At 40.4% G+C, this 288358-nt stretch overlaps 10 protein-coding genes and 1 long non-coding RNA gene across 24 annotated transcripts in view; 7 read left to right on the top strand and 4 right to left on the bottom strand.

The window, feature by feature from the left end:
• LOC140359891 (GRIP and coiled-coil domain-containing protein 2) overlaps positions 1 to 2360 on the top strand; it is a 21956-nt gene extending 19596 nt beyond the window's left edge. For both annotated transcript variants that reach the window (XM_072445124.1, XM_072445122.1), the window contains 2 exons: positions 471 to 672; positions 1445 to 2360. In XM_072445124.1, coding sequence (XP_072301225.1) covers positions 471 to 672; positions 1445 to 1518 — 276 coding nt within the window. In that variant the 3' untranslated portion in view covers positions 1519 to 2360. The remainder of the gene's footprint in view (positions 1 to 470; positions 673 to 1444) is intronic.
• Positions 2361 to 3335: 975 nt separating this feature from the next.
• LOC140359893 (LIM and senescent cell antigen-like-containing domain protein 1) lies at positions 3336 to 35548 on the top strand. Of its 6 annotated transcripts, none has more exons than XM_072445132.1 (11): positions 3336 to 3497; positions 26809 to 26968; positions 27568 to 27634; positions 27827 to 27947; positions 28022 to 28171; positions 28926 to 29076; positions 31119 to 31211; positions 31951 to 31999; positions 32445 to 32520; positions 32907 to 33094; positions 34905 to 35020. In XM_072445132.1, the coding sequence occupies exons 1-10, from the start codon at positions 3469 to 3471 to the stop codon at positions 33049 to 33051; spliced, it is 1041 nt and encodes a 346-aa protein (XP_072301233.1). In that variant the 5' UTR covers positions 3336 to 3468; the 3' UTR covers positions 33052 to 33094; positions 34905 to 35020. The 6 variants fall into 6 exon arrangements, with proteins under 6 accessions (XP_072301233.1, XP_072301232.1, XP_072301230.1 ...); XM_072445131.1 differs by lacking the exon at positions 3336 to 3497 and adding an exon at positions 10254 to 10426; XM_072445129.1 differs by lacking the exons at positions 3336 to 3497; positions 31119 to 31211 and adding exons at positions 21135 to 21620; positions 29822 to 29914.
• Positions 35549 to 38188: 2640 nt separating this feature from the next.
• Positions 38189 to 68652, top strand: ranbp2 (RAN binding protein 2). 3 transcript variants are annotated; one of them, XM_072445125.1, is made up of 30 exons: positions 38189 to 38366; positions 39358 to 39425; positions 39487 to 39598; positions 40821 to 40970; positions 41227 to 41457; positions 41817 to 41959; positions 42284 to 42479; positions 43127 to 43267; positions 43943 to 44102; positions 44178 to 44359; positions 45499 to 45686; positions 46685 to 46808; positions 48341 to 48502; positions 48656 to 48793; positions 48904 to 49035; positions 50081 to 50308; positions 50397 to 50480; positions 50782 to 50923; positions 52352 to 52446; positions 52524 to 57108; positions 57779 to 57856; positions 59223 to 59399; positions 60350 to 60436; positions 60522 to 60694; positions 63552 to 63984; positions 64732 to 64818; positions 65618 to 65769; positions 66814 to 67087; positions 67268 to 67620; positions 68287 to 68652. In XM_072445125.1, the coding sequence occupies exons 1-30, from the start codon at positions 38295 to 38297 to the stop codon at positions 68590 to 68592; spliced, it is 9453 nt and encodes a 3150-aa protein (XP_072301226.1). In that variant the 5' UTR covers positions 38189 to 38294; the 3' UTR covers positions 68593 to 68652. The 3 variants fall into 3 exon arrangements, with proteins under 3 accessions (XP_072301226.1, XP_072301227.1, XP_072301228.1); XM_072445126.1 differs by having other exon boundaries at positions 60525 to 60694; XM_072445127.1 differs by lacking the exon at positions 57779 to 57856.
• A 1404-nt stretch (positions 68653 to 70056) lies between these two features.
• On the top strand, positions 70057 to 73267 carry tpt1 (tumor protein, translationally-controlled 1). The gene is made up of 6 exons (XM_072445135.1): positions 70057 to 70187; positions 71319 to 71392; positions 71489 to 71679; positions 71977 to 72091; positions 72346 to 72462; positions 72937 to 73267. The coding sequence occupies exons 1-6, from the start codon at positions 70160 to 70162 to the stop codon at positions 72937 to 72939; spliced, it is 528 nt and encodes a 175-aa protein (XP_072301236.1). The 5' UTR covers positions 70057 to 70159; the 3' UTR covers positions 72940 to 73267.
• Positions 73268 to 74054: 787 nt separating this feature from the next.
• Positions 74055 to 137524, bottom strand: LOC140359896 (general transcription factor IIF subunit 2-like). Its single transcript, XM_072445137.1, has 8 exons — positions 137375 to 137524; positions 136487 to 136560; positions 136359 to 136377; positions 135562 to 135706; positions 89699 to 89780; positions 80660 to 80759; positions 77180 to 77323; positions 74055 to 74192 (listed from the first exon to the last, which is right to left on the bottom strand). Exons 1-8 carry the CDS (start codon positions 137438 to 137440, stop codon positions 74061 to 74063), a joined length of 762 nt encoding a protein of 253 aa, XP_072301238.1. The 5' UTR covers positions 137441 to 137524; the 3' UTR covers positions 74055 to 74060.
• On the top strand, positions 108903 to 110682 carry kctd4 (potassium channel tetramerization domain containing 4). Its single transcript, XM_072445136.1, has one exon. It carries the CDS (start codon positions 109167 to 109169, stop codon positions 109941 to 109943), a length of 777 nt encoding a protein of 258 aa, XP_072301237.1. The 5' UTR covers positions 108903 to 109166; the 3' UTR covers positions 109944 to 110682.
• A 7891-nt stretch (positions 137525 to 145415) lies between the features above and the next one.
• On the top strand, positions 145416 to 179611 carry tsc22d1 (TSC22 domain family, member 1). Of its 3 annotated transcripts, none has more exons than XM_072445138.1 (3): positions 145416 to 148343; positions 176634 to 176685; positions 178070 to 179611. In XM_072445138.1, the coding sequence occupies exons 1-3, from the start codon at positions 146110 to 146112 to the stop codon at positions 178331 to 178333; spliced, it is 2550 nt and encodes an 849-aa protein (XP_072301239.1). In that variant the 5' UTR covers positions 145416 to 146109; the 3' UTR covers positions 178334 to 179611. The 3 variants fall into 3 exon arrangements, with proteins under 3 accessions (XP_072301239.1, XP_072301241.1, XP_072301240.1); XM_072445140.1 differs by lacking the exon at positions 145416 to 148343 and adding an exon at positions 166861 to 167158; XM_072445139.1 differs by lacking the exon at positions 145416 to 148343 and adding an exon at positions 176004 to 176276.
• Positions 179612 to 182578: 2967 nt separating this feature from the next.
• serp2 (stress-associated endoplasmic reticulum protein family member 2) lies at positions 182579 to 186926 on the bottom strand. The gene is made up of 3 exons (XM_072444065.1): positions 186730 to 186926; positions 183824 to 183896; positions 182579 to 182783 (listed from the first exon to the last, which is right to left on the bottom strand). The coding sequence occupies exons 1-3, from the start codon at positions 186811 to 186813 to the stop codon at positions 182743 to 182745; spliced, it is 198 nt and encodes a 65-aa protein (XP_072300166.1). The 5' UTR covers positions 186814 to 186926; the 3' UTR covers positions 182579 to 182742.
• A 41857-nt stretch (positions 186927 to 228783) lies between these two features.
• LOC140359201 (uncharacterized) lies at positions 228784 to 229321 on the bottom strand. The gene is made up of 3 exons (XR_011926841.1): positions 229158 to 229321; positions 228870 to 228984; positions 228784 to 228797 (listed from the first exon to the last, which is right to left on the bottom strand). It is a non-coding gene; the product is annotated as an uncharacterized lncRNA (long non-coding RNA).
• Positions 229322 to 231760: 2439 nt separating this feature from the next.
• LOC140359898 (alsin-like) lies at positions 231761 to 254840 on the bottom strand. Of its 4 annotated transcripts, none has more exons than XM_072445144.1 (41): positions 254757 to 254840; positions 252501 to 252666; positions 251863 to 252023; positions 251172 to 251381; positions 250317 to 250507; positions 249917 to 249949; positions 249622 to 249834; positions 248743 to 248858; positions 248453 to 248655; positions 247098 to 247179; positions 246839 to 247002; positions 245261 to 245426; positions 245089 to 245185; positions 244518 to 244595; positions 243794 to 244009; positions 242945 to 243116; positions 242667 to 242862; positions 242493 to 242558; positions 242100 to 242256; positions 241281 to 241412; positions 240941 to 241069; positions 240840 to 240863; positions 239528 to 239598; positions 239379 to 239445; positions 238772 to 238950; positions 238608 to 238673; positions 238358 to 238456; positions 237495 to 237659; positions 237310 to 237421; positions 237099 to 237176; positions 236679 to 236812; positions 236425 to 236580; positions 236137 to 236251; positions 235913 to 236064; positions 234788 to 234892; positions 234514 to 234693; positions 234320 to 234365; positions 234179 to 234240; positions 233616 to 233765; positions 233422 to 233518; positions 231761 to 232463 (listed from the first exon to the last, which is right to left on the bottom strand). In XM_072445144.1, the coding sequence occupies exons 2-41, from the start codon at positions 252518 to 252520 to the stop codon at positions 232425 to 232427; spliced, it is 4899 nt and encodes a 1632-aa protein (XP_072301245.1). In that variant the 5' UTR covers positions 252521 to 252666; positions 254757 to 254840; the 3' UTR covers positions 231761 to 232424. The 4 variants fall into 4 exon arrangements, with proteins under 4 accessions (XP_072301245.1, XP_072301243.1, XP_072301244.1 ...); XM_072445142.1 differs by having other exon boundaries at positions 246839 to 247005; XM_072445143.1 differs by lacking the exon at positions 254757 to 254840 and adding an exon at positions 253082 to 253264 and having other exon boundaries at positions 246839 to 247005.
• A 25102-nt stretch (positions 254841 to 279942) lies between these two features.
• On the top strand, positions 279943 to 283481 carry LOC140359899 (frizzled-7-A-like). Its single transcript, XM_072445146.1, has one exon. It carries the CDS (start codon positions 280035 to 280037, stop codon positions 281730 to 281732), a length of 1698 nt encoding a protein of 565 aa, XP_072301247.1. The 5' UTR covers positions 279943 to 280034; the 3' UTR covers positions 281733 to 283481.
• The last annotated feature ends 4877 nt before the right edge of the window (positions 283482 to 288358 follow it).

Here is a 288358-nt window from a genome sequence, read left to right on the forward strand (position 1 = left end):
CCTACGTTTTTTACGGTTTCATCTACTGTATTCATAATTCAAATGATCAAAAAGCAATATAATATATCAGCTAAGCTCTCATTTCCCCCCTTTCTCATTGGTTGGTCTACGATGTAATCTAAGGCTATTTATGTTCAACTGTGCTAAAGGTTTAAATCCTTAGTTTATTTTTCTCAACAACAACATAAAAAAGGAAGAAGCGCAATCTTGCTTTATTTATTTATTCTTACCTATAATCAATACATTCAATTCATTCTTTATTAAGACATGTCTGTTATCCGATTCATAGTTTCTAAACATAGTAATGGTAAAAATATTGTCCAAAACTGTCCAATATCTAGAAAAACAGGTGTTATTTCAGCTTTTTCAGTAGTAGCCGCAACTGTTATTTCTTCATTACACTTCAATAAGTTAAAACTAATGCAGCGTTTTTGAATTTGGGAATGTTTTTTGTATCATGTGTCCCTTAGTTGTTGAAGAGTGAGATGCGTCGTTTGGAGCGAAACCAGGAGAGGGAGAAGAGCGTTGCCAATCTGGAGTATCTAAAGAACGTCCTGCTGCAGTTCATCTTCATCCGATCAGGAAGCGAGAGACAGGCCCTGCTGCCCGTCATCCACACCATGCTGCAGCTGAGCCCCGAGGAGAAGAGCAAACTGGCTGCTATTGCACAAGGTACGCACTCAAGTTGATGCTGCGTGGAGGCCTGCGTTTATTTTGATCAACCGTGAAGGCAAAAGCATATGTGTGGAAATGAAGTGGTCAAAACCCAAATGAAATGTGTTAGTTTTACACAACCTTATCTGTTGTTGACAAATGACATCATGTTATGACAAGGCTTGTGTTTGGTGATCTTTTTGTCATGTGTATAAAAGTCTGAGGAGACGGAATACAAATGTTGCTTGAATTAAGGCTGTAGGTCTTTCAATGTTTAGTCAATTAATCATCAATGGCGTCTTAGTCGACCACATATTTCACCTTTTCATAATCAGAATGCGTTTATTGCCATTGTCGATGAACAAAATTCAAAAACGTAGGAACTTGTCTCGGTGGTTTGATGAAACACAAAACAATAAAACAACGAACAATGAACAATCATAACAACAAGCTATCAGACAAATAATAATAAGCATTAAAATGTTAACAGGAGAAAAGAGAAGCCAGAGTTGTTGGCATGACTGTACACTTTAATCTGCACTTATGAAAATGTTGCTGACTAGTATTTCTCTGTATGCATGTTTTTAAGTGTCACGAAGCGCCCCGTTTTAGTCGACTAATCAACGCACAGGACAGTCTTTAGTCTACTGCAGCCCCAGAATGCATTGGGTTCTTTTAATAAAAAATGAACTGTTACAAATACCAGCCGTTTAGTGACATATCAATCACCACTGCTATTAAGAAAATGTCATTATAACTTGTAATGATTGTATGTCTTTTTTACGTGTAGGTGAAGAAGAGAGCTCTGGATCGAGGGGCTCAGGCTGGTCGTCGTACCTTCACAGCTGGTCTGGGATCAGATGAGTTCAGTGACGCAAACCAAACACTTGAAGCACAAACGTTTAAAGCATTTTCTGTGAAATCTGAAAAGGAAGTTCTTTTTTAAGTTCCCAGTTAATATGGGACCAATGAATGTAACTAATAAATGAAGGATGACTGTTGTTTGCTGAAAAGAACCAGAGTATAATACCTATGATTAACATTCATTATCACAATTATCATATAAAATGTGTGAGAATTGCTGCTTTTAAAAAAATATAAGGCATTTCCAGTTAAAAGGGAACATTACTTAAGGTTTTGCATTCTTCAATTATTACCTAAACCCAACAATATTCTCATGATCTCAAACTAGAAACATTATTTATATCAAATAGCATTTACATTAAGAATGCTTAAATTGTTAGATCGCCAGTGCAGAATTTTTTTTTTTAATTAAATGCAGTTTATAAACTATCACTTGCAGTTTGGGGTTTAGTTAAGTAGAATAACTGACTATTTCATTTTGATTTGAGTGTTTTAGTGTTTACCTCAAGTCGGACCGTTGCCTTGCTTTGAGATTTTGTAGTGTTTTAAGTTGTTCTGTTTTTACTTTTGTGTTACTGATCGGTTTGTTGAGGAATCTTCATTAAAAAAAAAATCTAATTTAACAATCTAAATACAGATTTGTTTGTGGTTAAAGTAAAGTGTGGTTGAAATAACATAATCAAATTGCTCTAAATCTCTTGATTCCTAACTCCAGCTTGTGGGCAGCTTTTCTCAATCATTCTCATAATGTGAACGTAATCTTAATGTTTATTTATACGGTGATTATTTTTTACTGTAATGTGACTGTGATGTGTAAAAATAATAAAAAACTGGGTCTGTTATTGAATCATTATTACTTTTCTGACCTTTTATTTATTCCACTGTGAGGATGCTGAGTGATGTCATCTGGTTTGGGGTCTCTCTGACTTTTTCCCTTCAGGAGGCTGGACTTGACCTGGCGCTTTCCTTTTATGGAGAAAATATGCAGTTTCTAGGCATTATGACGCTATCGAGCCACGTTGTGTTACTACTTTGTCAAAATACATTGAGTTGGCAACAGAACATCATAAAACTTGACTCATCTTTAGTCTGGGGCGTATGTCAGTTCACAATAGTTTCCAGTTTGTCACTTGTTCCATGAGTTCACAAATGATGCAGAGTTGCAGCTTTGGACTTTTACTGATTTAAAAGTAACAATATCAATGTCACAGTTCCTAAATCTGCATTTAAGTTTGACTCTGACATTATTATTATTAAGGATTTTGAGGGGAAAAAGCTGCGCTGTTGCGCTCCAGATGTGTAAAAGATAAGCAAGACGGGAAAAGTATCATTTCCGGTTTCTTCAAAATAAAACGTGACCGATTTAATTGTTAACTGGTTAGCGTTTTTTTCCCATCATTATTATTATTATTATTATTATTGACAACCTCATAAAGTAAAAATATGCGACTTAAGGCTTCTAGATTGAGAAAGTTTACAAATGATTGAAATTGAAATATGTTCTTAATCTTTTTGTCCTTTTTTGTTGTTGCTATTGACACTTGGCAGCACTGCTTTTTGCCACAGCAGTTTAATAATGCTGCAGTCTTGGTTATAAAACATGTTGGCTTGTGTTTTAAAGTCTGTAAACGTCAACATGATGACGCACAAGCGATTATTACAATACATCGTTGCAGCCCTAGTTAAAGGTAACTACAGCCCTCATGCAAACCGCCGTATCATATTGAAATAGAAAGACCTACATTTAAATACGGTACTTAACTTTGTATTTATGACCAAACGCATTACTTTGACAGCGTTTCCGGACACGCTGATCTGCTCCAAGGTGACTTGACGCAGAGCGTAAGCGAGGCGAGGCCCGAGTCTGCGCCATTGTGCGGCTCCCGGGGAAACATCTGGATCCGAGCGGCTTCACACGGGACAAATACGGGAGAGAACGACTCCGCGGTGATGCTGGCGATCAACGAGATGACAAACGGGTGAGTGGAACGCGCACGGAGCGTTTATCTGACGAGCTCGTGAGGCTGTTGGGAGTGATTTGACCCGAAGAAGCAAAAAGGCTTGTCCGTGGAAAGGCTTGAGAAAACTTTTAATTTATCCAGTCGTGCAGCCGCTTTTGGATGCGTTTGTGCAGGAGAAACTTTTGCCCAACAACGGTTTGAAATTGACACAGTATTTATGCGTTTAATTTGAGTTTAATAGTATTTTTGTTTTCTCAAGTTTCTTTCTGAACTTCAGACATCGCCTCACGAGCTCCCTCTAGTGTGCTCTTGAAGGAAGTGTCACATTTTCATTCATACAAACAAACTTTATTGATCTACAATGGAAATTACTTGGACACTGTTGTTATTATGTTGTAATGTGTGAGCTATAAAGATAAATAATAATCATAATGACACAAAAACTAATGAAAGTATTGAAACTGAGTCAATTAAGGTACAATTACAGATATACAAACATGTACTGTATGTAAGCTACTTGCAGAATGATAAAAAAATTATCATTTAAAGCTATTTAGTTTTGTAATTTTGTGTCGTACATGAAGAATGAAATGACATGAAAGCATTGGATTGATCCCTTGTACAGTCAGTAGCTGCCGCAGTCACACTATGCATATTGATCCAAAGCAACTTGAACATGATTTTCTCTTATTTTGACGACTCTTCAAATTCTGTGAGTGGGCGTAACCTCATAAAGTGGAGCCAAACTTCAATCACGTCCATCACCGTCAAAAATGTATTCTTCTGTCCATTGACGGTCCACAGTTTTACATTGCAGAAAAAGCAGGGTTTGTTTATATTTTAGTGGCCGCTCCTCCCTGGTCAGGAATGTCCACACAAACTGGACACTACTGTTTCCAGACCACTTCCTGAGCGTCCGTTCCCCGGAGACCTCCTTCTCAATGGCTTTTCCCTCCTTTTGCTGAATGTCGCTGTGTGTCCGGCTGAGCTAAGTTTAGCCCCACATCCATTTAGCTTTTATTCTGGTGCATTCTGGATTTAGGGTTCGCCAATATTTGACTCGAATCCATCAGAAAAGTGCTAAACGAGCCTTTAAATGTTGTAGTTCAGGTTTAAGTGCAGAAAGTAGGGCTGTGCAGTTAATCAAATTTAAAATGGTTATTTCTGTTATTACAAAAATACAATTAATTAAAGTCACTTATCTACTGTATTTTCCGGACTATAACTCACAGCAGATTATAAGTCGCACCAGCCAAAAAAATGCATAATAGAGAAGAAAAAACATATATAAGTTGCACTGGAGTATGAAATGCAGTTGCAAGTGTGAAAATAACAAATAATATCACATATAAGTCGCTCCGGAGTATAAGTATATAAGTATAAATATAAGTATAAGTCGCACCCCGGCCAAAACTATGAAAAAAGTGCGACTTATAGTCCGGAAAATACGCTAATCACAAAACATGAAACATTTGAGGTCTGTGCTTTATCTACAGGTTAATACAAAATAATTGTTTGAAATAATTGCGATTTTTAGTTATGGGTTAAATAATTGTAATTATTTTGTGCCTTATTCGAGCATCTTCAGCAGAAATGGCATCGTGCACAGTCTTTGCCTTAACATTTTCTTTATTAACTCTCTTTTTTCAATCTAACTCATGCCATACTCGATTATATTCTACTTATGCATATCTTGGAAGCGACTATTTCTATGTGAACAACCGGCAATGTGTTTCCCCCCTTAAAGACTAGTTTCTGACACAATGTGACGGTGTGATATTCATCTGACGTAAGTTTGTTGATCCAGCCACAGCTCAGAGGAATGCCTCGTGCCGCAGACGTGTCCTTGTTTGGGAAACTGAGAGGAACGGCTGCAGGATACGACCGTCCTCAGAGTGTCAAGCGAACTCGTGTAAACTGTGTGAGCTAATAAGGACTTGAGCTGTCCACACATCTATACACGTCTCAATAATCAAACTAGTGTCAAAACTAGATTTAAAGCAAAGGAAAATAACAGGAATGGGATGTATTTAGAGCTTTCCTGAATAGTTTTAGAATGATATATATAGAAATTACATTTGTCTATAATAAAAGAATAGTGTTTTTTTATTGTTATTGTGGTCTCAAAATTGGTAGAGTGGACTTTTTCCTGAGTATGAAAATCAGCTTAAAGGGTTTGTTAAAAAAGTAATATTCATGAATTAATTGCATGAAATAGGTTAAAGTGAGGAGAGGAAAGAGGAGAGTGTAAAACTCTAATTTGTCCAAGGTTAATGAAAACGTTATGTCCTTTTGGTGTTTGTATTTGACACTGGCCAGTACAAATGGAACAGCCCTTGGTGTTTTTGGAGATTGAGACACATTTAGCCTGAATCTTGGTCATGTTTTAGTCACCAAATACACAATATTTAACATTTTTGAGGTTGTACTTGAATCCTCCTGTGTCGAAAGTCGAACAAATAATTGAGAGATAAAGTCTTTAAAGGACACAGAGACACACCAGCAGCTTGAGTCGAGACATAATGGTGAATTTAAAATGATTATTATGAGAAGAAACATCATTATTTTACATTATTCACAATGATTGACACCTAACAACAATGAAATCCTTATTTTTTTCACCATTCATCCATTAAAGCTTTAAATAAAAGCCAGATAAAGGACTGGACATCTTTAGGTTTACTTTTTTGGGCGACTGGAATATTCACGGTTATCAATCAATGGAAAAACGTGACTCTCACATTTTAGTGCTTATAAATGTGAATACTTGAATTGAAAACGCAACGGCTTCGAGATATTTCACAGTTCAAATTCAAACAATTCTTTTGCATTTACTGTAGCCAACCTTCAAATGCAATTATTTCCCAAAAAATTATACTTGCTGTTTTGTAATCTCGCTGAGTAACAGAGTGAGTGGCCTTGACACAAACACAGACCGCAGATGACACAGGAAGTGATGTAGCCATAGATTCCACACAAAAAGTGACAGCCCCAAGAGGCAAAGACACTAAAGACAGCGGCTCAGTTCAGTTCGGCTCGGCACAACTTTTGGTAAGATGCACTTTTCGATGGTGATTTGTGTTATACTATTGTTTGTGTGGTTTCCTGTTGGAGTTCAACCACAAACTTGAGCTTATTTTTTGCTTCTTGTGTCCGCCAATAACTAATAGAACATATACTAATAATGAAAAAAAAACATCTATTAAGGCTTGTGCTTGTACTTAAATATGGAAATCAAATAGAAAACCCAAAGACAATGGTTAAATGTTTCTGCATGTTTGTGAGCGTTTTGTAGTATTGGTTTTATCCACGTGGGGGCAGTGTGCGCTGTGAAGTTTCATGCCATGTTACAAGTCAATACTACAAATACTACCATATGATATACTGACAGGTCAATTTAAAACATGGACAGTTTGGAAACTAATATTTGGCCTGTTTATAGTATTACCCTTCTAAAGTTGCTTGTACTATGTCTTACCCCGTAATTATTCATTATTATTTTTATTTTATTTACTATATTGTTTGCATTTTTGAACGATTAATCACAGTTTTCAACACTATGACAAAACAACAGGAAAACCCTTAAATATCTATCATTCCCATTGCATAATACAGTGGTTCTCAAAGTGGGGGTCGCGAAAATAGTCAGATAAAGCAATAAATTACTAATAAAAAACAACAAATAACCTAATGTTAAAAGGTTTACTACTTGAAATGATCACAAATGTCAATTGCATCATTGTCGGGTCCCGAGTCAGTTACATGATTATTTTGGGGGTCCTGGCCTAAAACGTCACCATTCCTCAACGTTGTGAAATCAAACATTCAAAACTTGGATTGTACTTTATTCATTATATCGTTATTGCAATACGATCAATAATCAATATTTCAAAAATGACTGTTAATACATGGCAACAACTCCAGACTCCTCCATCTGACAGAAATGTACCGTTTTTAATTATTCTATTTTTTAAATTGAAAGGCAGATTTCCTTTATGATTTATGAAGTGCAAGTGTGCAAGTGCAAGTGAAGTTTTAATCTTGGTTTTGTCCATGTTAATCTTTTATTTTGACAGAAATTAAATAAATGAACTAGTTTTAATAAAAGTGAAGTTAGTGTTAAAATTATGATGATGATTGATCAAAGTTATATATTAAAACATTGCAATAATATCTATTTTGCAGAAATTAACAGCCAAATCGCAGTCGTTTCCATCTGCTGCAGTTCTGCTTTAAACAAGTGAAAATATAGTAACTTTGCTCTTGTCATAGTCTCTCCTTTTATACTTTTAACCGTGTCTGGCTTCTTTAGACTTTCTGCTCTTTCGCTGCCCGAGCTTGTCTCATTTTTTGCACGACCGCATCAAACCTCCATAGACCACATCGTACCATATCGTTTCCACTAACAAAATCACAGCTTTCCCTTCTGTGCGGAGCGTGGAGCTTGAATTTACGGCATCACCTCTGGCAATGAAATCTCCCAGGTGACGTTTTTGTAGCGGCGTGAACGTGTGAGGAATGCTGACGCGCCGAGACAAGCTGCAAAACGCCCAACACCGTGAACCAAAAGTGGGGCTTGGTTTGACATCATCTTGTTATACACTTGATAGTCGTCTTTCGGCCTGAACCACAGCCCCGGGACACAAATATCAGGCTGTTGGCGTCGTTTGTTTGGCTCCAGATCCTTGGAGCGGTCTCAGATCTGTTTTGAGGAGGCGTAAAAAAAGGCCAACGTCCAACTCTCTCTCAAAGTGCTTGGTCTGTTTTCTGTCGTTTTGGAGAGGATCGGTTTCTCCCACCACATGATTTATTCAACATTTGACATTTGGTCTAAACTGTTGCCTGCAAGACGGAGAATGAACTTTTGATACGATTTGTGCAGCTTCAGCACAAATAGTTGATGAAGATTGTTTTATTATTCATAATTTGGAGGCATTTTGAGTTGAGACCTGGGATTCTGGGATTGGCCGCACTGTGAAGACGTTTCACTATGAGTTTGTTTTACATTGAGGAAATTGGATCATGTGGGAAACCTAACTAAGCATTTAAGTCAATTTTAGTTTTAATATATTTTTGACTACTTTTTTTCTAACTGATTGTTGAACATACTTGTACATCTGATAAGACATTGTTTAAAAAAAAAAAAGAAAACGGCAAAAATAAAGAAAACGGTGAATGACTTAACATTACGACTAAAATAATAATCTTAAGGGCACATTTTTGTTAATTAATGTTTCTTTGCTTTTGTTATGTTTCGGTAAAAAATACGTCTAATATTTCCTTTTGAGCCTTATACAGGTCTAAATAGACAAAAATATAAACTCAGATCAGTCAAAATGATGTTTACATACAGAAATATTTGTCGCTTTGTGATATATTTACGTTATATGATATGATATCCTGCCTAATGCTCCGCTGCTGGGACTGGGAACGATATCAACGCTGGAAAATGTATTTACTTTCAGCTTTATAACACGCTTGTCACACACATGAACTCTCCATTCAAAAACAAGCACAAATCTTTTTTTCAATAAAATTAAATCCTGTCAACGCCAACTGCACGCTTTAGTGCAGCAGAGAATATGGGTCTGTGACCAACAATATTTCTCTATTCATTCAAATTGTAAAAGAACATTTTGATTAAGGCATCAAAAAGACACAATTTCCTGCCATTTATTTCATGTTTGTGATTTCCTTTCAGTTGTTCTTGCTCTGGAATAATATGTCTGAGATTATCAGACATATTATTATTGAGTTTTCATTTTATAAAAGCATTGGATTGACTATATTTCAAAATTAGATTTGTCACAAAGAGTGTCACAATGTCAAATATCAGTGTTACGACGTAACACTGATATGTGATATGTAAGTGTGGTAAGAAATTTAAAGGTTCTAATAAATATTAGTCACACTTATTCACACCGTGACCAAACAAAAAGAACATTTTAAATTTAGTTTTCATTCCCATTTTCTACAAGAGCATCATTTCTCAAACTCAGCAAACGCGTTTTGAGTTTACCTTGAAGTTGAAGATTTTACATTATATTGACATTATACATTTTTGCTTCTAACATTTTCTCATAACTACGCCTTAATTAAGCCTCGATAAAGCAACTAAGAGTTAATTCACAATGAACAAAGAGTTAATTATTTCAGGCTTAGGTGTTTTATGAATGAAGTCTTTGTTCGTGCTTTTTTAAGGCTGTTAAAAGTGTAGTTCTACCTAAAATTCTGAACGTTCTTATTGTAACCTGGATTATTAAAGTCATTGAGTAACTGAATCATTTAGACAGAAGTTGGTGAAATTATATGGAAAAACCCCCAAATATATTATATTACAGCTCATCGGAAAACAATGTATTTACTGTATGTGAGCGGCATATTTTGTTAATCGTTTGAAGGAGATGCTTACATTGATTCTTTACAAATATATGATATATTTATGAGTAAATGTCAGGCAAAATGATTGGACATTAACTTCTGAAATAGATGATTACTTTACGCTCTTTATCCCCAAACCGCTCAGCTGCGTTTGGTGTGGAGATTGTCCCGTGCCCTTTTGCAGAGAGACGGAGGCGGATAGAGCCGGTGTGGGCGTCGACGGTTTAAGGGTCAAAGGTCGGACTGGGCGTGGCTTCGGTTCGGCTTGTCATTTTCTCAAAAGGCATTTCCCCAGTCACCTGCCGCCGCTGGAGGAGGGGCAAAGGGAAAGGTGCAGAGGCAGAGACGGGACGGGGGGGGTAAAGCTTTAGACTTCTCACGCCGGCACAAGGACAGAGGAGTGTGTGTGTGTGTGTGTGTTTGTGTTTTTATATTCAAGGAAGTGTAAAGAAGGAAGGAAAAGATATGAACGCGTTGAGACTGAAGGAGTTGTCAAATTCCGACTTGTACAGACGGCGGCAGGAGAGGCCGGACAGTTATGGAAGTGTGGGTCAGGACGGCTTCAGGTGAGTGGATCCGATCCTTCCTTTAAAAAAAGCGTTCATTATTTGGCTTTTGGTGCGGTGCCAGGGATTTCGAGGGTATTCAGGTCATAATGTATCATTAGAGCTAAAAAAGAAGAATTATAGATCACTTCAGAAGCAAAATTAAGACTTTTAATCCAAGCCATGGTCCAAAAAACACCCCCATGATTACAATATTTACTTATCGTTCAATAACTGAAAGCTGGATCTATGTATTTGGGGGCTCAGTATTTATTGTGTGTACAAAGCATCAAATATAACACATCCTCGACTCATTAATGATGCTGAATTAGGACTCAAGTCTGTCATTCTGCTGTTTGTTTATTGTTGTCGATGCGTCGGTAGCATTAAGTAGTTCCACTATAATCGTTTATCGTGATATTTCCTATAACAATATGTCACACTTCATAATATGTTCCAGTGACAGGCTGAAATCGAACTGTTTAATGCAAAAAGTATGTGTAATTAAAGACATATTTTAACGTTTCCGCTCAGTCACGTCAAGACTGTGTTCAGTTACACAGGTTTATGATGCTTATTGAAAGAAAAACTAATATTTTTAAAGTTTTTTCTCACTTTATCAATTGAATACAATGAATGATATGATTTTGGAAACTGTTTGTAAGTGTCTTGGGCTCTTCACAATGAATACTGCCTCGATTTAGCCCAAATCTTGAGTTTCAATGTTCAAATTAAATGATTGCGGGAGATCTTTTGTCATTTACATACCGTGACGCAATCAGTCTCGTTTTATCAGCACTTTTTGCCTCTCGACTTCTTATCAGCGCGGCTGCAATTACTAATAGAACATGCCTTTTCACATTTGCTCTAATCTGACGTGGAGAGATAAGACGACATCAGCAAATACTCGAGCCAGAGCTGGAATTCCTTAACGTGTGAGCGTGAAGGATGCGGGCCGAACCGTGTGCACCGCTTTTGCAACGCCGGTTTCACAATACGTTCTTCTGACATTGGCCCGTCGTCTTCTTGAGTCTTTCACAAGCAACATATTTTTCCCCCTTGGTCTGTGATCGTGCCGTGATTATAGGAATGTAAAAATGCGAGGAATGCGGAGGGGAAAGGGGGAGTTTCTCTGCTTATGTGTCCCCCGTAACCCCGGGCGCCCTGACAGAAGCGCTCCGGGTGACTTTTAGTGCTTTTTTGTCACTTGTACGATGTCATTTAACCGTCTGGAGTTGTTGATGTTGTGACGGGGTGAATTTAGTAGGTTGTTGCAGTGAAATAAGTGCGGGCGATGTTGACAAAAATGAAATTATTGTCGTCATTTTGGTGTATAAAGATATTCAGAGGATGTTAGTCCAGCAGATAGATGCGAAAACGTGTCTTTAAAAGTATTAGTGGAGGTTTGAATATCAGACAAATGTGAAAGGGCTGTTAAATTACTCACAAAAGTGCAGAAATATCACTTATTCATACATTACATTTACAATATTAGCTTGTTCCGTTCATGTTGCTCTTTATACAATACAAACTATATACGGGCTGTTGCTCTTATGTTAGTCGACTGGTCAAACAATGATTTCTATTGTTCATTGAGACATTTTAAGTACATTATCGACCTATAAATGTGGAAATATGGAGACGGAAGGCTTCTAAAATGTATATGAATTAACTCTATGTGTTATTGATGAATATCTGAACATTGTTATTCTTTTTTAATATTTTGACTTATAACGTTGCTTTGTTTTTTATAAAAAAGGTTGTTTTAGGCTCTTTAAAGTCCACAACGATGATCAAAACAGGATTAGTCACGATTATTCTGATATTATAATTGTGTATATCTTCAAAACAACATTAACAATATTGTTATACCCGTATTTTCCGGACTATAAGTCACACCCTTTTTTCATATTTTTGGCCGGGGTGCGACTTATACCGGTACTTATATTTATACTTATATACTTATACTCCGGATCGACTTATATGTGATATTATTTGTTATTTTCACACTTGCAACAGCATTTCATACTCCAGTGCAACTTATTACGCATTTTTTGGCTGGTACGACTTATAGTCCGGAAAATACGGTAGTTTGATAAATCTCCTCCTTTATGCACATATGAAAGAGACAAGAATGGCCCATATTATTGTATATTTTTAAGCGACGAGACAGTTTGAAATTGTTTTATTTTACTATTGATATCCATGTTTGAGTCATGCAATATAATTTACCCTGGAGCTACTGACGCTGTGAAATAATGAAAAGTATGTCTGTAATGTATTGAAAGAAAGAGTAGCCCAAAGCCAAGGAATAATGTTAAGTGCAGAGACAGTTTAAGCTTCTGACACGGTTTTGATAAATTGCTCCTGAAAGTGCCTCGGGGCCGTCTGTGAGGAGACAAAAACAAAGATGTGACGGCACAAGTCACGAGTGAACAGAAGCTACTGAGCCAAGTAGATAAAGATAAGCTAAAGAGTTGCCTTGATGACCTCTTTACTGATTATAGTTGAATATTAGCTTGATTCCGGCGCACATTTGTCAGTATTTCGACCGGATCGTTGTGGTTCATTAAAGACCCATTAAGTCGCTTTTCTGTTGGTGTTGTTGCTTGTTTTTACTGCTGCTTTTCCTGGACCGCTCCACAGGATGACAATAAACGTGTCTGTCTGGGACGTATGCATTTACAAGTGGTCACGATCAAAGGTTTTGGAGCGGCGACCTGACGAGCGCCGCGACAGATAATCGCTTACGAGCCGCGTTCATTTCATCGAAAATTACATGCATTTTTGTCTACTAAAACTATCACTAAAAGTTGATGTGTTTGTCAATTAAAGTATTCATATTTGGTCGTATTAATAACTAAACATAAATGAGTGGAGACTAGGTCCAAGTTCCAGGGTTAGGGTCAGTCCCAGATTCTCAAACTCAACGTCCAAGAAACACATCTGAGCATGCAATACAATTTATCATAGGTCAAATAAAATACATATTTTTCAGTCAGGTAAATTTACATTGCTACATCTAGACTAAATCTCCAAAAATATTGAAATAATCAGATTTGCAGTGCGCATGTAACCGTGGCCACTGTTTATCCTCTTTTGAGACCTTGCTTGAATGACTAAAAGGGCGTGTCAATATTATTTGGTTAATCGATAATCGTGATTATTCAGTTCACAATATAACAACAATATGAGAACTAAAACATAGTAATCGTGATCTTTATTTTAATTCAATTTTGGTCAAAAGTGTGTGACATCCCTAACGACTGATATCTTTCATAACAAGTTTTTTTCTTTTTTCAACCAAAAGCGACTCATAACACAAGAGTGATTTTATAATACCTGCTGTTGTTTGGCCTGGTGTCTGCGTTTCCGTGGCGACTGTTGACTCGGTGTGCTTTAAAGTGGGAACAGGGCGTGTTGGGTTTGCTGTGTCCACTCGGCTCGCGGCGGAAGGGAGCGTCCGGGCAGTGGAGAGGGTCAAGCAAATGTTATCTGAACTCTCCCTGTGATATATGGCCCAATAATGGTGTTTCCTAATAAAAGCAGGCTCAGTCTTGTGTTGCCACAGAGATGATTCCTGTTTCAAGCTGTTTCATAGACACCAGGTTTTAACTCGCTGACCCCCGTCACCCCAGACGAGGAAGTTATGAGCAGAACTGCATTTTTAACTCAACTCCACTTTTTCAAACCATCAGTCACTTCTTCTTAGTTCTTACCTCTACCAATGGAAAATGAATGTGTAATAGTCTGCGTGAATAAATGTTTGTTATGTCAACATCTCTCATAAAACTCTTTGTAGAACTAACAATAAGTCAATTTTCCACTTGATCTGACGGTAAATGCTTTAGTTTTAATTGTACAAAACATATAGACCTACATGTAGTATTTTATTATACTTATTCACTCATACACTTTCATTATTAATGGTGGCTCTTTATTTATTGCATTTTAGAGCTTAGCAATTAATAGTATTTTGATATTATTTTAATCGTCATCCAATCTTTTCAAATTGTCAGTGGAGTAGTTTGAAGCCATCATTTTAAATATTATGAGTAATTAAAAGTCACGACAGAGGCTGATTTGGCAATTAATAATTAAGCTGTTTTCAAAATGTGGTGAGACATTTTAAAACAGAACTAACTTTAGTAATAGGGCCGCGGCGCGGTCAAATAGCCCAGCAGTTTCAGGAGCCGCGGCACGGCCATATAGCCTCATGGCTAACCCTAACCCTGACCCTAACTCTGACCCTGACCCTGACCCTGACCCTAACCCAGCGCGGTCAAATAGCCCAGCAGTTTCAGGAGCCGCGGCACGATATAGCCGTTTCGGCCGCGCGCCGCGGCTCTGTAGACACTCCCTAGCAATAGAGCTCCCCCTGCAGCTACCTTGTGAAAATACACTGTCAGAGAACGGACCCAAAAGCGTTGACTTATTTTTATTATTATTTTTTTTAATTGAAATTCTGCAGTATAATCGCAAAGAAAGGCATTAATGTTGCCAAATATAAAATAATAATAAAGAGACAGGATTTCCCAGGAGAGTTGTCTTTGGGTTGAAATACTGGGGGCTGATTTTCCCTCCAGAGACAGCAGGGGGAGACAATGCACACTTCAAACACCCCAAAAATACATACATTTAACCATCACAGGGACATAAAAAGACATTTAAATATGGCATACTTAGTTCTCCTTTCATAACTTAGCTGTTTATAAAGTTTCAGAAAGGTCATTAGTTATAGCTGATTAACCCAGAGCAAATCAATTTACTTCCAGAACCAAATGTTGAGCTCCATGATGCTTTTAGGAATATCTTATCTTAAATATATTTCTATGTTAAATGGCACTGTGGAAAGCATTTATTTGTTGTTTAAGATCAGGTTCTATGTCTTTAAATTACCCAGCCCTACTGCACATGAAATGAACCATCTTAACTGCATTTGAGTCTATATAAAACTCGATAAGTTTTCAAGTGTTTGGTCCATTAGCGTCGTCCATTGTTCGTGCGATGACTCTGAGCGGGTCTCGAGGTTTTGACTCCATCAGCTGTTGTTTCCTGGTCTGTGTTTTTGTCCAATGTGCTTCCGTCTGTCCTCACCGGCTCCAAGAATACTTCAGAATACAGATTACACACACGTACTACTATGCATGTGCTCATAGCATCAGATTAAACTGGCATTACTTTTGACTTGTGCAATGTTAATGTGAATACTGCTCTGTCTTCACCACCTGGAATGATCGTGTAACTTTTCTACAGCTGGATCTCGCAGTAAATTTGCATATTGGATTGGTAAATATATTCTAGATATACCGACTCATTCTTAAAGGACACATATGAGCTTTCAACCACGTTCTAGCTTTGTTCCATCGTCAAAAACATACCTGGAGTTGTATTTGGCTTCATTTACACTAATGCTAATCCTCTCCCCTCCGACCGTCAAAAACACTGTCCCGAGGGAAGCGGCAGAGATACAAATGTAATTGTGTTTGTTATAAAACATGAGATGCCAAACTAAAGATACTAAGAGCTCGTTTAAAGGCTGATAACGATACAAATAATGCATAATATTTGTCCTTTTATATGAATGTTTTCCCAAATTGAAAAGAATCAAAATGATAATTCATCATGTCACAAAGAAGAATGAAGAATAATATGAACACCAATAAAAAAACATGTTCTCAATTTTACTTTTCCCTATTTAATGAAGCTGGTCACCAAACAGAGTAAATAAACAGCTGGACCTGAATTATTTAAAAAAAAAAAAAACATTTCTGGTGGAGCTGGTTTGTTGATGCTTGTTTCTGGACATGTTATTGCTTTGTGGAATGTTCTAGTGTAATAAACAAATCTGTCTCCATGGAAACAAGAAGGTGATCACACAAGGCCCTGTTACAGGTCAGAGGCTTGGACTGTTTTTTTAAGCAATAAAAACACCTGTGATTGAATAAATAGATAATATTAATGCAATAAATACTGTGGGACATTCCAGGCAAAGGAACGGCATCTCCATGGAGACAAGCAGACCCTGCACAAGAATTTTTTAGGATTTCAAATGTTTTTCTCTTGTAATCTATTTGTCACAGTTTGGGCTGGGCCAAATTGACAAAAAATAGTATCTTAATATTTGTTATATCAAATAATTATTTCACTCCAACAGAAATGTGGTAAAACGTGTCTTTTAAATGAATTAATTTAGGATTACTTATCAGACAAATGGGAAATGTCTTTAAAATGAATGACAAAAGTGCATAAATATCACCTTTATTTGAAACATACACACATGTTATTTCTAATGGTCTTTTTTGTAGCAATTTTTACTATAAACGTTATATTTGATGTTACATTTTTGCTTAACTTCAAAACAACATTCACACATTTGATATATTGCCCACCTTTAATTATATTTTTACACAAATTCCACTAAAATTGTACTTTATGGCCCGTTTAAAAGAAAACAAGCCTTCCCATCACTTACCACGGTTGACTTTAATGATGACTCTGTATAAGGCTTTATAGTAAAAGCTTTTGGGCCCGGCTCTGTCCACAGTCTCACACGTCGAGACACTAAACAGCAGCTGCCCGCACCAGTTTAGACCCTCTATTTGTAGAGGGATGCAGTCATGTAAAGAACAGGGAGAAATACTTCAACCGGACAGTGTAAAGGAAAAAATGTTGTGTCACTCCTCTTGTTTATGTCTCATGTCTCATGTTCTAATGTAAATGATTTGTTGAACTCTGTTACATCTAGTGTTTTGAATGTTCTGGACACCATCGCCCCTATAAAGGCTAAAATGGTTAAAAATAAGCAGAAGGCGCCGTGGAGAAATGATGATTCGGTCAGGGCACAGAAAAGGGAGTGCCGCAGGGCCGAACGGAAATGGCGCAAGTCAAAGCTCCAGGTTCAAAAAGAGATTTACAAAGAAAAGCTGAACATGTACAACCTAATCTTATGTAGAACTAGGGAAAGATATTTTTCTGAAATAATTGGATGCTGCAGTAACAACTCGCGTGTCCTGTTTGCCACAGTAAACAGATTAACAAACCCTCCAGCTCAGCTGCCGTTAGAACTCATTTCCACATCCAAGTGTAATGAGTTTGCATTATTCTTTAATGACAAAGTTCAGGGCATTAAAAATGCTATAAATCCCACAATGCAAAAAATTACCCTAAAACCACCAAGACACTTAGAGCTAACTCACTTTGCACCAGTAACTGACAAAACTGTCCATGAGATCATCACCAGTCTGAGTTCATCTACATGCTGCCTTGATGTGTTACCCACCAAATTTCTAAAGTCTGTGCTGAACAGTTTGTTAGCACCATTCACTCACATAGTTAACATGTCGCTTCAATCTGGAACATTCCCAATGTCTTTGAAAACTGCGGTCATAAAGCCTCTCCTAAAGAAGAGCAGTCTTGATGCCGCAGTACTGAGTCATTACCGGCCCATCTCTAATCTACCATTTTGGGGCAAAGTCCTTGAAAAGGTTGTTTACCAACAGCTCACAGATTTCCTCTTAATAAACAACTCATTTGATGTTTTTCAGTCAGGTTTTAGACCTCATCACAGCACTGAGACTGCTCTTGTCAAGGTGACAAATGACATCCGCCTGAACACTGACACGGGCAAAGCCTCAGTCTTAATTCTGTTAGATCTGAGTGCTGCTTTTGACACTGTCGATCATGGGATCCTCTTACAGAGACTAGAGGACTGGGTGGGCATCACTGGCACTGCCCTAAACTGGTTAAGGTCCTATCTGGAAGACAGGAAGTACTTTGTTGAAATTGGTAGCTGTGTCTCAGACCACATGACCCTGACCTGTGGAGTGCCCCAAGGGTCAGTCCTGGGTCCCCTTCTGTTCAACCTCTACATGCTGCCGTTGGGTCAGTTGATACGCAGTGAAAATGTGTCCTATCACAATTATGCAGACGACACTCAGATCTATGTTTCACTATCAGCAGGTGACTATGGACCAGTAGATTCACTCTGTCACTGCATCCAACAGATCAGTGTGTGGATGCAAAACAACTTTCTCCAGCTGAACTCAGACAAGACTGAAATAATCGTTTTTGGCCCACAGAAACAAAGAGAAAGTGTTAGCGGTCACCTCCAGAGTCTCGCTCTAAAACCTACAAACCAAATTAGAAATCTGGGGGTAATAATGGACTCAGACTTGAACTTTAATAGCCACGTCAAATCAATAACATCAGCAGCTTTTTACCATCTAAAAAACATTGCCAAAATCAAAAATATACTGTCAAAACCAGATTTAGAGAGACTTGTCCATGTGTTTGTCTCCAGTAGATTAGACTACTGTAACGGCCTGCTCACTGGCCTCTCCAAACGAGCTGTAAAACAGCTGCAGTACATCCAGAACGCTGCTGCTCGGGTCCTGACCAGAACCAGGAAGTATGATCACATTAGTCCTGTTCTCAGGTCTCTGCACTGGCTCCTGTGGCTCAGAGAATATACTTTAAAACAGCTCTGCTTGTGTACAAGTCTCTCCATGGCCTAGCACCAAAGTACATCTTGGATATGTTAGTGCCATATGAACCATCTCGGACTCTGAGGACCTCAGGGACCGGCCTCCTGCTGGTGCCCAGAGTCAGGACAAAACATGGGGAATCTGCGTTTCAGTTTTATGCAGCTAAAATCTGGAACAGTCTTCCTGAAGATGTGAGACAGGCTTCTACTCTGACAATGTTCAAATCTAAGCTAAAAACAGTTTTGTTTAGCTGCGCATATGACTGAAAGGATTTTTTCTTTGCACTCTTCTCTTTTGTTTGTGATTTTATTAGTTTAGAAAATCAGTTGGATTGATAATTTTTAATTTAGTTAATTTTATTGTATTTCTGTTTCTGTAATTTCTTTGTGATTTGAATGCATTTTTCCTGCTGTGAAGCACTTTGAGTTGCCTTGTGTATGAAATGTGCTCTACAAATAAACTTGCCTTGCCTTATTCCTGGTTTGGTTTAAACCACGTTGTTGGCGGTCGGCGCGGAAGTCATTCATTTGAGACGCTCGAGTTGCACCACAAGAGTCATCTGTCGTTTTCTTTGTAGATTTGTAGTTGTTTGTGAATGCCAAACCTGAACGGAATAACAAAAGCCCTCCTCAAGTCGTCTCTGTACTCTCTGATTATTCGTCTCTGATTGTTTTGGCTCTATTAAAACCTGCTGTTGTTGTATATTGGACTAAAATAAACATATGTACACTGTAAAATATTATATAATTCGATCATATTTGTTTGGTACGCATTTGGTATTATAACTTCAAGTGCAGACTGTGGATATGAAGGAGAGCGCATCTATTTATTACTTGTAAACTATTGATTTTAATTATTACAGTTGTTAATTATTCGTGAACCGTACCATGCTTTTATATGTAAACAAAACATTAGAATATCCTGTTTTATTATGTGTTAACGTTTCTAAACCTGCACAAACACGTCCTGCATTGGATTCTTGTCTGGAAAATCATTTAAATTAGATTTTCTTCACCTTTAACCTATAGTAATGACTTTTTTGATCCATACATCTTGTTCAGTATTGACGTGGCACAAAGTAGAAATACCTGTAGAACTTCTAATACTCATACTTGTAAACAGTTGTAGTTGTGCTGCATGTGAATCTGGGGGAATCGTTGACCGACCTACATTCTTGTTGCTCCACATTCTTCTGTTATGAATTACTGAACCCGCGCATTAAACTCTTAACGTCTTTGCGTATTTCCCAAACACAATTGGCCGGCGCTCGCTCGGCGGGGGCCCGTTGCTCTCGGACGGCCCCTCTGTCGACAGCTGATACGTTTCTCTCCTGAACGGAGTGACAAGTGCAGACTGAATTCTGATCTGGAGCCACAGGAAGCAGAGCTGTTGAAAATAATTACTCTCTCCTCTCACTCTCTCTCAACCTTCCCCCTTTCCTCCTCTCGCTCTTTCCCCGTCTCTCCTCATTATTCTAGCTCTTTTATCTCTTTCCTCTCTCACTCTTTTTCTTTTTATTACACACCCATTTTTCTCTTCCTTCTTCCCCACCTTTCTCTCTTTCTCATTATCTCACTCTGTTTGTTTGTCTTTCTCCCTTCCTTTCTATCTCGTTTCTGTCTTTTTTTTATATCCCCACCCTTACACTTCACCTTCCCTACCTCTTCTCTTTCTTTGTCACTCCCCAATTCTATTTCCCCTCGCTCTCTTTCTCTTCACTCATTCTTCCTCTCCTTTTCTCACTTTGTCTTTGTCACTTACACAGTATCTCTATCACTTCATCCTTGCCAAAACTCTCCTTCACTCTTCTCTCACTCTCTTCCCTCACCACTTTTTCCTCCCTCTCTCCCTCTCATCCGCCCCCACCCCTTCTCTCACTGCCTTTCTCTTTTTCCTCTGTCTCACTCATTCTCATTTCTTTCTCTCGCTATTCTCTATCCCCACACGCCTTTCTTTCTCCGCCTCTTTTCTCCTCACTCCTCCGTCATCTCCACCTCTTTTCTCCCTTCTCTCTCTCTCTCTCTCTCTCTCTCTCTCTCTCTCTCTCTCTCTCTCTCTCTCTCTCTCTCTCTCTCTCTCTCTCTCTCTCTCTCTCTCTCTCTCTCTCTCTCTCTCTCTCTCTCTCTCTCTTCTCCCACTCCTTTCCCTCCCTCCCTTTTTGTCTTCCATTCTCTCCCTCTTCCTCCTCTCCCCCTCCCTTCCTATCCTCTCCCTCTCTCCTCCTCCCTGCACATTTTTTATGACACGGTGACCTCCGTCTGGCGTCAGGGTGGGCTCGTCGGTGTCAGCAGCCGGCCCAAGAATAGCTGTACGAGAGCGGGTGGATCATATGTGACTCCGAGGGGGGAAAATAGAGTGATGTGGGAGTGCGTTCACTTCGGTGGGCGTGTGCGTCTTAAACAGCCGGAGAGTCGTCCGTCCCACTCTGGACCGGGCAGCGCTGCGTCTCCCTTCCTCCCTTAACCTGGATACCGCACACCGCCGGACACTTCTCCCTACGACTTTGCGACCGCGTTCTGGATTGAAATGGAGGTAAACGGGCGACACGTTCCTCCGTCGATACCGGAAGATGGGGAGATCCCGGACCACCTGCTTCAAGGCGAAATGAACGGATATCATCATCATCGGTTTCAGGACACGGGAGAGGCAGAGGTCCCGGTTTCCAAGTCCCAGAGACGGAAAAGCGACGTCAAAGTCTACAAGGAGTTTTGTGATTTTTATGCTAAAACGTAAGTATGAATCTGAAGCACTCTAACTTTTCTGGCGAGTCGTCCATCATCTGCGTGTCTAACGGAGACGTTTACGCTTTGCCTTAAATGTTCCTCAGCGCGATATTAAATGTATCTTTCCGTTTATTAATTTGTAGCTCTTCTTAGCTTAGAAATACCTGCGTTCTTACAGTTGCAGCTCTGACTTATAACTTTTACTCTGTCTCATTTGCGTGTCTCAATGATGGATACGTTTAATGCCACACTGGGGAACATTGCAGGCAATAGAGCATCAACCTGGGACGAGAAGGTGGCAGTTGCATAGTGCACTTCTAAATACATTTATTCTCTTTTTTTTGGGCCTGAAGGCTTTATTTGACAGGAAATGTAGGCGTGAAATGAGGGGGTGAGAGAAGGGAGGACATCGTCGGAGTCGGGAATCAAACTCGTGACACTGCGGCCGGCTGCACTTGGAGCCTGGCGTACATGTGCTGTGCCTTAATCACTAGACCACCGGGCAGCACGCTCTGACCCCTTCCCATCAACAGTACATGTGGGAAAGAGGAAGTCACTAAAAACATACCATTACTGCAAATGTTTGCTTTTATCAAATATAAAATGATTAGGTTGGAAACGGTACATCAAAAAGACAAGTGTACATTTGTTATCACTTTATAGGCAATTGCAAAGGTTATAAACAAAATCAGATCAATATTAATGGGAAAAACTTCTACCAACGCTCCGATTCTATCTCGCAATAAATCAAAACAAACCAATCGTCAAGCTACGATACTGAAACACATACATTTTCAGGCAAACAATGGCAATAAGACTTTGTTCTTTGTGTTTTGACGCTAAAATAAAGATAAATGAGTTCATATTGTGAGTTTAGTTGGTCTAAATGTCAAAACTTTCATCCAGACTGTTTCCTATCTTCACATTTTGATATAATTGAGCGTTATTCCTCTCAAAGTTCCGGCCGTGTTGTCCGTGGATCCTTGTTTGACACTTTTGACACTTGTCGTCATGTGTTTGACCGGGGTCCGCTCTGCGCCACAGCGGGAGCTCACAGTAAGAGTTATTCTGGGGCCAAAGGGGGAGTTGTGATGCAAAGTAGTATATGTCCGGTGGAATGTGGCTTATGTGAACAGGAGGCACAGGAGCGCTAAATATACCGCTGTCTTTTGGACTGATGCGACAGGTCATCATCACGAGACAACACGGACACAAGGTTGAAAAGCATTATCAACTGGAAATAATAATGTGCCATCGACTGTAAACTCTACTCCGCTGTTTTGAACTTCAACTCGTTTTGCTCTCTAATTAATTATGTTTGTATTGTCTTATAATCAGCTGTAATACGTTGTCAACAAAGTGAAGATTATTATTATTACAGACATGCGTACAGTGATGGAAGTGGGCAACATTGACAAAATTCATATCTTGATTATTTTTAGTATCCCATTAACAATATTATTAATTTGTTATGAACAGAAACGTGTTAAAACTCTTTAAACGTATTAGCTCAGGGTTAATTATCAGACAAATGTGTAATGTCTGTCAAAGTAAGTGTAAAAATCACAGAAATATATCAAATTTTTGATATTTATTTCTATTTTTTATATATATATTCTATGATCCGCTCTTTTTGTAGCATTTCTTTGTACGATTCAACTTTGCATATCTTTAAAACAACATTCACAATATTATATACATTTCATTATATTTAAAAAAAAAAAAAACAACAACCTTGAAAGTGATCCGTGTTAATCCAAAATAAAACGAATGAGGAATGAGAACATGCAGTAAGTGATTGTTGTGTCACTTCTCGGTGCTGATGACAAGTTATTAATAGTGTAAAGCACCAGAGGAGTAATACTTGTGGCGCTTTTATTTTAGTTTTATTTCATAGCCCCAAAGACCAAAAATAATAGCGAACTAACATCAAACTTGAGCCTGTGTCCAAATATTGCCCTATTCTATTGCATCATCACAATAAATATAACTGTTTTTTTTTTTTTTATATTATCCTATTAAATTTTGATTGAAACGAGAAACATGTTTGGAATTTGGAGGAAAATGATAGCACAGCTCCTTTGTCCTTCTGCTTGTTTGCTTATCAGTGCAACCTTCTCGCTTCAAGAATGTGATTTTCCAGATTCCCCCGGGTTGAGTTTCCTATTGGCTTTAATGAAAAGCACTTGTTTGGGGCCGCGGCGTAATCGCCTCGGTGCTAAGCGCAGATAGGAACATGGAAATGCCTCAAACATGTATCACGTCCTAGACTGAGCTCCACGGGACGGAGCTGTCGCGTGATCGCAGTCTAGACGTCCGCTGAACATCTGTAACTGGATTTGACGCTGAGAAGAACCATTGTTTACGTTATTTATCGAAAGTGGCCGTCTTAACTTTAGTTCACGCCCCGACTGGAGTGATGCAAATAACGTTATGGGATTGATTCCAACTCCAACCTGTGCGTGTTGTTGTGTTCTCGGGCATGTGGTTGGTGAGTACCGTAATGACCACAGATCGACTGCAGTCTCCCCAGAGCAGCTGCGGCGTGAGGAACGGTTCACCACCACAGTGTAAAGAGTCAACCAATAATGTAAGAAATGTAAGCAGACTTTTGAGCGTCTGGAGAAATGCGATGCCTTGTTCCTATTCTTTTACCTGGTTTAGATGGATGCGATCGTCTCTATGTAATGATGAGAAAGACATGCTTCTGTTAGAAAGTGAGCAGGATCCAAGTTTTCGACCCGGAAATAGTGAGGTCCACGCAACGTCTTGGCTCCTACGCTTAAAAATTAAAATTGGGAATTAAAAGCAGGAAGTACTTTGAGTCATCATTCTTTTTGTATTGGCCTAAACTGCACCGACAACCAAGGACTGGACCGACATCATAACTAATGGAGAAAATTACATTTGGACTTCACTTGAAATTGGACACATTTGATAGTTTATATTGGAGTTCTTGTGCCTTAAGTTTTATTTTTATGTCTTGATGTGATTTTCTTTTGTATATTTTGTTCTCTGGTCCTGTTCTGTGTTCTTTGTTATTTGTTATTAAGTGTAAAAAACCAACAACAACAACAACAACGTACTAATGCGTTTAATTAACTATTGCACTGGGATCTTATCGGAAATATCGGATTTTGTCCTGACTTCAGATTCAGTTTTACTCCTGATGCAATCTCTAATCTAACGTGTTGATCTGACCATGTGTCTGACCCGAAGTGCACTGACAAGACCACGAAATCACACAGGTTCACGCAATTACAAATATTTATACTGAGTAAACTTCTTATAAACAGTGTATTTAGCTGTAAAAAGGCTGATTGAACTCACACAAATCACTCAAGTCTCAAAATAACTACAAATCTTCTACTGAGGTCCGTATAAATTCTGATAATCCCAGTTAGTCTATGAAATGTTGGTCAACTAAGACACCATTGATCGATTAATCTACCAAATGACTAAATGCCAACAGCCCTATTACCGCTACTTCCTTTATCACCACCACCTTTAGGACGGGTGTAAATAGTGATGCGGTGATGGAGACGTTGTTGGTTTTGGCTGACTTAAAGGGCCAGATGGTCTCTTTCACTAAAAGTCCACAGTCTGGTGGAGTTTGTCTCTGTTGCCAAGAGACGGAGGCATTCCGACCTTTAACAGTCAAAGAAGAAGACTAGACGGCTCCATTTGCGCTGTCCCTTTTCAACAAAACAAGTCGTCCGTTTGGTCGCCATGTTGGGCTCCATTAGATTCTGGGTTCTGTTAATATTATCACCAAAAATGATTTCAATTATGGTACTTCAAACTAGAGCCGCACAATATATTGCTAAAGTATTGATATTGCAACAAATGAACTCACAAAAGCATCAAGGTGTGAATCAAGCATCTGTGTTAATGTACGTGTTTTTTTTTATGCAAACGTTGAAATAGCCTTCGATTTGTCGTGTTTTTATTTTGACTGAGTTCGACTAGACGTACGTTTTTGTTTTATTAAAGTAACTGAAATGGGTGTGTCAAAAAGTATATTCAAATATTGCAGTAATTTCAGCATTGCAGTACTTAATGGCCATATCGAATAGCGCTATCATTTCAAATATTGTGCATCCCAACATCAAATAGGGCTGGAAAAAAATAGAAAACAGCATAAATAAATCCCAATATTCTGTCTTATATTTATCCATCATATTTGGCCACTGTCCAGGGTGTACCCCGCCTAAGGCCCGAAGTCACTGGGATAGGCTCCAGTCACCCGCGACCCCAAAAGGGAACAAGCGGTAGAAAATGGATGGATGGATGGATATTTGTTTATTTAGTTTTCTTTTTCAATTATTATATATATATATATATATTATTATTTTCATTTTTTTCTATTTAGGAAAACTACACAAAACCAAAAATTAAGACATTTATTTAATTTCTTTTTCATAGAAATATAGACTTTAACAATGAGATTAAAGTAAATAGTTACTTGATAGTTGATTTGAAAAAGTGTGAATGTTTAAACAGATTGTGTTCCCGGAAACATTTCTGTAACACCTCATTTATTGAAAACACCTGAGATTAAACAAATAAAACTTTCTGAAGACTGAATCATTTGCTTTTAGGTTGTTCTTGGTTGTGAAAAACATTGAGCAATTATCTTTTCCACATCTGGTGTTGCTTTAGTTGAATGGTGATTTATTGTGGTACAAAATCACAAATTTGTCAAAATGTCTAATCTGTGTGATTGACTTTTTCTTCCTCTCTGACCTTTCACACCCAAAGCTACAGAGCCAGATAAAACACGAGCGTCTTTGTAAAGGGCCGACAACATTTTCCGTCCAGAGGTGGATTTATTTTCAGATGTTTTGATAAGATGAGAAACTTAATACGATTTTGATAAATTCTAGGTGTGTCCTGGCCTGACCGTGTTTAATACTTTTCTCAGGAGATCCCAATGAGATTTCCCACTTCGGAATCTGAGCAATGATTTTCTTCTTTTAGAGGTGTTTTAGTGTGGGATTATATGTTTTTAAACCAAGTTCTGGTTACTTCTTGACCTTTTAAAAACAGGTTGTAATCAGCCGTTCTGAGCTCTCTGAAAGAAAGAGTACAGTCTTTATATAATGTATTACTAGATTATCTGAGTAAAGGATGTTATCATTTCATTTTCATTCATTTATGTAACTGAGCACGTTTATTGTGTGTTTTTTCACAGGAACATGGCCAACGCGCTGGCCAATGCCATCTGCGAGCGCTGTAAGAGCGGCTTTGCTCCGGCCGAGAAGATCGTCAACAGCAACGGAGAGCTTTACCACGAGCAGTGCTTCGTGTGTGCCCAGTGTTTCCAGCAGTTTCCTGAGGGACTCTTCTATGAGGTACAAGCAGACACTTAATACTTTTATACATGGATTTAGCTGCATTTTTATATTGCATTGCATTTAGAAGGTTGTGCAGTATATGTAAGTTCATAAACTCATCAGAATCATCTTTTAATTGAAAACATTTGTCTAGTTGATTTTCTGTTGCTATGGATCCTACTTGGACGGCTGAGGGAAAACACAGACATGTTTCTATGATTGAATGAAACTAAATGTTGTTCCCTGACCAAAGAACCAGATTCACAAAAGGTTACAACATCCAAGCTCTGTAAATGTTTATTTCTATGTGTTGAAGCTAAATGTGTCAAGGTTATATTCAGATTAATATAATAGAGTTATTGACGTATCTTGAAACAAAAGGCTTTAATGGCGTATTGAGTTTTGCCTGAGCCGTTTGTACACAAGGCTAAGTAACTCCACGGCAAACTCCAAGGACAAAATGTCTCTCGTAAGTCCATTTTTACATCAAACATTTGCATTCTGCTTCCAGTTCATCAATACTAACGACAAACCTCTAACGATGGACTATGTTTACACCTGAAGTGTCCTGCATAATTTATGTACCGAGTATTGAAGTCGGTGTTTTGTCTTGACAGTTTGAAGGAAGAAAGTACTGCGAACATGACTTCCAGATGCTTTTCGCTCCGTGCTGTCATCAGTGTGGTAAATATACACTTGTATTTGTTGTGATAAAGCAAGACGAAGACGATGAATACTTAACTTTTGTAACTTCTGTTCTTTGCTTCTGCCTCTTTGTTATGCCGCTCCATCGTAACATGACCCCGAGTTTCTGCTTTGATTAAAAGTTGTCAGAAAAGTAAAGTCTTAATTATGTTGTGCTCTTTTTTCCCCCAGGTGAGTTCATCATCGGGCGAGTGATCAAAGCCATGAACAACAGCTGGCACCCGGACTGTTTCTGCTGCGACATCTGCCAGGCCGTGCTCGCCGACGTGGGCTTCGTCAAAAATGCCGGCAGGTCAGTTCAAAACGTGAAATACAGTCGTTTTTGTCAATGAATTTTTTGAACACGTGGCTGTTTTCTCCCCTCAGGCACTTGTGTCGCCCGTGTCACAACCGGGAGAAAGCTCGAGGCCTGGGAAAGTACATCTGTCAGAAGTGTCACGCCATTATCGAGGAGCAGCCGCTGCTTTTCAAGAACGACCCGTACCACCCCGACCACTTCAACTGCAACAACTGCGGGTAAAGCGGCTTCAGTCCAGGCCGTAGTTTTGTCTTTTTGGGGGGTTGATTCAGGGTGACCACCACCTCGAGTTGTTGAAAAAGAGGGACAGGACTCGGAACATAGATTGTAGATAATAACTGCTATAACATCATATGAGTTTCAGTTTTTATCAGTCATGATTGGCAGAAAACAACCTTAAAACCCAGTACAGTTTTGTTGTTTTTTTGCAATTCCTGTGGCGTCAATTAAAAAGGTGGGACATTGTCTAAGTACTTGGGATGAGGGATGAGGGACAGGTGCCTAAAGGACAATCAAAAGAGAAGTGATCACTCAGCTTATTTATGGCTCTTTCAAATGGATAAAAACTTTGAAAATGCTCTTTCTGGTGGATTTGAAACTGCATAAAAGGGAAAAAAGTGTCTTAATGTAGCTTATTCTAACTTTTCTGATGGAGGGTCTGCCATTTGCTTGTTTCCACTGGGATGTTATTGCTTTGTCGGAATGTTCCACAGTATGGCATTACACTCCACATATCTGCAGGTCAAGTTACGGGTCAGCTCAGTGGAGACTCAAAATAAGAAGGCATGGTAATTTTAGCCATAAAAACACATTTAATTTTTGTGTGTGTAACGTTCCAGGCAAAGCAATAACATTTCCCTAAAGACAAGCTGAAAACTTACATTTACTAATGATTATTAAACATAAAAAAATCCCTTTGAACGTTCAGAAGCCACAAGACACGTGCCGTATTTGTTTATTTCCATGTTGCAGAAAGGAGCTGACTGTTGACGCCCGTGAGCTGAAGGGGGAGCTGTACTGCCTGCCCTGCCACGATAAAATGGGCGTCCCGATCTGCGGCGCCTGCAGGAGACCCATTGAGGGCCGCGTGGTCAACGCTATGGGCAAACAGTGGCACGTGGAGGTATGAAAGACAAGATATACGCTTCAACACATAAATAAAGCTGTCAAGTGGCAGTTAAAACTTGATTTTAGATTAAACTTGAATTTAATTGAATTCACATTTATAGATTCAGCTCCAAAGGAGTGAATCATACCAAAGAATACATACTATTCCAAGTTATGAATTTGAATTTGTAAATAAGAAATGCCTGGTGCTATTGAATAGTGAAATAAATATTTTTATTTTATTTAGAAAACTGTAGCTTCGTATAAAGACAATTTGGGTTGCAACGTTTTATAGATTTATTGCGAGTTGTCGACTTTACAAAAGAATCATATTTTGGACTGTACAGACTCTAGAACCCACACAAAAAGACCTTTTTTATAACAAAGGCTGTGGCATTATTACATTAAAATGCCCAAAAAGAATAAATGTCAGATTTTCATCAACCATACACTTTATTTATAAAGGATCTTTATTTAGAAACCTTCACTCACCATATTTCAACCTTTATTTGCTCTCAAATGTATTTAAAAAGTCAATGTACAATAGAAATAATCGTTATTTGCCAACAATGTTACTTAAATGTGTCCGTCTCACCATAATAATTGTTTAATCCTTAATTGTCCTCTGTCGTTCTCATATGCAACAGGTTATTTCGCAGATTCCTCATACTTCCCTGATCTCTGTCTTTCTACTGCTTTTAACCTCCCGTTTCCTATTTCTCCACTGGCCCGTGTCTTGTCCCACAATCGCCCTCTCGTAGCATCACGTGTGCACTATCTGCGAGCGACCGTTTCAGGGGCACCCGTTTTATGAGCGAGGCGGCCGCGCCTACTGCGAGAAACACTTTGACATGGTGAGAGGAACGGGAGGCGCCCCGCTCTGCTGCATCGTGGCTCGCATCCGCCGCCTTTTAGCTTTGGGTGACACTGATTTTGCTGTGAAATGTGTTTATTACTCACTGCAAACCGACTTCCTCATGAGAACAACCGTGTCATCTACTGCAATACAAGTTCAACCACAAATACATAATAATACACTGGGTTTTTGGTTTTTTTTTTTTTTTTACGCTTGACTGCTTTTTGTTTGTATATTGTGTACAAAATGTTCACAAAAAGAGTACATTGAATGAATAGTAGTGTCACCCAGTTTGTGTGAATGCACTGATCAGGTAAACCTCTATGACCGCCTGTCTAAGATATGAAGCACTTTATCCACAAAACGCTTTGGTCCTGTTGTCCATCCATCACATCATGACCCGTTACGTTTTAAAATGTTCACTTGCTGATATCCAGATCATACGTACAAAATGCACGACGAAGAAAGAACATGTGTGTTATCTTAGAGCTGCGGTTGTGACGTCAGTTTTACCCCGATTTCCACTCTTAGCAGCTTTATATTCCCTTAAGTGGTAATTAAATACATTCTTTGCTGTCACTGGTTAAATCCACCTGTCCTGTAAGTAAGACCTGTAAGTTGACCTCTTGTATCAGTGTTTTATATAGAACTGCATTAAACATAACATAATATAATATTGGTAGACCTTATAACCATGCTATACAGTAATTGTTTTCCCTTCTCAATTACCCGCTCAAAGTTGTATTAAGAGGGATTCATGCATATTTAAGTATTTTTAATTCTCCTGCAATCAAGAATCCCCAGACACGCCCAGTGCTCTTCACTTTTAAAGACTTTTCTTCATAATCAGTGATGCACGTAGGATTCAGCAGGCATTTATTTTATTATTGTTTCTTTTATGAATTCTTCTTTTTAATCAACATTGAAATCTAAAATGTCGGTGATGTTAATGTTTTGTCGGCATATCAAACACCCCTTGCCTGACAGTGGGTTTCATATCATGCCTGATTGGATGCTTTTGGACTGATTCTCTTCTTCTTATACTTTTTGCCCTGTTCTCTCCCTCCCTGCGTCAGTATTAAAACGGCTGGGAAGAATCGACTCGGTTCGACCTCATAGTGTTTAATCTTGTGGAGTGTTTTTGCTGGCTGTGCTGAACATAAGTGCTTGGCTTTGGGCGTTTGTTTTTGTTTGTTTTGCAGCATTTTGTGTGTGCTAAGTGTGAGAAACCTTTCCTGGGACATCGTCACTATGAGCGCAAGGGGCTGGCCTACTGTGAGACCCACTACAACCAGGTAAACAAGTGGCCCTCTGGAGGCAGGATTAAGCCTCTGTGTTCGGTAAAAGACGACAACAAAAAGTAAAAACTGAGATACATTTGAGATACATTTCAGTTAAAAGCACATATCCCAAAGGTAGAATAATATTTATTTCATATTACAGTTCAGACTCCCTCTTGTTACATTGCAAGAAACAAATGACAACATACATGAGTAGAAATTTTGATTATGTTAAAGGCTCACTATGTAACTTTTGCTGGTCTCGATGGCGATGTCATTGCTTTGCCTGGACATCATATGGCAATAAAATGAGGCCAAAAAGCCAAGTGATGATGCCAGGTAGGTTTAATACTGTGGAATATTCTAGGCAAGCAAAGCAATTACATCTCCATGGAGACGAGCAGGTAGCAGAGCTTCCACAAGAACAGTTTTATAGTGCACCGTTTATGATATAGCAATGATCAAAACAAGTTGCTAGTGTGTAGTATTCATTAATGTTCCTCTTCTGCCACATTTATTTCTGTATAAATGAACAATCTTTAATTTGGTGGTCTGTACCTCTGAATCTACTGTATTCTGGTCACTCTGACTCCACCTAGTGTTCAAACTGCACTCATTAAGTCTCCATCTGTAAGTGATTCAATGCAGCCTCCATGTTTGCACGGCATGAGTCAATCACTACTTTCTTTAATTAAATGACTCGTATAACTTATAATACCTGCCTGCTAATCCTTTTCCTGTTATTTCCTCTCAGCTCTTTGGAGATGTTTGCTACCACTGCAACCGTGTCATTGAAGGAGATGGTAAGAAGACACTGTTCAAGCTCGGTTAATTTAGATTTTTATATGCGCCATGATGAATGCTATTGGCAATCCACTTTACAAAACATAAACAAAAAAGGAAATGCACAGGGTTCTCAGTATTGTATTATTGCTCATGAATGGTATGTCACCACTAGATGGCATCAAAGAGCTGCACATTGAATTAATGGATTTAAAATACTGGTAATAATAATTCAATAATTTGTGACTAAACCCTAGAACTCTATATCACAGCATTTTTTTCACGCTGCCTCCATCTCTTTTAATTTGTATTTTATATTCTCCTACTATCTGCTCCATCGAGGTTTCTCGTACAATGATAATAAAGCTTATCTGTTATCATTGGAATTTTGAATGTTATGACGACCCCTGAAAACCAGCAATAGTTTTATGTGACCAAAAACACTCTGTGGATCTTGTTTTTCAGTGGTGTCTGCCCTCAACAAGGCCTGGTGCGTCAACTGTTTTGCCTGCTCCACCTGCAACACTAAGCTCACCCTCAAGTAAGTCCATCTCAAGAGAATTAAACAGAAATAAATGAATATTAAAAGCAAACAAAAATCAACTAAAATGCCAGGTTGAAATCTGTGTTAACACATTGGTACTTCAACCTGAAACTAAACCTAGACCAGACCAGTACCAAACCAGCACCAAACAAAGTGTAGACCGGGAATAAACCTAAGTTGTAAATGCAGCCTAAGTTAGTCACAAAATGCACCACAACATTTAGCCGACTACCACAAAGCGGTTCTTCAATCCTGCTTTCCTTGCTGTCTTCTTCCTCCTTGGTTTATTTGCTTTACTGTCCTCTGCTCCTTCGCATCATCCTTATCTAGTCTGTTTCTTCCTTCCTTTCCCCTTGCCTCTCCCTCTCGCTGGCTCGCTTCAGGGAAAAGTTTGTGGAGGTGGATCTGAAGCCGGTTTGCAAACACTGCTACGAGCGGCTGCCGGACGACATGAGGCGACGACTGGCCAAGCGCGAACGTGACTCGAAAGACAAAAAGAAGAAGTTATTGATACCCATGTGTCTCTGAACCGCTTTTGCGCCTACAATCTTCACTTCTGCTGCTCTTTTCGGTCAGTCCTCGGCACCTTTTGCTTTTATCTTTGCTATGATTATTTAATTTTCTTTGCAGTGCACAAGGGCAACCTGAAAGGAATGTACATTTTCTGATTACAAGGTTCAATTGTTTTGGTAATTACCGTATAGTATTAATGAAATGCCTACATTTGTATGAAAACAGACCTAGTACATTACACATTAAGGAACATTTTTGTAATTAGTGTGAGATAATGTTGTCAAAAAAGTCAATACACAAAGTCTTGATCTATATCAGAATTATTTTAAGATGACATAATAAAATGGATGAAACTGCTGTTGTTTTGTGTTGAAAATTACATTGTTGTATAAAAAAGATTGTTTTTAATTGCCAATGCAGTATAAAAAAAGTAGTGTTTTTAATTACAATCAAAACAATTTGAGAGCCGTATTTAAAATTCAAATATTAATTGTTCTTAGAATTACTGATTAAAAAAATAAATTCAAAAAAAGTATACAATTAGAATAACTTCTCCACTGTCTTCCAGCGCAGTCATAATTCCATGTACAGTAGATTAACATTCAAGATTAAACTTTTGTGACCACACTTATAAATGCTTCACTGTGTAGAGATTATCCGGTTACACTGTTAACCTCTGCAATACAAACAGGAAGTGCAGAGCAGCGCCAGGTTACAGTGGAACGCTTGTATTATTCCTGAGTGTGTCTGGCTTCATAATCACATCCGGCAGCTTTCCGTTCACAACTCTGCTCCACTGGGTCTGACACGTGCATTTGTTTCACTGATTATTGTGTAGTACTGCGCCAGTGAAAGCCGCTGGGCTCTAAACGCAATTATTTACACTCTCTTGAGTAACTTATGTTTACAAAGAGCTACAAAATCTGTAAAACTCTTAAAGGGTAAAGAGCCAAAATTTTAATTAAATACAAAATGTGTTCTGCCCTTTGGCTCTGTGGCCTCAGCGTCGCCAGATCAATTCCTGGCTATGACACTTTGCTGAATGTCTCTTCATTATCATTCTCGACTTTCTCATCAAATAAAATCTTCTGACTAAAAATTGTTTATAAAAATGTGAAGTTAGTAGCTTCAATTAATTTCTAAAAAACATTAATTGGTTTAAAAGTAGGGTGCACGGTGGCAAAGGCGGTTAGCGCTCTTGCCTCCCAAGAAGGAGATCGTGGGTTCGATTCCTGGACCAGACCAACATCACATGATCTCTCTGGGTGGAGTCTGCATGTTCTCCCCGTGTTACCGTGGGTTCTCTCCGGGTTCTCCGGCTCCTCCCACCGTCCAAAGACATGCATGTGTATGTACCCTGCCTAAGGCCCGAAGTCACTGGGATAGGCTCCAGTCACCCGCGACCCCAAAAAAAGGGAACAAGCGGTAGAAAATGGATGGATGGATGGATGGTTTAAAAGTGCACTGTGTAACTTTTCTGGTGGGTGTCTGCTAGTTACTTACTACTTTGCCTGGAATGTTCCACGGTATGGCATTAAACTCGTCTATTCAGCGGTGTTTTCATTACTGATGTTTTGGTTGCTCAAACACGCGGTGAGCGGGGTTTCCTCTCCACAGATCTGAACTTGGTCTGTTTCAGGGTTTTTAGTTTAACCCTGAAACATTCTAATCAAAGCAAAAATATCCACCAGAAAAGTTACATTGTGCACCTTTTAAACAAGTATTTACAAATAATGAAATCAATTTGAAACGGAATGAAACAAATAAACTGTACGTACGCCGCTGTTAAATGTTAGTTAACCGCATTTTTCACATGATTTCATCGTGTTAACATCTTTGGAATTTAATTTTGTTTTTGTCATTTTTAGGAACAAGTTTGTGGAGTTTGACATGAAGCCAGTCTGCAAGAAGTGCTATGAGAAATTCCCCCTGGAGCTGAAGAAAAGACTGAAGAAGTTGTCAGAAACTGTTGCACGTAAATGAATAATATCAACAGCAACCAAAAAACAACCAAAGAATCGCTTGAATAATGTTTGAATGTCAAGTTTTCAAAAGGTCACCATTGCTTTCTCTTGTAAAATCGGAATGAGCTTGTCATTTATTCACATTTTATTGTGCCTTACACTTTCCTCACAAGCTTGCTTTATTTCACTACTGCATTATTGGTCATATTGCAAATGGTCATGTATTTCATTGCAAAGATGGACTGTCATGTATTATTTTATATGGCTTAAAAGCTGTTAAAAGTGCCCATATATATTTTATGCTGCATTTGCGTGTATATATTCCCTTATGTCTGTTTTATGACACCAGCTTGTACTACATATATGTCTTATTTGTGCCTATTTTACATAATATCATGCACGGTTACTGTTTAATGCTGACATATTTTCTTTATCCAGCCAAATGTTACTGTAATTAACTCACAAGATGTACATAAAGAATCATCAAAGTATTTATGCAAAATAATGACACCAAACTTCATTTTTAAATAAAGTTATTGTTAGAATTCTCAATCATATTTAACTTCGGGAATAATCCATTTAGTTTAGTTTGTTTACTTATCATGGACAGTGCACATAAAAACATTGACTTAGACTTGATGAAATAAATGTGTGCCAGATTATATCAAAGCTGATCAGTTCCACCTGCGACAGCCTCTGGTCACAAACCTTTAAACAAAATCAACAATCTACGTGTATTGGGATGTCCTTTCTGGTTACAAATTACCACTGAATGTCCACTTAGTAATAATGAAAGTAGTGCCCCACATGAGCAGGTGTTATGGTTTAGTCAGTTGTTCTGTGCAGTAAAGAGATATATAGGCTAAGCTGCTCCACAATGACGCCATTCACTGAGAGGCAACAGTGCAGCAGTTTTAAGATAAGATATTCCTTTATTGTCCCACATGGGGAAATTTCATTGGTGCAACGCAGGTAGATACAGAGGTAGATCCAGAAGAACAGATCACTTATAGGAAGTCTGAAAAACACTTTCAGTAGAAGATCTCCTATAAATAAATAAAAACTCCCATAGACAAATAAATAAATACATAAATACCATTGCATGTGATCACGACAGTAATTGCACATGAATATGTGTCACGACAGCACATAGGTTGCACATGAATTCCAACAGCAATTGCACATATGACAGAACATCAGTATTAGGTTAGGTCAGTATTGCGAGTGTTCAGTACTAACAGTTTTTGTTATAAAGTCTGACAGCAGCAGGAAGGAAAGACCTACGGAACCTTTCCTTCACACATCGAGGGTGGATCAGTCTCTCACTGAAGCTGCTCTCCAGAGCGGAGAGAGTGTCCTGCAGGGGGTGACACTCATGGTCCAGCATAGATGTGAATCTAGCCAGGACCCTCCTGTCCCCCACCTCCTGCACCGAGTCCAGAGCACAGCCCAGGACGGAGCTGGACTTCTTGATGACTCTGTCCAGCCTCTTCCTCTCCCTCTCTGTGATGCTGCTGCTCCAGCAGGCCACACCATACAGGAGCTGATGCCACCACAGAGTCGTAGAAGGTCTTCAGGAGTGGCCCTGTCACTCCAAAAGACCTGAGTCTCCTCAGGAGGTAGAGCCGACTCTGGCTCTTCCTGTACAGTGCGTCTGTGTTATGAGTCCAGTCCAGTTTGTGGTTCAGATGAACACCCAGGTACTTGTATGAGTCCACTCTCTCAATGTCCCGTCCCTGGATGTTCACTGGTGAGGGGGCAGTGGGGTGGCGTCTGCAGAAATCCACCACCATCTCCTTGGTCTTCCCCGCGTTGATGAGGAGGTGGTTCCGCTGACACCAGTCCACAAAGTCCTGCGCCAGTCCTCTGTACTCCGCGTCATCGTCGTCCGTGATGAGTCCGATGAAAGCAGAGTCATCAGAGAACTTCTGCAGGACACAGCTGTCCGTGTCGTGTCTGAAGTCTGCAGTGTAAAGGGTGAAGAGAAAGGGCGCGAGGACAGTGCCTTGGGGCGCCCCCACACTGCAGGTCCAAGTGTCAGACATACAGTCCCGGGCTCTCACAAACTGGGGTCTCACGGTGGAGCGGAGGTGGTCACGGTGGAGCGGAGGTTTATGACTCGTGGCATGCACACAGACAGGAACTGAACATGTGTTTGTGTTATTTGTAATCCAAGAACGATGATCCTCTTAAGCAGGTGCAGCCACTTCAAGGCTCAGACCCTCTTATGACAAGAAACTAACTATCTTGACTTGAAAATGTCTCATTTCACCTTAGAATTTTAAAATGAGGGTATTATACAGTAAATATTTGACATTCCACAAGACTCAAAACTGCTAAAATAGCCTCTATATTAGCCATGGGTTTCTGATAGGACCATTGCCATTAACAAAATAAAATATAGATTTGGATGGCAAAAAGTCCTCAAAATGTTGCATATAAAAGGAAGCAGAAACCCGTGACTATATTTAATACTTCAAAATGGGATTGTCATCATGTCATGACACATTGTATTTTCCTCTCGTAATATGGTGGTAATAATGGTTTCAAGCCAACTTTCAAACATTTAGTTTAATTGAGTGTCATGGCAACTGAGGATATGGCCCCTGTACTTTAAGTACTATGTTGTAGGTTGTAGTACTACATTGTAGTATTAATTTACGTGTTTGTTGGGTTTGTAGTTTTTTCAGAATGACAATTTAAAAGTTTCCCTATTATAATCAGTACTACTACTACTACTAAATGTTTGTATTTTTAGAATTCTATCAATCCAAGTACTTGTAGAATATTCAGTATTTTCAGTCTTATGTTGTAGTAATGGTAATTATTCTTTATTTTCGTCGATTCTTGGTATTCATTACGCATACGCGTTAACACAAACGCATATGAAAATATGCATTATTCTCGCATTATGCTTGACGTCATCACATCGCGGCTCAAAGGAGGAGAGAGTTTAGCGTCTAACTTTGAAGACATATGCTTTTCAGTTGGCTGCCAACCGCCATTAAAATGAACACAACAACAACAACAACAACATATTCTTGATGTGTTCAAAGGAGCGGTTAGCAAGTTAAAACATTAGACTCTAAAAGGGGAGTTATTATGTATGACTGATCATGCGGAAGTGAGAGAAGAATACTCGGCTCTGATTGGTCAATTCAAGAAGGAAACGACAATTGACGTAAAGACTAGTGCGCAATGCTGTTGCTACGAGTGACCGCCGCAGAGCCCGTATCATATTAGTTTGGAGATTTTGTTGTTTCCTATGCACCTCGTGGCTTGTTTTCGGAAGCTATGCGGCGGAGTAAGACTGAAGTAGACCGCTACGTGTCCACGGTGCAGAGTTCTTCGCCTTCGCTCAAAGAGGTAAGTGGAGCCGGTTTGCTAATGCTAACGCTAGCTCATGTCAGGCAGCATGTGTTTAGCCGCGAAACACAGGTGGAAAGCAACTGTTGTGTGAAAGAAGACAGCACTGGTGTGTGTTGCAAGCACTGTCCGCATATATGATCCTATATAGCCATTATATCATTGTAGTTGTGTTTATATTAGCAGCGCTTCACCGGCTCAGTGTCCTCTGAAAAAGCCGCGCACTGCATCTGAGGCGCAGCTAAATGTGGCTTATGTGTTAGCATTAACGTTACAACTTATTTATTAGTCCACTGAAGTTTAAATCAACACTATTCTTCAGGCGTTTTTTATGTCTAGTTGGTCAGGTACCAGCAATAATCTAAAATCATGACAAACCATGAATGCTAAATAAGTTTTCTACCAACTTTATTCATGGGTTGCACTAAATTAGGATTCATTAGAATGATGAAAAGTTAGTGTTGTTTATAACGGGAAGATGGGAAACCCGTCAATAGCAAGGTTAAAGTAATAAACAGAGCGAGATCCTCAACATTATAGCGCTAAATACATTAGTAACAGACATTTACCAGTGGATAGAAGTTTAGAGATAACTTCACCATTTGTATGTTATTGTAATCTGGTGCTTTTAAACTGTCACGACACAAACGTGATTCAGTTTCTTTGCTCATTGATAAAATTGTCCTGCTGCAGGTTATAAGTTCTTACCTTGTCATTAGCCTAATGTTTTAAGTCTGAGTTAGAATTTAAGACATATCTATGCTGATTATTGTCCTCTAAACCTGATCAGTGGTGGGTTTTATTTTGTGAACTGTCAGAGTCACAACTCATGGGATTGGCACTGCATGATCCCTCTTGAACTTGTGACACATGCACACATGCCTTATATTTACACTTTGTCCATTATAAGTAATTGCAGTTCAAATAAAACATATATTGTGACACAAAAAATTGCATTGTTTTCTAATTGGTGCCTGTGAATCTTTTTCAGAAACCGATGAAGGGGTTCCTGTTTGCAAAGTTGTATTTTGAAGCAAAGGAGTATGAGCTTGCAAAAAGGTATAAAGTGATTAGTTTCTCTTGCCTCTCATTTTACTCATCGGTAAATCTTTTCTTCTAGGCACGTTTCAGAGTATCTCAAAGTCCAAGAGAGGGATCCAAAAGCACACAAATTCCTTGGACAGCTTTATGAACGAGAGGGCAACCTCAGCAAAGCCGTGGGTTGTTACAAGGTACAACACTGGAACAAAGACAGACTCATCCATCCATTTATTGATATGATTTTGCTATTTCATATTTAAATTATAATTTATGCAGGTTTTAAATAGAAGTCAGACAAGTTCCCAATAAAAGACCATTGTAATGACATAATGAGATTTTCCCTGCCTTTGTATAAATGTAAATATAGGCAAGCAAATTTATTTCGTAGAGCACAATTTGTACACAAGGCAATTCAAATTCAAAGTTCTTCACACAACAGGGAAAAAACGTATTAAAATCACAAAGACATGACAGAAATCACAAAATCTTAATTTCAATTCATTCAATTTTGTCCGTGCTTAGTGATCCGCCTGATGGAAAACCAAACCTATTGGACCACACTGGCAGACACTCTTCTCATATTTATTTGACATAGCCAGTGTCTTCAGGATGGGCACATTGCTTTTAGATTGATTCTTTCCCATGTTTGACCGTCCTTAGACGTCACGTACGCTGCCTCTGCACACGTCTGTGCTGACCGTACGTATCTTTTACGATGACTCTCGTCGACGCCTCCACCTTATGTGTGGAGCTTTTGTATCTTTAACGACGGACCCAGTCTCGCCTGCCCCTTCCCTAGATTTAGTTTTCGCTAAACTAATTGTCCCAGACAATCCTCGACCAAACCTGTTAGTGTTAGAACTCGCTCTTAATCAGTGGGTAGGTGCACCAGGCTCTGCGTCTCTTCTAACCCTCTCCCCAGGCACCTATGCAGCTGTGCTTGGACACCGGCACAATGGGCTATTGTGTCGAGCGGAATTATTTACATGTTCAGTTGTAATGTGTCTAGATAGTAGTTTTAGAATTGTAAACAATTTATCTATATTTACTTGTAATAAAAAACTTCTAGTGATGGACATTGCAAATTATCCTGGGTTATAAATGCTGTAGTGTTTTGCATGTTTAATGTTCTTTATAGTACTTGTCCCAATCATAAAGTTGACTTCGACACGCAGTACTCGCAAAAATAAAAGAAAACAACAAATTTATAACTCAGATTTTCAATAGTTTGTTTTATAATTTGATCTAATTATTACACATTTATATGCATACTTTTATAGTCAGTGTTTTCGGTTACCACCTACACTTTTTGCGTTTACCGGTATATGTTCTGCTGATGTTGTTTTTTTATATACTATAACTGTTAACTGTTATTTATTGCTGAGGATATTTGATCTTTCGCTCTGTCTACAGCGCTCTGTTGACCTGAATCCAGCACAGAAAGACCTGGTTTTGAAAGTTGCGGAGCTGCTCATCAATCAGGACTGTGACAGCAGAGCAGAGTTCTGGGTTGAAAAAGCAGCAAAGTTACTCCCAGGAAGCCCAGCTGTCTTCAACCTCAAGGTGAACAGTTGCAAACAGTAGTATTCTTATTTCAGTGTGGGGCAGTAAAGTGAAAAAGGTTATAATAATAAATATGTAAATCATGTGATTGAAGAGAAAACGTTCCATAATATGATGATTAACTTGTACAATATGTTAAGCTCCTTTGATGGTGATTGCAGTTTTCAAGAACAGCATAGAATAGCAAGAATAGCCTTCAGTCAACTTTGCTCAGCATCAGTAGTTGTCGTGGTTTTATTACAATGAATTTCTTCAGGAGCGGCTGTTAAGTCGTCAGGGGCAACCAGGATGGAACCGCCTATTCGACCTGCTGCAGGCGGAGCTGGCTGCACGGCCCGGAGACCCTCACGTCAACGTGAAGCTCGTTCAACTGTTTAGCCAAGATGGACGTCTGGATGAGGCCGTCAAGCACTGCTTGTCGGTGGAGAAGAGAGGCATTCTGCACCACAGCCTGGACTGGTACAGCGAGGTGGTGAAGACGCTTAAGGTCAGCATGACTCATGTTCACAACTCAGCAGGGGAAAACTAACCTGGCTCTGCCAGATTGATATGTATATCATTCTGAATTTAGTTCTACATTTATCAATCTCGACATGCGCTCATGGAAAGCAGTCGGGAAAAAGCGTCACTTTATGACAAATATTTGAATCTGAAGCGCTTCTTTGTGCACGTTTTTAAAAAAACAAAATAGTAATTCTGCTGAAATAGGCCAAAGTACATCTGTCTGTATTGATAAATGTTCTAGATATTGCATATAGATATAATAGATATTATTTTTTGCATCAATTAAATACCAAATGGAAACTCAATTAAGGGGTTCCTAATCCTCAATTCATTATTTTTCAGGCTTATTTGGCTCAGCCCGCCGTCTCTGGAAATGAGAAGATGTGTCGTCGTCACCAGCGGGAGCTGCTGCTGTCCCTCTGCAGCCTCCTGAGGATCACACTGTCGACCAGTGGCCTGCAGCCTGGCCTCGACGCTTTCAAAAAGTAAGTTACCTGTATTACCGACATTACAAGCTTGATATATTGATTTCTGGATATCCATTCATTTATTTTTGACAAATATTAAAAACAATTTCTGCACAATATTTTACTAAATAGTTTATCAGTGTTTTGGGAATTTAAATGTAAAAAAGATAGATTTCTCATGATTTTCTCTAGTTAGTCCTAGCCTTGTTTTGGACTGCAATAGTCATTCTCATTTCTGCTTTATTGTAGAATCTGTTTTGTTTTCTTTGGGAGCACTTTTGCTTATGTTATCATGTTTTACACACAGACACTTTAATCTCTGTGCTCTTTTCCTGTGCCCAGTTTTGACCAAGCTATGCAGGAGATGAGCAGCATCGCGAGGCGACATGCAGACGATCTCTGTGAGGTGTTTCTGGAGATGAGGGGTCACCTGTACCTGCACGCTGCCACGCTGCTCCTCAAAATGGCTCAGGAGCGACAACAAACCTGGAGGGAAGTGGTGGATTTAGTTGCTCTGTGCTACTTACTGGCTTACCAGGTTAGTCACACACTCACTTATACCGGTACTCAGGGAAGGGCAATAATGACAAACATGTATATCTCAATAGTTTTGTTTGAAATATTAATATTTAAATCATTATTATTATTATTATTATTTGTAATAATAATAATAATAATAATAACTTTTTGTGGCGTTAAAGTGGCACAAAAAGTAACACATTTACTGCTTATTTTGTAGCCTTTTTAATTGTTCTTATTATAGACAATGTGCTCTATTTTCTAATTTTGCATACCTCTGAAAGTATTGGAGAGTATCCAAAACTAAACTATTGCAGTTATTAATTTTTCATTATCTTCCATTTCTAACTAAAATGAGTTTGCAATGAGATGTTAATTTCAGTAGGTATTGAAACAAACCAAAAAACCCACACATTTGTTATCAAAATGGGCAAAAAAAAAATGACATTTCAACATCTTTATTATCCAAAATACAAGGGAAGACCATCTTGTACGTTTTTCTGTTATTAAATTTATTTTGTTATTGTGTGTGATCACAAACATATGTTTGTTGTTTATACCACGCCTTGTTATGACCACTGTCCATATCATCTTTGCCGCTGTTGTCTTTGCTATTATAAGAGAAATGCTGATGTCATTGATTTTCATAATTGTGTTTGTCTTCAGGTGCCCAGACCAAAGCCTAAAATCACCAAAAGAGACCAAGCTGCTCCTCAGTTTTTAGAGCTCGTGGCCAGTGACCGTCAGAGTCAGGCGGGTCACATGCTGCTCAACCTGAACTCAGACCCTTTCACTTTGATCCGTGAGGTTTGTACACTGTACAATGTCCAAATCCAGGTGTTTTAACATCTTATAGTCATGCCCAGGACGATTACATAAACACACAGGCACAGCCAAAAGTTTAATAATTTAAGGTTTTATCAACAGTAGAATGACCACATGCTTGAAATCCTATCATCTGTTGCACATTTATTTATTTATTTATTCATCAATTGAGAACACATTCTTATTTACAACGATGACCTGGCATACCTGACCATACACAGTGCTTTTGTAGTGGATATGTAATGTAAATAAAATGTTCTCTATCCTGCTCCACCAGTTGTAATTAAGATAATAATAAATACAATAAACTGATAATAATCATACAAATTATAATTCAAACAATATAAACATGAGAGACAACAACTCTGGACTGTGCAATACATTTTATTTGAATTACAATGATTATTATGATTGCTATAATAAATTACAAAAATGTTCTTATTGAGATGATTAACTCTTCAGTTCAATCCGCTCGTACACGTTTCCTTGACTGGGAAACTTATTCACAGATTGTACCTTGCTGTGTTTACAACGGTACAATAAAATACAACAGAATAAATTACTAGGTGTTTTTTTCCCCTAGTATGCGTGTGTGTTTGAGTTTTCAGTCTGCTGTATTCGTAAGCTTTCATTCATCACGTTATATTTTCTCTGAAGGTGGTGGAAGCCTTTGGAAACCGCTGCGGTCAAGACTCTCTTATCGAGCTCTTGTTTGGACCCCAGGCCTCGACAGCTTCATCTTTCATCGCCAACGACGACATCCGATCCCTAAACGCCGTGGTCCCAGAAAGCTCTCATCTGGCCAAGTGTGACAGCGGTACTGACACTTCACATACAAATACATAATGCCCCACACGCTGTTCATATTCACTTTTTAAACATACTTTTGTAGGAGCCGTACTGTTGCATGGCGGTGACTTGCAGCATCTGAGTTGGCTTGGGCTGCAGTGGACTTTTATGGCTCAAACGGCAGACTTAAGAGACTGGCTTCAGCAGCTCTTCCCCAAACTCACCCTCGAAACTTCAAAGCTGGACGCAAATGCTCCCGAGTCCATCTGCCTGCTTGATTTGGAGGTCGGTAGCTTTTCTTCTTGTTGAAGCAAATACAATGTCAGTGTTACGGTGAATATCAGTGTTTTGGCCCATAACACAAAAGTTCCATTCAAGTTTTACTGAAACGATAGTTTTCACAATAATTAATTACCATATTGACTTCTCGTTCAATAAATGATCAATATATATTTGGAGGGCTCAATATTTATCATGTGTACCTTTTCTTGCAGTAGGGGTGAAATGTTTTTGTGGTAGAAAGGTGAGATTTGAGCTGCAGAAGGTCGAATAACTAACTTCAATGGTTCATTATTATGTAGCGATTTATGTTTCATTGAGTGACTGTGTAATGCATTACAGTCATTATTAGTTCTTGTACCTCTTTATGATGATAGAAACCCTGTTTTTCGGCACGTATCACAGGTCTCAAAGTTAATTTTGTAGATAATCATCGTCTGATTCTTTTAGTGTTGTTTTTTTTTTTTAGATATTGTACATTTAAAAATGGCTTTACTGAAATGATAATTTTCTGGGTTATTGTGGGTTAGTGGTTACTGGTTAGTGGTAACATATACTAGTGTCAATGCACTGGAAAAAAATTCAATCTTGTATAAGAAAAGTGAATAAGTGTTTGAATTAAATAGTATATATTTTGATTCTTAAATGGAACAATCAAAGTAGGGTTAGAGGGTAATGCTTTTGTTAAAATGAGAAAAAAGACTCACTTGGAATGAGCAAAAACAAGATAAATATTACTTAATCCAAGCTCTTATTCACTCATGATCTCATTAGTTAGTTATTAGTGTTTAGTGACATGCATATTTTTAGAGCAATAAATACTGCATACAAAATTTGGTATCGTGACAGATCTAGCATAATTTTATTTGATATAAAATGGCTTACATTTTGTGCATTTCAACATATTAATGATTAATGCAGCATTTCATTTATTACGTTAATCTTGTTTTAAACTGAGGAGTGAAATTTAGACTGGTGTGATCAAGTCTAAATTAAGATTTACTTAAACTTTGCTATTATGCAGTTTTACCAAATCGGAAGTGTAACATTGTTTAAGTTTTTCTACTCATTAAACAGTTAGATGTTTTTTCTCACATTAAACTACAATATCAATAACGATACGATTTGAAATGCTTACTCTGCAGGTGTTTGTCCACGGCGTGGTCTTCTGCAGTCACTGTCAGCTCCAGGAGACTGCGAGGATCGGAGCCGGAGTGAAGCAGCCTCAGTACGAGCCGCGCTGCCTCCCACTGCCCCTGATCCGCTTCCTCACCACCGACAGACAGCGGGAGTGGTGGGACGCCATCTACAGCCTCATCCACAAACGGGCCGCGTAAGTACTAAATGATGGCCTCTAAATTATGGGGTCCTAATTGAGGGTGTCTCAAATGACCGATTATAGAAAATTGAAACACTATATTGGTTGAAGATGTTGTAGTTTGTAATGGAGCAAATCTTGAGCACGGTTTCTCATGTGGCTGTGCAATTAATCAGAATTGAATAGCTCGAGGTTTAGTCATGGACAAGCATCAGTGAAATGCTCCAGTCATTTTAATCGAGAGGTCAATAAAAACATGTGGTTCGGACTAAGATGTGTGGCTATTTTTTGGGTCAAATGTTCATGTTCAAGGAATTGATATTGAATGCAATTTGTTTTTGCTCAATTTATATTCACTTTTTTCCATCCATTTCACTTATACTTCTGTTTGCTTCTGACCCGCACTACATTTCCAGTTTAGTTGTTTACTTAATCTTGGTGCGGCTGCTGTGTTGGAGCAGTGTCCTTGTGGAGAGCTTACATGAAACGCTCTCATGAAGACTGGAGCTCTGCTGTACTCTTGCGACTCTCACACTCTCAAGACCCCATTCTCATGAGATAGCTAATCATTTATGTAGGGAAAGGCGTCTGGCAAAAATTCAGTCCAGCAGAAAGAATCCGGAGCGCTACAGGGCCTCCACCGGCATATTAGTATTTGCTGTGCCTGGTTTAGTCAACAACATTTTATAATTGTGATCACATCAGCAGGAAGGTGAAAGTGTGCAGTGAGTTAGCTGGTGTTTTGGGAGTGACTTCACAGTTTAATCTGCCTTTTGACTTCTCTGTGTACTTGTACTTCAGTGAGAGCCAAATAATTGTGAGAGATATTGCAAGTGCAATGCCTTTCCCCCTATTTGTTGATTAATTCATGCACAGAACATGTCTTTCGTCAAGCCAAGAATGTATTTAGTCTACTATGAGACTATAAAATATAATTAATTATTGAAGTCATATTGAATATTTTTGCCCTGTTGTGAATGTGCCATAAAGGAAATCTCAATGTTCCTCTCTAGACCTGGAATGTCGGCCAAGCTAAGGATGATCGTGCAGCACGGACTGAGCACTCTGAGAGCGGGAGAGAAACATGGACTACAGCCGGCGCTGGCCATTCACTGGGCTAAAGTCCTCAACAAAACGGTAAAGACACATCACAAAGTTTATACCACGATGCACTCAATGTGATCAATGGGCTCCACTTACACAACTATTAAATTGTCCTTCTGTAATCATATTTTGGATCCAAGAAATTGCTTTGACACAGTAGGTCAAAGAATATAATATATAAATGAGTAAATAGAATATTCAATCAAATACTGAGACCGGCTAAAATGAGAACCAAGTTAAATCAAAGTTAATAATAAAGTAAATACAAGTTAAGTACTGAGATTTGTATCTTTTGACATTTCTTATAATCATTTGTCTTAATTATATTATCTTTGTATGTTATTATTGTTTTGTTTGGTTCTGCTTCATAGACCACTTAGGTTTGAGCTGCATCTTAACACCTTTAGTCACTTGGCAGTGTAAAATGCTGCTCCAGTGCTTCTTACAAATACATGCATGAGATAAATAGCTCACGGGCGTCTCAACCTTTTAGATCGTGTGCTTGTTTGACACCTGTTCCACTCTGTCAGGCCACTGTTTTAAAATTAACCCCTTTATTCCATTTTAAGTATGTGACAAAAAAGAGAAGCTTCTGGGCATGTAGTCCATCATTGGCTATCACTCAATTCAACTAATAAAAAGACTACATTTGAGTAATGCTTATTATTAATTTATGTGCATTCTGCTTTGTCTCGTTTTTGGGAATTGTCTAGAGCAGGGGTGGGCAAACTGCGGCCCGCGGGCCACATACGGCCCGTTGGTCTTTATAATCCGGCCCGTCAAACATGCCAAGTAATATTTGCCCTTAGGCATCCGTCTGCACTTGTATTCTTAATAAAGATGACGTGAAATGAATTAAATAATAGATTAAATAGCCTATATGACAGAAAACTTTTATTTTATTTTTTAAAATTGATTGCGGGCCGACCCTCCTACTTGCCTGGATTTGAATATGGCCCTCGAAGGAAACTAATTGCCCACCCCTGGTCTAGAGTCAAACACATGCTCAATCTTCTGTCAGTAACGGTCATGGGACCATATATAGTATTAAGGGGGAGGGGCTTCTGATGGTATTGACGGAGCTCATTTATTTCTCTGGGTCTGTGGAAAAAGAAGCACTCCTCAAAACCAATGTTTGATTATTTTTGATAAATATATACTCTTAGCATGGAACAAATGATGGAAATAACCATGGTAAATTAAAATGTAAAAACATGTTTAAATCCAGTCGCGTCTATCCCAGTATAGGCAGTTGTTTCACCCACATCATTGATTTTGTTTCCCCAAATCTCTGCACAGCAACGCGGTACAACCAAGAAGCATATGACACTTTTTGGTTTAAAAAAATATACTTGTTATTATTATAAATATACCGTCATACTATGGTATCACAGTTCTCATTCCGTGAAAATGTAATGCCATCCCACCCCTACTCTGTCATCAACAGCTTTACTCTTTATATTTATCAATCAAAAAAGATCTACAGAACAATTTACTTATTACCAGTTCACATGAATAAAACATTTTCTCTTTGTGTACTTTATTTAATATGTTTCTGAACGCAGGGTGATGGTTTAAAGTCGTACTACGATCAGAAGGAGTACATCGGCCGCTGTGTTCACTATTGGCAGATTGTGTCGCCTTTATTGGACAAAATCAAACATCGACGCAGCATCCCCGAGCCCTTGGACCCTCTTTTCATTCACTTTCCATCTAAAGACATTCAGGTACTAACGCTTTGGCTACGTTTTTGTTTTTGTGTTTGAATTATACATTTTTTGTAGATCAGTTCTCAAATTGTGCCTTAAAAGTGTATACGAGTTTGAAAGTTTGATTTCTACACTGCTCAAAAATAATAAAATGAACTAAATTCCTTATAGATCTCAGCAGTGAAAGCACTTGAGGAAGAAGCCCAAATTGCATATGCTACACATCTGGACATCGAGGGCAAAACTGAGGAGGCAATCGCCACTTTGGAAACGATCAGCAATATATCGTCCACTTGGCAACTGGCCCAGGTTTGCGTTTGTTGCTTTTTTTTTAGTTGCGGTTCCTAATCTTTCAGTCTTATCAGTTTGACACAAAGAGGAACTTCAAACGCAAACTTGTGGTGTGACTTTTGTTGTAGATCTATCAGCGTCTGTCAGAAGAGGCCAGTAACGGGGTTGAAGAGACGCAGGACAGATGCATAATGTTCTTGACGAAGTTTAGAGTCTATTTGTCCAAAATCTACAATGCCAACGCAGAAGACATTGACAAGGTTGGTGTTTTGATAGTTTTGTCATTTGTCGGCAAACAGGCGTATTATTATTTTTGAAATATTGTCAAGAAAAATTGTATATTGTCATTCTTAAATTTCAGACAGACCAGAAAGTTAAATGGTCTCATTGAGTAAGTGAGATTAGGAAAAAATATTCATACAACACAACTTATGTTTGTGGCACACCTAATATTAGCCTTTTATAGCTCAACGCATTACTAAATATATACAAATATATTAAATAACTTCAATTCAAAGATGTTACTCTCTGGGTCTGTCAATTGTTATTGCTTTTCACGCTATGGCATTAAACATATTTGGAGTATCTGATGTTTATTTAATTACAAAATGTATTTAATTGCTAAAAAACATGCTACTATGAGCCATATGTGCCGATTTATGTTGTTTTTTCTGTATTCCTCTGCTGTTTCCATCCCGCAACAAAACGGACCTCTGACCTATGCTTTTGCCCTGTGACCCATCTGCTCTCCCTCTGCCTGTCTCTCACCTGAGGCACGGGACTTTCATCTGGTCTCATGTAACGCAGTTTTACAACAGTAAAAACAGGAGTGTTTAAGTTATTAACCTTTGTTCCGTCCTGATTCAACCATTGGCCCTCCCCACCTTCGTCCTCCCTTCTTCGATGTCAGCTGCCTTTCATCCCAAAATAGACTCTTCTGTTAATTGCGGTTCAGTGATAATAATGTTTATGTTAGCCCCTCAAATGTTCTTGATTTCCTACTTCAAGCACAGTTGTTGAGCTTGTCTCCATGGAAATGGATAAGTTTAATTTATTTCTATTAAAGATTCCTGGAAAAGCAACAACATTTCCATGGAGACATGCAGGTGGCAGACCTAAAACCATGAAAGTTACATTGTGCACCTTTTTAAAACAAGAGATGGCAGAAAAATTGGGTTATTAGTTTTTTGTATGTACATTTTAGCAAAATTTGAGTCTTATGTTATGTTTTTTGTTTTCATTTGAGGTTAAATATTTCCATAATTTTGTATTAAACTCCAGAAATTGGTCTTTTTTTTTTTGTAGTTGCAGGTGTCAATGGAGGAGGTGATGGACCTCCTAAATGATGTGAACCAGCAGCTCGGCGACATTGGAGAGGATATGGACGAAGAGGAGGAGAAGGAGCCAGAGAGGAGAGGGCCAGTGCACTCGAGTCCAGCGCGCGGCAACGAAGTCTCTGCTACAATCTCACATATCAAGTTTTCAACTCCCTCGCCAAACAAAAGCATTGTATCTCCTTCGAAACGGCACTTGGTATGTATTTTGAAGTCCCTCATTTATATAGTATGATTTGTGGTTGTTTTTAAAAAAAAGTTGACATTTGAATATTTTTGTTTTCAAGATTTCTCCCAAGACGCCTCCCCATTGGGTGGAGGATCAGAAAAGTCTCCTCCAGATGTTGTGTCAGCAAGTTGAAGCACTAAAGGTATCTCATTAGCTCAAAAATTCCAAACTGTTGCCACTAACTTTGTAATAGGTCACGCTCTCGTTCAGAATTGGGGTATTTCCAAATCTCAAATGGATCATTCTCTAAATAAACAATTCTCTGCTTTTGAAAACGATAGTTTTCTAACACTTTGGTTTAATAAATTCTACCTATGCTCATTTGTGTTGACAGAAACGTTGTTGAACTTAGTACCAAACAAAGATGAAAAATAATTGTTTATAGCCATCATGAGAAAGTAGTATTTGTTAACAGGTCTCCACTCTCTTATAATATGTAACAGAATGAAGTCCATGATCTTCGACATAATGGGTCAGGAACTATGGGTTCTCCTCATCACAAACTCTACAGTGACACTTATGGAGCTGAGGGGCTGCAGGACTCATTCACACCTGTCCAGTCCTACCACGGGGCTCCTCTAACAGGTGAGTAATAAACTACATTCAGATAAACCGTAACATAAAATGAGAAGGATAAATTGAAATGATAATCCGTATTAAATAATCTAATTTAAATTGGAAGGACTTTGACATGATTTCTTCTTCTTTGGTGTTTTATGGCGGTTGGTATCCAAGTGTTACATTACTGCCATCCACTGTAGTTGCACGTCTTATTAGACTTCATTTCATGTGGTCCCCAGATGGGAGGGACAAGAGGAGGATCTCATGTGCTTGATGATGATAATGATGATGATAATGATGACTTTATAGAGTAGGACATGTGCTCTGATAAAATACATAATGTGAGTTAAGACATACCACAGAACAATTAAGTCAAAAGAATAAAGTCTGGCTGTTGTTGTTGTTGTTGTTTTATGGCGGTTGGCATCCAAGCGTTGCATTACCGCCAGACTTTATTAATGTAACATTTGGGATACCAGCCGCCATAAAACGCCGAAGAAGAACTTGTTGTTGTTGTTGTTGTTTTATGGCGGTTGGCATCCAATTGTTGCATTACCGCCACGGGCTTGGAACTCCTGTGCTTTGAACCCGTGGGCTTTGAACTCCTGTGCTTCTGAAGAATAAAGTCTAAAGTCTAAGACGTACAACTACAGTAGGTGGCGGTAATGTAACACTTGGCTACCAACCGCCATAAAACACCAAAGAAGAAGACGATATGAAAAATTGATAAAATAGTTTTAAAACGAGGCTTGACGTCCTTCAAATGCAGTGATAAATATAGATTATTATTTGTTGGCCTACCAAAGTAGTTTATAATAATATCAGAATCAGTTTATTGCCATTGTTAATGAAGAAAATTCACAAACATGAATTTATAGAATCAAATGGGGCATGCATTGAAGAAAGAAAGAAAAAAAAATACTATAAGATCAAAATATGCTTACTATGTACACAAAATGTACAGGTAAATGTAAACAGTGGGTATCACTTTGGGGGGTAGCCGCCTTTTTATGTTTAGGCGTCGTGAATGCCAACGGTTTTTATTTAGGGGTCACGGCTGATAAAGGTTGAGAACCACTGGACTAAATACTTGCTCTGTGCATTGATTACTCGACTAAAGTCAGCCAGGTGTATTACTGGTAAAAGTTCTCAAACTATACAGTATTTCAGTGATTTTGTCTTGTAAAGTCTTGTCTAAAAAGCTAGAATAAACTAGAATCCCAGAACTCGAGCCATCTCTCTAGTCTTTTGTACTAAATGGATCAGTTTTTGGACTGAATCAAGGTTAAATCCGCTCTAAATGCTTAATCATTAACAGCCGTATGAACCAATTTAATTAAGGGTACAACTTGCAAGTTCTATTATAACAACCTTGACTCAAATACATACAGTAAATAAACTAGAAATTGATGACCATTTAAAATGCCTCCAATTGTTTTTTTTCCTTTTCAGTTTCCACCACAGGCCCTAATGTGCATTACAACCAATCTCCAGCATACAACTCTCAGTATCTCCTCCGCACTGCAGCAAATGTGACCCCAACCAAGGTAAAACTACAACATAAATGAAACGGCAATTACAAATAAACGTGTACATTTTTTGACATCCAAACACTTTATTCCAGGGTCCCATGTACGGTATGAACCGAATTCCCCCCCAGCAGCACATATACGCCTACCAACCGCCCACTCACACCCCTCCTCTGCAGGCCGCACCTCCATGCATGTTTCCCCCTCAGGAACAGGTCTTTGGTACCCCACTACGCTTCGAATCCCCTGCTACCAGCCTCCTCTCCCCATATAGTGAAGAATATTATGCCCAACAAACTGCTGCTAACCCTTCGCTACCTGAGCCTGGCTACTTCACCAAACCATCGGTGGTTCCAGCCCACCCTGCAAAAAACCTTGACGGAAAATCAGTGGATTTTGGGAAGCTTTCATTTGGCCAAGCATCTGCTGAAGCGCCCAAAGTCCCTATTTTTGGAGCAGGTGTGGTTACCCAGTCTACCCCATCCCCTGCGTTTAAATTCAACTCCAACTTTAAAGCAAATGGTGGGGATTTTGCTTTTTCTGCATCGCAAACTAAACATTCAGAAAGCTTACTTGGTCTGCTAACCTCCAATCTTCCTAAAACGGAAGACAAGCCTACAACCCAGGACCAATCGGCTGGGGAAGCAAATATATTCACCTTTGGAAACAAGAGCGTTTCAAGTTTCTCTTTTGTTGATACTGATCAAAGTGTAAGAACTGGGAACCTATTTGGTAAGGCAGACCAGCCGTTTAAATTCGGAGAAGTGTCTAAACCTCTATTTGGGATGCAACAAGATGAGGAGGAAAGGGAATCAGACAGCGACAACGACAGTAGTCACGTTGAGGAAGATGACGATGGCCCACATTTTGAACCGATTGTTCCTCTGCCCGACAAAGTAGATGTAAAAACGGGTGAAGAGGATGAGGAAGAGATGTTTTGCAACAGGGCAAAGCTATTTAGGTTTGACACCGAGACAAAAGAATGGAAAGAGAGAGGAATTGGTAATGTTAAAATTCTAAAAAATAACATCAGTGGAAAGGTGAGACTCCTTATGAGAAGAGAGCAAGTTCTCAAAATCTGTGCCAATCACTACATTACCACCGATATGCTTTTGAAACCAAACTCTGGCTCTGACAAATCCTGGGTGTGGAACGCCGTTGACTATGCAGATGAGGAACCCAAACCAGAGCAGTTGGCAATTCGATTCAAAACTGTTGACGAAGCTGCACTTTTCAAATCTAGATTCGAAGAGGCACAGAAAATAGTGCGGGAAGCGCAAAGTGATCAGCCCAAGAGAAAAGAAGAAAGTGCCCCAACTTCACGCTCTGATTCACTGGCTGCGCAGTTTGCACGTAAAGAAGGGGAATGGAGGTGTGATGTCTGTTGTGTAACGAATAAACCATCAACTGTAAAATGCGCGGCTTGTCAAACTCCCAATCCCAATGCAAAATCAACAGACGTTGAAGCGCCGCCTGAGACCAAACCCAGTCCTTTTACATTCAAATTTGGAACAGATTCAACCCAGTCTAGCACTTCAAGTTCAGCTGGTGTTACTGCACACACCGATTCACTGGCGGCACAGTTTGCTCCTAAAGAAGGGGAATGGCGATGCGATGTCTGTTGTATTAAAAATAAACCATCTACTGGGAAATGTGCTGCTTGTCAAACTCCTAATCCCAATGCAAAGTCAACAGACGGTGAAGCTCTGACGGAGAACAAAAGCAGTCCATTTTCATTCAAATTTGGTGTAGATTCAACTCAAGCTAGCAGCACACAGGCAAGTTCATCAAGATTCTCTGGATTTAGTGGGTTTGGAGCGTCTATGCCGTCGTCATTCACTTTTGGCACAACCAAGCCAGTAGATGCTTCGGATAATGCTTTCTCAGGTTTCGGTGCTGGTTTCGGTGCTGGTTTTGGCAAAAAGTCTGACCAGTGGACATGTGAGGAATGCTCCGCCAAAAATGACACTTCAGCTGATACCTGCTCTTCATGCAAACTGATGAAAATGTCCACTAAGGCAGCTACAGTACCTCAACCATCTGAAACTAAAATTACTCCTGACCCTGCTATAAAGGACATTGATTTGGCAGCAAAGTTTGGCAAAAAACCCGGTCAATGGGACTGCGACACTTGTCTTGTTCGAAATGAAGCCTCAGCGGCTGCATGTGTGTCTTGTGGTACAGCTAATCCCATCCCGTTCGAAGCAAGGTTTGCCAAGAAGGAAGGAGATTGGGATTGTGACACCTGTCTTCTGAGAAACAACTCTTCGGCTCAAAAGTGCATTGCCTGCCAATCCCCTAATCCTAACGCTAAAGAAAGCACAAAAACTAGCACGGTTGCTCCTTCTGCATCTTCTGCATCTTCCTTTAATTTCAGTTTAAAGCCAAAATCTTCAGAAAGCCAGCCTTCTCCTGGTGGATTCACATTTGGAAGTACAGGCAGCTCTTTTCAGTTTGGTCAAAGCAAAGATAAAGAAAGTTCAGCTGCATCTTTCAAATTTGAAGGCCCACCGTCAAGTTCTAGCACTCCAACTTCTTCAGGGTTCTCCTTTTCAGTGCCAGCGGGGGGCTTTAAGTTTGGTACTCAAGAAGATACTTCAAAATATGCTCCTGAAGTTGAGGAGCCACCATGCAGCTCTGCATCTAGTTTCCTGAAAAGCATCGCAGACAAACACAATGAAGAAGCAGCTACAACAGAACCAGCTCCAAAAGCCGGCACTTTTAATTTCCCTGATTTCGCTAAAATGTCTAGCAGTGGCTTGAAATTTGGCGAAAATGACCCTAAAGAGACTGCTGCGACCAAACCAGAGGAGGAAAACCCACTAATATCTGGCAAGTCTACTGGTTTTAGCTTTGCAGATTTGGCCAGCTCGTCGGGTGACAGCTTCCAATTTGGTGAAAATGATCCAAGTTTTAAAGGCTTCACTCGAGCTGGCGAGCCGCTGTTCACCTCATTTCAAGCCACTCCCTCCAAAACCGAATCTAAAAAAGAGGGTGAAGAAGAAGACATGTACAAGACCGAAGAAAATGATAATATACAATTTGAACCGGTCGTCCAAATGCCGGATAAAATTGATTTGGTGACTGGTGAAGAAGATGAGGAGCTTCTTTACTCCCAGAAGTTAAAACTATTTAGGTTTGACGCAGATATTAGCCAGTGGAAAGAACGCGGTGTAGGAGTGCTCAAATTCCTCAAAAATAACAGCAACGGTCGCCTAAGGATTTTAATGCGAAGGGACCAAGTGCTAAAAGTGTGTGCAAACCATTGGATAACCACAACAATGAATCTCAAGCCCCTTGCCGGATCGGAGAAGGCGTTGATGTGGATGGCCAATGATTTCTCAGATGGAGATGCTAGGTTGGAGAAGCTAGCCGCCAAGTTTACATCAGTTGAGGTAGCACAGGAGTTCAAGCAGAAATTCGAAGAGTGCCAGAGACTTTTGCTCGATATTCCCTTACAGACGCCTCATAAACTTGTCGATACCGGACGGACAGCGCATCTCATCCAGAAAGCAGAAGAAATGAAATCCGGTTTGAAAGATTTAAAGTTATTTTTGACCGATGATAAGATGAAATTAAAAGAGGAAGGGGACGGGGACGGTAGTCTTGTAATAAAATCTCAAGGTGAAACGACAGGACCAGCGCTTGAATGGGACAACTATGACCTCAGAGAAGATGCACTAAACAATACCACCGACACATCTGTGTACGCATCGCCCGCCGCAAGCAGCCCTTTGAGGAAAAACCTGTTCTGCTTCGGCGAGGCATCAAGCGGCTTCAGCTTCAATTTCCAGCCTTTGATAAGTCCGTCAAAGTCTCCTGCTAAACTTAACCAAAGTGGAGCATCGGTGGGCACTGATGACGAGGATGGCGCCCAAGAGGAAGAGCGAGACGGACAGTATTTCGAGCCGGTTTGCACTCTGCCTGAACTGGTTGAGCCATCTACCGGGGAGGAGAATGAGCAAGTTGTTTTCTGCTACAGAGCCAAACTTTATCGCTACGACGTGAACCAGTGGAAAGAGAAAGGCATCGGCGATCTCAAGATTTTGCAGAATCTTACGACAAAACGTGTAAGACTTATAATGAGGAGAGCCCAAGTCCTTAAGCTATGCGCAAACCACTGGATAACGGCAACGATGAAGCTAGAACCAAAGAAGGGTGCAGAGAGTACATGGGTCTGGCTGGCTATGGACTTTGCGGATGACGCGAGTGGCAAAATCGAGCAGCTAGCTGTAAAGTTTAAGCTACAAGACACATCCAATACTTTTAAGCAGGTTTTCGACGAAGCTAAAATGGCACAGGAAAAACAAGAGCTGATGACACCAGTGACGCCCTTGGATACATCTATTATTACTACTTCTACTACTACCACTCCATCTAAAAGTGATACTGTCGTTTGTGGGGAGGCAGCCATTGCGATACTGGAAGAAACTACAAAAGAGAGAAGCAAACCATGCCCTGAGATCGTTTCGAGTCCAGCTGAAGACCAAGCGAGTTCAAGCAGCATAGCGAAAACAGTCATGTCTCCTCCCAAGTTTGTATTTGGTCCAGACAGCATCCAAAAGATCTTCGGTTCTCCAAAATCCACCTCGATCACGGCAGAGTCCATAACCACCAAAGCTAAAGGTTTTGGACTAACCTCGGGGGCGGAGACTCCAGCGTTCAAGATTCCCGATAACGGTAAGACCTTTTAATTTTGTGATGTTTAGAGAAGTCACAATATCGCATTTTAGTGTTATTTTTTCTGTGAGAAAAAAACACGATACGATACAAATCCCGATACTCGGAACTTGATACGACCCATGTCCTGAAAACCGGTGTTAAAAGTTGACTAAAATAATGTTTTGATTAATTAGAAATGCACAAAAGCATTAGAATTTTCATGTTCACACTGTCCTCAATATCAGATTACAACTGTCCTTTGATTAAGTCACATGTTCAACTCTTCAGATTCAGCCTTGATGCAGCAGACTGTAGGTTAAAAACTTGGCTATTTATAATGGCTTTTATGTTTAAAAGTATCACGATACTCATCTCTGTATCGATACACGTATCGCCAAGAAGTCCGTCACAATATATCGATATATCGAGCACAGCCCTATACGATATAATTTATTGTGGTGTTTAATTTACTGCAATGTAAATTTGATTAGGTCTTTAACTTTCAATTACTGTAAACATGCAAAAGGGATTTAGTTTGAGGTGAAATACAAAATTTTTAGCCATTTTATTGTATGCTACAAAAATACAAGAAATTATATTTTTTTGCAAGTCCTTTCGTCTTGGCCTTTTTATTGTCATACCAACTTTACAATTACAACAACCAATCCTCATCATGGTCATCCTTTAGGCCTGGACTTTAGACATTTCTATGATAACCCCATCGCATTTTGGAGCAGCACAACTACCACCCAGTTTGATCCGCCAGGTATTTTAACCACAGCAGTGTTTACCTGCTGGAACTTACTAGACCTAACCCAGGTGCACGGAGAGTGGGGCCCGACACACTAAAGCTAACGATGCATGAGTGTTGTGTGAAAAGGAACGTGCACAGAGCTCTAGGTAGAATAGAACTCTATTCTCTTAAATAACTCTTCAAGATGTTTAACAGAAGAAACTAAAATGACAATGGCAATATTGTGTGTTTCAATTTTTATTTTGCATGTTTTTGAGCTGTAGGTGTATGATCGACATTGTGTCCACTGTAATTGCATTAATATGCATTTACGCCCATATAAATGCATTGCATGCATTTAAAAACATGTAGAGCGCTGAAAACCACTGAATAGCAGGTATAGAAGCAGCAGATTTTATTGTTTGCAGAGGACATTATTGTCCCTAATTTCAAATTGCATTGCAAATAAATTCAATTGGCATTAATCTATACCACTTAGACGTATACTAAGTTCTTCACTGCAGTGCATCCTTCCATGTTGTATGGCTAGAGTTAGCCGTGGTAGAAGCGTGCATGTGTTGAAAGATGATATTCAAATATGTCAGTGGGGCTCCCGGTGAAGGAATGCCAACGTCACATAAACCATATTTAGATTAGGAAGTCTAGCAACAGTGTGAAATGCTACTCTGCTAAGTGTTGAATAAAACCTTGGCTCATGAATGGCTGCTCGCAAATGCAACAACCACAAAACGATCAACTAGAGTTTGACACAAACATACTTTTCTGTTTGAGTATTTTAATGATTAGATTTTACTCCTGAAAAACTATTCAGTGCTGCATATTTAATCAGTACACTTAAAGATGGTTGTGAAATGTATCTTTGCACTATATTTATCTAAACTAGTGCACCTCACTAACCTGTGCTTGGGGATGGGACGGGAGGAAACTGTGATAACAAAAATACCACAGTAGTTGCATATTTTTAGTTTTGGAAAACAAGTGGATTTGGATAGATTTTTCTCTATTCTTTGGCTATTTACATAATTTGTGCAATGATAAGTATATAATGACCAAAAATCTAAAATTCTTATCTAAAAGACTGAGGCGTACTGCTTTTCCCACCCACCCAGTGAAATAGATTTCCTCAGTCAATGCAGTCAAAAGCCCATACTGATACTGTGTCTTTTGAGTACCACTATATACCTTAATACCTGTGCTCTACCTTTTTTATTTTAATGCTACACTAGACTATCACAAGATGACAATGCACAGTGCAATGTTGTGTACACACAAACGCTAAGTTCTTGTTCTGCCTTGCATGAAAGATTTTTGAGTGAAACTAACTTTGAATCGAGTTGTTGGCTCTTGCATCTGAACTGTCTTGTGTCTTGGTTTGTAGCGTCTCCAGGGGCAGAAGGAGGAAGTGCGGGTTCAGACGAGGACTCTGATGTGGAGATTGTGTTCGTGAGAGAGCCCACTGCTGAACAGGCGGCTTTGGCCAAAAAACTCCAGCTCCCACTCACTTTCTTCTGCTACAAGAACGAGCCAGGCTACGTCAGCGATGAGTCAGAGGATGGTGAGCTTACAATAGTCACAATTTGTGTCACTGCAGTGGTTTACAAACTTAAAATTCTATCAAACTATATTAAATGTCTGGTCTGAAGTCTATACTGTATCTTAATAGGTTAGGGCGATAAGAGTAATCATAATTAATTATGACCACTAACTGGACTATACAGACTCTAAAAATCATGCAAAAAAACAATATCACAAAGTCGGTGGCATTAAATCAAAATAACAAATAATAAGCCTTTTATAATTTTCAGAAATAATACTCTTTTTTTTTTTTGGAAATGTATCTGATTCTTCATATTGTTCACACTTGACTTTGATTGGTTGAATCCAGCTGTCACTCACTCAGTTTGACAGAGGCTGACCAATAGAGGAGTGGGTGGGGGAAAGTATTTGAGCACAGAGCTGCACTAAAGAGTGGAGCACTGATGACAATTTGACGATGTCATTAAAATAGGTTGTCACGGGGATGAGATCACCATTCAGTCTTTAATTACAAGCCAGCGAAATAAGGCAGAATAAAATATAACATGAAGCCAATTTGGACAAGCTAGTTAGAAGCAGGACATATCAGTGGTTACGTAATAAATTCAATTAGTTCTTGAAGGGTCTTGAAGGTCACAAGAAAAAGACAAATTTGCTTTGATAACAGTAGTGTTGACCTTAAAGTGCCTATGACAGGTTGGACTATACTACTTGAACTGACAAGCAGTTAAGATAAATATATTTTGAATTTAGCTTGAAATGATAAAACATTTATCTCGGTATAGCAAATGTTTTAGGTTTATAATTTAACTTCCTGTTGATGACATCAGACACGGAAGTTACCCAGGAAACACTGGGCAAAAACCAAATTCTTATTGTGAACCTTTGTCATGACGTTAATTTCACTTGAGAAAATGCTTGACCACGAAAATGTTCCTAAAATTACGTGTCAATTACATGTGACTTCAGATGAGACGTACGAGTCAGCGGTGAAGGCTTTAAATGGAAAGCTCTACCTGGATCCTCCTCAGAAACGAGCTGCAGCGGCTGGAGATGGTACGTCAAGTTTCTGAGTGTGTGAGGGGACGTCGTGCAACCACAACAATCTCAAAATGTTGTGTTTACTGTCGTGTCCCGTCAGAAGCGGACTGTGTGATTGTGTGGGAGAAGAAGCCGACCCCGGAGGAGGAGCAGAGGGCGCGGAGTCTGCAGCTTCCCCCCCACTTCTTCTGCGGAATCGGCCCCGACAGCGACCCGGACCACGACAAGAACGAGGACTTTGAGACCGAGGTCCGCAAAGCTCAGCAAGACCTGGTACGGGACTAATACAGAATACCATTGCCATTTTAGTGGGGCAATTGTTAGTTTTGAAAGTAATATGCCCAATAATAATAAGTATAAGTATATGCCATATTGAGACCAACTATATATGATGCTAAAACTTTCTTTCAAACGGTACCGGTAATTGGTTATGTTTATCTGTTTATTAAGTGGTTAGAATAACAAAGTAAAATATAGCCGCAAGCGGCAATGATCGGCCCTCGCTACGCCACCGCCACGCCGCAAGAGGAGGGGGCGCTAACGCGGCCCAATTGTCCTTTTATTACGCCTACTGCTGAATCTGTGACGCTGTTACATCTTCTCCCCTTTGTTTTACCATCAAAAAGCAATTTTATTTTGAATTCTTGGCAAAATGTGCGGCTTTGCCGCACAGACACCGTGACTCTTTGAATAAAAATGTGGATACCTTTTGATGGTCCACCCCTGAAGATGAGTCTCACCAAATTTCAGGGTTAATAGGGCTAACGCCCTGAGGGGGAGTTTGTGAAAGTCTAAAGTGTAAACATGTTCTGGCGATTTCCCCATTGGAATAACATGGGAGGTTTTGGTCATTGCTACGGCAACGCCATAACAATTATGACATGGGTCTCACTGACTTTTTTGATGGGGATGCCAAAATTGAGTTGTGTGTCAAATTTCAGATAATTTCGCAAAACTAAACATTCAACCTCCATATAAAATCTGTAGGGGGCGCTGTGGCGCCAAATACATTTATTTCACTTCAAGTAGGTTTAGGGCAAAGAGTTTAACAACTGATTCTAATTTGACGCAATTCGGACTTTATCTGCGCAAACGGCAGAAATTTTAAATATGGGAGATTTCTGAAATTCTAGCTACAGTTTGCGGCTTCGCCGCACAGAGACCGTGAGAGGTATCAATGTAATTTGGATAACTTTTGATGTCCCACTCCTCAGTAGCATTTTCACCAAATTTCAGCTTTTTAGGGCCAACGCCCTGGGAGGAGTTTGTAAAAGTACGACGTTTGGAAAAACTCCGAAGTCATGTTTAGCCATTTTTGAAGCAATATGGCCGACATTTGGTTGGGCAGACGGCGTTGCCGTAATAATATTTTTTACTTCTCTTGTCACCATCTACCTCTGCGCCAAATTTCATGATTCTACGATCAGATTTTTTTTGGGTCATTTCCCATCCCTCAATGCATTTTTGGTACATTTGGGGGCGCTGACGCGCCAATTTTTTAGATTTTAGAAAAGGGAAATAGCCAGAATGTAGAGAGGCACGATTTTTAGAGGTGTGAACATTTTTGTGACTTTTCGTCAATGTTCACTGGGTGAAAAATGGGGGGGTTGGTCCCGAGAAGAAGAAGAAGAAAGAATAATATTCCGATGCGAAAACAATGTTTCCCATTTTTCAAATATCATAAACTATACATTTTCGGAAAGCGCTCGCGCTTTCCTACCTCATGGTGTGGGTCCCTGGTCACTGACGGGTACTTTCGATAATTTTGAGTGGGCTCCGCCCACTTTGTGTTTTTGGCCCTCTATACAGTAATAATGTTCAATTTTTGCATTACATGCTTATATGCACGGAACATGCAAGAGATGGGGAACGTATTCGTGAGCTACTTAGCGCAAATGAGTGCTTTATATGGGGATGACGACCGCTTCGTGGTCGTCATCCCAATGTAAAGTGCTCGTTTAGTGCAAACTTTTGCACGGGCTTCGCCCGTTTACAAACGGTAATGTTCCATTTTCCTACAACTAATTAGCATGCACGGGGCGTGCATGAGTGAAGGAGTGCGTTAGTGAGTGTTCGGAAGTGGGCGAGCGCTTCGCGCTCGATTTCGTGCGCACTACGTGCGCACTTTCGCAGCCGTGCTTCGCACGGCCTTACGAGACTAATAGGCCTCTCGCCAGCTTGTGGCGCTCGGGCCTAATTACTGAAAACTCTAAAAATACACCCACTGCTGCTGATTCAACTAAAACATTTTCTCTGTTCTGCCTTATTAACAGCTGTAAATAAGAGTGTTATAAAAACTCTTAGTAAAAAACATAACTTATTATTTGTATTAAGAGTATTAGAGGTTTTTTTATTATTATACTTCTGTGCCTTTTCCCCATTGTGGGACAAATAAAGGTTATCTTATCTTATTCAGCTGGCAAATCACCAAAGTTATAAGTGATTCTCCTCCAGATACAGTCACAAAGCAGAGCAAAAGAGCAAACAACTGTTGCATTTCCATTGCAAAAAGTCGCAAAATGTATATGCATAAAAGCCACAGTTTTTGCTGCACATTTACTTTTTTCCACGTTTTGGATTGTACAAAGCCACGTGTGATGACAGCTCGTGGGAAACTCTTAACGCTGCTTCGAGTCATATGTTTTTAGCCAATCGCTGTCTCCAATTGCTCATCTTGCTTGTGTTTACTTCCCCAAACAACAAATGAAATGTATAGCTGCTTCTGTGAATGAGAGGGAGCAGAGTCTCATCAATCATTGCTGCGACACAGTAAACTAAAGAGCCACGTTACATTGACGGTGACTAGAACACCGTTAGGGCAGAGGAAAAGTAGTAAGATTACCTGACAAAAATTATATTAGTAATGCGTTATACTTAAACGCTGTTATTCCCAACATTGGTTATGTACAAATAAAAGTTATGTTCTAAATTTGACTGCAAAAGTAAGCTAAAATGTTGTTTTCTCTCTGGGTTACCAGAATGCAATGTAAACAATTAGAGATTCTCCTAACTCCTGATAAGCAATGGTGCAAACATTTCATTCCTTACGATTAAGTTTAGGGTGAAAGTTTGGTTTCTCTAATTCTTAAATAAACAAACAAAAATAGACACTTTGAATGTTTTATTTCAGGATGCAGAGTTACAAGGCTCCACAAAGACGACTTCAAGTGAACCTCCTCAACTCTCAGAAGAGCAGGCATCAGGCAGCACAGAGGCCTCAACAGCGCCCCCTGTCTGTGAGACTCTGAGTGAAACACCACCTCCCATCACCAGCATCACCAGCATCACCGCCATCGGCAGCATTAGTGCCATCACTAGCAGCCTCGCCGCCATCGGCAGCACCACCACTATCACTAGCAGCAGCCCCGTCGGCATCGGCAGCATCGTCACCACCGCTGCCAGCACCAGTAGCAGCAGCATCGGCATCAGTGCCATCGGCAGCGGCAGCGCCATCACCACCATCACCACCACCACCAGCAGCAGCAACAGCGGCGCCCCGATCGACCTGTCCACCAAGAAAAGCTCTGAACCAGAGACAGAAAAGGACACTGCAGCCCCTCAGGGTGAGACAAACTACAATACTAGAGTGGCACAATTTGGGGAAAATATCGAATTGTCTATGTATTGTCATTGTAATTAGAGTTGTGATTCTGTTCAAAGTTCACATTTTATCATGTCCAGGAGAATTGTAAGACTGAAATATAAACTGACCAGTGGAAAAAGGTGACAGCCGTTGCAGATTTCTAGAATAATTACTTATACTATTTTACTTAATAATTAGTTAACTATTTGCCTGAAAATCTGATTTTCTCACTCACCCATGAGTGTCTGTTATAATACACAATATGGGGCAAAAGCAGTTCCCTTGTGATTTTGTAAAGAATCTATGTAACTTCATGCATTCAAGAGCCTTTGAGATGATAAAGATAAATTAAGTCTTAACAAATATGGTTATTTTAGACTTCTCAGTAAAAAAAACATTGTTTTATTATTAATAGTACAACTTCAGTAGAGAATCACACCAGCCCAGCCCGGTGTCACCGCTTGCCAGTCCGCCCATGATCTGTGGTTTGCAGAAGTATTCATAGAAACCTTTACACATGTTGTCACGTCACGACCACAAACTTCAATACATTGAGTTGCTCTTTCACAAAAAATGCAATACAAAGTGACACACAGTTGAGAAGTGAGAGGGAAATTATCTAGTTGTTTTATTTAAAAAAAATCATGCATAAAGTTGGTTCAAGAGAGAGAAGATGCAGATCTTAGGGTTGGATTTAACCAGAAGATTCTGTTTCTTACTTTTCCAGGCCTCCCATTCAGCTTTGACTCTGTGGGCGGCTTCTCCTTTGCGGATTTGGCCCAAAACACAGACGAATTTGCATTTGGAAATACAGGTAAGCCTTTTTACTTTTCATAAACAAATGAGAAATATCCAGTTTCACTTCTCATGCCTGACAGCTAGGGGGCAATACTGTTCTTCTTACATGTGTGGGACAAATAAAGGCTTATCTTCTGTCTGGGTGGGGCCCAAGGTAGACGTTGTTGTTTGCTATTGACGTGAACGTGGAGTTTGCTGAACAAAACTACCAGAACTAAATGTGGAGTTATCATTTGGACTAACATTGGTAGCAGAGAATGAGTAGTAACTACAGAGTCCCGCCATCGTTTGAAGAGGGAAAACCCTATGAAAGCTGGAAGAATGAAGTCGGCATGTGGATTAGAGTTACCGATTTGGAGGAAAAAACATGAGAGTGAGAGTGTTCAAATAATTGAGGAAAAGAAAAACGACTGCGCTTAGAAATCAATATAATCAAAGAACTAATTCAAACTAAAAGTGTTGTGGTCTGAAACTTAAGAGCGGCTTGCAGACTGCCTTACTAAAAAGGTAGCTTCCTCAGCCATGCTACATAAAGCTCTCCATGAAGGACATTGGACTGTTAAATGACTGTTAAACAACAACACTTTATACATTTTTTTTTTTTAAAACAGCAAAGAGTGAGTTTAAGTTTATAAAGTTTGACTTCTCATGCCTGACAGCTAGGGGGCAATACTGTTCTTATCACCTGTGTTACATGTCTGGGTGGGAACGAAGGTAGACGTTGTTTGCTGAATAAATCTACCATAACTAAATGTGGAGTTATCATTTGGACTAACAAGATGTGTTATTAAACTTGTACTTGTTTTCTTTTACAGATGCAAACTTCTCCTGGGCCAACGCAGGAGCCACTGTTTTTGGGACTAGCGCCAACACAGCATCAAAATCAACTGGTGGAAATGAAGATAATGAGGGAGAGGATGCTTCTAATGTGGACATTCACTTTGAGCCAATTGTGTCACTGCCAGAGGTAATGCACAAAGAGTTTATTAATCTTAAGAAAAACTTAGTTCAGAATCAGACTGATCTATATTTTCAAGATTCTGTATTCTACTAAACCCATGTTCACTGATTATAGGGGATTGGCTGTAATTTGTGCTTTTACTACTATTACTTTTAAATCAAATTACGATTAGAGTGAATTTAGATCGTATCATTTCAGCTGTTTTGAAGATATGCTAAATTTGAAAATGACAATTATTTTTTGGGCCAAAAGAGAGAGCGCTTCCTAACGTAAACTCACTTTCCAACAAACTGGATGAAATGGCATTGCTGATGAGGCAAAACGGAGCCTTTTCTTCATCTCCTGTTTTGTGCTTCACGGAGACGTGGCTCAGTGAGTCGGTCCTGGACTGCACCGTACAGCTAAAGGACAGACAAAAGGATCTCCAGGGGCCAAACAAAAGGCAGAGGAGTCTGTTTTTTACATTAACAGCGCCTGGTCTTCGGATGTGACTGTGTCTCCAAACACTGCTCTCTATCTTTTCATTAACTGCAAACCATTCTACTCTCCACTTGAGTTTGCGTCATTCATTCTGGCCGCTGTTTACATTCCACCGAGCGCGCTCACGAACCTGGTTTTGAGGAGCGGACCTTCCCTGACTCTTTGGGTATTATTTTGGGTGATTTTAACAAGGGCACTCGCTCTAAGCCATGAACTACCAAAGTACAGACAGTTTATTAAAGTCCCGACCAGAGAGATCACTGTTACACAACAGTCAGCTTCCATGCCCATCAGGAAGGTCATTGATGTAAATTCTGAACAGTAAGGGCCCCAAAAGCGACCCCTGTGGGATCCTGTTGTGCAGGGCTTCAGAGAGTACATTGCATAATTCGTTCTCACACACTGCATCCAATCTGAGAGATATGATTCTTTCCACTGCAGCACTTGAATAGAGGTTATTATTTATGAGAAAGGAGGACACAGAGGTTTACTGTGTCAAAGTCCTTTCGTAATTCCAGAAACGCAGCATGCTTTCTGTAGAGTTTTAATGAAGATGTGCTTGGTTTTCAGGTGGAGACAAAGTCTGGGGAGGAAGATGAGGAGATCCTGTTTAAGGAGCGGACTAGGCTGTACCGCTGGGACAGGGACCTGGGGCAGTGGAAAGAGCGCGGCGTCGGCGACATCAAAATCTTGTACCACCCCATCAAACACTACTACAGGATCCTGATGAGACGAGACCAGATTTTCAAGGTCTGCGCCAACCACACCATCACCAAGGCCATGGAGCTCAAACCCATGAACTTGTCGGCCAACGCTCTCGCCTGGATCGCCACCGACTACTCCGGTATGAGTTTGTTTTTACATGCAACCAAAGACGGGATATCATATATTATCATATCATCTGCACACAATAACAGCATAGATAGAATGACATTTTCCCATCACGGATGCTAAACATGTTTCACTATTGATATATTCCTTTATTCATGCATTTGTTTGTTTGTACATATATTATTTTTTTCAGAGGGAGATGGTGTTGTGGAGCAGCTTGCCACAAAGTTCAAAACCGCCGAGATCTCAGAGACGTTCAGGAAGACTTTCTGTGATTGTCAGAGTCGTATCGGAGACGGAGATGGGGACGGCGCCGTGTTGTCTCCACAAATGTCCCGTGTCCAGGAGCACTCGCGAGAATCCAACCCTCAGGTCTTCCTCTCCTTGGAGGCCGACGGGCAGAGCCTGGGCAACATTAACATAGAACTGTTCTCTCACATCGTCCCCAAAACAGCAGAGAACTTCAAGGCTCTGTGCACCGGCGAGAGAGGGTTTGGGCTCAAGGGCTCCAGTTTCCACAGAGTCATACCAGACTTCATGTGTCAGGTACGACTTACAAAGTTCAACACACATTCAGTTCAGTTTGATCTGCCAGTTGCACCTAATGACAACGTTGGAAGAATGGTGCAAGAAGCTCAACGTGTCATACAAAGCAAACTTAAAAAAGGTTTTAAAAATAAGATAAGATAATCCTTTATTGTCCACACATGGGGAAATTTCATTGTTGCAACGCAGGTAGATACAGAGGTAGATACAGAAGAACAGATCACTTATAGGAAGTTTGAAAAACACTCAGTAGAAGATCTCTTATAAACAAAAACTCCCATTTCCCAACAAGGGATGGAGGGGAAAAATAATAAAGATTAAATAAATAAATAAATGCCATTGCATGTGATCACGACAGTAATTGCATATCAAATAAAAAAAAAAACTGGAATGTAAATCGCATAAATATGGCAGTGTAGACCTTTGCTGAATAATTTTGCAATGGTCTTTTTTCAGAACTAGTACAACTTCATGGTCAAATTTAAAGAAAGGGACATATGTATATATTATTATTTATTTTTAAAGTCTTAAAGTGTTATATTTCTCCGACCAAACCTGGAACTACACTGGACAGGAGCAGATGTTAGATGAACTCCATTAAATGAAACGATGAAAAAAATGTTATGCTTTCTTTTCTAAAATATTTTGTCTGTTTTTGTCTTTTAGGGCGGCGATATAACCAGAGGCGATGGCACTGGAGGAAAGTCCATCTACGGCGATAAATTTGAGGACGAAAACTTTGACGTCAAACACACCGGCCCTGGCATTCTGTCGATGGCGAACCGCGGCCGCGACACGAACAACTCTCAGTTCTTCATCACGCTGAAGAAGGCAGAGCACCTGGACTTTAAACACGTGGCCTTTGGGTGGGTCCGGGACGGCATGAGCGTGGTGCAGAAGATGGGCGAGCTCGGCACAAAGGGCGGTGTCCCGGCAAAGAAAATAGTCATCGTCAACTGCGGCCAGCTCTAGCCATTCAAGTTGTCCCGTGCCCGAAATAATACTGCATTTCTCACTAAATGAACCTCATGCGTCAACAGATATAAGCACAATAAGACATGGTTCCATTTTAATAGAAACCTCTAAAATCCAGTCAAAATTGGATAAGGAATAAGGAAAAGGGTTGTGGCATTGGAAGTGTAATCATTTGTGTTGCATCTTTGGTCATTGACATCATTTTGACTTTGTATAGTTGTACATTTGACACTTTTTATTGTCTGTATTTTGTCCTGAATAAATGTTGCCGCTTCACCTTTCCGCTGTCCACAAGTCTTAATCTTATTTGTTAGGTGTTTTTTTAAAAAGGACAAGTCTTACTTATTGAGCACAATGTGCCAAGAAATCTTACTAGATTTTATTCGATTTATAAAAGGTCTTACCACAAATGTTTGATAACCTCCCTCTGTTCAGAGCGGCAGTTACAGTACATGGTTCTCACCAGGTGTTTGGTTTTCAATTGTAGATTTTAGATCATCATTGAAATGGTTCTTTAAATAAAGTTGCTTTTCAAATATTGTTTATACATTTGATATTTGACCTGGGTTGGGTTCATTTTAAGCACTGGTGAGTGGTTCTAAGCCGTTTACTATGGCCTGCATAGTCTTTAATTGAATGTTGTATTGAAATATGAATGGTATTTAATAAGACTGGTTAGTGGTACCTCACGATACAATACATACCCGATACTAATACTTCATACTTATGTTTCCTGATACATGGATATTCCTTAAAACCTACGATCATGATATCGGTTCTTGATTGATCTTTTTCAGGACATTATTTTATTGCAGTAGCTCATTTGTACAATCAGCAAGATGAGAAAACTTCATCCACACTCAAAAATAAAAATGCAAACACAATTAACTCAACAACAATAATTGCTGTAGGTCGGTAAACCTGTGTTAAACATTATTTTCTGATCATGTAGAAAGATAAAATGCAGTACAATTTCATGTTCACAATAACCTTAATATTGGATATATATATTTTGGGAGTGTCTACAGAGCCGCGGCGAACTGCTGGGTTATTTGACCGCGCCGCGGCTCTGCAGCCACGGCCATTTTTTTTTTAGAGGAGAATGGTTTTCACAAAATCCTTAAAATGAGGACGGAATCATTCGCCTGAACCACATGAAAAGGCGTTCAAGGACATGTTACTTTTGTTACTATTTTTTAAAAAACTTTTTATTAAGAATACAAGAGGGAGAGCTTTTCTATTTTGAGTGTTTTTCTAAAGTTTTCTATAAGTTATCTGTTCATTTACTTCTGTACCTACTTTGTGTTGCAGCACTGGAATTTCCCCATCACGTGGACAAATAAGGCTTATCTTTATGACTCATAAAATACCGAACGTACCGCAGCAGAACGTGACGTCAGCACTTCTTGTTGGGGCCACAGCGGTGCGCCGGCCCCGCCCCCCTCGCTGACGTCACAACGCACGCACGGTAAAGAGCCTGCGTCGTGCGTCTCTCGCCCTTTTCCCTCCGCTCCACCAGCAGCGACAGGCCTTTACTGTGGGAACAAACACCGAGGCAGCGAACATGATCATCTACAAGTGTCTAGTCAGCGGTAAGAGCGCGTGTGTCCGGACGGTGTTCGGCGTCTTCTCGTCTCAGATCGGGCCGCGGAACTCGCCGCCGACAAGTTATTTTCGGACGTTGTTGTTCGGAAGTTGGGCCGCTCTCGGGCTCGCGCGTGTTTCCTTCCATTACAATGAAGCCGCCCTGTTAGCTCTGATGCTAACGCTAGCACCGTTTTTTGCCGGTCAACGTTTGTAGGCCTCGTGACTTATTAACAAGTTTAATACCCGCTTCACTAGTCGCAGTTTTGGTTGTATCCGAGTTTTGTACAATTTAATACTTGATGATTCACTTATGACGGGGTTAAAGATGTGGGTAATGTGCGGATTTGTTGCTAGTTAACTGTTACTTACGGAAACGTGGCCCTTGCCAGATTTGTAGTTACCGGTATATTCCGTTTTACTTTCCGGTTTCCCTCGTGGCTCAAAGTCCCGATCAGCCCTGGACCAAGGGCTTCTCGAAAGATGATTCCATGTCTTACGTGGCCTTGTGGGGATGTTTGACGCCCTAAATGGCGCCGCTCGTTGTTACCCCAGTTTTATATTCTAACATTTTAACGATGTAGCCATGTTCTAAAGCTCAGAACCTCCGCCCTCATCGTGGCCCAAACGATGGTCTTATAGTGCATAAGACTAAAGTGTGAGGGTTTGTGTGGCAATTATCAGTTTTACCAGGAAATCTAATAAAGTGGCGGCTGGGGGAGGAAAATTATTTAAAGATTTGTTTCAGAGCCGAATCCCCCTGTGATGTCATCAATGAGCGCCATTCCATCAAATGCAGTGACTAGTTTATACACGACTGACAGTTTTAACTTTCGAACAGAAACCGGTTTTGTCAAATGTAAACTGTTTTTATAACACTGGCTCATGTTTATTTACAAGGTGGTTTCTAGGTAACAGTGGAGGCGCCTACATATGTTCTGCTGTCCAAATCGGGAAGTAACATGATAAAACTTAAACAATCGTCGAGGGGGGTTGGCTGTGTTTTTAGATGTGATAAATGAGTACAAACAAAGATGTTGTTTTACTTCAAAATATTCTGATACTAGTGTGGTAAATGTACGATTGGTGACAAAGCAGTTTTTGTTTTCTGCTCTAATTCTAGCATGTTGTTCTTTCAGGCGACGAGCTGTTTTCCGACATCTACAAGATCATCCAAACAGAAGATGGTTTATTTTATGAAGTTGAAGGAAAGGTAGGTTTTATTCTTAGACTATTTACAGCTGAACTAGTTTTCCGACCACATTTCTTTCGATTGGCTTCCAGAGTTTGAACACTGTTGTCTTTGTAGCATGTTACCAGAAAGGTTGGAGAAATCGATGACTCGCTGATCGGTGGTAATGCTTCGGCTGAAGAGGTCGCCGAGGGAAGTGATTCTGGGACTGAGTCTGGGGTGGACATCGTCCTCAACCACAAACTCGCAACGACGCCCGCATTCGACAAAAAGTCCTTTATGTCATACCTCAAGGCTTACATGAAAGCGTGAGTCAACTTATCATTTCCAGGTCATTTTAGACCCAGTTCTTGCATTATCGCTGCCATTGAGAAACCAGTAGACTAAAGTATTTTCATTTCTTTGGTAAAAAACAACAACTGTTGAACACTAAAGTCACTATTTACTATGACTAGGGCTAAATTGCAAGTACAACCAATTCAAACATGCTTTTATTGTGGGTGGTTTTTGCATATGATTTGTTGTGATACTTTGCACCCTGGGGCAACATATCCCCGCCTCCATTACGTGTAATTAACAATTTGTTGTATGCTTTGTGTGTTCAGTCTGAAGGCAAAATTGGAGGAGACAAGTCCTGACAAAGTGAGTGCATTCCAGGAGGATGCTCAGAAGGCCGGGAAGAAGATGCTGGAGATGGTGGTTAAGAACAAGGACCTTGAGGTAAAGGCAGTTCTCTTTGAACAATTAAACCTTATTTCAAACATTCCACACCAGCACGTGCACACGATATATTAGTTTTATCCAGTTTTGTTAAAGAGTCAAGTTTTTTTTTCTTCCACAATAACTATCTTCTAAGCGCCACACTAAGCCTTGTATATTAGACATATTTTTTACACAGAACAATTCATTGTTCATTAAAGCAAAGCCTCCGTGTTGTACATACTGAACACATGGTCTTCCTGGATGTTTCTCAGTATTTCACCGGAGAGTCGATGAACGCCGAAGGCGCCATTGGCTTCCTGGATTATCGCGAAGATGGAGCGACTCCATATATGATCTTCTTTAAAGCCGGCCTGGAGATTGAGAAATGTGTAAGTACTCTTACTTGTGGAGGCTTTGGAGCCTCCACACAATCTGTCAGATGTTTAGTATTCAGTAAAGCCACAATTAAGACTTGCCCAGGTCTACACACAAAACACATGAAGTAAAGTTTGAGATTAGATCCTCAGTGATTTGCTTCAAAGATTGAGCTGCTGTGATGAGTAACGCTTAGTCACCGATGGGTCAGTGGGTTACACTGGTGTCATTACAGAGAGTCTCTTCTTTGACGCCATTGTCCATCCCTAACGTTTGAAATCGCAAGAGTGACTGTTAATTAAAACTTGTAATCTGGACATCAATAACATTTTTTGTAGATTTGTTGCCCATTAACTGTTCCGGTTAAGTTTCTGAGACTTGCTTGTCACCATGGTGATATTGTTGACCTGTCGTTTGCTGCGGAATACGCTGCAAAGTGGTAAAGTCTCCACGGCAGAGCTGTCACTCACTCTGCTTTCTCTTTGCAGTAACAACTCCAACATCTGCTTTTCGATTGGCCGCCTCGCGAACTCCACCAAATGCGCACACACAGGAGCACTCTTTTGCATCATGCTGTACAGGAAACTCGAATCATTTTGTCATGCGACCCCTAACCACCAGTAAAGGACTAAGGAATGGGAACTGACTGGTCGTGGATTCAAGTTTTAACTTTTGTCTTTGGCCTGTGCAGTGACTGGAAACCCCAGGAATGTAACGTCCTGGCTGTTTTTAGCATTGATCCCTGAGTCAGGATGTCCAGACCTGGAATAAAGGTTACAGAAGTGATAAAGACTTTGAATAAAATCTATTCCCACCACACACTGCTTTGTTTGTGCATTTAATAAACTTTATATAATACAGTAATAACTTTAAAGGTTTTCAGACACGCGTGTCAAAACGCCAAACAAGAAATTCATGTGTGGAGGTTCAACAAACACATGCCACATTGTGGGGTTTGTGGCCTTGCGTGAAAAGTTGACACCCTGTTTTAGAGCAAAATGTACCTTTGACTTTAATGGATCACGACTCAAGTTGATTGAGGACATTAGAGCAAAATAAAGTACAGTCAATTAGAAATCAATACTGATAAAAGGTTGGACGATTTTTTTTGTCCCAAATCTGAGTTGTGGCGTGGACTGTCGCTTAGTCCTGCCACGTATCAAACTACACCTACCGCTCACCTGCGGCCGCGTGCGGTTCGTCCGCATGAGCAGCACGGCTCAGTGTACAGGACAAAATGAAGACTGACAGTTCGAGCTGACGCAGAAGACGGAAATCTACAGGAGATGTGATGCAATCTCAAATCGCCGAAAAATCGTCCATTGCGGCTTTAAGTCATCTTGACACGCTTCTACCACAAATCTGGAGTTTCATTGCTCAGGTTTAAGGCCAGCTTTTAGGTGTGTTTATACTTTAGACTATACTAATGGCAGCCTTGTCCAACCGGTTGGCTTAATCCTAAAAAAATGTGTGCCAATAATACAAGTATCCACTGTGACCCTTAATAGTTGAGAAAATAAAACTGTCATTACACATTATGCATACATTTATTGAATTAAACATTTCCAAAGGAAAAATGTGTAAACAAACTTAGTTTTACAGGCCTAGTCCTTCAGGAGGTCTGCGTCTCCTCCTCGTCCGCAGACTGGTAGTGGCGATACTCAGACTTGAGCTCCCAGGTGCTCTTATGAGCCCCTTTACTGTTGTACGTCCCGATCTCACGCACAATTTCCTTCAGGTAAGTCTACAAACACAGACAAGTTAAACATAATAGACTCCAGCTATAACTAATCTGGAGCCTGGTTCTGTAGCATTCCAGACACGGCCCAGCGATGTAAGGATGGGTCAAATGCTTATGGTTTACAGACCCTTTTGAAAGTACTTTGTTGAAAAATAACTATTGAATAGAAATTAGTTTAGCTAGTCTGTTTACTGACTATCACATTCCACAGAAGATCTCAGGCATTATTTGTGTATCATGTGTTTACATTTGGCTTGGTCAAAAAGGGTTATGTGCTGGGATAAGTACACACTTTGAGAGCTCAAAATAATGTACCCAGCCAAAAATGTCAACTGAAACTTAACATTTATTGATGAATGCAAATGTATTTTCTCATGGACCAAATCTCAATTGTGGGGGGCCCACCTTTAGTCCTGCAGAGCCATTTAGGCAATGGAGGGTAAAACATTTTTTTCATGTGTTCTGGGAGTGTCCTGTGGCACAAAATATTGGACAGAAAGTCACTGCAGACTGTCCCAGAACTATGTATTTGGGCCTCAACCCCCTGCCATAGACAATAAATGGACACCTTTGGGGGAAAGACCATCACAAACTGCACCGACGAAGGAGAAATCACACTCAGACTCAACTTTGAAATGGACAAACTGTATAGAAACTGGATTAAATGGGTTTATTTAAATCAGTGACAGCTCCATGGGCCCCTGCTGTCGCCACTCAGTAACGTCCTGTAGGTGTCGCTGTTGCGTTTCTCCTGAGCAGCGTTAGACTGGGACGTGTTTTGTGTAATATGCTTTGAGTTTGAGCGCAGTTAATTTGAGTGTAGGCCAAAGTGCTTTAGGGGTAACAACGCTTGACTCCTACTCTGATGGCGGAATGTTACGCAATCAGCCGACCTGAAGGTCCACTCTGCTCCTACACACCGGATTGATTCATCCAAGAGAGAGAGAAGGGAGGGATGCAGAGAGGGGGGAGAGGGTGAGGGGGGGAGAGAGGGTGAGGAAGGATGATAAGAGGAGAGGGGGTGAGGAAGGATGAGGGGAGGAGAGGGGAGAGAAGATGAGAGAGAGAGGGGAGAGAAGATGAGAGAGAGGGGAGAGAAGATGAGAGAGAGAGGGGAGAGGTAAAAGGTTAGGAGAAGGGTATATAGAGTGGGAGAGATGGGGAATGAGAAGGGGGAGACAAATGGGAAGGAAAGTTAGAGAGGACAAGGAGGAACGGGTGAGGAAGGCGGACAGAAGACGTAGAGTTAGAGAAAAGGAGGGGAGAGGTTAGGAGGCAGAGAGGAAGAGATAGAGCAAGTGGAGAATATAAAGAGAGGGAAAGGAGACAGGAAGTGAGGGAGGAAGAGGTCGTGAGAGAGCAAAAGGGGGTTAGAGCTTTCACTTTTATCCAGCGTGCCAGGAAACACTCACGCGCCCTGAACAAAATGTTCAATGTTCAATTATTTCATTTCACAGTCTGAAAAATCTGAACCATTTTGGAGTTTGAGCAGAAACGACACAATTCTTGGACCGACGGTTTTCAAAATGTTGTGATCGTTTGATTATATTTCAACGGCCGCCGAATCCTTAAGCAAAAACGCTGTCAGCTGAGAGAGAAGAGCGATCCGGGAGAGCAATTCCTGCTGAATGTCTCCCCCCGCTCTTCGCCCAGCTCATACAACTCTTCATGTTGGAATACTGACAAATGAATATGTCTGTAAAAGTGTCACACAAAAGCGGAGACACGTGTCAAATTAACCACAAATGTACAGAAATAATACTTATACACAAATTTGAGAGTCAAATGCCCCAAAACTAGGACTGTGTACTTTCACATTTTAGGGGGAATCGAGTACTTTATCACTACCTGGTTTTCCGTACTGATTCTTAGCATGTACTGTTTCTGTACCTTCTCTGTATTAATATTTATCTACAATAAATGATAACGTTTGCAAATTCAACTGAATAAAACATTTCTATAGCGCTCTCTCTTTAGGCCTGGTGCAAACATGTCATCAAAAGAATATACTGTATTTTACAAACTATAAGTCGCACATCTTTTCATAGTTTTGGCTGAGGTGCAACTTATACTTAAATCTATACTTATATACTTATACTCTGGAGTGACTTATATGTGATATTATTTGTTATTTTCACACTTGCAACCGCATTTCATACTCCAGTGCAACTTATATATGTTTTTTTCTTCTCTATTATGCATTTTTTTGGCTGGTGCGACTTATACTCCGGAAAATACAGTACAAATAAATCTTTTTGATATCAAAAATAAAGTTACAGTACTACTAGCTTCTGTTTGGGTACTGTCAAAGCACCACACTACATACTCACAGACACTGAAAAAACTAACAAATAAGACAGAATTTGACATTTACTGAAAAGTTGTAAAGTATTTTTGATCTACATCAGAACTGTTAAGTTCTAACTGTTATAAGACGACCTGGAAATAAACTATTTCCAGGTCCTTTTGTTTTTTTTAATTAAATTATAATTATGCGTTTGAAGCATTTTCTTTGTATTGAAATCAAGTTTGAACTTTTTGAATTGATGTGATAGAACTACCTGCCTGTCTGTGGTGGTATAAAGTACAAGTAAAAAGTACCAGTACTGTACTTAAATAAAGCACGGATACCTAAAAATGTGACTTAAATTTATTTTTTCTTTTACTTTTGACGTTTATCTTTTATTCATCTTTTACTTTTGACTTTGGTATCTGTACTTTCTACTCCACTACATTTTTGAACTGGACTAAAAAGTACTTAAAGATTTGAGGCTGAGGCCACGACCTGCCTGAAGATTTTGAAATAAAGACGAGTTTTGTCAAAAATAAATGAGTACAAAGTTCTGATCAAACACGTCATCGCTTCAGTCGCTTCCTTTGACCAAAAATCTGCCGTTTTAATAGTTAATCTCACTGTAATAATGACAAACAATGGGCGACTAATTAGAGTAGGTCTTCCTTCCCCGGCGCCTGGTCCCTTCAGTACTCACCACGGGTTGCTTAGTGATCTCCACCAGGTCCTTGATGTTGTAGTACTGATGTTTCTCGAAGGCGGAGAAAAGCATGTCCAGCACCACCTGACGCTCCGCACGCACCATTTTACCATCGCACTTCTTCTTCTTCTCGTACTCCAACTGGGGAAAAAGCACAGTTAAAGACGCCAAAATGACGGACGAGGTAAGTATTCCGTTTTGTAATCGCTGTAACGCATTCCTCACAATTAACTTTAGACAATGCAACATATTTCCAACACAAAAATCTTAGCAGCACTTTATCATGTTTGCTTATTGGAGAAATAAAAGACTCATTTGTACAGTAGTTAAGGCGTAAAAGGCTGTTGTATGTATTTGTCTCCATCTAAAATGGTGCAATATTCATAACTATTGCCTTTTGGCCGTACTGTGATGTTATTGGTGCAGTGGCACATTCAATAACTCTGTTTCAAAGTCATTCTAATTGAAGTAATTCTGTAGTACGTTCAGTGAAATTAAATGTAAACTGCCTGATTTACTAGACAAAATGAAAACTTCAATATAAAACAAGATTTTTTTTTAAAAAGGCAAAATTCAAGGCTAAAAGAACATTTTGACAAAAAAAGGCAAAATTCAAGGTTAAAAGGAAATCGTGACCCAAAAAATGCTAAATTCTAGGCTACAAGAAAATTGTGATTTCAAAAAAAGCTAAACTCCAGGCTAAAAGAAAATGTGATTTAAAACAATTCTAGATTCCTGGCTAAAACAAAATTTCGATTTTTAAAAAGGCTAAATTCCAGGCTAAAAGAAAATCATGACAAAAACTTGACAATTTCACGTGTCAGTAAAAGGAAAAGCCAATATTGTGAGCCCTAATTGGAACAGTGCAGCTTGTAGTGTGTAATCACGAGGTGGACCGTGATTCCCGGGCAGCACTTTCCATCAGAATGAATTTTAACAGGTCAAAATTATTACTGTTATTCATTTGAAAACCGCCGCTCGTTAAAAGCGCTGGCTCTTCACTGGACTTTGTTGATTCCTCGTCGAGTGCTTTTGAGGCCTATTGTTACAAACGTGGGCCACGCACTTCAACCAAAAATAATAACCGCTCACAACCGAGCGTCGGGGTAAATCTTGAAGGATCGTGCCAACTCCACGTTCAAGACGCAAACGCAAACGACTCAAACGCTAAATCAGAGACTCTCTTTGAAGTGGAGCCAGAGGAAAAGAAAATCCACTTTTATCTTCTTCGTTTAGAGTCGTCTTTGTGCTGTGAGACGTGGGACTGAACGCTGCAGTGATCAAAGTCTGTGCATCAGACAAAGTTCTTTATTTCTCAACAGGTTTGTTACTTTCAGGTGAAGAAGCCATGTTACAATTACAATGACTCTAATACTTAAAGGAGAACTGTGTCATTGCTTTGTTTAGAACTTTCAACAGTATTAGCATTAAACAATCTCTTATTTATTCAGTTACAGGTGTTTTTATTGCTCAAAACCACGCACTGAGTGGGCTCGCCTCGCCACGGATCTGACCAGTAACCTGCCTTGCATTACGGGCTTTTGTGTCGATGTTTTTCCCCATTATCTTAATGGTTTTCTTGATTACAGAAAGACGTGGACATATTAGATTTATGTTTCTACAACAAATACATTTCATCATTTACTGTACATTACATCAAATAATACTGTAATATAATAATTGTTTTAATTGAGTAACTGACACAAACTGGCAGTATAATAATAAAAAAGTGATATATATGCATTTTTGTGGTTAAGTCTGCTCATGTTTTTGTGCAATAACCTACTCGAATCTCACCTGAAAGCCATGTTTAAACTAAAAAAATGTCAAGATATTCATTTTATTTCACTATTACTCCCACTTACAACATATAAGACGGTCAGTTTTAAATGGTCATGCAATCCTTTGACCACATACTAAGCAAAAAAGTCAGTTAAATACATATAAGTGAGGAGTGAAGCAGCAGGTGGTGGCGAATGCGCTGCAGATGGTCGTGCTTTTGGCCGCGGTTCATGTTGTGTGCACAAACCTTGACGCACATTTGTCAGAGTAATATTTGGCATTCTGTCCAGTACATGCCACGACTTCTCTCAAACGAGCTTTCAAACTCTGATATTTACTTATTTTCAAAAGTCTTGGAATAAGTTGGAGATGATTTAATTTTGAATGAGGATTTGCATCAACAGTTTTCTATATTATATTGACATGTTCCTGTTTCCAGAGTACATTTTAAACCAAGAGCAATAATAATAATAATATAAAACTGCTAAACTAGTACGTGATTCACATGCTTTTCACAGTTCTGTAAAATAAACCACAAACACACTCAACAATGACTTTCAGCTCAAATAAATGTTGATGAATTGGTACCAGCCAAAGCCATCTCGATTATTCATAGCTTTCATTTATTGCGGCGTAATGCTAACGGCAATAGCACAAAATACAGAAGACTTGAGATGGTCGAGTCGAGGATCATGGGTCTCACTGTGAGACGAGGACAAAGATTAAACGAAGAACCGTCGTACGAACAAAGACAAAACTGCGATTTATATTCCACCTGTCTGATATTTTGTCATCTCGGTCGCAGAGTGAGACTTCCTCTCGCTGCGTCCACGATCAATCTCTGTGAAAAATGTGACCAAGAGCCTCAAAGTAACAGCAGAAAAACATCCGGCATGAGACTTTAATTTGAGCTTTGTTTTAACACTATCTGATCATAAAGAAGTGACATAAAAGTCTGTGACAGCTTAGACTTTTAGTAGTTCAGATTTTACTAAACATTTTGTCCATTTGTCCCCAGTCTGACCATGTTTGTAAAGTTTGTAATTGTACTTCCTGGTTGCCCATCGGCAGAAATTATGACATAGGTGGAGATAATTTCATAACTGTTACCTAGCAACCAGATTGCAAAAATCCATATAAATTACACAACAGTTATGATTAGACAAAAAATAATACCATAAAACACCTGTTTTTAGTTCAATGATGGTTTAAACTGTCCTAAAGTGTATCAGTCAAGAGTAAATTGTCTGCGTTTTCAATTGCGTTGCATATTGATGACATCACAGAGGGATTCAGTTTTACATTTTAAACTTTTATTTTTGAAAATCTTTTCACAAACTGCAAATTAAAGGAAGTAAAACTATAATATTTACAAGAGGTGCTATCCTACAAAACCAAGTTAAAAAGTAGAAAAACAAGAGAACCTGTTATATGTTAAATTGAGCTGAATACTTTATGTGCCGTTAAATATTATTTGTGAGGGAAAGTTAGTTGCTTGCATTAGGCAACGACAATCTTTCAGTTTAATCACCTTTTGTGAAGAAAAACAAATTAAACGCTTGTATTGATCACAGATCTACAGAATAATTTCCTGTTTAAATCCATATTATAGTCTATGGACCATCTAAAAGCTTACTGTGTGGTGTGTTGCCATGGTAACTGGCTGAAACCTATCACTATCCCAGTGTCTCTTACGTTGAAGTTATGGTTGGCCACAGGTTTGAAGATGGTGGTGACGGCTCGCTCCAGCCGCTGGGACAGACGCTGAGGTTTAGTGGACTCTTTAAGCTGGAGCCTTTAGAACACACACATGTATCACAGTTAGAACACACACATGTATCACAGTTAGAACACACACATGTATCACAGTTAGAACACACACATGTATCACAGTTAGAACACACACATGTATCACAGTTAGAACACACACATGTATCACAGTTAGAACACACACATGTATCACAGTTAGAACACACACATGTATCACAGTTAGAACACACACACATGTATCACAGTTAGAACACACACATGTATCACAGTTAGAACACACACACATGTATCACAGTTAGAACACACACATGTATCACAGTTAGAACACACACACATGTATCACAGTTAGAACACACACATCACAGTTAGAACACACACATGTATCACAGTTAGAACACACACATGTATCACAGTTAGAACACACACATGTATCACAGTTAGAACACACACATGTATCACAGTTAGAACACACACATGTATCACAGTTAGAACACACACATGTATCACAGTTAGAACACACACATGTATCACAGTTAGAACACACACACATGTATCACAGTTAGAACACACACATGTATCACAGTTAGAACACACACACATGTATCAGTTAGAACACACACACACATGTATCACAGTTAGAACACACACATGTATCACAGTTAGAACACACACATGTATCACAGTTAGAACACACACATGTATCACAGTTAGAACACACACATGTATCACAGTTAGAACACACACATGTATCACAGTTAGAACACACACATGTATCACAGTTAGAACACACACATGTATCACAGTTAGAACACACACATGTATCACAGTTAGAACACACACATGTATCACAGTTAGAACACACACATGTATCACAGTTAGAACACACACATGTATCACAGTTAGAACACACACACATGTATCACAGTTAGAACACACACACATGTATCACAGTTAGAACACACACACACATGTATCACAGTTAGAACACACACACATGTATCAGTTAGAACACACACACATGTATCACAGTTAGAACACACACACATGTATCACAGTTAGAACACACACATGTATCACAGTTAGAACACACACATGTATCACAGTTAGAACACACACACATGTATCAGTTAGAACACACACACACATGTATCACAGTTAGAACACACACACATGTATCACAGTTAGAACACACACACATGTATCACAGTTAGAACACACACACATGTATCACAGTTAGAACACACACACACATGTATCACAGTTAGAACACACACATGTATCACAGTTAGAACACACACATGTATCACAGTTAGAACACACACATGTATCACAGTTAGAACACACACACACATGTATCACAGTTAGAACACACACACATGTATCACAGTTAGAACACACACACATGTATCAGTTAGAACACACACACACATGTATCACAGTTAGAACACACACACATGTATCACAGTTAGAACACACACACATGTATCACAGTTAGAACACACACACACATGTATCACAGTTAGAACACACACACATGTATCACAGTTAGAACACACACACATGTATCACAGTTAGAACACACACACATGTATCACAGTTAGAACACACACACATGTATCACAGTTAGAACACACACACATGTATCACAGTTAGAACACACACACATGTATCACAGTTAGAACACACACACATGTATCAGTTAGAACACACACACACATGTATCACAGTTAGAACACACACACATGTATCACAGTTAGAACACACACACATGTATCACAGTTAGAACACACACACACATGTATCACAGTTAGAACACACACACATGTATCACAGTTAGAACACACACACATGTATCACAGTTAGAACACACACACATGTATCACAGTTAGAACACACACACATGTATCACAGTTAGAACACACACACATGTATCACAGTTAGAACACACACACATGTATCACAGTTAGAACACACACACACATGTATCACAGTTAGAACACACACACACATAGATACACACAGATAGATGGTTAAATAACAAATAGGTAATGCATATTTTGACTGAGCTTGTGGTTATGTTGTCGTGGTAACAGGGTCTGGTGGATTTACTGACCATCACATTCACACAAAGGACAGTTGGGCCACTCTTACTTGACCCGGGACAGGACAACGCTATAAACGCTCATCAAATTATACCTCATCAAATTATACCTCGTCCACCATTTCTGTCCAAAGAGGATCCTCATTTCCCACAAAGGAAATGGGTGTGAAGGAGGACATTTGAGTGAAAAGAAGAGACTCTCTCTTTGAACAGAAATGGTGCATCATTTGCAGCAGCGTTCTGTCACCTTGGAAGCAGGCCAATGCTAATGCTAACGTGCTAACAGAGCGGAAGAAGAAGATCAGGAAAAGGATTGGAATCAAAACAAAGTCTCACAGTAAATTCAGTATTAAATCTGTCTTCTCAGGCCAGCTCCTCAGATTGAAAATGACTTGCAGATGATTATTATTTTTTTTTTAATTGTCCAGATGACAACCTCCTGGACAAATGAGGGATTACATCTCCTAGTATTGTATATGAATCTGAAGTGTGACATCATTATTTCATGGGACCTTCAAGGCAATAAGACGGAGACTCACAGCAAGAAGGTCCTGGCTTGTGTGGTTGAACGTAATGTAATTTTGCCGCATGTAGCAGAGTTAAATTGTTTTTCTTTCTGACTTACATAGGTTTTTTTAATCATTGTTCATTGTTTTATGTTGCACCGATTCACCAAAGCAAGTTCCTGTGTTTGTGAATTATGTTCATTGAGAATGGCAATAAACCTTTTCTGATTCTATAATGATAGCTTTTGTTTTACTAGGCCTTTAGTCAAATATTAATGGAGCAACATTCTAATTAGTCTAATAATAATGTAATTAGGATTATAACGGTTTTCAATGGATCACAACAGAAAGGAGAAAGCATGGAGTGAGTTTTAGGAGTGACTTTATGAGTTTAAACTGCCTTTATACATGAGAACACATGGTTAATCAGCACTGGAAGCATAAGCATTATTGCATCTTACAAGTGCAGTGAGAACTCTCCCCACATTGGCAACATAATTCATGTGTTTGAACCTGGCAGGTAGAAGAGACATTTGTCAGCTGTCGTCCAAATGGAAAATTACAGATCTGGGACAACAATTAGTCACAGCCTGTAAAAAAAAAAACATACATCTGAAATCAAACGGAGCTGGGCGCTCTGAGCGGTAACTCCACACAGTTTGATGAAGAGAGTTTGATCTGTGAGTTTTAGCAGTTTTCTCTCGGACATATGCTCCGGCTCGCTGCGCAGAGCAAAGCACAAGGCAAAAGTACTCGTATTAATGACACTTCTGAGAGACCTGTTGCCAAAGAAACTGCAGTTTATCCAGATATGACCCCGATGCCTCTTTTCATGAATCCATTTGAGAGCTCACTTCAGGCTAAGCACAGGCGCTCACTCATCTACAGTGGATATTAACATTAATACATTCATCTTTGGCATTGTTTAAAAGGTGCACAATGTAACTCCAGGTGAAAAACGCAAAGTAGAAAAGCTGCCAAACTGTAATGTATTTGTTTTTTATTGTTCCGATTGCTTTTATTATTAGGCCTGGCTACATTTCTGCTGACCGTTAGAGCTAAATGTTTCTTTTATATTACTATCATTTGCCTCACTTTCGAATCCATCTCGTTTATAAAAGGAGCTGTACAAAGAAAGCTGGATTGGTTGTATTGTTAGAAATTACATAGAGCACTTTCAAGTTAAATTATACAGTTGGCGTTAAGCATTTCCACATGTTTTAACCAGTCGACACAGATTTAATTCATAGCATAAGATGATAAAAATGTGTTAGGTGTTTTTTAGGATATTATTTCAACATGGAGAATTACCCATTATTCTGAAAAGCATTGCCAACATGATACGATTTCAATTCACACTTTAAATTGTACTAGTTTATATTTTTAAAACTTTAAAAACCACAGCGTTATCAGGTTTTATGCAGCATTGATAACACTCGATACTTCGTAGTTAAGAGGAAATAACTCTGCTTGAACTGCAGTCATTGTGTCAGGGCCAGTTTTTTGTGTGTCAAACTATATAATAATGGTGTAAATTATTAGGTCATATGGTCCCATTGAAAAAAAAAAGAAGTTTGTAATGAACCAGAATTCAAAAAGATTACATATGCTTACTCTCCAAAAGAAATCCGCTTCCACTCAATATACTTCGTAGTAATTAAACCCATCTCTCTGTTGTATATAACGCAGCAGCTCCACTTTACCTTGGAAGATTGTGCATCTCGGACAGTAAACATTGTTCGCGTGGCAAAAATAATTAAACTGTCTACTTTATGCCTCCAGTATCATTTTATTAAACTCTCAGGTGCACTGGAGGAAGTATTTGCTCCCCAGCCGCTTCAGCTTTTATCTCAAAATCACTTCAGAAAGCTGCAGTCGGCTCATCTGCCTCCAAAAAACCTCCGTCATTTTACCATGAGCTTAATGGCTTTTTTCACAACTGTACGTGATATAAATGGCTTTTTTCACAACTGTACGTGATATAAATGGCTTTTTTCACAACTGTACGTGATATAAATGGCTTTTTTCACAACTGTACGTGATATAAATGGCTTTTTTCACAACTGTACGTGATATAAATGGCTTTTTTCACAACTGTACGTTGAATCGATAAACAATTATCAGTCTGATTGAGTATTGTTGATTATACTTCTATGACAGCGGTGTCTGATTGCGTTGCCGTGGTAATGGATTGGGTTTAGTCAGATCAAATTGCAGCGATTGAACTCAGTATCTCTGCGCTTCAAAGCACAGACTTGGCTCAGAAAGTTCTCTGACCCAATGTGTGTCTTTAGTCTCATTAGAGTCAACTGGATGGAATACAGCACTGCAACTGTAGCAGTGCTTTTTGTTGTTATGCCCAAAAGATAATGAACTACGTGGTCCTGATTTTGTCTTGCTTAGGGCTGGTACTCGCTTTAGTCCTGCTGCTGTACAGTTTTAGTCAACTTACGACTTTTCAATCCTGCTTTAGTCATACTTTGTTGGGGATTTACACTCCATCCATCCATCCATTTTCTACCGCTTGTTCCCTTTCGGGGTCGCGGGTGACTGGAGCCTATCCCAGTGACTTTGGGCCTTAGGCGGGGTACATCCTGGACAGTGGCCAACTTGTCGCAGGACGGTGGGAGGAGCCGGAGAGAACCCGGAGAGGACCCACGGTAACACGGGGAGAACATGCAGACTCCACCCAGGAGAGATCATGTGATGTTGGTCTGGTCCGGGAATCAAACCCATGATCTCCTTCTTGGGAGGCAAGAGCGCTAACCGCTCTCTACACTCTGTTCCGTCCTGGTTAAAACCCCTTTGATCCTGGTTAAGTCTTACAATAATCTTTGGCATAATTAGTCCTGGCATAATGTTGATTTAGTTCTGTTTAAATCCTTTGTTTGGTCCTGGTTAAATACATGATTTTGTCCTGGTTTAGTCCTACTTTTTGTCCAGAGAAGAACTAACCTGTATTTGGTTTACAGACCTGGAAATGTGTAAGATTGGCTTTGTTTTTAGGTCTCCAGGCTGGTTAAATATGTGCTTTGTTTATTATTTAATGTTCACTTTTGTTACAAGAATGTCCCATGTAGATAACATGAGCTAAGATCCCGTGGGAACAAAGACAAACAGGATAGCAAGACTCAACTAAACAGCTTCTTTCTTCTTCGCAGCATGATATGACCTTTCCTGTATGTAGCTGTCCCCCTTTCATCAAACATAATTCAACTTTTTAACTTTTCACTGGACGCACACCTTATCCCCGCCCACACCTTTGTACTTAGTTGCAATTATCTGAAAAATGAAGACTGTTTAAAAAATAATACATAAAAACACACAATTTAAATACTATTGCTTGTTACGGTGAAATGCCTCAATGGATGCGTTTTTATTATTAAGCCGTTTCAGATCAATAATTATTGTAGTTTACAATGAACAACATGTAAAATGGTGATTATATTTATGTGATAGTTAAAGGAATTATGCCGCCAAATCTGAATCTCATTTCCTCGTGGCGTGGACAGCCGAGTAGTTCATTCACATGTCAATCATAGAACGCAACTACCGCACAGCTGCAGCCTCGTTCTGGCTCGTTTCCAGGATAGCAGCACGTTTCCCTAGCTGCGCATGCATGGTTGATATGCCGGTGTGTGTTTAGAGAGTTCCTTCAGTGTACAGGCTGAAGGACGGCAGAGGAAGACTGTTCGAGCTCAGAAGAGACAGAAATCTGCAGTGACGAGAGATGCGATGCGATCTGTCGCGCTGATAAACAAAGGCACGTGTAGCAGCGGGGCTGTTACGTGCTTCTGCACGGGGGTGAGTGTGCGCATGCGCACTTTTCAAAAAGGGAATAACAGTCGCTTGAGTTCTCAAATAGGCGAAAAATCGTCTATTATTCCTTTAAATAAGTACCAAACAAAGCATAATAGTTGTTCTTTAAAGCGTAAGTCACTGTAATAGTAATCATGTAATATTCATCATTGTGTTTCCATTGATGCACACATAATACGGTATGTTTCCCTTATACAGTTCTAGTGTAAACTGGTGCCGTGCTTTTGTCTTGGGAAACATTGAGGCGCTGCATCAGCCTCAGTTGTGTGGTTGCTATGGCTACTGTCCAATAACTCCATAACTAATTGTAATGAAACGGAACATGTTGGAGGCAGGTAAAAGAGCACCAAATGTTTACCGTACACAGATGAACACCGTGTCAAGTGTCAACTCACCCAAACTTTGAACTTCAAACATTATTCATCGTTTTTAAACCGAGCGGTTTGTGTGCAATACAAATTTGAGAGCACTTTTCTGGGAAACTAATTTAGCCCTGGCCCTTTTATGAACCGCATGAGTAGTTTGTTATGTCACAATCCTGTGGTGCCAGAACTTTCTGCCATGACTAATGCATACACAGCACTGCGTTCAGTTTTAAAAGGTACTCAAAATGTTGTTTGTGCACCTCTCAACAACAACATGTACTACATTAACTCATCGTCATCATTTAACAAACCTATCTTAAGCTATGGCTGGGCGACGAGGAAATGAAATCATCCAATTATTTTTCCTCAGATGGATTGATCATTGTTTTCTATTTGACTTTTCTTTATTTTTCAAGCAAATATTAATTTGAATGATTGTCATTAAACACAAAAAATCTTCCTTGTTCTTCCATCAAAGTCTGAACTCTGCTCCAAACTAGACAGTGTTGGGAGTTATTGCGACATGCTTTATGGCCGTTAAGCTGCGATAAATATAATTGTGATATTTCAATATATTCTTTGGACAAAATATAAAACAAGTGACAAAACCAAGACAAATTTAAACTAAAAAAGGAAACATATGACACAAAATCAGCCTGTTTGTGGTGATGACAATTATTGCATTAACCAATATTACTATATCAACTTATATATATTATTGTGCAATGCTTGTCCAAACCTCATACTTTTACTGACAGAAGATTGCCCGTGGACCTGATCTGATCTTTGACCATTTGAAACATCTCAACTTGATTAAAATGTGATTCATTGCACAATATTACACTATACACTAATAATTACACTAAGTCTGTAAAAAGGTCTTATTTTCAACTTATTTGAATCTATTTTTAATTGACATTCAGTCATTTCAAATGGTCAACGACACGTTCAGCCGTTTTTTCTCAATAAGCCCACAGCCAAACCTCAGTCAATGTCAGTAAAAAACATATGGATTGGAGCAGAATTCGATAGAATTATTCTTTGGTTTTGTTGCCCAGCCCTGAACTGCGTCTTAACAATTTATTTTGAAAACATATTTTTCTTCATTGTGACTGCTTACAAAATTCCACCGGCCAACCTTTTCATAAACTCAATAACAAAAGTACAGTATAGTGCACAAATGCTGCATGGGAGTAACGTGGGCGTTGACTTCTTTATACATTCATTTACATTTGGCCACAGCAGAAAATATCCTTTATTATTATTAATTATGTTGATTTATGCGGTCTGTGTTTAACTGGTTTTATTAAGTTTAAAGTGTAAGTTTCTTTATTGTTATTCATCGCTGGAGTCATGTTGAGTTGATGGGAGTGTAATGTCTGTAGCAATTGCCTATATTCAAATATTTTACTTGTTGATGCGCTTCACATATTCACCTTGAACTACAGGAAGCCATATGTAAGAGTCTATGAAACGTGCACATTCTCTGGACTGTGGCCTCTTCAGTGTTCAGTACTTCCTCATGTAAAGTCCAAGGCCTTTATGTCAAACCTAGAGTTGTGCAATTAATTGGATTTTAATCAAAACAAGATTCACTCATGTCACATTGTCAATGATCAGCTCGGGGCTTTTTAATTGACAATTGGCCTACAACCAATTATCCATCCATCCATTTTCTGCCGCTTATCCGGGGCTGGGTCGCGGGGGCAGCAGTCTGACCAATTATCTAGTTACAGTCAATTCAAGTCTTATGTTTATGAAATCAATATTGAGAGACATTTACTTTTCTAACAAACAAAATAATGAAGCCCCAAGACCACATGCAAAGCGTTATGTACAGTGGTGGGAAATGGTATTTGTCCCCTTATTTTTTGCATGTTTGTCACATTGTATGTTTCAGATTAAACTAATTTAGATATAAGTCAAACACAGGGCAAAACAGGGAAAGCAAAACAGTTTTGAATGTGAGAGGGATATTCAGATGAGATGCCTTCCACATTTGAGAAACGCGTGCTACAAATTATTGGCTGTGATTGTAAAGTCCAGAATTTGGTCTGGCTTTATGTTCTGGTTTCATTGTTACAGAAAGAGGCTGCTGCAAAGTACAATGTCTAACCTCTATATAAACTCTTGTATTGACCTTGTTGTCTGTACAGTTGAAGAGTGCACTCACTTTTTGAGCTTCATGTAGTTGTCATTGACGACTGGCCTGCACTCGGCGCGGTGCACCACCATCCCCTCCAGGCTGATCTCATCTGCAACACACACACTGACTCAGAGCCTTCATCACAGCACAAAATCAAGACAATACAACACGTTCAGAGAGACACAAGCACCGTGGAACATACGACACAAAAGAAGCTGCATTTCAAGACTGCCATTGTCAAGCTGTGAATTAAATTCAATTGCTTTCAAACTGTTGCCTGAGACGTTCGCCCACGGACCCAAAGATTGGCAGTTTGATCTCCATTATTGAGAGATACTATATACATTTGTTAGCGCCTTTGGTCAAGACCCTTCAGCGACCTTGCCTGTGTGAATGTGTTGGTTAGTGTGACTGTGGTGGCAGGTTGTTAGAGTCAGAAAAGGTTTATTGCCATTGCCAGTGAAGAAAACTCACAGGCTAGGAACTTGCTTTGGTGATTCGGTGCATGATCAATGATAAAAGCAAAATATATTATAAGGCATGCAATAAAGAAAAACAATTTAATTTTACTAATAAGATAAAAATAGACTAAAATATAAAATGTTCATGAGTCCAACGGCGGAGGGAAAGAAGCTGTACTTGTGGCGGGAGTTTCTGGTCTGGATGGACCGTAGCCTCCTGCCAGAGAGGAGTGGCCTCCTGCCTGAGGGGAGTGGCCTGAGGGGAGTGGCCTCCTGCCTGAGGGGAGTGGCCTGAGGGGAGTGGCCTCCTGCCTGAGGGGAGTGGCTCAAATAGTCCGTGTCCAGGGTGAGAAGGGTCGGCTGTGATGCAGAGATGGAAGTCTGCAGTCGATCACCTTCTCAGCAGAGCGCACAATGCTCTGTAGTCTCCGTTTGTCCCTGGCTGTGGCTTCAGCATCCATACACTGGCTGGTCGTTGGAGTGGCAGATATAAATATACACTGCACTGTCTTCTTCCTGTCAATCATCTCAATCTAAAATACAGGCGCCTTTGGGAAACACTGTCCAAACGATGTCGCTGCCGTTGGCTGAATTCCAAAAATGTCTCACCACTGCACACTATACAACTAAAAAAGGATTTCTTTGAAATAAAACTGCAAGATTTATTGCATTCGAATCAAAATCTCAATTTAAATGGTCGCAATTAGCAAATCGGAAAAACTGTCATAAGTCAAGTCATATTAGTTCGCCGCAAACAACAAAATATCAAGTTTTATCTTTTTAACTGTCAAAGCTGCTAATCCTGCAGTTTAGTCTTCTACAAAACTAATTTCAGTCTTTGTGCAAGTATTGTTTCCACTGGACATGTTTAAAATATTAATTCTGAAAAGAATTGCACAGTTTAAATGCAAAATTTAAAGTTTATTGTAATTGTAAGACTTACATTTTTTCAAAAGCTTTGAGACAAAAACATCCTTTTATAAACAGTGTCCTCCAGTGAAGTAATCACATCATATTTAGGTAGCGATACATCATATGTCAGTGATTATCCATCGTAACCTTGGACACCAGGAAGATCGTTTGATGGTGATCCAACTAAACAAACAAAACCTGCTAGGCAACTAGGTCAAACCCCGTTAGTGACAGGAACTGGCCAAGGTGCTGATGTGTGTGCACCGACACCAGGAGTACGTGTATTTTTCACTTGGTTATTTCTGTTTCCTATTGGCCATGTAAATAATTAAAAAAAAAAACAGTGCTGTTTTCAATTGCTTGTTGCCAACTTCATATTGTGCAACTCATCCTCGTAGCACTTCTTTAAACATTTTTATTTTTTTTTCGCCATAATTTTCAGTGGATTTGTGATACATTTCCACACTTGCAATGTTGAATTTGTTTATTCAGAAAATGTCTGGGTCCAGTTGGTGAGCGTTGGTGTGGTTTTGGCTGCTCTATTGTGCATTGTTCAGTCGTTGGCACCAGTTTCACACCGGACACACAAAACGCCCAAAAGCCTCTCCACTTTTCACCCATCTCTTTCCCACATGCTGACCAACCGGAGGAAGTGTGCTGCCACCATCGGTTCAGCGAGCAGGTGCTTTCAAAACTGCTCAGACAAAGTAGGACACAAGACCAAAAAAACTCCTTATAGTTCAAATCAAAAGCAAATATTTATGGAGGTGAGTCGTCTGGTTTAGTCATTTATCATGCAATTCTTCAATCATAACCAAGACATTTGCAGCCATGTTTTACACATTTACAATAGACTGCACAAATATGATCAGATTATAGTTGAATAGTGTTTTGTCAATATCCAAATAAACCTTTTGTTGGCTTATTTTGGGGTCAGTGAGCAGGTGGTTTTTAAAACTAACTGCTTAGCCAAAGTAGGACAAACAATGTTATAATATTTCAGATCTCAATTATGAAGCAGGCCTCTGAAGGTATGATTCACTTTCTTATGCGGCTGTACATTTACCCCTCACAGAGAGCCCTTTGTCTGCTGTTGGATTGCGGAGGAGCAAAGTGTTGAAGAGAAGAATAGGCCATTAAGTTAAGACTTCTCCACATTTAGAATCATTTGAAGCATTGAGTTTGCCCTGGAGTTTTGTTCTTTAGTTTTAGTAGTGATAGTGAAACAGGACAATGTTTTTTTTGCAGATTTAGATCAATGCGTAGTTGGCGCTTAAAGACAGATAAAAAGGTGTACAGATCTTGCACCTGAAAATCAAGTAAAAATGTAAGCTACAAAAGCAAATGACAAAGAAAGAGCCAATATATTCCATGCTGTTGCTTTATGGTTGTGTAAGTTTCCTTCTGTCGCACCCCGAGTCAACCTCAAACAGAAAAGACCATGAGTTTCCCTGATTGGCTAATCTACTTGTCAATCACGGCCATCTGAACTCGGGGAGATGAAACCAGTGAGCAGACATGTATCATTCTCAATAAACAATAATGAGAGATATCATTCTGGACTTGTAAGCAGGGTTGGGCCTAGTTAGTCCTCAAATTGGAAACTGCTGGGAAGACACTGCCGTAGAGGGGAAGCAGTGGCGCCGTCGTTGAACTTTCCCGTTCGGACCAGGGCATACCGTTGTTGTGTCCTTGGGCAAGACACGTCACCCTCCTTGCCTCCAGTGTTTAAGTACACCGCTGTATGAATGAGCTCGTCCCAAACACCCTCACTGGGGTTCACATCTGTAGTACATTAATTTCTGCTTCTTCTTGTTTTCTCTGCGCGATGCCAATGATTTGACCCTTCTTAAAACACAGACATCTGCTCCACATGATTGATTCAGAAAATAAAGTTTATACCGTGTTGCAGCTGAAAGATGATCACGCATGCAGCAGTTATCCAGTAGGAAGCTCGTACCTACTGCATTTGCTTAGTTGAATAAAAGTAGTGCGGGTCTCAGTGTATTTCACAATCGAATCAAAATGGCTATTTAAATGGTTGCAATGAGCACATTTCAAAGATTGCAATTATTGAAGTCCTTGTGAACAACATAACTGACATAGGCAGATGTCAGGTTAATGAGCTTTTGCTTGTATATCACTGGGTTGGATTAGCCATTCGGATTTCAGTCACTTTCAGACATTAATGCTCCTGGATGAGTTTAAAATGTGCACTTTGCAAAACTTAAAAAAAAAAAAATCGCAATGTTTGTAATGAACATTAGGCATTTTTCTAAAATTGTTCACCAACTAATAATAAAATCTGTTCTCCAATGCTTGTGTGCACTGATGTCTGTGTATAATTGTTTTCTTCCTTTGAATACTAATAGTGGAGGAGGACTATCGGTCGGCACCAAAGAAATTCTGGCAAACCGTCCGGCGCCTCAGGAGGGGGAAGCAGTGTCTCACCAACACCGTTTACGGTGCGGGTGGAGGCCTGCTGACCTCAACTGGGGATGTCGTCGGACGGTGGAAGGAATACTTTGAGGATCTCCTTAATCCCTCAGTCACGTCTTCCGAAGAGGAAGTGGAGACCGGGGACTCGGTGGCTGGCTCATCCATCACCCAAGCTGAAGTCACTGAGGTTGATCGCAAACTCCTCGGTGGCAGGGCTCCGGGGGTGGATGAGATCCGCCCTGAGTACCTAAAGTATCTGGATGTTGTAGGACTGTCTTGGTTGACACGTCTCTGCAACATCGCGTGGCGTTCAGGGACCGTGCCTCTGGACTGGCAGACCGGGGTGGTGGTCCCTCTGTTCAAGAAGGGGGACCGGAGGGTGTGTTCCAACTACAGAGGGATCACACTCCTCAGCCTCCCGGGTAAGGTCTATTCCAAGGTACTGGAGAGGAGAATCCGACCGATAGTCGAACCTCGGATTCAGGAGGAGCAGAGTGGTTTTCGTCCCGGTCGTGGAACACTGGACCAGCTCTATACCCTCCATCGGGTGCTCGAGGGTTCATGGGAGTTTGCCCAACCAGTCCATATGTGTTTTGTGGATCTGGAGAAGGCTTTCGACCGTGTCCCTCGGGGTGTCCTTTGGGGGGTGCTCCGGGAGTACGGGGTCCGGGGCCCTTTGCTCAGGGCTGTCCGGTCCCTGTATGACCGGAGCAGGAGCTGTGTTCGCATTGCCGGCAGTAAGTCAGACCTGTTCTCAGTGCATGTTGGACTCCGCCAGGGCTGCCCTTTGTCACCGGTTCTGTTCATAATTTTTATGGACAGAATTTCTAGGCGCAGTCAGGGGTCGGAGGGTGTCCGGTTTGGGGACCACAGGATCTCATCTCTGCTGTTTGCAGACGATGTTGTCCTGATGGCTCCATCAAACCCGGACCTGCAACATGCACTGGGACGGTTTGCAGCCGAGTGTGAAGCGGCTGGGATGAGAATCAGCTCCAAATCCGAGGCCATGGTTCTCGACCGGAAAAAGGTGGCTTGCCCTCTCCAGGTGGGTGGGGTGTCCTTGCCCCAAGTGGAGGAGTTCAAGTATCTCGGGGTCTTGTTCACGAGTGAGGGAAGGATGGAGCGTGAGATCGACAGGCGGATCGGTGCAGCGGCTGCAGTGATGCAGTCGCTGCATCGGACCGTTGTGGTAAAGAGGGAGCTGAGCCGAAAGGCAAAGCTCTCTATTTACCGGTCGGTCTACGTTCCTACCCTCACCTATGGTCATGAGCTTTGGGTAGTGACCGAAAGAACAAGATCGCGGATACAAGCGGTCGAAATGAGTTTCCTCCGCCGTGTGGCTGGGCGCTCCCTTAGAGATAAGGTGAGGAGCTCGGCCACACGGGGGGAGCTCGGAGTAGAGCCGCTGCTCCTCCACGTCGAGAGGAGCCAGCTGAGGTGGCTCGGGCATCTGTTTCGGATGCCTCCTGGGCGCCTCCCTCGGGAGGTGTTTCAGGCATGTCCCACCGGGAAGAGGCCCCGGGGAAGACCCAGGACACGCTGGAGAGACTATGTCTCTCGGCTGGCCTGGGAACGCCTCGGGATCCCCCCGGAGGAGTTAGAGGAAGTGTCTGGGGAGAAGGAAGTCTGGGAGTCCCTGCTCAGACTGCTGCCCCCGCGACCCGGCCCCGGATAAAGCGGCAGAAGATGGATGGATGAATACTAATAGAGGTATAAACATTTCAAAGTAGTTAATACTTATCTCCAAACACTTTGCACCGTTTATTTTAATTTCACAGATGGAATTTCAATCAAGGTCTGTCAGAATTCCAACTAAGTAAATTAATTCTCCTATTGTAAGACAGACAAACATGAATTAAAGTCATATGTTAAATTTATTCAGGGGTAAGTATAGCTGAATGAATCCAGGTGCGCTCGCCTCGTCACTACAGTAACAGTCACGCGCCACTTGGCTGTAGCTCTCTCCCTCAGCTGCCCTCAAGAGGCGGCTTTTAGTCCTCCAGCAGCTCCAAGCTTGTCACACGTCTCAGTAATGTTCTTCTTTGCCTTTCCTACAAATGGGAGGCAATTACGTGTAATTACTGGCGGGAGAGCGCCAGAGCTCTCGCTGGCAACCAGTCTGAAACACCCCCAGACTCCGAACACATGTGAGGGGGGCTACAGACGGAGAGAACGGCCCCTCAGCGCGACTGACGAGGCAACCAAACGGTCAACGGTAAGTACTTCAAACAAGAGACTAGTGTTGCCACGATTGTACCTTTTCAAACTGGATTGCGATACAAATTTCATTAGACTGTAGCTTTCAACACAAAATAAAAGAAGATGAATGTAATATTTCAATGTGTGTACGAATGTGTGGGTTTTAAAGTGCACGAGTGGGAGATGCTTTTATGAATTGTGCTGGTTGTGTGGCTGGCCGTGCTCCAGCAGTGGTTTGCTTTTTCTTCTTTAAATATGCATTGTCCCTTTACTAAATGATAAAAATACGGCTGATAAACATATTATAAAAATGGCAAATTAAAAAAGGAGCACTGTGTCGTTTTTAAGTTGTACACAGCAATCAAAAATGGTCTCCCAGGGCTACTTTCCCTGTGATCTCTCTCTGCAACTTGTTTTCAGTCAACACTTTTGAAATGGGCATCTTTACTTTTCCAGGGGATGATGACCCTAAAATACAATAAAGGCTAATGAGCGCGTCCCTTATTTTCAGAATGTTGGTAACTCCAATCAAGGCCATTGTACTATTGAAGAAGGTCCAACTTTGTCCCTTTTCTAGATTTCCAGTATTGATATTGGACTACATTTATCAAAAGGTAGAGCAGAAAAGAAGCCGCAATGAAAGCAAATGCAACACGAAGATCAAAATTACCCATGTTGTCGAGTTCAAAAGAAGACATACTGTTAGCTCCAGATTAGCAAATGGCTCTGATGGCACGATGCAAGTATTAATAAAGCCATTTGTGGCATACGGGACTGTCACAATTTGTAGCTGTTGTCTTGAAGATAGACTAAAGCCGAGTGCTGCGTTTGAAAGTTTATACTAGGTGGAAATGACAACACAGGTGAGAACAAATACAATTGATAAACCAGGAAGAAACAATGGAACAGACAGCACCAGGATGTCATGCATTCCAAAAAAGAAAAAAAGAAATGTTCTGCAACCAAAAGCCACCTTTTGTTCCTTCATGTTGATTGATCACAATTTTGCATTCAATTTATATTTTGTCTTGGTAAAACAAATACAAAATGGCTTTCAATACTAATTTCCTTAACATAAACAAGACCAACGCTCTGCCATTTAACACAAAAATGACATCCAATTTATTCCTCCAACGTCTAAAATCTGCTCCAAACTCTCAATTAAAACGAGCCAAGCATATTATTGACAATTACGGAATCTCAATAAAAATGTGATTATTTGCACAGCCTTCACCCCACTTTAAAATGTAGCACACTCTGCTAGCACCATCATCCTGTCCATCACATCAGACTAAATTACTGGTGCCAAATCTTAAATTCATAATGTCAAAACCAGAGTAAACTGCCAGACATAGTGCCACTTACCAAGACACTGCTCTCAAAGATGTTTCAAACTGTATTCATTCATTTGCATAGATAAGTGGGTGATGAATAGCACAATTACTTTCATGCAATCACCATTACCGTTCTAACTATACTGTGGGTTGCCGTATACGCACACAATTAGATATTTTGAATTGAAAGCTTTGGCTGAGTGGATATGATTAAGCCTTTACTGGACACATTAGCAGCAATGGCAACGGTCCATTTGAGGCTCCCACAAAAGAAGTGAGCCTCCAGTTCATGAAGAGTAGTTTTGTTTGGCTGTTTTCAGGTTCAGCAAACACTCAACACAAACACAAATAAAACAGTGATGAGTGGGTTTGCTAAGCCCAGGGCCATCTGCTTCTGGTGAGGCTGAAAACATGCCAGTCCTCAAATATGCTCTTATTTACCTTTTTAAATACTGCTCTTAGCATTTTGCATTCAGACACGCATAGATATTCATTTAAAATAGGCTTTCAAAATAATGGCCACAATAACTTTTCATTTACACTGATAATCGAATTTGGGGGTGAATTCTCTTTGTATCCGACAATTTGGGATGGACAATATTGAAGAAAAAAATATATATATATCTTGATATTCGTATTCTGATATTCCGACAAATGGAGTTAATGATTGTTAACAATTAGTTCAGGTTCAGGAGCAGGACCATGCTAGTGTGGTCCACGCTAGAGAATGATATGCAACTCCAAAAGAAAACAGGTCTGAATTGATATTTCACTGCCAAAAGGGCAAATTATATTTTTGCTTTTTAAATGCTTACAACATGACTCTTAATTTTCAGCTCTTTTTGCTATAAACCATATACTCCACATTCAAATTGCCCACCTCTATTAGACCAGGGCTGTCCAGAATGCTGCAGCTCGTTCACAAAAAACATCACGCCGGTTCTGTGCTACTGCACTGGCTCTCCATTTCTTTTTGGGTGAAATTCAAAAGGATATTTTAGGGGTCCTCTTTACTTGAGGGAGTTACTGCAGCCAGGCCCAGAGCCCTGATGTCGTCGTCGTCGTCGTCGTTGTTTTATGGCGGTTTGCATCCAAGTGTTGCATTACCGCCAGACTTTATTCCTCAGACTTTTCGTAGTCCTCAGACTCTGTCGTAGTCTGTAAAAGTACTCCTTCCATTGCTTTGGTGTTACAAAGCCCATGAGGTCATGATATGTCTTTGTGACTAGAATAGTTGTTGTTGTTTCAGAGACCAACACCCGGTCTGGAGAGACGGGAGATGGCGGAGGAGAGTGGATCGGGGATGGAAGACGTTCTGGACGGCGTGGAGGAGCAGCCTTTTCTGCCTGCACGTGCCCGGAAACGTAAAAAGTCCCTTAGCTCGTCCGAGGGTTCTGGGAATGAGCAGCAGGATGAGGCTGAAGCTATTGATATCCGGGGTGAGAGCAGAGACTGTAAGGTGATCATAAAGCTTGCACAGGATAGTGCATCCTTTAAGGAGTGGAATTCAGTGGCATTGTCAAAGAGCCTAACTGTAGCTGTGGGAGTGATCAAGAGTGCGAGTGTCCTTAGAGATGGCTCGCTGCTGGTCGTGTGCAAGGACGCGGCTCAGCAACGGAAGGCGATTGGAACTAAACGTCTGGGTGGAAAGGACATTCTTGTGTCTGATGCTGAAAGAAACACGGTCAGAGGAGTTATCGTAGGCGTCCCTACGGCGACGTCTGTGGATGAAGTTAAGGAGAATTTGACGGGAGCTACGGTGGTGGACGCTAGGCGGTTGAAGGTGACCCGGTCTGGGGTAAGATGTGACAGCTTGTCGGTAATGGTAACACTTGAAGGGAGGTGCCTGCCTAGTAAGGTGTTCATTGGGTTCATGTGCCATGACGTTAGGCCATATGTTCCACCGCCCCTGCGTTGCTTTAAGTGCCAGCGCTTTGGGCATATTGCAGCGGTCTGTAGAGGGAGGCAAAGATGTGGTAAATGTGCAGGAGATCACGAGTATGGGAAGTGTGACGTGGGAGCAAAACTGAAGTGCTGTAACTGTGGGGAAGAACATGGCTCTGCCTACGGGGAATGCAGGTTTGGCGGAGGAGCTGCTGAGGTGCATAGAATGGAGGTCTCTCAGGGTGTGTCCTATGCAGATGCAGTCAGGAAAGTTTCAAGTGGCGAGTTTGGGGTGAATGCGGAGAGAGGAGCCGGCGCTGATCCCGGCCAGGGCGAGATGGGGGATGCCGGCGTGGCTCCCGGGAGGTGTGGGGGTTTCGGGAGTGGGGGTCCCAAGTGTGCAGGTTCCGGAATTGATGGGAGTGCCCTGGTTGTGGATAGAGAGGATTTTGTGCTCTTTGTGGTGGATGTTGTGGGCTGTGCTGCTCAGACTCGGAGCGGAACTGAAGGGATCAGGGTCATTGCTAAAGCTGCAGGGAGATTCCTTGGAGCAAGGGGGCTTGATTGGGCGGATGTGGAGGACAGGCTGGGGGCGCTGGGTGGGAGTCGGAGTGATGGGGGTCTGCTTTTGGGGAGTCGGAGGGATCGGAGTGACGAGATGGGGGTGGGGGTGGTCTCGGGGGTGGGGGTGGTCTCCTGTCCTCGTCCAGTCTCGTGGACGCGCGGCTGCCAGGCGGCGACATCAGTGGAGGTGTTGAAGCCTAGGGAATGGAGCTGTGCGGTGGAAGCACCGAGCGTCGGGGAGGGAGGGGAAGATGAAGAGGAGTCTCCCTGGAATAAAGCCGGTTGGTCTCTGAAACAACAACAACTATTCTAGTCACAAAGACATGTCATGACCTCATGGGCTTTGTAACACCAAAGCAATGTAAGGAGTACTTTTACGGACTACGACAGTCTGAGGACTACGAAAAGTCTGAGGAATAAAGTCTGGCGGTAATGCAACAATTGGATGCCAACCGCCATAAAACAACAACAACAACAACATTATAAACTTGAATTGAATCTACTGACAATTTTAAGTCTTAAACTAGACCTGACAAAGCTCGTTTTGTCCCTTGTCTGACATGATTTTTTTGTGTGATTCGATGCTAGTTTTACGATAGATTAGAATCAGATTTTTTATACTGTTGACAACGCTACTCCATGGAGATGTTCCACAGTAATAAACACACACATCTTGCATCTATTCAGTTACAATTGTTTTATTACAAATAAATCTTACGGTGCGCAGACCATTCACAGAGCAAGTTTCATTGTGCACCATTAAATTATTTCATTAATTATTTATTAACTTGCTAAACCTAACCAACTAACAGGCCAAACCCATCTCCCGTTTAGAGGTTTAAAATAGTGACTCATGAGTCATTTTCACAAGTAAACTTGTCAAAATATCACCGACTTGAGTTTTGATTGGACAATTTATTTTAGTGCATTCATCCCCCATTATACACAATATGACTAATATGTCTAGTAATTACCGATTGAGATCAAATCAACCATTGTGTAAAGCCTCTTGTGCTACAGCAATGATGTAACACATTTCCATTAGCCTCAGGAGCTAATATTACACAGGCCTCTTGCTGCTAAAAACATGAACACATCAGAGTTCTGTCTGAATGTGGAGCGGAGTCTGTCGGGAGCTGTGCGGTTGTGGAGGTCATTGCTCCGCCTCCTCACGTCCATCTAAGCGTCCCCCTGCTCTGGCCTACTCCTCAAAGCCACGGCCTTCTAATGTCAAACACAACCATCAGCCAACAGCCCGTCGCCCACCAGACCTCCAGCTTTTTCTCCGGGCAACAAGTGAGCACAGTACTGAAAATATAAAACCGGCAACTGAGGAATAAGCTTGATACTACATTGATGTAGTTTTCAGTCATTTTCTTTCTTTTTTTTTTTTTTTTGCCCGTAGGCTTTATCAGTCAGGAAAGGATGGGGTGAAATGGGGATGAGAGAGAAGGGAGGACATGCAGTAATGATCAGAATCGGGATTCGAACTCACGACACTGTCATTTTTACACACATTTTTATAATTAATTTAACTTTACCAACCAGATACAAAATTGGATTTAAAAAATAGAATATATCCTCTAGCTGCAGAAAAGCAGCTGGATGACAGGGATGGAGCAAACTGTCAAGGAATGGACTGAAATCACATCGGACATTTAAAAATAATGTTGGGACAAATTATGACAGATTTGGGTATGCGTTTTTACTCTTCATATAAAAACAATTAAAAATGTATATATTCGTGCTGCTCTGTGGTTAAATGGTTTTAAGTTAAAGGTTGAATGGACAATTTTTTTGGCCCAAATCTGAGTCTCATTTCCTCGTGGCGTGGACTGCCGATTAGTCCTGCCACGTATCAATCATAAAACGCACCTACCGCTCACCTGCAGCCGCGTGCGGCTCGTCCACATGAGCAGCACGTTTCCGCATGTCTAAGCGCATTGATCTATCATAATATAGTTCCCTCAGAGTACGGGACAAAATGAAGATGGAGAAAGAGAGTTCGAGCTGACTCAGAAGAAGACGGAAATCTACGGGAGACGAGAGATGCGATGCGATCCGTTGTGCTAATAAACAAACGCACGTGTGTGTTGTATCAGTCTACACGGGGGAGTGGCATGTGCACTTCCACCTGAGTTCTCAAATCGCCGAAAAATCGTCCATTGCACCTTTAAGTGGTCGCGAGTATGAATCCCGACTCCGACGATTTACTGCTTGTCCTTCCTTCTCTCATCCCCCATTTCATTAGGTCCTTTTCTGTCTAATAAAGCCAGGCAAAAAAAAATGTATACATTTTGAAAACCCTACAATTTCACACCAACTCAAAGAAATGTAGTTCAGACCCGTCAGATTTCTCACAATAATGGCTGTGATGGTCGCAAAAATAAACAAAACAAACAAAACAAACAAAACAAAGAGCTGCTGTGATGTTTGTCCTTCTGAATCAAGTTTAATTGTATTTATTTGAACACTGTTTTAAAGCTAAATACAGTTTAATGTTTTTTTATATTCTAATCATCTCATAAGCCCCTGCTCAGTGCCTCGCAACCCCCACTTTGGGAATCACTGGGCTAAAGTATAACATTGGCTCCTCATTTTGGGAAAAAAACAGAGCACTTTCAAAAGATCTATTCTGCTTGAATTGTTAATCACCTAAATTCTTATCATTCTGAGATAGGGATGGCGTACCGGTACGCCGGACCGGTTCTTGACTTGTATGTAAAAACATTTCGGTTCAAGTCCAAAAAAAAACGAAACCCAGATGATTCGGTACTGGACTCTGGAATCTAGCACTCATACTATATCCTTTTCGTTCTAGACCATCTGAAACCTTCCATAGATTGCAAAATTCGCGCTGGAAAAGACACAAACACTGCCATGCATCGCTTTCATTTCCATAACTGAATTCCCGAAGGCTCCCAAGTTGTCGCAACTGCTTGCGAGATTTGGATTACGTCAAGAGAATACTCAACATGCTCTTGTTCGAAAGTTGTTCCTCAAGTAAAACACATGAATGTGTGTTAACTGTTAAGCCAAGGGTGCCCAACACGTCGATCGCAATCTACCGGTTGATCTCAGAGGCAGTGAGGGTTGATCCCGCCAAAGCGCCGAAGAGCGCCAAAAAGCGCTGAAGAGCGCAAAATGTGTGGGCACTCCTGTGTTAAGCTATAGTTTAGCAGCTAGCTAGTAGCTTGTGATTTGTAAGTTGTAACCTCTGTGAAAAAACAGTGAATAAACAAGTTTAGTTTATTTCAATCTGCAGTTAAGCCTTGTGTTTGATAAAAGTCCTTGTTCAAGTGTCTTCAACTTAAAGGAATTATGGAGGATTTTTTGGTGCCAAATCTTTGTCTCATTTCCTCGTGGCGTGGACAGCCGAGTAGTTCATTCACATGTCAATCATAGGACGCACCTAGTGCTTACCTGCAGCCTCATCGGCTCGTCCCCAGGATAGCAGCATGTTTGCCTGGCTGCGCATGCGCAGTTGATATGCCGGTGTGTGTTTAAGCGCATGGATCTATTAAAATATAGTTCCCTCAGTCTACAGGACAAAATTAAGACAGAGAAAGACAGTTCGAGCTGACTCAGAAGAGACGGAAATCTACGGAGACGAGAGATCCGATGTGATCCGTCGCGCAAATAAACAAACGCACGTGTGGCAGCGAGGCTGTTGTGTGCTACCGCACGGGGATGAGTGGGCATGCGCACTTCCACTTGAGTTGTCAAATTGGCAAAAAATCCTCCATTATTCCTTTAATTGAGCTTGTGTTATGCAAATATGGCATCGGTTCAGGTCCGGTCGGACTCATTAGGTCCGGACCTGAATCTAAACCTCTGGATTCGAATCCAGACCTGAACCCGAGTTTAGGTATTCATCCCTATTCTGAGACCCATGGATACCTGTTGGTTACTTTTACAATAAGGTTTATTTAGAAAAGGGTTTTCAGAGATTGTCAGGTTTAAGGTTTTCTGTCTCAGAGACATAACATTATCTTCAAAATTATCTCATATTATCTTATTTCAATTGCAACATTTTCTACAGCAATATATGGTCCTTCAAAGTGTGTTATTGTCGTGACAGCACCATGTCTGATTTGTGTGGTGCTTTTACAGCTATGGACGTGGCCGTTTCCCCAGCAACCACCGCAGTCTCCTTCAAGGTTTTAGAATGTTACTTTCACAAACACAAAGCATGTTTCTGAGCTGCAAGGCAATGCACACGACCCTGAGGCCTCTGCACACGACCCTGAGGCCTCTGCACACGACCCTGAGGCCTCTGCACACGACCCTGAGGCCTCTGCACACGCACACGACCCTGAGGCCTCTGCACACGACCCTGAGGCCTCTGCACACGCACACGACCCTGAGGCCTCTGCACACAAAACCTTCAACACTTAACTTTAAACTAACACGCTGCTTTCACTTCACTTTTAAATCACTTAGGAGAATCTTTGATCGGAACAGATAGTCCTGATTGAGCCTTCAATGCATCTGTCATAATGTGTGATATTTGAATACTGTTCACATAATCAACTGAGAAAATAAATAGAGCCTTTTCAATCAAAATAAGGTTTAAGTATGGAACACCCAATTCCTGAGCCAAGCCTTTTTATCTCATGACACCTTTACAAAAGATGGGATATGTTATATAAGTTGTTTTGCAATATTCTAACAGTCTTTTGCCATCAAAAAATGACAAAAAGAAACGCTGATTAAGTATAAAACTGAAACGTGCCGTGTAATCAACAGTTACTAGTCAAGTGTTAGCACATTTCTGATGGATTGTCTGAATATTACTGGAATTATCAAAAATAAATAAATCCAGATACATTTTTGTCAGTATCACCCACCCTAATAAATTGAACAAATAATTTTAAATGAGTGGTTTTAATTGGCAAAGGGCAAGGCCATTTGTAACAAATGAAAGATTACCAGCATTTCTTTTACACTTATCCAAAATAATATAACAGCTTTTATCAAAGGTGACTTTTTGTAGCTAGTTATAGACATCTTAACAGAGACTAAGCAGATCAAATTTTCGCTACAATGACCTCAAGTATCAGTGGAAAATGCAAACTAACTCAAACTAGCCCATACAAATTCACTTCAACTTGGTCCATGAGGCGTGTGAATTCATAGCCATAATACGTCATACTGTACAAACTGTTGACACACATTGGCTGCAGCTCCAGTTCACTTTCGTTCAGTAAATTACATGATGATTGACAGATGCATGATACATTAATGCAAACGCTATAAACAACTACACTTGTTTACAGTATAAGGTCAAACCATGGCTTTATTGAATGTCATTTCCGCTCTATAGTTGGGCATAAACAGATCCACAACAAGGAAGTAATCAGAGCAGAGGGGTCACTGATTGAATCTCCAAAGATAATTTTCCATTAGAGCTCATCTGCACTAAGCCCACAGGCTGCCTCATTAAGGAAATGTAATGATTTCATTCATTAACTTCGAAGTCATTTTCCCATGTCTGTAACTGTTGACAGCTCACTCAGTCTTTGGCCTGGATCAGGAGCATCCATATTCAACACGTAGCCTCCAATGTCCCAAGAATAACTGCAGGAAAGAATGAGGTGGGCTTTACTTTAAGTACTCCCATAAACCAGCATGTTATAAACGTTTGGCTTTTGCTACTTTTCAGCCAAGAGTTGGCCGAGTAGATTGATGCCACCCTCATGTTTGTGTGGTAAACAGTGAACTGCAGCCAGAAATGGGCGTGGATTTTCTCTCAATGCTTTATGGTGCCAGACACAAGAAACTATTTAAGATGCAGCAGCGTAGGTGCCAAGGTAAGACTAAACTGAAGCAATGGTTACATAAACTAGGTACTGGCAAGAGTTTTGCATTTTATTTTCCTTTTAGTTTTTAAACACAGGTTTCAAAAGGTCTACCTTTCAGTCAGGCACAAGCCCACAGACACTCCAGTCACTCCAAGACTTAACATGTTTAATGTTTTGTAATAACTGAGAGTTTTGATGGATGAGATCAAATTATCAAAGCGCCCACAAGAATTTACAACATTCTCCAAATTTTTCAACGTGACAACATCAAGCAACTGTCATGGACGGCTGTGTCAGTGTTAGTGAACCTTACTAATGGACATGAGTGAAGCAGCACAAGCAAGAACTGAGGGATCCATTGTCAACCAAGGTCCAACCGGGCACAGGAGGAGTTCTACAGAACGTACAGAGACACGTGCTACACGTGCTAACAGACTGGCATGTCTCAAATAAGGATGGTTGTTAGATGCGCTTTACGTCCACACCGTCCTCCTGCATTCAAACAAAAAGTAGGTAGAACTTACATGTACACCAAGTCCCCATTTTCTCAAAGTAACGTATTACCAATGTGTAAGGATTTGCAAAGGAACTCTTAAGCAACAAAATGCAAAGCAAATAGACATATCAACAAGCATCAGTAGTGAATAAAGCTACAGATTGACAGCACTCATACACTGCTGGTATTAAGACTGTGCAGCCTTCACAGCAGTCAGTGACTGTTACACCACAAGCTCTTAGAGCAGACACATGAATAATTTACATTTGAGGGAGAAGGGAGTCCTTACTCACAGCATTTGAGAAATGTGATTTTGGGCATCCTATTCTATTCTGTTTAATAAAGAGACAACAGCAGCTGGAACAAACAGCTTTGCACTGACTTTGAAGGCAGCGGCTGTGCTCCATTAGCCAGTTCTAATGAACAGAGGCAAAAAACAGGTCAAACCACCCACAATCCTCTCCACTGCATCTTGGCCTCTTTTGCAATTCCAATGGAGTGTTGTTGATGATACTGCTAATCACATATGATTATAAAAAGATCAGAGCCAGGCAGCGCTGTCAATCTGGGAACCAAATCCAATTATTTGTATTTTATCTATTTATTTATTTAAATATTCTGTGAAGAGATTAAACGGATGAGGACTGCCAAAATTACTTTAAAGCAGTTTACATTTTCTGGTGGAGGGTCCGCCACCTGCTCGTCTCCATAGAGATGTTATTGCTTTGCCTGGAATGTTCCACAGGCATCAACAGTTACATCTTGCATCTGTTCAAGTATTTCTACAGAAATACCTTGAAAAAAATGCATCTCTGACCTGTCTGGTGGTGTCACAAAGTCTAATGTCATAATTTGGAATGTTCCATGAAAAGCATGGAGACAAGTGTATCCACCATAAAGATGTATAGTGGACCTTTCGTTTGCAAAAATATATAATTTTAGAAACACAAATGTAATAGATAATTAATTGAATACAAACCATAGGACGAAAGTGTGGCTCTGTCCCAACATTACTAATTTAAGATGAACGTGCAGCAGTTTTAATGTGTAGTATTGCAGCGTAACTTATAAATAAAAAAATATGTAAGAAAGACTGGGTGATGGGACCAGTACATAGTTTGGAATTGTGCCGAGTGCGAGATATCGAGCAGACACTATTTTTGTCACGACCCAGGTATTCTGTCACACACCAAGCTGTTAAATTATGAGGCATCGCAGCAAAGGTGTAAAAAACATCTTACGTATGTTACAAACTGTCTGGATGGAAACTGCTCTGCTACTGAGGTCGCAATCAAGCATCAGCAAAGCTATCCAGAGTAACAACTGTGCATCAAAGTGCTCAAAAAAAGATTGAAAGAAACCACTTAATCTAATGTGTTTAATTGAATGAATTAAAGCAGAATGGACAGGTGAGGAATTTTAATTGGACACACAATGACTCAATGAAATGTGCCACACATCCTCCCCCCAATTTCATTTTCATTTTCCTGAATTAATGAGGGCAGACCACACCTGGAGCAAAAACACTTGGCAGTAAATTTTATAATTATTTCTGAACCTCTAAAAATGCCCATTCTAATTTAACTTAATGGTTCAGTGAAATCTACCATATTATTTTAATTCTCAATCATAAGATTACACTTAGTGACTTAGAGTCATCTGCTTCTTCTGGGACTTTACACCTCTTTGTGATAGACTAAAATACAACTGTCACTAGAGCATGATGGAGGCCGTCTGATCAGTGGACTGGATTAAAACTGTTATCTAAATGTAGATCATCACATGGTCAGATCACCATCAGATCAATTCAATTTCATACCTTATCACATATAGTCATATTGCCCACCCTTTTACGTCACTGAAAGAAAAGCCCCATTTGTGCTTTCATTCACAGCCAGCAGCCTACTTTTCTCAGTCATGATCAGGGATGAGACATAAAAGGCACGTCAGAAACCCCCCGTAAGAGGGTTGTTTGAAATAGACGCTGGTTTCATATTTGAGGAACTGTGTGGTAAACAGATGGATAAGGCTGCAAAAGGCGCCGCATATTCATACTAGCACAAGACTCGTTCACACCACAAAAATCTTAGATGCAACCCCCCCTTCATTTGGTGACAGGACGCTGTGCACAAGCGGTTAACAATGACTGCAAAATTACAACTGGAAAAATATGATTAGGACAAAGAATCAAACCAGCCATCATCTAGTTAAGTGGCAAATGGTCTGTTTAACATGCTTCTACAGGATAGTGAGCCCGAATATTAAGGTGAACTCGGTGAACAGACAGAAGATAAATACTTATGAATGAAGGCAAGCATTAACGGTTTCAGGATGATCAAATCGCTTTGTCTTTCCAAAGTGCCTGGTGGCTTTGTCAATACAATGCTTCAGTCTCAGATGTTGAACCGCACAACGGTCTCAGTCCCAACCACTCTAAAGCCTCACGAACAGTCAGATTTCACCATTGTTTACTTTTATCTAAAACACAAAATATTAAACTTTATGAATGGATTTCCGCGTGGCCCATCACACAAGAGGACAGTAGAGTTCAAACTGCCTTTTCAGTCATCTTTTTGTCTTCATGGAGGTGCTGACGTTATCGTTGGCGCTGCTTATCTCCATAGCAATAGAGGCTTTTAATGCCTTACTGTGGAATGTTTAAAGCAAAGCAATCAGGTGGCTGACTCTAGTCTCAACCAGAAAAGTTACATCGTGCATCTTTGATAACCCTTTGAACATGATTTTGGCAGCTTCACGCCAATTCAACCAACCGAAGACAAAAACACAATCTACTGAAACCAAAATGTCCAAAAATAATACATAAATAAGTCATTAATAATAATAAAGATACGTTGCTCTTAAAATGAGACTGATGAATCAAGTTTGTGGGCGAAAAAGATTTAGTCTACGACACAATTGACTTGACAAAAGAAACAGTCAAAAGTCCAAAATAAATGGAACAACCGCACATCGGACGGATAGATTTATTGTATATTCTCTCTGGCTATTCACATTTCTCACAAGGATCATTACAAAAGGAGAAACGGAGAAGTAGCTCACAGTGTTTTTTAAGCTTGTGTGCTCTCTCCTCCCTGAATGTGACGCCGTCTGCCCACACACTCTAAAGCGTGAGAGAGGGGAGAGAGAGAGAGGAGGGACAGTGAGCAGCAGTCTGTTTCCTTCTCCCAGTTCACAGTAGCTCCTCTGGCAGCTCGCGCTTCACCCTTCCTCCTCCTCCTCCTCCTCCTTCTCACTCCACACACATCCAGAGTGCGAGTGTGTGCCCGCCGACAGCTCACAGCGGGAGCAGCGCGCTTCTAAACAAAGCTTCAGCGCTAATTTGATCTCGTCGTTGGCAGCCCGCTCTGAGGCTGAACTGTGGCTGGGGACGCGGAGCAGAGAATGGAATGGAACCTTCGAAGAATGGAGAGTGAACTAAGGCACATCAACCCCGACCTGCTCCAGCCCAGCAAGAGCTTCAAAAAGCCCTCAGCCGGCACCATCACTCTCAATGTTGGCGGCTTTTTGTACACGGCGCACCGGACCACCCTTGCCAAGCACCTCGGCTCCTTTCTGGAAGAGTTAGCCAATGGGAAGAAGCCAGTGCAGCACACCGACTCCATGGGAAACCCCTTCATCGACAGGGATGGTCCCGTCTTTCGGCACGTTCTCAACTATCTCCGGACCGGTGAGCTGCAGCTCCCCGACGACTTCAGGGAGGCGGGGCTTCTGAGGAAGGAGGCAGACTTTTACCGGCTGAGCGAACTCGTCGACTTGGTGTGCGAATGGGAGAGCCAGAGGGCTGCACACAAAGAGCCAGCGTTTCTGGAAGTGACGGACAGCCACGACCGATCCCAAGGCCTCAAAGTGTACTGCAGCGACCATACCTTCATCGATAAGGTCAAATGCCGCCTGGTGCAGATCTCCAAAAGCCGCCTGGACGGGTTTCCCGAAGAGTTCGTGGTGTCGTCCAACGTGATCCAGTTCAAACACTTCATCAAGTCCGAGCCGGGGTCCAGACTAGTGCTGAAGGAGGACAGCACCTTCCTGTGCACTCTTGATTGTCTGAAACTAGAGACGGTGATGCTAGCACTGCGCTCCGGCTATAAGCTCATCACTAGCTTAGACAGCAGCAAAGGCTCGGTGGTGGCAGCAGAGGCCTTGCACTTTGTCAAGTAAGAAAGTAGTAAAGCAAATCTGAAGAGCAGAAAAAAGATATTGATGTTGGTATTGGTTGAAGTAACTGTAAAAATTGTGCCGAGTTGTAAAAGCAGGAGTACGTGTGGAGCCTGTTAAAATGTTCCCTGAAAAGTGTTTATAATAGTGTCGGCTATCAAATGCAGGTTTTGTAACTTGGAGTGAAACCACAGTGAAGTTATTGGGCAGCAATCTTGGCAACAGCTTCGTCATGTCGTAAATATACAGTTTAAATGAGTCATGTTTGTCTTAAGTGCATCTGGTCTGGACCGCATTAAAAGTACTCGATCAATACTTTCCATGTGGATGTTAATAGTGTCATTCACAAAGCGTGGCTCCTCGTCTCTGCACACACCGCTTCTGCCGCTGCGAAAGCCTCTGTGGTGCCAGTCAGCTCCTACTCCCGTCTGTGCGCGTGGCTCTGCGTCATGATGCTATGGTGTGATCAATGGGTTCAATAGCTTGTGGTATTCTAGCCTTTTTGGAAACTTAAATAAAAATATCATGTATCAAGATTGTATTTTTCCAGTGTGGACAAAAACACGACATATGGTAAAATAATTAACAACATTGCGGCACAAACAGCTTCAGTGCTGAGTGAGAACTGTGACTATTGTAAGGGCTTTGAATCTAGCATGATGCATGTGCACTACACTGTGTTTGTTAATGCCTATTCATTTTATTTGTGAATATTTTACAAAGAAAAGTGACACTGACAATGCTGGTGAGAAATTAAACATTTGTGTCTAAAAGTAAATGTCACAAAAAAAGTGATGAGTAGAAGTTGTGGCCTAATGTCTCTTGAATATGTTTAAAGCTTAGAATACTAACCTAGGATTTATAATGAGCTAAGGTCTCAGTGCAAACAAAGCAAATCTCATTGGGTTCACGCCATTACATTTTCCAGAACCTTGTCATATTTACACTCAGTGCATGTGTTAAAATGATGTTTTTTCGTGAGGGACAAAAACAGTCACAAGTATAAAATGTGCCGCATGGATTCTCACAACTAATGTGTGCAATGACAAAGGGTGCGATGTTCCTCTTTGGCAAAAGCTCCACTTTAAGCAGCAATGTTCTGAGCTGCCAATTTGAGCTTTTTTGATAAAGCAACAGGGGGAAAATAAAGCACTCTTGTGTTTAATACCAAGGTTAAAAATGTGAAATATTAGAAGCTACAAGCCAAAAGTATATGAACAACAAATGTGTTTACTCATGCGGCTTGTAAAAGTAAAACAGCAAAATAATGAATGGTCATTTATTTTTTAAAGCAAACATCTTTACTCCATTATTACACATTTGAAGTGACGCATCAACATCTAAGTAGGTCTAAGTAAGTAATTACTTAGGGGTTCTTGAAGGCTTTATTTACATATTTGTATTTCAAATGAATAAAATAAAGTTAAAAAGCCTCTATCAGGGCTTGAACATATGGCCAAGATTTTTTCCACGTAGTTTTACATTTTTTTAATACAATTTTATTTTGGATGGATGTTCATTTCCTGAATATAAGCAATACAGACTTTTAATAATTGCCATTTAACATAAGAGAGTCAAATCTCTGCTTCAAAACAACATACTTCTACTGACTGAGCCTGGAGACCTCCTGATTAAATGACCCAAAGCATATCATAGTCGATTACAGACAACTTAATCTCAATCTCGATTAAAATACTATTAATAGCGCAGCCCTATAGCTTCTTATGAACAGGGCTCGTCAAGACTCGGGCAGATAAGAGTCCAGGCGTCTCATGAAAATGGCCACGTCTATGTAATGTCACAGCGAGAGGGACCTGGGCAAAGTGCTGTCATTTTTTTTACCTGCTCAAATCTTTGGGGACGCGTCTCTGCTCCGTCCAGACTATTTGGTATTTTAAAGTAGGACAGTCGCCCTTTTCCCTAAAGAAGAACCTCATTTCATTTAACAGCAGTGCATAGACAGTGTCATGAATATAAGAATGAATATAGAACATTCTGAAATGGTAAATGGATGTCATCTCCATTTGTTTAGGAAAATCATAAGCTAAATAAAAAGAAGAGGCTGTGATGTCAGTCATATAGATAAGTGCTATACAAGTGGTTTGGTTTCCCATTAACACTAAGCTGTGTCGTTTACATAGTCAGTGAAGCAGAGATGAGCTTGCATTAGTGAAATTAATATGCATGTTACATTGTTGTATAAGAATATAACAGCCATAGTGGGTACTCGCACCAGCCAGTCCAGAGAAGATTTCTTGGTTTAAAATTTGCACTTTTATTTACTTATTTTTGACATGGGTTGGATTAAAATGTGGGGAGACTTTGGGCACACTGTCAAAAAGAGACTACGCTATTTACACTAATTTAAGGAATAGGAATCAAAATCATTAAAATATTGACTTATCGTTCAATGAATAAAAAATTTAACAATATTTTGTAGGGGCCAGTAGTTATCCTGTTTACTTATAAGGCAAGTACAATAAGATCTGAGCTTTAGAGCATCAAATAAGAAGCATCTATGACAAATAGTTACAAATGAATGATGTCATGCGGTTCAAGCTGCTTGTGTTATTTGCAGCCTTGCAGATGTTGTTTTTCAAAAGCATTGATACATTAGTACATTGAGAAAAGTGTTTCCTTGATTATCCTGCTTTAGAGTTATTGTGTCAATGACATAAAGTAGTTTCAAAATAATCATTTATAGTGATATTTTGATATAGCAATATATCTCACTACAAAATGTGTTGTTGTGACAGACCGAGTATGAAATCACACAGATGTGTGGGGGACTTGTGTTGTCAATGTTCCAGAAAAATCCAGATAACTCAAAGCATGCATCAGATACAGTTCTTTCTGTGTCTCCTTTGTCCCGAGTTTGTGGTGAGATCAACAACAACTGCACCTTTGAACGAGCAGCATTTCTTCTCGCCGTAAGACTGCCCCCTCCGAGAACTCGCCAACCATCTGCTCCAGAGGCCACTGTCGTCAAACCAGAGCTCCATGACTCACACACCCACACACAACTGACACTAGGAAAACCTCACGGCAACATGGAACAATGAGTGTGTGATAATGTACAAAGAAGACCGGAACATATCATATAATTTAATGTAATCTTCCAAAAGTGTTGGGGCCAGATGTAGATTCAGTCATAGTTTAGTTCAAACGGTTCACACACTCATGACAAGTGCCGTTTTATCAACCACTTGCAATACAACTTTGACTGAGCTCATGCGGAAAACAATTACAACATTGTTAAAAGCTCATTAAAGTCAATTTCACATAGGTCTCTTTAAGAAATGGTTAAGTCAATTTAGAAAGCGATCATCATAATGTAGAGTTGCTGCATTAGAGGCATATGGGCTGGACGTGCACAGCCTGTTTAAGGAAACGTCTGACTGTGACATAGACGCCGGCATCACAGTGCGCACTGCGCAGGAGCCGCAAATGAGTTCATTCAAATCCATTGTCAGTCAGTTTGAAGCAGTCCTTTCAACAAACGAGTCTGACGCACCAAATTAAGAAGGGTGAACAAGGAGTAATTGCTGCTGTCACTGAATCACACAGCTGTCCTTTTGAGCCGTCCACAAACAAATGAAGCAATACAACTTTTTAAAAAAGGAGGAAACTGAAGGACTAAGGGACAAATGCAGCCGCAAACTCACAAATTAGTTACTTTTTTACCGTTCCTTTTCTCCGTTTGGTAGATTTGTTTTTTACTATAATATCAGCAGCTGCCATAAAGTTGGTAACAGCCTTAGATGTGGAATACTGGACAGTGGTAAGTTAGTTAGGGTTGATATTGAAAACTCCTTGCGTTATTGGGTTAATGCACAAAGACATAAATACAACCTTTATGGAAAGCAACATTTGGAATATGGACTTCACATCTGTATCTACCTCTCTATCTACCTGTGTTGCAACAATGAAATTTCCCCATGTGTGGACAATAAAGGAATATCTTATCTTATATATTTAAAAGAGTCATCTCTCTGCAGATATGACCTGTGCCTCGGCCTACAATAAATGTAATTCCATAATGTGGATATAAAAATGATATTTTCCTTATATTTTTCATTTTCCATTCACGTATTGTTCTATATGTGAGACTAACAAAGGTACATTTAACACATTCATAGTAAAGACGATCCTAAAAAGACTTAAAGAAAAACAAGCCCATGGATCAGTAACATAGATTCTGTTTTCTCATCCTACTATTTGGGAATCACTACACAATGGTAAATAAACAAAATGTCAACATATAACTTACTCTTTCTACAAAATTGAAGCAGCAGATTTCTAAATGAGACTAAATGAGCTCCACAGGTTTTGACCTCCACTGAAACGAGGCATCTCGCATTGGCCTTGCCCACATCATCTGGCCTTTAATTGCACATGACTTTCATCCATCTTTAATGATGACTGCCATGTTATGCTATTAACCAGTCCAAGTCCTCATCAAAACACTCTCTCCAAAGACAGCCGACCCGGGGGGCACTGTGGCATTATTAGACATTTAAATACAACTGAAAACCACATTCAAAATGCACCACAACCTTTTCACTCTCTCCCTCCATCAGCACAATACGCTTAGCTGCTGCCCTTAATACAGCTTTTGTTGAAACCTGTGGCCAGCTCCCTCCAGCTTCCCAGTCGTTACCGTCAATTCACCGGGAATACATTTACTGTTTAATTCAAAGACAGCCGAAAGCAATGCCATCACAATTTAGTGCCCGGGCAAGCTCAATGACCATTTGAAAAAGGGCACATAAATCTCCTTCTATTACCTTTATTTCCACATGCCTTCGCAGTAAACGTAAAGGGACATGTAGCATATGTGAGAATATGCCACTGGGCTAGATCAGAAGGTTCGACTCAGGGAGGTGCATGCAAGCAATAATACAAAAACTAGCGAATCAAAGTGCGGCTGTGCCTTATATATTTACAGTGACCAACATACCAATATTTACAATATATACAATCTGCAGATTTCCAATGGTATACTGAAGCGTATTACAATTTCTGGTGGTATCAATAACAATCCAAGTTTCAATAATGTTCAGCGCAAGACATCCACGGTAGAAAGCACACACACTCATAGTAACACTTGCACATCTCAATGAAAATAGTACAAATGTCCATAAAAGAAGCAACCGAGTTCTTGTATTGTCCAAAAATATAGCGCTGTGACTGAGGGGAGAGTTCGCAAGGTGTGTGGTGTCTTTCGGGTGGGAGTGGACGGCTGAATCAGCCCCTACCATACCGCAGGTGGCTCATGTTGGAAAGTTTGTAGTTTTGTAATGTTCAGTGTTCAGTTCTGGTTCTGGGTCCAGGCTGGTCTCAGCTCGCCATCAAGTTAATCCTTCGTTCTGGTACCCCACTGGGCACACCTGGCCTGCGCTCAATAAACAGGTCCATCAGTGTAATACCCAACATTTAGCCGGCTTCTAGGTTCTTTGGTTCATCTCTTTAAATTACAAGTAATGCAGTAAATACTTATTACATTCAGTTGTATAAATACATTTAAATAAACACTTGAATAAATACCTGTTTAGATAAATAATCTGTTGGCACGGCAATGAATATATATATATCAATTATCAAAGCAATATGCATCACAACAAGAAGACACAGACAGACAACTCAGACAGACTCACCAAATTCCACGTTTTCCTGCGCGCTACGAGTCCAGCATCAGCGGCGGTTGATAAAGCGTCTATTAACATACACGAGTTTAAAACCGGCGACATTTAAGATGATTAAAAAGCGGGTGTTTGTTGCAAAGCGTACCTGGTTCAGCCGTCCTGTCGCCTCTCCCAACACCGTGCCCGGAGAGGCACACAGGAAGCTGATATTGAACCGGCAAGCGTGTGATTGGCTAAAGTGACGCAGTGCGTGCGTGACGCGCAACATACGTAAACCACCTGAACGGGTATTGGAAGTTGTAGTTTTTTTTCCTATTTGCAATAAAAGTACGTGGGTTACAGACAGGTAAGCAACCAGTTTGTCACAATGGAGTTCGGTCACTTGTTCAGTAAAAGCACCGGTTTTCATTCAGTTTGGAAACGATCTATAGACATCTCTTGGACTTTAAACAGACTGAGGCCTATCACAGCTGTTTGTGCCTAAGTGGCACATCCCAGACAACCATCAATCACAGGAAATAGTGTGTCTTTTTCAGCAACTCAACCGTTATCATCCAAACTCGTTTCATCGCTGATCAGTTCCTCCACTTGAACAATGGGACCTCAATCGGATGAGCTGACCGTGGAAATTGATGTAACCAGGAAGAGATGACCAGAACCGCAATTTTTTTCAAGCTAAATAAAGTTACGAAACAAAATCATGACAATCAATATGTTGTATAAAATTGCTGATTTGAATCTTCACGTTGTCATTTAAAAGAACCATTTACATTTGTATTTTGTAACAATAGTACTTGTTGCATCTTAAAGAATCATTTAACACTGTAAGTTGTTTATTAATTGGAGTAATAAGGTCTGTTTTGGTCACTAGAGTGAATATTATTTATATTATTATTTGGTGAAATATTTAGCAGTTGAATACGACGTTGACACATTGAGTTCTTCCCATGTTACTGGGCAGATTCCACCATTTTACGTGGCCTCGGCAGCTGAGGCTGAGCACAGACTTGTATTATTTCTTTGTAGCACAAGAAAGTGAAGAGATTATAGCAGAGGAGATGAGCACGACAAGGACATTTCACTTTCTGCTCGGACAAAGGAGACATTTTCTGACTCAAAAGTGACAGAATCAATCATTTTCTTCTGTATTAAAACAAACAAAGGATTTTTCTTACTCTGTATTATACTGAAAATGTAGATGACCTAGTCCTTGACTGTTTGATAATTGCAATTGTTGTGCGTGAGATAAAAGTCATTCAACTCCAACTCTCTGCAGTATTTTATGTTTAATAGGTTTTCTCGGTAGTTGGACTAAGCCTTGTGTTTGAAAGTCTACCTTAGCACCATAATATGTTCTGCATCATATTGTGGGTCACAGTAAGGTTCCCATATGAGCCACGCTGAGGCCAAAGCCAAGCCTCTTCACGGTTCCGCTGAATGTGATAATCAACACGTTTTGACACAACATGAGTCCACAGTCTGCTCTGCACCACAGCCCTCTGACGTGCCGGGATCATGGCTCCTATATGCGGAGTACTTTTTAAGTGTATTTATAGCCATTTGAAGCAACAAAAACACTCATGGTTTCACTCAAAGCTGTGGCATTAGTACAACAAAGTACAGTAAATAACAAAACTACTACTGTCACTAAGCACATGTGGTGCAGTTCCATTCAGGTTTTTGTGTTAAATTACACTGTCTACATTGTTTATGCTCAGAAACGTAATATTAAAGCCATTTTAATAGGGCTGTCACGATTATATTTGTTGTCGACAAGTTAGCAATTATTTAATCGGTTAGTCAACTTGTCAAACGGTTATATTTAAGGACTTTTTTCGTTTTTAACTAAATGAAGGATGAAATTTGGTGATTTTGTTGAGGCTCCTAGATAGAGAATAATTACGTCGTTGTTATAAAAAGGTCTTTTTGTTATCGTTTTAGAGTCCGTATAGTCCAGTCCATTATCAAAATGTGATTATTTTTCATAGTCGACTAGTCATGGTTAGTTAATTAATCATAGCAGCTATACATTTTAATTTGCTTTTAGAAGGGTCTATGCGTTTATGTCCATTTGTTAAAAGTCAATTAGCACGAGCCAGTAGCAGCGTAACGTTCTGATGATGAATTCGTGGTTGAAGCCAGACAAATGGTGGGTGAGCAGCTTTTTACACAGGAAAGTTTTGTTGCACTGACCAAAACCCTCCCACACAACACTATCATTATTTTCTGCACAAACCCTGTATAAAAGCTGTGTAAACATATGTGTGTTTGACCTGTGGATGACACACACTTTTAAATAATGAATTTTAAATTAAAAAGCCAATATCCAGTCTCCAGATGACGTGTACATCAATCTAATAACAACGTAGGAGGTTTCATTCATGGATCAGCCTGAATAAATGTGAGCAATTTAATTTATGATACAAAACCTAAAAACTGTCTTTAGAGATCCAGAGGGAACATTGGAATTGAAGTTAAAAAAATGTATATAAATCAGAGTTTTAAGCAAATCAATATACTGAAAGTTGAGAAAAAAAATGTTAATACAATTTTGTAGTTTAGAAGGGGCACTAACAATTATTTTTAGAGTCAAAATTTTAGTTTTTTCTTTGCTTTTGTTTTGTCAAACCATTTCTATTGTACATTGAGATTTTACATACATTTTTAACCAACTAAAAGGCTGAAATATGGTTGTTTTGTTTTGTTTGTGGTTGTTTTGAGTCTGTAAAGACCAGATAACGATTGTCAAAATAATACTATTGTTTTTTATAGTCGACTAGTTACGATTAGTTAATTAATAGTCGCACTGAACAACCCTTTCAAGCCCTTTATGGCTTAAGAGTGTGCTCTGTAGCTTATGAAAAGAGCACATTGCAAATTAATCATTGTAACAAGAAAAGGTCACGACAAGAGCCCACATTTACCATGCTCAACTTTAATCTGAAAAAACTGCAGATTTACCTTTCCAAAAGCCCGTCCTGTCCAACCGTGGCCTAAACAACAGAAGGCACCCCGGTAATTTGTTATATCGTGTCGCTCATTCTGAAGGCAAACATGGCTGCAGTCAGGGCACAGCGGGGCCCATTATTTAAAGCACAGATGACATTTGAGCAGCTAAACGATGGCTGGCTCACGCTCACTCTCGTCTCCACCCAGGGCAAAAACAAAAATCACTGCCCGTGCATTTGAAAGAACAGCTGGCCAAGGGACTAAAACTCAAGAGTTTTTCAGCGCGCCCCACACCCACATCAGCCAGTAACGTTTCTCTTCCTCACGTGACCTTAAATAAAGTAAAGTAAAATACAGCCGACTACAGAGAGCGGGTCTCTATGGGGAAATGGCACTGCATGTTATTATTAGCAGCTGTATACAGAATTATCAAGGCCAAAACGCAATACATGTTCAGACATGAAGAGATGCGGACCAAACAAATATCAAGGGAATCACCTGAAAATCCCATGCAGCTCACAACCACTGCATCATATCGATCCCGTTTCTGCTTTTGTTCAATTAAGAATCAGAAGTGGTGCAGAAAGTCTCACCTGGTAAAATATGTAGCACATACAAAGCCGCAGTCGTTCATGTTCTCGCTGTTGTTGCTTCAAATCCAGGTTTCATCCCTTTATAAACCATGCAACCTTCAGAACTGTGTATCTGGGTCTCAGAACTCCTGCCATGGATACAATAAATGGATATATTTCTGGTAGGAGGGAAGAAGGCCATCACAAAAACAAAATAATGACAGACCGGACCAACCATCAAGAACTAAAATTATGATTGACAGTCGAAGAATCATACACAATTTGGAACTGGACAAAAGTGACAGACTTTGGACTAATTGGGACAAATATGCTGAACCTCACACTTAGGACTTGGATGTCTTGTTATTGTATATTCTCAATCCGTGTGTCATGTCCTTTTGTGTTGTTGTTCCATTGAGATATTTATCACCATTAAGTACACTGTATAAACATTTTTAGTGTTTGGTACATTTTGGGGGTATAATGAGCAAAACTAAAAATAACTAAAATATTCTTCACCCTGACTTACTTTTCTGTCACTTTGATATATCCGTCTATAGTTGGAAGGGCTCAAATATTAAAGACATCATAACAAAGGCACTACCTATAATCCTGTTTCTCTGAGACGTTCCTAGAGGTGCTTTTTCAAAGACAATTTGCAGTAAGCCATTTATTAGTTAAATAATTTCAATCAATTGCATTAAAACTAATCGGTTTGCATCGACATGGGACTTGCAAGGCTAATGATACAGAAAACACAACTAAAGATCACATTAGCATATCAGACTCCCTTCTGAGGCATATTTCAGAGGAGGCTGCTGGCGGCACATGGCGAGAGAGGAGCGGGAGCTGACAGTTCAACAGCTCCGACAGTGACGGGGCCCCAGAGGTTCCACATTCAGCACAGCCAGACAAGACTTTCTAAAGGTTCACGTAACCCAACCTCTTCCCTGGCATCGGAGCAGACATCAGCTATAGGGACAATCTGTGCACCGAGACTGGTTGTGGAAGAAGTTAAAGCTAATAAACGAGGTAAAATATAGTCTAAAAAAAACTAAAACTGGACCATAGACTCTTTAAACATTTCTAAACAAAAACATTCTAAATTCCATAATGGAGGCTAAAGCAAAGTGGACCATATTATATATCACAAAATATGAAAAATGTAGAGGATTTTGTCAAATGAAAACCACTCAGATACATGCAAGAGATATCAGAGCCTTGTTTATAGACAATTATAGGTGTATTTTAAACTATTTGTTTATTTAATAGGAGTTTATGACTGGACAAATACAGAAAAGCTGAGCCCACAATAGTTTCATTTGATCTAAAAAATATATTACTAACTAGCCACAAATTATACTTTAAAAATAATTTTAAATGCTAGAAACTTTGTAATATTAAAGCAAACTGACTAACCTGCCTAACCTGGAAATTCAAAATCATAAAGACTTGAAAAGTGATTGAAAATGTTTCATCATTCACTTTGCCTCGAGTCATCTTCATTCTGTTGACAGAGAATTTTAAGGGTTTATACATCGGCCTAATAAAAAAAATCCCAATTTGTTGGTCTTAGTATTTGAGCAACCATCGTCTAAACCTAAGGAAATACTTTAATATTGTCATTTATATTAACTAACTGAAAGCTTCTTTAAAATGATCAATGGATGCTCCAATAAATAAACAGATAGCATCTTCTATCCGTATTTTAAAATTATGAGCGTTACTTTCTCAAACAAGGGATCTAAATGCAAAATATGTTCCCGTTAACATTTTAATTTTACAGATTTTATATAGTCTGTACATCAGTATTATTCACACCTGCCCGTTTCACACAAAAACTTATACAAGAGCCAATTCAGACTGTGGGCGGTGTGTGCAGTGAATGAAGACCTGCGGTTCTCGTGTTGAAGAGTTGTCTGAAGCAGTTTTTGAAGGGCTCCAGTCCAGAGAAATATCCCCTCTGTTTAGGCCCTCAAAGGTTCACCAGGCGCACTTTTAAAATGAACAAAAGTATACTACTTCAGTGGTCCACCCGCTGCAGCCTGCACAATCCAGCCAGCACCAGCTTGTACAATAGAGAGCAAAATTAAACCGCGAAAGACTATTGACAAAACTTATGAAAAAATACAAAATGGATTTAAGTGAATGATCAAAATCACTGTTGGCCAGTGCTGGTTTGTGACTTTATTTTACAGCACAAGTCAGCTCACCTGTTGTACTTCCAACTGCCCACTCATGGTCAGATTGTGTTAAAATATTTCAACACAGTCTGACCATAGAGCGCTTCAGACAGAGCAGTGCCTCCAGTTAGCTTTTTAAAAAGGTATCAATTAAAACTACATGTAAAAAGATGTCAAACGTCACAGTAGAACCCCAAACAATTGCAATCTCATCACAATTAAATAAAAATTGTGAAGGCTGCAATTCATTTGGTAATTTGATGTCCATACAAAGAATAATAAGCTACAAGGAACCACATTTTGCAAAAATCATACGTGCTTGAACGCTGTATGTGAAATATCTGGGACTAAATCAATATTGCAATTTTGGAGGGTCATGACTCCAAAGGTCCATCGACAGGAGTGGTCATTAGAAAGTGAAAAGGCTTTATAAATCACTTTAAAAAGATGCATTTTCACCAAAACCCATAAACCAAGGCCAGTGGAAAAACAACCCACATAGTCAATATTTCAGTTCAACACCTGAACATTATACAAAGAAGGCACATCTCTAAAATCGATCAGAGCTCATTTTGGAGCCTTTTCTTGTTTGAAAATATTGTAACCCTTGAACCAAACCCCCATACAGCGTACATTGGTGACATGACATAACATTTTACAGCAGCATTCCTTCAAAGTTAAAAGACGAGGCATGCATGACGCGTAAAGAGCTTAGTGTAATGTGTGGAACGTGAACTACGCCTTGAACCAGAGTCTTACAAATTGCTGTGGGAGGAATTTAGCTGGAAGGCAGATGTCAGTCCCATCCAACATTTTAGTCCCTTCAGCGCTCACTCGCCCGGGGCTGAATCAATATCCGCCACACTCGTTACATGCCGCCTGTCACCGAGGCAGAAATCAGCGGGAAAGCAGGAGGACCAGGCACTCGCTCAAACTCGGCGGGAGGAGAGTCGCCAATCAGCCGCAGTTTGCCGCTGACCCGCTGCAACAATGTTATGTGCGACTCTCTGGTCTCATCAAGGAAACGTCCCTCTTGAAGATTTTCAAGTGATTAGACGAGACGCTTGATCCAGGTCGTCTGTCTAGTTGTTACTCACAGCACTGACACTGTTACTCAGCCAAACAAAAGCCAGTCCAATGCTGTTCTTCCTCTAAAATCAATCGGATTATATTTTGCGTTTGTGGTGTAAGAAAAATATAAAGTGACAATGAGACTGTTAGAAAAGAAGTGAAAGTAAATTTATTTAAGACATTGATAAAACGTTCTCCAGAAATGTTGTTTTTATGATGCAACTCCAGAAGGTTAAAAAGGTGCACTAACTTTTCTGTTACAGTTATTGCTTTGTCTGAAATGTTCTAATGTTCTTCAGTAGGGCTTTAAATAGGGCGGTAAACGTTATCAGTTCCAGTATCGGTTTGCTCCAGTCTGACTGTCTAGTGCAGGGGTGTTTAAACTGTTTTCAATGAGGGCCGCATTTTGAAACTTATACAGAGGGTTATACAGAGGGCCACAAACAACCCGACAATGTGGAATTTTTCCAATGACAAAGTGAATCATTCAAAATTTTGCATTTGACAGTTTTGCACCGCCACACCTTTAATACGTCATAAGGCGCTGGTACAGCTGGCAGCCCGGTGTAAACGCTCTCTCTTCTTTCTCACACTTATTGTGCTTTATCTCCTATATTTTGTAAATATAGTTAGTATATTTTTTCTATTTTACTGTACGATAGGGACACGCGCTGGAATAGTTTTTTAATTCAACTGTTTTTGACTTTTTTCGGCTGGATTTGAGCGTTTTTCGTTGCGTTCGTTGTGTTCGTTGTTGTTGTTGTTTTATGGCGGTTGGCATCCGAGTGTTGCATTACCGCCAGACTTTATTCCTCAGACGTTTCGTAGTCCTCAGACTCTGTCGTAGTCCGTTGTTGTTGTTGTTGTTTTATGGCGGTTGGCATCCAAGTGTTGCATTACCGCCAGACTTTATTCCTCAGACTTTGTCGTAGTCCTCAGACTCTGTCGTAGTCCTCAGACTCTGTCGTAGTCCTCAGACTCTGTCGTAGTCCTCAGACTCTGTCGTAGTCCTCAGACTTTGTCGTAGTCCTCAGACTTTGTCGTAGTCCTCAGACTCTGTCGTAGTCCGTAAAAGTACTCCTTCCATTGCTTTGGTGTTACAAAGCCCATGAGGTCATGATATGTCTTTGTGACCGGCTTTATTCCAGGGAGACTCTTCTTCATCTTCCTCTCCTTCTTTGACGTTCGGTGCTTCCACCGTACAGCTTTATTCTTCAGGCTTCATTCTATAGGCTTTAATATGTCCACTGATGTCGCCGCTTGGTAGCCGTGCGTCTACGAGACTGGGCGAGGACAGGAGACCACCCCCACCCCCATCTCGTCACTCTGATCACTCTGACTCCCCACAAGCAGACCCCCATCACTCCGACTCCCATTTAGCGCCTTTAGCCTGTTTTCTATATCTGCCCAATCAAGCTCCTTTGTTCCAAGGAATCTCCCTGCAGCTTTAGCAATGATCCTGTTCCTTTCAGTTCTGCTTTGAGTCTGAGCAGCACAGTTTACAACATCCACCATAAAGAGTACAAAATCCTCTCTATCCACAACCAGGGTATTCTCATTAATTCTGGATCCTGCACACTTGGGACCTCCACTCTTGAAACCTTCACACTTCTTGGGAGCCACGCTGGCCTTTCTCATTTCGCCCTGGCTGGGAGCAGCGCTGGCTCCTCTCTCTGTATTTACTCTAAACTCGTTACTTGAAACTTTCTTGACTGCATCTGCATAGGATATACCTTGAGAGACCTTTATTTTCTGCACCTCAGCAGCTCTTTTGCTAAACCTGCAACCCCCGTAGGCAGAGCTATGTTCTTCCCCACAGTTACACCACTTCAGTTTTGCACCCATGTAACACTTCCCATACTCATGATCTCCTGCACATTTACCACACCTTTGCCTCCCTCTACAGACCGCTGCAATATGCCCAAAGCGCTGGCACTTAAAGCAACGCAGGGGCGGCGGAACATATGGCCTGACGCTATAGCATATGTACCCAATGAACACCTTACTAGGCAGGCACCTCCCTTCAAGTGTTACCATTACCGACAAGCTGTCACATCTTACCCCAAACCGGGTCACCTTCAAACGCCTAGCGTCCACCACCGTAACTCCCGTCAACTCTCCTTAACGTCGCCGTAGGGACACCTACGATAACTCCTCTGACCGTGTTTCTTTCAGCATTAGACACAAGAATGTCCTTTCCACCCAGACGTTTAGTTCCAATCGCCTCCCGTTGCTGAGCCGCGTCCTTGCACACGACCAGCAGCGAGCCATCTCTAAGGACACTCGCACTCTTGATCACTCCCACAGCTACAGTTAGGCTCTTTGACAATGCCACTGAATTCCACTCCTTAAAGGATGCACTATCCTGTGCAAGCTTTATGATCACCTTACAGTCTCTGCTCTCACCCCGGACATCAATAGCTTCAGCCTCATCCTGCTGCTCATTCCCAGAACCCTCGGACGAGCTAAGGGACTTTTTACGTTTCCGAGCACGTGCAGGCAGAAAAGGCTGCTCCTCCACGCCGTCCAGAACGTCTTCCATCCCCGATCCACTCTCCTCCGCCATCTCCCGTCTCTCGAACCATCACGGGCTTCAAAATCCCCCCTGCCAAGACAGAGGGGGATCTACAGTGGGTGAATGATTTAAATGCTCATTCTTGAGGTTTGATCAGTCACCCGCCCCTCCCCCTGCACAGCTGCATGCTCCCTCTTCCACAGCTGGACAATGCCCTGCATCCGTTCCTCTTCATTTCTCCGCCCCGGACCATCAGCTCCCCACTTCGCCTGGACTCACCCATCCCCCCAGCACACGGTCCCCCTGCCAACCACTGACTGTCACAGCAGCACAGGTGAGGAGTGAGCTGAAGAGGATTAAAGTGAGGAAGGCAGCAGGACCTGATGGCATCAGCCCCAGGCTCCTTAAGTCCTGCGCAGATGAACTGTGTGGAGTTATGGAGCATGTCTTCAACATGAGCCTGAAGCTGAGGGTGGTACCACAGGTCTGGAAGACCTCCTGTCTGGTACCTGTGCCTAAGACACCGCGCCCCAAAGACCTCAACAGCTTCAGGCCAGTGGCTCTCACGTCCCACCTGATGAAGACACTGGAGCGGCTAGTCCTGGACCACCTCCGCTCCACCGTGAGCTCAGCCATGGACCCGCTGCAGTTTGCATATCGGTCTGGCATCGGAGTGGAGGACGCCGTCATCTCCCTGCTGCACCGCTCTCTCTCTCACCTGGAAAAGCCTGGCAGCTCTGTGAGGATTCTGTTCTTCGATCTTTCCAGCGCCTTCAACACCATCCAGCCGCTGCTCCTGAGGGACAAGCTGGAGACGGCTGGTGTGGAGTATGACCTGGCAGAGTGGATCCTGGACTACCTCACAGACCGACCCCAGTTTGTGAGAGCCCGGAACTGTGTGTCTGACACTCGGACCTGCAGTGTGGGGGCGCCCCAGGGCACTGTCCTCGCGCCCTTTCTCTTCACCCTTTACACTGCAGACTTCAGACATGACACGGACAGCTGTGTCCTGCAGAAGTTCTCTGACGACTCTGCCATCATCGGACTCATCACAGACGACGATGACGCGGAGTACAGAGGACTGGCGCAGGACTTTGTGGACTGGTGTCAGCGGAACCACCTCCTCATCAACGCGGGGAAGACCAAGGAGATGGTGGTGGATTTCTGCAGACGCCACCCCACTGCCCCCTCACCAGTGAACATCCAGGGACGGGACATTGAGAGAGTGGACTCATACAAGTACCTGGGTGTTCATCTGAACCACAAACTGGACTGGACTCATAACACAGACGCACTGTACAGGAAGAGCCAGAGTCGGCTCTACCTCCTGAGGAGACTCAGGTCTTTTGGAGTGACAGGGCCACTCCTGAAGACCTTCTACGACTCTGTGGTGGCATCGGCCCTCCTGTATGGTGTGGCCTGCTGGAGCAGCAGCATCACAGAGAGGGAGAGGAAGAGGCTGGACAGAGTCATCAAGAAGTCCAGCTCCGTCCTGGGCTGTGCTCTGGACTCGGTGCAGGAGGTGGGGGACAGAAGGGTCCTGGCTAGATTCACATCTATGCTGGACCATGAGTGTCACCCCCTGCAGGACACTCTCTCCGCTCTGGAGAGCAGCTTCAGTGAGAGACTGATCCACCCTCGATGTGTGAAGGAAAGGTTCCGTAGGTCTTTCCTTCCTGCTGCTGTCAGACTTTATAACAAAAACTGTTAGTCCTGAACACTCGCAATACTGACCTAACCTAATACTGATGTGCAATTCTGTCATATGTGCAATTGCTGTTGGAATTCATGTGCAATTACTGTGAAATTCATGTGCAATCTATGTGCTGTCGTGACACATATTCATGTGCAATTACTGTCGGGATCACATGCAATGGTATTTATTTATTTATTTGTCTATGGGAGTTTTTATTTATTTATAGGAGATCTTCTACTGAAAGTGTTTTTCATACTTCCTATAAGTGATCTGTTCTTCTGTATCTACCTTTGTATCTACCTGCGTTGCACCAATGAAATTTCCCCATGTGGGACAATAAAGGAATATCTTATCTTAGAACATTAATATTAGGTCGGTATAAAATAAAAATTGCTTGAATTTTTCCAATTTTACAGTAAAAAGTACAATTTTTTTATAGTTTGGACCAACTTAGCAGGAAGTCGACGGGCCAACAGAAATTGGTCTGAGGGCCGCATTTGGCCCCCGGGCCATAGTTTGGACATGCCTGGTCTAGTGTAATTCCCAGTTCATCTTCAGTGCAGATTTGTATATTTTTCAACAGACTAATAAGTAAAAATATGTCCTGAAAAGTATTTCCATTTGTTTACACATCAATGCAACATTTTTTTTTATATACCAGATTAATGCATTCTATTATGTGTATGGATTTTCAGGTATTGGTATAAACTCCAAAAAAAAGAAAAAAAAATCCATATTGGTCCATTCCTAGTAAGTATCCAGAGCTTGCATTGCACATTAGGCCGTGGTTATTTTATTACTTGGTTTACGGATCCGCAGCACTTAGATGATTGATTTATACAATATAAATCAAATTAATATTTTTTTTTTAAAAAGTATAAAGTACCGCCGACAACGCAAAATAGCATTAAATGAAGTATAAAAAGCGGAAGAGCGCATGAAGCATGACGGAGCAGCACGGTCCCTGCGCGCCAGTTTCCTCCGCCTTTATATCGCAAATACACATTTTAAACCCGTTTACCACATTTTCTCCAGCGCGTTTTGCCGTGACTAAGGCTGCACACCTAGAAGTGTGAGTTCTGAGTGTAAAACACGCTAAATCTACTGTTACACGCTCCTGCGCGCCGCGTCTCCTCTCCTCCCGTGGTCCGTTTTGGGCAAACCCGGAAGAAAAAAATCTTTTGAAATTTAAATTATATATAAATTTATATTTCGCCCGCCTGTTCAATATATTTCATTTAAAAATCCGTAAATCAAGTAATAGAATAACGGCCTTACACAACTTGAATACATGCATCGTTACAGCAGGGTCACCTCTCCACAGCTCTGACGTGTAACCTGTAAAGTTTAAATGCCATACTGTGGAACATTCAAGACAAATCAATAGCAAACAGGTGAACCCTCCGTCAGAAAAGTTACACTGCGCATCAGCCAGAAAATACTTTAGGTAAATCCAGCGCATCCAAATGAAGTGATGAACTTTTATTAGCTCGTCTCCGGAGTTTGTTTTTGTTTAGATTGCTCTCCATCAGGGTTTGGGACTGGCACAAATAGTACAGTACACAAATCATATAAAGCTCCTCTGCACACACCTGTTTTACTGGATATATACCCTAGTCACTGGACACTAATTAAACTAAAATATTCCAGTGTTCAAAACAATCAAATTCCTCAAACTTTAACTCCTTTTAAATCCTACAGTGCAGTACATCTGGCTCCGTTCTCTTCGACAGCTTCAGCGGCGCCTAAGCCTGTTTCCTAGCAACCTCTTAATCAATACCTGGTTCTCGCCGGAAGAAACCAGAACCACCAACAAGAAAATAATAGAGGAACGTTAAGCTAGCAGCACAAAAGCTACGTCAGACCGCGTACATATCAATCAGGCCCGTAACCATTAGCAACATCACTCACTCCTCGCTCGTTAGAGAGAGTTGATACACAGCGAGGTGATGGCATGAGGACAGGCCTAAGCGCCAGTAACATTTACAAAACAGATTTTTCGACAAGAGAACATCGATACAGTGTCATCCCGTAAAATGAATTAAAAGCATTTGTCAATGAGCGTCAATGTGGTTCAAGAATGTGTTACTTTTACTTCTGCAAAGTGTTTAAAGTTTACCTGATTATCAAACTGCAAAAGGAGGATGTGTTTGAATCTATCCATCTAGTTTGTAGCTCTCACAAACCCGTTGGCACATCATTAATATCCCGAGCATTAACTTTCAGGCGTGTGCACGGCTTTAGAACAGCTTTTTACGACAGTGAAGTGAAAACTGCGTAGCCACTGGTTTCGGCCTTTACGTCCAGGTAGATAAAAGACATTATGCAGACAGAGCACAGCGGTCTCATTTTACCCCTTTAAAAGTATTCTCTCTGGGGGAATAACAACATTTCCTCAATAACAAGAACAAAGTCAGGTTCCCCAGGTATAAGTCTTATCAAAACAACAACAACAACCAAAAGGGTAGAAATATGTTTTTTTTTTGTTATTTCATGTAATTCTGTGGCTTATTTTAAACTGAATTTGTCTTTTAATTTAGATAATCATAAATGTTTCAGTCCAGGTTGGAGCACTATGTCTTGTTAATTACCATTTGGAGTTGTATAAGAAATCAGAAGAGAAATTGGCCTTGAAAAAGATCTTTTCAAGAACATCTAAAAAAGAAAATGGAGGTATTTTGACTGCCAACACTGCTGTCTTTTTACCACGATTAATGTGGACAAATAACATCAGTTCACGATCATGACTGAGCTGGATTACTCCAAAGCACCTACAATAAACATTGTGATTGTAAGAATTTTCACTCAGCCCAATGTTAATCCAATGGAGATTTTAAGATGCTAAATACTAATGTGACACAGCAGCTTTGTTCCACATCTTTTATTTTATTGTTTTACTATGTGTTTGCTAATGTAACCCCAAGGACGTTTTAAACATCTGGCAGCAACCGTAAAATATTTAATTGATCCGAGCTCTACACAAACATTTTTCCCATTTAATACTAAAAATAAGCAAATGTTTGCCTTTTACAAAGAACTCCCTCTTCCATGCAGTACGTATGATCAACAAGAAAGTGCACTTTGGCAAAGGATAAAAATGATCTCTCACAACAGCTCAAATGTGCTCGTGTGTTTGGGGTCAAACCTGTGCTGTTTACACAAGAGTTTGTCGGTGGAGGAGAGTGGGAGACCGGTGTCATCCTGAGACCCTTTCTGTGGGCGCGTGGGGGTGAAGTCAAACCGAGGTAAATACAGACTCATCCAGCTCAAATCCAAAAGGACAATAAACTACCGTTCTTCCGCTGTGCTCACACCATCAGAACAGCAGCTACAGAAGCAGATGTGAGACAGCAAAGAGCGTGCCTTTTCCTATTCTGTCACTGCGTTTCATTCAGATAAAAACAGGCAAATTATTATTGATAAGTGTTTGCCGGGCGAGATAACAAATTTTTGTGCGTTAATATGAGAAGAAACGTTTCGACAATTAAATATTCAAATTAAAATGAGTAAACCACAGCAAAAACCTTTATTCCTACCGTCATTCTTCAAGTATGTGACAGAATAAGTTAAAGTTTAACATTGTTCGGCCGTGGTGTCAAAAAAAAATCTCACAATAATCTAAAGCGAGAAGGTTAAAGTATGTCAGCTGGACTAGTTTTAGGGAAGAACGAGAAACTGCTTGGATGAGTAGCGAAACTTAGTGACCATTAAAAAAAAATTGACCGTATTTTCCAGAATATAAGTCAGAATATAAGTAGTTTTGTACAAAACTATGTAAAAACGTATGCGATTTATAATCCGGAAAATACGGTAACTTTATTTAACTTTCTCTTGCAATACTATCTGGATGCCTGAGGGAATAGACAGACATCTCACAATAACTAACTCAAATTATATAGTGTGACATCCCTGTTAAATCATTTTAAATACAATTTTTTGGAGTGAAATGTCACTTATTGCTTCCAATTCATTTTTGCGCATTCCTGTGTTTGCTGTACTTAATAATCCATGAACGAACTTGTATTTGTAGTTTGCAAATGCAGCTAGGGGTGAGTCGTAGTCCCCGGTTTTGATGGTATTTGATATTTACGCAGTGTTGGGAGTGATTTTGTTGATATGCAGGAAAACGTGCTCTCGTCGCCGTACAAAGTGATTTTCAGTGTAAAATAAAAAATGAAATCCTGCTCTGGCCGCTTGCAGCCTTTTTTTTTTTTTTTAGGCCATGAACAAAAACCTTTACAAAAGCGAATAATCCATTATCGCATGTGGGAGGTATTAATGCACATTGGAGAGTGGGAGCATGTAAAGTGCACGGCGAAAGAATAACCCTTGATGAAGAGAGCTTTTGCCACGGGCCGCTTATGCCGAGAAAGAACTGTGTGTAGTAGATTTAAAACAAAACACTGGGCTTTTAACATATTTGAAGGTCAAGAACAAACGATATAGTCATTTGACAAATCCGTCACCTTTGTTGTAAAATAACGTTACCTCAATATTGACCGAGGTATCAAAAAATATTGATTCTGTTCCAAAAATATTGCCGTCTAATGCCATTTTTTATTATTGCTTTGTCTGAAACGTTCCGCAACACGGCATTAAAGTAGATAACGCCACCAGGCCAAGTTACAGGGCAGATCTATGGAGAGGCGGCCCAGCTCACAGTAACAATGCCTTTTTTCCCTTTTTTTTTCAGTTTAATGCCCTACTGTGTAACATTCCAGGAAAAGCAACAACATTTCCATGGTGGCAAACACTCGCTATAAAAGTTACATAGTGCAGATTTAAATGTATTTGTATTTTTTCTATACTGTAAATTGTTTATATTTTGTTCATCTGATATATTTAGCGTTTAGATCAGTTCAAAATGCTCTAATGTTTACGCCGAGGTAATGGATCAGTTCCATTACATAATATAAAATTCATTGGCGTCAGAATTGCATCAATATCACAATACTGTATAGTACTTGTATCGCAAACGCCCAAAGCCGCGCCGCAACTCCAGCTGTTGGACCACTGCAAATACATTTATCACAGTATCGAGTCAGAATACTTTTATCATGTGAACAGCAGAAACTCCAGAGGATGGTATGTTCAAATGACCATTGGTTTTACAATTATATTACGATACAACAAGAATCTCGTTAGCGTGCAAACTTAATCTCTGTAATGAAAGCTAGAATATAGGAACACTTTTATATTGCTTTTCAATGTTTCCAGAGAAGAAAATCTACCCCAAGCGCCGTGGGATTTGTTGGAAAAATATAATATCTACACCAATATACAGTAAACAGAATAAGTATTGACTGTAGCTGCAGGGAATAGACTTGAAGCTAAGCCGAGCGCAGAACAAGTGAGTACATCGTTTCCCTTGTCACAGAACATCCTCTCCCGCAAAGAACAATCACATTCTCATGCTCGATGTCGTCTGCACCTCGTCTCCGCTCAGCTGCCTGATGAGGAATCTGGAAGTCTGCTGTGATCCGATTTGTAGCATCTGCTCCATCACCTTTTTACAAATCACAAAAAGCAGAAATGCCCATTCGGATTCGGCCAAGGGTCCTTGCCTTGTAGTGAGAATTATAGTGATTGTGCTGCCACTTGCTGCAAATCCGCACAACAAACCACTCCACAACACTGAAACACTGGGGAGATTTTGAATATTGTGTTGCTCACATTTCTATTTATGTGGCGGCACCTTGTAAGAGCCCTCATGGGCAGTAGCTGAGAAAACCAAAGCAGTTGTTTCATTAGGGAGTGCCAGTGCTACAGTCCATATAATAAAGACTGTTGGATTGGTGGACCTTTTTCACTAATAGTCAAAACAAATGGGGCGAAGCATAAATTCAGCCTGAATGCCTTCTAATCTGCCAAAGATATGCTGTAAAAAAAGTTCTTCTAAAGCCTCTCTTTGTCTCTCCTTATTCAAGCCGGTTAATAGAAAGAACTTAATGACTTATTGAATCATTGTTCATTTGTACGTCTAGCGTCTTGTTCATTTATCAGTCTAGTCAGTGGAAGGATATTTCCAAAATGTTTCTCCACAATTTTAGCCACTGAGATTTACGAGCCGGGTTCAGGCACAATCAAACACCTGCAGGCAAGTACTGGGGCTGTGAAAGAGGAAGAACTAAAATAAATCATATGGAGGCCCAAGTCCTCCGCAGAATAAGAATAAGGTCATGGTAAATAATGTGCAGCTTCCAGTTGAGAGGAAAATGCTAAAAAACCTTTAACCTCACAATGCTGATTAGGGGTTTCTATGATGTACACTTTCTGGTGAAGAGTCTGGTGAATGTTCCACCCTTATGCATTAACTCTATCTTCATTTATTCAATTAAAAGGGGTTTTAATTTCCACAAAAATGTAATACTCGGTTTGGTGAAGTCTCGGTGGACATTGATTTCCAAGTTGTATTACATTTTGTGCAACATTTCAAGATTAAATGTATTCTCATTTCATGGAATTTTGCCTAAACCGTTCAACCCCTAAAAATCAGTCTGAAAAAGGCATAACAACATCGCCATCGAGAAAAGAAGGATTTCGACAATGCCTTAACAGTGCCAATATAATTGATTACTCATTAATGGCTTGAGGAATATCTATTAACTTTGTTCTGTATAGAAGAAAAATATAAAATGTACCACCTGAGACCCAGCATAATAAATAAAAGGCTCATCATTAGTTTTACTTCGGTAAAACATTTTTCACCAAAATGCAACTTAAAGGCGTAATGGACGATTTTTCGGTGATTTGAGAACGCAGGTGGAAGTGCACATGCCACTCCCCCGTGTGGACTGATACAACACACACGTTCCGTCTTCTTCTGAGTCAGCTCGAACTCTCTTTCTGCGTCTTCATTTTGTCCCGTACACTGAGGGAACTATATTATGATAGATCAATGCGCTTAGGCACGCGGAAACGTGGGGACGAACCGCACGCGGCTGCAGGTGAGCAGTAGGTGCGTTTTATGATTGATACGTGGCAGGACTAATCGGCCGTCCACGCCACGAGGAAATAAGACTCAGATTTGGGCCAAAAAAATCGTCCATTCAACCTTTAAAACAGCTGCTCTCAGTCGATTGTCAGAAACTAAGACTAGACAAGAATGTGACTCCCAAACAGAGGACTTTAAGAAGGTCAACTATTCAGATACACAGCTAAATTCATAACAACTATATCTCCCTTTGCTCATTACTGGAAAATTCCACATCCAACTTTGAAGCAGACTGAAAGACAATAAACTCATGTAGCCCATCAGTAGGACTTCATATTTGTGTTTGAACTATAAGTGGTCTCATTAGCATCACCCAAAAACTTGGTATGTGCTCCCGTCTCCACCAGATCCTCAGCGTACTGCCAGTCCTCCACACTGGTGAGTGCATCAGGCAAGAATCATGAAGTTTCATGAAGTTTCTTGTACTCATTTCACCAAACCTTGGGCTAGTTGTGTATTTCCGTCTAACAGAAGCATGCAGCATATACCACAAAGCTCTTATTTCTTGTCCACAGTCCAAAGTTATTTTTACTGTACGCCCTGGATCTGATGCAAACCCCCTTGGCGCTATGACACTATTATGACACATTACGCCTGGCAGCCAACTCAATACGCATGCATTTTGCAGCAATCAATGCAATCATAATATACAATTTGTTTCATGGAACTGGGTGGAATAAATATTCAGTGAATGCTTGGTGACGTAACTATTCAAAAGACTGGTTTTGTGTAAACGATTCCTGTGCTGAAAAGCTGAGGATGAATTCTCTGGCGGGGACAGTTGGTCGTGTTCAAAGATCCTCATTTCAGTCGCTGCCAATTTATCTGGGCAACTTGAAGCAATACATGGAGTGAAATGCCTCGTAATTTAGATGACAAACTGCAGATGGAGAAGCAGATGTTGCCGGCAAGAAACAGTTTACAGAAGCGAATATGACAAAAGGTGGAAAATCCATGGAGGTCAATCTATGCAAAGCCCATTGACAGAACGGACGCGGATGAAAAATGTGATTTACATTGGTTTGTAACATTTTCTTTTCACTTCGCAATTGTCTGCCACTTTGTGTTGCCCTTTCACGAAAAATGCCAGTACAATATATTTATGTTTGTGATTAAATGTGGAAAAAAGGTCGAGGGGTACGAATAATTTTGCAATGGTCTTTTCAAAACAACTAAATATTCCTTTTACTATATTTAAAGGAGAGATATGTCGTTTTCTCATTTACCCACTCAAAGTTGTATTATAAAGTGGTTCATACACGTTTGAATAATCTTTATTGTTATTGCTGACTAACCTCAATACACGGCCACTGCTTCTTACTTAATTGGTTTCTTTATTATTTTTCCTTCATCACTGACAGGATTCAGCAGCAATGCGTCGTCGTTTTGGAACAAATAAAAATAAAATCCATTGCTCGCTACCGTGAACTGTAGCTCTCCAAGATCCTTGTTTCTGATGACGTTTACGGCGACGTAGCAAAAAGAGGTCATGGAAATAAGTGGAGTAGTTAATCAATATATATAATGATCCACAGGTGTCATAGATTATAACTATAGTGCAGACAAAAGCATAATAGTGTGTACGTCTTCTTTAAAACCGTCTAACCTTGTCGTTCCAACATGTTTTGAAATGTATGTGATCCTTGTATTAGTTTGGCGGTCTATTTCCTCTCTCAAATCCTCCCCATTAGATTTTTAATTTGACATAATCGCAGTTCGCTTGGCATTTTTCCACCCGAATATTTCTTGTGTTTTAAAATGTAGTTCCAAGGAAAGAAATGCATCCATTCTTGCTTGATCTTTCTATGCATAAACCCGTCTGCCTTGGCCTTCCAATAGATGACCCTTGAAAACTGTCAGCCTACACATGCTATTAAAAGCTGCCCCGCGGTGCAGCTCGGCACTACTCTGGCCTCTTCCCTCAGTCCACTGCAGCCTCCCCAGAGCATTCCTTTTACATAACCCAGCACGTAAAACGCGTCTGATAGTCTTGCACCTTTGTCACTCTGGCTGAAGATGGCCAGGTTCTGTCCGCCCACAGCGTGCATGGTGAACGGGTGATCCCTGGGAACGTGGAGCGAGGCGTCCTTCTCTCCCAGGGCATCCAGGCCACTCAACTCTGCGCTCAGTTTGAAGCTGACCTGGGAAACACACGCCAAAGGGTAAAGATCAACGACAATCTTTACATCGGGGCGAAACGGTGAACCAATATTCCCGAGTGAGGGAAGAAAACATTCATCAACATTGAGTTTATTGATTTATTTTGTTCCGCTTCTTTCCACTGGGGCAATAAATGACTGTTGATGTGATAATATAACGCTTTTCAATTCACTTTCATTTAGAAATCACTAGTTTAAATGAATTAGATGGCAAGATTAGTTCGATTTGTTTTTTTTATTTTACATGATCTAAATAACAATATTCAGATGATATTTTAACAACTCATCAGAAATGTGCTTGTAAATGTCTTGATTTGAGGTTCAGGTATCACCAAAAACGTGAAAGGATCGTGAAATTAACCACAAATAACATATGCTAAAATGTCATATTCAAGAGCCTTTCGCAATCTAATTGAATAATCACCACGTTAATCGATTCCTAGAATAGTTGGAAATCATTAGTGTTCTATCCAAAACATTTATTGCAATATTATCCCTTTTCAATACATCGCCACTTCCAACTCCTCCAGTGAACGTAAAAGCACAGATCAAACAGAATAGACTACGCGTCACATGCATTTTTATACTTCATGCAATTTTAATGTGCGAATAAAGCGCTCTAATATAATCTTACCTCGGATTTCCCTTGCTTCCTGGAAGGTTTGAAAAAAGAAAAGAAAAAGAAAGATGGATTTTAATTGAACCCAAAGCTAAGACTTAAATTATTCAACATTGTAACGCGATCCTGAGAATTATTTTTACTTTCTAATAGTGATTTTCCCGACGTCTCCCTTCTCCGGTGCTTTTCCCCACTGATGAGACAAGTACTTTGGCACCTGCAGGGGAAAAACATAAATAATGCATCAAACACATTATCAATGAATTAAACAGTATTACGGACTGAATAAGCCGTTTCAGTTGTGTGCGAAATTAATGCTGGATGTCAAAAACTCTACAAGAAAAGGTTTATGTTAGTATTAGTCACTATGTTAAGACCCGGGAGATATTTTCTGCATTTATTCCATATGTCCACCATCTGATAAAAAATAACTATCAAGCTCCTGGGAAGGTACCAAAATAAATTAAAAGAAAGCTATGACCCACTTATTTACAGTCAAATCACCCATTCTAGGAGGAATCGGGGTCAGATTGTGCTCCAAACCCACACAAAGAAAGATTCTAAAATAACCACAACAACAAAAGAATTACTTTATGACAAGTCAAGTTGGTGTAATCTTTCATTCATTCGGGAGAAAAGGACTCACGTGTGAAGACTTTAATTTAAACTTTAATAAAATCTAATTGTTTTGTTAAATTAGCTTCAGCTTTGAAAGATGAATTGTCAGAACCACACAAATGCTCACCCTAACCCTTGTACAGTCGGTCAGCAGCAGCTTTACTCCTTCATGTAGCTGTTAATTACCAAAGGAAATATGTGCAGAGCTCGTTTCCACTTATAATTAGAGTAAATCTACAGAGTCTCAGCGTCACAGAGATTACAGCACATTGTTTGTGCTCAATGTTTCAGGGCCAGTTTCAGTATGGAAAATCAGGAGCAACAACAGTAAATTGTGCTAGCTAGCGTTCCTTGTCCGTCACATCCATGGTCAAAAGTAGTGAATTAAGTAATTAAGTTGATAATTTACAAACCTTTACAAGCCACACGCCTTTGCTTTGTTTGACACCGGTTAAATTAACTTCTCCTTTGTTTGACATTGTTTCATTCAAGCACAAAACTCACTAAAGTTGCACTGTTTTGTTTTGATGAAAGTTGTTTGTGGAACGTTTAATTAAGAGGCGGAAATGCTGGTTGAAAATTGAACTTCCTGTTTTGGTAACTTTCACAATAAAACGAATCGCTACTAAACAATCTGACGTTTATATGCCAGGTAAAATAAAAATAAAATGTGTTTAAAAAACATAATAAAAATAAGGAATATGTTGGGTTGGATGAATAAATGAATGAATATTAATATTTGTAAAATAACATGTTTTCTGTTATTTCATTTTAGACCTAAAATGCTATATTCCACCACTAAAACAAAATCCAATTTCTACAGTTTTATACGCCTAATCATCTAATATTATATTACGTGAAAACGGCATTGTACCTGCAAAATACTAGCCTATTTAAATAGAATACTGTGCATATTTACAGAAATCATGCAGATGGTATAATTATTACTCATCCCTTTTGGGTAGGAAAAAACTTTCCCAGTTTTGTAGTCTCTCCAGCCACCACAAACCTTTTCTGCACAAAAGCTGCAGCTCCATTTTGCTAATATATTATGCATTGGTTGGGTTCGTTTCAAGTTGGCATCATCAGTGCTTGAAAGTAAGTGCACTGTATTGATTTATGTAAATGTATCAAACTATAAGGCAACAAGCAAGAGGAATAAGAAGAAGAAAAGTACCTCAATGAAGTATGAGTATTGAATTAATTATTAAGTATTGAAGAATGGCATTTCAACCTTGGAAATTGTCCACAAAGATAATTCAAATGCTTTCATAACACATTTATATTACCATACAGTAATTTTCATTACGTCTCTTATGCCTGTAGTAGGTTATAACCTTAATTAATGTATTTGTTTTGTCTGCAAAGCCTAGTAGACCTAGTTTGTGCACCCATAATTTGACCTGAGAGTAGCTGCTTCATGGGTGCACTCATTATTTCAGGAAATAAATTATGTATGTAAAGATTGAGACCAAAGTAAATTAAGATTAGCTTTCCAGGGCATTAACATAAATCATCAAAGAGTCTGTAGTATGTTTATCTGAGCATTGAAGACCAAAACACATTTATATATATATATATTTTTTGTTAATAGACATTAGTAAATAAACGTATATATGGTCGTTTTCTATGTTTAAAAAAAGTTAATATTTACGAGTTATTTTGGATTATATTTAAGAAAAATACATTATTTGCAATTCAACATATATTGTCTTAAACATAAATAAAGCTGTAGTTATAGCTTTTCTCACCTCTATAAGTGTATGTCGCCATCTTGTGGTCATCAGTGAACTACAAGTGCTAAGCTTTCTCTACAGTCTAAAATAGGCATTTTTTGTTTTTATGATTCACTATTACATCATATCAAAACCTCATAGTGTGAGCTTTATTAAGAAAAACAATGGTAAATATTCGAAATTAACTATCAAATCTAAACACTTGCTTATTCCCTGAACACAAGGCCATCATTGTAAACCTTCTGCAGCCACATCCTGTGATCAAGTTAATTAAGGGAAACATCTCATTTAGATTGGAGGGTGGAATCAGATCTGTTGTTTAGTCCTATTTTTCACCCCATGCATGATGTCAATTTTTAATCAATTTCCCTTCTGGTTTAAGCTTGGTTTATATTTTGATTAAAGAAGCTCTTGGTCGAGCTAAGACATGCCCTGCACATCAATTAATCGACTAGAAGAGGGTGTGGTCCGCATAAATCTTTCATAATCCCAATGAAATATTTAGCCAGCTATTAAATATTTTGGTCGACCAACACATCAACGGATTAAGTTTATCATTTATTAGTTTATATCATTAGTTCATCATCCATCATCCTCTTCGTTTTAGATACTCTCTCACACGTGGTGGTCAACAGCATTGTCAAACTTCAAAGCCTGCAGCACTCTTATGGACACGTCAATGGAAATGTTTGGCAGCCCGCAGTGCAAATCGACAGCATGAATGTACTGCCCACAATGGCGTCCAGTGGTTCAGATGGATCTCTCAGCATGTGCATGACTGAAAGTGCACAGAGTGGCCCCTGTCGTGTGGTCAGCCCTCATCCCCCGCTCCCTATCGCCGTCATTGCCAAGCGTTGAAAGCGTCGAAGGCCGGACGTCGTCCTGGCACCATGCAATCTCAGTTGTACACAGTATTTGAAATCCAGTCCAAGTTTGTTATCAGTGCAGATAATCAAAATCCGCTTTCATCATGGGTAATATGAACTTGGCTCTGATTGGCAGAGAGCGTTTGGGTATTTCCCACAAGGTCATCCCCATTTGGAGGCAAAGGAGAACACATTTTGAAAAATACTACTTTATTTGCAGGTTATAGTTTTGTATATTTATATTCAAACAGTTATGGTCTTGTATGGTTAATGATTTGTTCAAGCGTCGATAAAGTCCAAGTTTCTGTCTAAATTTGGATATGGTTTATCCAATTTCTAGACTTATTTGATAATAAGTAATTTAGGCCTACATTTAGTCAAACTCTTGCTTGACTTGGCCCCTTTTTAGTTACAGCAAAAAACAGTTTGAGCCTGTGTAGACTTTTCCTGGTTTAGCATTCAGTTGAGACGCTAACACTTCACATTTCATTTGAGACTTTTGATTTTTATCCTTTTTGATGTGGTGTGTGTGCGTGCAAGTGTGTAACCCCACAATCAACACTAGCTACACAAAGCTCTGGCATACAACCTTGTTCAAACCTATATTGATTTACCACTTGCCCTCTGTAACCTGTAATGAATAAATTACACGACACAGTTTGACAGTAATGTCTGAGAAACCATTGTTTCATTTCCACAGTGAGAGGCTGCAGTGGGCTGAAGGACCGTTTCCATGGCAGCTTCAGTCTCAGAGCAGTTTAAAGCAGGAAGCCAGACGGAAAAGGACTAAATTGGTCCAAATGCTTGTGTTGGTTCAGTGAAAAGTGCTGTGGGCTATAACAGACAGGCAGCAGATGTAAGGGATAGTAGCTCTTAAAGGGATAGTGTACAGAATAGATGCATAAATGTTGTCAGACAATAACAGTTTTTTAGGAATAGGCTAAACAGTACATGTCATTTATTGCATGCATGATATTCTACTATTGAAATGCTAAATAAGGACACACAATATCAAATACACTGCATTGTCTTCAATGTGTTACATGGTGCCATACTAACAACTCTGCTAACATCAGATACTTTTGTAATTGTAAACCCAGATCTATATGGAATACTGACTATTTCTATGAGTCTAGGGTACTTGTTATCACAGTTTAAGAGCAATCAACTTTAAATAGGTTTGATACATTTGTATTTATTTTATGAAGTGTGAATCACGCCTGAAAGTTAAGCAGGCCTAACAAATCCCCACATTAACCAGATGAGGGTGCTATAATCATGACTTGCAGAAAGCACCAGCATCAGAAAGACTGTGTAAGGGAAATTCATCCCCAAAGGAAATTATTTTTGTTTCAGACCTGCAGCAAGCAACAGAAGTAATAGAGCTTCCAAAAATATTAAAAACAAAAATAAAATTTCAAGCCCAAAGTGAAAATAAAGTAACATACATAATTTAACTTGTAAAACATATATTACCTTCAAAACATAATTACATTTGTATTTATTTTATATGGTTGTTGATTCCTGTCACTTCTTCCTAGCCTCTTAATCTAAACCCATTTAATCCAGGAAGCTTCCTCTAACCTCTCCTTCATTATTAAATACTGTATTACCACTCAGTTTAGGTCTCAGGTTTCACTTTCACTCACCAGGCAACCATGTACCTATAAGATTACAATGTGATTAATTAATTGTGCTGACTACATGTCTCTGCACCAGTGGAGAAATGAAGGAAACTAAAAAATAAGATAATTCATACGCTTATTTCATTTGTGCCTAATGATTTGTGTGCGTTGTCAAGTCTTTCACATTGTCCCAGTTTAGCCTTGTAAAAAAAAAGTCTCAATCTCAATGGGTTTCAAATTCTGATCTGTAAGAACTTGAAATACGTAATGAATTATTTCTATGGACTTTACTCAACAACTGCTTCATTTATTGTATTAAGAGAAATACAAAAACATACATTTGTTGAGTCCTGAGTTGATTCAGAAAAGCCTGCATGTTTCAAGGCATTTTTGTTGTTTGAACACATGTGAAACCCTTATTTCAATACAAACCCAAACAAAACCACATGAAAAGGTTACACACTTTAAAGTATAGGGAATGTACTTGTTGCCATGGTGGTCTGAATCACCTATTTAAACAATAATTCTAAACGTTGATTTTAATTTTTATTGTTTCCTTGTTAGCGGTCACAACAGAAGGTTCTGAATTATTGAACTATCTTGGATTTAATTACATGTCTTGGAGAGAAAAAATGTAATAAACTCTCATTATTTGCAATGCAAACCAAACAACAATATAACTACACTTTGAGATTCACATAATTGTATGCAAAGTATATGAGTTAAAGAGTTTAATATCTATTTGTATTCATAGACTTTTCATTTAGTATTTATCCACTGTGGGACAAATAAAGGTTGTCTGTATTTGTCTGTATTGAGATTCTTCTTGCCTGATGAAATGCACAGCAGTTCAACAGCGGCGGTCAAATCTGTGGGAAGAAAAGCTCATGAATGAACACAGTTGGTTGACCACGATATTTAAACCTTCAGTATCAGAGTCAGTGTTGGTTCTGTTGGGAGGGGGGCAGGCTAATATAAATACAACCAGCGCAGTAGACACAAGACCTGGACAGACCAGACTGCACCGCCTCACTGGGCAAAGCTGCAGGATTTGGGCTTCAAATGTGGCTTTGTTGTTTTTAAGACTTTACAGTTCATTTTTGCATTATATTCTTCCACCAAACCACTCCACTAAGCCTTTTTGTACAAGGCATTTTGCTCTTACTTCAGCAATCATCACCTGCCTTGTCCTGGTCATTGGTTGTGTTAAAAAAATAAATGTTTTTTTTTGCCTTCATTTTTCCGTCACAGATGTTATAATGAATAGTAGAAAGTTTAATGCATATCAAGATCATTTTAAAAAGCCATAGTCACGTCATAAAGATTCAAAATCATCTATTATTCCTGAACTCAAACCCATGTGTTTGTCACCGAAGAGTGTGTTTTCATTGACATTGAATACTTGGCTTGTCGAGACACTCCACAGTGCGATAAATGTAATCTGAGATGTGACTGTTCCATGTGCGTATATGCTTAAGATAAGATAAGATAAGATAATCCTTTATTGTCCCACATGGGGAAATTTCATTGGTGCAACGCAGGTAGATACAGAGGTAGATACAGAAGAACAGATCACTTATAGGAAGTCTGAAAAACACTTTCAGTAGAAGATCTCCTATAAATAAATAAAAACTCCCATAGACAAATAAATAAATAAATAACATTGCATGTGATCCCGACAGTAATTGCACATGAATATGTGTCACAACAGCACATAGATTGCACATGAATTTCACAGTAATTGCACATGAATTGCACATGAATTCCAACAGCAATTGCACATACGACAGAATTGCACATCAGTATTAGGTTAGGTCAGTATTGCGCCGGGATAACGTGACGATCTCCGGGTAAGACGACTGTTCTCCGCAGTTTCATGAGTTCCTCCTTTGTGGAAACGCGGTACGGCGCCGGGGGGCGGGGCCGGAGCCGGGGGGCGGGGCCGGAGCCGGGGGACTCAGAGCCAAAACACATCGCAACGACACGACGAAAACACTCAATCCAGCCGAATAAAGTCAAAACAAGTTCATTTAAAGCGATTCCAGTGCGTGTCCCGATCGTTCGTGAAGTTCCTCTTTCATATAAACGTGTATATAAACGTGTACCGACGACACGCCGTACTTTAGCGCGGCCGGAGGGCGCGGGGGGGGGGGGGGGGGGGGCTGGTGGGCTCGCTCGGAGCTAGCTCACGTCACAACAACACAACGAACGCAACGAAAAACGCTGAAATCCAGCCGAAAAAAGTCCAAAACAGTTGAATTAAAAAACTATTCCAGCGCGTGTCCATGCTTGTGGTTACACTCAACAGAGGCTGCGTATAGTGGTGTAATTTTCCTTGGACGGCTGGATGTTTTCAAATTACTATAGGAGCCAATGGGATTATATGTAATTCAATGTAGTTACTGGCCTATAATCATATTTACTACAGTCTATAAGGGTAACGGCACAACAGAACATTGTCACCCTCAGTATTAGTTATATTCACTCAGTTACTGTCATTTTGAATACATTTTGAATACATTTTAACATTATAAATTATCACTTAGTTACTTGTACTTGAGTGATATTCACTTAATATAACAAGCCTTTATGATTGGAATATTTGTGTTTCAAAATATCTGCAGTAGCTATTATGGTCTATTCCAGAATACCAGAATCTGGGCAAAATAGTATATTTTGTAATTCATATTAAAGACGGATCCATCCAAACAGTTGCCTAGGTCCACCAAATATCTTTTCACTGATATTATTCAGGCGATTACATTACATTTACATTGACTTGAGTACATGTTTTGGCTACATACTGCTTCTGTCAGTGATAGAGTTACATCTGCTGACAGACGCTTACGCTGCAGAGAGCTCATCTGTCTTCAGCGCCGATGGAGGCAGCGCTTCCTGCTGCTGCTATTCTGAGATTCAATGTATTTTGCACTTTCCTCACTTCACAACTCTACGGTTTGCACAGTTTATTTTGAGATGATCTTGGTAGGAAAATGCGATGGCAATGTTCAAAAAAGTGCTCATTTTGGTGACTTGAGATAAGTGAATATTTATATACCACTATACAGCCTTTTCACAAACTGGTCATTACCTAAAGGCCCATAATGTTAAGACATTTTCATGGATCAATAATGTTATATTGTGTAAATAGGCAAACCTTCAACTCTATAAATACTCCCAAGCAAAGATTAATCCAGATTAATATATAAAAAGGTGACCTTTGTGAGGTGTTACAAAATGAAATGCAATGTACCACACCATTGTTAATACAAGATAAGTTGGAATACAATGAGGTATTGAATGGCAACAGAAAACACCAGACAGCTGATATGAAGATGCCTATTTAAGCATCAGAGTTCATTGACCGTTAGTGGAAACACAGAACAGCACAGGTGATGTGCACATGTGCCCTGCTGGATTGAGGCCCCAAATAGTGACTGTGTAGAATAATCCTTCACTGGTTTACTCCAGTCTGCAGAGAGATCTAGCAGCCCTCTGTGCTGCTGTGTGCACAAACACACCGGTGTTGTGGTTCAGGAGCGGACAGATGGCTCATAATAGCATTTGTATTTGTTTCCATATAGAAATGTAATATAGTATTTCATAATATAACAAGATTCAAATATGTGGTGAGCGTCAACCAACCTTGAAAAAGTGTTCAATTTGAGTATAATTAGTCATATAAATGGGAGAGTCAGGCACAATATGGCAGAAAATGATGACATCTATTTATTTTATTTTTTGTTTATCATTTGGTACTGTTTTGGTGGCTGGTGTGCCACGTAGCCAGTGTCTAGTTAACTAAAGACGATTGAAAAACAGTGGTGGACTAAATAAGTATACTGTATGTCAAAGTAGGGCACAGCACAAACATGAGTGATTCTCACCTCATTGGGAAGAAGAACTCAATGCAAGTTTTTATTCACTTGACATGGGCCTAATTATAGCAGACAACAGCAGATAGTGGTTTCAAGAATATTTGACTGCGATTTTGAAGGCGATGTTTTTTCTCTTAGAAAGCAGATAGGGTGGGAAATATAACAATTATGTATAACAAGTCTGTAATTTGATAGAATAAGGAAATAACTACAGCCCCTATACGATGTACGAAAGTGTATTTCGGGGAGCGCCTTCGCTCGGCTCTTTCCGGCTCTTTCCGTCATGTTGACTCGCCTCTCGCTGCTCAGACTGCTTTATGCATGGCTTTATGTCTGGCGCACGGAGCATGCGCGGTCGCCATGTTACGGAGCTCCCGCCCCTTCAGCCCCGTCACAGCGCCACAGCAGCGGCACAGGCTTCACTGAGCAGCGCTATCAGAGGACCAGTGATACAGCAAAACACACAGCGCCAGTGGAACTCACTGGGATGGATTAAAGCTTTTTCACGACGACGCATAGACGCCATTTGATGTTTTATGGAACTGTGCATCGGATTCAAGGTTGATGGTTTTGATTTTCTTTCCCTTTGAGCTCATCGAGCAGTGAAAACGGTCCGTGTTTAGCTGCTAGCCGGTGACTCCTCTATCCGGCTAGCACCTAAATCCAGCGCTGACTCACACGGCAGCTCCTCCGTAACGATACCAAAGGATCTTACAAGTTGTCTTGTTTATGAAACCACCAACATGTTTGCTCTCGATTAAATCGTTTAAATCGGATAACACCGGGAAACTTCCCAGGCATCAGCTGACTTTAGCTTTAGCTGTTCCGCCGCTAGCCTCTGAGCTCTGAAGCTAACGGACAACAGCGGCTGTGCATGGGAGCCACAACTTTGACCTAATAATCAACACAGTCGCACGACATCTGTTCTGATATTTCATTTTTGGTTGTGCAGTCTAAACGTGTTGTGTCAAGACGGCGCCCTCAACGCACTGCAAGTTTACAGCATACTGTCAGAGACCGACAACCTCCCGGATCTTCTCCAAATGCATCATCCGGAGCCCGCCGCAGACTCTGGCAGTGGCAGGAAGATGGCGCATCAGGCCGTCTTCCACCGGAGGGGCAGCAACACGGGCAGCGGGAGCGGCACGGTGCTGTCACCACCGGCAAACTCCGTGGTTAATAACAGCCACGTCGCAGCGGATGAGTTTCAGCCTGCCCTGTTGATGCAGTGCCAAGCGCCCGCTGGCTCTTCCTCCCCGGGTCCTCAACATCCTCCGCCCCACAGCCTGAACCTGCTGTCCCAGGCCCAGGCCACCGGGTCACAGACCAAGAAGAAGAGTGGTTTCCAGATCACAAGCGTCACCTCAGCTCAGGTCTCTGCCAGTACTAACAATAGTATTGCAGAAGACACGGAAAGTTATGACGACTTGGATGAGTCTCACACCGAGGATCTGTCCTCCTCTGAAATCCTGGATACGTCTCTTTCCCGGGCTAATGATGTGGTCGGAGCTGAGAGGAGCTCCTCTGAGGAGACGCTGAATAACTTCCATGAAGCAGAGACCCCTGGAGCTGTCTCACCAAACCAACCGGCCCACTCCATGCTCCAGGCGCACGGTGGGGCCATGGTAAACGGGACCATGCATCACCATCATCATCATCAACAACACCATCCTAACCAAGCCCAAGCATATACTGGGAATCCCCCGTCGGCTGGAGCTTTACCCAACGTCAACCTGAAAATGCCTTCAAACGTGGGGGCCCCTCAGAGTGTTTCCCAGGCTGCCCCTCCAGGTGTGAGGGCGCAGGCTGTGGGCGTCATGGCCCCAGGAAGTGTGGCTGGAATGCAGTGCTCTGCTGTGGGCACTGCAGTTAGTATAGTTAATCCCCAGAGCAGTGTTAGTAATGTGAATATGTCGTGCTCTGCCAATGTGCCTGCGAGAGGGGGAATTAGCACAAGTGCTAGCAGTAGCACTTCTGGTTTCCCTTTCAAAGTGATAAGCGGCAGTGGAGCTAACCTTACACCCAAGTCTCTTTCCCCCATTCAGCAACAAACCAACCAAAACTCCAACATAACTATGAATCCTTCTAGTTTTGCTGCTGCTACCAGTGCCTCAGGAGGGACGGGGGTCAGTAGTGTCCAGGGACGGGCTGCCGCTGTGCCTCCTGTCAGTGCTCCACACACTGCTGTACCCCAACAATCGGCACAGGCCCACCCTGCTCCTGCCACGGTCACCACCAGCTCACGCTTCAGAGTTGTGAAGCTGGATTCCAGCTCGGAGCCCTTTAAGAAAGGCAGATGGACTTGTACAGAGTTTTATGATAAGGAGACCCCAGCCTCTGCCTCAGACAGCGGCTCAGTTAGTGTGCGGCAGTATGTGAGCGAGAACTTCGCTGGTCCCGCCGAGCGTGAGACCACCAGTGGTAGTTCTGTGAGCAGCAGTGTGAGCACTTTGAGCCATTACGCTGACGGTGTGTGCAGTGGGGAGTCTACACAGCACGCCCAGGACTATGCCTCTACTCCCCAGGGGTTTCAGCCCATCGCCCCTGGAGCTATAAACCACATGTACGCCCAGGATGCCATATCCCAGGTCAAGACTACAGTGGCCCAGGCCAATGCCCACCTCCCTACTTCTATGACCAGTCTCCTGTCCCAGCAGCTCACCTACGCACAGGCCGTGGCGAGTCAGCCCACCGGCCCCGGCCCTGTCCCAGTTCAACCACAGAATGTGAGCTACCCTGTCCCACAGCAGGCTGCCCCAGGGCAGGGGAGGCCTGAGTACACGCTCTCTAATGTGGTGGGCTCAGCCAACAGTCAGATGATGCCTCAGCCCCTCCAGGCCTCTTCTGTGCCGCTGCATGTTGGGGCCATGGGTGCACAGTCTCACCTGGATGCCCCGCAGCAGAAGCCACTGTCTCTTCTAACACAGATCCAGACACCAAGCATGGCCCCACTGTCAAGTATTCCACTCCACAACCAGAAGAATGACTCCCAAACCGCTGCCCTGCCCGGGAGTGCAGGGGGGAGGCTTGCCCTGGACTCCAGCATCGCCCAGGTCCACGCTGCTCAGGCCGCCCTGTACGCCAGTCTGCCCTCCTTCACCACCACCCAGCTGCAGGACGCACAGAGACTGCTCCTCCAGCACCAGTCGTCTCTGCTGGGACTACCCAAGGTCCCAGGAGCTGAAGCCGGGAGTGCTTTTGCTGCTGGACAAGAAGACAATGCTGCCGCCAGTGCCTTAATGTCCACCACCAAGACTGTCGATGGAGAGGATGAAGGGTAAGACCGTTACACTTTTTCAAATGTACACAATGATTGACACATTTCAACATCACGAGAAAGTAGTTTACAATCAGCAGCCCGTGAAGTTTCAAATTCAAAACAATTTTTCTTATTAACATGGTAGCCTCACAAATATTACATATCTGCTGAGTATCAGGTCATTTGCCCTGTTAAAGCCTATTTAAGGTCTGTGATGGAGACACTGTGCAGGCCCCAGCTGGAGGTGACGTCTCATGCTTTTATCAAGAGTCTGCAGTGATTTCACATTTTGGCAGTTTCCGTTGTAAGCTCAATAGCTCTTTATTTCATTATTGACAAGTATTCTTTATTTATGGTTACAATGTTATAAGTATCTCGTCTCCCATTTTGCGTGTTAAGAAAACTCCATGTTAAGTGGAGGAAGCGATGTGTCTTTACTTGTTGATGTAGAAGGTTTCAAAATCAGAAAAAGGCAAAATGTACATTCAAGTGGCAGATGTCCAAAATGTTTTTATTTTTATTAACGTTTTGGCTGATGGCCTTCATAAGATCATTTCAATGGACCAGGTGCTCATATCCCATCTAACAGTGGGAGGTCACCCAGTAGAGCAAGTCCAGTCTACAAGAAAAAACAGTTAAAATATATACATGAAAAATGATATACTACTTAAAGAAAACATCTTGGATCAAATTCAACATTAAATCCTTAGATGGTGAATCCAGAAATGCTCTTTTAGACCGGAGCACATCCAATCACATGTGTGATTGTAATAAATGTTTTTAAAACTCTTTTAGTGGGTTAGGGTTAGACTTTTATGTATTTCTGGCAATATGTAGAAAGTAGGAATAGTGGGACAGTCTACTGTAAGAAAGTTACTCGTTTTCAGAAATCTCCCCGTTCTGTAACATAATACTTAACGCTTGATGAATGGAGTTATTAAAGCCCTCTGTAAGATCATTGAAAGTTTCTCGTAACACATGTTATTCTTTTATGTAGAGACAGATTTGTTTGTTACTACAATAGACCCACCTTTTATCAGCTTGTTTAATGACCAGTTTCGTCCTTTTCCAAATCACCTAAAACAGATGTTTTTTTCAAATCGTTTTGATAACAATTTTAGTTTTTTCAACTTCATTTTCAACTAATCTACAGTTACTCTCTTCTTCCCCTGCTTCTTGGGCTTTATTGTTGTCTTCTTCCTCTGTTTCACTCGTATGTGATCTTGTAGGATAAAAAACAAGAACCATGATGCTTTTGATAGTTGGTAAGAGGAGACATCTTCTCCTTGTGGTTGCTGCCCCACTTGTTTCTCAGTAGACCTCCAGGGGTTGCTTTTCCCTCTAGGGCAACTTTTTTCTCTCTGTTGAACTTCAAAATCTTGGTTTCTTATTTTGATATTGTGCACCAGCGGTCACAAATTAATCTGTTCTTTGGCCCAACATAGGTTCCTTTTGCCACCAGAGACCTCGTGGAATCATTCCTTGTCTGATGTCTTCACACTGCAGATGATCTCTTCTTTGTTGTTGGCTGAACAAAACATTCTGTGGTCCATCTTGTTCGTAGAAGTGAGGTCTAGCACAGCAGTCTTCCCTTTTCTTCTAGTTTAAAAGCTTATTGATTAGGTAAGAGCTCCCTGACTTGTGCTCTCTAGCACTATCTCTCCTGTTTCTCAGCCTTTCTTCATGATGGGCCTTTAGTCACTGAAGCTTTTGACAACTAGGGATTTGAGTCTTCAAAGCAGATTTGTGGTTACCAGGAACATTAATTACCTCACAGGGAAATTGGTGACATTTTGCTTGTAAATGTTTAAGCGGTTTTGACTGACGACCTGTCTGCTGCTGTTTATTTTAAAAGTTCAGAAGTGGAATGAGCACTAACATTTGGATAGAAACTTTCTTGTAAGAAGGTATAGCTACATCATACTAGTTACCTAATTCATTCCAAAGATTTTGTTCATTTTTATTCTTGGTATACTTTGTGTTTGCAATGTCAAATGAACAAATGAGAAAGGAATTGTACTAATATGAACTCAATGTGGATTCAGAAATGTTTCAGCTTGACTCTTGGGGAACACCATCGTCTCCTTTTATAGTCGAACAGACTGGAAGATGTCTTTTTAATTGAATGTTTTTATTCGCTCAATGTCTTGACCACTTTGAGCAGTTGCAACAGACAAAGGAGTTTTTGAAAAAAAAATATTGAATCCATTTTTGTCTTATTGAATAGTTATAGACTTTAAATGTACCTTAATCTTTATCATAGCTATTGTTTATCCTGTCTTATTGGTAGTTTCTCTAGTAAATCAATCAAATGCATATTACAGCAAAAATGCCAATTTGTTTTCCTGTTGAAGATGATGTAGAATGACTGGCATAAAACGGTATAAAAACAATAAAGTTAGTCTGGCACATGCCCAAACTATGGTTGTGCTGTTCTCTGTAGTCAAATATTCTTCCTGTTTCAAAATAAAATCAGCCTCAAAAACAATATATATTTATTTAAGATGTATTGATATTTTGTTCAATGATTATTTGGCCATATTGTCAATAATTTAATTTGGGCTACAACAATTAATCTAATAATTGGGACTGTCAACTACTGGAACAGCAGTGGAACTAAAAATGCATACCAGAAAACGGGTTCTATCCTGTAGATGCACAATTATCAAAGCAAAAGGAGATGGAATATATTTTATGATTTCTAATAAAAGAGACGTTGGGTTTAATATATAATACATTTTGCTCCATTTTGTCATATTTTTGCTTAAACCAGGTAAATTGTATTAAAGTACTCGTTAGTTGGAACAATAGTGTTAATAGTTTGTTCGCATTACGTTTTGCACAAAGCAATTCAGATTTGTCCACCATTTTCATTGAACTGCCCCGCTGATGTCCAAACCCCAGCCCCAAGTCTGTCTGTCTCTGTCTCTGTGCGTGTCTGTGTCTCTGTGCGTGTCTGTGTCTCTGTGCCTGTCTGTGTCTCTGTGCCTGTCTGTGTCTCTGTGTCTGTGTCTCTGTGCCTGTCTGTGTCTCTGTGCCTGTCTGTGTCTCTCTGTCTCTGTGCCTGTCTCTGTGCCTGTCTGTGTCTCTGTGCGTGTCTGTGTCTCTGTGCGTGTCTGTGTCTCTGTGCGTGTCTGTGTCTCTGTGCGTGTCTGTGTCTCTGTGCGTGTCTGTGTCTCTGTGCGTGTCTCTGTGCGTGTCTGTGTGCGTGTCTGTGTGCGTGTCTGTGTGCGTGTCTGTGTCTCTGTGCGTGTCTGTGTCTCTGTGTCTCTGTGCGTGTCTGTGTCTCTGTGTCTCTGTGCGTGTCTGTGTCTCTGTGCGTGTCTGTGTCTCTGTGCGTGTCTGTGTCTCTGTGCGTGTCTGTGTCTCTGTGCGTGTCTGTGTCTCTGTGCGTGTCTGTGTCTCTGTGCGTGTCTGTGTCTGTGCGTGTCTGCGTCTGTCTGCGTCTCTGCGTCTGTCTGTCTGTGTCTGCGTGTCTGTCTGTCTGCGTGTCTCTGTGTGTGTGTGCGTGTGTGTATGCGTCTCTGTCTGCGTCTCTGTGTGTGTGTGTGTGTGCATGTGTGTATGCGTCTCTGTGTGTGTGTGTGTGTGTGTGTGTGTGCGTGTGTGTATGCGTCTCTGTATGCGTCTCTGTGTGTGTATGCGTCTCTGTATGCGTCTCTGTCTGCGTGTCTCTGTGTGTGTGTGTCTCTGTGTGTGTGGCAGCAGTGACGTCCGTCTGTGCCGCTGCTGTTTTCAGTGTAATCTTCCCCCTGGCAGCGCACTGGGCCCGCTGTGCTTTGTGTGGAGATCAGCAACATCCCCTAAATTCACAACAGGCAAAGGAAGTGACCCAATCTGACCCGGTCCACGCACCACGGTGGACCGGACCAGCCCAAACCGGCCCAACCAGCGCTGGGGGAAAAAAAAAACACCATCGTGTCGGCCCCTCTGTTGTTTTGAGTGTTCCCCTGGGAGACAATATTTCATGGCTCGGTGTCCAGATGTTTAGGTTAGTGTCCTCGTAAATGCTTTCGCTGCTACTTGGACTTGTACATGTATGGATAAAATATGCTTTATTGTTGATTGCAGGGATTTCATAGTTGTAAAAAGACAAAAACTCATGATTTTATTGAGCCAAAGAAATAGTGGGATGTCGTCGTGTGAAGTGGTTTATCTCAAGACTAGGCATTGGACGGTCCACGTTGATACCCGTGACCAAACAATATGACACGATAACAAAAGTCTTGAGTGCAGCTTCAAAGGAGGACTGGTCAAATAGGGTTAGCAGCAGATTGTGTCAGGCAGTTTGAGGGGCGTAACAGCCCTCAGGACAAAGGTATACAAGTATCTACTACGTAATTGAGTCTCTTCTGTCACACATGCATAGAGCAGTGGAGGAAGTTAAAAGCACCATATCGACCAACCCTAATCCAGTTTAATTTCCAGTATTATTTTCTAATATATTCATTGAGTTACTGTCGAATGAAGTGCATTTCAAGACGTTCACCAGTTTATCTTGCGTCGTTGATTATGGATGAATGATGTTGCATGAATATGTTCATTTAGAATTAATATTCATTGTGTTTATTGAAAATGAAGTTTAAAGCGTATTTATTGATGAAGTCAGACAATGTAGCATTATCTTCCTTCTCAAAATGATCACATTGTACTTAAAGATTGTCTATTTACAAGAAACATTGAATACGCTTCTTACATTTGTCCATAGCCAGTCTTATGAGTCATGCTTTTCTGGTTTGTTTGAAGATTACTCTCTAGGCTGCTCATTATGAACAAAGAGTAAATTAGTTGTGCAGTAGCTGGATTAAATATGATTTTCCAGCACACAGTTTACCCGAAAGTAAACACCATTTGTTATTGGTTTTGCTGCTGACTCCTCCCCTCGTTTCTACCACAGAGACTCGGCCAGAGAGCGCCAGAACACAGCAACGCGCAGCAATGCACTGTGGGTAATATGAGACGGACCGCTTACTATGTCTGTACAGGCCAAGCAGAGAAGGCTTGAATGGAAAAATAAAACGTGCTCTCTGTGTAGCTGCGAAGACTCTGGCACGATGAACCCGTGTCGTAGTAGAGCAGTATTTTAGTCTCTCGTTCATTAGCCTCCGCTTGGTGCTATTGGACGATTGATCGTACGCCCCCTTTTTCTGCGGGTTAATTTTTCCATCAATAAAACCGAACAGTTTGAGCCAGAGTGCAGTGGGGAAACTAATGGCTTGTAATGGATGATAATGGATGATGTTTTTAGCTTCCTTTCATCACCGCTCTGCCCTCTTGACCCCGAAGAAGTGTTTGACCAAAGCACACGTTTGGAGCTCTCGTTTGGAGCTCTCGTTTGGAGCTCTCGTTTGGAGCTCTCGTTTGGAGCTCGCGTTTGGAGCTCGCGTTTGGAGCTCGCGTTTGGAGCTCGCGTTTGGAGCTCGCGTTTGGAGCTCGCGTTTGGAGCTCACGGGGGGCAGTGATCTGAGCCGCACCAGGACAAAATCAGCTTGTATTATAACAGGGAGATGCCATAGGCCGGTCACAATAACGATCAAGAACAAAATCGCCATAAACGACGATTTGAATCTTCTTCATACCGCTGACTGTGAGGCAGGACAGTCCCAGTAAACTATTTTTTAAATGTACAATATGGTTAAAGGTTGAATGCAATGCATGAATAGCAGAATGAAACATTAATTAGCCATAGAAGTTGGACCCTCTACAACTAAAATCTTACCATTTGACAAAAAAAATGACTAATACAAATCCCTTCTATTGCAAAGTCAAATTACCCGCAAAAGACTAGCTATAATTTAGTACAAGCATCTTTGTCCTCATTCAAATGATGCATCTTGTACACTGTTAAATAAATACAAATAAATATATATATATATATATATATATATATATGGCGGCCAAGAGTAACCATAGTGTTGAACTTCAAGTATTTGTTTATTAAAAATGTGCATATAGCGCAATAGCATTAAGAAAATTATAATATTTAATTGTTATTATGGCAACGGTCCTCATCATTCTGAAACATTCATTTAATTTCTTGGTTTCAGAAGTCATATGTTGTGTGGTATTGTGAAGAACCTTGTGATTCCCAGCTCTGTAATCAACATGAGAATCAGGCGAGGACTTCAGCCTCAATTGCTCTGCACTGTTCATAATAAAAACTGAACTTTATCGATCCACGAGGGGAACCACTTTGGCTGGACTTAGTTTGAGGGGAACTCAAATGATTTATGATGGTCTATATTGGTTTTGAAAGCAAGAAATAACTTTGTTCACTAGTTAGAGTTTCTGTGTGAAGTGAATTTGACAAAAGTGTCGCGAGTCTTACGACTCTAATAAATCATCAGACACTGGAGTATTTCCGCTGCTCCTTCCCACAGCTGCACGTCTCCAGAATGGGTGGATAATTCAGACAACGCGCTTAATTAAATATGAGATGGCAACAGGTCACACAGCCCAGAGACAGGAATTCCCATCCAATTAAACAGATATGTAAAGAATGGAGACCGCAACACTTCCCACTATCACTATTTTGTCATTTTGGAGATGGACCAACGCAATTTTTGAAACTCTAGCTAACTGAGCTGCAGATGTGCTCCGATAAATGGTCCATTTGTTTTAAATAGCCGAGCGTTCTCCGGTTGGTTAGCCGCCTGACACGCAGACAATCGCCCGGGCCTGGAAGTGATGCAGATAATTAATTCAGCCTAGCTTTTCGGGGCTCTGACAGGTCACGGGCGCTACTGTCACGGTCCTAAACATGTGGACAATGTGCTGAATCAAAGGCACATTCCTGCGGTCTGTCCAGTCAGCTTCAGGAATCGCTCGCTCGCACGCACGCGCACGCACGCACGCACACACACACACCCTCACACGCACCGGCTCAGTCAATGGGAACCTGTTCAACTATAGCACCGCCTCGGAGCGGATTGGCTGCTCACGGGGTTCAGTCTTTGCTCATGTTTTGGCTCGTATTGGTTCTATGATTCTTAGACTAAAGAATGAGCGATGTTTGCCATGACTTTGTGTGATAACGTGATACAAATGTAATGTGTACAATAGGATGGTCCCGTATTCATTTATTTCTGTTGAAGTAGTAGTTGAAGTTGTAATAGTTTACGGATTACACAATGTCTTGTCTGGCGTTTTAGAGTGACCTTTTCAGGTTCATTGCACCTTCTTTTTCATTTTAAAGAGTGATCCACTGACAAACTGCAAATGACACGAGGGCAAACCGGAGCTAAATGTTGGGAATTTAATGCATGACTCTCAATACAACACGATCACAATTTTGCAATACGTACGATTATTAATGCGGTATCTTGCACTTGGGCTGCAAGTTGATCGCGTAATCGCAACTAATGGATTATGGAGATGATTGTCAGCTAAGATAAGTCATCGAATAATCGTTATCTGGACCATAAACGGACTCTAAAACGTACCACGTGTGAGAGAAGATGTTTTACGACTCGTACAAAGCAGGAATTGCATTAAAATGACACGATGCACTTGACACGATGAATAATATTGACTAATCCATTAGCAAAATGATCGTTTGTTGCAGCCCTATATTGCACATGATATTCCGCAGTGTATAAATATTTTTTAAGAACCAAATGCATATTAATAACAGTATTTCTTCATTAAACCATGAAGACCACGAATACTGATGGAAGAAAATGAATAAAATATCACCAATACTGATATATTGTCCATCCCTAATCATCTATCATGACTGGGGATGTCGCAGTATGACGTTATACGAGGTGAAAAAACATCACGATTTAACGATTATTTTACGATGATTATTTTGACTGACCAAACAACGGTGAAATCTTTAATTTTCTTTCATTCCCGTGGTCTAACATGTTGCTGTTCCTCAAGTTGGTGTATGTAAATAAAGTTAAATTCGACAAAACAGAAAGATAAAAAGGTTCTTTACATTTAGGTCTATTTTTTGCTATTCGCTTGGACTAAAGACTCGATTTTGCTTCTAAAATTGTCTCGATTACGCCACAACTGCAGACGTGTGAAGCGGCTTCTCTACATTCTCGTTGTATTTAAATGAGTCCGACGACGCGCTGTCATAAGACTTTATTAATCCGGTCACACTTCATGACGTCTGACACAACAGTGGAAGTGTCTGTGGCCCCAAACGTCTCGGTCTTGTCTGCTCCAGTGACGCACCCGCCACACGGTTTTCCCATAGGCTTTGGTATCCACTCTGTGCACCTTTTCAAAGAGATAATCCTTCTTCTGGTTGAATGAGGCGATGTGGTAATGTCACAATGCTTTTTTTAATGCAAACACAAAAAAGGCTATTTTTGTAGACCATTGCAGAAAGACTGGACCAAAATTAGAATGAATAATTGAGGATTTTAATTTCTCATATTGCGCAATGGCCATTTTTTATTTTTTTCTTATTAAAAATGAATTTAAAGGGCTTTCAATATCAATTTCCTTAACGTGAACTAAACAGACTTTTAATAAGCCAAAGCAAGTTAATCGATTAATCGCAATTAATGATTTATTGAACCGTTTAGTGATCAAACGCTCATATTCTGGATTCCAAAGCATGCCATGTGCCGAAACAGTTTTTATGACCGCAAATAACAAATTATTATACTGTATTTTCTATGAAGATGTTCTTAAGCAAGATCTCTGTAGTAATTAATTAAAGAAAGGTGGACACAATTTTGATACCTGGTCCAAAGAGAATTCACTTTTGATATTAGTTGTAGTAAAAAGGTCAGATATACAACTTAAAGCCCCAGTATGTAATTTTTTAGGCAAAAATGTATGCCTTGTATGTTTTTATTATACTGAAAACATGTGTCTGTAGTGCGAGCGGGTGCCACCTGCAGACAATGACCTACTGTCACTTTAAAGTTATAATAAATCATATCTATGATGTAGGGACAACCACACGGTGTAGTGAAGTGTAGTTTCTAAATGTGTGTGTGTGTGTTTTATTCTCCGTGGGCACGTGGAGCTTGTTGCATGTTCATGAATAATGAATACTAATGCAGTGACCGGACACGGTTCTGGCTCAGTGTGTTTAATCTCTGCTTGAAGTGAATGTTTTATCAGTCGGGTCGGTCTTAGAAGTGAGACAGGATGTTGTGGATGAAAACATCAGTGTGAACTTCTTTCCTCAAGATAAGATTAATCTCAGACAGTGAGACATGTTGAGGCAGAATACACAATGAAGTGGAGATAAAGAGGGATTGTAGCTAAAAATGGTTTATACACTCACGACTTTGTGTGTGCTCTTCTTACACATGTGAAATCAAAACTGTAGATGAACAAAAATATAGCATTTCACCATTTTACTGTATCTCCATGTTTCCAGAACATTTTTACTCAGTTTTAACCACAAATTGTCGGCTGTTTGTTGGAACATTAAAGGTCTCTGTTCGGTCATTTCTTCACCGTGTTTTGGTCGTGCAGAGCCGGGATATTGAATGAGCAGTTTCCATTGTTTTATTACGTGACTTTAGAGGTTCTAAGAATAGAGCAGCACTGCCCCCTGCAGGCATGACTGCGGTCTGTGTTCTCATGTGACGTGTTCTAGATCTAGTGTGCTGTGGTTTTAACTTGGCTAGTTGGGGCTGTGCAATTAATTACATTTTAATCAATCATTCCTAAAGGTTAATGATCAGCTCTTGTCTCTTGAATCGAGAGGTTTGCAGTACGTCTGAGCGACGAGCCAAATGTATATCACAATTTTATTGGAGCCAAATCACACTTTTGATGTCATTACGATACATGTTGTTGTTAACCTGGCTCTATCGCTCTGAATTAAGTTCTACGCAGTATAAATCTGGAAAGTCACTGAAAGCTGCCGGGAAAAGTGTAACGTCATGACGAATATTTGTGTCTGGCCGAAAAATCAAACTGTTGTTAAATCAGAAAAAAGCAGACTTCTTCCCTGTCCTCAAATGTGCTTGTAAAAAAAAAAAAAAAGTCCATTAAATCTTCTAAAATAGTTCAAAGTACGGCTGTAGGCGTCGCCATGTTTGTTTGTGATTGTCCTGACTTCTGTGATTGAAACAGCACGAGCCTGAGCAGATGATTCTCAAGAGCTTGTGAAACAAATATCACGAGAATTCATCTGGTGTGAGCCAGGTCATGTAGAGGTGGGAGATGTATGGAAACAGTGTTCATATTGTAATTGTTTTGGAAATATGCAAAATGGCAAATTGTAGCAGGAATTGCGATTTGATTTTTATCACCATTTTGCCCAGTCCTAGTTCAGTAAAAGCATTTAGGGTCAGAATTATGAGGGGAAGAAATTTAACGGTTCTAAATGTATTTTTTATATGACAATTAGAGGTGTAATAAATCAAACTTTAGATGACCTTGTTAATGTTATTTTGAAGATTTGCTAAATTTGAATATCGAGTTTCTTTCGATGTTGTAAACATGGAGCCCACAAAAAGGCAATCATAGTCCGACTATGGCTTATGTCAACAATCTATACAGACAATTAGTATGAAATTCTCAATGTTAAAGCAATTTTATTTCTTATTAATGAGAAGGACAAGTCGGGAAAATAAGTTGGTAATTATCAGAAGGACAAGGAAAGTGTGTATTTTCTGTTGTTCTGCGCCTGAGTAATCCAGTCTCCTTTTTAAAATATTGGTCTGAATCATTTCTTTGTTGCCGGTGGTTTAAACTGTATTCACAGGATTGAGTCTCCTGGCCTCATGTGAAACATATTGAGGTCAATAAAATGAATTAAACGACAAACACCTTTTTGTTTCTCACAAATCCAGAGCCAAGTTTGGCCTAAAGTCTGCGAAATGAGAAAACCTCGAGTTTGTTGATGCGATTAGGGCCAAAAGGTAAAGCACAATCAAGTCGAAATTGCAATTTTAATGGATCCAATTAGCAAAACGCAAAGGCTGCCATTTTTTAAGTACCAGAATTCCTCCACAAACCTCAAAATAATATGATTTGTTTAGCCTAAACTGCAAACCTGTTCTGAAGCGCATAATTCATCTGTTCAAATTCCAGGCTTTTTGTCAATTCTCCGTGTTTAAAATGAAAACTTTGAACAGAATCCCATTATTAACACACATTTAATCACAATCACAGTTCCAGTCAGAAAAATCACTTATTATTATTATTATTTTTCAAATTGTTCAGCTCTAGGTGTGATTAGTGAAAGATTGCATTAAAATACTTCTCAACCATAACCTTCCAAGCCAATTGTTACTTCTTACTTTAATAAATCATTTTCTTTGAGCTGGTGAACTGTTTGCTCTGTGGGACTAATTGAAATGAATACATTGCATTTGGATCACCATTTTCTCACTGTCTACCGGCTTCACTAAAGTTAACACTAAATAAAGGTTTGTTTCCAGTGTTGAAACATGCAATGTCATGTTGTTGCCACTAGATGGTGTCCAGTCTCTTCAGTCTGCACGTGAGGCACTGTAGCTGTCACAGGTTTTAAGGGGCAAATGCCACTTGTTTTAAAACAGTTATAGTTAAGTTACTGTAAACTTTAACATTTACAGTTGAAATCTCTTCCTTAATCGTTTTCTTTTTGTTCTTTCTCCATGTTTCCTCATCATCATCTGCTCTTCTTTGTCACGCTTCAGGTAAGAATTTTATCATTTAATACTTTTTTTATTTACCTCCCTTCTCAAATCCTCTTCTCTTAATTACAGGCTATATGCTGGGTTTAGTCCAGCTCTTTCCCTTTAACTTGAATAACTCATCATTCAACTCTTTGTGAAGCTGAGACTGTAGTTTTGGCCTCTGACTGGATTGTTTTGGGTAAATCTGCTGAGGAATAATTCCCTTTCTAGAGCAGTTATCACTAAAAACAGGTATTCGGGATGTCAGGGGCTAAAATATTGTATTTTCTTATCTGTGCGTTTTGGAGTGCACATTGATCCCGATTCATCCCAGAATTATGGAGTTGACTAAAAATAAGAGCCATATAGCTTTATTGTTATGTTCACATGCCCAGAAGCTTTATAGTTCCTGAACCTTTTGAATGATGGCACATGTACATCGGAATTAGAATGCTCAAAATGAGTTGCTACATTTGTTTGATCTGATCGTGTTCCAGTAGATGGCAGTGTGGTCTATATTTTCACAAACTGTTCATCCTGTTGTTGTCAAGATGTCAGTCGAATCAGACAAAACCTCTCCTCACCACGGACATATTCTGACCGTAACATTTCGAGGAGTTCTGGCTGATGCGCGAGGAGCAGGTGTAAAATGTGCAGCGTAATAGTTTGTTTCGCTGTCGTCAGGGCGGCACAGTTAATCCACTTCTCCCTTTTATAATCTTGCATATTCCGCACACAAATAGGACACTGCTAAATGGGTCAGGACTTTGTTGTTGGTGTTGGTTTGTTTGTCGTTGATGCGCGGGGAGGAAAAAAAACAGGAGCTGCTTTTGAAGATCTGCATGGATCATGCGAGAGATATGAATCCGTTAAATTGAATATTGAGCTTGTAAAAACTTGGAAGAAGTGCCGCCTTTTCCACCAGCAGCGACGATAAATGGGCTTCCAGAGGGCGGCCCAGTTTGAGACGACAAAGCGGCTTTTATAAAAGTCGTTTTGAGTCGTTTTTGTTCTCTGGAAGTTGGTTAAATTTCACACTAAATGAATCCGTAGTTGTCTACTGAGACACCCAAAAAGGCCACACCTTTTCATACTCTTCTGTAGGTTAACGTTCTCAAACAGTGACTCATTTCAGCGTCGTGTTTGCGCAGTTTACTCCGTCTTTTGCATCAAGTTTACTGACATTTTAACACTTTCAAACTCAATATTTGTATCGAGTCATTGAATTGCAAACCTCGTCAAATTGTTGAACTGTCTAGACTGAAAGGGGCTATAAATATTTTTGTTTTTTTGAATGGCAGAGGCATATTCTTCGAAATTTAAATTATTTTCCTTCTTCTTTGGTGTTTTATGGCAGTTGGTATTCAAGTGCTGCATTACCTTTTTCTCTTAAATATAAGAATACAGTTTAAATTGCAAGTTTTCTGGAAATTTGATTCTGCTTTGATTTTGTTGAGGTCTAAACTTAAGTCGTCACGAGTTTTGTTAACAAACAAAAAACAAAACCACAACAGCTTTGAGAGCGGCTGCCAGTCCGATTGAAATCCTGATTGTGTTTTATTGTGACTAATCTAAGAACTATGACTCTCTCCCAGAAAAGTTTTTGTTTTCGCCTCCTCAAAGCATAACGGCCAAAGTCATTCTTTATTTTTTGTGTGTGTCCATAATGAGTTTTTTGTCTGGATCAGCTCTCCAGACCCTGCTGCCTCTGTACGTGTCCAATGTGACCAAAAGAACTGTGTTAGGGAAAGTCATCTTCTGGTGTTTTCCCGTGTCCTCAAAAACCTTTAAAAATTACTTGTAACGTGTCAATTCCCTGTAACTTCAAACCATAAAAGCCAAATATCAAACTGAAACCCCTTCCCACGCCAGAGGAGGCACAGGTAAAGGTTGTCCCTGTGTGTTTTGGACAAATATCCGTCTCCCTGCGTCGGGCGAGTCCTGCTGACTGTGGAGGAGGAAAGAAGGCGTTTGTTGGGACTGTGACGAAGGAAAGTGATAAAGATGAGTCAGTGGAACAGGGAAAGCACTTCGAAAACTTGAATATGATACTTGTTTTTACTGCCTGAGTTGTTATTTAGTTTAGACTTCTTCCACATTGAGATTTGTCTTTGGTTTTCCAAGCAAAGCATTTGTTTTGTCTGTAAAGTCACCAGTGTTTCTCATTAATACAAGAGACCATGGTGGTGTACTTCAGATTAAATATTTACCTCCAAAGCCTAAAACGAGTTGAACAAAAATCTACTTCCTGTTTTGGGTTCGGCCATTAAATTATTCCAAGTATTATTGTCACAAGACTCGAATTTCAAGATTGATTTCGATACTAAAGACAAAACCTGATCGTCTAGTTTATAATCTTTTTCAGTATCGACACTTGTTTAAAAGGGGTGTTTTGATAATTTTTAAGTTTTAGTCTCTGGAATAGACTATTTTCTTGTCGTTGTTGCTTCTGAATGTTTCAGAATTCTCACGCTGTATAGCGTAGTTAATTTTTCCACAATGCGGTTGCAGAGTTTTGGCTTAAAATCCTTTGCACACTGGATTGATTCTGTTCATATTTTTGTTTGGAGGAAAGTTCCTGAACAGTCATTGGTGAAAATTGAGCATTGGCTGATACTTTAAACCCAAGTTTGTGTTAAATTGCAGCAGAAGAAGCCAGTTGGATGAGTCGGACTGTATTTCTACCTTTTGTTTGATGGTCCGGTGCTTAGTTTGTGCTTGTGGTGGTTTTCTACCAACTTAAATGTAACTCAGGTTGTCAAGATTATTCAGTTAATCAATAATTGCGTTTATTCAGGTCGTTATATAACCGTAAGAACTCAAAAATAAAAATGTGAGAATCGAAAGTCTCAAAAGGCAATAGGCATCAACATTGAGCAAAACTACGTATAAAGTACTCTTTTGTGCCAATATCGCAACTTGCGAATGAAAGCAAATTAAGGATTTCACCGTTGTTCGATCCTAGCCCCACAAATTGAAGAAGAATTGTGATGTTTCTGCCCTCGACACACATAATCGTCACATTAAAATCATCTGATAATCGAGAAATCCCTACATATACTCTATCTTTACAACTGTGTCTGCGCTCTCCGTTATGCGCCGTCCGCACTCTGGTCTGTTTACTGTAGCGGCTAATCCTTCCAACGTTAGGCTTCGGCGCACATGATTCAATCCCGCCGCTCTCGCCTACTACGCGTTACGTAAGTCTGGGTGTTCTCTGTCCTGAAGTGCACATGCTGCTGTTCGTCATGGTCGTTCATGTCCAAACACTGGACTTGACCCACTTGGAAACGACACATGCCCGTGAGCCTGATTGATTTTGGCCTTTAGTTGGATCAATATGACACATGAGAGAGAGAGGGGGCGTTAATGAAGCTCAACAGAGGCAGGCGAACTCTATTTTAGCTCTAAGAAAAGTACAGGGTCAGAAAACAAAAAGCACTGCCAAGTTAAAGCAAAAGTGCTAAAGTATTGCACCGATTTTTGTAAGAAGAATAACACTGCTGACCTTCAACAGGCGAGACTTTACTTGTGGATTAAATCGCGTTGTCGAGTTGTAAAAGGTGGCGTGAGACTGAAGGTTTTAGGCGGGAGAAGTTTATTTACCGTCCGTGCGGGACCCAGAGACGAGTTGCACGAAAGAATATATGTACAAGGGTCAGAATGTGTTATGAAAGGGAAAATGTTGAAATTGGATCATGTATGTTCTATGTAGGTCGAGACAACAAAGGCCACGCCGACAGTGTTGTAATGTCTCTATCAGTGCCTGCCATTCCACTCCCATCAATATTTAGCATCTTATCCAGCTATTGGCGCTTTGATTAAGGAGTAAATTGCTGTCTAAATGAGTTTCGAGGTTACTAGGTGGTTGATAATGTAGTATTTGAACGTTATCTTACTGCTTTATTGACCAGTTGGTGATGGTATTTTGGATATTTGGAAGAGGGAATACTTAGCATTTGGTCTGAGATGTCCAGTTAGAAATATCAATCATGGAAGATATTTATTATATGTCCATTTAAAACCTGCTCATAGTCAGTACTTAAATGAAGACACTGTTTGGTCACAAAGGGCAAGTCGTGGAAAACCAACATCAAATAAATCGATTAGAAAAACATTGCATACATTTTATATGGCCCTTTTATACAATGGGCAGAGTTGTCAAAAAGGTCAATAATTTAAAAATCTACTTTCAAACTTACCGTAGATACTTTTGTTTGTCAAATCACGTACTGTAAAAAAAGAAAGTTGGACCTTTCCTTAATAGTTTTAGGACTTTATTATTGATCTTTATAGGAACTGGTACAAGTCATCTCGGCTAAATAATGAGTTCCTTTAGTATCAAAGCTGAGCTTGAAATCGTATTGTTTTTTGTAGGGTCCCGTCTTTTTTACAGCATCTTATCAACTCTTGATCGAACCAAACGCTTGTTTTTTTTTTTAATCGACCATTAGCTGAGGACCTGACTCTGTAAAAAATGGAACAAACTGTATGTTTGATTATGAACTATTTGTATTTGTTTTGAGTACCATATTTTACGAACTATAAGTCGCATCGGAGTATAAGTCACGCCAAAACAATGCATAATAGAGAAGAAAAAAAAACATTTATTACACTTATCGCACTGGAGTATGAAATGCGGTTGCAAGTTTGAAAATAACATCACATTTAAGTTGCTCCGGAGTATAAATATAAGTATATAAGTAAAATTAATAATATAAGTATAAGTGCCACCCCGGCCAAAACTATGAAAAAAGGTGCGACTTATAGTCCGGAAAATGCGGTAAGTAAAAAGATTTTATTTTTGGTCACGTATCGCTCTGCTCCACCTCTTTCTGTTCCGTGAGTGTTAAGCCGAGGACCGGGGTCTTGCTACGGTCAGCCCAAACGCTGCCCTCTTTCTCTGCCCCGGGGTCTGGGGTCAAAATGGCCACTCATCATTGCCCGTCTCTGTAGCCCTGAGTTATTCTCCATAGACCCACACGAGGACTTACTGGTAACGTCTGTGCGGGCTTCACAATATCAAACCTCCGCTCGGCCCAAAGCTTGTGCAATTCATCAGTTTAACGGCGCGGGCCCCGGCCTCTTTCATGTCAACCGCTTGGCCGGTCGCGTTGGCCCTGTTACAGCAGTGATTCAGCGCTCTACCTGCGAGGACAGTTCTAAAGAAATGATTCAGCCGGAAACGCCCGAGCCGACGGCGCACTTTTCTGTACAGCTCAAAATATTACATCAGGGCGGGCCGAGGTGAGTGACACGAGCCGCTGGTAAAACGCTGGAAATACTGAACCGGTCGCCATAGCGTTTATCAGCAATGTCTGTGTAATGAAGCATAACCAGGAGTCGGCCATATTGACAGAAATGAAATAGCTCGATCAGTATGTTTGGTATTATCGCTGAGAATATTCAGACAGATTTTAGCACATTCCTTTAGCAATGTGTCTGCAAATGTCCTGGTTAAGGTTCAAGTTTAGCATTTGTATTGGTTTTAATCAGAGACAATATGCAAATTAGAATATAGAGTAAATCTCAAACAACTATTGCATTATCAACTTTTCGATATCTCCCACTTCTAACCATAAACGTTTTTGGTGGAAAGTTTACAAGTTCAATTTTTAAGACTTTTTAAAAACTCGGTAACTAATTCAATGGCACAAACAAATAACACCAGAACATACATATTTACAGTGATTTCTGTATTGTACATTATGGTCTTGTTTTAGTTCTGATAAAGCGCAGAGGCAGTGCTCGCCTCCCTGAAGTCATGTGACCCTGATTCATCCCAGAACATCTGCTGGGACAAGTGTAATCCTCCCTTTGTCCCGTCGCCGTACCAAACCCAAACCTGTTGTTTCTTGGCCACTCGCCTCTAATCCACTGGAGTCAAAGTGGGCTCGTGTTAGTTTTCTGTCTGCGGGACGTTTGGACATCTTTCGAGCTGCTCCTTGATGAGACATGACAAGATAAGACCACCAGGGTGAAGAGGCTTTGGTCTGCTCTTCTGAGGTTACGTATTAACCACAACTCTGAATGTAATGTTGAAACTACGTCTGTGGCATGTCAATATTATCTCACTTCTCAATTGTAAAAATATAATATTAATAATATGAATTTAAATAATTATAATACATAAAAAAACAATCATAACAATCATACAATGATCAATAATCAGCTGCATAGTTTTCAGATAAGGGCACTTATATTAAAACAAATTAATTGAAGGGCTGCACGATATCCATGAGTTACAGAATTATGTGAAATCAGAACCGTTGCCATAGTGATTAACTCTTTCAAACACCATTTTTGCATCGTTGAATGTGAAAAGGGTTAGGCTTATATGTTGCATATAACTGGAACCTGAATCCCATGAATTGGAAATGAATGTGATATGGCTGTTAAGTATATAGTATTTTCATATGTTAAATGCTAATAATTTCAGTTATATTCAAAGAAAAATGTACATGTCTGCATTGTCAAAATAAAAACATAATAGACAAAAAAAAAAGACTAAATAAAGACTACCGGTAATTAAAACAAATATGGACATGGATATCGTGATATGTTTATTATTGATTATTGCCTCAGTCAATACTACAATATTTCTTGATACTTTTGCGATATATCGTCCAGCCGTAATTCAAATAATAAAGGACCCAATATTATTGCTTATGAAATGTGTCATCAAAAGCCTAGGAAGTATTTTACTCTTAGGTTCAGAAGGCTTTCACCTTTTACATTTTTGTGTAAACAATTCTTTTAAAGGACTATTGTCACCCTCACTGTAATATCTCAAAGTGCAGTGTAGGTCTTGTTGCTGTTGTAAAGCTCTGAGCTGGAGCTCACTGGGCCACACACTAATGACTGTTGATGGTTTATGTAACCGTGTCACGTGACCTCGCGTCACTACCCGCCCTGCTCCCGTCTCCGCTATTCTCCAAACCGGCCATTCAAAGAGATTATAAAGATGATGAGCAGGCAGATACAACTCCACATTAGCTTTATGGTTAGCCTTAGCCAACTACACCAGCTATAACTGTTCTTACATGCTTTTATAGACTGTGAGCCAGACTGGGGCTTTCCAATTAATCAGGAGACGACAAACAAAAGAAGATTAAGCCTAAACTACGCTGTGTTGTTATTTGGGCCAGTCTTGACAAAGGGGCCGATGAGAGTGCTGGGGGTTCGGGTGCAGGGAGAGATGCCCCTGAAGCTTCTCTTCTGGGAGCTGGAGCAACATCTCAAAAGGTAAAGTGGAAATGAGACGACAGGGATTCAAAGGACCATGTGTTGTGTTGTTGCTCTGTGTCCCATATTAACTGCTTTGTGGTGTACGTCAGTGACTAGTGGTCTGACTTAGCATTGGACTTTGTAGCATTAATTAGTTCTTATTATAATGACAATATGGTACCTTTTGCTTGAATTAAAAATGCACTCGTTTATGAGAAGTCCAATCTCAAAATATAAGATAAATGTTTGTTTCTACAGAAGATTTGAGTGACATTAATGATTGCAATAAATAGAAATTACCATGTCAACTTTCAAGTTTTAATTATTACATTTTGTTTTCCAACTACATACTTCACTTACTCAACAAAGTGGACGCTGTTAGGACTAGTGCTGGGCAATATTGACAAAATGAAAGTCGGTCCAACAGAAATGTCTTTATTAGCATACTAGAGTACAGACTATAAATCACACCGCATGGAAAAAAATGTATATAAGTTGCACTGGAGTATGAAATGTGGTTGCAAGTGTGAAAATAACAAATATCACATAAGTCACTCCGGAGTATATAAGTATAAATATAAGTAAGTTGCAACCCGGCCAAAACTATGAAAAAAGGTGCGACTTATAGTCCGGAAAATACAGTATTAGTTGAGGTTTAATTATCTGACATGTAAAATATCACCCTAAGTTTACAAAATTACTTTTTATTTTTAATCCTCTATTTTTATAGAAAAGATATACTCTATTTTTCAAATAATGCATATCTTCAACGACATTCGGAATATCCAAGTTTCAAAATAATGCAAATCTCTAGTTGGAAGACAAGGAATGATAAAATGTCAGGTTTTGCTTTTTATTAACGCCAACACATTTCAACATGGTCTTCATCAAGGCGAAGTGAGGCTGAAATGATGTTAGATTCTGTAACCATGACACCTGGCTCATTATTTAAAGTCGCTCAAAGAACATATTATTAAAGTAGTTGCGCTTTATTTAGCCAACGTGTCCTCCCCGTTGTCCCTGACCCGGCCCTTCTCTAGAGCGAGTTCGCCGAAGTCGGTTCACTTTTCTCTTGACTCCAGTGAAAAGTAAGACCTGACACGGCCCCTGCCAAAGCCTGTGTGCTCTTTGTCTCGCTAAATTCGTCCCACGTCAAAGGACAGTTTTATTCCTGAAGCGCCGCTGTTGTTGATGCTGGTTATTTGGGTCCAGGTAATTGGTTAAATCCTCTTGCAGTCAAAGAAGAGACCGGAAGAGCTCAGAGAAGGCTTAGTGTGTCTTAGAGTGGGTTAAAAAAAAACTACACACTTGTCAAAATAACGGGATCTGAGAGGAAATTGACAATGTACCACCAAGACATCGAGAAAATGTACAAAGTACCTGGACTCGATCTCATCAACGTGCCAACAAAGGGATCAGGGAATGTTTTTATTTACATCAATAGAAGGATCATTAAGAAGTGTATGAAGAAGTTTGGACTAAAGGAGTAAAATTGGCTCAATGTACATAACTTAAAGTGTGAAAGTTACTGAGTTATAGAAAATAATCTGTCGTATTTTAATCATCGTAGTGGTTATTTGGACACTAAAACACAATCTTTTCATCAATTTTACTTTATTTTTATCACAATTCTCCATTCAGAAGACTTCAGCATGGACTTCACCATATTTCTACCTTTTTTATTTGGTTGAAAATGTATTTAAAATGTCTAAATGTACAATGAAAATATTTGTTTGACTTACTAAAATACAATCGATAGTTGGAATGGCTCCAACGTAGACTTTGCAAATAATACATCTTAATAGCTGCGTTATGGTTTTTCACCGATTTTACTGAACTAAAATTTAATGAATCGGAAAGTATTCAGCTGGTCTATGTAGCTGAGACTTTTCAAACCCTCCAAACAGAACCTGCTGCCTGAAACACTTGCAGTTTTCCACCAAAGCCTTGGACACACATGTGAGAGCCCCCAAAGCCTTTTTGGCAAAGCCCCGGCCTCTGTAATATGTCATTGGTCCCCATTTTCCTCTTGTGGTTTAGGAGCAACATTCAAACTTTCAAATAGGAATGGGCAGTTTGTAATTGAACACATTGCCTGATAGAATAGGTTAACATTTTATGAAAGTGTTAAAGATTGGACAAACTAATCTTCATGCTTGCATAATCTTTTTTTATTTAATACACTTTGATTACTTGATTAGAGTTGGACACATAAACTCGTTTTAGAAATATGTAGACAATCAGAATTTAACATGGTTTTCTCTAAAAGATTGATTAGAAGGTGTTACATTGTAGTTAAAAATGCATAGCTTCTTTCAGAGTTAACATAGGATTATTTGTAGTGGTTCAAGTTAACTTTGCATCAGTATCCGAGCTTATTCTTCCACTTAATTCTGTGTTCCTGGAAACTCTGAGCTCACTGGTTGATGTGTGTTGCCAAACATCAAGAGCCTAATTGTCCATAGTATTCCAAAACATTGAAATCTCAAACACTGACTTTTCCGTGTATGTGCATCTTCAAGTTCTTCGTGTTTTTGTGTCATTCGGTTGCTGACTTTATCGTCTTTGACTCTGTCAGATTTATACGTCTTACTGCTGCTCTATCCTGCATTTGGTACCTTTTTAAAAACACAGCACCTGAGATTTATTGTCCTTTAAAAAATGGATCTTGTTCTAAAGGATTTGTTTTAAATGAGTTATTTCCTCACTTTCCTAAAGCATTTCTAGCATCTTAATAATTCACAGCAAGTTTTGACGTAGCATGCTAACAGCGCTCTTCCTTGTTTTTCGACAATAATGTGCTCTATAATTAGTTTTAGACTGTGCACCGCGGTCTCATTTTGACCATAAAAGCTGCTTTTACGTTATATTGTTACTGTGGTGAAAATCATGTACAGGCTCTTTTGAAGATTTCCCCTAAACTGTAGGGTTAGTTGTTTCTTGTTTATAGTTTCCATTGTATGGACATTTGACAATTCAACCATTTGTTGTTTTGAATTGTTAATTACAATGGAAACTTTTACAAAAACTATGCTTCTTACTAGTACTTACTCCCACTTATGAGAGAGGGTTACATTCAAAGTTGATATTGATTAAAGAATTGATCAAGATTTCAAACATGACCTACTGCATAAGTGTGGGTATGTTTATTTAAGTCATTGGGGGCACCAGTCATTGATTAGACATTTAATAATTCTATAATCTAAATTTATTAAAAAATACATTGACCCGTTTTCTTGAATGAATAAACCAATGAGGTTTATGAAGATTTATTGACCAAATAATTAAACGGATAAATATGTTAATAATATAGTTTTATGACAGATTGAGCCGCTTGACTTATTGTACTAGATCCATCTAGTTGTATGTTAGAGTTAATTCTATGCTTTTATCAGCCAGCCTGTGAAATGCATTCATACGACCAGAACAAGAAGAAGCTATCTGATCCAGATGGACCTGTGTGTCCATGTTCAGGGAGCTGTGTCCATGTGACCTCCAGGGGTCACTCAGGGGTCACTCAGGGGTCACTCAGGGGTCACTCAGGGGTCACTCAGGGGTCACTCAGGGGTCACTCAGGGGTCTCATTGGGAGAGACTGCTTAAGCTCGGTCCACACGCTGGACCGGACCCGGGACAGGACAGTGTCAGGCTGAAGATGCACTGGATCAGGTTCAGTGATCCGTGTTCTCCTTCACTCTGAGGCGCTCCTCACATAAAAAGGGCCGTTGCACTGATTCACAGATGAGGCTGGTCTGAAGAGACTGTCCTGGATCCAAGTTTTGTTGTAGTCTTGAAAAGTTGCAAAAAGAATTCTTATGGGAGAGAAAAGTTAGCTTCCACGGGCGTGTCTCTGTGGAATGTTCTTTGTTCCGTGGGTTATCTTAGCGTCACTAGGCCAGAGATGAGCCCTTTTTCTCATCTCTCAGGTTGAGGTCATTCTTTTCTTGAAGACCTGATGGGACTGAGTTGGTCTTCTCTCCTCTCTCTCTCTGACTGACCCCTGGGGGTTGGGGATTGGGGAGCCATTGTTCAACCAATCAGCACGCTTGCTGAGTCAGAGCTGATCAGAGAAAAAAATCCATTGTTTAGCATTAACATTAGGCCACATAGTTACAAAGGTAAAATTGTTCACAAGACTGTTAAATGAACATGCAGAACACAATAACAATATGTACAGTAAATTTACCTGAAAAAAATCTGAAAATGGCTTTTCTGAGTTAATTAAAAAGGTTTTTCCCAACATTTAATGTGTGAAGGCTCTGCTCCTGAGATCTCATGAATTTCCAGTACTATGGTACAACCTTACTCCTGCATTCTGAGGTAATAATTCCGAGGTCATCTGCAGGTCACTACAGTTTGCAAACAAATGCATTCTAAATTCGTGAAAGACTATCACAAAATACCAAAAAGGTTTGGTCAAATGAAAACCACTCTGATACGTGTGCGTGACAACAGAGTCTGGTTTAAAGAGCTTTACTATTGTTCTTTACATTGTTTATTTAAGATTATGGCAGACAATTTGCATTTTTGATCATGGCAAATTCCCAAGTGTTTGTTTTTTACGGGACGAATACTTTTTATACAAATAATTTTACCCCACAATAGTTTTTCATTTTATTTGCAGATATATGACATGCTTTACCCCAAAATATTATTCTGTGAAGTTCAAATACTATTATGAGGCTAGAAAGCAGTTTTTTCTCCATTGTAACAGAAAAGCAAACTGACACCTATTCTCTACACTGGAAATTCAAACTTGTTGCTTATTTTTTATAAAGAGGTCTATACTAGAAAATATGAAGTTGAAAAAGTGTAATGGTTAGTTTTTGTGAAGTATTGGCTAGAGATGCACCGATCAATCGGCCGCCAATTAAAAAAGCCGGTTTTATGTTCAATCGGCCCCAATCGGTGACCGGCCAGTCACTCACTGTCGTAATTTCCGGTTTTCGGCCGATCAAACTGACCCGCATGCGTCGAACACCACCTACGTTTTCCGCGGCGGCTTTTTCGGTGTGGAGCGCGGCGCGTAGGGTGCGTTTTGGCGTTTTCCGGTATCGGAAAAACCGGGTTTGGCAGGTCAGACCTCCTTAAAAACTGGAAATCGGTATCGGCCAAGAATTTTGCAATCGGTGCATCCCTAGTATTGGCGCTTGTTTCAGACTGTCAGGAGGTGAGTGGGTGTGCGCGGCAGAATGTTGTACTTCTTAGTCACGGTGTGTGTGTGTGTGTGTGTGTGTGTGTGTGTGTGTGTGTGTGTGTGTGTGTGTGTGTGTGTGTGTGTGTGTGTGTGTGTGTGTGTGTGTGTGTGTGTGTGTGTGTGTGTGTGTGTGTGTGTGTGTGTGTGTGTGTGTGTGTGTGTGTGTGTGTGTGTGTGTGTGTGTGTGTGTGTGTGTGTGTGTGTGTGTGTGTGTGTGTGTGTGTGTGTGTTTTGGGGAGGAGGTGCTGTGTAGGAGCAGTTCTCAGGTGTGTCCTGACACTCCCCTGTCGTGGTGTTGACGAAGCGGTTTTGGTTGTTTTGGACGCTCTTTGACCTTTTGATTGGGCAGCGCTTTTTTAAAAGTTGTGGAAATTAAGATGTAAAATTACCAATATTACTACTACTAGTACTGGTACTGTAAGGCTGGAGTTAGTCTATATGACAGGTTAGACGGCACACAATTATCCAGATTGCACCAAACATGCCTATTTGTTCCCAGTTTGACAACTTTTTTAAAGTTTATAATTGTACTTCCTGGTTGGACATTAGCAATAAATATGACATAGCTAGAGGTAATTCCATAACTGTTACCTAGCAACCATACTTGAATCAAGAGCCAAAGAGCCCATGTAAATGACCCAATACAAACAATGATACCCTACAACACCTATTTTGTTGAATGATTGTTTGAACTGTCATAAGTTTATCGGTTATGTGTAAATTGTGTCTCATTTCAATGGCATGTCGCATATTAATGACATCACAGAGGGATTCCCTTTTACAAAACCTTATTTTTCAATTTCTTCACAAACTGCAACTTAACTAAACTGATAAATATTTACCACAGGTGCTATCCCACGCAAGTTATAATTTGAAAAACAGGAGCACATTCCATAGGGACTTTTAATTGAATCACAACTAATCACTTATATTGAAAGAATCCTCTACTAATTTAGTGATTTAAAATAATCGTTTTCTAAACCTTACATGCCATGAGAAGGGGTTTTAGCATTCTGACCAGAAGATGCGGCATTTCTTTAGCTTCAATTTGGTCAAATTTAGTTACAAAATCATATTGATGGGTCATATGTAATCCAATGATTGTTTGTTGCAGCCCTATTTTGTTACTACTATAACAAATATTGCCACCTTACTGTACAAATACCACAAATGTATACTAAGTACAAGAAAAGATTGATCATACATAGGCTTGAGTAATTTAATGTGTTTCCTCTTTTACATGAGCCACTTGAATAACAAAAGGACTCTGGCCTTCTGCCTTTTAATGGCCACTACAGACAACAACTTGAACTGTGAATAAATTGGAAAACAGTTTATTTATATGCAATTAAGTTTTGCACAGTTCTGCTTCTGTAAAGGAAACGTTTGAACAAGCAACACGTTTTTAGCTCTGCTTTAATAATTTCATTCACTGTTTTATGAAGCATCATTTACAAAGTACATGTACTCACAACGTCAAAATGGGGACTAAACTTGGACCAAAACGGGACCAGAACAGGACCAAAAAACGAATACATCAGGACCCGATGTCAAACCAGGACTAACCTGAACTAGTGATGGACAAATTGATACAAAAAATATATGTAATAAAAACAACATATCAATACTGAATTGCATTGAAAAGTAAAAGTATTCACTACTAATCTCTCCCAAAAATGCTGTGTTTTAATACATTTTTAAAATACATTGTTTATATTTTTGTTTATTTGCGCTAATATTTAATTTTCTGATAATTATACCTTCTAAACGCCAGACTAAATCTGTTTATTGCAGAGACGTTTCGATGCATAATGCATAACTCATCACAGTACTTATCAGATCGAAACCAAAATCAATGCTATCGCTCATTATTACCGTGAACGCAGCAAAAGTCAGTAAATCTACACTAAACCATGTCCAAAACGTTTATTAATTTACTGCTAATCATAATTGGTAGGTTGTTTTTTTAATTCTTTGTGGCTTTCCCTTGGTTCAACTTTCCTTTCAGTCTCCTTCAGTTCAGACGTCATGTTGGGACAAGTCCTTCAATGCCCCTCTCTGTCCATTGTCTCTGCCCCCAAGAGTCTGTCCAAGGGTTAAGTCCAGTCAAAATGCTGCTGAATATGCTAAAGTCACCTTTGTAGAAAAGTCACCTTGTTGTCTAGGCCACCTAGAGTTACACATATGCTTTCTGCTCATTTCTACTATATTTCTGATGGACTATGAAGATATAATCTATATTTGAATATTATTTTTTTTCATCATTTTTAGTCAGTTATTTTGTCTTTGTCGTAAATTTTTCGGACAATCATTCTATGTATAATTTCTATGTTTATATGATAATACAGTGAGCCATAGGTGTGGGTTGTTTATACGTTTATTGTTCAGAGAGGATTAAAAACAATGGCTTTGTTTACACGCACACCAAAAAATCTGACTTATCTGATTTCTGGAGTTTTCAGATGATTGAATTGTCACGTAAACGGTTGCATCTGCTGTGCGTAACCTGATTTATTTCTGACTGTTCACACCTGCGCAGGACAAAGAAAAATAAGCAAAAAGGTCAAAATAATGTGACAAAGGCGACAAATGAACAAGAAAATCAGAATATGATAACTATTGATCCAAAAAGAGCATTTCTGTTTGTAGCTGTCACACTAGGAAAGTAAGAATACTCACTAATTTACAACCAGTGTAACAAGAATACAAAGAAAAAAAATCAAGCTTGAAATAATTATTTTAAAATGCATTGTAAAACAGTTACTATAAGCATCCACTAATTAAATGGCCCCTGTCACTGGTTGTAAACACACGCCAGAGCTAATGATTGAGTTATTCATTTACAAATCTGTTTGTTTGTCTTGTATTCCATTTGTGTTGCGTTGATATTCACATGTAGTCCATACGGGGGCGCTCTAACGTCAGCACATTACTACACAGTTGTACCGTGAGTATTTGGAACACTTTGTACAAATCATCTTCATGTATCGCTTTCACTAATTCCTTAAGCAACGTTCACCACTTGCACATTGCCCGTGTACATGTGTGTTTAATGTCATATCTAGAATCTAAAAATATGTGTTTATTTTAGTTAATTGAATTGTCCAACTCCTGTCAAGAAAATAGGACTCTTTGTACCTTGTTGGGGGTTTCTCATCGCGTGCATTGTCGGCCTTTAACGCGTTTTAATCATGGATCTATTATTATTATTATCATCAGTTTTATTCTAGGACATTGTATCATTTCTTTTGGCCACGCCGTACAATGTGGCTTTACAGTTTTGCCGTAGCCGCGTACGTTTTCCCGGCCTTTCCTCTGCGTGTTTTCCCCCCGCGCTACGGCTCTTTTCTCCTTCCTTTTCTATCCGGTTCTCCCCGGTTTCATCCACCTCCTGCTCGGCGCCCTCGCATAATTTATTCAAAACTGCGTCAGCTGAGGCGCAGGTGGAGGCGTGCCCCGCATAAATTACCCAAATGAGCCCGGCGTGAGCCAATGAGAACGCCGGATCCGGGTTGTGCCGTCTGCCTTATATGACGCGCGCTGCTCCCGTCGCTCCTCCAGTCCTGAGCCGCGCCGACATGAGCTGACCTTGGTGGGCTTTTCTGTGCCGCTGGTCTCGGTGCATCGGGGTGTTTTTTTGTGTGTGGATTTTTTTTTTTTTTTAGATTTATAAATATATATAGATTTTTTAAATTCGTACGCGGGCTCGTTTGGATGCGGAGCAGAGCCGTTTCCGCCGCGGTGGAGGTCGACTCTGAGCGACGGTGCTGCTTTTTGCTGCTGCTGCGGGCGAACGAGACAAGAAGATGAGCAGCATGAACGCGGCGTGTTATTCCGTGGCGATGGATCTAGGCGTTTGCCGGCTGAGGCATTTCAACTCCATTTCGTTTTTGTCGGCGTTGCTGAGCGCCGAGGGCTCGCATCTCACGCTCGAAAACAGGTACAAAAAAAATGAACAAAAATGGATAAATAAATAATGACGGTAATTACATAAGGTCCGCTGCGTCGTAACGCGGTGTCTATGGACGCAGCGCCCGGTTTGTAACGTAAACGGGATTAAATGTGGAAGCACTTCGTGGACTCTGCACCGCATTGGCTTCACACACACACACACGCGCACACAAAACCCCGCACAAAAGAATCCCGCTTTCTAGAAATGTCCAGAAATGTCCTCGATCCTGCCCCCCTCCTGCGGCTGAGTCACTTTTTCCGACCTCACGTTAAGCGAAAGGAAAAGCCCGTTTGTCTGTCTGATCCCCGCAGAAGTCAACTTATGTCACGTCTTTCTCTGTTACAGTTCATCTGGAGCCAGTGTTGTGGCCATCGACAACAAGATTGAACAAGCGATGGTGAGTTTATTGACCCGTTTGACCTTTTCATTTATTTACAATAGCTAAATGAAAAAAAGTGCTCGTTGAAGTTCTCAGCCGTTAACCATTATTACATTTTACACAATAAAGCTAGCGCCGTGGCTCAAACTAAACTAGCTAAACATAGATCTTCTTGACTTTCTAACGTTCTTTTTGTATTTGAATTGGCCTAATTTATCTTGTTTCCTCCGCCGGTTTTGTTTGGTTTCTGTTAGCGCTGTTGCTAGGCAAACTCAAAGCTAACACAGCTGTTAAAAATATCCCGCGCTCTGATTGGTTGATTATTTTGTTTGTGGGTGGGACTATGACGTATTCTCCATCTGCCTCTGTTTAATCATTTACCAACTCCTGAAAACTGCAGATTTAGGCAAAACACGCTTTTTGGACAGCACTACATACTTTTAATGCTCATTTCTGACACTTAGAATTAGTTTTAAACATCTAATGGCGTGCTTGAATTGTCAATCTCTTTTATATATATAATTACGACTAGTATTGTGAGACATTTGTATAAAAATAAGTCAGTTTATGTCTTGATTGTCCCAAATTTGTTTTTAAGTTATTCTCAAATAATCCACAATGTACCGAGCTCAGTCATTTCTGTGTGGCTGTGTCAAATTTTAACTGGTGCTAGCCAAACGACACCAAAAAACGATGGTTGTGCCTGTGTGCAAAGTCTCATGTTTGCTGCTTGTGTTTGTGTACAATCTTGCTAAACAACAATAGATAATGCATTAAAAAACGGAACAAAATGGTAGAACAGAGGTGAGCGTGGGAGTTGAACATTATTGAGAGGACGCAGGGTATAAATAGGGCAGGGACAGGAAACGGCGTGTGAGGTGTGGCCCCCGCTGCTCCCAAACTTCAGATAACTTATCTTCATTTGGTTTACCATTAGGCCAACTGAAAATCCTATGAGATCCTGAAAACACAATCCGAGCGCTCTGGGTGAACTCTTTTTCTCATTGTAAAGATGGATACACTGAACTGTGCAAATAGAAAAAGGCAACAAAAAAAAATTCATTCACTCATTCACCCACCTTTTTAGGGCTCATATATTCTCTATTATATAACCTTATTTGATTGATAATGCACTCAAATGTCTCAACGTACAATAGAAATAATCGTTTGATATAGATTGACTACTAGTTGCTGCCCTAGTACAGTATAATGTCACAGTCCTGAGCGCTACATCTTTATCTCATTATGATCATAAAGATGATCACTGAACTGTGCAGTAATGTGTCTACTTTTCAGAGCCCTGTGTCGTATCAGCGCTGTGCCTCATGCGGGTCACACTCTTGCCCGTTCGTTGTTCTTTTGTTAAAATATCTAAGGTGTTGCCGTGTGTGATTTCTCGCAGGACCTGGTGAAGAGCCACCTGATGTACGCCGTGCGCGAGGAGGTGGAGGTGCTGAAGGAGCAGATAAAGGAGCTGATCGAGCGAAACTCGCAGCTGGAGCAGGAGAACACGCTGCTCAAGACCCTGGCCAGCCCGGAGCAGATGGCACAGTTCCAGGCGCAGGTCCAGACCGGCTCCCCCCCTCCCGCGCCTCCCTCTGCCGCAGTGCCGGGCCCCCCCATCCTCCCGCAGCCCGCCTCGCACTCCCCCGGCCCCTCTGCGTAGCACGGGCACAGACTCATCAGACTGTAGCTTTGTTTTTTAGCTCGGACGCCGAGCCGCACCTTGCCTATGACAGCATGAGTTTTTGTTTTGCTGTTGAGACAAGTTTTTTGCACATATTTATCTCGGAGCGGGAGGCGGCCGGCAGCAGCGGAGGCGAACATCTCGAATGCTGTATTAACGACGGGGGAGTGATTCCTGAGGACGATGAAAGAAACGTTTTGCCAAACAAAAGAAAACAAGACTATAAAATCCAACAACACGGACATATCAGCTTGAATGTCTCACCAACACAAGCGACAACTTAAGAAATCACTGTGCCTGCGCCTGGATATCATATCGATTTGACTGAGAAAGTAGAGGAGGTGTAGGATTGTAATGGTTAACAGCTTGCTCCATGATGTAAATACAATCACTCTTTCGGCTAATGTTACAGAAAAGAGGAAAAAGGGCCTGTGAGAGTGATATGTTAGAGATGATTGTAATACTGACACAAGTCCTCATCTGGAATGAGGGGGAAAAGCGATAAACGATGGTATATTGGCAGCATTGACGATGTTACTTAAACGATGTCTGGTTCGGCGGGATGAACACAAAAGAGGTTTCGTACGAAGATGACGATCTATATTTTCAGTATTTGACTTCGAATCTCATTTGCCCTGTGACAAAAAGCTCATCGTTGCCGTTTTTCTCAACCCCGAACGAAGTGGCATGTCACGTGAAAATGTACCCGCCGGGGTTGGGAGAGATCCCGGGGGCTTTACGCTGCATATTTTCTGTTGAATTTCTACAGAAAGGAGTGACGGAAAAAGGATAATGTATATTTCTGTACAGTGTAAGTACATTGTAATATAGCGAGGAGGGGGAGGAACTACAACAGATATTTAGGTCACACAGATTGGAGCGAGAACACGTTTCTGGCTCGATCTGTGTCTATTTTTAATGCTGAATCTTCAGGACTGTCGAAACTAAAAAGGACTAGGTTATTTAAACTGTAGACATATCTCACGACTGCAACCTTTCCACTTTTACCCATGTAATGCACCTTTTTTTTGGGTTTTGTTTTTCTTTTGACAGTGAAGTAATTCTGGATGAAACGTAGCTGAAAAAGATACAAACCACAGGGATGTTTTTTCTTTTCTCTTTTTCGTGTATCGGTTGTATGCTCACGTTCTGTGCATGTCTGCGAAACCCGGTCTAAGAAACTGTAACGTTCAAGCCACAAAAACACTTGACAGCTGCACTTCTAAACTTTGAATAAACATGCTTCAAGAAGAACTAGCCCCGACCTCTGTCTGCTCCTTTTTGCACTGATGCAATTGTCGTAGCTGTGCACCTTGTTTTGTTTGCTCGTTTGTTAACATTAGGATGGACCAGTATCAAATGGGAGTAAGTGATGTTTTAGGATGAAATAAGATCAATTAGAAGCCCTGTTCACTGACAAAATAATACCATAATAATTCTCACAGCTGTTTAGAGACGGCAACTAACAATTATTTCATTAGTCGACGAGTCACACCTTTCTTATTTGCGTTGACATTTTTAACCTAAATACTGTGACTGAAGGCGAGATTATCTGCAAAGAGTGCGGAATCGGTTTCGCAGCTATTTTCATGTTTATTTTGTGACATTTTGATTGAGCAATGCTGTCGTCTGTTATAAAAGTCTTTTGACAGGTCTGAAGAATAGTGCAGATAACGAGTACGATGATTAAAAAGACGATTAGTGTTAGTTTGATTCAAGTCAATTATTCCGATTCATCGATTCAAAACACTCGTTTTAAAATGAGATAAGATGAGGAAATTTTGATGTTGCAACGCAAGTAGATACAGAAGTAAAAACGGATAACTTATAGGAAGCTTTAAAAAAAAAAAAACACTAATATAAAAACTCTTATTGACAAAACCTCTCATTCTTAATAAGGAATAGAGAAAACAAAATAATACTAATCGTGGCAAAAGTGAACATTCTTATTTACAGCAGTTATATGCACATGAATATGACATTGCGTATGAGTATTGGACATGAATATGACATTGCGTATGAGTATTGGACATGAATATGACATTATTGCGTATGAATATGACAGTATTGCACACGATTATTTTGTACGGCAGTTACAAGCTTTTGTGCGAAAAAGCTTGTAACTGCCGTACAATTCGACAGTATATTCAAAGGTGCCTAGAAAAGATCGTGCTCAAAAGACGCAAGTGACGTTTCAAATGGAGTAAATGGATCAACCGTTGCCTTGGGTGTTTTGCCATTTACGCTTAAAAAGACACGTTTATTGAAGACGAGCTTTTGCAGATACTCTCCTGTTCAGTTACTGCAGTGTCCCTTCAGTCGCTTTGACCCTACGATTACCAATACAAGGTACACGGCAGATTTGTCCTCTGTATTTGACCCAGCTATGGACCCCCCACCAGATCTGGAGCTAGGAGCTTGGTCTACTCAGCTGGAGGATTAGCCTACATTTTAAGCTGTTCTAGTACTTTTTGTGAGTAGGGTGAATTTGGGTCAATTAGAATACTTTTTTTTTTTAAACTAATACTATTACTAATACTATTTATTTGTCTGAAAATGCATATGACAGGTTAGACTACAGTGAACACGATCCTATTTAAGAGTGTACGAAACATTCAGCCTATTTATCCCCAGTTTATACTTGAACTTCCTGGTTGGACACGGGCAGCAAATAGAGGTGATTCTACAACCGTTACCTAGCAACCGTACTGTAAACAAGGGTCAACATCCATATAACTTACACTTATGGTACAGTTATGATTTACCAAACAATAATACCATAAAACGCCTTTATTTTGTTGAATGATCGTCAGAAAAGTGTATCGGTTGTGCGTGAATCGTCTCGTTTTCAATGGCACGTCGCACATTGATGACATCACAGAGGGATTCAGTTTTATTTTGTGTAAATTTCTCCACAAACTGCAACTTCACTGATGTAAAACTGATGAATATTTACCACAGGTTCTACACCACCAAACTGAGTCATAATTAGAAAAACACTTGGACTTTAACATAGCCAGTAACACTTTATAATAACCACACTTTAATTACCCTTAACAAACCATGAACAAAGACTTAATCATAATGAACAAATAGTGTATTAAGAATGATTCAGCCAGGCTCACAAACTACTTTATTAATACCTTAACTAACACATTAAGTAGTTACTAAGTTGATAAGCAATTTGTTCCTTATGAATTACATCTCTGTTCATGCTTTATTAAGGGTAATTAAGATGTAGTTATTCAAAAGTACCACGTGAACAACTTACCTGACGTCATATCTTTCAAATGACACTGTACGTTAAAGCCACGATGAACTCATGAAACCGGCATCTCCGTAAACGCTTCATATTTATTTGAAAAAGACACTTCCACTGATATGGCACATTGTCAGAAGGAATCTCGGCGCTCGAATCACTCGCGCAAACAAACACGCGATAAAACGACGCTCGCACGCCAAAGTGGGTGAGGAATGGATTTTCCTGGCACGCGTGGTTTTTCGACTGTCCATAGAAAAGCTGTCAGTACCACACACGCACACGGGGAGAGGTCCAGAGGCGGAGATCGTCTTCCATCCTGTGAGAATCCTAGATGGAGGGCAAAGGTCAACGGTTCTCTAGGGGCCAGGCACGATGATTTTGAATGGAAAATCTTAATATGTTTTGGTCAATATCAGCCCCAAAAACTCATTCATCTTGTGGCTTCACGCAACAGTTTGGCTACTGTCTACAATCGAGTCTGTGCGATTGAAAAACACCACACATTTTGAAGCGATAATGGAAAAATACTTTGACTCAAGCGCTGTATTTGTGCTGAAAGAAAATACTTTGAGGCTGGCAAAAGTGTCGAAAATCAGATACTGAACTATACGAAAGCAAGATACTCTTTTGAACAAGTATCGATCAAAAGAAATGACAGGAACAGGACAGAAATGGGCCTTTCTCGTACAGTTTTAGAACGACATTATCAGAACTAGTATAAGACGAGGGGGTTTAAAAAAGAACGTATGGTTACGCTGTGTTAAAAATGTCAGTTTGTTGTCTAAAACTTTGACCTAAGAATAAAGCGCATTTTAAAGTTAGCATTGTGGTATTGCAATCGAGAATCAAGTATAACCCTTAGTATCAAAATTGAAGCATTTGTATGATGGAAACACTACTTTGGGGCTGCTTTGTACAGATATATTGACCGTAAAAAAAGCGACTGAGCAGCATTTTGTCCCGTAACACTTTGACCTGCCCTCCATCTGCGCTTGAACACCGGTGGCCCTTGAGAACGCTGTGGCGGGCGGCGGAGGGTCTGGCGTGTCCGAGGAGGGTCCTGAAGGGTTTCTCTGGACCTCGGGAGCAGGACGAGGAGGAGCGAGGAGCGAGGGGCATGAGGCGATCACATGCCCATACGAATGCTCTGGATGATCTGGAATATGGCTGACGAGACACAGGTAAGAAAGAAGGAGAGAAATGATTACTATGTTGTTTATTATGTCGTCTTTGTGTGTTCCTCTTGTACGCACAGGCCTGTCGCAATAATGACTCACTACATCCACTTATTGTTCAGTAAATTACAGCTGGAACAGTGTTTATTTTGGTGCAGTTTAATGTTCTTTTTCATTTAAGCGATTCAAGGTTTTATAATTAACATCTACGACTCAAATAAAGGTTCAAAAAGGTTTAATAAAATAATAAAATGCTTTCGGGTCTTTGTGTCAAATGCACAAATACATTTCAAAATGTTTTATTGTGACAGGCCTTCTTGTTTTTTCTTTCCACTTTTCAACAGAAACCCACATTGTATTTAAAGCTGATGGGCAGAACTTGAAAGTGAACTGCAAAGTGGTAAAATAAAGTGTAATTTCTGTTTTCAATTAATTAATTTTGCCATAAAATGTTGATTCTTGGTTTTAGTCTTTCACTGGAAGAGCCCTCATTTCCTCTTTTCATTTCGATCGATGCAAAAACAGAACTTTTGAACACTGCTTTCGTCTTCTTGAACTACTTATTACAGTTTTGTTTCATAAAACTCAGAGTTAAACTAAAAGCACACATTTCTCTTTGTGTGTAGCTAAACTGAACACATGTGCAATAAAAGAATGTCTTCAGAAGCCGATCAGGAATGTAAAAGCAGGTTGTTCCCGATTAAAGCAGGTAAAAGCAACAGTCGACGCCCTGTTTATGATTTGTGTCTGTCATTAGTGCAAAGCAAACGTCTGCCTCCCTCGGGCCACGTCTGCGGCCAACACCTGTCAACGGAACAGGGAGATTTCTTTACTCTCAGCTGCCATTTTGAATATTTGTTTGACACAATATGTTCTTCTCCTGATGCCGTGTTTACTGTCTGTTGTAGGTCTGTGATTACCGGAGGTGAAACATGTGTTCATGTCTGAAACAAACGCACTAATACTTCTGGTTCTGGTTCCAGTGAAATCTCTTGTTGCAATCGAGAAGAAGAACTCCAGTGCACGGTTTACCTGAGCCGCACACGACAAAGACAAAGAGGGCGAGGAGCCAGGGCCCGACGGGATACTTCTCCTCCTGCGGCCTCTGGGGAACACAACACATACAGAATGCATTTCATTTAGCCCAGGGTTTAGCCAGCGCCGCAGTGTTTAGTCTGTGCGGCGTTTCTCTGGTCTCTGCGAAAACAAGCGTGTCACGATCGAGCTTTTTGAACCGCACGCCCTCCAAAACATGCAACGAACGACTCATTTTGTCTGAGAATAACAGCTGCAACTCTGGAGCTTCATCTGGGTCACATTGTGCAAAAAGAAGAAGGAAAGTTTTAGTGTTGAGATTATTGTGAACGAAACCGTTACGATTTAACGATTATTTAACGATTATTGAGATTGTGACTAAACAACAGTGAAATGTTTAATTTTCTTCTGTTCTCGTGGTCTGACATGTTACTGTTCCTCAAGTTTGTGACCGGCTTCACTAAATGTAACTTTCTAAATGCTCAAAATCAAAAGCTCTTTACTTTTAGGTCTATTATGGGGCTTTAGATTGTATAAAATAAACACAAAATTTTGCCTCTTAAATTATCACAGTTATTATTGTTGATTCTTATGATATATTGTGACTTGAATAATCACAATTATAATTAACAATAACCTCTGATCATCATTGACATCCCTACGAGCGTAAAGGTAGAAGCAGTAATAGGTTCATTAAAAGTTTTGCAAATTTGTATTAAATCTAACAAGACTGAGAAACTAAGAGCTGTCGACTCTTTCAACTCTCTTTTATTGTTTTGCTATTTGAATGTATTTCCTTTATTTGCTCGTTGTTGTTATACTGTATGGGGCTGTCTGTAGTCCTTTAGTCATTTAATCGATTAATCGGTCGATGGTGTCTTAGTTGACTCCTTTTTTTCGTTTGGATTATGAGGATTTAGTGGAAACAACAGCCAAAAGGAGAAAACATGGAATGAGCAACTTGAAGATTTGGGAGTGAATCATGAGTTTTTAATCTGCCTTTTTTTTTTTTTTTACAAATAAAGAGGCAGTTATTATTATTCTGTTTTGCTCCGCTTTTGTCCATTTTAGATTGCATTCATAAAACGAGCTTGATTTGTTGCTTGCAAGTCGTTATTATCATTATTATAAATCTCTAAAAAGCTTGACAAAAACGGCAAGTTATTCCTGATGGGCTCAACGTGCAGACAATTGAGTTTCAAGTCCACAAACATATAGAACATATAGAACATATCACATTGCGCCTCTGCTGCTGGTTTAGGGTCACACAGATGAATAACAAACCACAGAGAGATCTACAAATGAGTGAAAGATTTGGACAGATTTTGGGTGGACTCTTGTTCAGATGAGCTCATGACGAACGTTGTGACGGGCACAGAAGATGTCCTAACGTTGTGTTATTCTATCAGCATTAAACACATCGTATTCTTTGTGATTTACCTGGTCCAAAGCAGGAGTGGGACGTCACTGAACTGTTCTAAACACCTAAGCAATTTTCTCGAGAATGTGAAATAAGAGAAATGACGTGGGGCCCAGCTGCTTTTGAGAACTAGATACATGTGTAATTCTGTTGAGAAATGACTGTTCCCACACAATCCAAACGAGGGCACAGGGCTGTCACGTTGCACTACCCACACAAGTCTGTTTACAGGTCATTGAATAAAGATGATGTCACTCTGTCAGATGGAGACACAGCGGAGGGCGATGTCTGTTTGGATTATGCCGATGACGATATTCAGACGATCTTATGGCGTTCGTTCATCAGAAATATGTTGAAACGTGCCTGTAAATTAGGGCTGCTTCTTCTCGGTGAACCAAACACATCGATCTATTAATGTTGACTCCCCGGGAACCTACGCCAGGATCCTGATTGTGGACTTCAGCTCTGCATTCAACACCATCCTCCCTTCTCTGCTCCAGGACAAGCAAAACACTCTTTAGTCCATGTTCTCTACCAGGATCGGTTCAGCTTCATCGGTTTCATTATCATTCATCATATCATTTGACTTTTGCATGCTTAACAACACAGTAATCGACTGGCAAAATGATCGTTAGCTGCAGTCCTTCTCTCAAAACTAATCATAATGGCCTAATCCTGCACATTTTTATACCAAAAAGTACTAAGAAACTGTATTTCGCTATAATACTAATACTATTTAGCTATAATACTACACAAACTATACCACCATGACCATTCTCCTACAAGATCTGGAAAGTTAAGGACATTTTATTGCATTTACATGTTTATATTTATGTTACGTATATCACCCGGAGTTTGCATTTCCTTTTTCTTTCTTATAAAATAATCGCAGTAAGTACAGAGGAGTGGGTGGAGATAGGGGGCGGGTGAAAACAGGAATTTTCCGAGAGCGCTCAAAACTCAAATGCAGGACAACACATGCATGAATCAATCGAAATACAACTCGGAGTAAGTTAATGATGAGAGAACACTGTTATAACATGACTTAAACCTCATGAAAGTCATTATTACATACATTAGATAAATCCCTTTTAATTTTCAGTCTTATTCCAAGCACCCATAATCCTGATGACCATTTAGCAGCACACATCTGTAAAGGTTATAACCCTCCAGTCTCCTCAGCATCTGTAAAGTTGCACTGTCTCCTGCAGAGGGAGGAGCAGGGATCTTCTCACACAGCAGCGCATCTTGCCTATTTTTAGCACAAACACAACCCTCGTGTCTAATAAACACCCTGAATCATATGATAAACGAGACGTATTCACGGAGAAGCGGCGCGTTTAGCCCCATCACCATCACCACCATCCTCATCCTCCTCATCCTCATCCTCATCCTCAGCAGCAGCATCAGCATCAGCACAGGTCCTGCCGGTGTGGACGTCACCTATGTGGGCTAATGTCACGCTGACTTCATCCCCACTCACCAGCGTCTTGGCTACGTTTCCTCTTTGCGTGATGTTCTTGCTGTGTTTCTCGTTGGCCATGCGGATCCTCTGTTTTGCCACCATCTTCCGAAATGAAGCTGGACGCCCTGGAGAAACAAATCACTGTGGTTTATTTGACTGTTCTCCTCTCAAAGCTGGAGGCTGGCGTCAGGGAGCGGCGTCAAGTGGCTCGTGCTTAGCAACGACCATAGCGGAAGTGATTGTTCAAAAGCTGCTGATAAACTTGTTTTTTTCTATGAAATTTAACCAGTACACTGTTTGATATGATAACAAGTAACACGTATTAGTTTGCAATATACAATTATTTCCTCCTATTATAAAATTCGTATTTCTATTTTTTACGGTGTAGAGTAGAAACCAGAAGTGCTTTTGTCAACGCCTCCGTAACATCACTCCACTCGGTTTAACAACAGGTTTAATTAGGTCTTAAGAGGAATGAAGATTATATTTAACTAGGAAAACTAGCAGGCTGTAAAGAAAAGTATTAAGCTAGGACTCAACCTGGTAATAGGCTTGTCTGTGCCAAAGTATAAGTGTGTTTACTGTATATGAACTGATATTAATAGATATTATTATGATTATCATTATCATTATTATTATTGTTATTATCCATCCATCCATTTTATACCGCTTGTTCCCTTTCGGTGTCGCGGTTATTATTATTATTATTATTATTATTAGGCCCGAGCGCCACAAGCTGGCGAGAGGCCTATTAATCTCGTAAGGCCGTGCGAAGCACGGCACGCACGTAGTGCGCACGAAATCGAGCGCAAAGCGCTCGCCCACTTCCAAACACTCACTAACGCACTCCTTCACTCATGCACGCCCCGTGCATACTAATTGGTAGTAGGAAAATGGAACATTACCGTTGTAAACGGGCGAAGCCCGTGCAAAAGTGCGCACTAAACAAGCATTTTACATTGAGATGACGACCGCGAAGCGGTCGTCATCCCCATATAAAGCACTCATTTGCGCTAAGTACCTCAAGAATACGTTCCCCATCTCTTGCATGTTCCGTGCATATAAGCATGTAATGCAAAAATTGAACATTATTACTGTATAGAGGGCCAAAAACACAAAGTGGGCGGAGCCCACTTAAAATTTAACGAAAGTACCCGTCAGTGACCAGGGACCCACACCATGAGGTAGGAAAGCGCGAGCGCTTTCCGAAAATGTATAGTTTATGATATTTGAAAAATGGGAAACATTGTTTTCGCATCGGAATATTATTCTTTCTTCTTCTTCTTCTCGGGACCAACCCCCCTATTTTTCACCCAGTGAACATTGACGAAAAGTCACAAAAATTTGCACACCTCTAAAAATCGTGCCTCTCTACATTCTGGCTATTTCCCTTTTCTAAAATAAAAAAATTGGCGCGTCAGCGCCCCCAAATGTACCAAAAATGCATTGAGAGATGGGAAATGACCCAAAAAAAATCTGATTGTAGAATCATGAAATTTGGCGCAGAGGTAGATGGTGACAAGAGAAGTAAAAAATATTATCACGGCAACGCCGTCCGCCCAACCAAATGTCGGCCATATTGCTTCAAAAATGGCTAAACATGACTTCGGAGTTTTTCCAAACGTCGTACTTTTACGAACTCCTCCCAGGGCGTTGGCCCTAAAAAGCTGAAATTTGGTGAAAATGCTACTGAGGAGTGGGACATCAAAAGTTATCCAAATTACATTGATACCTCTCACGGTCTCTGTGCGGCGAAGCCGCAAACTGTAGCAAGAATTTCAGAAATCTCCCAAATTTAACATTTCTGCCGTTTGCGCAGATAAAGTCCGAATTGCGTCAAATTAGAATCAGTTGTTAAACTCTTTGCCCTAAACCTACTTGAAGTGAAATAAATTAATTTGGAGCCACAGCGCCCCCTACAGATTTTATATGGAGGTTATCTTATATCTTATCTTAAATATTTAGTTTTGCAAAATTATATGAAATTTGACACACAACTCAATTTTGGCATCCCCATCAAAAAAGTCAATGAGACCCATGTCATAATTGTTATGGCTTTGCCGTAACGATGACCGAAACCTTCCATGTTATTCCAATGGGGAAATCGCCAGAACATGTTTACACTTTAGACTTTCACAAACTCCTCTTAGGGCGTCAGCCCTATTAACCTGAAATTTGGTGAGACTCATCTTCAGGGGTGGACCATCAAAAGTTATCCACATTTTTATTCAAAGAGTCACGGTGTCTGTGCAGCAAAGCCGCACATTTTGCCAAGAATTCAAAATAAAATTGCTTTTTGATGGTAAAACAAAGGGGAGAAGATGTGACAGCGTCACAGATTCAGCAGTAGGCGTAATAAAAGGACAATTGGGGCGCGTTAGCGCCCCCTCCTCTTGCGGCGTGGCGGCGGCGTGGCGGCGGCGTGGCGGCGGCGTGGCGGCGGCGTGGCGGCGGCGTGGCGGCGGCGTGGCGGCGGCGTGGCGAGGGCCGATCATTGCCGCTTGCGGCTATATTTATTATTATTATTATTATTATTATTATTATTATCATTATATGTAATAGTAGTATTCATAGTGGTAGTATTAGTAGTAGTAATAATACTAATAATACTGATTGTGTTGTCCAAACTTTGGCCTGGGACTAAATGCGGTCCAAGTGACAAAATCTACTACTTTGGGAATGACAAGTTTGAATGGCATGAAGTTTGATATAGATCTAACATTAGTGTTCCAAGGCTTTTTTGTGGTCACTCAGTCGTACCTACATTAACTTAATTGTCCTTAATTGCCACTTCACTGTCCGGTGGTCTGTGGTCCTCTGCTTTATACATGTCCATACGGCCCAGGCCTTGGTGACCTCGGCTATAGGCTGCTGCAATAACAAGGGCATAATCCTTTTAAAAGCAAGCTAAATATGACATCAAGGATTAATGATAAAGTGTACAGTGTTGACATTTTATATTTATACATTGTTTTAAAGCCAATATTTTTTGGATTTTGAAAAACCCTAATTACTCAGTGCCAGTGATTTGTTTGTTATGAACCAAGTTGCTTTGCTGCGCACTGCAAACTGGGCCATATGAGTTCACTGTGACTGTGTGGGCATTGGGCCTCTGCTTTTGGCTCGTTTCAGCCTCAGTCCAATACAAGACAATTAGATGTGAGCAGAGACTGAAAGCACCTCTTTCACGTTTAACAGATGTAGTTCAGATTTCTGGATTCAAAACGATACTTACCAATTTTCCCAGGCCTTTTGAGGTCACAGTTGCATGACTGATGTGTTCAATAATCTGATTTAACTAAATGTTCTGAATGCCTCCACGTGATTTGACTGGCCACATGTGCACAACTCAAGACTTTCACAGATTTAATTTTCAAGGCAGCGGTTTTATGCACACAGGCCAATGTGACATTATAGTATGAATAATAGTTTGAGTTAAACTAAGTTAACTATTACTGGTTATCAAATCGAGATCATATAATTTCAAATTGTCAAAGATAAATTGGGGCTTTTTAATCGAGAGGTCAACATGTTGTTTTGAGACATATGACAATTGTATGTGTTGAATGGCACTGATTAAAGGTCTGTCTTTATGTTCACAATATGAATCACACCTGTTTTTCATTGTTTGTTATGTGTATCTTCTTCTGTACCATGTGTCGAGTATCTTAACTTCTGGGTCTATTGAAGCAGTACAATATGATGAAATATTTTTTGCAAATTACACACCTTTTAAAGTTTGGTTGTTTACATTTGCATGACATAAAACTGGACAAAAATTTAAAGATTTACTCTGGCAAATCGAGTAAGTACACAGCGAAGTACATGGCTAAATGCCACAGACATTTCCCCCACTGCGTCTCTGAGCTTTTGAATCCACTGCAGCAGACTTGCATCACTCCTTCAATCAGACGGATGAGTGAAGTGATAGAGAGAAGGAGAGGAGGAGGAGAGGTGGTCGTCATGGCAACTGCATCAAAGGCCTCGCTCCGGCGTGAAAACAAAAACCCGGAGACGCCCCGTCGAGTCTGAAAGCATCACAAGTGAATGGCCCTCGTGTTACAGCAGGGGACAAATGTAAACACTTCATCGTTGTGCAGACGGAGCTTCAGGCCATAACGCGGCAATTATTCAATTAAACAGTGAACATAATCACCACACAGTATTCAAACTGCATGTAGTGACTTTGACTTTTGATTGTGCTGTAATGTTTTTTTTCTTCATTAACATTAATCAAAGTTGAGTTTTAATTGAGGAAGCTGTACTTTTCCTGCATATTTCACCCATTTCCAACCACAGCTCTTTGTACATGTACATTGTCTTCTTATAGGCTCTACTTCCTGACTTAAAGGAGTGAGGGGCATTAGGCAGTTAATTCAATGGATAAACCCTGAGTCTGGGATTTGGGAGAAGATCGAGAGGCTGAGGTGGCTAAAGTTTCTGCTGCTGATGATAAAGTTGGACGAGACCCGGCGAAACAAGTTTAATGCACGGTAAATGCACGTTTTCCTACAGGATACACACTTCCTGCTTCTAATATACTGCTCCCTGTGTTTTCTCACTTCACATAAAGCCTCCAACACGACCCTCCGTCCCTAAATAATAAACTAATTAGAATCACAGACGAGGTCCTTCCCTATCATTCATTTCCTTGTTAGTGTTTTTGCTGAGGTGACGTTATGTGTTTTTAGTGGATACAGAGGAACGCTTTGCAAACACAGAAACAACATGCCAACTCCACACAAAAAGACCAAATTCGTAACGTTATTATATTGAGCCGGAAGCAATAACCTCTGCCCTTCTGCTACTGTATTATCTGAACTTATGCCATCTAAACAAACTAATGCAGCCCATATTATCCTTTTTTTGCCCTGAAGAAGAGAAAAAAGAAGGACAGTGATGGAGAGAGAGGGGCAAAGCTGGGCTCAGATCAAATGTCTCGTGTTCAAAGTCCAACTCGACCTAGATTCAGCCTGTCCCCGGGGCCACCTTTGTCCTGCCTCTGTCTGACACACTTGTACTCCGACAGTGGAAAGGTGAAGCGTAAAGTCTGCTTCCTTTAATACAGTTTTACCATCGTGTTTGTATTTAATTCAGATCATGTCAAATATAAGTGTCCAAAACAGAAATGTGAGCGAGTGAAAGAGGATCAGATACAGCACAATACGATGCTTTTTCTAAACCATTACTTTGTCCTCCACTGAAAAGGAGAGCTGGGTTGTGCTTCAGTGACTTTAAAAACGATTACTTATCAGAGCAGTTTACTGACACTTTTACTTCTATTGAGCAATACTTATGTTGAAGTAAAAACTCGAGTAAACATTTTGATTACTCCTGCCAGTAAGTAATGTTGAGTACAAATTTGGACTCAATTGCCCTGTTGTAATTTTAGGCCAATATTTACAAAATAACAAAGTAAGAATTGGTCAGCGTAACATATAAAAAGTAAACATTTTAAGCATCTTTTATATAACCTGTAGGATAAGGCACTTCAGATTCTTAGTTTCTGGCATAGATAAATCACTGTCTCGTTGAACCAGAGTCAAATTCCACTGAGAGCTGGACAACTGCCCTTGTTTTTATTTGCAGTACAATATGTCCACTCAGCACTGTTCAAAGAAAGTGAAACCTGACACTCGAGTGCGTAGAGTCTGTGAATGGCAGTATCTGTGGAGGTCATTTTAGTGCAAAGTACAAAAGGCCATGTAATGTCTGCAAAGATAAAGACCTATTTAACTCTCGTTTGGTTTCTCATTCATTTTACAGACCTGACGAAAGCAGAGATGAGGAGATTACACATTCTATACGTAAGTACGTGTTTTGTTACCTTGTTACCCTGTTACTTTGTTGCTATATAACTACTAAAATGCATTTGTAAAGAAATAAGAAAAAGTTGTTAGTTCAATGCCAGCACCAACCACTTCATACTGTTTATTTATTTGATAGGAACAGTGCATATTATTGAGTTATTGAGTGTAGATATGCTAGACTATAGCAAATATGCTCATTTTCACCTGTTGTCCCTAGGCAGGTGACAAAAGACAATCCCAGAACATTAAAGACAACACAGAACACACAGACAACACAATAAATTATTGTGTCATTGGGCAAGACATTTCACACACCTTACAACCCAAAAACGGCAGAATAGGTTAAATCCTCCAGCTAAAGTGGTCCTAGCTGAAGATCTGGAGGTGGGTCTCTGTGCTCTGCATTGAATGAATTGTCCTACAGGGACAATAAAATGTTATCTTACAATGAAACTTACTGAATGTGGTTTATGACTGATGGTGGTTGCCGGAGCGTTGTATCACAGAACGTCAGCCACACCTTTGTCAGTCTACCCCAGGGCAACCGTCATCTCAAACTGTAGAAAAGGTGTTGGGCAATGTGATGGGTGGGACGGAGATGATACATTTATGCTTTTAGATAAAGACTGCTATAAAACCATTTGACTTTCAATGTTCATCCCTTAAAAACAACTCAGAAAGACAGTACATTATCTAGATAAGTGGGACAAATGGGACAGGTAATCACCCTAGTGGCTACAGACAAAGCTTACTACCCCCAAGAAATAATTAATAAATACAACTTTTTCAAGAAAAATCATTGAAACTTGAAGAAACTGTTACTTTAAAAAGGCGTGACATTTAAAAAAAACCTCAAACTCAAAGTCTGCTTGAAAGACTCTCTTGTACGTTGCAGAAACCCACATATGGCAGAAGCATGTTTGTTTTTCTCCCAGATGTGACTGACCACTACATGTTCAAACCTCTAGGTGTAAAATTAGACTTCTTCCCTAAACGGAGCGGTTTTCTCTGCCCCTGCGCCGCTGGAAATGAGCCCTGTCAGCCGAGTGATGTTTATGTGGCGCGGGATATCCCATTATTCATGAGTGATGTGTTCCAGGACACGTGCATCCATTTGGGGCTTCAGTGTAGGTGAATAGGTGGAAAATAAGTCATGGTAACGAAAAGTGCAGCAGTTATACGCACGGAGAGTGACAAGGTGCATTATGTGTGAGGTAATTATATGTAATGATTTTAGGCAGTGGTTCCAAAAAGTGGGTTTGGTCGGTCGGAAAAACCATAATTGGACACCAGAAGAAAAAGTATAACAACTATATAATTTTTTAAAACATGTTTTTTTTCACGGATAGTTTACAATAAATAAATAAAAACAAAATATAACAAAATAATTGCTTTGGGAGAGCTTTTTATATATAAATGATTGTATACTACAAAAATGTGTACTAATATCATGCTAATGGCTTGACAAATGAGTCAGGTTGGCCAAAACGTACACAAACATAAAGAGACTCCATTGGTGTGAAAAAGGAAAAGAGTTCTTATGTATGTGTGTATTTTCTTATGTAGACACAGCAAATCAAGCGAGTTAAAATGAAAATCCAAATCCATTACCTGAAAACTAGAAAGAACTCTAAAGCAACGATGGCTGTGTGATGGCGAATATGATAATATTTAAGATTTTACATAAAAGTATTGCCTATTTTACTCCAGTTTGACAATTTTGGTCAAGTTTATAATCAAAACTTCCAGATTGGACACGGGCAGCAGATGTGACAGAGGTACAGGTAATTCCACCACTGTTACCTAGCAACTATATAGCACGTTAGGGCCAAAGCGCATCTAATTTACACAGTAATTATAATTTTACAAATAATAATACCGCATAAATTGTATGAAATGATCCTTTAAACCTTCAAAGAATTGTGTTTGTTGCACGTAAACAACCCCTGCATCTTCAATTGAATGGCGCTTATTGATGACATCACAGAGGGATTCCGTCTTATAACTCAGCTTTACTTCCTGTCATTTTCAACATTTATTTTTCAGTTTTTCTTCACAAACTGCCACTCGACTGATGTAAAACTATGACCGATATATACCGCAGGTTCTCTCCCACCAAACAAAGTCGAGAGAACCTGTCATGTGCCCTTTAATGTCACACTGTGGAACATTCCAGACCTTCCTCCAGAAAAGTGGCACAGCGCACCTTCAAAATCTCCTCGGTGACACCAAACATTGGGTTAGAACGTCACACGAGAGACCCACTTTGCTCCTGTTTGGAAAGCACGGCCCAGTTTTGGAGCCTGACTCAGTGTTTAGCCACCTGCAGTTTACACGGGCAGATAACAGGCCGGGCAGATGCTTATTACACAAAGAGGACGTCGGCCTGTTTAGCGTCACTGTCAACACCGCTGCATGTGCGACATAAGCAGATGTGACTCAGCTTTATGAGGGACATACCTGAGAAAATGAGACCAAAAGAAATGTTCCACGTACAAGAAAACCAACTGTAAAAGCGTTTTGAAATGGGCCCAAAGCAATGAATGTAAACTGGAAGTATGACGTCACGATGTTGGTAATTCTGGAGTTGCACGCATGATTGTGTATTTCAAAATGTTACATAACTTAACTATCACCCTGGAGACGAGCAGGTAACACGAGCAGATAACACAAGCAGATAACACAAGCAGGCCAAGTTACGGGTCAGATCTGTGGAGAGGATAGCCAACTCGCAGGTATTTTTTTTAGCAACAAAAACTCCTGTAATTGAGTGAATGCAAGATGGAGAAGGTGAGGGTTGTAAAAAAAAAATCAGAAAAAAATCAGATACTATTGAATGAATCAATAAAAATACAAAATAAAAAATGTGACTTTTCCTGAGCCGTTTCAGTATGATCTTTAGCTTATCAGAGCTAGCGTAAGACTTCGTGGGTCACATAAACAGCATTTTTTACGATAATTGTGGTATCAAAATTAGTATCGAGTATCAAGCACATTCTCTAGTATCTATCTAGTATTCCAGGCAACGCAATGACACACAGAAAAGAAAAGTTACACAATGCACCTTTAATTTACACATTCAGTGATCAAAAAAAAAAAAACTTCATACATTTTTTATCTATATACTGTATTATATATCTTTAGCAAAAATGTATTGAAAAGATTATTTTTCTTTCTAATTTAAATGTACAGTGGTGGTGAGGGGTGTTGAATGAGACTCTTCAAGATTAGAAAATCAAAACGTTGCTAAAACACTGAATGAAAATACAGTATTATAAATGACAGGTGATGATTGTTGTTCAAGTTTATCCTTTGCAAGAACATGCATATTTTACGAGAAAACAGCTCAATCACAGGACAGAGTGCAGACATCGTCCTGCTCGTGCGATGGACCCATTTTTACAGAGGAAACACTTAAAATAGCATCACAGCGGCAAAAAGAGGTGTTTTGTGAGTTAAGCTACAGCCCACTGTCACTAAAAAGCATAACAACACCGCCCATATACTGTATATTCAACTCTTATAAATATTCAACCTATATATATTGTCATGTTTACTCCAAACCTTCTGCCTAATTATAGCCCTGCAATGCACGTGTTGGAGAAAAACACGTCTGCGACCGCCACTAGAGAGCAAAGTAAATAGTAGTTAGTGTTAAGCAAAATAAAGGTGAAACGTGAGAGATGAATTAAGGTAAAGAGAGACTTGGGTGGAGGAGAGTTTTGGTGTTATGCTGTGGAGGGAGTGGCACTGACGGAGGGAAAACATAGCCCACGGGTTTGGGTCGACGAGTTGAGGATCATTAAGCACAAACAAGCCCCTTATAATATCTGATGGAGCCTATGTTCCCCTAAGAGTTGGGCCAGTGTTGGTAAAGCTAAAGAACATAAACAAAATGTATGTAATTAGACTGGACTCGTGTCAATATTTAAGTTGAAGTGTTATGGGAAAGGAGGCTTTTGTTTGATTTGGAAATTAAAAAAACAACCCAGAAGCTGCAATACTGTCTAAAAACAAACGTGAAACAGCTGAGGCGTTCAAGAAAAAGCATGAAAGAAAAACTATCAAAATTGGGGGTGGTGGGGACAGGGTGGCTGGTTGGGTGCAAGGGATTGTTTCTAAGAGTTAAAGCACTTTGTCTGAAACATGCTTAAAAAAAGTATTACAATAAATGTATTAATCTTTCATTGAATCAATTAATTAGTCCGAAGTGACATGACACATCCGTTGCTACTGCCATCTTGAGGAGCAAAGCCAAAGCTGTTGCATTGTGGGCCGTGCCAACAAACAGTCTCAAAACAAAGGATTCCTCTTCTGTAACATCCCCAAAGATCATGTTTGTGTCAGCAACTCTGAAGATAAGGATCAAAACCCATAACTTCCGTCTTCTTTAAGTATCAACAATATTCATTTCAATTTCATGCTCTGTTTTTCATGACTAACAGCGGAGAGGCAACAGCATGTGGCGACGTCTTCAAAATAGTGATACAAAACAACTAAGTCACATGACTGAAACTCATAAATGCAGAAACTGGTGTTTTTATGGCTCAAAGATAAAGGAAAATAGTTTCTTACTGCGAGTGGAATCACCTATTTACAGATCTGTAACTTGGCCTAGTGATGCCAACTGCTTGTCTCCATAGAGATGCATCATTTTAATGCCGTACAGTGCAACATTCCACCAGAAAAGTTACATAGTGCACCTTTAAGCTGTAAAGAATTGAAGGATTTATAGGACTAAATTAGAGCAACACTCTTTTTTACTCTAAATTAATAGAGCTATAAACCACCACCGGTTAAGTTGATTCAGTTTAAATTCAGAATGCTTTTATTGTATTTTGCACAATGCTGAACAACCTGCTGTGTGAATGAATTGCAACATACAAACACAATTTCAACACCTGGTAATCCTAAATAGTGCTTTAAATAACGCTCAAATTACTGCGGCACAGACAGAAAGCCGTAAACCCACTTCTTGACCTATATTTCATTGTTGTGGAAAAACTACTTTTATGGTTACAACTGATTATAAAAACAGGTCAGAGAACCCCATTGAAATATATTTTAGTAAAAATTAGACAGCTCATGTGATAAATGTATAAAGGCACCTCATCTGTTGACGTTTGGATAAATTTGAGTAGAAATGCAGTTGTAAGTGCAGTAGTTAGTCGTGGTTGAACTAGGTCAGGGCTGAGCGTGGGGGATGGGGCCAAAACGCTCCTCTGATCAGCTGATTCAAGGCCTGAGTGGAAAAAGAGCTGTTCTGTGCTGCCAGTCCAAATAGGTTTTGCATCCCAGGTGGGGAAAATAAATCAAGGGCAACGGTTTCACTCGTTTCCAGGCTGAGACGGCCATTTTCGGTAACGTTTTAAAATAAAGTTTCGTAGTAAACTGTTTATAAGGCGTTAATAAGCACTAGTTATTTGTTTACAAGCACTTAGACAATTACTCACATTTGTAGATGGCTTATGATAGCGTATAAATGTCGAGCCATTAACCAAAAACATGTGTGTGTTAATAAACCCTGTGCAAAATGTTGTAAAAGCATTAATAAGCTGCTTATTTAACTGTGTTCAATAAGTGATACATGCCTTATACGTGCTTATTAACAAATAACTAGTTCTTATTAATGCATTATACATAGTTTACTAAGGAGCCTTATTTTAAATTGTTACCCTATTTTCTTGAATGACCTGCAAATGTGAGGAGAGTGACAGCTAATGCAGATTTTAGATTTTGAAATGTGATTTGCAATGAGTGATAAATTAAAGGCTGTGCTCACGCTTGGTCCTGGTTTGTTCATGGTTTAAGCCTGGTTTAGTCCTAGTGCATGTGACATTTGTTGCAGGCGGGGAGACCTACAGCTTCACCAATCACCGTCCTCGTCTCCGGCCACACCTCCATCACAGCCAATCGTCAGCTCGTGCCTCGCCCCTCAGCTGCAGCATCCTCCTCCTCTGCTTCAGTTTGACCTCATCCTGCAGCACCACCAGTGTCAGGGGTGAAAGGCATTATGTAATGTAAAGAAAGAAAAGAAAAAGAGTCTTTATCATTTTTGCGTCAATGAAAAGTCTCTTTACTATCAAAATCCAGTTTGATCTGTTAATACTGTACATACATATTAATCCACAGGGCAAAGGACTTAGACATATTAGTTTACAAATACAACAAAAAACCCTGGAAAAGCACACAAAATAGGTATGAAGTAAGAGGGATTTAGCTTAGCACAGGATTACTAGATATTATAGAAATTCCTTTCTGAAGCATCCATGTCAAACATTCATAAGCAATATTTTCGTTGTAATTTGTAATATTTAAAGAATTAAAAACTGTTATGTATCTATACGGCTGTATTTACATGCACACCATAAAACAGATTATTATTTGATTGCAGGAGTTATTGAAATGTTAACAATTACATCTGGGGAAAAAAGGCAAACTAGTGTGCCTGAGACAAAAAATACCGAAAATATAAAGATTCAAAGGTAATTTTTTTTAATGAACTGTACTCTGTCTTCTAAACACAATGGTCACTCTAAAAATCCACACACATCATTTATCTTGTACACACCAACAATCAGAATCAGAAAAGCCATAGGATCTTGCTTTGGTGATTCGGTGCAACATACAACAATGAACAACAATAATGAAGATCTAATTATTGAGTAATCTGATTATTCTAGTCCTGATCGGCCAAGTTAGTTAGATTCTCCTGCACCAGTAACACAATGCATCACATTACACACATGACAGCTCTTATTTATTTAGCTCCCTGCTCACACCTGACTCTGGTTGGAACATGTATCAGTGCTCTGTCCCTTGAATCCTCCTCAGATTCCTCAAAGCTCCTGCCTCAGTGACGTGTCATGGTGAAAGACTTAAACACAGTAAACATGAACCTCAGGGTGACCACTTCACTCCTCCCTTTAGTCCATCTAAACTCAACACACTCTTGCTCATCTGTCAGAGAGCCTTGGCAATGATGGGACTAGATATTACCTGTAAAATAAAACAACAACACATTTTTATGTTACTAAACTGCTTAAGATTAGGATTGTAAATCAGTGTGTGGATATAGTAAGGAGTCGACATTGGGTTTAGCTCAGTTTATTTTATGTGATTGAGTAACATCTGATTTTTATTCTATTTTTTATTTTTTTGTAAATTGTGCTGATGACATAAAAAGCTATTCCCGTACAGGCTAAACTTTATTTTTGTCAGTTTGCTCTCTCAACATAAGCTTTCACATGGAAACAACTAAATCCTCCAATCTATAATGCACCTAAAGATGGTTTATTATTTAATTAAATCAGTTTGACTTTGCAGGACATTGTAACAAGTATCAAAAACCGTATTTTCAGGACTATAAATCGCACATTTTTTTCCTAGTTTTGGCCGGGGTGCGACTTATACTTATATTATACTTTTACCCCGGAGCAACTTATATGTGATATTATTTGTTATTTTCTCACTTGCCACCGCATTTCATACTCCAGTGCAACTTATATATGTTTTTCTTCTCTATTATGCATTTTTTGGCTGGTGCGACTAATAGTCCGGAAAATACGGTATGTGCAATTTGGATCATTTTAACACATATTTATAGGTCTAGGAAAACAGTACATGATGGAAAATGTGTAATACAGTTTCCCTTACAAAAAAAAGAAACAGAAGAAAATCAAATTAATATCTTTAAACTTTGCATTTGTCCTATTCACCTGCAGTGTCTGGCCTGTCACCTACTGCAAACAAAACTCTGCTTAATCCGAACAATAACCTGCCAGACAATAAGCACACAACTACACGCATGCCCTAGATCTTTGTACTGACAGACACTTCCAGGTTCAGGCGTGACATCATCTTCAAACTCGTCCAATCCCTGGCGAGCTTGAGAGTGGCGCTCATCTGCTCCTCAGCGCCTCAGTCAGTGTCGTGTTAATTGCAGTCGTCGTGTTTGTTGTTGACAGCTCAGGGTTTCACCTCCGCACACAAGAAGACACAAGTCAGTTTGCTCAGAGAAAGTGACTGAACCAAGGAATGCCGGGAGTCAAATGAGCTGTGTAAATATCTAATGTGACTGACTACTGCTACTACCACTATTACTCCTACTATTGCTACTAACGATGCTTCTACTTGTACTACAATTACTAACACGATTTATTTTGTGGGTGAAGAGTCTTGTCTAATAATGACAAAACAATAGTATTGGCGCTGCATTACTACGGAGCTAGTTCTTGTTACTAGAGCATGCTAGTTACTCCTTAAACCACAAATACTCCTGTCCCGATGAAGATATTGGCTTTAGTTTAGTTTTTATTTGAGAGCTAGTTTTATCCACTTTCTCTTTCGAAGATCAGGCAAAGATTCAAATGAAATGCAGAGAATATCTTTCCCACAAGTCACAACCGCAATGCATTTTCTACTCTACTCCTACTAAGAATTCGCCCATTTCCAATACTTTACGAAGACGTTTCACCTGCCCCGAGTGCAGACGGGCGTGGCAGGTGGATTAACCAATCAGGGAAACGCACGGTCCGTTCCTCATGTTTATGAGGAAAAAAAGAAAGGCAAAACGGTTGAGGCTTGGAAGCAAAGCCACGTCTTAAACACACGGGACAATTCAACTGCGTTTCAAAATAAACTTAGACTAAACCAGACATTGTGAGGATGTAGTAAACAAGAGGCAATAATGACCTATTTTTGAACTGTATAAATATGTATTATGTCCATTCCTGTGTTAAAGTGTCACCGTTTTTTCCCGCTGCAAATGTAGAAATGCATCCGGGAAAAGACGAAAAGGGCAACTGACCGAGGCTATTTAATTATAAAGTGGTCACAATAATTTACCGTCTTAAGTCTAAAGTGCCTCCAGATGTATTCATGGAAATATTTGGTTCACAAACAAGTTGCTGCACATTTTACTGCCAAGAAACTGTCACGTTATTCCCAAAACGCAGGAAGTCACAGGTGAAGCGGAAAGAGAAACAAGAAAATCACACAAAAACCTCCTGTGTGACTGATTATATCAACACTAATGCAATTACAAAAATGAAAACGTATGCTTTTCAAAAATAATTGTTATTTGTCTATTTTATAAGTGAAAATACAATTGATTTGACTTGCAATAAACAGTTTAACCAAGAGTAAATTGGGACAAACCTGGACTAGACCAGGACAAAACCAAGTCTGGATCAGGACTAAACTGGGCCCAAACAAAGACCAAGTGTCAGCAATTATAGTTACACTGAAAAATAAAACCAAAACTGGAACACACAGGCTTTGGAGCTAAGTACACTGGTAAAAAAGTGCTTTTTTTGTGTGTGTTTTGAGATATGATATGAGCATTTTGTAAGGGCTGATAAAACATATGCTCATCCACATAAAAAGAGGAGAACGTTGGGTTACATAATGCGTGTTTGGTGTTGTCGTATGGTCATAGCACAGTCTGTTTTCATTCCCCCTCATGTACCTTTGTCCACACAATTAGCGCCTGGGGTCCGTCTTTGTTGGGGTCGTGTCCCGCTCCTGTGGCTCCAGCGCACACAAAACCAGCGCTGCACTTTCACCGAGCGTCTATGAGAAGAAAACAAAAGGGTCCGTGACAAAAGGGGGGGACAAAGGACGCACGTGTGAAACCACCAGAGTCTTACAGCTCAGGACAATGTGAAGACACGGGGCACATGTGAAGACACGGGGGCACATGTGAAGACACGGGGCACATGTGAAGACACGGGGGCACATGTGAAGACACGGGGCACATGTGAAGACACGGGGGCACATGTGAAGACACGGGGGCACATGTGAAGACACGGGGGCACATGTGAAGACACGGGGCACATGTGAAGACACGGGGGCACATGTGAAGACACGGGGGCACATGTGAAGACACGGGGGCACATGTGAAGACACGGGGGCACATGTGAAGACACGGGGCACATGTGAAGACACGGGGGCACATGTGAAGACACGGGGGCACATGTGAACACACGGGGGCACATGTGAAGACACAGGGGCACATGTGAACACACGGGGGCACATGTGAAGACACGGAGCACATGTGAAGACACGGGGGCACATGTGAACACACGGGGGCACATGTGAAGACACGGAGCACATGTGAAGACACAGGGGCACATGTGAACACACGGGGGCACATGTGAACACACGGGGGCACATGTGAACACACAGGGGCACATGTGAAGACACGGGGGCACATGTGGACACACGGGGGCACATGTGAAGACACGGAGCACATGTGAAGACACAGGGCACATGTGAAGACACGGAGCACATGTGAAGACACAGGGGCACATGTGAACACACGGGGGCACATGTGAAGACACGGAGCACATGTGAAGACACAGGGGCACATGTGAACACACGGGGGCACATGTGAACACACGGGGGCACATGTGAACACACAGGGGCACATGTGAAGACACAGGGGCACATGTGGACACACGTGGGACCGGCCCGAACCTGGACACGCGACAACACTGTCAGCAGAACTGACATAAACAGAGTCTACAGAGTTTTTGTTTTGTCGTTTGAATAACAGAAATATACCGTCACCTTAGACTAATATTATCCCAGGATATATTCAAGAAGAATCCAAAATTAATAAAGTGTAAATTGTTAATGAAAATAAAGGATTAAGATAATGAAATAAATCACCTGAAAAACATACAAAACATAGGCTTTTGTGATTATTCAGCTACCGTATTTTCTGGACAATAAGTCGCACCGGAGTATAAGTCGCACCAGCCAAATGCATAATAGAAAAGAAAAAGACGCACTGGAGTATGAAATGCGGTTCACATATAAGTCGCTCCGGAGTATAAGTATATAAGTATAATTATAAGTATAAGTCGCACCCCGGCCAAAACTATGAAAAAAGGTGTGACTTATGGTCCGGAAACACGGTAATTCTAATACCATAAACCTACATAAAAAGTACATATTTTTCATGGTAAGGGAGCGGGAACACAACTTATCACATCTCTGTCAACATAAAGCTTAAGTATGAAATGTATATAGAAATAAAATACTCTAAGAATGTAAATTTGTTTAAAAAAAAAAATAGAACTAGGTAAACCTCTGGATATGAGGTTGTTGGTGAAAAATACCTGAAATAAAATAAGAAAGGTTAAAGTATTGAGAAAGGAGGAGGAAAACGGGGTCAGAGACTCTCTCCTAAATTAACACTTGTAGACAGGCAGGAAGGTCTGTAGAGTTCAGGGGAAAAGACAATGAACATAGAAGGAACAGTGGATAAAAAGGGCAGGAAAACGCTGCAGAAGTAAGCGTTGATTGTGAAAACTAGGTCGACAGCATAGATATGTGTCTGTAGCAGTCTTTATATGTCATTCGTTATCATTTTCTCTGCAAAATACGTGTAAAAGGGCAAAGAGGGTCACACAGCCTGTATCTGTAGTACATAGTTGCATCTAATCTGTCAAATGCATTGATTGAGACACTCTTCATTATTGGTCTTGTTCAGGTGATAACAGGTACTTTACTATTGTCGCTTGTGTGTCCAAAAGGTCGTAAATATAAAAGCCAAAAACAGCCTCTGGACACAAACTAGTCATGTGACCCCTGACTCAGATTGTGAGGTTGAAAGGTTAAACGGGACGAGCCAAAAGGGAACAAACGGCAAGTACTTTAAATGTACTATAAGGTCTAAATGTGCAGTATACTTTAATGTTATTCAGATGAAGCATTCGATTGTATGTGATGAAGAACGAAAATTCATTGTGAAGTTATTGTAAAAGTATTTTATTAATATATTATTAATGGTACCACTGCTGATACCATTAATAAAACTGCAGTCACTAATATCCCTAAACCCTGGATGGATGTTGGAAAGAACTGGGTCATCAGATATTTGCACAGACATACATAAATACATCCATACATACATAAGTAAATACATAACTATACCTACTCATGAAAGTAAATAATAGTTGGCATTTTGTCTGATCATTTATCAAGTTTACTGCACATCAGTTCAAGTATTCACCGTTTGAGGTCCCAGGACATTTTTTAGTATCCTATGTTTGCTTGTTTGTTATATATTTTGTGCAGTGTTTTAACAGCGACCCATGAAAAAGATAACGTTTCTCGTTGAGTTTTCCCTGTATAAATAAATAAATGAAATGAATGATAGTCTGGAGGACGGGACGTGCAGGGAGAAAAATGCCTAATATGCCAGAGCATAATGGACTTTGTTCTGGTCCTGAGGGTTTTTCCTGAGACTCTGGCTTTTCATCATTAACATATTATGACATAACAGCAGTCATACTTTCGGTTATGCAATATTACAAGACTTGAGACACAAGTTTCTGTTTTCCTGTCACTATAAGAGGTATTGAATCCAGACAGCGACTTTTCCATTCCTACAACAAAAACGGTTGTGTTTTTCCATGTTTGAACCAAAGGGATTTTCACCTCAAACATGGAACGTACAATCACATTTACTGAATATGAACTAAAGCAACCAACACTGGGGAGGCTTAAGAACAGGTTAGCGTTATTTTTTGTTTTTAGGCTCCAGTCGACTGTCAAATAATAAATAAAGGTGGGACCAAGTCTTTGCTTTTGTAAGTCAAGTCAGGTCCAAAGTTCTAAGTGTTTCAAGTCCTTTCCAGTGTTTGTACAAAATCACATAATACAGCTCGTATTTTTGCAATTTGCATCTGGCTATTCTTTAAAAAATGAAGAAGAAAAAGTCCCAGTCATATAGAGAAAAAGTTCAAAAAGTTCAAAGTTAAATTAGACCATTTTCTTGAGGAGAAGCATCAAGTTGCCTCAAGTCCCAGAGCTCCAAGTCTAAGTCAAGTCCCAAGTCTTGGTTGAGTCAAGTCAAATCTCAAGTTCTCAAAATAGTGACTTAAGCCTGACTCGAGTCCAAGTCACAATTCTGAAAAGTCCTTTTTGGGGCACAAATGGACCAATGTAAAGACGGTGTACTGTAAAAATACATCTCTTAAGTATTTGATTTAGATAAGCATGTAACAATGAAGTTATATGATACATTTTTGAATCACTGTTTGTTTTCTTAGTTCACATGTTGACACCCGCCCGGACATATTTCATTTTCTGTCCAGGTCTCGTGAGGAGGCCGTTTAAAGGCCTTTTCCCCTTCAATCCAAATGTGCTGTAAAGTGGCCCTGGAGGTGTTTGGTGAAGTCTCTTTGATCAGGTCAAGGTCAACACTAAAATGTTGCGGCCTGAGATGTTTGTGTCGGTGTGAATGAGACTCTGCGGGTGATGCCAGTCCAGTCTCTCTTACACATGTATTCAGGTCAACATTTGATAGTAATGCATTCATCATATAGTGCTTTATGTATCATTCATTCACGCCACATAATCAGTGGTTTTAAGTTACTTCTAGCCACTGTCGCCCTGTGGTGGCCAATCTGTGCCTTCAACTCCGCCAATCATAAACCACAAGGCAGAGTCTGTTTGCCGTAACCCGACCGACTTTAATATATAGATATATATATTAATAGATATCAGCATTTTGTCCAAATTATGCCAAATATTTTTTTTTTTGTCCTATATCTCGGCGACTTACTGACCGTTTAAAAAAAAAAAAAGGCGCTGTGTTGAGTAATTTTTGTATCACTGGAACACGCTAGAAATTGAAAGCCGAAAATGTCGCGAAAACTGCAGAGAAATGTAACCAACACTAACGAAGAAAGTCTCATTGACTGTTAAAGCCCAACGCCTGGCGGTCACTGCGGGTCACTGGCAGAATCAAAAAATGTCCACAACAACATGTGTGTTCAGTGCGGTTCAGTATGTCGGTGACAGGGAAAAGAGTGAGAATTAAGAATAAGTTGAAGACAGACTAATACGTGGCGTGATGTGCTATTGGACTTGGGAGGTAAAAAAGAGGAGATTGATCGCTATTCTGTGACGCTGAGTGCCAACGGAGCGTCCGAACATTCAAACGAAGTGGAGTTAATTATCATTTAATGGGTGGATTTTATATAAAAAAAATAGATTTTTTTATGCCTTCAAAGTAAAAAAAAAAAAAAAATTTACCTACCTACTGACCCACTTGAAAAATGTTGGGTCGGGTTACAGCAAACATACAATTTATTTGGGGCAGCCCAATCATAAAGTGAGGAGTTTGGCCCAAGGACACGGCAATCGAACCGCTACCCTTTACATAATAATGAATTCTGTAACCACTGACCCATATTGTTTTTATTGAGAAAAATGTGTAGACAAAACTATAAACTGGATAGACTTAATTAACACAGATAAAAATAATACAATATACAGCACTACATAAAATACGATGACAAAAACATACATTTAAGTTCTATGCATCTTGTAAGGTCCAATCCGTAACTTCTCGTCCTCAGAGTGGTGATGTTGGTGTGATGTGTCTCGTGAGCTGATTTACGCAGGTTTTGGAGCTGTCTTTCAACCGTTAGAGGCAGGACGACAGCGCCATCTGCAGTCCAACTTCTCCAGGACAGTATCCCAGGTGTGAGAGAGTAAAAAGGCCCCCACGTCCTGGTTTACTGGTGGAGCATTAAAGCCAAAGCTATAACACATCCAGGGAGACAAGCAAGCAGCAGACCCCCCACTTGAAAGGTTACGCATTGCACCTTTAAACTGAGGGAACAGTGAAATGGTCATCAAAAGCTGAAGTGTGTATTTTGGTCTTATTTGTGGGCCATGTTGGAGCAGTTTGTTTCCGCAGGAGTCGCACAAACAGAGCAGCACAGAGCGGCTTTCACGTGAGCTACAGACGCAGAGCTGACAGACATGAACCAGAACCGAAGCAGTAAAAAAGAAAACCCACATGAAACTGGACTTCAAATGAGACCTGGTTTACACTGGGGCCAGGGCGGGCGTGAGCCAGGAATCAAGGAGCAAAATTGTTCAAAACATCACATAAACCGAGAGTGCTGAGCTTTAACAGACACTAAGGAATATTAGTTCATTTTTAGATCTATCGATAGAACGATTGACCCACAATTCACATTAAAGCGCACGTGACAGGTTCGATAACGCATTTCACTCAAACATTGTGGACATGATTATATTTCATATTTTACTGACAATGTTGCTCATTTCCCCCAGTTTGACCACGTTGGTGATGTTTATAACTCTACTTCCTGGTTGTGACATAGAGATGATTCCACAACTGTTACCTAGAAACCATATTGTAAACGAGGGACAAAATCTATACAATTTACGTATTTTCAAATGAATATGGCTCATCGATGACATTGACAGAGGGATTCGGTTTATTGGCCCCGCCCCTGACACTTGACTTCACGTTCACGACGAGCCGCTGAAATGTGCAGAGTCCCAATTCTTTACAATGTTTTGATCCGCACTTCATCACGGGCTTCTCCTGACACTTTCCCACAATGCATTTCACTGTAATGTTTTCAAATGAAGCAGCACATCTGCCTTAGCAACTTAGTAGTGAGAGCAAATAGGAAATAATGGAAAGGAACTGTTTATCTGTCCTGCTAACAACACTGTAAAAACGTTAGGCCTGTTCTCATTTGTTTGCGGCCAACTGCAGTTTAACAACACATCAGCAGATTTACCTTTACCGCATTCACAACGCTCCGAAGTGCAGACTGTCCCAATTCCCCTGTTTCCTCTGCGCCCTTGTGCACTCATACACTTCATGCACTTTCAGAAAATGCATACTTCAGTCAAGTGTAGTGTGAGTATTGGGACAGGGCCTTTGAGCGGAGAATCTGTCACATGCGCTTGTGTAACTTGTCTCTGTGAAGATTATTGCTCTGTTCAGAACGTTCCACACCATCTACCAACGTATCTATGGCAGGTGGCACCAACAGGTCAGATCTGTGGAGAGGCGACTCCGCTCACCATAAGAATGCATGTTTTTCAAGGTTCTTTCAAGGTATTTTTGAGCAATAACAATTCCATTCATTGTGGGAACAGCTTCATGCGACAAGCACGTAGTGAATCCTCCATCAAGTAGCATCTTTAAGTATTTACAAGTAATGTTTTCACCTCAAAGTACTGTGCCCTCTGAAACCTCTAAATCAATAAAACTGCATCAAGTAGAGTCACGTTCTCTGAAAACTAGGACCTGTACAAGTGTCGACATAAACTCTCCAAGAATCCCGATCAGGCTCTTAGATACAATTATTTTGGCAGTGCATTGTGGGAAACTCGAGGAAGAGCGGCCCTTTTCTCAGTAATAAAGTCTCTAAACCTGCGTCAGGAATGTGGCTCTTGAAAATTCAAATCCGGGACAAGACGGCCTCTTCCGAGAATCATGAAGTAAACACAATGCAGTGTCTCCTGTCGTGGCTAATGCTGTTTAAGAAGTCAAGGACGCAAACGAAGCAGGAGTTTTGGTGAGTTTAGGGAAATATATGTTCTTGTTTCTAAATGAGGGTTACAGAGTTTGCATGTTCTTCCTGTGCTGGGTTAGGACTCTCCTGATACTGATAACACAGATACATGAGTGAGGTCAGAGTCTGGGTTAAAGACTTTTACCATTTTATTTTTCATTCTTTCTTATTTGTTTCATTTAAAGAGGTTATATAGGCAAAATCTTACACACAGTATTTCTTAATTTTATCTACAGATATATTATATACTTTACCACAAATTATACCTTCTGTGAAGCTCAAAACAATTTTGAGGTTAAAAATTTGAATTTGAAATTCAAAACAGCTTATTTTTAATTATAAAGACTTTCCCTGAACGCTTTCAGAATGGTCTTATATGTATATTATAAGACCCCATGACTGAACTACAATTTATCAAAATTGTTTGATAAATGGGGGGGGTGGGGACAGGGTGGTTGATTAGGTGGGTTCTGCATTGTTTTTAACATGTGACCTTATAAAATACTTTGTATTATAAACTTTGTTTGAAAAGCTAAAGCTAAAAATCTAAATTAAGTTTGGTTGATTGAAAATTGACAAAAGCATCCGTAAAATAAGGTCTTTAGATACAAATACAAAGTACAGAAAGCAATGCAGAGAAGAGGGAGTTCTTTTAAGTATAAACGCTGCTCTTCCAAGAAACATTAAACAAATACAAAGCTGTGTCATATGTCAGTGTCTCCTTGCTCAATGTGACAAGTGGCAGGAGCACAACCGGGGGCCCGTGTTTTTCAGAGATGCTGCTGGTGCAGAGGGAGAGGAGCAGGACGAGGGGAGTTAGTTGGTTTTAGAGGTGGGAAGCCCAGTCTAATAAAGCCTGGTGTTTGTGCTGTGACTTCATGTGGTGACTTCAGACCAGACCATCTCCTGCTGTTAAAGACACAAACACAGCCTCAAACACATGGCCTCAGTGTAAGTGTGGGAGCAGGAGCCGCACAGGCTCCACTGGACATGTGCTGAACCGTCAAAGAGCCACAGAATGTAAAATAACTCTACTAAATAAGATAGAGTTAAGATCTACAGCAGGTTGTCCGAGGCGAGGCACAATTCACAATTCAAGGCAATTCAAAGTGCTTCACACAACAGGAAAAAAATGCATTAAAATCACAAAGTGACAGAAATCACAAAAGTTTTTAGCTCAGATTTGTACATTGTACACAGAATGTACTGTAGTCAACACAATTATTTGTCTACTACCCGAGTTTAAGAGGTAGTTAAGAGACAAAGCTTAGGGCTTTTCAACAAACTTCTTCCAGGCTGTGGCTTGTGGGACGGATCTTTGTTACAATTTAGAGTCGCATAAAATACACCAAATCTGTTTCAATAATGATGATATACTAATAACAACTATATAGATTTTGGGGGGAAATAAGTAAGAAATACTAGAACTAAACCCTGCAGAGAACATTTATCTTTTAATACTTGGAGGACCTGAAAGAAACACACTTTTAGTACTACTTTGTCCATTTGCCTCAACACTTGACTCACAGTGAGGTCGTGCAGCGCTGCATTCAGAGTCTGATTTGAATGTACGTAAATGACAGAGAGGGGCGACCCATCAGCACTTGGGTGACAGTGACACGTCTGAGGTCACATCCCGCCACTGTCCCGCTTGTGTGTTTACCAAGACGGAGCCCGGCATTCCACAGCGGGACGTCAAAAAGCACACGGCAAACCCATGATGCAACTGGGCGACAAGTGACAAAAGCACACATCTTCACTTACTACCAAGGGGTAAATAGAGACTTTTAATTAAGTGCTGTCTGAACTCTTAAATGATGACTTTATCTTGATGTAAATGGGGTCACTAATAGAGATAATAATATAGAGGGGACGTCAACAATAACTGTGATTAAGCATGTTAAAAATAATGCTGAAAACTACAATAAAATGATTATAGTGCTGAAACAATTAATTAACTAATCGTGACTTGTCGACTATGAAAATAATAAATCATCATTATCTGGGCAGCAACATTATGAAATGAAAATGTCACAAATAATTTAAAATGCCAGATTTTAATGAATAATACACTTTATTCATAAATATTCTCATACCTTTATTTGTGTAAAAATGTCTGTAAAAAGTCTCAGTGAACAATAGAAATTATAGTTTGACCAGTCGATTACTAAAACAAGTGTTTATGACAGCTCTAAATAATCTTTGAAATTTTAGGATGCAAAAATGTGTGATTTTAAGTCAATCTATATAGGAAAAATAAGCTGTTTAAGCCATATTGACGTTTTTTTATCTTTCATAACGTTTGATTTCACAAACACAGACTAGAGGAACGCTATCATTAGACAGAAGTATTTGTACTACAATAAAACCTGATGACGTCACAGAAGTACCAGTTACAGCATGATTGTGGGTGTGATAATTACAGTATTAAGATAAGATAAGATAAGATATTCCTTTATTGTCCCACATGGGGAAATTTCATTGGTGCAACGCAGGTAGATACAGAGGTAGATCCAGAAGAACAGATCACTTATAGGAAGTCTGAAAAACACTTTCAGTAGAAGATCTCCTATAAATAAATAAAAACTCCCATAGACAAATAAATAAATACATAAATACCATTGCATGTGATCACGACAGTAATTGCACATGAATATGTGTCACGACAGCACATAGATTGCACATGAATTTCACAGTAATTGCACATATGACAGAATTGCACATCAGTATTAGGTTAGGTCAGTATTGCGAGTGTTCAGTACTAACAGTTTTTGTTATAAAGTCTGACAGCAGCAGGAAGGAAAGACCTGCGAAACCTTTCCTTCACACATCGAGGGTGGATCAGTCTCTCACTGAAGCTGCTCTCCAGAGCGGAGAGAGTGTCCTGCAGGGGGTGACACTCATGGTCCAGCATAGATGTGAATCTAGCCAGGACCCTCCTGTCCCCCACCTCCTGCACCGAGTCCAGAGCACAGCCCAGGACGGAGCTGGACTTCTTGATGACTCTGTCCAGCCTCTTCCTCTCCCTCTCTGTGATGCTGCTGCTCCAGCAGGCCACACCATACAGGAGGGCTGATGCCACCACAGAGTCGTAGAAGGTCTTCAGGAGTGGCCCTGTCACTCCAAAAGACCTGAGTCTCCTCAGGAGGTAGAGCCGACTCTGGCTCTTCCTGTACAGTGCGTCTGTGTTATGAGTCCAGTACAGTCTGTGGTTCAGATGAACACCCAGGTACTTGTATGAGTCCACTCTCTCAATGTCCCGTCCCTGGATGTTCACTGGTGAGGGGGCAGTGGGGTGGCGTCTGCGGAAGTCCACCACCATCTCTTCCCCGCGTTGATGAGGAGGTGGTTCCGCTGACATCAGTCCACAAAGTCCTGCGCCAGTCCTCTGTACTCCTCGTCATCGTCGTCCGTGATGAGTCCGATGATGGCAGAGTCGTCAGAGAACTTCTGCAGGACACATCTGTCCGTGTCATGTCTGAAGTCTGCAGTGTAGAGGGTGAAGAGAAAGGGCGCGAGGACAGTGCCTTGGGGCGCCCCCACACTGCAGGTCCGAGTGTCAGACACACAGTTCCGGGCTCTCACAAACTGGGGTCGGTCTGTGAGGTAGTCCAGGATCCACTCTGCCAGGTCATACTCCACACCAGCCGTCTCCAGCTTGTCCCTCAGGAGCAGCGGCTGGATGGTGTTGAAGGCGCTGGAAAGATCGAAGAACAGGATCCTCACAGAGCTGCCAGGCTTTTCCAGGTGAGAGAGAGAGCGGTGCAGCAGGGAGATGACGGCGTCCTCCACTCCGATGCCAGACCGATATGCAAACTGCAGCGGGTCCATGGCTGAGCTCACGGTGGAGCGGAGGTGGTCCAGGACCAGCCGCTCCAGTGTCTTCATCAGGTGGGACGTGAGAGCCACTGGCCTGAAGCTGTTGAGGTCTTTGGGGCGCGGTGTCTTAGGCACAGGTACCAGACAGGAGGTCTTCCAGACCTGTGGTACCACCCTCAGCTTCAGGCTCATGTTGAAGACATGCTCCACAACTCCACACAGTTCATCTGCGCAGGACTTAAGGAGCCTGGGGCTGATGTCATTACCTCTATTAGCAAATACTTTTATTGCCTATCATCAACTTTAAAGTACACAACTTCTTCCTCAGTCTAGAATAAATACGTCTTCTCCAGCAGTGTTGGAGAGCACTAGTTCTACTCATTTTTCCGTTGTTTTCTTTGTTTTCTAACTCTAATGACGTAGTTAAAAACGTGGAAACTACAATAATGAGTGGGTTAATTATAGGGATATTTGCAGCAGATGAATAGTAAACGACAATTTACCCATACACACACAAACAATATTTAAGTAAGAATGTATTTTCCTACAGTACAGATTGGGAAACACATTTGAACTGGACTAGAAGGAAAAAGGCAAATCTACAAAGCATAAATGTTGAACTAATCATTAACCAACTCCTTGACAAAAATAAACTAATCATTGACATAAACATACCCAGTGATTATTTAACATGTGGTAATGATTAGTTCATTTTTTGTCAATGATTAATGCACATTTGTACATTCTTTGTAAATATGCCTCAGATTATAATCTCTTTTTCTCACTTTGAAGGGTTTGAGTTCAAACAAAAATGTACAAATTAAATGAAATTAAATGGATTTTGTCACTTCTGTTGATCAAAAATCTGCTCAATTCTTTATCACGATCGCTACATAAACATTTTGACAGTGAAATACCTTTACTTTTTCAGCTTATTTGTAAATGGGAACTTGAATACTTTTACATACGTACATATTTTGACTTATACCGGAGTCTGAATCTGTACTTTTACTCGTCAAAACTACATAACATACTTTTCTCGTCACTTCGGGCGTCCTCCTGTCGGTGAAGATGAATGTATTTTTAATGAGCAATGACGTGGTGGGCAACTTCCGAGAAATTGGCGTGAGGCTTTTTGTGAAATGGAAGACGTTAGACCAAAGACGTGACATCCTTTCGTTACAGATGACCAACAGTGACGGCGCCGAGCCAGTTCTGAACATAGATCGGATCAGGTTATGATCTTCGGTTTCTCAGAAGGAGCGAGTCATGGCACGGTAACAACAAAAACATGGCAGCTATATTTTAAATCAACAAAATACTGCTGTGTGTCCTCCTGCGCTTGATTTGGCGTCACTGGGTTCAATTAAAATCAAAAGGTCAGACAGTCCGAAGCATAACTTGTACAATGATCTATTTATTTTGTTGATAAAGGCAAGAATTTATACAGTTTCTCAGCAATGTAATGTATTCTTAAATGTTCACTATGATGCAAGTCTGATTTTTGTTTTTCACATGTCCTTTTGAGCATACAGATGAATGAACAAGTCCCTAATGTGATCAGACCATTTATGCATTTGCTTTTGATGTATATTTATTGTGCATTTTTTCAACACAAATGCAACACAAACAGTTACGGTTCAAGTTACGTTGGGTTGTAATCACTAAAAGCTTTTAAAGTTATGACTTAGTTTGGTGGAATACAGCCTGTGGTGAACATTTATCATAGTTTTACATCCGTGAAGTTGCAGTTTGTGAAGACATTTTGAAAAATAAAACTTAGGAAGTAGAGTCTAAAACAGAATCCCGCTGTGATGTCATCAATATGCGACGACTTGCAAGAGAAAACACAAAATCAATCTGCAGTTAACTGACACAATTTAAACGATCATTCAACTAAATGCAGGTGCTTTATGGTATTATTGTTTGCATTGTGTAATTTATATGGATTTGGACTCTTGTTTACAGTATGGTTGCTTGGTAACAGTTGTGGAATTACCTCTAACTATGTCATATTCGCTGCCCAAGTTCAACCAGGAGGTGAGAGAACTTAACAAAGATGGTCAAACTGGGGACAAATAGGCAAACTGTTAAATCTGAAATAAAATGATGTACGTTTTAGTGAAATGTGGGTCCTAAAAAAACAACGGAATTGAATTTGGGGTTCAGGACGGACTCAAATGTTTGACCAGAGCAAAGCACACACTCTATCTGTGATCTATGCCATTTAGTCTAAAGCTGCACTATGTAACTTTTTGCGAGATAAACGTTTTCCCAAGTATTTTTTTTAGCAATCAAAACATCTTTATCTGAATAATTGAAAGATGCACATGTTTCGTGCCGTACTGTGACATTCTGAGGAAAACAATGACATTTCCATGGAGACAAGCAGTTGCTGGACCATCAACCAGAAAAGTGACATAGTGCACCTTTAACAAATATCCCAAAATGTGAGCTCCAAATGAAGGTAATGTTTTCAAAAATAAGTGTAACTGTGATGTCTATTGTGTGTCCAAATGTCATGTATGCATTATGTATAGTGTATGTTAGAATATTTAGGAGGTCCACTCAACAATTCAGCTATGACTTCTTTGTGAGAGACGACAATATTGTGAGCAAAGTATACAAGAAATGTACATCAAAATCATCCCGCACTGTCCAATATTCAAACCACTTGTTGTTTTTAAGTTATATATTGACATTCTATTGATAGTTTGTAACGTGTAAATAGTACGTTTTACATGTATTGCCTCCTTGTCACCTGCTCAGCCATCCTTTAAACCTGATCAATAATTCATTTGTGTAAGATTAGACTTTTGTGCAAGATTTAAAGACTCCAGATGTCTGACGGTGCGTTCGGGTGTGCTGGGGATTTAGAGACACGTAGATGCGGTTTACTGAGACAACGCGAGGCGCTGTCACAGTAAACTGCAACGTTAGCATCGGCTTCAGGCAGTTTTAGTTTTAACATCCAAAACTGACCAGTGGAAAACCTTTGGTGGATTGAATTGACAATGATTTTGAAGTAACTGCAACACACAGTATGAACGAGCTTTGCCTAAAAAGAGGCCGAGCTTTTTCAGTGTCATTTTGTAACAAGCTTTAGCTGCACCAGAGAGTGGATGCAAAAAAGTGACATAGTGTATCTTTAAATAGAGGCAATAAGAGATATTTTAACTGCAAAATACCTATTCAGTATTATTCAAGGGTCACTTGTTCCACCGTAAACTCAAAGTCGAAAACTATGGCTCATTATTATCATCATTATTATATTATTTGTATCATTATTTTTATTTTTATAGTTATTATTAGGGACTGTAGCAAAGACTTTACCTACAGTATTTACTTAAACTTTACTACTTGTCCTCGGGATCATGACTATATGAAGGAGATATATACATACAATTTTAAAAATGCATTGTAGTACATTGTCTATTACAAAAGCTGCTATAAGGCGAAAAAAAAGCTGATAAAAATAAAATAGATACAATTTGCAGTGTTATCTTTCCAATAAGTGTGCTTTTTTTTTGCATTTTGATGTTAATTTCACATTTACTTTTTGTACTTGACCCTCAAACTGAATTTACAGGCACATTTCTGATCATGCTGTGCTACATAATTGTAAAAAATAATAATAATAATGTTTGTTTTTTTTTGTCAACGTTTCTGACCCCTACTCAAGAAAATATATACCGCTCAAGCTAAAGTATGTTGAAACAGGAGTACTTTTGGTCGAGTCCAGTTACTTACACAGCACTATACTATTACTGTATACTGTATACTGTATACAAACCAAAAAACGCCGTGACATGTTTGTATGTCAGTCCTGCAGCGTATCGTGTGTGAGTTTCTCTGTATGGGATTGAGACAAAGGCCCATTGTGTGAGAGCACCAGCCTGTCAGTGTCGTGTGTCTGAGGCGAGCGGTTTGATGAGGAAACACCCGACACCACAGACGAGCTCATGGCGTGGGAACACACCATTAAAAGTCACACAGCAGCTGACGACCGGGGGACACGCCTTCTCCGTCCAACTGCTGCAGACAACAACGCTGCACATGACTTAACATAAACAGTGAGGTCAGACAAGTACAGGTATGTATGTATTTTTATCATCCAACTACAGTAATTAACACAAATGTTCTCAAACGTGTCGGTCATTGTCTTGGCTGTGGTTCAAGCATGGCACAAAACATGAATGGAATTTGTAATCTACCACAAAAGGTCACTCCTTAAAATAATTTGCAGGTGTTTTATTCTTATATTATCATTTTTTCTTTCAAGCCTTTACGAATAGATTTTTTTTCAACTTGATATATTCTAATTGTGCATATCTTAACAATTAATAATATAATGTCTTTTTTTCACATCTAGGTGGAAAAATTATTAGTTTAATTTGTAAGTAACGTTGTACTCCCTGGACAAATACATCTTAAATTTGATAAATAATCGCCTACAGAGTACAGTATGACGACTATGTACCGGGAATTTGTATTTGTTATTTGTTTATAAGACATATTTGACATATTTTGTGTGTCTCAAGACTGAAACCTAAACCAGCTCTTCATAGTGATGATAGCGACTTAGACAAACAATCTCCCTTTCACTTTTACTTCAGTAAATGAGTAATACTGTTGTGCAATACAGGTAATAACTTTGTAATCCAAAATATGTGAATATCTCAAAGTAATGGACACATACCTCTCATTAGCACAGCTCTAATGACTAAAGCTGAGCACCAGTGTGAATGAACCAAAAAGTCAACACAAACAGAGGCTTTTCAGACCACTTTGCTTTGCACAGAACAGTGGGGTCCTGGATGCAGTGAACACCAGAGACAGAGGAGGCGGTGATGCTCATATTCAAACTAAACACAAATTAGAGCAACAGAGCATCATATACGCTTTCTACAGGACAAATGTGGAACTGCACCACCACTGACAAACAAGAGCATCGTTTTGAACCCTAACAAACAACAAGAACATAATTAAAAGAATGTCCGACAACTAAAAACAATAGAAGTGATAAGTGACAGTGGATAGTCACAAGTTTAAATGCTTTGAGCTTCAAGTCCCACCGAATGACCAAATATCGCTCATTTATATGATTTTTGTAATTGGTCCTGCTTTAAAAAGTCCTGGACACAAATAGCGACGTGGAGAGGGACACGTTCCAGTTCGCTCCTGTAAAACGACGCACTGGAGGCACATCGAGTATCGCAGAAGGGTTCATTCATTTTTAAGTGTCACCTCCACTCACAGGGCTCCAAGTCAAGTCCCAAGTCACCGGCCTCCGAACCAAAGAAAAGTGACTCGAGTCTGACCTTAGTCCAAGTCTCGATTACAAGTCCACGCCTCTGACATCGCAGTAGCCGTCTGCAGTGCTCCAGAGGTAATACAAGCAGGAACATTTGCACTAGTTGTCATCTATAGGTGTGTCATTGAGCAGGACACTTCGCCCACCCAGTTATGTAGTGTAATAGCGTAGTACAATAGTGTATTACAGTGACTATTTTCCATACATTCCGATTGAAAAGCCAATTAAATAGTGCATTCTGAGTCTTATAAGTTTATGTAACACTTTGGCTGATATATTTTAGATTTGTATAAATGTCGGTGTAATCCCTCATTCGTCCAGGCGTGTTCCATAGTAGAAAAAGCTTCAGTTGTAGTCATCTGGACTCAGTTTGAAAAAATAGACGTTTCGACTCTCATCCAAGAGTCATTGTCAATAACAAAATTTAGGTCGAGAACTCCGATATTAATACTGTTCTGTGGTAAGACCCGCCCATTGGGAGGAGCCTTCCTGAAGTAGAAAGAGTTGAGAAAGAGTCTTTTCTCCCTGCTTAAAACCGGTGAGGTGAAGGTTTTAAGCAGGGAGAAAAGATGGTTTGAAAGAGGAGTCAAGGAAGCTATTTTTGTTAAAAAAGAAAGACCTTCTTTAAACAGAAATGGAGGGCTTAGGTTTCATCTTCCTGTTATTTATAATGGGATTCTGAACCCCTGGAAAGGTAAAGGACATTCAGATGCTAATCAGGTACTCAGGGTGGTTGAGCCAGGGTCTCACAAAGACAAAGAGGATTCTAACAGCCCATTAAGATTCTGAATAGGCTAGCTCGGTAGATACAAGGGGGAGTTTCTGTTGAAACAAACAACTCTTTCTACTTCAGGAAGGCTCCTCCCAATGGGCGGGTCTTACCACAGAACAGTATTAATATCGGAGTTCTCGACCTAAATTCTGTTATTGACAATGACTCTTGGATGAGAGTCGAAACGTCTATTTTTTCAAACTGAGTCCAGATGACTACAACTGAAGCTTTTTCTACTATTTGTATAAATGTGCATTAAGAAAAGCAACCTTCTGACTTCCTGTTATGCTATGTTTTTACCTCATAGGCACAAACACTGACTATTTGCATCTGTGAGCTTCTGGATCGGGCAAAGGTAAACTGACATTCCACCTTAAATCCTGCAGCCAGACCAAACAGGACTGTACACACACACACACCACACACACACCTACACACACCTACACACACCTACACACACCTACACACACACACCCCTAATTCCACTACACCACGTTTAAATATCCCGTCGCAGCAGCACAGGACGGTGTAGATTAGCGCCGGGTGGAAGCACAAGGAGTGGACTGTGAGACCCAGAAAGACCCAGAAGACTGGACCGCCTGTGTCCACCGCGGAGGTCCAGGTGTGACCAGGTTCTGAGGGCAGAGTCGTGCAGGTAGAGGCCAGATGATTCCTCCACACTGGAAATAAACATTTAAACGTGCGCAGCTGGGAAAACTGGAACCCAGACCAAAGACTAAATAGTGTGCGAATGATCCTGAGCCAAAATGGAGTGTACACAGACACAACAGCTCTGCATTATGAAGGACTAGTGTTTTTAACTCTTAATTCACATCTCACCTTTTTAGCATTGCTTATGTCTAATGTAAGATAAGATAAGCCTTTATTTGTCCCACAATGGGGAAATTCCATGTGTTGCAACACAAGTAGGTACAGAAGTAAACAACAAAGAACAGATAACTTTAAAAAGCTCTTATAAAAAAACTCTTATATTCTTAATAAAAAGTAAAAAAAAATGATAGTAACAATAGTAACACTCTTATTCACAGCAGTTATATGGATTGGTAAATGTATGTATTATACAAGATGGCGCCGCTGAAGGCTGTCTCTGCGTTTTGGTGCCTATTTTTTATTTTTATTTTTGTTCTTATTCTTATTTTTTTTATCTGATAGCTTATTTTTATGACATTGTTCATTACTTTCATTGTTTTATTGTTTTGTGTTGCATCGATCACCAAGACAAGTTCCTATGTTTTTGAATGTTGTTCATTGACAATTGCAATGAACCTTATTCTGATTCTGAAGTATTGACTCATTTTAAAGTATTTACAGCAAATGTATAAATCGTGTTCTTTTTTATTTAAAGCACTTTGAGTCGTCCGTGCGCATGAAAAGTCCACAAATAAAATTGACTTGACTAAACTTATGCCAGAAAGATACAAGGTTATGGTTACCGCCATAAACTTATATTTTATCGCATACTCAAAATTAATTCATCTCAACTGGCAACAGAGGACATAAATCATCGCGAGTACAAAAGGAAATAGGTAAACAAAATAGCAAAACTCAACACAATACTTATGTGGGCCGTGCATCCAAAGGTGTAAAACAACAGATAGAATATACGTTATTACCGAAATGTAAACGTCTGATGTGCGTGACCTGGTTTATTTTGGAATTTTCCCAAGGAAACTTATGCTAAAGGATGCAAAGAAAGAAAGAAAGATGAATTTTAAAATGTTAAGCGTTATTTTAAAATAAATTGTGCATGTTTCGAGTTGATTTGGATTGAGATTTCGCTTGTAAACACATGTAAACACCAATGAAGCAGATCTAGACTTAATTAAAGCCGCAAGCGGCATCCAACGGCCCTCGCGGGCCGCCGGCCTTCCGACTCTGCGCTTTCTACTTGATAAAGATGGCGCCCTTATTGTGTTGTTGAATTAAAAAAGAACTTGACAGACGGCGACACATTGGACATGGCCAATCCAGTGCAAATCAACACAAGTGTCAGTCAAATTTGCTGCGCCGCCGCACAGAGACCGTAGCACTTAGAATATAAATATGGATAACTTTTGATGCCCCGCTTGTGTAGATGATATTTCCCAAAGTAAAGCTTGATCGGGCTATTGCCCACGGAGGAGTTTGTTAAAGTGTGAAGCATAAATTTGAACATTTCCAAAGATTTGGCGTTTCCCCATTTGTGACAGTATATTTGCAGCTCCACGGCACAGAGACCGTACCACTTAAAATCAAAATATGGATAACTTTTGATGCCCCGCTTGTGTAGATGATTTTCCCCAAATATGAGCTTGATCAGGCAATCGCCCTAGGAGGAGTTTGTTAAAGTGTGAAGCGTAAAAATGTGGTCATTTTAGAGATTTCGCTGTTTTCCCATTTCTGACATATATTTGCGGGTCCGCCACACAGAGACCGTAGCACTTAGAATCAAAATATGGATAAGTTTTGATGCCCCGCTTATGTAGATGATATTCTCCAAATATGAGTTTGATCAGACAATCGCCCAAGGAGGAGTTTGTTAAAGTGTGAAGCGTAAAAATGTGGTGATTTGAGCGATTCTACGATTTTCCCATAAGGATAACATGGGATGTTTCTGTCATCGCTACGGTTACGCCGTACAAAATAGGACTTTGGCTCTCATACTTTTTTGATCGGGACGGAAAAATAGAATTTTGTGTAAAGTTTAGAACATTTTGGTAAAACTAATTTTTGACCTTCAATGTTAATTCAAAGGTCACTCTGTAGGGGGCGCTATCAGGCCCATTTCAATTTTGTCATCATAAACTGGTCCAAACTGGATAGTTTAACAACTGATTCAAATTTGGTCCAAATCGGACTCGTTTTGATCAAATGGGAGCAATTTTTAGATTAGCATTATCCCAAAATAAGTTGTCCAATTTTGTGGCTGCGCCGCACGTAGAGCGTAAAAGGTATCCCAAAAATGTGGATAACTTTAGATGCCCCACTTGTCCAGAGGACGTACACAGATTTTGAAGTTGGTGGGCAAAACGCCCTAGGAGGAGTTCGTCAAAGTTTGACGTGAACAAAATGGCTAACTCAGCTTTTTTTCATTTTCAAAGGAAGATGGCGGGCATAGGGTAAATCTGGGGGCGTGGCCACAATGATATATTTTGTTTTGTCCTCACGAGAGGAATGTGTGTTCCGAATTTCGTAGCTCTACGACAAAGTTGACCTCGGGGCGTCTTCCATAGGCGCAATGTATTTTGACTTCTGTCGGTGGCGCTGTCGCGCCATTTTTTAACGGAAAAAAAAATGGCCCAGAAAAAACAAAATTTTTCGCCGATTCTGAATTTTGGGCAAAGTTTGGTGAGTTTTTGAGCATGTTCAGGGGGTCAAATTAGAGTTCAAAGCGATGAAGAACAAGAAAAATAATAATAATAATATTTTTAGCAAAAACAATATAGCCGTTTCCACTATAACAACAAATTATACATCGTTTGAAAGCTCTAAGCCTTCCCGATGCCGCCATGGGGTGGAATCATCATTACGAGCGCTTACGCGCTCGTCACTCCCTATTCCGTCGGGATGCCCCGCCCACTCCCCATAGACTTCCATTGATTTGAGCAGATACAAGCATGGCCCATGCCTGTGGCATGGATTCTCGCGTACGGGACGATGCCAGGAGGGTTTTTGGAGGAATGCAGCGCTTCGCGCTGCTGTTGTCAACAATTAGTGAATGGGCTACGCCCATTCACTAATTGTTGACTATTTCTGTCATAGCAGGAGTAAGTATGCATGATCCATGCCTTCGGCATGGGCTAGTTCACTGTACTTGCCAGGGGCGACGGGGTACCAAACATGCGGTCTGCGACCGCATGTTTGGTCAGACAGTTGCAACGCTGCCTTCGGCAGCGTTGCGGGAGCAATAGGCCCTCCGCCCTGCTGGGGCTCGGGCCTAATAATATTCCGATGCGAAAACAATGTTTACCATTTTTCAAATATCATAAACTATACATTTTCGGAAAGCGCTCGCGCTTTCCTACCTCATGGTGTGGGTCCCTGGTCACTGACGGGTACTTTCGATAATTTTGAGTGGGCTCCGCCCACTTTGTGTTTTTGGCCCTCTATACAGTAATAATGTTAAATTTTTGCATTACATGCTTATATGCACGGAACATGCAAGAGATGGGGAACGTATTCGTGAGCTACTTAGCGCAAATGAGTGCTTTATATGGGGATATTTTCATCCCAATCCCAATGTAAAGTGCTCGTTTAGTGCAAACTTTTGCACGGGCTTCGCCCGTTTACAACGGTAATGTTCCATTTTCCTACAACTAATTAGCATGCACGGGGCGTGCATGAGTGGAGGAGTGCGTTAGTGAGTGTTTGGAAGTGGGCGAGCGCTTCGCGCACTTTCGCAGCCGTGCTTCGCACGGCCTTACGAGACTAATAGGCCTCTCGCCAGCTTGTGGTGCTCGGGCCTAATAAAAATAATAATATTTTTAGCAAAAACAATATAGCCGTTTCCACTATAACAACAAATTATACATCGTTTGAAAGCTCTAAGCCTTCCCGATGCCAATGAGTGAATGGGCTACGCCCATTCACTCATTGTTGAATATTTCTGTCATAGCAGGAGTAAGTATGCATGATCCATGCCTTCGGCATGGGCTAGTTCACTGTACTTGCCAGGGGCGACGGGGGACCAAACATGCGGGCGCAGCCCGCATGTTTGGTCAGACAGTTAGCAATAGGGAGCAATAGGCCCTCCGCCCTGCTGGGGCTCGGGCCTAATTATTGGGATTTCTAATGAATATCTGATTATTTTAGCCGTATCTCGTGCAGAAAAGAGCTTGGGGATTCGAGAGGACAAAAAACAATATAAATGTTACTGAAAACTTGAATAAAAGAGTTCTCTAATGTAACTTATATTGTATAGTGTTGTATATTTCTACTCATTTAAACAATTTACACTAGTTATGCAGCCTACAAATGACCCACAAAAACATTTAAAAGGATCCCCTGATGACCCTGGTCCTTGGTGCTCTTTTGCTCTTTTGCAAACGTGACTGTGTTTGTGCTCTGATGTTCTGTCTGATCGTAACTGGCTCTCGTCTTCCACAACAAGTCGATTCATCCAAACCCACTTTTACGAGTCCAATGTCCCTGGCACGTCGTTTGTTCTCTGCGGTGAGGGCGGGAGCGGCTTCACATTTGGGACAGGTACAAAGGAGGTCACAGAGTCCTGCCTCGACCTCGGCCCGGGACAGTTTCGCAGAGACGGGACGCGGGACGAGCCGTTTACTCCAGGTTTAGACTTGGTTAGTCCTGGTTTAGTTCGGTTTAGGTACATTTTTATTTGAAGGGGCAGTGTGCAGAGACGTTAAGCTAGTGAAAGATAATTTAGAGGTATTTTAGTCTCAGTTTAGGCTTAGTTTAGTTTTAGTTTAGGCTTAGTTTAGGCTTAGTTCAGGCTCAGTTTAGGCTTAGTTCAGGCTCAGTTTAGGCTCAGTTTAGGCTTAGTTTAGGCTTAGTTTTGGCTCAGTTTAGGCTCAGTTTAGGCTCAGTTTAGGCTCAGTTTAGGCTCAGTTTAGGCTCAGTTTAGTCTCAGTTTTAGTCTCTGTTTAGACTCAGTTTTATGCTCAGTTTAGTCTCAGTTTTAGGCTCAGTTTTAGTCTCAGTTTAGGCTCAGTTTTGGCTCAGTTTAGGCTCAGTTTAGTCTCAGTTTTAGTCTCTGTTTAGGCTCAGTTTTAGGCTCAGTTTTAGGCTCAGTTTAGTCTCAGTTTTAGTCTCAGTTTAGGCTCAGTTTTAAGCTCAGTTTTAGGCTCAGTTTTAGGCTCAGTTTAGGCTCTGTTTAGTCTCAGTTTTAGGCTCAGTTTTAGGCTCAGTTTAGCCTCTGTTTAGTCTCAGTTTTAGGCTCAGTTTTAGGCTCAGTTTAGGCTCTGTTTAGTCTCAGTTTTAGGCTCAGTTTAGGTTCAGTTTAGGCTCAGTTTAGGTTCAGTTTAGTCTCAGTTTTAGGCTCAGTTTTAGGCTCAGTTTAGGTTCAGTTTAGGCTCAGTTTAGGTTCAGTTTAGTCTCAGTTTTGGGCTCAGTTTTGGGCTCAGTTTTAGGCTCAGTTTACGCTTAGTTTAGGCTTAGTTAGTCTTGTTTTAGAAGTTAAGTTTACTTTCCATTAGGTTTAGATTGTTTAATACTAAACTCAAGGTATTGTCACTCTAAGTGACAAGGAAGTTAATAATGCATTTTCTCCCTCAGTTTCGCTTTGACCTCCTTTTCAGGAAAGAGAGAGATTCCAATAACATCTGAGTCCTTTGGTATGTTTCATTTTGTACCGTCACAAGACCAAAGACACAGAGACGGTGTGTGTGTGTGTGTGTGTGTGTGTGCGTGTGCGTGTGCGTGTGCGTGTGCGTGCGTGTGTGTGAGCGTGCGTGCGTGTGCGCGCGTATGTGTGTGAGGGTGTGTGTGTCTGTGCTTGGGTGTGTGTGTGTGTGTGTGTGTGCGTGCGTGCTTGTGCTTGTGCTTGTGCTTGGGTGTGTGTGGGTGAAGCGATGCCAGCCTGAACTTGATGGCCTTGTGTCTGATTGCTGCAGTGCTGAAATGTGGAGTCAGGCAAGAGGAAGCTGCACAAAATACAGACTGTCCGGTCGCACCACCTTTAGCTTTGTTTACAGCACACACTTACTGTGGCATAGTAACAATAAGCTTCTATCATATTAAAAGATCTATTTCCATCCAGTGTTGCGTTATTTTTCAACAGTTGATTTTGTTCAACAGTATTACCGAAATGTCCCCATGTGTGGACAAATAAAGGCATATCTTATTGATGTGAGAGTGACCACTGCACAAAGCCTTCTCCAGCTCGCAGCAAGGAAAGTTTATGTGTAGAGCACAAATCGTACACAAGGTAATTCAATGTGCTTCACACAACAAACTGAAATCTAAACAAACTGTTTTAGCTTAGATTTGAACATTGTCAGAGTAGAACTTGTCTCACATCTTCAGGAAGAATGTTCCAGATTTTAGCTGCATAAAACTGAAACGCAGATTCCCCATGTTTAGTCCTGACTCTGGCACCAGCAGGAGGCCGGTCCATGTTTAGTCCTGACTCTGGCACCAGCAGGAGGCCGGTCCATGTTTAGTCCTGACTCTGGCACCAGCAGGAGGCCGGTCCATGTTTAGTCCTGACTCTGGCACCAGCAGGAGGCCGGTCCATGTTTAGTCCTGACTCTGGCACCAGCAGGAGGTCGGTCCATGTTTAGTCCTGACTCTGGCACCGGCAGGAGGCCAGTCTCTGAGGTCCTTAGAGTCCGAGATGGTTCATATGGCACACACAAGTCTGAAATGTACTTTGGTGCTAGGCCATGGAGAGACTTGTACACAAGCAGAGCTGCTTTAAAGTCTATTCTCTGAGCCACAGGAGCCAGTGCAGAGACCTGAGAACAGGACTAATGTGATCATACTTCCTGGTTCTGGTCAGAACCCGAGCAGCAGCGTTCTGGATGTACTGCAGCTGTTTTACAGCTCGTTTGGAGAGACCAGTGAGCAGGCCGTTACAGTAGTCTAATCTACTGGAGACAAACGCGTGGATAAGTCTCTCCAAATCTGGTTTAGACACTATACTTTTGATTTTGCTAATGTTTTTAGATGTTATAAAGCTGCTGATGTTATTGATTGAGCAGTTATCCAGTAGGAGACTCGTACATACTGCATTTGCTTAGTTGAAGAGTTTGTTTTGGTCAGGCAGTGTAAATAAAAAAGGCCTTATTTGCCCAATGCCACTGTTTGAAACTGACTAAAACATTCAACTAGAAATTAATCAAAACATAAATAGAAGTTGAGGTCTTTGTCAGTTGTAACGATCCATGCGTTTCAGACATAAGGATTTCTCCCTCATTTGAAGGATTTGACATTACATCTTTAGGAAGGAATCAATTGCCTGAAACCCATAAATGGACTCAAAATGCCCTGCAGCAAATCAGACGTTTTTATTCATGCTGAAATCCTTCAAATAAGCCAGTGTTTCTCAGCCAAAGTGTCAGACCGGGTCACAAGTCGACATTTAGATGTTGGCAGTGTTTTAATGTCAACTTTTACTGTGCAGTAATGTGCCTACCTACGCATTTGAGTCGTTAAGTTAAGTTCAGCGGCGTGTTGCGATAATGACAGGTTAGTTAGACACGCTAAGAAAGCTAATAAAACATATAAAGGCTCTACCTGAAGCCACAACTGCCCTGGGGCAAACTGACAAGGCGGTTACTCTCGGTCAACGCTCTCTCCGACCACATCCACACACACAAACAGAGTGTCCTGCATTTTGAGTTCGACCGCTCTATGCCACTCACTGTTATTGTGTCAAAAAGTAGGTCGAATGATCCGAGATAAAAAACGAGGCTCAGCAAAAGGGTCAGTAAAACAAAAACATAAACTGAAAGGAAGAAGAACATATATTTACTGAGGTTGAAATATTCCACGGTACTTCATAACCTTTTAAAACAAACCAGGTAAAGGTTACTTCATAACCTTTACAAAGTTAATTATGAAGTTAATTTGATGCGAGCTGGAAATGTGAACTTGGAAAAAGCCCAAACAGGGTGTCAGGGTGTCAGAAAGTAGCATATGCCGAGCACAGAGGGGCCAAGCCGCTGCGCGCGGCTGTATTTCTGTGTAATTACTGTATTTCTGTGTGATTACTGGCAGCGATGGAGCTCAAAACCAGCCGCCAGCTCCACAGCGAGACATTAACAACTCCACAAGCGGGAAAATAAAACCTAATTCAATTATGTTTGGCTGGAGCGGAGGACGCGGCCATAAACCGGCTTCATAATGGGCCGAGCAAAGGCGTAAAAGGTGAGGCGGCAGTTAAAAGTGCGCTTACATACACAATTATTACAATTATTACGGAGCACTTTTACTGCAGCTTGTGCCAAATGTGGTGAAATATAATGGGTCACAGTTTGAGCCAGAAGATGCTACTTATATTGGATAGGATTAATTATTTGTCTCTGCTTACTTGTAGCTGTTTTACTCATTTTTGTCATATTTTGTATAATTTATTAGGCATATTATTATCATTTCAATAGGGACATAAGTATTTTTTAAATGGTATTGCGCAAAGCTTGGAAATGGTTAATAAAAGTAGATTAAAGTGGACTTCACAAATTTGTTTTTCTCATTGTTTGGTCCTAAATTTAGTCCATTTAAGTTCTAATGTGGACTTGGTTTGATCCTGTTCTAGTCCTTATTTAGTCCTGGTCTAATCCAGGTTTAGTTTTGGGTTTAGTCCGGGTTTAGAGCCAATTTTGACGTGACGAATATCCAGTTTATTGAGTTAAATGAGTTTTCTTATCAGTATTTTAGTCATTTACTTTTTTTTTACTTTGGTCTACAGTAAATGCATCTCTAAATCGTTATCGAGTCTAGTTTTCAGGCTTTAGAGTCAAATTTTCAAAGAAGCCAGTGGTCAGATTTATATAGCTCTTTTCTCTTTTCACTCACACCTACACAACCCAAGGACACGACCGTTAGACAGAGAAATTCAACACCGTCTCTCCGTTTGAAAGTGTTTAACCTCTATTTTCTGTTTAGCCTCGCCAGCATCAGCCGCTCAAACATAAAGCGCTCACGCCTGCATCAACACACAGTCCGTCTCCAGTGGTTTGAACTGAAGTGCAGACTTCCGATGCACCTCTTTCCAAAACACTCACCTGCAGCTCGGATGTTTCAACCAGCAACCTGCGGCTCTGGACACGCATCAAAGACTTCACTGCGGAGAAAGAGGAGAAAGAGAGAAAAGTATTGAGGTCCTTTAATTATGTGTTAACATATTCATTTTATATTGACTTTTGGATACAGCGGCAATGGAATTTCTCTGGTAGAAGTGATTATATATACATTTCTGAGCCCTGGAATAAGTATATTTCAAGTAAGACGAACTGAATAAACTCTGGGATACATGACGGAGGGAAGGCCCTGTTGCAGTAATGTTTATTTCAAATGGGAACGACGGGGGTCTCGCACGCCTGGGAACACAACAGCACAGGTCAGTGACAAGAGTTAACGCTGCCGGACCAGTACATTTTGCAGAGTCTTACTTTCGTGAGGTATCTGCGGACGTAGTCGTAGTTCGCGGTGGTAACGATTTCTTCATGTTGAGGAATTAGCTCCAAACTCTCCAGGATTTTACTCTGGGATTTGCTGAGGTCAGGACTGGACGCACCAACGACAACAAAATAAAATGTTCAGCGGACAGAAGTGAATGAATATCAGGTGTATATGGCTCATTAATAAAAGGTTTTGAAAGTAAAACCCCATAACGCAATGGCTCATGTAGGGAAGTATATCATGGTAGACGTTCACAGATTTCCCCCCACATCACTCACGTTTGTCTTCTGGTGGTTGTTATGGTAACGGCGATGTTGTCCCAGGCCACAGTCCTCTGCCCCGCTCCGGGCGCGTCGCAGCCGAGTCGACCCCAGCACTCGTCAAACACACAGAGCCATCGCTGAGCCGCCGGGACCACGTACTGCCCCAATGCACTGCGACACACACAGTATTATTATACCGTCGGGGTATAAGAGTAAAAAGCGCCAAAATTGTACAAATTTGGGACATCCATATCTGACAAATGGACAGAGCAAGGTTTGAATTTCTTACATAGGCCTAGATATAGTATTAGTAAAAAAAAATAAAAAATAAGTTAAAAATTGACTTAACAAGATCTGAAAATGTTCGCCTGATTTTTTTTGATTATATATAAAACAAATGAGGCTTAGAATTAGACATGAACTAATCCTTGTGTACGAGTCACAATCTGATCTTTTGGTGGAGAATTACAATGACCAATAATACAAATGTAATAATAAAAAATCTTTAGATGCAGAATGAACAATGCTGTGTTTTCCAAGTGAAAGCAAATATCTTGAGAGAGCAAACTGGGCCAAATGCAAGCCTCAGGCTTGTTGGTCCTCATCTTCCACCTTAAATGTCCAGTTTGAAAATACTCGACAATCATAACCTCAAAAACATTGTTGGGTGAAATAGTGAAAAAAAAGTGTTAGAATCACATCTGTCACAGAGAAGTGTTAGAATCACATCTGTCACAGAGAAGTTAGAATCACATCTGTCACAGAGAAGTTAGAATCACATCTGTCACAGAGAAGTTAGAATCACATCTGTCACAGAGAAGTGTTAGAATCACATCTGTCACAGAGAAGTGTTAGAATCACATCTGTCACAGAGAAGTTAGAATCACATCTGTCACAGAGAAGTTAGAATCACATCTGTCACAGAGAAGTGTTAGAATCACATCTGTCACAGAGAAGTTAGAATCACATCTGTCACAGAGAAGTTAGAATCACATAATCTAATGCACTGCAGTGGCACGTGCGTTTGTCATAGTGGAGCTGCTTTTTCTGGCAACGTTAGTATTTGTATTTCATTGATTCAAGTATAAACAGTGGTTCTTCTTCACTTCATCATTAGGCTAATTGCCCCAGAGACATCCACACCTGCCTCGTTCCAAACAGGGGCTAAATTTAGCCGCACGTCCTGTTCCCACGCGCCTGAACCGCACGTTTCACCTAAATAAAACATCACGACCGCAGCTCGTGTTCTCCTCTTGTTACGGCTCAGTGACGTCAGGTCACGACTTAACACACCTCGGCAGTCCGCGCTGAAGATCCATTAATGAAGATTAAAAGTTCAGGTTGAGGTTTGGCGGATGGTGGCGCAATCGAGGCCTCAAGCAACACTTGAGTCCAGTTTGAGCGCGTCATCATGACAGGCTTTAATTATACTCGAAAGAACAACGGCGCCATCTTGTGTCCAAAAAGTTGTCACTGCACCTGTCCCTCTTTTGCTTGTCCTGCACAAACCATTCAGGCACTCGCAATAGCAAAAATTACAGTCACATATTGTATATATTATATATAGTCTATATAATGTATTATTATGATTAGTGAATGTCTCAATAGGGATCAGAATGGGAGGACACGCCCCTACATGAGATGTACCACTGGAACATAACAAGTGGCTGATATCAAGAAATCCTAACAATGGCTCGAGCTACAACAAATCCCTGGAAAAACATCAGACATGTCAGTCCAGGAACAGCAAAGATATTGCGCAGAACCCTCAAGCCCTAGAGGACCCTAGAGGACCCAAGATACCGATACCACCACCATCACCACCACCACCACCACATCAAGAACAGTTTATTTGGCCTGTGTCTGTTCATCACTGGTCACATGATTGTCCTTTATTCCCTTTGGGGAATGTTATAGTTTCGGATGCAGCTGCTGCTCCAGGGATAACAACCTCAGATGATCCTGTGGACATGATATTTTTAGTATTTTTTTGGGTTATTATTAGGAACAGGTAGAATGGGTTGAGGCTATGGATTAGGTGAAGGAACAATGTCAGGTTAAGGACAGGCTGGAAACATGAATGTACAGGGAACTTTACTCCCCATTTGCTATAGATCAACAGTATACAGGTTTGTAAATGTGAGGTATTTTCACTCCCATCTATAGAGTATGACAAACATAAGTACACACCTGTTCATTTTATATACAAATGTTAGTGACTATATTTAGGTATTGCTACAAATGCAGAAACTGAACAGTAGAATTCCTGACATCGGCCGTTACATTGACGCAAGGATTCACAGGAAACCACAGGGTAGATCTCATCACAATTTATTGTCCCTTTGAGTAATAAAAAATATGTTCCAATTGTATTTTTTACAGTAAACACAGATGATACAAACATATCAAAGTCATAATTTCAGTCATGTTGGTAACCAAGTGTCTGTGAAAACTATAAACAAACATAAATCAAATAATTTACATCGAGATCAGAAGAAAATATGTCACTGGCTTCATTTGTGCAGAAGTGAAATGACTCCAGTTTTAGGACAGGTCTGCATTCCCAAATTATACAAAGGATTAAAACCAATATGTCATGCCTGAAATGGCTTTCACCCTTTTTTGAAATAGAAAACAGTTTAATTTGATCAGTTTTGAATCAAACTGAATGTTTATGGAGCATACAAAATACTATTTACGTAAAAGCAATATGCATAAATCCCTTTTAAACATGATATACTGAGATATTACATAGTTAGTAGAGACAAATATGTATTCAATTCCAAACCTTACATTATTGCTTTAGTTCACATTCTCTCAAAATATACACTTCAGTATCAAAACATTCAATATGTGAGAAAAGGAGAATCACTTTTTCCTAATATTCACTCAGTATCGAGCCAAATCCTAAAGAAGTTGCAAAACAACTAATTCATTAAAGTCTATTGAACTTTCAAATCCAGTGTGCAGTAACTTTACAAATAAGTGCAATCCATCAATGTTCCCTTCAAATATATATAAAATGTTAAATGTAAGATACAAAATAAATAGTCTTTTCTATAGTTACGTTTGGCACTACGTACTTGTCAGGCTGTTTTTAGTGTATTTCATGGATAATAAACGTGTTGAGCTGAGGTGGAGGTGAACAGTGCAGTTGTGTGGGACCACCAGCAGAGGGCAGTGCATCCACATCAGAACATCCCAGAGGATTCATGAATATAAAGTGTTTCTTTTGTTCCTGCTGCCGGTTTGGAAAACTTGTATTTTGCTCCTTTCCAGCTGCTACATCATGGATTCCTGTTGAATTTGGATGTAACAGGCCTGCACACAAACACACAAACACACAAACAAACAAACAAACAAACAAACAAACAGCACGTTATTTTCACACTCCATTCCAAACTCTTTTTACAACTGTGGATAATCAATGAAGGTAAACGTGTTGGATAACATGATATTAGAAGAGAAAGAACACACATCATTGTCAAGTTAATTACTTTTGAACATTTATATTTTCCTTTTTTGTTATGATTTTACAGACATAGAAACCCTGATAATCTGTTATTTGATATCCCTGCGCATTTAAAAGCATAAACGGGGTTGTTAAGGTGCATGCTGTAGCTTTTCTGGTGCTGCTTGCTTTGGAATGTTCCTGTAATGTTGGATTACAGGTGTTTTAATGTCGTACTGCGGAACATTCCAAAGCAAAGCAATAAACGTACAATGGTGAAAAGCAGCTGAAAATACATCACATAGTTACAGAGTGCACTTTTAGAACAGACTAAAGATTCACCATATCAAAACTGGGACTAAACCAGGACTGGATCAGGACTAAATACCGTCAGCACTAGAATACGACCAAACCAAATCTACATTAGAACTAAAATGAGCTCAGTGTGTGAATGTCTAATCATCAGACAGCACTCTTTCTCACCCAGAGATGTCACGATTATTAGGTTAATCAATATTCCTTATTATCCAGGTCACAATATAACAGTTGGAACAAAAAAAATGACAATATTAGAAGCAAAATTAAGTATTTTGTTCAATATATAGCCAAAGAAATGGACCTAAATGTAAATAACTTTATTTTATCTGGTTGTTTTTGTCATATTTAACTTAATTTTGTCTTTCAGAAAGTAAAAAATTGTAAAGCAGGTCACAAAATTAAGGAACAATAACATGTTAGAAAATTAAAGATTGAACTGTTGTTTGGTCAGTCTCAATAATCGTGAATAGTCGTTAAATCGGGACATCTCCCTCTCTCTCTCTCTCTCACCTTCAGTGTCGTGAACATCAGCCCCATCTCTCCGTGCTCGAGATTAGGATCCATCAAATCTTCAATCAGACTGACTTCGGCTCCCAAGTTCTTGATCCTGAAGCAGGAGGAAACCGTTTAGTCCGAGTGTGCGCGGACAAATCCCCCAGAGAGAGGTTTAAATTTAAAAAAAATTAAAAAAAGGCGGCTCTGACCTGGCTCTGATCACCACGTACAAGAACAGAGGAAACAGGTCGTCCATGCACCACAGGAAGCTCTCCTCCACCAGCGGCTTTACTTCCTGCGTCAGCTCCTCGAACGTCTTCTGGATCACCGTCAGTTTGTCCGACGGAGTGAAGGTTGTGCTAAATGATAATGTACATAAATTAATGATGTATTTAAAACACTGTTGCAACTAGAGGTGGGAAATGAATGGAAACGTGGATAATATCGTGAATGTTGCGTTGAAGATTTGCAGAACTTTAATATTGAGTTTTTAAAAAATGCTTTAAAAAGAGCTGATTAAGGTTAAAATTAAATGAAAGCAAACTAAAATAAGTGAATAAAGTGATATTTTTGAACTTTTTCTGATAATTAAACCGCAACTAAAAACTCTAAACAGAAATTTGAATAAGTTTCTTTTAAATTGAGATTATTTTGCGTTGTGGGTTAAATACTCTAAATACTCTGATTATCGATATACACATTTTTTTCTATATCAGCAAACCCTAGTACTGGTATATAGTATATTATAGTTTAGCGGGTCGCTGGTCAGTACCTGATTTGTTGAAGCGTCTCCACAGCTGAGACGTAGCAGGCGTCTTTACTGCTCGACAAAATCTACAAGACGTAAAACAACACAAAAACGTACGAGTAAATAAAGTTTTTAATACAGTCTGTAGATAATGTCACAACCAACCTGTTTCTTCTCTCCAAGAATAGACATCCAGACAGGCCAAAATTTCCTACGCGAGAAGACAAAATAGATGTACAATCAATAAAAAAAACAAATAATGTGTTTGTTAATAAGACTTTGCTGTCCCTGTTGGTAAATGTATTCTCTGCATTTGACCTCTCTTTACGCCCTAGTGCGCGTAGTGTGTCCAAACTCACTGGTGCACCCCTAAGAAGCTGAGCAGTGCCTGGTCTGGCGACTTGTTGAGTCTGAGGACGCGCTCCCAGTACTTGGCGTCGTCCTGCTCCTGCTGAAGGCCGTACAGAGTGAAGAGCGGCGGGTAAAGCCTCGGCAGCAGCAGCGGCAGCAGCAGAGACGAGCAGCTCACCACCACAACGCTGGAGAAACAAGAGGAGAAAGCAGAAAGAAGAGATTAGTTATGGCAGTAGAGCTTTAGTCCTCCTCTTGTGTCATACCGATAGTTTGACTCACAGTTGTTCCACTGTGTTGGAGATGAAGGAGTGTCTACATCTGGAGGGAGAGAGGGAAGGCTCAGGGAGTACACTGCCATCTTCTGGTAATCCAGGGAACAGAAACCTACGGATGGAAAGAAATTGGAGGAAAAGATAGAGAATATTGAAGATAAACTCAATATTTAAAATTAGGATATCAATTATGATTAAAAAAATACTGCAACAAGAGCTGATCAAAATGGAAAAAATATGCAAACATCCCAATGATATTTCTGCACCTTTGTGGATAAATGTAAAGACATGTTTCAGCACATTACTGTTGGACTGAATATTTTCTGGATATAATTATCGAATGCTCCACAAAACATTGCAGTATTTATTTCTGTCAAAATCCACTGACCTGACAATGCAGTAGAAGTGTATTCACTGACCTGACGATGCAGTAGAAGTGCATTTACTGACCTGACGATGCAGTAGAAGTGTATTCACTGACCTGACGATGCAGTAGAAGTGTATTCACTGACCTGACGATGCAGTAGAAGTGTATTCACTGACCTGACGATGCAGTAGAAGTGTATTCACTGACCTGACGATGCAGTAGAAGTGCATTCACTGACCTGACGATGCAGTAGAAGTGTATTCACTGACCTGACGATGCAGTAGAAGTGTATTCACTGACCTGACGATGCAGTAGAAGTGCATTTACTGACCTGACGATGCAGTAGAAGTGTATTCACTGACCTGACGATGCAGTAGAAGTGCATTTACTGACCTGACGATGCAGTAGAAGTGCATTTACTGACCTGACGATGCAGTAGAAGTGCATTCACTGACCTGACGATGCAGTAGAAGTGCATTCACTGACCTGACGATGCAGTAGAAGTGTATTCACTGACCTGACGATGCAGTAGAAGTGTATTCACTGACCTGACGATGCAGTAGAAGTGCATTTACTGACCTGACGATGCAGTAGAAGTGCATTTACTGACCTGACGATGCAGTAGAAGTGCATTCACTGACCTGACGATGCAGTAGAAGTGCATTCACTGACCTGACGATGCAGTAGAAGTGTATTCACTGACCTGACGATGCAGTAGAAGTGTATTCACTGACCTGATGATGCAGTAGAAGTGCATTCACTGACCTGACGATGCAGTAGAAGTGGTTGAGGTAGGCCTGGACCTCCTGAACCGCCTGTCGGAGCAGTCTGCGGTTTGAGCCCACATAAGTCATTCTGTACACAGTCACTAAGGTCTCCACGAGCCAGCCCAGGGGGTGCAGAGGGGTCTCGCACGCCTGGGAACACAACAGCACAGGTCAGTGACAAGAGTTAACGCTGCCGGACCAGTACATTTTGCAGAGTCTTACTTTCGTGAGGTATCTGCGGACGTAGTCGTAGTTCGCGGTGGTAACGATTTCTTCATGTTGAGGAATTAGCTCCAAACTCTCCAGGATTTTACTCTGGGATTTGCTGAGGTCAGGACTGGACGCACCAACGACAACAAAATAAAATGTTCAGCGGACAGAAGTGAATGAATATCAGGTGTATATGGCTCATTAATAAAAGGTTTTGAAAGTAAAACCCCATAACGCAATGGCTCATGTAGGGAAGTATATCATGGTAGACGTTCACAGATTTCCCCCCACATCACTCACGTTTGTCTTCTGGTGGTTGTTATGGTAACGGCGATGTTGTCCCAGGCCACAGTCCTCTGCCCCGCTCCGGGCGCGTCGCAGCCGAGTCGACCCCAGCACTCGTCAAACACACAGAGCCATCGCTGAGCCGCCGGGACCACGTACTGCCCCAATGCACTGCGACACACACAGTATTATTATACCGTTACGTGCAGGAATGACAACACAAATGTGGCAGAAAATACTGAAATGTATATCAGGACAGTTCCTCTTACAGTGTGTTGTTTCTCTCTTTGTTCACAGGTTCATCTGCAGTGGGTTTGGTGTAAGTTCCTGTAACTTTGAGTGAAGCCCATTCTCCACTGAATTCACCGTCAAAGAAGTCGCCATTAGCCAAGTGCAGAAGACCCTAAAACGATCAAGATTAATTATCAAACTAACCTGACTAAACAGCAATAATAGTAGTAATGGGAGTAATGGTATTAGTAGTAGAAATAGTATAATCAGAAACGGTTTATTGCATATTGGACCCACTACAGCTCAAATCTTATCATCCTACATAAAAACACAAAAAATGTCCCACTAGTGCAAAGAAAAAGGTTGCCACATTAAATATTGACCCCTAAAACACTGTTCTTTCTCTCATTTATTGAAGTCAATATTGTAATTATGGTGACAGGCTTAATCACTGTTACCTTTCCATTAATGGTCCAGTCGTCAGAAAACTCTCCGTGGAAAGTTGTGTCGTCGTCGGACACCAGCAAACCTGAACCCTGAAAAAACACAGCACAAACATTTGCCCCTTTCACTCGTTTTGCTCGAGTAGAAGTACTTTGCTTTCCACAAACTCCACTCGAAGTAACCAGAAGCTATTTGAGATTTATAACAATGCTTGAATCATCTTACGCTCATCTTGTTTTCCCTGAATGTCCCTTCGAAGTACAGTCCGTGTTGAGTGACCACGACTGCGTTTCCATGGCGCTGATCCTCCACCCACATCCCCATGTATTTGTGACCGCTGTAAAAAATAATAATTCGGGTTTTAATACATTTTGCGCAGCTCCAAAACATGCAGAGCGCTTTGACGGTACCTGGTGATGTCATCGTAGACCCCGTATCCCATCTTTTTGTCGTGAACCCATTGCCCGATGAAAACGCTGGAGGACGAGCGCGCCAGTCGGCCGGAGCTGAGCATCCCGTAACCATGGCGCAGGCCCTCGAAAAAACAGCCCTCGTACACTTCTCCCGTGGCGTATCTACACGAGAACACACTTTTCACGTCCGTCCAATACGTCAACCTCAACGAATAAATACATTTAAGGATTTATATTTTGGACACTTTATATCACAATATTGATCTAAAATGACTCGATAAAAGACAAGTTCGCCGACCACCGGACTGCAAACTGCGGGGATTTCAGATTTCCTTCACCACGACTCCACGAGCCGGACCACCTATGCAGAGCATCGTTTGTCGAGGGTCCATAAAAACACATCTTCAGATCATTAATAACATAGTATTAGTATTTAATCACATCTTTATCAGTATTTAATCACATCTTTAGATAATTAACATAGTATTAGTATTTAATCACATCTTTAGATCATTAATAACATAGTATTAGTATTTAATCACATCTTTAGATCATTAACATAGTATTAGTATTTAATCACATCTTTAGATAATTAACATAGTATTAGTATTTAATCACATCTTTAGATCATTAACATAGTATTAGTATTTAATCACATCTTTAGATAATTGACTTAGTATTTAATCACATCTTCAGATCATTAATAACATAGTATTAGTACTAAATCACATCTTTAGATCATTAATAACATAGTATTAGTATTTAATCACATCTTCAGATCATTAATAACATAGTAATAGTATTTAATCACATCTTTAGATCATTAATAACATAATATAAGTATTAGTATTAGAACTCACTTGTATTTGCCAAAGCCATGGATCTGCCCGTCTTTCCAGTGTCCCTGATAGCAGTCTGCTTTGTTCAGTGCCTTGCTGGGCATCAGGCACTCACCATAACTAAAACAAAAATAAATACAACATTATCTGTAATATATTTAGTTTTGCAAAAACAAAAATTTGCAAAAACAAAAATCCCCACATGGTTCAATATTTATACAGCAAAACTATATAGTAAAGCGATTACAAATAAAACTTGTCTAATACTGACCCATCTTCCAGTCCATTTTTGAAGTTCCCCGTGTACGTTCGTCCATCGGGCCACTTCATGGTTCCCCTGTCGATAAACAAAGTCATTCAACACCACAAATTCTACTTCTACCGACAAAATATATGGCATTATTGGTAATACATGCACTATTAGTTCCCACAGACCTCCCGTGAACTCGCCCGGCCTGCCACTGCCCTCGGTACCGCGCGTCTTTGAACCGCCCCTCTCCGCTGAACGTGTAGCTGGCCGTGCGGGTCATGGCCGTTACCCCCGGCGACGACCCCTGACCTCCCCCTCCGAGCACCTGGTCCACCGCCTGGTTCAGAGCCCGCAGCCACTTGTTCTACGCACACAAGGCAAGGTCAAAAAAGAGCGACAAAACTAAACGCTTCAATGCAGATCTCTGGAGAACAAATTAGGTCTGAAATTAAAAGTAACACTCCACATGAAGCTGTAATATTCCATTTGACGACAGAGTGAGCTCGTCAAGTTATTCCTGACTTTTTCAACTCATTCGTAAGATCCTGATTCTTCACAATTGCTCATTATTTAAATTTCAGCAAATCTCAGCACATCCACACACACTTCTGGGTTCATGTTTGCTATAAATACTTTATAATTACAGCAGTATCATCACAAATATCTACTGCTATAATTCACTGTTCAGTTTGCTGGGGACAGAACTATACTTACTCCGCTACAAGAAACTAAATAGGCATCTTAATTAAGTCAAACTTAAATTTTCTGCGCTTGTGAATAATATATAGATACCTTTTCTTGTGGTGTCGATGCCACCAGGGTGAAATTCTCTTCTGGACATACGATTTTAACGGCGTAGCTGTAAAGGCATTGGCACAGCGGGTATGAAAATGGAAAAGAGTTGTTGTGCTGTAATGCTTGAAAGCGCATTGTAAACTCACAGGCCGTTGTCGTTTTCAGTGACTGGCTTGACCCACAGACAGGTCAGAGGGTAGACGTGATGAGTGGAAAACTGTGGACGGAGACAGACGGACGGACAGAACATATGATTAACTGTGTCACGTGATCGCATTGTGTTGTCCAGAGTGATTGTGCTGCTGATTAAATTCATACGCAGTGGTTTTGTGGTGATTTGCCGCTTTCAGTTTTGAAATGTCACCGCAGACACCACACCGGCAGTTCCGTGTTAGTAATGCCATGCTGAGAAAACGGCGATTTGATTTTGCTCCAAAAATACGTTCAAAAGTCCCACTAAATTGATGACGACGCCGTAAAAGGAAACAGCTTTGACTAAATTTAATACACTGGGAGTAAAGTACATCCACATTTGGGAATATTTATCCAGAGCAGAGATGTCCAAACATTTTCCACTGAAGGCAAAAATAATGAAACATATAAGATAATACATATATCAAAATAGTAAATCATCAGATGGGAGAACTTTAACAAAGCCAACGTATCTTTAAGAAGACTTTGAACATAAATCTAAGCTCTGTTGCCCAATCCAATGTTTGCTATTGAGGTTCTGATGGTAGAATTACTTCAATTTGCAGTAAAAAGGGCCACAGTTTGGACATCCCTGATCTAAAGTCTACGCATAAATACAGAGGCAGCATCAAGGAACTACTGTTTGTACTCCACCACCTTTTAAAAAGGGAGAATCGGACACACTTCTAAAGCTAGTCAGAGTAGGGAAAAAATGTGTAATTATGATTTTAATTATAGGATTCTGTTCAAAGTTCACATTTTAAACACGTCTAGAAGAAATTACAAACTGACAAACGGATGCAAGCGTGCAAATGTGAACCACTGAGTTGGCAGCTTTTATGCAGAGTAAGTGGATATTTTGTTGAAATGACTTTGTGATTTGCTCATTTCAAATCCATTCACGCTGCAATTTCGATTCGATTGCGATTAACCGAGTTAAAGGGGCACAATGTCACTTTTCTGGTGGAGGGTCTCTCACGTTCTTGCCTCCATGGGGACACGATTGCTTTGAATATTCCACAGTACAAAACTTCTAAGGTTCAAGGTGTTGTACTGTGGAACAATCAAGGCAAAGCGTTACATTCGTCACAGAGACAAAGTTACACAGTGCACCTTTAAGATATGTGGCGTTACTTTACTCTTTTTGATCACGATTTTGCACCAAACAAATGTTAACAACACGTGTAAACATTTATGATTGCAGTCAAAAGTGTGCACCCAGACGTACAGCTGGAGAGACTAAGCCCAAACACACACTGTACTTACAAAACTCTTAGAGGGAACTGTGCCCTGAGTGAAAGAGTTTACATTTTAAAAACACATTAATATCAGCGGATCCTTACTGGCGTTAAATTTAAGAGTCTTACTTGTGTGTGAACCAGAGCGTCGTTAAACAGAATGAACCAGTGGTTGGAAAAGCGCCCGGCGTTTTGTAAAGTCAGATTTCTGTGGCTGCTCTCACACACCACGCGGCGATGAGACAGACGCAGCAGCTCCTGAGAAAACACACGCTATAATTACTGCACATTTTCTGACCGTCTCTTCATAGCAAAGCGATTCTTGACCATTCATTTAAACAAGCACTGGCTCTTCAGGGCGAATGGGAGCGCACCGCTGAACTACTAAACATCTCACTTATGTCAAACTGGCTGCGAGAAAGCAATGATCGTAAAGTTATAAAATCAAAGCTGCACTAGTAGCACTCACAGTCATTTTCCCCGAGTGAGTTTTCCAAAAGTTGCACGTCGTTTCTGCCTCTTTTTTCCTTTTCAGCAGCGACGACGACAGAGACTCGAACAGACCAAAGCCCTGATGGAGGGACTGGTACTCGGCGGTGAGCTGACGGGAGAAAACACATGTAGTTTAGCAGTGTGATCTTATTATTTAGTATTTTATAAGATGTCTTTGGCCACTAGTGTAATGATAATGCCATATTGGGCCCTGCGTTTTTCTTTCACTCCACACTTAATAATGGTGGTGCAATGAGGCAGACTGTGTGGCTGCCAATTTGAATCTGTGATCGCTAACGCTCACTCACACAAATACTGCATTCATTCAGTCATAGGGAAGGTAGATGACGCACTATTAATCCTGTTTAACAAGCGGCAAGCAACAATAATACATATCCACACATACTACACACATAAAAGTGCAAACCAGCATTAAAGAAAGAGTCAACAACAACATATTTGAGTTTTCATATGTCATTGCACAATTTTAGATTTGTTACGAGCGGAGTATATAAGAAAAGAAAATAAGAAAGAGAATATAGCGTTTTCTACAGGTTTATGCTGAGAATATGGTGTCACTAGTTATACATATTTGAATTAATTTATCCAATAACATTTTTCGAGTACAAATGTCATACTTTTGCCCGTTACTGATGAAAAACGCAGCCATTAAATGTAGCTCCTTCTATTCGTTTCACCAATTTCAGTTCAGCTTGTTTTGAGGTTTTAGGGCCACCATAATCCGTTCTATTAATGGGAAATACTGGAATATATAAAGATGTAAACAAAGTCTGACCACATCGTAACAAGCGGCCAGTTTGAGCAGTAGTCGGCTGTAGTGGTGCAGCTGCTGTAAAGGCCAGTACAAAAGTGACACCAGGTCCACCTCATCTTTATCCTCTCCCCAGACACAGAGCTCTCGGAGATCGCTACGTTTGGGGCCGAAACAGTCGCTGCAAAGACAGACACAAGAGATTAGACACAAGACCAGAGCATTGATGACTTACCACAGCAACTTCAATAACAAACTGCTGCTACAACCACAATCAAACTAAATCGAGGCCAACTTCAGCTCATTTCTCTTTCAAATTATGTTTCAAGCAATTGAGATGTACATTTTACTCAAGTATTATTATGAATAGAGGCAATAGTAATGTAGATATCTTGTAAAATTGGGAATTAATCTTACTTTGAGAGTTTCTGAAGAGACTGAAATCCACCCATGACTTGAAAATCACCGACAGAAGAACAATACCTGAAGAGGCAGGAATAGGAATAAGTCACTTTTTCTTGAACCTCGAGTTGTGCAAACTTATTGATTTCTTTATTTCATAACCTACAGACATATCAATGTAAATCCTACTGTTTAAAAGTGTCCAGGAAGTGCTCAGTGCGGGTGATCAGAGGGAGGGAAGTGACATCACAGCTCTGCAGGTCGTGCAGGAAGTAACTGAGAGCCGTGGAGTGTCGTCCGATCAGGAGGTTCAGCGGAGCAAACTTATCGCAGATGGTGAAGAACAGGCGTGTGCACTGGTCTCCCAAACATGGATTCACGCCCTCTGCAGGAACCAGGTAAAAAAACACACTGGTTTTATGCATCAATTCAGATTCATGATACATTTTAGAGTGTGCTCTGGTGACCTCTTGTGCGTAGTGGAGTGAGGAGGACTTTCTTGATGCTGCTCGACCAAGAATAAAACTGTCTTTCTCTTGAGGCGAGCTCGTGAATGGCTGAGATGAAGCCCATGATGTTGTGGTCTGACAGAAACGCACAGGTCTGGCCTCCGCTGTGGACGCGGCTGATGTAGCCCATCTACAAAGAGACGGACAAACAGCAGATTAACGTGAAGTTACACCTAAAGTCTCACAAAAAGTAGAGCTCACCCTCTAAAACCTATTTTGAACTGGAACATTACCGGACATGACAACAATTTGTGAGGAAATATTGTTTCAGAAAATATCACAAACTAATATATTGAAGACCACTGATAAGCAAGAATTAATAAATGTATAAACACAATGTATAAGCTTTATATGTATAATGTTATCAATAAAATTATTATTTTACTCAATAAAATGATTATGTTGTTATATATGTAAATATGTTAGTTATTGTTAGTTATTATTATATGTATGTTTTTTTTAAGTGGCTGCCAGTGCACAATACATATGCACCCCTAGAAATGTAATAAACAGGTTGATATTGTAAATATTTCCAACAAATCTAACATTTACACAAAATGGTAAAGAGTGGTTTGTTTGTTTGTTTGTTTGTTTATCATTTTACGTTACAAAATTACCTAAAAATGTTATTTGAATTGAACAAAAGGCAAAACTAAGCAACATTTCAATACAGTAGATGAATTGGGATGGATATAATCAATGCAGGATTGACTAATTAGTAAAAAAATAACGAACGTCAATAGTATAAATACAACACAATTTCATTTTCTTGACATTCAATACTGTGCATGATTTGGCAGTACAAACCTCCATGCAGAAGGGCAACAGAGCGGGCCTGACACTATAGCTCTCAGATCTGTTGGGCGACCTTTGACCTTGCTGGGGCGTGTGACATTTCTCCGTTTTTGGCTCCTGCTGCTGCCCACAGTACAAGAGCACGGGCTGCACACAGTCTCCATCGGCCAACAGCATCGAGTGGCTCTGCCCCGCCGAGACGTCCCAGACTCGGAGACCGTCAGAGAGCTGCAACCACACGGATTCAACTAGTCCGACCAATCTCAGGGTAAACACTACTTATTGTAATAGAACAAACATGAACTAGCTGCATAATGTAACTTTTTAATAACACATTTTGAAGAGCGACATTCAGTATTGCAACAGAAAACATCACGATAAAAAATGATATAGACACTATACTTTAGCTCAAAGGAAGACTATTCCCTTTTCTAAATGCACATTACTGTAAAAGTGATGAGAAAACTTTGGTACTGTATTGATATTGATAATTACTCCTACTTATTCGATCCTTTACAGCTCAAATCTTATTATACTACAAAAAAAATAACAAAACATTCCCCTTTAATGCAACGTGTTGATTCAGACAATAAAAATTTTGCCCCAGATATATTGTTCCAACTCTAACTTACTGAACAATGTGTCGAGATAGTAATTATTGACAATTGCAGTATAGTATATTACATAGTGCACCTTTAACTGTGGAGGTTATGGAACTGCAGAAATATCACTTTACCTTGGTCTGTTTTGGGACTGTGACTGGACTGTTGACGTGACCCAGCTGACCACACATGTTACTGCCCCAGGAGTAAACCTAAAGCACATACAGAGGTTATATTAGCATTATTAGAACAGCATGTAAGGTTTTATAAGAGGTATTTAAGCTTTTTCTTTTTTATGTGACTTAATAGTCTACTCTCACTGGGTGACACACCTCATGCTGCAGCTTTTCACCCATGAAACACTAAAATTCCTTTTAAAACCTCAGATTAGACTTGAATTTCACATCCACTCAAACGTGTGGGAGACTCGCAACCGTTGCAGTTCATCGCTGCTCGAGTGTTTGATCTTAAACCTGGTGCGATTAGTGTCGCTGATCCCGGTCGTTTGTCGCCCCCTGTGTGTCGAGCCAAATAAGGTACCAGTACCTTTCCCCTTTCTCTGATCTGAATCCTTACTACCTAAAATCCAGCAGCAGAGCGCAGGCTGTTCTTTTAAAATTGAACATATACATTTATTACACAAAAGATATTATTCAAAAACTCTATCAATCACAAAAATGTACATTGCGTTAAAGACACGGTTACCTGACAGTGTGCAGTGATGGCCAGTGAGTGGTGTGACCCTGCAGCCACTTTAATCACCTCTTCACCAGTCAGAGGTTTGATACAAAGAGGTTGAAGCCTGAACACAAAGTTAAATCGAGTCATTACATCCAGAACATTTTGCTTGGTTTGGTGCTTCTCCTCTTCTCCTCACCTGGCCAGTTGATCTCCGTGGCCCAGCTGCCCCTCAGAGCCCCGGCCCCAGCTCCACACCTCAGTGTCCAGGCACGGCAGCCCATCTCCGGCCTCCTCTGACCCTCCTGACCTTTGACCTGTGTAGGGCGACCCACAGGCACAGTGCTGGCGTCGCCGTGGAGACCCTGAGGACAGTCACATGACCTGATCACAGATAACGCTGATAACAGGGTTTGCTTTGTGTTTTTAAATCGAGAGGTCCCCAGTCGATCCTCTGACAGTAAAAACATGTGGTTTTGAAAGGTCAGAATCTGGAGGAAGAAATTTGAAGTGAAATGGAACAGATTGAAGTCTGCATAGTTTAACCTCAAGAAATCATTATTGAAAGCCATTTTTAAGTAAGTAAGTAAGTGAGTAAAATTTTATTTATATAGCACCTTTCACAGACAGAAGTCACAAAGTGCTTCACAAAACACAGAATAAAACAATAAAAACACAAAAAACTTACAGTGAGCAATACATATACAACAATATACAGTAAAATCAGTCCGTAAAACAAGTGCATTTAAAAGGCTTGACTAAATAAAAAGGTTTTAAGCTGACCCTTAAAAGCAGTAACTGAGTCCAGTGACCGTAGGGAGAGCGGAAGATCGTTCCAGAGTCTGGGGGCAACAGCCTGGAAGGATCTGTCTCCTCTGGTCCGAAAACGGGTGCGAGGCACCAATAACAGTTTCTGATCCAAGGACCTTAGTGAGCGAGAGGGAGAGTATGGTTTGATCAGATCGCTGATGTACAGAGGGACCTGACCATTTAAAGCTCTAAAAGTTAAAATAAGAATTTTGTGGGCCCTTCTATTTGTGCGGGTAAGATCCTCGCTGCAGAGTTCTGGACTAGCTGCAGAATAGAGAGAGCTCCTTCTTGTTAAGACAGGAAAACAAACTGTTACAATAGTCTAAACGTGAAGACACAAATGCATGAATTATAACTTCCAGGTCATTTTGAGACACCATTTTCCTGAGCTTAGAGATTTTCCTCAACTGAAAGAAACAGTTCCTCGTCAACAGCTTGGAGTGGTGCTCTAAAGACTCAAAGGCTCTTTGATCTTGATTTTATTTTATTCTTTTCACAAAGTAAAATCTTTGACAATCAATATCGCCCGGCAAACCTTAATACAACAACTATACATAAATAAACTGTACATGAGAACACTAGAGCTGTAGTCGACTTAAAGCAGTGTGGCAAAAGCTATCAAAACTATGGTCAATGATCTGACCAAATATTTGACCACAGGTTCACAGGATTTAATGCAAAAATAACTCGGTATTCATATGTAAACGGCTATATACAAGCCCAATGTACTCCCCAAAACCTTATAATCTCAGTAAAGTAAATGGTCTACTCATAAAAATGTTGGTCGACTGATTAATTCACTTAAAATTGTGTGTATTCTTCAGGGCTGCCAGTCTTAAGTGAAAAAAGTACACGTCCATTTTAGAAAGAAGTTTGATGTGGCGTTAAAGCTCCTACAGTATTTAAGTACATTTTAACTCTTAATGTGAACTGAACACGCTTTGGGTTTGCAGTAATCTGTATTTACCATGAGAGGGAATCCCAGGCAGCGAGCGTCTCCTGTGCTCTGTAGCTTTCACTCTTATGTCAGAGAGACTAGAGCTGCTCTCCACGAACAGAGACTGACTTGGCTCCCGGAGGCACAAATGCACCTCATCTACACCAACTGGGGTGGACGAGAAAGGCCCGAAGCTGCTGGACAGAGCAAAATCGTGGTGAATTCAGTAATTGTTTTTAGAAATACAATCAAATAGACCCGGAAAAATTGTCAAAAAGGGTATTCTTACTGGTTTGTTTGACTTTTAGGTGGAGATTCGTCTTTGTAGCTCGAAGAGTACAAATCTGAAGACGGTGTAGCGCAGCTGTCAACTGGAGAGCAAAGGAAAAGAAATCAACTTGAGAGAAAATAATGAAATATTTAAGGGTGCTCAGAACAAAGTCAAACATAAACAATGATGCAATGAACAGGAAACCTGAAGGTATGAAAAATAAACCACTTCACACAAAGTTGCAGTATTGAAGAAAATACAAATAGTTGAGTTTTCTATGACACTCGGCTGTAACGAACCATTAATTTTATAAATACCCAATTTACTTTGTGTTTTATGTGAAAGTAAAAAAGCTAAAATTTAGCTTTCTATATGGTCAACTAATTTCTCAATCACCAACATTTTGATCCCTAATACAAAGACAAACTATTATTTTGACGGAAGTGGAGTTGTTACATATTCAATCTTTCATTTCAAGCGAAATTATTGCCAGCAGAGAGAAACTGGGACGGAAACTGGGACGGACCAGCAAAGAGAAACTGGGACGGACAAGCAAAGAGGACCTGGGACGGACCAGCAAAGAGGACCTGGGACGGACCAGCAAAGAGGAACTGGAACGGACCAGCAAAGAGGAACTGGTACGGACCAGCAAAGAGGAACTGGGACGGACAAGCAAAGAGGACCTGGGACGGACCAGCAAAGAGGACCTGGGACGGACCAGCAAAGAGGACCTGGGACGGACCAGCAAAGAGGACCTGGGACGGACCAGCAAAGAGGAACTGGAACGGACCAGCAAAGAGGAACTGGAACGGACCAGCAAAGAGGAACTGGTACGGACCAGCAAAGAGGAACTGGAACGGACCAGCAAAGAGGACCTGGGAAGGACCAGCAAAGAGGACCTGGGACGGACCAGCAAAGAGGACCTGGGACGGACCAGCAGAGAAACCAACATCATTAGTTTCCTCAAGTTGTGTCAAAGTTGTGTTTTGATTGATTCCCGTTTTCACCGCCTCCATATCCCCGCCCACATCCCTGAATTTAGATGTGAATATTAAAAAAAATTAAGACTCCCAAGTGACTCATGTAGGCACTAAAATGTCATGTAGCCACTATTCAAAATAAAGAAAATAAAAATAAAAACCTGTAAATCTGCTGCTTGCTGCAGTGACATGTCATTGTATTATCAGTTCTACTGTTTTGAACAAGAAGTCAATGAACCAGTTTCTATTTCTAGGTTATTTCAGATCAATATTGCAGTTACAATGTAAAATGTACAAAATGTAAAATGATGATCTACTTATTATGTTATAGTTCAATACCAAGAACCTGAAGAAAGCATAATCAATAAAAAATATGATAAAATAGTTGCTAACCTGAAGCGCTCATTGATTCAGTGTCACTGGAGTTAGAACTGTGAGGTATTTCTATTGGATGAACTGAGAGTTTGTGCAGGAGGGTCTGAAGGTCCTGCTCCTTTGAGAACTTATTTTTGTTTTTCCAGTGCAAAGAAGCTTTAGAGCTGAAGTCTGTTTGGTCCGACGATTCCTCAAAGTCAAGCTTAGTGCAAATAAAGTTCCTGGCGTTATTAAGAATAACAAAAAAACATTAGCTGCAGATCGGTAAATACATAACACTTTTAGGAGCAAATGAAATACAACTCAACTGTTCAGAGTGAGATTTGCCCAGCGTGGCCAGTGGGCGTGAGACAGATCCAGGGCTAATGCTGAGCAGACTCCTGTCTGGCATTTGGCTCCTTCTGGAAATGCTCCTTCGGGGACACTGATTAAACACACTAATGAATAAAACCTCTTCATTTCCCTCATATTTACACTCAACTGTGCAAAGCTCAAGGCAGGTGTTAACAGCTGCATGTACAGTATTATGAATGCTGGACAAATGTTTACTGATCAATTTACAAAATGATGAATGGAAGAAATATCAAAATTATATGGTGTGACAGCCAGAGCAGTCTTTGTGCTACTACCAAGCCCAAATAAAATGTAAAGACTTATTTTAGGAGAGCATTCTGTGTAAAATCTATGAGTTAATATGTTTTCTATGACCCTAAACCTAATCCTGGTGCGTTTTACAAGGGGAAAAAACAGCTGACATAAGGGATGCAATGACTAATCAGAATAATTGTGGCTAGTCGACCAAAAACATAATAGTAGTTGTATTTGTATTATTGTTATCGTCATCTAGCCTCTAAAACACATAGGAAAATACTTTTTTATATGTGTTTTAGAGGCTAGATGAATATTTGTAAATATTCTCACCATATTTAAAGCTTTTGTTGGTTAAAAATATATTTAACAAGGAAAATGGAAAATGGACTAGTCAACTAAATAACTAGAATAACCATTAGTTGCAGCTGCAAAGTGTGTAACTTTATAGTACAAGTTTAAACAAACACATTTACTTGATCTGCATGCCCAATACAATTGTACAGTGAGAACAAACTGTGAGAACAATAAAGCACACATTATTTGTATCTGCTATGGGAAGGAAACTGTTTAACTAATGAACTTCTGCAGACTTTTACCTCCCCTGTAGTGACTTCAGACAGCTCGACTCCCAGTGGACAGTAGTGAGAATCCTCTTCAACCATTGAAGGATCCAAGTTCTCTGCAGCAAAACTGTGACCCGACGACCAGCGCCGCTCCCTCTTCACTTTTTCGACAGGGTGTGGAGGATTGTTGTGCGGCTGAGACAGAGTTCGGACCAGGGCCAGACTGTGGTAGGCCCCACAAGCCACCTGCAAGAGCCATAATCAACAAAAAGTGAATATTTCGTATTTTTGACATTTTACTTGGCGGTGAAGATACTGTGGAATCTACCTGGATCACATGCCTGCCTGCCAAGTGCTCCACCTGGACAGACAAAGCAAATATTAATCCAACCGGGCAAATTCAAGGCTACATCAGTGAATACAGGTATGCACTGTGGTGGTCTCAAGTCAAAAGTGTTACTGTTGTTTCATTGCTTCTTGATTTGTGTTTGTCCTTGTTTAGTTCTGATTCAAACAGTTTTTTTTTATGTTACATTTAGTCTTTGTATAGACATGACTTTCCACCTGAAGTCCTGGTCAATATCTGAGCCTGTACTTGGTTATAGAATTGGTTAATATTTTTATAGAGTTTAGTCTCTTCTTGTCATGCTCAAATCAAATAATTCAAATTGGCACTTGAAAAGCCTGTTTTAGCACATTTAAAACATATTCTCAAATACAGTTCCAACCTTCTGAGGCCTGTAAACAGGAAATGTTGTAGTGACGAGCCCGAGCTGACAGCCGCTGCCCCAGGCCCATAGCTCGTTTTGGGCTGACAGAGCCAGACTGTGCTCTCGTCCACAGTCAACGTCCATGACTCGCACTGCAGCCGGTGGGACCAGCTCAGTGTCCACCACAGTCAGAAGAGCCGGCTCTACCACTGCAGGAGAGTGGAGAATACATATGATGTTCCACTGACTAGGAAAGCGTGGGATAGTGACTGTTGAAGATTGGCGTTATACCCACAATGTAGTAGGTTGTTCACATGATTTAAGAACATTGTAAAGTGCCCATAGTGTAAAATTGGACAGGTAACAATTCTATGGTAGAATTTTGCTTTCAACATTTAGAAGGCCGATTTTTTTTTTTTTTTTACAGTCTAGCTACAAATAGGTGGTGGCATTTTTTTTATAAACTCTATTCAAGAAACAAAATAACTTTTTAATTTACATTTAATTCAAAAACAAATAATTTGCCACAAATTCCTTGTATTGGGAAATATTATAACATCAAATGAATGATCTACTGGACTAACTCATAAACAGTAGACAAGCCTTTTTTGCTATAAAGTGAGAGCCTATGACCTTCAAAACAAATGACTTTATAGATGTGTGATGCTGTTGAAAAAGGTGTTTATCCCTTGATTAAAGCTAAGGGATCCTTTATTTGTCCCACAATGGGAAAATGGCAGCTGACTTTTGCCAACATCGGAAGTACATGTCATGTTCTTTTATCATCAATACATCTTCAAATTAGAATTATGATAAAAATTGAATATTCCAGTGCCTTTAAACCATAAGATAAGACCCCTGTGTCCATCCCACCTGTAACATTAGAGCCCAGACCACACTGTCCAGCTGTGTTCTCGCCCCACATGTAGACGCTGCCCTGAGTGGTCACTGCCCCACAGTGGAAACCCCCCGCAGCGACCCGCACCACGGCCCTCCCCTGCAGGGAGACCTCCAGCACCGGGGCAGCCATTGGGACATTCAACCCCCTCCATAGTAGCTCCCCAAATGAATACACCAGACCTCCTGGAAGAAACAAACCACAAGAAGTCAAGTCAAAGGGGTAGAAATCAATGAATGTTTTGAAAAAACATTGTGGTCAATGTAAAATGCAGTATTTGGACTCAGGGAATCTTGAATCCCGTTCCATACAGTTCCAACAGTTTGGCTTGTCCCATTCAAAAGATACAATATTTGTTTTAGGTTTTTTAAAATCACAATGGCAACATTGTCATAATTCTGAAACCATGGATAAACTCAACAGTAATATCCATTTTTCTATATGTCTCTCACCTCTAAACTGAAGTAAGAGAAGAAATATCTCAATGTAATATGTAAATATAAAGCGCCTAAAAATGCCATAACTGACAACACACTCAATGACTGCCTGTTAGCCAAGATACCGACTGTTGTCAGCTGTTGCTGTGTTTTGTAAAGATCACTTCATCTGTTTTGGTGACAGATGAGAGCCGTGGGTAACTTGATCCCGTTCCTTTGCCACACTCACCTTGTGAAAGCAGGAGTCCATGGTTCTCTCCCAGGGCGGTCTGAAGCACAGGCCTGGACAGGAGCACCCTCTCTGGGCTCTGCTGCTCACGGTGGCCCCCCGACTGCCACACATGCAGCAATCCACGCTCCGGAGGTGAGGGGGGCCGGTCTACCTCAGAGCTAAAATCATATACACATTCATATTTACAACAACAACAACACTGCAATATTCAAACCGGAAACTCATCTGACACATAACCCTGGTTAAATTTAACTTTAGATGTGAGAACTGTTAAGTGCGTGCCAGTTCAACCATCAAAGCATTGTCAGGCCCCAACATGCTGTGTGTGTTTTGCGGGTGTGGCACATTGTGGTAATGTCTAAGCTTAATAAGTATATGACTATGAGGTGAACAACATGGGAACAACAGCTCACTTATTTTAAAAAATGTATCGACCAAGGCAGCGATTGATTGATTAATCGGCTAAATGACTAAATAGCTCCATGTATGACAGTCTGTATTCCCTGGATGAGTTGTAAATTAATGTTTGTCTGAAAGAGATGAGTTTAAAAGCAGCTTCATCTTGTTTCGTCGGGAAATAAAGCAACAAAGAAAATGCAGGTTGTTATTTTGTAAAGCAGACGGTGCATATTTACCTCTCCTCTGTCCTCTCCATCACAGTGGACAGATACAGTGTCGTGTACGCATCTTCTGGCTCTCGTGTAGTGTTTATTTCCAAGGACAAATCGATTTCTTGGCAAATATCACATGTACCATCGTTGCTTTTCTGGATGGAAGGATTTTGGCTGCATTTTCAGACACCTGTCAAAAGTTCAGAACAGATTACATCATGTTTTTTCACATTACAATTGAAAAGTGTGTGGTCTACGAGGCAAGTGCAATTGGCAGCACGTTATAGCATCATGCCACTGAAAGAACAAGTACATTCCTTGTTTTACAGAGCCAGAAAACGCCACAAAACTGTGCTTTGCGAGTTCCATGGCACCACACACTGCAATTAATCTAAGTAAAGCGCATTAGAGCAGAAGATTAAGTCACGTTTCTTTACATTGAACGCTCTAAAAACAAAGCTGTAAACTTAACCACGGAGTACAAGTCGTAATAAACACGTTTTAAATACAATAGCATCTAGTTTGACTCGACTTTGGGCGAGGAGAAAGTGTGGGAAGAAGTTTGCTAGCTTCATCTCGGCTAAAAGAAAACGAGCTAAACTTACCATTATTAGCCCACCGGATTGGGTAGAATACAATGCGACAGTTTCGGTAATATATATATAAAAGAGTTTCCATCGTTGTGCAATGCTGTGGTTAAATAATATGCACCGAAACGTGTTTTAATCTGTGCAGCGCAGTGAAAAGCAGAAGTTGACAGTTCTGTTGCTGTGACGGAAGCCGCGGAGGGACACAAAGTACGGCGCCTCACCTGTTGCTTCTGCGGCGGCGAAAATGTCGTGAATAATTAACCAACTTGTGAGTGTTCAAGGACACAGCGTGGAAGAGATCTGAGTCAGAGCACAGGAATGTGAGGAGATTAAACATATTCAATAGAGTAGTAGGTCAATGTGACATAAAAAAGGCTAGAGAGAGAGTAGATTGTACTGTACTGTAGCAAAGAGCAAGTAGAATAGCCTCGCGGCCATCTTGAGAATGTATTTGTAAATAATGTAAAAATTAAATAATGTAAAAAAAATAAAAAAAACTTGGCCCTAAAATTCATTGATTTAGTATACATTTACATTACTGGTATATTTGTGGTCCTAATAATACAGGGGACTTCCACCTTCCCCTGTCAGGAAAAGATCCTTCTCTGAATTATGAAAATGAATTAAACATCGCATTTGTCTATATTCTATGCAGAATTAAACAATTTTGTATAGAAATACGCCATATGGATCACTGGCAAACCCTATTGTCAAAATACTTAAAAGAGTAAATTGTAATTGAATATCGTGAGTAGAATTTTACAGTCAGAAAATGGTTTCTGAACTTGGCTGTCGGTATGGGTTACCATGGTGATTAATTATATCTCTAGTGTTCTATTTACCACTTTGGTAAACTGAAGTTCATATTTAACCAAGCTGTGTATTTAAGGACACGGAATGTTATTGAAATCTGAGGCAGAATGGCGCTGTGTGCAATTAAACAAAATAAATAATGCAGTAAGACATTCACTTAATTATTCAGTCACGATGACACAAATTTGATGAGTGTAGGAGTGGATTGCAGAATAAAAGAGCAATTCAACAAGAACATTTTGTATATAGAGGTTATGTCAAAGGGGCACTATGTAACTTTTTGGTGTAGTTCCTTGCGCTTTCTAGATGCAAACATAGAAGTAACAAGTTAATTCCAGGTCAGTTCTGTGGAGAAGTGAGCCCACTCACACTAAGAAGGCATGTTTTCAGGATATTTCAAGGCAAGGCAATAAAACTGACTAATTAAATACAAGCAAGCAAATGAATCAGTCAGATATTGTGGAGCATTAACAGTAACATCTCCAAGGAGACAAGCAGGTGACGTACCCTCTACCAGAAAAGTTACATCGTGCACCTTTATTATTCGCATTGTATAACAAGATGAATTTGTATCGAAACAGAATAACATAATGTGATACTGTCTTATCCTTTATACAATACTATAAACTAGTAGATATAATATATAGTACTTAATTTACACTAACCTAAAAACATCACAAACCATTTAGAAAACAACAAAAATCACAACAAAAATCAATGAGAATCTTAACTTAATGAAACAGAAATTAATAAAAACATCACATCGTATCCATTGGTTTTAGGGTGACAAATCTAGCACTGTTGCCCTAGCAATAGCAATTAAGGATTCAACATAATATTACATCTTTTGAATAGGCAAAAGTCCTAAAAATCTCACGTACAAACAGGAAGCTGAGTAAAAGCCAGCGACAGGGAAACATTTACATAGGTTTACATTTCGTGTTTACTACTTCCTGACACTAACTCAATGCGTTTATCTGAGCTTGGGACTAGCTCTCGAAGGTGCACTATAGAGATAACAGGCCTGGTGTCGAAATGTCTCACAGAAAGCAGGGAGGAGCCATACATACAAGTTCAATCCAAAATAGTTTTATGAGAACTTCTTTTTTCACCTTGTTGTGGACGTATAGTGAAGATTATAAAAGTGCACCACATAATCTTCAAAGCTCTTCAAAGTGAGCTGTCTGGTTCTCACAGACTAATGAGGAAGTGGAAATAACACACAGATTTGAAAGTTTATTGGAGAAAATAACACCGGTTGTGCCCTTGACAGACTTTGACCTTCCCTTGCCATGTTTCGCCAATGTTCGTGATCAGATCTAGTTTTGGGGTTTAGGGTTTTCAGTATAAAAGTGTCCAGCAGGTTTTGGCTCCCCGTTTTATGGCCTGTAGTAAAAACTGAGGAGGAAGGGGGAGAAAAACTAACAAGGACTGGGAAATGCACACGGAGTCTACAGGGTTTCATGAAGCAGAGCATGAAGCATAAAAGACCACATCTGCTGCAGCAGTTTGTCTGCTCTCACCTCTGGATCCTGTCTGCGCAGAACACTTTAGCCCAATTTAAATCAGTGACATCAGAGGCAAGGTTTTATCTCCTTTTTTAATCACAATCAGGGTTGCAACAGTGAACCAGACACTGGGATTCAACAGGTTTTTGAGGGAATATGGGTGAAATGTCTAGGGCTGCAAAATATATCACTATAATCGACAACTAACTTAATATATAAATCGCAATAGCATCAAGGTCCTCTATCAGGAATGTACTGTGTTTAAAAGAAAAAACATTTAAAAAGGCAAATGTGAGTCATGATTTTCCTCATCAAGTCTTAATTAGCCTTGATTTAGTCTGATTTTGCCTGTTAAGTTTTCCGTTTGATTTATAAATCAAGGTATGTGCATGGTTTGTTTGAATATAGCTGAAATTGTTGTATTCAAATATCATAAACAGCTACAGTTTGTATTGCATATGGCAAAAACCTCCAATATTGTGCAGCCAAGAACACAATCAGATGCCCCTCCTGATTCTTGACGCAGCCCTTTCTATTTACTAAGGCTTGGGACAGGGACAAAAAGCACACTGTAAATATGACCAAATGCAACAAATATCAATATTAATATCAAGCTGTATTTGCATGGAAGAAATATACCACTGTAGTTTAGTCAACAGGTTTTACACTATTTATTTCTTTGTTTTAATCCGGAGACAGCAGAAAATATAAGGTGTTCACAGAGTAAGTATAAATGATAAATAATTGAGTATTTAACAAATCATCATACAGTCAGTAAAATAGTCTAGGGCTGAAACAAGTTAATCACAACTAATGAATTATCAAGAATATTGTTGAATAATTTAGTCATTTGACTCAAAACATTTGGTGACAGAGCATTCTCCCGAACAGCACCCCGACTCTGGAACTCCCTCCCCCCGTCCCACTCTCCCTCACTCACAACATTCAAATCCCGCCTAAAACATACCTCTTCACCCAAGCCTATGACCTCCCCTACCCCTAGCCTCCTCTACCCCATTGCCTACTCTTCTACCCCCTGTTACATCCCCATCTTTTTCTCTCTACTTCTTCTGTCTTGTTCATTTTATCTGTATATTAATGTGTATTGTACATGTTGTCCCCCCTGTCTGTAAACCCCCCCCTTTTTTATTATGTTCAGCGTCTTTGGGTCACTGAAAAGCGCTATATAAATAAAAGTTATTATTATTATTATTATTATTATTATTATAATAAAAACATAATATATTCTCATGTACAAATGCAATAATCATGTCATTCAAATTGATAATACATTTTATTTGTACAGTATAGCGCTTTCCTTGATACATAAAAGAGCAGCAAAAAAAATGGAAACTTAACATCTCACAAATAAATTTGGCTGGGACATACAAGTGTATATAAGTATGTTATTATAAATGAATCTTGCAGCAACAATTGAACCTGAATCTTGAGTTTTTACTTATTTCCTATTCCTTTTGTGCACATCGACTTTCATTTGAATGCCAATGAATGTAATGTATACTGTGCATAAAAAACACCTCACCTCAAAAGTTGTATACAGCCCTATACTGTATGTTTCTTTTTTCTAAACCAGAATCCGAGTCACAAAGGCCTGTATTGTGTGTGTGAAGTCGAACCATATACTCACCGCTTGTGTAAGTTAACCTCATGTCGTGACCTGAGCTACCATTTCTCTGGAGAACACGTCCCATAAAAGTGCACAGCCTCCAGCGCTGCCTCCGTGTGCCGCTGCAGCCGGGCCACAGACCTGCGAGGGCAGGACTGTGGCTTCACTGACCACAATGTCGTGAGGAGAGCTGCGACCAAAGGCTCTCTAAACTCAGTCAAACAACACGCCGCCCAAGACTCGAGGGAAAATGCACATACCAGACTGTGCGAGTAGTAAATATTTTCACAATGTATCAGTTGGAAATAATTGACTTGAATTATTGTGGTTTTATGCTGGCTACATCTAATAGGAACATAACATTTTTTTCCCCTCTGCTTCTTTCCAAGGTTGCCGCAGCAACACATCTATTGATTTGTACGTTGACTTGGCAAAGGTTTTCTGGATGACTTTCTTGAGACACTGAAACGTGGCCAGAAGGATCATAATTGTTTTGAAAAACCTGGATACAAGATGTGGTCAGTGTCTGTCACAGCAAATCAAACTATTCTATATTTTAAATGTTGAGAAGTACTCAAAAAGTTGTCTACAATCAAGAAGCTTAATTACATACTAAGTTAAACATTCAGTATATACCACTAGTTTCTCTAATGACCAAACCAAGAACTGTTTATATAATTATATCAGAAAACACACACATTGCTGTTGGCAATGGTATGGTAAAAAAAAAACCTTGTATCCAATTTAAGACCCTAAAACTACCAAAAGAAAAAGGAGAGGTTTTCCTTCTCTGAAAATGACTTTATATCTGCTCAAATCAGAGCGTTGCTGTACTGGTGTGACGTGATATGAAGCTCAATGGAAAAACATTGAGCGTAACGTTGTGCCGGAGATTCCTGTACAGGTTTTACTGGCAGATGACAAATGCCTGAGGCATCTGGAGGAACTGGAGAATCCCTGGGTGAAAATCTGAAAATCAAAAAATACTAATTAAATAATAATATATAAAAATATAAAACTGGTTGACTTATGACCAAAGTTTGAAGCCAAAAAGCACCAACCTGAGATTTAAGATCTGGATAACAAAAGGTATAAGAGGTATTCACCAGAATGTACAATAAAATAAAAGGAAAATATTTGATGTGTTGAAGGAATCCTTTGGCTTTGACAAACAGGACTTTTATAGGTTTTTGCAAATAAGAAATAAGAAGAACGATTATTATACCCTCTGTCAGAAATCTTTATGAAGGCATATCAATAAATACTATCAAAGATAAATCATATCTTAAGTACATACATACATTAATAACCTAGAAAGACAATCTACTAAATGTAAGCTCAATGGGAAAAAGAGGGTAATTCTGTTTTGAAAGACAAACCAGTGGAAGACCACAAAATCACATGTCTGGAAGGAATTCGGTTGGAATAATTTGACACATTTTTAATAACACCATGTCAAAGTACTCATTATTCTCAGGGAGGGGCTGAATGTTGGAGAAACTGTAGTTGCCAGGAGGCCCATTATTATCATGTGTTCTGGGATTGTCCTGTTGCACAAAAATACTGGACAGAAGTTAAAAAATCACTGCAGTTTTGACACCACCCACTCAGTTTCAGAACTATGTATTTGGGCCTCAAAACCCCTGCCATGGACAACATGGAAGGATATCTTAGGAACATACCCTGGCGGCTGGGAAAAAGGCAATCAGAAAAAAATGTATGACAAACGACGATGATGATTGAGGACAGGACCGACACCATAATCACAAGGACTTAACTTGAAAATAGACACAATTTACAGAAATTGGTCTAAATGGGAGTGTAATTTAAAACGTTCTTTTTCGTTGGATACACCTTTCTAAATTTGTATTTTAGATTTTACCATATTTTTTCTTTCTCGTCTTGTCTTGTTTGTTTTTGTTGTTTTATGTTTCTTTTTTTTAATATGAATATATAAGTATGTGTCAGAAAACCTAATGAGCCTAATCGGATTATTCCAAATTTATATCAAAATACAGTAGCATATAGTGAATTTGTAGCAGCACATCCCTCTCATAGTTGGATTTTATATCTTCATGCGATGATGTAATCAATAACTGGATTAACTAGATTTTAATTCACCCCAAAATTTGTTCAGGGAAAATCACATAGAATAGAATAGAAATCAACAATAACTTAAATCGTCAAAAGTCCATTTCGGTGCAGAAAACATGACGACTGAACTATTATCGAGCACGTTTACATCTTCAATGTTGTGATTATGATGGTCATGAGTCGCACCAAGACATTTTAAAAGCAAAAGTAGCACATCTACAATTCCGTCCGCTTCTTGCAATAAATATCGAGTGTTGTGATAATATCGTACCATGAGATTCGGTGGCAGTAAAAACCACCGGGGGGCAGTAGAGAGCGCATCTGTTTAGAGAGTTGAAGATTAACATTAACATACAGAGAAAGACTGTCAGGGCCTGGATAATGCTCTGCTACTTAAGCTGCTCTCCCCACCTTTTACACCCGTACTTTTCCTCTGTAACGGCCCGAAGACTGACGCGGCCTCCGGGTTAAAGGACTTCAATCAGCTGGGACCTCCCGGGGTGCTTGCATTACAAGACTATCATGGGACCAACAGGCAATACTGATGTGCTGCTGGGCTGGGCTTGAAAAGACCAGTCACACATCATTTAATTGTATTATGCAGACAATAAGTGAGTAAAGCAATTGTAACTATTCAAAAGGAAGGCCAAATGAAGACAGGAAATAAGTTTTATAACACAAGACACTGCTCTCTATTCAAATTCTAACCATTTTTTAATCTACAGAAGAGTTTCTGAAGATTTTAATGGACAGAAATGTGAAAAAGCTAGATTACAACACAATTTGCTGCTGATTGCTAATTGTGAGCATTACACAGTTTCAATGTTCTTCTAATTTAAAGCTAGAGATATTATGTGTCACTTTCAGAATATTACACTGAAATACGAGGAAGTAAAATGTAATGACAATGCGTTCAATATATATATAGTGCTTTTTTGGATACTCAAAGACACAAAACTATGTTAACATTGATATATTTTCTGTCCACAGTTGGGCATTTTTACCCCACTAAAACATTAGAAATACCAGTTATGGGCCAGTTATTGTGAGTTACTTGCACATTATTCTTCCTTTCACTGACGTCATTTGAGCGGCTCTTTGATGTGAACGCTTAACCCGGATCGCACTCTTGACATTACATCTTTGACTTTCTAATTTGTTTGCATTTTTACACTGATTTACGCTGAACTCCATCCATCCATCCATTTTCTACCGCTTGTTCCCTTTCGGGGTCGCGGGTGACTGGAGCCTATCCCAGTGACTTCGGGCCTTAGGCGGGGTACACCCTGGACAGTGGCCAACTTGTCGCTCAAAAAATTAAAACTGAAGCAGAGTACAGAGTATAGGCAGCATTAGCTCACCAAAACATATGTGACATCATAATAACAGTCTATTTTTCATTATAATGCAGTGTTTCATCTAAAATAAACTGTACTTTCTAAGGGTAAATACATTCCCTATTGTTTCAATTAAAGTCCAGTCTTTGGTCATTTAGCTCTGTGAGTAATTTATGGACAAAATAAGTGATCACATTGGGCTTGCGTCATATAAATATTTATAAAAAGAGCCTTTAGTCTTATTCCTACTTCCAATCACTCAATCCAATATAACAATATAAAGTTGTTATTGAGATGCCACATCGAACAGAGTCATTGTACTTTTTCATCTTAGGAAACCATTGCATTGGACAGTCTTACAATGACTTTCAAACATCATATCTTGAGGCTTTGCAAAGTGCCGCGTGAGCGTTATTGCCGCTGTATTTCAAACTAAGCATCTGAAGGAGACATAACCTCAGTCGCCCTTGTCCTTGAGTCTCGGGCGGAGTTTGACTTTACTATCAGACTCTGGCACTCGCAGTAATCTGTGTGCACTGTATTTAAAGTATATTGGAAACACATGTCGGCAGTCTAATAAAAACATTTTAGGCACTGGCTTATTTGGCAATATCTTTGCATAGGCACGCACACGCTGCCGCCGCTGAGTGGGGGACGTGAAAGACCCTGGGAAAACCTCTCCGAAACGCTGAAATAACAAGTTGGGTTTAAAGACAAAGGGGAATATTGGTCTAAAATTGAGTTGACTCTGTTGGTCTCGTTCACACTACAATGCCAGGCTTGCGTTCCCCGAGCAGAGCGTATTGTAAAAGCGCAGCGTGCTAGTGTGAAAAGCGCTGGGCCCGGGCCTGACAGAAACATCCCGAAAGCAGGAGAGGGGAGCAGTGGTGACCATCTGGCTGGGGTCGGTCTCCCGCTGGGACGGATGATCACAGGGCAGTGCTTGTGTGCGTCGGTGTGTGTCGGTGAGTGTCGGTGTGTGTCGGGGCTGAAGGTGATGGGCACAGCTGTGAGTCTGACCCCAAAATCCACACGACGCCTCCCTCCTTCCTCCTCAGGCCTCTTCCTCCTCCACGTCTCCATGTCCTCCACACTTTTATGGTCACGTGCACTTCCTTGCGGGTTGTTGTTTGCTGTTTTCGAGGGAGGCAGCGGTGGAATGTTTAGAAGTGTAATCGTTTTCCCCCTTTTTCAGACGGATATGAGCAGTTTGCAGTTTAATACCTTTACATGAAACTAACTGCATCATGAGTTGTGTTGTTCTCTATGTCTTATATTGTTTGCTCGTATCTACTTTTCTGATCAATCTTATGCTTGTTTTTGTTTTTGGCGCTTTATTTGATTTGAGTGTCTTGCCATTGGTTTGACAGGATTTCTTATTCAGATGAAGCCTAAATTGTGTATATTTTTAATGCATACTTTAAGTTGTGAAGATCTTTTGAAACAGTTATAAAATGTAAAGAATATTTTAATAGTGGGATAAAGGTTGACGATATAAATCTATGTAAGTATTTCTGGTGCAGGGTTTGCCACCTGCTTGTGTCCATGCAGTTTTTACGGTCGTTAGTTGACTATAGGCAAAGTTACAGGTCAGATCTGTGGAGAGTCAAGCCAACTCACATTAAAAATGTGAGTTATTTTAGAGTAAAGAAATCCAGGTGGGTCATACTCAGTTACATTTACTTGAGTAACTTTTAGAAGAAAATGTACTTCTCATAGTTGTTTTCGTGAAACATTCTCTTACTTTGACAAAAGCTTTATCTTGAGATATTAATATCAAAAGATTTTAACAACTTTGTTTCTTGCACTGCTCTGTCAGGTATGATTTAGTTTTTCTCATTTTGGTGTCCAGCCTTTGAAAATAAAATGTATGAGTGTTCATTATTTAATTGTCCTTCCAACTTCATTAAATTAAAACTATAAATCTGATGTTACGTCCAGACAGTTACTCATACAGTTACTCTTACTTGAGTAAATACTTTTACAAATACTATGTTACTCTTGGGTAATGTCCTGGACCACTACTTTATACTTTAATGTTTTTGTAACATTAACCATTTGACTTTATTTGGCACATAATAGTATAGTAGTAGTAGTAGTAGTAGTATATATAGTATAGTAATAATATAGTTTTAAAGTAACAACCCTAATGTAAAGAATGGCAGTACTTTTTGACCTCTCACTCCAAGAGCCCTGTAAATGGATAAGAAAAAGTGTAACATCAGAAGTGTGGAAGGCCTGGCAGCGCTGACACACACAAAGCCCGTGTTTGAAGCTGTTGGCGGGGGCTGCCATTGTGACTTCACCCCCTCCATTACTTTGCATCAATTAGCACATCACTTCCCACTCTGGGGCGTGAGTGCGTGTCATGGGGGAGGGTCAATAAAAGGGGGAAAGCCCTGCTGTGTGGTCGGAAAACAACCAAACTATTTGCTTGATGAAGATTTATTGCTTCTGTTGGCGTTCTGTCATCAAAAGCATTATTATTACAGCGCAGCATTAGCTAAGTGCGAGCTACACCTGTCATTGACAAACCAGGCAGAAACTGGGCCAAGGAAAATGTACTTTTAAGAAGAACTTGTGCAATGTGAGTTCCCCAGAATATTACCAAGAGGTCAGTCGTGTGAGTTCACATTGAAGTATTTGTGCGTGAGAGCCAGGCCCATGGGTAGAATTAATTAACTGAATAAAAAGCAGTTACATGTCGACATAAATGCTAGTAAAATATTTATACAGCATGCCCTTGAATGAAAACCATTTTATGTAGACAGTAACACACTTTTATTGGGTTGTTTCACCTACGGTTTCACTGCAACGCCTTTTTTGTGTCGTTTACAAGTTTAATTTAAGTTATAGCGCTGGTTGTGTTCATTTAGAAGTAGCCGGCTTTTGCTAGAGCTGCAGCAAACAGCTATTGTCCATGAGATATTTCAACTACATTTTTAGCCCCAAACAAATTGAAACCATGTTAACTGAAAGGCTTCTAAACAGAGGCTATTTAAAGAAAAAGTGTTGCGTTACTGCTGAAAATCTGATTACATTTTTGACATTTTGATTTAATAAAGCTGCTTTTTTGTTATAAAATGTCTAGTGGAATGTGTTTTACAGTCTGTATTGTTCAGTCAATGCTTACGACTATCGAAATACAATTATGTTTATGTTATGTTTAAGTATTCCGTCGCATAGTTGCAGTCCTACAGCTTCTACAGCAAACATTATAACAAGATGAGATAAGACAATCCCAGCATTATCCACACACACTGCCATTTGTTAGCCGCTGACTCAGACGCACTGACACAACAAAATGCTCTGGACGTCTTCACAAAACACGTCCACTTTTCAGGCGGAACCACAATGGGGAGTACTGACTGTCAGTAGGAAAAGTCCAGCTGAAGTCAATGTTTTCCAACCATAATAACCACAAGGGTCCAACAAAAGCTGCCACTCAAGTAGAAGCTAAACTGCCCATTGTGTGAGTCTGAACCTGACTTACAAAAGCAGTGACTTTACTCTTTACTCAGGTATCACAAGTGTAAGTTTAGCATAGGTTTACCCTGTACAATTGTTGTATTCCGGGTGTGCGCAGTTACATTTACTCTGTTACATTTGCTTGAGTAGCTTTTGGAATGTTTGGAGGTTTTTTAACAACATACTTTTACTCCTACTTGTAATATTTAGCTTGAAGTAACAGTACTCTTACTACAGTAAAAGCTTTGGTTTGGTGAGTAACTCCATTGTGACAAAATGTAAAGTACATTAAATGCAGGCAGCCGAAGGCAGCGTTGCAACTGTCTGACCCCGTCGCCCCTGGCAAGTACAGTGAACTAGCCCATGCCGAAGGCATGGATCATGCATACTTACTCCTGCTATGACAGAAATAGTCAACAATTAGTGAATGGGCGTAGCCCATTCACTAATTGTTGACAACAGCAGCGCGAAGCGCTGCATTCTTCCAAAAACCCTCCTGGCATCGTCCTGTACGCGAGAATCCATGCCGCAGGCATGGGCCATGCTTGTATCTGCTCAAATCAATGGAAGTCTATGGGGAGTGGGCGGGGCATCCCGACGGAATAGGGAGTGACGAGCGCGTAAGCGCTCGTAATGATGATTCCACCCCATGGCGGCATGGGGAAGGCTTAGAGCTTTCAAACGATGTATAATTTGTTGTTATAGTGGAAACGGCTATATTATTTTTGCTAAAAATATTATTATTTTTAGGCCCGAGCGCCACAAGCTGGCGAGAGGCCTATTAGTCTCATAAGGCCGTGCGAAGCACGGCTGCGAAAGTGCGCACGTAGTGCGCACGAAATCGAGCGCGAAGCGCTCGCCCACTTCCAAACACTCACTAACGCACTCCTCCACTCATGCACGCCCCGTGCATGCTAATTAGTTGTAGGAAAATGGAACATTACCGTTGTAAACGGGCGAAGCCCGTGCAAAAGTTTGCACTAAACGAGCACTTTACATTGGGATGACGACCGCGAAGCGGTCGTCATCCCCATATAAAGCACTCATTTGCGCTAAGTAGCTCACAAATACGTTCCCCATCTCTTGCATGTTCCGTGCATATAAGCATGTAATGCAAAAATTGAACATTATTACTGTATAGAGGGCCAAAAACACAAAGTGGGCGGAGCCCACTCAAAATTATCGAAAGTACCCGTCAGTGACCAGGGACCCACACCATGAGGTAGGAAAGCGCGAGCGCTTTCCGAAAATGTATAGTTTATGATATTTGAAAAATGGGAAACATTGTTTTCGCATCGGAATATTATTCTTTCTTCTTCTTCTTCTCGGGACCAACCCCCCCATTTTTCACCCAGTGAACATTGACGAAAAGTCACAAAAATTTGCACACCTCTAAAAATCGTGCCTCTCTACATTCTGGCTATTTCCCTTTTCTAAAATCAAAAAAATTGGCGCGTCAGCGCCCCCAAATGTACCAAACATGCATTGAGGGATGGGAAATGACCCAAAAAAAATCTGATCGTAGAATCATGAAATTTGGCGCAGAGGTAGATGGTGACAAGAGAAGTAAAAAAATATTATTACGGCAACGCCGTCTGCCCAACCAAATGTCGGCCATATTGCTTCAAAAATGGCTAAACATGACTTCGGAGTTTTTCCAAACGTCGTACTTTTACAAACTTCTCCCAGGGCGTTGGCCCTAAAAAGCTGAAATTTGGTGAAAATGCTACTGAGGAGTGGGACATCAAAAGTTATCCAAATTACATTGATACCTCTCACGGTCTCTGTGCGGCAAAGCCGCAAACTGTAGCTAGAATTTCAGAAATCTCCCATATTTAAAATTTCTGCCATTTGCGCAGATAAAGTCAGAATTGCGTCAAATTAGAATAAGTTGTTAAACTCTTTGCCCTAAACCTACTTGAAGTGAAATAAATTTATTTGGCGCCACAGCGCCCCCTACAGATTTTATATGGAGGTTGAATGTTTAGTTTTGCGAAATTATCTGAAATTTGACACACAACTCAATTTTGGCATCCCCATCAAAAAAGTCAGTGAGACCCATGTCATAATTGTTATGGCTTTGCCGTAGCGATGACCAAAACCTCCCATGTTATTCCAATGGGGAAATCGCCAGAACATGTTTACACTTTAGACTTTCACAAACTCCTCCCAGGGCGTTAGCCCTATTAACCTGAAATTTGGTGAGACTCATCTTCAGGGGTGGACCATCAAAAGGTATCCACATTTTTATTCAAAGAGTCACGGTGTCTGTGCGGCAAAGCCGCACATTTTGCCAAGAATTCAAAATAAAATTGCTTTTTGATGGTAAAACAAAGGGGAGAAGATGTAACAGCGTCACAGATTCAGCAGTAGGCGTAATAAAAGGACAATTGGGCCGCGTTAGCGCCCCCTCCTCTTGCGGCGTTGCGGCGGCTTAGCGAGGGCCGATCATTGCCGCTTGCGGCTATATTTAGGCCCGAGCCCCAGCAGGGCGGAGGGCCTATTGCTCCCGCAACGCTGGTTGCAACTGTCTGACCAAACATGCGGGCTGCGCCCGCATGTTTGGTACCCCGTCGCCCCTGGCAAGTACAGTGAACTAGCCCATGCCGAAGGCATGGATCATGCATACTTACTCCTGCTATGACAGAAATAGTCAACAATTAGTTTCTAAACTTTACCCAAAATTCTATTTTGGCGTCCCGATCAAAAAAGCCAATCAGACAAATGCCTTAATTTTTACGGCGTAGTCGTAGCGATGACATAAACCTCCCATGTTATCCCTATGGGAAAACCGCTAAATCTCTCGAATATCCACATTTTTCTGTTTCACACTTTAACGAACTCCTTCGAGTGCGTTTTGCCCACCGACCTCAAAATCGGTGTACGTCCTCTAGACAAGTGGGGCATCTAAAGTTATCCAAATTTTAAGGATAACTTTTACGGTCTCTGTGCGACGGAGCCGCAAACGTTTCCCAGAATTCTGACTATTTGGCCTTCAGAGTGGCCTATAAACAATAGAGTTTTTCCAAATGACATGATATTTTGAACAAAATTCTAATTTGCCATCCTGATCATAAAAGTATGAGAGCCAAAGTCATATTTTGTACGGCGTAACCGTAGCGATGACAGAAACTTCCCATGTTATCCTTATGGGAAAATCGTAGAATCGCTCAAATCACCACATTTTTACGCTTCACACTTTAATGAACTCCTCCTAGGGCGATTGTCCGATCAAGTTCATATTTGGAGAATATCATCTACACAAGCGGGGCATCAAAACGTATCCATATTTTGATTCTAAGTGCTACGGTCTCTGTGTGGCGGACCCGCAAATATATGTCAGAAATGGGAAAACAGCGAAATCTCTAAAATGACCACATTTTCACGCTTCACACTTTAACGAACTCCTCCTAGTGCGATTGCCCGATCAAGCTCATATTTGGGGAAAATCATCTACACAAGCGGTGCATCAAAAGTTTGTCATATTTTGATTTTAAGTGGTACGGTCTCTGTGCCGTGGAGCAGCAAATATACTGTCACAAATGGGAAAACACCAAATCTTTGAAATGTTCAAATTTATGCTTCACACTTTAACAAACTCCTCCGTGGGCAATAGCTCGATCAAGCTTTACTTTGGGAAATATCATCTACACAAGCGGGGCATCAAAAGTTATCCATATTTATATTCTAAGTGCTACGGTCTCTGTGCAGCGGAGCAGCAAATTTGACTGACACTTGTGTTGATTTGCACTGGATTGGCCATGTCCAATGTGTCGCCGTCTGTCAAGTTCTTTTTTAATTCAACACAATAAGGGCGCCATCTTTATCAAGTAGAAAGCGCAGAGTCGGAAGGCCGGCGGCCCGCGAGGGCCGTTGGATGCCGCTTGCGGCTTTAATTTTTTTTGTTTTTGTGTCTATTCTTTATAAATACCAGAATTTGCGCATTATTTAAGGTTTTGTCTGGAACTCAAATCATAAATCATGTTTCAAATATATTTTATGACTAAACTGTACTCAGCACTTTTTTACTCTTATTATTTTCTAAGTTATTCGAGCCACTTCTTTTTGCTTTTACTTATTATTTTTAATTTGAACATTACTCCTACTAAAGTACATATTTGGCTGTTCCACCAAACATTCGATGCTCAGTTGTTAAATACACTATAAATAAATAAATAATTATATTAAGTTGCACCAAATTTCCAAAGCAACTTCCTATTTTGTCAATTTTAATAAATAAAGATTTTTCTGATTCACAGTCCTACTTTGTACATCCTATATTGTACATTCACTTGCATCCTAAACAACAACATACAAGGTCATGGTATAAGGTGCATAATCTATTTCATACCACTGACGATGACATCACATCAATTAATATCTATATATATATATATATATATTGAAGTATCTAAGAAGTATCTAGTTCGCAGGTATTGCAAAAGAACTGAGTAAAAGTACTGCGTGTGTGTTTTCCTCCACAGTTTCTCCCACTGCAGGGCTGGGTCTCACATACCACAGGAGCAGATAAGGAAAAGCTCTGGGGGAAACAGCTCATTGGACAAGTTTTGATTTCACCAAAGCCGTCATAAATATTGTGTACTGCGAGAACATAAACACATTTTTGACCGGCGTTAAAAGGCTGCCCCGCCCTGCCTTTGGGAACTCTGATCACATCACCTTTTTTTTTGTTGAGTTCCTTGTCTTCCGTTAAGTCCCCGAACTCAAACTAGAACAACCTGTTTCGTCCGGCTGGGCCTGAAGCACCTCCACCATTCACCGCGGCACAATGAAGACGCTGCTCTGCATTTGTGTCGGTGCGAGAGGGAAGTATGACACCGACAATGTCCCTCACCTCAGCTCCGTGGAGAGACAAGCGCAGGACAAAACGCAGGACAAAAGGCCTCTCGGGTTCACTGATTCTTAATGAGATTTGTGTTGAGCAATCAGGCAGAAAAGGCCATTAAGTTAGACTAAAGACAGCGTAATGACATATCATAACCTCTTTATAATGGATACTTACAAGGATTTATGTACAATTTTGTTGCATTTGGATGGCTGTGTTTACTGTACTAGTTGGTAGGAGAAGTAGACAAGACCAACAAGACACAACAAAGCTTTGTTTAGAATCAGTCCATATTGTGGAAGAAATGTCTGTTTGGTGCTTTTAAACTGGGTTATAATTCAAACAAAGAGCTTTTTTTGAGGAATAAGGAAGTAAAATGACTAAATGTGTTGCAAAACGACTGATATATATGTATATTTTAAAATGTTTTGTTATAATGAGCAATTTTAAAAGTGCGTTTTCTGCACGGAGGGAACTAATTCTGTACAAGTCACTGTAGCCTTTCCATTGCTCCTGTTTCTCCATAAGGAATAACTGACCTGACATAGCACCTTTAATGTCTGTTGCCCACCTGCGCGAAAAAAAAACACACATTTTGAATTTATGCTCGTGTAAGGAGGTTGACCTATTGCTCCTGTTTATTTAAAATATGACAATTTCCTTCTGCTGAACGAATGAATTTACTAAACCCCAAGGTTCTTTTCAACTGTGACTTTCCATTAAAGAAGAAATACTGTGCTTTTTCCCTCAGATACTTATGTTAAACTAACAAAAGTAAATAATAATTTTACATTTTAGTAATGGAAACATGGCCATTGTCTTCCTGTCCAAAACTGCTGATAACTGATAAGCCCCGCCTCTTCATTGTCACATTTCGCTATAGCAAACAGTGCGTCGTCATTCACTGATTTGTAATTGTCGCTACTGAATATTCATGACGTGTGAGACAAAGTCCTAATTTTTTTAATAACACAAACTAAATGCTGGGATGTGGGCGGGGATAGGGGGTAGGTGTGAACAGAAATTTGTGCTCAAGCTGCCACAAACGCAGGACAAACCAGGATGACTCAAACATGCACGAAGCAATCGATCAAAAAACGTCAATGATGAGGGAAGACTTTTGAAATGGGGTTAAAAGCTCACTTAAGTAAATTTTGTCCAATGTGTCTTCTTTAAAGTGCGTTTGACAAGTTTTTGTCAAACGCAAGTTTTTGTCACTTTATTTGGTGTATTTATACCTGTTGTACATATAAATTATAGTTTTACACCAATCAAGTAGGTATTGGGGGAGAAAACTTTGAAAAAGCTGCAGAAAATGACAGGAAGTGACATCACACAAGGTACACTCGCTCCAGTCAAAATGTATGGATAATTTACACAAAGAAACAACTTTTTTGACTCTCTAAACATTAATTCAACAAAATAAAGGTTCTCTATAAATGTTTTTTAAAAAGTGACATTAGATGAGTTTTTCCGCGGTGTTTGCTGGGTAATTTCCAAGTGTGATATCATGAATTACAAACAGGAAGTGAAATTATACACCTAAAAAATGTGCTATTCTAAAATATTTTGCATTTTTAGCTAAATTCAAAATATATGTATCTTAACTGCATTTTAGTTGCACTTCAAACCATCGGGATACTTTCACTCTCCACACTTTGCTCGTCTTAAAAACACGCACAGAAAAAAACCATCTCCACGGTCTCAGCCACGGCCATTTTTCATCGCCGTCGTAACCGTCGTTTACTTTAGCCACATTCACGCTTTGCACCGCTCACCCTAAAGCACTCGACGTACACGACGCTAATCTAAATATTAATGCTCCGCTCGCTACGGGCCTCGGCGCACATGTCCCGAAACCGCCACACCGTTTGATTAACCGTTCAATTAGCCGTCCGTTATTTACTGCGACGTCCTTGTACGGTGACACGGCTCTCGCTAAATTGTTGACGTGTTGCCCTTCGCGTTTCCTGTTGCGAGCCGCTGCGCCCAGCCTAAATAAATGTCTTTTTTCTCTTCTCCGAGTTGGTGTGTGCGTGCTTTTTGAGGCCAGTACTGTAGAGCCTCTGTGTTGGACTGACAGACACAAGCCAGCTGCCTGCATTCCTCTGCCTCTCCTCTGACTTCTTAAGGTCCAGCCGCGCCCCTCCCCCCTCTCTCTCCCCCAAAAAAACAGGCCATACTTTTTTTTTTTAATGCTATACATAACACAGGAGCATATGCCGGGCCGGTCAAAACCCGAGCGGCATTGTCTAAACAGAAGGTAGTGTTACAACGTGGGACAAGCCGTGGATTGTCGCGGCTCGTAATGGAAGCGCTCGCGGGGAAAAGGACAAGTAGATGTGTTCAAAAAAGCCGTTCACGTGACACTGTATCGCCGCATTAGGTCAGGACGTTCAGCACAAAAGGAGTTTCTGCCGGAGAAATAAGAGTCAGAAGTCGGGGAACTGCACTGGGGGGGGGAAGTCTACGTAGTTACATGGAAATGATGCAGCTACAATCGTTTTTGGGCAAGCTATGAAAGGCCTTTGGTGGAAGAAGTGCTCAGTTTTGTTACTTGAGTATAAAAACATATACAAGAGCAAAGAAAGTGGTGAAAAGTTAAAATAGCAGCTGAATAAGTCTGGTGAAATCAAATAAAAGAATTGAACTTTTAGAGAAAAAATGCAGATTTTGAAAAGATTGTTGTGTTGGGACGTAAAACTCGAACCATGAACATGCTAAAAACGTCTTGTTTAAGGTGGTTTCAAACTGTGAAAACGTGCTTTTTACTTTTTTATTGAAATGTGTAGTAGAGTAAAAAGTACAGACACTTGCTCTCAAAGATATTGAAGTAAAAAGTGTCCATTGTAACATTTCCAAATATGTACTTTAAATGGTCACAAATGGTCAGATCTATTTAGCGCTTTTCTACCTTTTTTACCTTCAAGGCTTTCGAAGTGCTATACATCAAGGACCCAGTCACCCATTCACACACCAGTGTACGCAGACTGTAAAGTGTCTTGCCCGTTGTGTCCTTGGGCAAGTTAAGTGTCAGCTGCAATCGCACCAACCTGTGGGTCAGTGGATCTGACCGCTGTACCAGGATGTTAATATCAGGAGCGGGATTCGAACCACCCGGATCAGAAGTCGAGCACTCTGCCACTGAGCTACTGACGCTCACAACTTCTTCTTTTACCTCTGTATACTTTGTTACTTTGCACCAGAGAATATGGCATAAAGTAAAGGATTCCTTTTTTATTTATGTGTACGTTCTTTTGGAAAAGGGTTTACTGAGCTCTTCAATATTATCATTTATGGTACATTTTTTATGAAACTTTATATGTGTTATTGTGATAGGTCTATAAATCATAATTTAACAACGAATTTACCTTGCTGTGAAATATCCAATACTTCCTTACATTACAATACTAATAATAACGCTGAGATTAAATAGTATAAATGTAAAGTAAGCTATGGAAACCTAAAATATGACCTCAGTACAAAGTTTAGTGAATCCACAAATCATTATTTTAAAGTCTCTAGTGTCAATAACAATACCAATAACTAATAATATTACCTTTTTGTTGCAGAGAAAACACCAGTTGCCTCTAAACAGAAAAGGATTTTGTCAACATTTCATTTCAGCCCTCATTGAAACACTCTGCATTCTTCAAGTAAAAGCGTTTTTAAAAGTGTTCTCTCTCTGCATGTCCTGCCCCGCTAAATAGTTGTTCAGTTTTGGGTTTGGAGCGTCAGACAGCGTGTGCCCGTGAACATAGTCTGCGATCTGTTTATTTCATCTCAGCCCACTGTAAATCTCCTCGTCGTTTGCCCGGGACTTTTTTTTTCTCCCCCCCCTTACAGCTGATGTGCAGTTGGGAGCCGACCACAGGCCAAACAGTGACTGGCTGTGTGAGGAACCCGCCGCTGGCCCAGACTCCCCGGGCCTGACCAGTGCAGCCTCTGTCCACATAAATACAGCGCAGCGCAAACAAACAGCTTCAGACAGGAGCACGAGGCCGACCGCGTCACGTCACACGAGGAGACGGAGCTGGAGGAGGCGGACAGAGGGACGGCTGCTGGATCAAATGTGACGGGGAGTCGGGCGTTACTATGGCAACCCATCAGAAACGTGTCGGAAAGTACGGCGCAATGTCCCGGTCCAGGTTCAAGCGTCACAGAAGGAGTGACTGGACAGAGAAATGGACCATGAACGTGCAAAAATAGACCAATGATTATATTATACTGCAAGAAGTGATAGATATAAAATGTCTAATTACAACATAAAATGGTAGTGTCATGATTATTGTGTGAAAAAACTTTAACGATTATTCACGATTATTGAGACGATAAAATCTTAAATTTTCTTTCATTCCCGTGGTCTGACATGTTACTGTTCCTCAAGTTTGTTAACGGGGTTACTAAATTTAACTTTACTTAATATTTTAAGACAAAATAAAGTTGAATATGACAAAAACAGCCTGATGTAAAACATTCTTTACGTTTAGGTCTATTTTTTTAGCTATATCTTGAACGAAATATACATAATTTTGATTCTTAAACTGTGACGATTCATTATTTTTTGGTTCTCACTATTATATTGTGAGCTGAATAATCATGATTATCAATTCACCTAATAATCTTGACTTCCCTAACTGCAAGGTTCTATTCTTTTATTTCTAATCAGCGCTTTTTGCAGGATTTTCAAATACTTTTGACTATTGACAAAGTACTTGATCATCTAACTTTGCATCTCACCAGAACAACAATTGCAATATAATTAATTTTTCAATATCTCATCACACAGCGCACAGGCTTATCTGTGAAACTGAATTATAAAATAAAAATGCCTTGCTTGTATAAAAACTATTTCAAATGTATCAGACATCGACAGTTCCCATGATGCTCTATGTGGACATCTTAACAAACGTTTAAGATGTTTGACAAGGACCAATATTGCCAAAGTCTATGGTGTGACCTGCAGTATATTTAATTTTGATGGCACTTTATCTAATTTTTTGGACTTCACATCCTTGAGAAACACATTTAATGCTACTCTTAATGTCATGCTTAATATCACTCTATTCCTTCTCTTCTCTTTTCTCTTACATTTTTAAATTGTTTATGTTGTGAATTGACTAGACTATATCCTTACCGACTCCTGTGTGCAGTGGTAGAAAGTAACAATGAATACAAGTAAAAGTATATTTTACACTGGATACTTTTTACTCTTTCTTCACTACATTTGAGAGCAGGTAAGTGCACTTTCTACTCATTTTTGTAGGACTGAAAAGTAAAGTCTTTCTGTGTGGTCATTGTTTAGCACGATCATGGGGACATTCTGACTAAAGGTTTTGAGTTCAAGTCTTGGCTTTGAGCAAACTAAAATACTGTATACATATAAAACATATAGGAAAAATCTGGACAATTCTTTATTAAAATCCCCACATTTCACTCTTTACTAATGATAAAACCTTTACTTATATCGATGTGTATATGTGATACTTTCACTTGAGCATCGTTTTGCTGCTGTATCTGCACTTTTACTTCAGTAACAAAGCTGAGTACTTCTTCTAGCACTGCCCTCTTGTCTCCAGGACCTGCATAAAGCCTGAAACAAATGACTAACTTCTACCCATCAAAGGTTAAGTCAACAACGCAGCACGTCTGAACTCAATTTTAGACTTAAAAATAGACTATACAAGTCAAGGTCTTAACCAGGTCTAAACAAAGACTGTATTTGTGACATCACCACGCGACTGAAGAGAAGTATCTGACACAAGGAAAACGGCCTCGCGTACATCTCCAGCGTGTCGAGAGTTTATCCAAAACATACATCAATATTTGATGAAAGAGTGAGTTTGACCTTCACAGGCTGCGTCTGGCGCCTGGATGGTTCTGCTTTCACACTCATACCAACTGTTACATCAGCCGACAACTGCAAAGGGAACTGCATGATTTGATTTGCTTCATTCTTAACCTTTAGCCCGACACTTCCATATGCACCCAGTTAAAATAACAGAGAGCACCTGGCACAATGCACAATAGAGGGAACGGCCTTTTCCAAGTTACGGTCCAAGTTGCAAAATCATAGATACACATTTTGATAAGACATGTTGCTATAAACAAAGAAAGGTGCATAAAACTGTAACAAATTAGTCCAACATTGCAATGGGAATTCCCTGCACCAAGCTTGAAATTGATTTACTTCACGGGTAAATTGTATCCAGATATAACATAGTGCTCATCTAAATGCTCTTTCATGCTCTTTGTCTCATTAGAAATAAAACAAACCAGTTTTTCTCAACTGGAATGTCAAGATAATTCAGTTAATCGCCCGTTTGTTGTTATTCAGGTCTTGATGTAATTATAAGCACCAAAACTAATGATGAAGGGAAGAAAAAAAATAACTCATTTCAAGCACATTTAGGTTTACTTTTTTGTCTGTTTCGTGTCACATTAGCTCTACTTCATTTTTACTTGACTTCATTATTCAGTGTAATTTTGTAAACCTGGTCACATAAGACAATGGGAATGAAAGTGAATGACTGGGTGAATTTTGGTTGTTGTTTGGTTATGGCGTCAACAATAGTGAATAGTTACCAGACGTAATATCGTGATGGGACATTAAACAATCTCTAGTACATGTGATTGGCACTTAACGTTTGTAATTAGATCCACTCTTTCTTGAATCCCTTCATGACGTGTGGCTGATCAAATGCTTTCTGACCGATAATCTCTCGGGAAATCTCAGTGTTCTAACAAGACGCTCTAATCAATAGTATTGATAGATTGGGTCCTCAAAGTGCGTATGATGGATTTTTGCGATTTTTTTAATTTGGTTTATTTATACCTGTTGTAAATAGAAATTATAGTTTTACACCAATTGAGTAGGCATTTGTGGAGAAAATGTTGATAAAAAAAACAGGAAGTGACATCACACTCGGTACGCTCACTCCAGTCAAAGTTTGTGCATCATTTACACAAAGAAACAACTTTTTTGACTCCCTAAATATTAATTCAACAAAATAAAGTCACTCTCATATAGTTTGATTTGACAAATTAAAAAAGTGAATTGTTAAAATGGGGTGCACGGTGGCAAAGGCGGTTAGCGCTCTTGCCTCCCAAGAAGGAGATCATGTGTTCGATTCCCGGACCAGACCAACATCACATGATCTCTCTGGGTGGAGTTTGCATGTTCTCCTCGTGTTACCGTGGGTTCTCTCCGGGTTCTCCGGCTCCTCCCACCGTCCAAAGACATGCATGTGTTAGGTAAAATTGGCGACTCTAAATTGGCCCTAGTGAATGAATGTGAGCGTGAACTGTCTGTAATGTCTGTGTCTCTGTGTTGGCCCTGCGACAAGTTGGCCACTGTCCAGGGTGTACCCTGCCTAAGGCCCGAAGTCACTGGGATAGGCTCCAGTCACCCGCGACCCTGAAAGGGAACAAGCGGTAGAAAATGGATGGATGGATGGATGGATGGATGTTATAAAATAAATAAAAAATAAAAAAAATAAATAAATAAAATAAATAAAATAAATAAAATAAAATACAAATATATAATACAGTTTGGATAGAAAAAATAAATCTAAGAACCAATGACCAGTATTTGAGGCCTATTTTTGGCTTCCTACTCTATTTTGCTTTGCATCCTAGTTAAAAGCACTGTAACTACTGCCTGCTCTTACATTCAGTGTCTAGCTTGATTAATGGTGAGATAGCCCCATACAGGTAACACAAGCAGAGATGTTGTTTTACCATTCTGACTTTTAGTAAGATAAGATTGAGTTTAGATAGTGCTGGCTTAACATTTATAAAACCTTGAAGTTGTGCATAGATCTTTAAGTGTCAATGACACCCTTTGAGGACATACTGATCAATGGTAGATAATTAGTTTCACTTCAGATTTGACTTACATGGAGTGCTAGAGAACAACTGGCCCACTTTTCACTTTCTTGTCCCACATAACAGTGTTTTTTTGGAGCTACATTTGACGCACCAAACTATTAGGGAACTGTTTTTTTCCCCTTTCGCCTGTTCCCAGCTTTCCTTCCTGTTCTCTCTCCTTGTGTTTCTGCCTCTGCCCTCTTCGACCTTCTTACTTCTTCCTCTCCCTTCCCCCACTAAAACTACCCCCACCTGCTTTTTCCCCCATTCAAGCCAGAAACACACCAAATGCAGCAAAGAAGACCACCAAGAACAGCTCACACCTTTCACAGTTGGCCCAAGCTGAAATCACTGCTCCTTAAAACCGTCTGAACCTTTTGTCGATCCGAAAAGCAGGCGGCTGGCATTTGAAATATACTTCACAAGAAGCGTACTGTATGGTCCAGTTGGTATTTTGGCAAGTAATCTACCAGAACACCAAACACCAAAGTCGGCCGTCCTGAAAATCTCTCTTATTTTCGAATCATCTCATGCAAATGACTTGCCACTTTGAATAATTGACGGAAGAATGCATACTTTTAGACTCGAAAGGATGTCTGGGCATTCCTCCCTGAATCGAAACAGACTAAACCAAGCTAAATAGGCCAAGACCAGAAAAACATCTAACATTTTCCACTACTGACCTGACAGAAAGAATCAGTCTAATTCCATATGGTTAGTCTGAGAGAGAGAGAAGAGACTGGGGCATAGACACTTTATTCATTCTTTTCCAGCTGTCATCAAACGCATCAATTTTAAATCTATACCAAATGACAGAGTATCATCGCAGCTATTATTGGTCTTTTCATTGCATCTTTTTTGTCTTCACAGAGTTCTGGGAGTTCAAACACAGTCTGTGTCTTATAGTGAGGTTAAATGATCACCGTGGGGCAGGTTGAACTCCCAGGTGCACTTATGTGGCTAAACTTACTCTAATCAAATCTGTTTTAAGAAAGTTATAGCCAAAATTTTGCACGTTACAAATGTTGATTTGCTTCCTTCAAAAAAGCATTTCTGGAAAAATCTCAAGCAAACAAAAATCAAATGAGTTCATCTTCAGGACAGAAGTGCCAACCTTAAATGCACTTTTGTGAATAAACTTGCTTTTGAAACATCTGCAGTGTGACATTGTAGCCACGGTGACGGCACGCTCTCGTCTCCATCATCAGCAAGGTTCACGCCATTTTGATGAGAAATGCACTGGACGCAACATGAGTCGATTGTGACCTGCTGCGAAGTTCCAGACTTGGCCCAGATATAATAACCGGGCTTCCATCTGACATTTTACCAAGAATTGGGATTAATTTCGAGCTAAATCTACAACAAAGTACTGTCTCCCACAATAGGCATGATTTAAAATGACTATAAACTCACAATTCTCTCTGTAAATCTTCTCTTTTTGATAAATCTGATCCAATAAATGTCCTCAAAATACGGTCATTTTTCTATGTCTTGCTCTGGATGTCTGTATAGGAAATAGATTTATCGCGGAGTATGTTTGGAATGAGATCTTGTAAGTAGTCGGCAGCAGCGGGCACTTGCTGTGGATGAGTGATCAAGGAGCAGGAATCCAGAGGGGCTTCATGAGGTTATTTTCATTATGTGCCCACATACTGCTGTGCTAGTCCACACTGAGGGCCTGTGTGCCGGGATTCTCAGAGGAGATAGAAATAACTTTACAGCTGCTAACCGAGATGGAGAGTATGGAGAAAGATTTGAACAAGCCCACTGTGTACAGAAGCAAACGCGACTAAGTGGGGGTTTCGATGTTGCAAGAGGCCTGTTTCAAATTGTGTATGTTTTGGTTCTGTAAAAGAAAAAAATAGGCCATGGTTAATATTTAGATAAACTTTAATGTTCCGGTTTTATCCGCATTGTGCAATCTCATTGAGTTGCCGTCTGACCTTGTGTAAATAGTTATTAAACTAGAAATATTACATTATTTTAGTTTATGAGAAGTTGGAAATATCTTTGCTGTACTACATTGCTGTCAAGTAAGTCAGTAGTGGAAGATAAAGAAAAAAAGTCTATTCAAGTAAGAGTGAAGAGTAAGTGTCTCTGTATGTATCTGATTTATGATTTGAAGTTAAAGTACTTTGAAGAACAAAACATGAATAATGCATAAACATTAAATGAAGCACAGAAAAGATCAGAAATCAAAATCACATCAACAAAATGTTTACATCAGGACTGTAAAGTGTATTATTGATGACTGATTGATTTAATAACGCTGCTGCCTTCGTTATAAAAACATTCTTTTGGCATGTGTCTGTATACCGGTAGTCAAGATAACAATTAGTCTACAATTATCACTATTTTTTATCGTCAACTATAGTCACAATTGACTAACAGACAATAAAAATCAATAAAAATATATGAATTAAAACATAATTAAATGATAAAATGATTACTTGTTGCAGCCCCAGTCAAGATAAAGCCTATGAGAGTGAAAAGAGTAACAATAGGCTACGTTTTCTCAAGTAAGAGTCTGAAAACTATTTACTAAAGTAAGAGTCTGAAAACTATTTAACGAATCAAATAAATAAAAAAAAACACAAATAAAAAGTTAACCAAGAAAATGTTACTGAGGCTTAAACTCATGATCAAATCTATCCTAAACTAACTAAGAGAAAACGTTGCACATTCCTGCTTTGGACATGGAACCTGTTTCAAACACACACACGATTTGGAAGGAAATTAAAGTTCTACATCTAATCACGAACCAAGATTGCTGCGTGAAACGGGAGGCCAATCAAAATGGAGTCCCGTGGGAAAACAAAGGCTGCGATTGGCTGAGACGCGGCCGCGGTTTCCAGGCGCCCCCCGGTCCGTGCGAGGCGCTGGTGAATGGACGGGGGCGCCTGGAAACCGCGGCCCATTGCACAGCTAGAGAAGAACGAGGCTCCTGACCGCTGTGCGCGCACCGAAACGACGCTCCTGCCCAAGTCACGCCGAAAACACGGGATTTACAGCACACAACTTTCACAAACAGCGGTAACTCAACCGGTTTCGCTTTGGGAGGACTTTGCAAAGTTTTTTTTTGTGCTGAAGAAGCGGGTTTTTTCCTACCACGGAGAGCTGGATCACCGCTAAATTCGGGATTTGGAGTGAGAGTGGGACTGCTTGGAGTCACTTACAAAGACCATCAAGAAGTCATGACACGACGGAGGTTTTTTTGCTCGGATTAATACGCGTGGAAAAAAAAGTGCGCTGCGGTCGAGCGAGAGCTGTTCGGCGCACGCGGCGACCCCCGATTTCGGCGAGAAGCGGGCGCATTTGCACGCTTTTCTGCATCGTTTTCCAGTTGTCCTACTTGGATCAAAGTTTTTTTTTTCACTTCCCTACCCCCTCCTCCTCGTCCTCCACTATGGCGGCCACTGGCTCTCTGTGCGCGGCGCGGATCATGTGCTTACTGTGCGCACTGAGCCCCGCGATCCTGGCCCAGCACTACAACAGCGAATCGGGGATTTCGATTCCCGAGCACGGCTTTTGTCAGCCCATCTCCATCCCGCTGTGCACCGACATCGCCTACAACCAGACCATCATGCCGAACCTGTTGGGTCACACGAACCAGGAGGACGCCGGGCTGGAGGTGCACCAGTTTTACCCGCTCGTCAAAGTCCAGTGCTCCGCGGACCTGAAGTTTTTCCTCTGCTCCATGTACGCGCCCGTCTGCACCGTGTTGGAGCAGGCCATCCCCCCGTGTCGGTCCCTGTGCGAGCGCGCGCGCCAGGGATGCGAAGCCCTCATGAACAAATTCGGGTTCCAGTGGCCGGAGAGGCTGCGCTGCGAGGCTTTCCCGGTGCACGGCGCCGGGGAGATCTGCGTGGGACAGAACACGTCAGAGCCGAGCGGGCCGTCCTCGTCGTCGTCCTCTCCAGATGTGCTGAAGCCGGTCACGCTGCCCCCCCACCTCTTGCCACCGAACCAGCGCCCCCCGCAGCACAACCAGTACCACCCGTTCGTGTGCCCCATCCAGCTGGAGGTGCCACCCTACCTGGGCTACCGCTTCATGGGCGTCAAAGACTGCGGGGCCCCGTGTGAACCCAACAAACCAGCCGGGATTATGTACTTCCGAGACGATGAGGTGAAATTCGGACGCCTCTGGGTCGGCATCTGGTCCATCCTGTGCTGTGTGAGTACTTTGTTCACAGTGCTCACATATCTGGTGGACATGAGGCGGTTCCGTTACCCAGAGCGACCCATAATCTTCCTTTCCGGTTGCTACTTTATGGTGGCACTGGCCTACGCCGCCGGGTTCTTTTTGGAGGACCAGGTTGTCTGTGTGGATAAGTTCAAGGACGAAGGTTACAGGACTGTGGCCCAGGGCACCAAGAAGGAAGGCTGCACCATCCTCTTCATGGTTCTATACTTTTTCGGCATGGCCAGCTCCATTTGGTGGGTCATCCTGTCCCTCACCTGGTTCCTGTCCGCCGGCATGAAGTGGGGACACGAAGCCATCGAAGCCAACTCCCAGTACTTCCACTTGGCCGCGTGGGCAGTGCCAGCCATCAAGACGATCACCATCCTCGCCATGGGGCAAGTCGACGGGGACGTTTTGACCGGCGTCTGCTTCGTGGGGATCTTCAACGTGGATGCGCTCCGCGGGTTTGTCCTCGCCCCCCTGTTCGTCTACCTCTTCATCGGCACCTCTTTCCTGTTGGCCGGCTTCGTGTCCCTTTTCCGCATCAGAACCATCATGAAGCACGACGGCACCAAGACGGAGAAACTGGAGAAGCTCATGGTCCGAATCGGCGTCTTCAGCGTCCTCTACACGGTCCCGGCCACCATCGTGATCGCTTGCTACTTCTACGAGCAGGCCTTCCGGGAGCACTGGGAGCGCACCTGGCACATGCAGAACTGCAAGCGCTTCGCCGTGCAGTGTCCGGCGCACAACTTCGCCCCCATGACGCCCGACTTCACGGTGTTTATGATCAAATACCTGATGACCATGATAGTCGGCATCACCTCCGGGTTTTGGGTCTGGTCTGGGAAAACCCTCCAGTCCTGGCGGAGATTCTACAAGCGCCTTAGCAACAGCAATCACGGCGAAACAACAGTGTGAGGAGACGTTTTTTTTTTTTTTTTTTTTTTTGAGATTTGAGAATGAGGTCGAATAGCTTTCATTTAAATCCGAACTCTTTATATTCTGTCGTTGTGTTTTTTTTATGTTGTGAAAGCAATTAGGGCGTTCGGGCAAACCCAAACTTCATCGTCGTTACAAGCAAGAGAAGTGGATGCAAATAGGCCAATCATAACGCTGGTCCGTGGACTGTTCAAAAAGTCGGACGCGAAAAGTTGCTATGAAGCCAATTGTGTATTAGTTATTTCTCTCTGTCACAATATTGTTGAATGTTCTTTCATATACTCGAAGCAAGAGATTTCTCTGGCACAAAAAGCAAAAGGTCAAACGCCGCGACCTCGAGTTGGAGTAATAAGGTCATGAAGGCACCAGCCACACCCCTAAGAACTGTGAACACACACTTTAAACACACACGTGGCTGCTTCGAACCACAAAGATCTCTTTTTAAACCTATCGCCTGTTACAATTCTTTGAACGCAGCCCCAAAGCAACAAATACTGACTTTTGCCAAAAAACATTTCGTAGTCTAGTGTATTTTCGTAGTCCTTTTCCGTGTTTGAATGTTCACTCCGAAGGTGGATGAAGTTTTGTATCAGTTTGCACAGCTATGCTAACAGTTTTAAAGTGTTACAAATGACTGATCTGGATCTTTAACATGCAGGGACCACACACCCGCCCCAGTCTCCTTTTACTTTGCCTTTTATTCTTTGTAACCGTAAGACATAGCAGCTCATTGTTTATCCATGCGTGCTTGTGTGTGGTCCTCGGATCTCCATTTAAAAAGCAGCCTTTTTAAGGGATTCAGCTAATCTGTTGGCTCGGCGAGGGTTTCATGTGTTTCATCCTGGCTAAAGATGATTGTACTTCACCTACGCTTGTAAACACCAAAGTTTTTCTGTATCGTTCAGTTGTTTCAGCTGTTTCTAAAATGGTTTTATACGGCCTTCCTTTTCAAACAAAGCCATTAAAACGTACAAATCTATGTCTGTAATCTGTACTCTTGGAGCCGCTTGTGCTCGATATTTAAATTGCAAAAAAACACTAGACAGGAAAGGTCAGAAGTCACTACCTTGAGGAATGTAGCTATTTGAAGCGAGGCAGACCGTGTTTTTTTTATCTTTTGGCTTGACCCCTGGAGACAGTAGAGCAATTTATCAGCGGCACAGGGTCAGTTTTAAGTTGTGTCCATTTGGCGTTACATTTCAAACTGGAATCCGGGACATTTCATGAGCTTCTCGCCACACTTGCGTTATACTGTAGCCCGGACCGTTTTTTTGAGTTTAAAAGCTCGTTCTTTTCTGCACATTTTTACCAGTGTCGTTGATGGATGAAGTGGCGACAGGCGTGTGTATGTTAAAGCCCTCTGCTACATGCTAAGAGTACAATACAGCATAAAGCAGCCCTTACTCGGAGCAGCTTGTTGATAATCCGTGTCACACTGTTGCATGTGATGTACGACATACCTCAGTCTATTGTTTAGTCTCCATTTTCAGGAGTCGACCATCGCTGTTCACGTGTTTACCCAACAACAACTCGAGATGTGAGCAATATCCAATTATAAAGAAGGAAGTGTCTGTTTTGTGGCAACATATGCAAACCACCATGAACAGACTTTTGTTTTTTAAATGAATAATGTATTTATGGGGATTTTTTGTTTTGTTTTTTTGACTTTTTAAACTTTTTTAATGATGTACTTGTACAGTTTGAATAAAAAGTCCTAAAGTTTTTAAACGTGTTGTCCATTTTGTGATTTGTTTAGAGTGTAAATAGTGCCTGAGGTGAACAAATGACCCACATTTGAGGTGCAAGGACTAAACAAAGACTGTAAAACCTTTCTATGAGCTCTGATTGAACTTAAAACTAAAGTAGAAATAATGACACTTTTACGTTAGGTTAAGAAATATAAGCAACAGTAACATTTCAATAAGTAAAATATACATGAAAGTGTAGTTAATGCATTATAGTCGGATAAAAAGCTAAAGAAGTAGTAATGTAAAAGAGTAGCTATCAAGTGTTCTGAATGACACGTTGCAAAATACAATTAAAAATAAATAATTCCATCAACATACCTCAAAAAGGCAATGAGAATGAAGTGTAAACTCCCTTCCCCCCTTCCTATGCTGATTTTCAACCCATGAAGACATCTTGATAGCCTGTATCTAATTACTGTGCTAACAAGAGGAGTATAAAGGTATTACAGTATGAATTTAAATTTTACAGTGGCCCCCATGAGAGGCTAATGTCCCCGTCTTCATCCCCTGAGGGCCCCGAGTTACCGCCTGCAGGTGATATGCATCAATGAATAAGACTCTTTGTAATGGATGCTGTAAAATGATAACTTTCCATTCCATTTATGGTCGTGGAGCTCAGTGTTTTAAATGCCTTGTAATGACAGGAATTTTAATTCTTAGTTTGACCAATGACAAAGCAGAAATATATTTGATTAAGGATTTATTTATGAAGTATTCTATGTCGATTATGGAGTTGCTTGCTGACTCACGCCACTGCCAAATGAAAATAACAGATAGATAGTGACGTATGTCTACTTAAAGTTTTTTTTGTTTTTTTCCATGTCTGGGTTGAATCATCAAAATTGCACTGATCAGCTTTTCCAATGCTGTGCCAGTAGAGTCATACTGACCTCTGGTGGATAGATATAGCAATTGCTCACATCAAATTTCAGTTTATTTATTTTTAGTCTTTAGGCATGAATATAATTTGAAACTCCAAACTCTAAATCAATAAGAACATAACGTAACATAAAACAAAGAAAATAAATGGTAGTTGCCTTGGAATAGATGAGGGGGCCAATAAACAATACAGGACCAACATTGACACCTCGTGGCCAGAAGAAGACCTACTATTTAAGGCTGTATTTTAACCCTAACACTTTGCATAAGCACCAGTATGAGCAAGCAATGCATGAGAAACCACACTATAATATTAGAACACTCCTATTTCCTTCATTATTCTACTTGAATGTTTATATTTTCCTTTAATCCAAGACTATATACTAGACTAGACTATGCAAGAGGTATTTGTATACCTTTAATAAAAGTAGTCTACAAGTATGAAATCTCAACAATGATAACTGACCAAAAATAGTAATACCACAATATAGCAGTAGCACAAACTTGTGTATGTTATGCTTAAACAAAGGATTTTATATCTAAAAATATTTATTTATTGAGAATTAGAGAAACAGAGATGTCTGATATTGTCTCATCTCAGAATCTAAACATGGATTGGCCTGATTAGCAATATACCACGTGCCACAGGGGGGCAGATTGCTGTTATGTTCTTGGTAAGACACTTTACCAATCTTGCCTCCAGTGTATTTCCAAATCCAAGTCAAAATCAATAATTCTGGGAAGTGTCAGTGTGTACTCCAAACTCACAAATACAAAATTAAAAATGAATAGGATTTTTATACAGATGCCGCCTGGACATTTTTGCTTAATTACAAGTCCCTAAAACTAATTCTCAGTGAATTTACCTTCAGCTTTTAATAAGAACTGTCAAAATCCAACAAATGCTCATTTTAGTGTCGATCAGATCCAGCTTTACTCATTTATACATTTAACAAAGAAAATCTAGGTGGAATTTAACATTTGATTTCCTCCGTGCAGAGCTTGTTTCTACTTATAATTAGAGTAAACTAGACGTCAAAACTAGAGTCTCAGCTTCACAAAGGCTCCAGCCAATAGTTTGTACTCCAGAGGGTTCAGGAACAGCTTCAGTTTCAATTAGGGGGAATATTTTCAGGTGTTTTAGAAAAAATAGGCCCCTAAGCGTCAGGGGTTTTAACATTCACTGTCCTGACCAAATACACAAATTATAATAATAAAAGGACAAAGAATTCAGGCTTTCTTGATTACTTACATTGTTTGTGGTGTAATAAGCTGATTTATGATTATTTTGGTCCTTTAACTCAGTGAGAAGCTTTTTTCCACAGACAGAGTGAAAGAAGAGATCTTTCAATGCCGTCAGAAAACCCATCTTCATTGATATTAACACCAGTAATCGGTAAGTATATGGTAAACAAATGTATACAACCACAATTATTATTTTGTATGTTTATTATATATTTGTGTTAATTCAATGCGCCACATTAAAAAATAATAATTTGTTTAATAACTTTAGTCTTCCGCATGATTATCTAATTTTAGGCAAACATAAACCAGACATGAAGGGAGTTATGACTGGCCGACATACAAGAAGACAGACGGACAACAGACTTTACTAGGCTAAATGGGATCACAATAGTAACAACTCAAAAGAAAATATTAGACATTTTGTTGATAGTAGAAGCAGAGCAGGCCAGTTTGATGATCATGTGGTGATCGCAAAACACTTTATCGATGACAAAAATCATAACATTTATAAAGTTTGTCATTGAATTAGACCAAATGAGAACAATAATAACACCTGCTTTACCCTTGGTTATCATGATGTTGTTGCACAGTGGATAGAAAATGGAGACATATCGGTCATAAGCCATGGAAGTGTCAAACTCCACAGAGGAAGAAGTGCAGATACAAAACATCTGCAGAAAACACAGAGGGAGCGAGACTTCACGAGTGCGGAAGAACATATGCGGAAAACACAGAGGGAGCGAGACTTCACGAGTGCGGGAGAACATCTGCGGAAAACACAGAGGGAGCGAGACTTCACGAGTGCGGAAGAACATATGCGGAAAACACAGAGGGAGCGAGACTTCACGAGTGCGGAAGAACATATGCGGAAAACACAGAGGGAGCGAGACTTCACGAGTGCGGGAGAACATCTGCGGAAAACACAGAGGGAGCGAGACTTCACGAGTGAGGGAGAAAATCTGCAGAAAACACAGAGGGAGCGAGACTTCACGAGTGGGAGAGAACATCTGCAGAAAACACAGAGGGAGCCAGACTTCACGAGTGGGAGAGAACATCTGCAGAAAACACAGAGGGAGCCAGACTTCACGAGTGCGGGAGAAAATCTGCAGAAAACACAGAGGGAGCGAGACTTCACGAGTGGGAGAGAACATCTGCAGAAAACACAGAGGGAGCCAGACTTCACGAGTGCGGGAGAAAATCTGCAGAAAACACAGAGGGAGCGAGACTTCACGAGTGCGGGAGAAAATCTGCAGAAAACACAGAGGGAGCGAGACTTCACGAGTGGGAGAGAACATCTGCAGAAAACACAGAGGGAGCGAGACTTCACGAGTGGGAGAGAACATCTGCAGAAAACACAGAGGGAGCCAGACTTCACGAGTGCGGGAGAAAATCTGCAGAAAACACAGAGGGAGCGAGACTTCACGAGTGCGGGAGAAAATCTGCAGAAAACACAGAGGGAGCGAGACTTCACGAGTGGGAGAGAACATCTGCAGAAAACACAGAGGGAGCGAGACTTCACGAGTGCGGGAGAACATCTGCGGAAAACACAGAGGGAGCGAGACTTCACGAGTGCGGAAGAACATATGCGGAAAACACAGAGGGAGCGAGACTTCACGAGTGCGGAAGAACATATGCGGAAAACACAGAGGGAGCGAGACTTCACGAGTGCGGGAGAACATCTGCGGAAAACACAGAGGGAGCGAGACTTCACGAGTGAGGGAGAAAATCTGCAGAAAACACAGAGGGAGCGAGACTTCACGAGTGGGAGAGAACATCTGCAGAAAACACAGAGGGAGCCAGACTTCACGAGTGGGAGAGAACATCTGCAGAAAACACAGAGGGAGCGAGACTTCACGAGTGCGGAAGAACATATGCGGAAAACACAGAGGGAGCGAGACTTCACGAGTGCGGGAGAACATCTGCGGAAAACACAGAGGGAGCGAGACTTCACGAGTGAGGGAGAAAATCTGCAGAAAACACAGAGGGAGCGAGACTTCACGAGTGGGAGAGAACATCTGCAGAAAACACAGAGGGAGCCAGACTTCACGAGTGCGGGAGAAAATCTGCAGAAAACACAGAGGGAGCGAGACTTCACGAGTGGGAGAGAACATCTGCAGAAAACACAGAGGGAGCCAGACTTCACGAGTGCGGGAGAAAATCTGCAGAAAACACAGAGGGAGCGAGACTTCACGAGTGCGGGAGAAAATCTGCAGAAAACACAGAGGGAGCGAGACTTCACGAGTGGGAGAGAACATCTGCAGAAAACACAGAGGGAGCGAGACTTCACGAGTGGGAGAGAACATCTGCAGAAAACACAGAGGGAGCCAGACTTCACGAGTGCGGGAGAAAATCTGCAGAAAACACAGAGGGAGCGAGACTTCACGAGTGCGGGAGAAAATCTGCAGAAAACACAGAGGGAGCGAGACTTCACGAGTGGGAGAGAACATCTGCAGAAAACACAGAGGGAGCGAGACTTCACGAGTGGGAGAGAACATCTGCAGAAAACACAGAGGGAGCGAGACTTCACGAGTGCGGGAGAACATCTGCAGAAAACACAGAGGGAGCGAGACTTCACGAGTGCGGAAGAACATATGCGGAAAACACAGAGGGAGCGAGACTTCACGAGTGCGGGAGAACATCTGCGGAAAACACAGAGGGAGCGAGACTTCACGAGTGCGGGAGAAAATCTGCAGAAAACACAGAGGGAGCGAGACTTCACGAGTGGGAGAGAAC

The sequence above is a fragment of the Eucyclogobius newberryi genome, unplaced genomic scaffold (assembly GCF_026437365.1).
Source record: "Eucyclogobius newberryi isolate DKJ021-1_F unplaced genomic scaffold, fEucNew1.0.hap1 SCAF_14, whole genome shotgun sequence".
Lineage (NCBI taxonomy): Eukaryota > Metazoa > Chordata > Actinopteri > Gobiiformes > Gobiidae > Eucyclogobius > Eucyclogobius newberryi.

Excerpts from the sequence above, each read along its gene's own strand:
- LOC140359893 (XM_072445134.1), top strand. The coding sequence starts at position 21,418 with ATGGAGGTAAACGGGCGACACGTTCCTCCGTCGATACCGGAAGATGGG. Across the intron at positions 26,969-27,567 it reads CTGAGGGACTCTTCTATGAG|TTTGAAGGAAGAAAGTACTG; the intron begins GTACAAGCAGAC and ends TTGTCTTGACAG. Across the intron at positions 32,000-32,444 it reads CCGTGTCATTGAAGGAGATG|TGGTGTCTGCCCTCAACAAG; the intron begins GTAAGAAGACAC and ends CTTGTTTTTCAG.
- ranbp2 (XM_072445125.1), top strand. The coding sequence starts at position 38,295 with ATGCGGCGGAGTAAGACTGAAGTAGACCGCTACGTGTCCACGGTGCAG. Across the intron at positions 41,458-41,816 it reads AGGTGGTGAAGACGCTTAAG|GCTTATTTGGCTCAGCCCGC; the intron begins GTCAGCATGACT and ends ATTATTTTTCAG. Across the intron at positions 41,960-42,283 it reads GGCCTCGACGCTTTCAAAAA|TTTTGACCAAGCTATGCAGG; the intron begins GTAAGTTACCTG and ends TCCTGTGCCCAG.
- tpt1 (XM_072445135.1), top strand. The coding sequence starts at position 70,160 with ATGATCATCTACAAGTGTCTAGTCAGCG. Across the intron at positions 71,393-71,488 it reads TTTATGAAGTTGAAGGAAAG|CATGTTACCAGAAAGGTTGG; the intron begins GTAGGTTTTATT and ends TTGTCTTTGTAG. Across the intron at positions 72,092-72,345 it reads TTAAGAACAAGGACCTTGAG|TATTTCACCGGAGAGTCGAT; the intron begins GTAAAGGCAGTT and ends GATGTTTCTCAG.
- kctd4 (XM_072445136.1), top strand. The coding sequence starts at position 109,167 with ATGGAATGGAACCTTCGAAGAATGGAGAGTGAACTAAGGCACATCAAC.
- LOC140359896 (XM_072445137.1), bottom strand. The coding sequence starts at position 137,440 with ATGTCAAACAAAGGAGAAGTTAATTTAACCGGTGTCAAACAAAGCAAA. Across the intron at positions 89,781-135,561 it reads CTTCAGCCAGAGTGACAAAG|ATGAGATCAGCCTGGAGGGG; the intron begins GTGCAAGACTAT and ends TGTGTGTTGCAG. Across the intron at positions 77,324-80,659 it reads TGGCCAACCATAACTTCAAC|TTGGAGTACGAGAAGAAGAA; the intron begins GTAAGAGACACT and ends CTTTTTCCCCAG.
- tsc22d1 (XM_072445138.1), top strand. The coding sequence starts at position 146,110 with ATGCATCATCCGGAGCCCGCCGCAGACTCTGGCAGTGGCAGGAAGATG. Across the intron at positions 148,344-176,633 it reads GTCGATGGAGAGGATGAAGG|TTCATCTGGAGCCAGTGTTG; the intron begins GTAAGACCGTTA and ends TCTCTGTTACAG. Across the intron at positions 176,686-178,069 it reads ACAAGATTGAACAAGCGATG|GACCTGGTGAAGAGCCACCT; the intron begins GTGAGTTTATTG and ends GATTTCTCGCAG.
- serp2 (XM_072444065.1), bottom strand. The coding sequence starts at position 186,813 with ATGGTGGCAAAACAGAGGATCCGCATGGCCAACGAGAAACACAGCAAG. Across the intron at positions 183,897-186,729 it reads GAAACGTAGCCAAGACGCTG|AGGCCGCAGGAGGAGAAGTA; the intron begins GTGAGTGGGGAT and ends TGTGTTCCCCAG. Across the intron at positions 182,784-183,823 it reads CTTTGTCGTGTGCGGCTCAG|CCATATTCCAGATCATCCAG; the intron begins GTAAACCGTGCA and ends GTGTCTCGTCAG.
- LOC140359898 (XM_072445142.1), bottom strand. The coding sequence starts at position 252,520 with ATGGAGAGGACAGAGGAGAG. Across the intron at positions 243,117-243,793 it reads TGTTGCCCTTCTGCATGGAG|ATGGGCTACATCAGCCGCGT; the intron begins GTTTGTACTGCC and ends GTCTCTTTGTAG. Across the intron at positions 239,599-240,839 it reads CAGTTCCCTCTAAGAGTTTT|TTTTCCACTCATCACGTCTA; the intron begins GTAAGTACAGTG and ends CTCCGTCCACAG.
- LOC140359899 (XM_072445146.1), top strand. The coding sequence starts at position 280,035 with ATGGCGGCCACTGGCTCTCTGTGCGCGGCGCGGATCATGTGCTTACTG.